The following is a 202,359-nucleotide window of genomic DNA, read 5'->3' on the forward strand; positions in this document are numbered from 1 at the left end:
AATCAGCATCCCCCAGGCTGCTGAGAGATATTGTATTTGATTGTTAGGAGGCACAGGCGATCTGATAATGGATGGTTTGCAGATATCAAAAATCATGTCTACGATGGGAGGGGGGGGGGGGGTGGGGGGTGGGGGGGGAAGCAGACATGTACGGCTCAACAGAGATAGCAAGGAATAAAGGACGGTATTCCTTTCCCAGGATGTTTTTCTCACTACTGACGAAAGGAAGAAGAGTAGTAGCCAACCTTCCGTATCCGTAAGCTTTCATTAGCTGGCTGGGTGTCTGCCGATGCTGGACCTTGCATAAAGACCATCTTCATAGCCGTAATGTCACTGAGGGAAGGGAGTGGTCTTGCGGAGAACGCTTCGGATCGCCCGCCCACTTACTTTTGCCTCATCTTTTTGCATGCGCGAGCGCTACGCCAGTCATTATCAATCCAACAGAACGCTGTAAATCTGCCGAGGGCGTCAATACGGAGACTTATTCATGAGTTGAATGTTAAATATCATTGAACAAAATGCTGCCTGCACGCCGTATCTCATCTACATGTCATGCCGAATGTCTAGGTTCCCAAAGCCCGTGGGCTGCCGATCAAGCAAGGAGAGAAATGCAAGTGTTTTCGGTCTATAGGGTATCAAGACTTGCCCCCCACCCGAATCTACCTACCCTACCCGTATACCATGTCGACTTGCTGTTTGAAGCCTCTACGATGGAGATGTTGCCATCTGACCCGTCTTCTCTTTGTACGAGTTTTTTGTGTTTATTGGGAGATGCCCGCCCTTGACCAGGGAAGGTTCCCATCCAACATTGCATGTCTTGGTCCCAAGGCTCCCGGCCTACGAGAAGCATCAGGCGTTCAAAGAGCCGAGACGGTATCCGTGGCATCGGTTCCAGTCGTCTTCGCGGAAGGGTCGTGATGGGCAACCTTCATGGGCCTGCCCTGGGCCTTTTCGGTCAGGCTGACGAGCTCCTCCAACATTAGGTCTCGGGTCTTGCGGGCGAGCTCGTCGACATCGGCAGCGGTCAGGCCAGTCGTGGGGATAGGGTCCAACACTGCGCGACTTCACGTTAGCATAGATTTGGCGCAGGATTCCTGGACGGCCGAGCACTTACCCTTGACGGGAATTCTTCCAGAGTTGAAAACGAGTCCCTTGAGGTAGAGGACGTGGCTGTAGTTGGCGACAACGCAAGGCACGATGGGAACACCGGCCTGAACAGCAAGGTGAAAGGCGCCCTTTTTGAACGGCAGCAGCACAGGGTCTTTGGCGTAGCTCCGGGTGCCTTCGGGGAACATGTAGACGCTCTGGTTCCTCTTCCGAATCTGCTCAGCAGCGCCGGCCATGGCATCTTTGGCATCCTTGGTGTTCTTGCGGTCGATGAAGATGGAGCCGCTCAGGGTCATGAACCAGCCGAGAATGGGCGTCTTCTTGAGCGAGGCCTTGGCGGTGACGCTGCAGTACTTGGGGAACATGGTACCCAGCATCAGGACGTCGAGCTCGGTCTGATGGTTGCCGACAAAGACGGCCGGGCGGGTGTTTTCGAGAATGTGCTTGGGGTCGACGACCTCAAAGGTGACGCCCGTGGTGACGGCCATGATGTAGTACAAGAATCGGCCGGTCATCCATTGTGCAATGCCCTGCTCGCCGATGAGCTTCAAGAAGATTGAGGCAAAGACACCCCAGCCGGCAGCTACGGCGAGGGAGATGTACGAGGCGAGGACACGCGCGCCAAATGCGGCCTTGGGGACGACGTAGGACAGCATGTAGAGGGCGACGACGAGGGCGGCATAACCCTTGAAGAAAGAGTATATGTAGCCTAGAAAAGCCGACATGATTGCTGGCGGTGGTGGGTGCGTGGCTGATAGGGACGGCGGCAGAGGGGCGCAAAAGGAGACAGGCGCGCGGAAGCTTGGAGGAGATGAGAATCGGACTGGCGTGCGTTAAGCTTCTTTGGGGGGCGCCTCGGGGAGCAGATGTGTTGAGAGGGAGCTTTGAAGGCGGGGTTGAGGCCGTGGAACGGAGGATCGTCACAAGTGCGCGGCAAAACGACTTATGTTTCTGTCTCGGGGACGATGGCAGGCCGCAGTACTGATGCTGGGAAAAGAGACGGAGAAGAAGGAAGAAAGAGAGGCCAAGGCTACAGCTTCCGAAGACACATGTTCCAGGGGGGTGGATGGGAGCACAACGTATGAATGCGTGTCTCAGAGAAGGGAGAGTGCTCAGAGGGGAGGTTAAGAGAGACTAGAGTCGACTCGCAGTGACGATGTAAGGGAATCGGAAAATGTGGGCGCGGAGCAGCAAGAAGAAGTCATGGATGTCAGTCAGTCAGTCAGTCAGTCAGCTTGCGACAGAAGTACGAGAAGTGGAAACGGGAAGCGCCAATGCCAAGTGGCGGGACTGGCAACTGCAGCGCTGCACACCGCAAGCTCTTGGATTGGCGGGGGAGAGAAAGAGAGGCCGAGAGGAAGGGCCCTGGTCAACCGTCAATCAAGCGAGTGTGGTGGCTGTGGTGACTGTGGTCATGGGTTGCGAGTTGTGACGGCGACGGGGGGCATCAGCATGGCCGGCCGCACTTTGCAGGGTCGAGGGAGCTTGTAGCACGGTGAGGTGCCTCAAGGAAAGGTGTGGGGTTCCTTGTCGGCTCGTGTCCCAGAGAAATATTTTTTGGTGGGATGGCATTTGGCTGTCCTGGGGAAGATGCCCCTCCGGAGACTCTGGTCGTTGGGATTCGGAAAGCGTCGGTGATTGGATTGGTCCATGTCGTCGACCCATAAAGTCAAACGGTCCCTTGCGGGTTGCGGCTTGCCGACGATGCTGATCACCGCGTGTCGCAGCAGGGCAACTATCTGCCTTCCGCCACGGTACCTACTGCCGTGAGGTACAGAGATACATACATAAAGTGATAGTCTTGAAGCCACCTCAGTCAACATCAAGGTATGGTAAGGCTTTAGGCCAGCCATCATCAGGCGAGGGATGCAGCGACCAAGTGCGGTTGGGGGCAGACCGTTGTGGGCGCTAGACCTGATTATCCTTCATCTCTTGTTGGTAGGCCGCTAGCACATGTCACTGTCCCGTCTAACGTCCACCATGTGCTGACGGGGAAGGGCGGACCAGCGGGACACCTGATGAGAGAGAGAGATAGAGAGGGCGGGGAGAAACACACATCAGATCTTGAGACGAATACTTTGTCCTACGCACCACAATCAGGAGGTACATTAGTAGCTTCCAAGGGTAAACGCCGCTTAGAAGCCGGGCCGGTAGCTTGAAATGGTTGGGGAAGAAGACGAGGTCAGACGGGATACAAGGGACACCAGTACAGCGTTGCAGTGGCACCAAGACAAGTTTTGAGGGCATACCTGGAGGTGCTCCAACTAGTTACTACGTTAAGGTAGTCTGTCTGTCGCTGTCTCCTGCGTCTTCCGTCTTCCGTCTTCCGTCTTCCGTCTCCCTGACGTCAAAAGGCATGTGGAGGTGGGGCCAAGAATGTTCCCCTCCTGCCTCTTCGCCGTCAATTTACGGCTTCGTGCTGCCTAAAAAAGCATGTGGTAGGAGTCAGGCCAGCACTCTTCCCCAGTGATTCGGATTCAGATTCGGATTCAACCCGCCTGCTTCTGTCTCGGAGCCCCTCCATCCTACCGCACGTACCTTGCTCACCTTACCTCAGGTAGGTATTCCTGACCAGGTTGAGGCTGGCATTGAGCGCTTGAAATGTCTTTTCAAATACCACAGCCTTTCTCTGGACTTGCTTGCCCCTGCCATCAATGCTCTCAATGGCTTAGGTATCCGTACCTTACCTCAGGTAAGATAACTACCCAATGGCTGAGGTAAGGTAAAGTGGGCGACGGTTCAAGCCGCCAAGCCAGGGCACCCGTGCATGTCGAAATACCAGGGGTTCTTATCGATAACCGACTGAGGTCAAGATGCTGACTAACATCTTTACCCGGGGCGTCCGCCTGGGATCTGTCTAGGCTCTGCGTCGCTACCTGTCGCCCGACGGCGACGAGTTCGTAACCTTGATCGCACGACATTCGTCAACCATATCGCACGTTACCACGGAGCCATCTTTGAACTTGCCGCCTGTCGTCTGCCGAGATAACATAGACGAAGAAACCCCACAGCCAGTGCCGAAACGAACAGCGCCTTGGCCACTGGCGCATCTTCTTGCTGCCGCACAGTGACCTTGAGCCGCTGCGATTCTGACCATGCCCTCTCGCCGAGGACCACCCCCCCTCTCCGTTCGCTTGCCGACGGGCAATGCGCAACCCGAACTCCCTCCCATATCCGCCCTCTTTCTCATCGACTTTGACGTCAAGGCTGGTTATACCATTGTTTGGAAACAATCAGCTCCCGGAATCGAACTCGAGGGCCTCGTCGAATACAAGAGCTTGCCTTCTGGTCTGCACACTGTCCCCGACGACTTGATATACTTTGTGCACGAGGGAGAACATGCCGGTCTCAGCGCTTTCATCAACACCCCGTGTGACGAGGAGGAGGCCCGACATGCCCGCATGATTGCCGTTGGCGTCCTCGTGCCCCTCAGCTACGGCCGCCTGGGTCGCGCCTGGAGACATGCTGAAGGTTTGAAGGACATTGCATCGTAAGTGCACATGTGCAAGACCAAGGAAGGTCCTTGTGGCTAACGATGTGCCAGGAAATTAGCCAAAGATCGCAAGAATACTAGCCTCCTTGATGATTACTGGGAGAGCAACAAGGCCAAAGAAGGAGCTGAACAAGAACGACCCCCGATAGATTCCCCTTCTATCAGTTTCAGCTCCCAAGCCGCACAACCAAAAAAGTCGAACCATAATCGCAGTCGATCCGCATCAGATGGAGCTTCCTTACTGCCAAGCGGGCATCGACTGTCCCCATATCACCCGGCCTGGGATCTGACAACGTTGTTGGACACCTTCGGACCGCTCATATTCCCTATTCACAGGGCAGCTTTGCTGAGGAGGCGCATATTGATATCATGCCATGCGCCGGTGCGCGAGATTTGCAACTTTGGTGCGTTGGCCCTGAATTCATACTGGAGCCCCCACTGACGTCCGATCAAGTATACAATATTTCTGTTCTTTCAAATATCCCCCAGACAGTGGCCGAGTTATTGGCTCCGACATCGTCCTCTCAACGTCTTAGGCCGCTCTTCACAATCGGAGTTCACGACATTCCCTTTTTGATGGAAGATTTTGAGGCCTCGAAGCGCCGGAAAGTCGACAGCAACAACGACATGGTGGACGAGGCTGGCTCGGGATGGGTTGCTTGCACGACCGACAGCATCCTAGCCATGAAAGATACACTGTGGGACATGCTTATCACCATGCCGCCACCGTATGCTCCCAACGCCAAGGAAAAGGTCTGGCCAACTGTGGAATGCCCCCGCGGTACGCCCATCAAAGCGACACAGCGCGATTTGAGGCGGTTCCGTGCCCTGAAGGCTGGCCTGGCTAGGATAACACCCACGACATCAAAACCGATGACGGCTGAAAGCCCCCGGTCAGAGACTTCGACGAGTTTCAAACTGACTACTGGCGCCTTCCCAGTTTCGAGTATTGAGGGCGACGAAGCTCTGGACAAGATTGTTGAGCCATCAAGTTGGACGGCCTTGGCATACAGCGGGTTCATGTGGTGGGCGAGCGCCGGTGAACAAGCGCGAAGCGAGGAGCAGGAGGAGGCAGCCCATGATGCGGCGTTGCTGGCGGACCTGGGTCTGACGCCCCACACCCCAAGCATGTCGAAACCCGTTGCGAGACCCCGTTCATCGGTATCCGGCGGCATGGCTGACTCGATTGGGTCCGTTGTCTCTCGGCCAGCCGTTGGTCCCGATGACAACGAAGCAACGACGGAGCTCGCCGTCATTGCCTACTTCCACCGATTGACAGCGCAAATGCTGACGGTCATGGCTGACCTGGTGGAGAGTTCGGACGACCGCTACGAAGACGAGGATGATGAAGACGACGCCGATGATGTGCCTCTGAGGACCAATAGTGAGTCGGATCGAAGCTCGGTACGAGTTGGCAGCGATGCACTCGAGAGCATGGGTCTTGACGTGTGGAATTCGCAAGATGCGGAGTTTATCAAGGAACTCATGAGCAAGTACTACGACCGAAAACCCTATATTGAGGGCAAAGGTGTCGAGGTTTGCGGCGTCCGGGTTTGCTGAGTTTCCACTCTCTTGTGAGAGCCCCGGTCTTGCTTCCCTTTTTGTAAACATGATTTTCTCCATCTGTATGGAGGACGGACGTTTCCCCCCCAGCTGTGGCACTCTGGGTGGGCTTAATTACTGTGCTATGTTTTTATCTGTCTCAAAATTTCGGCGGGCGTTTGGCCATCGTTCTTCTTACTGGGCGAGCGTATTGGAACGCGTCTCTCGTACATGTAATGGACCTTCTAGAAGGTAAACAGTAGTTTCATCTGATATCAAAGCGAGCGATTGCTGCAGGGTCCTACGTGACTGTTCGTAGGTTTATTGTACTGGCGCTAGAATCTGGAGGTTGCCAAGTTGAAAAGAAGTTGATATTCGGCCGTGCTTTAGAGCAGCTCTTTGTTCACAAGCCGTGTAGAGAAATTGATGTTCAAAATCCTTGGGTCGCATGCATGTTTCTGAGGCAACCTGACCTGCCCTGGGGAATCCAAAGGCCAAACAGGGGCCGCATGGATTGTTAGCGTAGGTATATTTGAAAGATAGGGCTGACCTGGATCACCCAAGCTGGGCAGCGCACACTGTGGAATTGGTCAAAATGAGGGGTGAGGGGCGAGGGGCAGTGGGAGAATAGTGGCGGATGCGGGTCTGCAGTGAGATGTTGGCTTCTGGATCTTTCCATGGGTGGTACAGCTGATCACCAGAAGGGCTAAGATTCTGTATCAATAATCACACACAGCAAATGCCGCCCAGGTTAAACGGTGACTTGGCCGATGGTTGACCTAAGTAATACACTGTAGTAGCGTATTGGTCGCGCAGGAGACAAGAAAGGGTAGAGAGGGACGGCAGACCAGGAACCCCGCTCCTTGGTTTGCCAGTGGAAATGGAAGAAGACATTGGATGCCGCAAAGAAACTCGGCGCTTCCTTGCACTGCTGTGCAGGGAGGTCAACCGCCCAGTGGATGGGAGTGAGCGAGGTGAGGTGGGATGTGTTTGTTGTGCTTGCTTGGCCCCTTATTGAAATTAGCTTCTCATCTACATTGTACAGTCTGGCCGACAGGCATCCATCAGACTGTTCACTGCTGTCCAGCTGTCCAGATGCCCACAGACCAAGAAATGACCCCACTTGTGCACGAGACTGAGAGAGTCCACAGCGACCGATTATTGGGATTGGAATTGGCAAGCAGGAGAAACAGAGCCAGGGGGACCTACCTACTTGGGTGAGCGAGGGAAGGGGAGAAGGAAGAACAAAAAAAAAAAAAAAAAAAAAGAGCCCACCGACACGGATACGGACAGACAGACACCACCTGCCACCGCCGAGTCTTTCTATCTGCGGTGCTGTGATATCCCCTCAGCCTTGCACCACTCTCTTTTCCCTCACCCATTCTCTCGCTCCCTAACTCGCTCCCCTCACCGACCGCTTCTGCAGACAGAGGCCGACCGATAATCGCTTCGAGTACACGCCTCGCTTCGCCTAGATTGCATCTCAGCCTCACCTCGGCAACCCCCCCCCTCGTCTCCAACCAAAGTACTCCTCGCGTGTACATTCTCCCGAGTCCTAACCAACCCGACATCCGCTGTCTCCTTCGGTCTGCCTACCTTATTACCTATTTCCTGTCGATCCGAACCGGGCCATGAGTCCTCGGTAGCTACCACGTCGCCGCTTTTACGCCAAGCAAGAATGCTGAATGCACAGCTTGGAGGGCTGCCAGAATTATAGCAGCATTTCGATACCGAAAAATAACTAGTCGTCTTCTCGTTTTCCCGCATTAAACGTCTCTTGATCCTTTCCTACAACCCACTATCTCTTTCGGGGCAAACACCCTCTTGAATATGGACGCTCAGGTACGTTTGCAGCCCACTGTTGAGATTTACCGTGCGGCTTCTGGTTGGGCTTGGGCTGCTCCAAGCTGTCGGCCTTGCCCCGCCATTCCGATATCCGTCATCACCCCTCCTCCCTCCCGCCAACGCTGCTGCCAGCATGGTTTGACCGCCCTCGGCCTTCGTCGACCCAGCCTGCCATGAAAATGGAGGCTTTCGCGATGACCAGTCCAATAGGAGAATGGAACTCGTCGTACATGAACCAGAGCTGACCCCACTTGTCGCTCAGATTGAGAACGCCGTCGAGGCGGCGTTCAACGTCTCCAGCGACCAAAACCTCAAGCAACAAGCCTTCGACTACCTGAGCCAGCTGCGAGCCGACCCCCAAGGCTGGCAGGTCTGCACTACCCTCTTCACTAGATCACAGCGGCCTTCCGAAGTTGTCCGCCTCTTCTGCTTGGAAGTTGTTAATTATGCGATTTATACCCAAGGCCTCGATCGGAACAGCCTCTCGTGGCTAAAGGACAATCTCCTCGAATACGTCCGCAACATCTACGGCCAGAACCTGCAAGACCAGGTCGACCCCTCCCACCTGCAGAACAAGCTGTCGCAGACTCTGACCTACCTCTTTGTCTTTCTCTACAACGATGGCTGGGAGTCATTCATCGACGACTTTCTCGCCATTGCCAGCAGCCCCAATAACACGGCCGGTGTCGTTCTCTACCTGCGAATCATTGGCTCTGTCCACGACGAGATTGCCGATATGCTGTTGACGCGCAACAGCAACGATGCGAAGCGCAATACCGACCTGAAGGATCAGCTGCGAGAACGTGACGTCCAGAAGATTGCTCAATCATGGAAGGACTTGCTGGCGCAGTATTCCGGCCAGAACGATGTCATTGTCGAGATGATCCTCAAGGTCATTGGCAAATGGATCAGCTGGATGGACATCTCCTTGATTGTGAATCAAGAGATGCTCAACCTTTTGCTCCCCGTTGTCGGACGGACAAATCACTCTGGCAGCGAGGACAAGGTTCGGGACGCGGCCATCGACACTCTCACCGAAATTGTGGGCAAGAAAATGAGGGGACCCGAGAAGATGGAACTGATTTCCTTCCTCAACCTGCGCGATATCGTGGCCCAGCTCATTGCCAGCGCCCCTCTTAGCGAGCTCAAGTCCACCCCCCAGTATGACACTGATCTCGCTGAGGCTGTCGCAAAGCTCGTCAACACCGTCATGGCCGACATTGTGCGCGCTCTGGAGGACGGCCAGGCCAGCGAAGACACCCGAGCCAAGTCCGAACAGCATCTTCACAATTTCCTCCCTTTCCTTCTTCGATTCTTCTCTGACGAGTACGACGAGGTTTGCTCGACAGTCATCCCCTCTTTGACCGACCTCCTTACGCTCCTACGAAAGGTCGGCGCCAGCCTGCCTGCCTCTTACAAAGAGATGCTTCCGCCTATCCTTAACGCCATCATTATGAAGATGCGCTACGACGAGACCTCGAACTGGGGTGACGAAGATGAGCAAACGGATGAGGCTGAGTTCCAGGAGCTACGGAAGCGACTGCAAGTTCTTCAAAAGACCGTTGCAGCTGTAGACCAAGAGCTTTACATCGATGTTCTCAGTAACCTCGTGTCCCAGACTTTCACAACTCTTGACCAGCGAGGGTCTCAAATGGACTGGAGAGATCTTGATCTTGCGCTTCATGAGATGTACTTGTTTGGCGAACTCGCGCTGCCTAACCAAGGGCTGGGCACCAAGAGCCAGCCCTCAAGCACAGCAACAGAACGACTAACCATCATGGTGACCAAGATGGTTGAGTCCGGTATGTGACCTCCCTCTTCCTTACCAAGTCAATGTCTGACTTTTACAGGAATTGCCAGCTTCCCCCACCCCGCGATACTGCTCCAGTACATGGAGATCTGTGTCCGGTACTGGCAAGTATTTGATGCCCGGCAAGAATACATTCCCCAGGTCCTGGAGAACTTTGTGCGGCTGGTACACCACGACCACGTGCGCATCAAGACACGGTCCTGGTATCTTTTCCAGAGATTTGTCAAATTCCTCAGGGCCCAGGTCGGTAATGTTGCAGAAACTGTCATCCAATCCATAAGTGACCTCCTCCCCATCAAAGCTGAGGTCTCGGAGAGCAATGGAGACGATGACATGTCATCAGACGAGTCTGATCACTCTGCCGATGCCTTGTTCACAAGCCAGCTTTACTTGTTTGAGGCCATCGGTTGCATTGCGTCGACTGGAAACACGCCAGCAGACAAACAGGCGTATTATGCCCGTCTCGTGTTGAATCCTTTATTCAGTGATATGGAATCCCATCTGCCAAAGGCAAAGGCAAACGATGCCCAGGCCATTCTCCAAATACATCACATCATCTTGGCCCTTGGTCGCCTTGCCCATGGATTCTCGGACTGGCAGCCGGGCAGCACCTCGGTCCAGAACCGACCTCCTCCGGACAAGCTTGTGTCTGATGAGTTCTCGAGAGCCGCCGAAGCCATCTTGATTGCCCTCAGCGAGTTGAATAGCTCGACCGACATTCGCACTGCTTGCCGAGCATCCTTCTCCAAGTTGCTAGGCGTCCTGGGATCCGCTGTGCTGCCACAGCTTCCTCAGTGGATCGAAGGGTTCCTGTCCCAAAGCTCCTCCAAGGACGAGATGGCAATTTTCCTACGACTCCTTGATCAGATTGTCTTCGGCTTCAAAACGGAGATTTATAATGTCTTGAACATGCTGCTCACCCCCTTGCTGCAGAGAATCTTTGCCGGTCTTTCCGAACCAGTCACTGGCACAGACGACGAGATTCAGCTCGGGGAGTTGCGAAGGGAGTATCTGTCCTTCCTGTTGGTCATCTTGAACAATGAACTCCAGTCCGTCTTCATCAGCGAGGCCAACCAGGGTTTCTTCGAGTCGCTCATCAACTCTGTCATCACCCTGGGCAGAACCCTCGTGGCAGAGAACATTGGGCCTAGCCGACTGGCCTTTAGTGTTTTGGCGCGCATGGTCGTCGTCTGGGGCGGTCCCGACTGCGCCAAGATCGCCGAGAACCCCGAGGCTCCCAGCGGCTCCCCGAACCCGACCATTCCGGGCTTCGACCGCTTCATGATCGACCGCTTCCACCCGCTCTGCTGGGAAGTCTTCCAGGACCCTAACTTTAGGCCGCACAACGACGCGCAGAGCAAGCAGGTCCTCAACGAAATCGCCGGCCTCGAGCAGGCCATTTATTTAAAGACAGGAGAGATGTTCATCCAGCACCTCCAATCCTCTCTGTTCCCACATCTGGGCATCGATGGTTCCGACTTTTTGAGGTCCATGTCGACGTCAACGGACAGGAAAGGATTTTCGACTTATTTGCAGGGGCTTCTGAAAAGCCGTAGGTAGATGAATGGTTAAGGCATGGCAGAGGGGGGATATGAAACGGGGACTGGCATGTGTGGAAACGTATTAAAGCGTTTGAATGGAAGGGGAGGGTTCTTTTACGGGGAAGGAAGGCAACTAGGAATCTCTCCCTCCCTCTCTCTTCCTCTCTTATCTTGGCCATTTTTCTTTGTTTAACATATCCACTGGCCGCATCGCCTTGGAGTTTTGAGGGAGGCATTAGAGATTAAACGACAAATGACAAAAAGAATCATGTTCTCATCCGCTCTGTGCTTGGAAGAAGTTCAAGAGTCTCGCCCAATGGGAATTGGGCATATACCCTTGTAGAGGCCAAGATCCTGTCGCCCACCCTCCTTCAAGTTCCTCTAACCATGTCCCACTCTCAACTTCAGCGTGGTGGGGAACCTAATTGTGATGACGGTTCAACCTTGGCCTCGTGTGCTATAAAATCCTATCACTGCCCGCATGAACTGACAAAACCCGTAACTGGCATGGTTTGACTTGTCCCCTTGATTCTTCAAGCCGTATTGCAAATTCATGGAGACCATTTGAGTTGCCGAACCTTACGAGGTAGTTGAAGATGAGCCTCGGACAGAGTGGCAAGCCTTGGGAGCTCTTTGGCGTGGACAGCGTCGAAGTAAAAGATGTGGTTGATGGTTTTCTTCATGGTTGCTTCCTTTTTCCCCCCTCTGAAGGTGAGCCGTCGATGAGATATGCGGAGATGACTGAAGATCAGGTAGTTGAGCCTGAAAACATTGTCCTTTTGATGTATAGCTGATGTTCCGAATGCACACACTATCCGCCTCATCTTGTACTGCTGAAGAAGGCCATTGTGTTGGTATAGGTACTATGCAATAATAATGTGGGACAGTTCTCTCTCTCTCTCTCTCTCTCTCTCTCTTTTCCGTAGTGATTCATATGAGCTTTCCCTTTTGCAACAATGACTTTCTACTGTTGACCTTTGGGCTTCTACTTTGGTAACCCAAGCAATCGTTATCCAGAATGAGTGACTAGAAGAGATGCTATAACATGACATGACTCCCCCTACCTGAGGTTCACAAATCACCATAGATAGCCATGAACTCCAGCCTATCTCAGATCTTTCAAGGCTGAATGGAACGGACTACCTTGGTGTTCTTCTGTACTAGACTATTTCTTGTTTGTGATGAGGACAATACTCAATCGCCATGGCAGGGCGTCGGATATGGCAAAGGAGTTTTTTAAAACGAGAAAGCGGGCGTGGGCTCTTGATTTGTCTGACTCAAGTGCGTGTGAAGTCGTTGGGCCCTCTTTCAAGTGCCTGCTTCGACGCGTATATGCGTGTGTCGGTGTGGGTGTGTGTTGTTTAGAAATTAGCCAAACCCATTCATTGTGTCTTGTGAGTCTGGGCCGCGGCGGTTCAACTGATACCAATCCGTAAACGGGCCACGAATTGAAAAAGCTCAGGACCGACAAGCTATTGAAAGCAGCGTCGAGCGAAGTCTTGCTAGCTTAACAAATTCTAAACATCATCTAGTAAAGGCTGGTTTTTTTTTCAAACAAGATTCCATTCCGACAAGAATCTTCTTCGGACCTCAAAGTCTAGGCCTTGGATAGCGGAGTTGCTGGGGAAAATTAAAAAGGCAACACCGCGTTCAAAACTTTTGCGTCCTCTTCGGCGTGGACAATTTAATTCAAGGCAACTTGGTTTCTCGCCCTTGACGAGAACACCGATCACTGATCAGTATCAACCCAATGGCCGGCCCGTCAGCTCAATGGCGACAGGAAAGCTTGGTCGATTGAGGTATAAGAATAGAATGAGCCCTTCTTTTGGCTTTCGGTTTTTTACTTTTGTTAAAAAAAAAAAAGGCCTTCATCCTGCTGAATCCTGACATGTGTTGGAACTTGTACAGCATCCCCGAATGCATTCCTCAAACTCAACAAACGACGCTCCTCGTTTTGTAAAACTCGTCATCCTCTGTTTTTTTCTTTCGCATCGCGGGCCAAGCACACAGACCGCTCAATTACAAACTTGGAGTTCTAAGCATCAGATACAAATTTGGGCAAGAGGAGAAAGAGAAAAAAGGCTGAGCAGAGCCCCTCATACCAATGTTAGGATGAACCGCGGTTGGCAGGGGTCGGTGAGAACAGGAGGGGTCGAGTGCCATCAGTCAAATCAACGACATGGAACCAGACCCCGCTATTCCCGTCAACTCACATTCGACTCCATCGCCAGAGGTAGTCACTAGGTAGTCAGTCTCTCGGCCGTGTGGTACCTAGTACACAAGGGCAGCTCATCCATCATTGAATCCACCACAGCATCTTCTGGCGACCTAGCTTTGATGGATCAGCTTAACTGGATTGAAGTCGAGATCGGAGCATCTGCCCAGAGGCGACATCAAAAAGCCATCCGCGCTGCGTGATTACCACAACACCAACAACCCATCCGTCGCTTAGGAGAATGGACATGGAAGCACTATTCCACTTACCAAACGACACGTAGTTCGTAGGTGTCGAAACCGACCCCAAAGAGCGGTGACATGTCAAACGCCGCAAATGGCAAAAGTATGCAACCCCCTCCGCCTGGGCGGCTCGCACCGCCTTCCTTGTGAACGATTTGCTTCGTCCATCTCCACAAGGCCCGGCACCTAGACTGGGGTAAGGAAAAACAGCAAAGTCCATGCCCCTACTCCGAATGCCGAGGTACGCCTGCATATCTTCAGCGTTGCGCGCCCCAGTGAGCTAGCTTGCTCAGTCTCCTCAAAGCCCCATTTGAACCTACACCTCCACCGGGGTCTGATTCGTTAGCTTAGTAAATTGACAGGAAGGTTCCACTGCAAGTACCAATCCTATTTTCTTCGCCTGAGTTTAGAGGTAGTACTTCCAAATCTGAAAGCCGATATTTTCTACTAAACACCGAACCTTTTACTTATATGCTTTTCCACTACTTTCCCGCCAACTTGATTATATATTTTACTTATAAATTTAAAAGTTGTTACTTTACAGGGCTTCTACTGATTTTGGTAATGTCTGCTGGCAGGTAATGTGCTAACGTAGGAAACCCCGGTGGAGGTGTAGGTAACAGCCCGCCATTTCCTGACTCTTGGCCGAGAGCGGTACTCCCCAGAGGACCAAGTCATTCACGAGATGAACGCAACCCTTTCCGCAATAGACTTTGACTGGGACCACAGATATGGATCCACATGCTGCTGTCGAAGCCCCTCCCCAAGTGTTCGGTCGTCCCATATCTAGGGGCTGGCTCGCAAGTGATGTACAGACTTCTGTTCCCTCTGCTATCGTTCGATCGAGTGAACTGTAGAGTTACTGAGTCTAGAGACACGAGTGGCATATTCAACCTCTGCTCCTGAGTCTGTGCCTGATCAGTTACCTATTGAGAGAAGGTCGTCAGTTTTCACAACCTCAAGATGCCTACCCGTTACCCCGGCCGACAGGATGCCGACCCGACGCCTCTAGCCCAACCGCTGAGCTTCCCCTTCTCGACGACCGTCGCCCCCAACCGCCTCATGAAGGGCGCCATGTCGGAGCGCGTGTGCACCTGGGATGTCTCTGACGTTTCCAAACGCGGTGCTCCCACCGAAGAACTCCTGAACCTCTACCGCAACTGGGGCACCGGCAACTGGGGGATCCTACTCTCCGGTAACATCCTCATCGACCCGGCGCACCTTGAAGCACCCGGGAACCCAGTCATCTCCCTCGACCACAAGCCCGTCGAGGGCGACGAGCGCTTTGAGACTTGGCGCCGCGTAGCCGCGGCGGGCAAGGCCGGGGGCTCTCTCTTCCTGGGACAGATCAGCCACCCGGGACGCCAGGTCGTCAGCGCCATCCAACAAAACCCCGTCTCCGCCTCGGACGTGCAGCTGGTGACGGACTTTTGGGGCATGAACTTCGCCAAGCCGCACGCAGCGACGCCGGAAGAGATCGAGAAACTCGCAGAAGGCTTTGTGCACTGCGCCACGTACCTAGAAAAGGCCGGCTTCGACGGCGTCCAGCTCCACGGCGCGCACGGCTACCTGATGGCGCAGTTCCTCTCGCAGACGACCAACAAGCGGACCGACGCGTACGGCGGCCCGCTGCGGAATCGCGCGCGCTTCATCACCGACATCGCCGACGGCATCCGCGCGCGGACGGGTCCCGGGTTCGTCATGGGCATCAAGATCAACAGCGTCGAGTTCCAAGAGTCCGGGTTCACGGTCGACGAGGCCGCGGAGCTGTGCCGGCTCCTGGAGCAGCACGGCTTCGACTTTGTCGAGCTCAGCGGTGGCACGTACGAGAAGTCCGGGTGGCACCACAAGAGGGAAAGCACCAAGGCCCGCGAGGCCTTCTTCCTCGACTTTGCGGAGAAGATTGTGCCGCATGTGAACAAGACCAGGACCTATGTCACGGGCGGCGTCCGCTCGGTCGGCGCCATGGTTGACATCTTGCAGGCCGGGCTCGACGGCGTGGGTATCGGACGGCCTGCGTGTACGGAGCCGAGGTTGCCAAAGGACATATTCGAGAACGGTGTCAAGAGTTGCATCAAGCCCCTGATCGACGAGCAGGATTTTGGTGTTGGAGTCGCCATGTCGGGATCGCAGATGCTGCAGATGGGGCACAACGAGGAGCCTATGGACCCGTCGGATCAGAAGTCGACCGATGGCTTGGTGAAGGAACTCACTGCTTGGAAAGCTCGAGTAGCTGAAAGTAAAGGTCAACTGTACGGCTTCGTCAGGCTAGAGTCGGTCCCCGTGTTCCCATTTGGGAACGCTGCTCCGGCAAGATTGTGATTAGAGTCTCGGTCGTCGTGGGTGTCTGATCGTTGCCTGTACGAAAGGGGCATCAAAGTTCGTACTACCGAGAACTGTCTTAGTTCCTGCCGAGACATGGGATGATTGCTCGCATGGTGGTTCGCCGAGAAGACATGGCGTTGTGTGTAGGTACCTATATAGACAGTGTCTCACCAGACGCGTGCGGATAGGCAAGAGTCAAGGGGCGTTGAGATGAAGAATTCGTTGTGGCAATCGCCCACGAGAAGCCTGCCACTCCGAATAGCACCTTGTAGCACAAAATGGGCCCCGGGACCTGAGCCAGAGTGCCATCGAGAACCGTATGACCATAAAACATGCCGTGATCCCCTTGCGTATTGTTCGCTTGAAGCCATCGTAAGTGACTGGTGGTTGCACGTTATCTCAATAGTTCAATCCGACTAAAGAGGTAGTTAGTGGCTGGAGCACAATAACTGCAGTCTGTCCAAACTGAGCGTCGAGTACCGGGGCCGCGAGTGGTGTTAAATTGTCCGTAAAGTCGGACGTTCTCGCGGTCCCTATGGTGTCAAATCGCAACCTGTTGCATGCGCTCCAGCAGATATATACCAATGGGAAGATAAAGGGAGAAAGTGTGGTGTTACGTTTGCCAGTATATGGTTTTGTGGAGGAAGAAGATTGGGAGCGTGCACGAAACAACATCAACGAAGATCTTCGTCGCTTGAGCAACCCCATTCAATAGGGTAAGGCCAGTCGAAACAAACAGCGAACCCGTAAGACGATTTGCCATCAAGTCAGTCGCAAATTTGGACTTCGTATTATCGTGAGCGCCCCTGAAGTCTGCATGCTGCTTACTGTGTATAAGCCTAGGATCGGCTGGCACATTCCCGGCCCGTAGAACAGCTTTCCTCACGAAGGTGGTTCTGGGAGCATTACTCTTTTTGGGATTTTGCGGGGTCGGGCATGGGTTTTTGAAAATTGCCCGAGATTTGCTCTTCGTATGACCGGATTGCTCCTCTCTTTTTACCTCTGGGCCACGAGGAAGCCCAGCGTCGCGTATTGGATGAGATGCTAGTGGAAAGTAGACTGCGGAGTGAGAACAATTGGGTCGTTTCCACTTGCCTAGAGAAGAGATGGACCTTCCGTGCCTCATTTTAGCACACTTGATGCATCTCGATTCTGAGCTGTCGCACTTGTTCCGATAAGGGAGAGGATAGTGATAGGCAACGGGTATGGAGATCCGAGAAGATTGGCCGCATGAACTACATGTTGATGTCGCGCTGAGCATCTGCTGAAGCGGAGTTGCATGGTTCTTTCAACTCGGCAAGGCCCAGTCCGTCAGTCCATAGATGATCGGAGGTTTTTTCAAGACGAGCAAAGGATCAGCAAGAACAAATCTCTGCTGTACGGATACGTGAGCAAAACCCCACGAACCCATTGTCCATTGCTCGCCAAAAAGACATCAATCAGGTGAATGGACGCCTCTCACCGACAGACTGGTTAGGGCAGATCATTTCTCGTGCGCCAAAACGAAGGAGGATGCCTCTTCTAGCGGGCTATAGAGTATTGCCCGTTGAGTTCATGGCGCTTGTCTGGAAATTACGTTCCCCCCTCTTGGAAAGTGGCCATCCTGCTGGGCTGGTGATCGGTCGAATGACGGGAAAACAGGGTATGGCCGGCTGGCGTGTGGCAGTGTAGCCACTGGCCACGATGGTCGTGTGGCCAAATTGCAGCGGATCTGATGAGGCCGCTGCTGAGAGAGAGAGAGAGAGAGAGAGAGGGCTAGCGAGCGGGGCCCAGGTTTGCAATGGCGCCTTATGTATGGATATTCGTAGAATGGCCGCACTGAGTCGCGGCTGATTAAGGTTATCATTGCTCCTTGAGTCCTGTCAAACGAACCTGGTCTTCGTTTCTAGTGGCCCTCTTGCGGAAAGTAGCCGTAGACGTTGATGTCATGAGCATAGCCAAGCACTTTGGGCCGACCGTCGGCCAGTGCCGTATAGGAACGGATAGAGCAGGGCATTTGCGACGTCATAAAGGTTGAAGCAGCATCGAAGAGCGGTTGAGGGAACATCAGACGATCTTGTGCATCCACAGTGGTGAAACGCGCGAAAGCCAGCTCGCTGAAGCCCTTGGCCTGCCTCGTGGGGCCTATTGAGATACCGCTGATGAAAATCAACAAGGATATGCCGGTCATGTAATTTGCAATTCGTTGTACTGTCGAAACTCGAGCCTCTTCTTTTGTGTAATGATGATGAGGGTCCTGGCACACTACATCGCAGAGACCGTTACACGGTGTCGTGGTAGGACGTTGAGCAACTCGTATGAAGCAAATGACCCGCGAGCACTCAATCAATAAGAATCAAGCACCGCTAGCGATGCGGTTTCTCGACGTGGCGGCGTCTAAACACCACTGCCAAGGTATCGTGGCATACAGGCTGTCAGTCGATGGTGGCTGGTCCAAGAATGAAAAAGACGTCGGGGCTAAGCCGGTTTGAGCGGCATCATGAAGTGCCGGGGCGGTCTAAGGAGACGAATTGGAGATTGAGATTGGCTTTTTGAGCTTGGAAACACACGGGCAGTGGTCCGTGATTCTGAGGTGTTGACAATGCTGATCTCACGACGCTGGATGAAGCCGCAGAGGATTTCGCTGATGGTGGACGTTCATTGAGGGACACAGGGATTGACAGGGGGAAATAGGCTTGGGGATCCAGAGAGGGTCGGTTGGACTGCGACCAGGTTTTGTTCAACCAATGTTAACCCCCATAGGCTTTCCGAGCCTCGTCTCGATTCTCGAGTCCTCTGCTGTCTGCTCTGGCTCTGCTCTGGCGTCCCCGACTCCCGCGGCTCCGTACATCGTGTGAATGTTCCCGTGGGCCGTGGCCACTGGTCGTTTTGGGTGACGGTTTTCTCCTCTTGGAAGATACGGGGATAAATTGACGTGTGGCCCACTGATGGGTGGCTCCTTTTTGAGTGACAGCCATCAGCAGGAAATTAGGCCGCCGTGGAGTTGTTCGAGGAATGGCAAAAGATTGACGACTCCAAGACGGAAAAGGGGAAGTTGTGAACATCATTTACGCTTTCTGGCTTCCAGGTTGTACAGTATGTACATAGGTACCTATCCGTACACTACGGGGAAGAAGAGCACGTACCCAATTAGCTGGATACGTACCGCTCAGCGATGAGCCCAGCACGTGCCAATGATTACCTACGGATAGTCGGACCTGAAATTGTTTTGGCAAACAAAAGTCCACAGCTTCCGCAGTTGTTCCTGCATTAGTTCGAGAGACCAAACGTTTGCGCCACTTCCTCGAGTTATGCCCGATTTGTGCAATGGTACTGCTCCGTACGTACCCCCTGGCCAAACTGTCTTACTATCAGACTTTCTTCCCAAAATGTTCAGGGTCAACGGTCAATCGACAAAGGGTGAGGGGCGAGGCACAGGCACAGGGCACAAGGCATAACAAGGCTTTGCCAAGGGAAATCGGGCCCCCTGTCTCTCTCGACGATGTCTCTCTCTCTCTCTTTCTCTCGCTCTCTCTCTCCTCTCCTCTTTTGGCGGAGAACCCTGTTCCTCGTTTGCTGTCTGCGTTGGCGTCTCTTTATCCTGCTGACATTGCTCGTCCTTCATCTCAACGTCCCGCTACCCGCCTGTCTTGCGGCTTGCCAATCATCTTTCTTAGATGCGCGGCCTCGCTACCTCAGCACTCAGCTCGTCCGCCCTCCAATGTCCTATCTAGCTCTGAACGTCCCCTATGCGACTAATGCTTCGGATTGTCTCTCCTCACAGAACATTCTCTCCCTATCTACGAAGCCAGTCTCATTTACAGCAACGTGTTCGGGCTCGCTCCCGCATTCCTCAGGGAAACCTTCTCTCAACCTCCTCCAATCTCTCTGAATCTCGTCTCACTCTCATTCGTGCTGACCTGGACGCATTTCGGAGACTGACAACCACTATGTCCAGCCGGCAAGACAGGGCAAGGCGAGGCGAGTGAGCGAAATAACGACGGCCTACGGAGGTAGATCTGCGAGACTACAGATACTCTGTCACTCAGGTACCGAGTACGGCAGCATGGCCATCGGCTCGCACAACTTCACACCCTGGCCACCTGTATCGCGTACAAGGTCTCACCGAACCTCCCACTTGCCCAATCAGACATCTTATCCCTGTCACCATTCAACGTGCCACTTTTTGGGTCACCTTCAAACATTGTTCCATGGTCCTTGATTGATTGACTCGTGCTCGGTAACCTTGCCTCCAACCTCCCAGGATCCTCGGGATCAGAGGAGGCACAGAGCGTTGACCAAATCTCAAGAGGTTCCGAGATTGGCGAACCCGGCCACGAACAGCCACTTTCACTGTTGTCACCGCCAGTGTGCAAACGCTCAAAGCCGTCATCAGAGTTGCCCAGCTGGCCGTTCAACACGCGCCCACGATCCGTCACCTGATACTAGCGTCAGCGGCTTTTCTTCTGCAAGTGTATGGATTCATGACCTCTCTATCCGTTTCGTTGGCGCAAGTGGTCATCGTACAATCAGGATAGAGCGAAATTGCGGTGCTCGATTCATTGATCACACGAACGAGGAAAGTGAAGGAGGCGTCAAAGCCGGCGTACAGCTCCAGCGGCTACCATCAAGGAATGTCACCCTATCCTGTCGTGTTCTCGACCCTCAATAAGCGCTCTCAACTCTTCTCTCTCCTTACCACAGGCTACAGAAGCACATAATGCAGTCCAGCAAATAAGGTGGTGGCAACGGCATTTTCCCTTCTGTTCTGCCATTAAAGTAGCGCTATGCAGATGGGATCTAACCCCGGCCTAGAGTCCCAGCGGAAAGGCCGGGGTGAGAACAAGGGTAGGTTGCTCGGCCTGGTCTCTACGGGCCAATTCGTCCAAATGCTGTCATCCCATCTCTCCACCAAACCCCTGGATTAGCGTTCATGGGGCTGGATTTTAGCAGGCGTTGTGTAATTTCCCACTCTGTGCCTCGTTCCATGTCACTGCCGCTCGCTCTCACTTGCTGCTGCTGGGCGTCGGCGGAGTGCCTGGCGGAGGAAACGGGAGGGGAGCTGACTGACTCTCTCAGACCGGGGAGAGGGGGCCGTTTGGATGAAGGACGCGCACTTGTCCAACATTGCTATTAATATGCTGCCGTCCTCCTCGTTCGCTTCACACTATCTCTTTCTTCCCTCTCCAGCCAAGCAAGCCTCATCAATCTCAAGCATCCGCTTTTGACTCAACTTTGACTTCGGTCGTCCACTCTTTACCAAAGCTCTTGGCTTAAAAAACACTCGCTCTCTTAATTCAACAAACAACTTCGTTTTCCACAACCTCCCCAATACCTCTATTCAAAATGCGTTACGCTGTTGCTGTCCTCGCCGTCGCTGGTGCCGTCTTGGCCACCGCTGACGAGCCCGCTTCCACCGTTTACTCCACCGAGTACTTCACCATCACCTCCTGCGCTCCCGAGGTCACGAACTGCCCTGCCCGCAGCACCGTCGTCTCCTCCAGCGTCGTCGCCGTGTCCACCTCCGCTGAAGCCTCCGTCACCGTGTCCGGCGCCGAGCCCGTCGAGACCGCTCCCGTCGTCGTTCCTCCCTCCGCCAGCGGCAGCGCCTCCATCACCGCCGTCCCTACCCCGTCCGAGGCTGTCACCCCTAGCGAGTCTATCACCGAGACCGGCGCTGCTCCCTCCGTCTCTGCCACCGGCGGCGTTGCTCCCTCCGTCTCCGTCACTGGTGGTGTTGCTCCCTCTGTCTCCGTCCCCGCCACCCTGGCCACCAGCGCTACCTCCGTCTGCAGCGGAATCACCGTCAAGACCATCTCTACCAGCGTTACCACCGTCATCCCCACCGTCATCTACGAGACTGTCCAGGCCTCTTGCCCTACCTCCGCCCCCAGCCAGCCCTCTGCGACTATCCCTGGTGTCCCTATTGGTGGCAACGGAACGTGAGTACTGCCCTGTTGTGATTTTGGAAAAAGGAGCAAAACAACTAACTCTTAATCAGCACTGTTTCCCCCACCAAGACTCCCGTTATTGCCGGTGCTGCTGGTCTGACCGGATCCGCCATGCTGGCCGCTGTCGCCGGTGTTGCCGCCTTCGTCTTCGCATAAATGTCTTCTTCTCCTGGACAACTCTTCTGAGGAAAAGCCAACCAAGGCTACGGCAGTTTACGATGAAATCTAACGGGTGTTCTTTTGCTGGGGAGTATAAGAGGAAATGTAAAAAAGAGCCTCGTTTCTCTTTGTACATTGTATCTTAACGGAATGGCAAAAAAATACCATTTGTACCTAATCTTCTAATTGTATCTGGGGGACGCCCGGGGAAACAAGCCAAGTAAAGTCACCTTGCGATTGAGACATCGAGCGCGAGGGCCTGGACTGGCTGTGTCACGGACGGCCTGGCTTTAACGACGAAGTGTTTGGGGAACATCTGTACGAAAAGTGCCAATCCGCAACGTGACATTCGCTGCTCTGAGTGGTTGGCGACAGTAAGATCGGGAGGGGGGGGATGTTTCTTCAAGTGAGGTGACATCCGCCATACAGCGATCTTCCCCGGACTTCAAAGCTCCAAATGGGCAATTCAACGCAGCTTTCCGCGTTGATCATCACCGCGGACGACTCCGAAATCACCACTTCACAGTCTACACACCGATCGAAACATCAACAGACGAAATACGGACCGTAAGCACCAGTCGAATGGAACCGAACCACCAACAGTTCAGACGACTTTTTCCAAAGATTTCTTCTCGTCTATGCAGGGAACAAGGAGGAGGGAAGGGGGGTGTGATGATTGATCGCCCTTTTAAAATTATGCTAACCGCGCACCCCCCCTGCCCTCATGCATATGGGTGTGGGAAATCCCCTCGGATCAACTTGAGGGACTTTCGGGAAATTACGATTTGGACGAACGGGTGTGCGTGATTGGATGGATGGGGCCCCGGTTCAATTTGGACGAAACGCTGGGCTCCGCCCAATGGGATGAACGGCTTCCCCGACAAAGTCAACTGCACAATTGTTCGGTTTCCCATCATTATGCACGTCGAAGAGGAGGGCGCTACAGCAAACCTGCGGTCAAGGTTCACCGCGGAACACGAAGATGAGGGAGGGGAATGTCCATCTATGCGATGGATCATGGGGGATTTGGGGCGCTGGAAAAGGAAGGCCATGGATGAATGAGTTTGGAAGTTTTGAACTCATTTATATTGTACGTTTTCACTGCCCATTTCTCAAGGATGCAAGGCGCAGTTCCGGCCTTCATTTCGGGGGATATTCTTCTTGTTCTTTTTTTGGTCGCCGACGTTGGGGGTCCAGTGGCTCCCTCATGCAAAGTTGCAAATCTCTCTCCCACTTTTGTCATACGCGGTTACGCCGTTACTGCGACGTCTATCCGTAGAGTCTGGGGAGATGAGAGGGAGGAGGTTACATTGGGCCCATTGGGTGTGCGGTGCACGGTCGCTCTCGGTCTGTTCCGAGGAGATCCGTACCATGGATCGACAATTGCGTTTGCCGCAACGTCTGATGTTGTGCCGTGGGCATGCCGTATTGGTGTTGGTGATCGACGGTGCGCATTGGATCTTGCGCTGTTCCCGCTGCCATCTGATAGGTCATGAATTCATTCCGGTTACCAGACTTTGAAAAGATGGAATTCTGCCTGCACACCTTTCATCTACCTGGCTGAGCGAGGCTCGGGGCTTGAGCGGTCAAGATGGCCCTTCCATTGTGGATCGAGAGTCGCTTGTTTGTTGTTTGGACAACTCCATCCAGTCAGTCACCGATACTCATGTCTTCATCTTCGAGGCGCAGAGGCGACGGTGGGAAAGATTGTGTCTGTATCGTGTATTCCAGACATCCTTTCAGACAACCTTTCCCTGCCGCATCATGCGTCTCACAGCTGCCGCACTAGCATCGTGTACAGGAGGCAATTCGAATTACGAATTCATCGTCGGGTACTATATTTTGCATTTTGCAGCATGCTGTACAAACTTTCTTGATATTGCATAGGCGCTCATGGGAGGGCATTGAACTCCCTCCGGTCCAGACAACCCGGCCTGAAAAGTTGCAATAGACCAAACTGGTCTGCCGATGTTGTCTCCTTTTTTTTAAAAAAAAAAAGAAAGAAAAAAAAAAGTACTCTTGTTTCAATCACTTGATTTATGTCTGTGGTTTGTGTCGGTTGCAACGTAATTCGAAGATTTTCTCCCTTTTGTACTTGGAGTGATTGCTCAGTCAAGGCAAGGTGGCTTTCCTGAGTGGACATGTTTGGAATACATTCTCCTTCCACTCACCGAGGCTGCAGTTTGGCAAACGACTTGAGACCCATGCTTGCCAAGACAACATAGGGTCAGCCTGAAGATAGCCCTCACCTGAAGGCTGTGACTGCGCCCCGAGGCAACATTGCCGCGACCCGGTGTACAGCAGAAACCAATCCGATGGCCAGAAATCAACGACAAATCTCAGGCAAAGACGAAGGGTCAAGTGTACGAATTATTCTTCGCTTTTCGAGTAGCGGCTTGTTGTTTGCTCCCCCTTTCCTTTAATGAGTCGTTTTCTCGGCCACGTCCGATCCGTGCCAACGGTAGTTCCCTCGTATCGAGCACGGGTGACCTTGATGGCCACTCAGGCTCTGCGAATATATTGCAGCGACTTTTACGCAACCTCTAGTTTCGTTTGTGTGTGAAGGTCAAACATAGAATTGCTTGTTCTCCACCTGGGCAAGACCACACTCGATTTTACCAACGCAGCGCACCCTTCTCTTACTTCTCTAAAAGCAAAAGGGACCATGTTGTTCTTGCCTTTGAAGACGCATAGCTACAGTCTTAATCGATTCGAGATCAACATCGCTTTGCAGGTATCCGAGATCTAGGATACAGAAGAAAGATGCGTCTGGCCAAAGTCGTGTGTTTATTGCATCGGGACTTTGCCGCTTCAGATACGGCCCCACTTAGGTTGGTCCGGGACGGCGGTGACCATGGGCCGAGAACTCGGCCCTATGGATGCGTCGAGGGTCCCACTCTGCATATCCGTCTTACTACCTTAATTGTATCCATCAAACGGCCATCTGCAGTTGGACAATGGGGCAACGGCCTCATCGGAGTCATCAGTGTGGACGATAATGTTTGAAGGAACGAATTGCCCTGCAAAGGGGGTTCTTCAAGGGATCAGGGATCGCCATGACAAGGCTTTTACAATTCTCCGATGGGTAGGACAAATACTTTGTTTTTTTCTGCTTTTTGAAATTGGCTGTGTAAATACCAGGTAGACAGACACAAGTACACTTTGTGGCTTCTATAGCATATTCGACCGTTCCTCTAGCCCTGGCGTTCGGCATCCAGGCATCGGAGCTTAAGTAACCAACGACACAACGGATCGCCGACGCCGACTCCGACACCGAAACCCCGGGGTCCGATGGCCGCGGCTCAGTTAGCCCAGTGATGGCTTGACCGCCAGCACAGGATAGGTTCACGCAGCAACTCCAGCGGCCATACCAGTTCCAGAATCCAGCAGCAGCTTCAAAGCAACCAAGCATCGTCGATGACACGTCGACTTTCAGACCGGTCTCCTTAACCATTGGGACATCGTCAGCAAAATATGCAAGCACTCCCGCCCGCCCCAGCCCTGCAGCCTCGAATCATCCCACGTCCGTTATCAGCACCGCCAACCGGGAAAGCCACGCGCATCATCCCAAAACTATCACTCCTGCATTATAGCCGAACGGCTTACTTTTATCCCGACCCAGTCGTCATCGGAAAACGGACTGCCATCCGTCTTGCTGGGACGGGCGAGTAAAATACCTACCTGCGTTACACTAGTAGTCTACTGTACCTAGCTTGCTAGCGTGGTCGTCTCCACTCTCGCACTCGCTTAATTTAAGCGAAGACAACCAAACAGCCAGCCGCGATGATCGAAGCCAGACAAGCCTTCCACCTTTCGTTGTTGGCCTCGAGAAGGCGCAATGTCTTGCCTGGTGCTCGAGGATCCAAGGGAGTCAACGGAAGGACGGAGGCTGGGAGCTGCCTTTGCCGTTTGCGCACCCAACCAGGGTGTGTGGAATCAGCCTCCTGTTTGGTTTCCCCCTCTCACCGTCCACATCGGCCATCATCCTCCCTGGCGGCCTAGGCAAGCCACCCGCCCGATGCAAGATTCAAACACTTGTCTCTGCCCTCCCGTCGATGCGGATGCGAGAGAAATCGCACTGCCTTTCCTCACGCGCCTGTCACCTGCAAGACTGGGCGTTTTCTTCCCGCGCCAAGATGCTTTTTCCCCATCCACTTACCCTCCGCTAGGTATGCGAGCTTATTCCTGATCTCTCCAAGAGAATGCGAGAGCCATGTTCTTGGTATCTGGTCACTAGTGGTGACGAAGCTGTCCCATCTGCGCTGATCCAGCCCAGTAGCACGGTTTAGCGAGTAGAGCGAAATGAGAACACTCCCTATCAATGGCTCTCCCTGCAGAAGCATATATATCATCTGCCTCTTCCCATGCTCGAAATGGGTGAAATGTTTGCTTGTTGATTCCATTAACCAAGGCCCGAGCTTGACGCATCCGACTTTTAAGACATCCCCTTGACCCTCTGGCACGTAAACAGATCGAACAGAGAAAAAGAGCTTTCCAACCGACTGGCTGACTCTTCACTCTCCTCGACTACTCTTCACACTATTCGTCTTTGCTGCTGCTTCCTACTTCGTCAGAAGAGGACTTCTAAACCCCCAAAAGAAGAACACCACGTCTCAAGCATCACTCTCGTTCACAATGGCCGGCCCTCCGCCCCCTCTCCCGCCCTACATCATAACCTTTGGGCCCAAATCCAACTGCACCCTCGACATCTGCCCGCTCGAGTACAGCCTGTACAAGTACCGCCCAAACCTCGCCGTCAACATCCTCTTCCTCGCCCTCTTCGCCCTCGCCGGCGCCGTACATGTCGTTCTCGGCATCAAGTGGCGGCAGTGGTGGTTCATGGCCTTCATGCTCGCCGGCTGCCTCAGCGAGATTGTCGGCTACGTCGGCCGCATCATCATGTACAAGAACCCGTTCGAGTTCATCGCCTTTATGCTCCAAATCGTCTTCATCACGAGCGGTCCCGTCTACTACACCGCCGCCATCTATGTTACCATTTCAAAAGCGTAAGTGTTGTTTTATTTTTATTTTTTTGGGACTCGTATTGTGGTTTCCAGTTCAAGTTTCGCGCTCATTGCTTTTTCTCGGTTCTCATTCTCTTTTTCTACTTCTCCCCGTGAGGGCTCCTTGACAGCTGCCTCATCAGCGCACCCCCTTGCCTTCTTACACCGCACGTCATCATCTTAGAATATGTGCATTTGAGTCTTCCTCCCGGACGAAAAGCAAGCATGACGGCCCAATATAGCACCGCCACATTACTTTGAGACACATCAAAACTGACTCGGCTACTCCCTCATAGCATCGAATCCTTCGCGCCGGAGCTCTCCCGCATCCCCACAAAGTACATCTACTGGCTCTTCATCTCCTTTGACGTCTTCTGCCTCGTCCTGCAGGCCGCCGGCGGCGCGCTGAGCACCACCTCAAAAGGAAGCTCCGACACGGGCGTCGACCTCGCCATGGCGGGGTTGGTCATCCAGGTCGTCGTCCTCGTCACCTTTTGCTCGCTCTTTGCAGACTACATGATCCGCTACACGCGGTCCGACGTTGCGCGCAAGCTCACGCGCCGGGAGAAGACGTTTTTCGGGTTCCTGGCGTTGGCAATCGTGCTCATCCTTGCGCGGTGCGCGTACCGCGTGGACGAACTGAGCGAGGGATACTCGAACTCTGACAAGATTACGAATGAGGGCTTGTTTATCGGGTTGGAGGGAGTGTGAGTTTTCTTTTTCCCCCATGAAAGCAGTCTCCTTGGTGGCCTTATGCTGACTTGTCCTCCCAGCCTCATCATCTGCGCTGTGTTTGCGCTGTGCCTTGGACACCCCGGGCTTCTATTCGGTAAGAACAAGGCCACAAACGTTGTAAGAAAGGAGTCGAGTGTGGAGAGCGGGACCGAAAGTGGCACGACGGAGACGAAGCACAAGTGATTAGGGTGTCATTCTGCCGCAGAGCGGAGCTAGATTCAAGAGCGTCCTTTCTCTTTGCCTTTATTTTCCTCATTTGTGTGTACGTCCTTGCGCGTACATGGAAGCGTAGCTCTGTTATTTGGTTGGTTTTTATTTCCGAGGCATTAGAAGCGCTACTAGTATGACATGTACGCATAGACACGGCGATGAACGACATTGAAGAATACTTATTGAAGCATCACACAAATCTCGGTCAACGATAGAGCCTCCTGAATTGAAAATGACTTAGCCTGGATATAGTCATCAACCTGGGTACTCTCAGTGCCATTCTACAAATACTGCAAAGCAATTGCGGGTTGGATCGGTGGCATCGACAGCGTGATTCAGTTTGTTCAACGGGCGTTGTCCTAGTTCGCGTCGTCGAACTAGTTGACAGCGGCTGGCTAGGCGGTATAGAAACTCTTGCCGTACATAGCAAAGGAATAAACCTCAAATGAGGAGGACTGGCAAGTACTGACTCAATGTGGCGGCATTGGCTATAAGGAGACGAAGCCTTGGGGACGTCAACACGTTCACAACTTCGTCGCCAGCGACCCCTTCGCAGACCTACTGTATATGTAAAGGCTTCACCAAACGAGCAGAGTCAAAGTTATGATCACCAACTGCGGGATTCGTCCTTCTAGTCCTCGCGTTGGCGCAACCTAAGATCTCCGCCCTAGGAGGATGGGGCTATTGCTTTTTCTCCCTCCCAGCATTGTCCCTCATTACTGCCGCCTCCGCCCCGGTCGGCGTCGTTATTCTCATCTCTTTCAGTAGCAGCTACTACGAGACTACTATGCTGTGCTTGTAGCTCTCCCGCTAGAGAAAAGGATACTCAAGTTCATGTCCCTGATGCTCCTCGGGCCTGTCCCAGTCTTCTTCCTTCTCCAGCTCTGGGAGGGGCACCAATAACCCAGCCAGGGCCACTCCATCCCCATCCTGTCTGTCTCTTGACCCCAAAGAACGATCCGTTGCTTAAGTCGCAGCGGAGCAATAGGAGAATGTGCTAGAAGGTCTCGTGGAGCTCAATCGAGAGCTAAAGGAGAGTAAAATGGGTGCTATTGTCAGCTGGGCAGAATGAAATTCATCCAGCAACACTTTTCATGATCTTCCCTAGAGTCTTCATTATATGCACACCCGTCACACGGCGACGGATTCCAGGTTAAATCGAGAGTCCCAGCCATAGTAGTGGCTCTCTAGCCCGTAAAGTAAGCTGCCAATGCCGATGATGATGGTGCGATAGGCCAAGGAGATTGGTACGCCGATGACGCGCCGTTCAAGTCCGCCGCTTAACCACTCTTACTCTTTTCTCTAGTTTGCTAATGTTTTTGAGTAGGTATTTCGTAGTTCGGAGGGTGAGTTTCAACAGAAACCAATCTGTCAAGAATGAACTTGACCTTTGAGCAAAGATGTCTTGCGTAAATTGCTTCGTAAGATAAGATTACCACTCCCCGATAGGACGACATACTAGCTCTATTGAAACGACAAGATGCGCGCTGGGCCACTAAAAAAGCATGGCCAAGACGATTTACTACCGTTATTACGAAGACACGGCATCCCAAACAGTCCTTCGCACAACTGTCATCACATGATCAGCTTCCCCAAATACATCTCGCCATGTCATAGAAAACGGGCACACCAACATTGCACACTACCTCGATTACAACGTGTATGAATAACGTGTGATTGGGGGGAGGGGGGTCGGCTTGTGAATATTTCAGCAGTCCCAGATGAAGAATAAAGGAACTCGAGGGTACCTTGCCCTATGGACAATTTCCTTACGAGGCAGATGGGCCTGAGTAAGCCTAGTGACTGGTGTTACAACCAAATTCTTCAATTGTCTCCTCCCATCTTCAAAATCATTCTCCAATAAATCGTACAAATTCGTGATTAAATCGTACAAGCCCTCCCGGGTAAATTCTATCAACGACATTCCCGTAAACAACTCTTATGATATATCTCCTGCCTCTCAATCAATATCCGCCGTTATTGACCTCCTACAGCGCGTCCCACCGCCCCGGCAATCTCCCCAAACAAAACGCCCTTGAACACGCTCTCTCCCATGTTCTGCGTCCAGTGGCCCGCCTTGGAGAGCTTCTCCTTCCAGAGCTTCTTCTGCTGCGGCGCCAGGTCCTCCCAGCTCACCGCGGGACCGTATACCTCCTCATCATGCACAGCGGCCTGAAATCTGGGGACGGGGTCTTCTTCAACATGCGTGGGGCTAACGACGTCCTCGCGAATGACGATCGGGTCTCCTTGCACAGCGTGGACGTCGCCGATGATAGACGTGAGGAATTCGTTGGGCACATTCGCGACGGAGCCGCGACCGGGAAGGATGCGTGGTTGAATTGCGCCCATGGTTTCGAGGCCGAGTTGGAAGAGGATAGCCAGCACAAGGACGAGGACCGTCGTCGCTGCGAGCCAAGTCTTGGACCACTTGCGGGGTTGGAGGGCAACCGCATACCGCTGGGGGCGCGGCGGACCGCCCTTGCGGATGGGGGCGTCTCTGTCGGTGAACTTTTTCAGAAGAATGGAGTGCACGATAACCGTATTCTTCATCGAGATACTCGCCAATTTGATGTATTGAGGGCGGGCAGTGGTCTTGGGTGGAATGTAGTGCGAGAGGGCGACGTTTGTGATCTGCAGAGGATGCACATCCTTCAACGTCGTGAGCAGATCAAAGTCGACGAGCAGGTCTATGCTCGAATGCGCCATATGCTCGAGCGTGAAGAGTGATATCGACCGATCCTGACCAACCGCAGCGACAAGGAATTGCGCATTGCCGATTTTGGCACCAGGAGCCGAAGGCGGAGTGAGATTCCGCGCAGCAATGGTTGTCACTTGGTTCACTGCGCGAGGCAGCTTGACCGACGCCGCCAAGCGCCCAGGCTCGTCCTCCTTAATTGGCAATCGGATTCCGAGGAGGATTGCACCAGCCCGCTTGGGGATGTTGGTACCTGCCAATACAAAGTCTTTAGAGAGATACCGGATTGACCGGAAATTGGCCCAGGTGCCAGCGCTGTCCTCCTTGATTTCAAAGGCATGGTGAGGACCGTCAATCTCAGACTTTGTGACATTGATGACGAACAACTCGCGCTCGTCGCAATATGCGACCTGGTACGAGTCGTCCCCAGTCTGAATGACGTCCACGTCCACGGGTTCCTTGGAAACGTCCAACTGTCCGAGGATCTTGGGCTTGGTAGCACTCCCAGATGAGATCTCAAAAATCGCAATCTGGGACTGCTTGGCCAAACCCGTCGCCACGACGCCGAGCTGCTTCTCGCCGTACGGCGCAGAGAGCCGGAGGACGCGTTGGTACGCATCTTTGTCGACCTCGTTGTAGGCGAAGATGGAGGTGCGCGAGAGCTCAGCCAGGCTCACACTTGGGGCGTTGGCTCCGGCCGAGACGCGCGCCTTGCTCTGCTCGATGCCGAAGGCGCGGAAGTGCTCGTTCTTGCCCTTCTCGACCTCGGCGGGGCTCGAGTTGATGCCGGCGTAGAGGTAGCTCGTCCTGCCCTTCTTGGGACCGGCGGCGAGGGTCATGACGCTGTCCTCATTACGGCTGAGGTCGGCCTCGCCACTGATGCGCAGTTCATCCTTGGCCGAGGTGTCGATCACTGTCTGCGGCGTACAAGGTCAGTCGCACGAAGGCAGGAAGGTGGGGAGATTTCAGAGCGAGGGGATGACGAACAATCTTGTTGGCGACGCCGCTCCGGTTAGCACCACCTCCACCGCCGATGAGGAGCCGATTCGCATCTTGAGGGTCGAATTCGCAGGCATAGGGGAGGTAGTCGAGGGAGAGCTTCGCAGTCTCGAAGGGGGGAGCCATGTTGGCGAATCTGACGGCGGTCTTGGCGGGGAGACGTTCCCTGCAACTGGCTGGGGATAGGTCCGAGGTATTAGGGGAGGATTCGATCTGATGAGTTTACGTATTAATCGTCAGAGAACCATGGCTGACTGGAGGCTCAGTTGCGTAGCGTGGGCTGGGTGAGCAGTGGTGTGGACGAACGATGACGTTGGGACGCGGAAAAAAAAGAGTTGGCCAGATGGCCTTGCCAAGTTCGGAGTGGAGGGGGGCAACGTCAGTTGCCTCAGCTCGAGTGCTGGTCTGGAGCCTCTCCACGTGTGTTAGTGCAAGTAAGCTCAGCTGGGGCACGGGGCAGGCAACCTAAAGCTGTCAGAGCTCAGCTGGGGGAGGTTCGTTGGTTGATCCAAAGACCCCTGCTCTTCTTCTTCTCACTGGCTGCGTTGGCCATTTTTACCCATTTTTCTCCTTCCTCCCTAGAACCAGCTCCTCGGAGCCGCCAAGATGTGCGAACTTCACATCATCGGATTAGCAGTCCCAGTCTGGCTTTTCTTTGGTCCTTTGGCTAGTGAAACCTTTTGTTGTCGACTCTTAAACAACATTTAGCATGGAAACATATGAAAGACCATGAAGTCAGTATATCTGTGGTATCGTTGGTAGAGGCAATCGCTGGTGGTCTCTTCCTAGATGACTTTGTGCCCTTAATTAGGATATGCCGTTCTCATTCCCAAACCGAACCGCAATTTACCCTCACCGGCACGGTGTACTAGTAGCATGGTCTTGTCGCCTCCAAAGATGCCCATCTCGTCAAGGCCTCAAGCCTTTCTCAAAAGCCTGCCCCATTATCTCTTCCTTTACTGCATGCTGCTGCGCGTGAACGAGTGCCACAGGTCTTCTGCCACATGGAGCTGATACAGCCTATGAGGAGGCAGGCCAAGCTCAGAGTCGCAATCGGGGTCCATGTTGGCCAGCTTGTTCGACTCCAGGGGGCGAACAGTCTTCCCATTGGGTGAGATTGACTGTTGATCTTGACGACTCTGCGGCTGCTGGGCCTGTTGAGTCTGTTGACTTTGTTGATTCTGAGAAGACTGCTGCTGATTCATGGAGCCCTGCAACTGAGCCTGTGCCATCATCTCATTGCGTCGGTGGGTCTGGTCCCGAATGTGTCTCATAGCTTTGGCATCGAGGCGACGCTGCCTCATTTTGCGAGCCATCTCGCTGCAGTCATGACAGAGCTGATCCGTGAGGCTGGTATGCTGGGATGGCTGGCGATGGATGCAGCCAGATCCTATGGATTTGCGACCCTTGGTGCAGTCATAGGTAACGCACTCCACATGCTGGCACGCATAGGTGTAGAAGACGTTCTGGCACATCTTGGCAGTGATGACTAGCTCACATGACAGATTAGTGAATTTCTTTAAATTACAAAGGGAAATAAGTGGCCTTACTTGATCTTCTTGGATGATAGTCTTGATTAGATGATGGGATATTTCCGGTAACTAACGTATGAGTGACCGTCTTTATTGAGGTCAAAGACGGAAGTTTCGATACGGACAGGAAATGAAGTGTTGTGTCGGCAAGATCGTCAGACTGGTTTCTGGGTATGGTCAAAGAAAGACCGTTGAAGAGGTAGTCGACGGTAGAAGTGAAGGTGCCGAATTAAGTAACGTAGACGACCATCTTCAAAAGTGGGAGAGAGATCTGCGAGGTTGCAAGGTGCCTGGGCTGTTCTTTGAGGTGAAGTGAATACGCAAGACGACGTTTGAGACCGAGAAAGATGCCGTACTTCCTTCCTGTTGTGCTCGATGGAAGGTGCGATCGGATATTTTTCCTAAGAGACTGTAGTTCCAGGCTCCGGTGGAATCTCTGCGATATTTCCGGGCTTCCACGGGTTGTATGCTTAAAGTTCAGCAGGAGTCGAGGTTTTAGGGGTCTGTCTGCAAAGTCTTGGAAGATGTGGAAAGTTCGTCAAGATAGTGACTGAACAATGGTTGAAGCAAGCTTAGAGGTAAGGATCCAATTGCCTTGGATAGAAAAGATGATGTTGGAATAATTCAGTGCTGTTGAAAGGGAAAAGTGATTGGGATTAGGTTTGGAAGGTGCTTAGTATTGAAGGTGAAGGTGGAGGAGCCTCAAAGAGGGGAAAGTGCGAGTACGGGTGAACTCACCAAATCGAAGGATCGCTTGAGTTTTGCTTGGCCCTCTGCACCTGGCAAAATTAGATGTGTACCGGCCGATCGCATGGATATATCCAATAATGTGAGGGTAGGTTCTGCTTGGAAATCCCGAAGTCTCTAGCGTGATGTTGCTGAGGAGCAGGTTTGGTCGTGTTGTTGAAAATCGGGGCTGATCTTGTACTCACCGGAAAGGGGACTCTCGGTCGAAGGAGTCGCCTAGACGCTCTTCCCTGAAAATTCCCTTGTTTTGTTACCAAAAGTCCAGAACTAGAAGTTGAGTCAGCGCCTTCGAAGCCACTTGTGGATCAGGTTGACTTGGTGTCGACCCAGGCAGATGAAGAGAACGGAATATGTAGTACCGGGCTATGGAAGGCAATGGTGTTGTTGGTGGGAGTAATGGAAAAAGAGACTCGGAGGAGGAAGGTACTTGTGTTGTTCTTTGAAGTGATTCGATCGAGTCAGGAGAGAGTGTAGGTTCTGCCAATGGGCGAATCGCCGGGAGAGTGATGGTGAAGGGAAGGCGACAGAGCAGAGGAGGAAGGAGTCAAGAACCTGAATAAGCTTTGGCTGGGAATAATTCCAATCTGAAATGGAAGCTAAGGCGAACTTGGAGACAGAAAGGGCCGGTATCAAGATTTCGAAGTGGGTTTTTCAGAACATGCCAAATACGTCGAAGAATCAGGATGGCAGGTGAAATTCACAAAACGTGGAGGCGATCTTCCCGTGTAATGATCGCCAGCAGAGATATGCCCTACCTCAGGTGTCGGAAAGACAATACAGAATTGAGATGAAGATGCAATGAAAGATCACGAATCTTTGGTAAGAACCCAGGAGATGTATCGTGAGAGCCTCAGCCGGAGGTGTCCGTCGAGGTATATTTATCGAATCGCGGCGAAGCGTTTCGAATTCGATGACCCGGGTCGGCGAAGTCAAAGCCAGATTGAGTCGAAGTCAGGTTGAGGTTCAACTTAGGTCAAGCCGGGGTCAAAGTCGCTCGGGATCGACGCCTTGGGTATAGTCAAAGGAAGGGATGAGGATGAGAAGAGGCTTCAAAAATAACAGGTTGTCTTAAATACCCAGGTCGAGCAAGACTGGCTGTCCAGTCTAACCGGGGTGCGAGAAGGGCGGGGCGGGTCGGTCATGATATCGAAAGGAAGGAATGAGTAAACGATCGGAGAGGAAGGTGCCCACCCATAATGTGGAGGTAGAGAGGTAAAGTTGGATTCTAGATATCGTCAAGTAAGATTCTTTTCAGAGTCGAATTGGAGCTGATAAGGACCCCAGATGATGTCAAGATGATTAGGTTGTCTGACTGGATGGAATCGGGGAGTTGGGGGCCCGGGGAAGGACACGTCAAAGAAGGGTTCCGCTGGAGATCCTGAACGTATGAAAGGCTGCCAACAAGACAAATGGAAGCCGGGAGTTGGACGCGGTGAAGTTCCAAGTCCCGTCTCCGGATGAGAGACGGAAGGACGTAGGCACGAGCGCCGAGCCACCACTTCCTGGCTCGTATCTTGGTCACCTTAAGGGAGGTACTCCTCAACCAATATCTCGTGCTCGAAACGTAACATTTATCTTCACAGCCCCAGCATCATAGTTCCAACGCCAGTGAAGCGGTTACTCAATTCACATCGTATTCTCGTCACCCGACAGCTCCAAGGTATTCGCGACTACTGCTACAACTTACTACAACTATACCCTCTGGCCAGAGCCACTTTGCAAACTCGATACAACATCCACAGCTTTCTAATCAACAAGAATCTTCTCCTCCAGCTCGCCAAACCGCTCATAAAAGCTCTCAAATAGCTTAATCGCGTGCTCTACATCCGCGCTGCCTCCTGTCTCGCGAATAGAGTGCATACTGAGCTGCGGGTTACCCAAGTCCAGCGTCCGGACGCCAAGCTTGGCGCTGAGCATGGGGCCGATGGTGCTGCCGCACGGCGAGTCGTTGCGGACGACAAAGAGCTGCAGCGGGACGCCCGCGAGGCGCGCACACTCCTGGAGGAGCACGATGCCGGGCGAGTTGGTCGCGTACCGCTGATTGGCGTTGACCTTGATGACGGTGCCGCCGTTCATGGCCGGCTGGTGGCTCGACTCGTACTTGCCCGCGTAGTTGGGGTGCACCGAGTGCGCCATATCGGCCGACACGAGGAACGAACGCGAGAGCGTCTGCTCGTATGCCGTCGACTCGTAGTCGCCGCCGTCGTGTGAGGATACCGCCACGTACGATCCGTCCGAGGCCGTGTCGCGGCTTCCAGGGAGAGAGGCGAGGCGGCGGAGGACCGCGGGGAGGAGGTTCGAGTTGGCGCCGTGGGCCGAGGTGGACCCGATCTCCTCGTGGTCGAAGCAGGTCACGAGGCGGATGGTGGAGTCGTTTTCGAGGACGTCGGCCGCGCGGACCGAGGCGATGAGGCCCTCGATGGAGCAGTACGTCATGTTGAGGTTGTCGAGGCGGGCCGAGAAGATGAACTCGTCGTTGAGGCCACCGAGGCAGGACTTTTGCACGTCGTACAGGACGAGCTCGAAATCAATTACGGCTTCGGGCTCGACCTCAGCGTGAGAGGCGATCACGTCGAGAATGTGAGGGTGATGACGCTCAGTCATGGCCTTGAGCGGCTTGAAATCCTCCTCCGCCTCCTCGCCTTCAACAGCAGTCTCGGGCTTCGCACTGCTCTTGTTCAGCTCCGCCGTGGCCAGTCCGGCGATGGGAAACAGCTCGTTCTCCTTGTTCGGGTCAAAGGTGGAGCTCCTGTCAAGGTGGATGGCCAGAGTCGGGATGCGCAGTAGCGGCTTGTCGACCTTGATCAGCTTCTGGACAAAGTTGCCCTCGGCGTCCTTGACGAGGACGCGGCCGGCGATGCTGAGATCACGGTCGAACCAGCTGTGCCAGATACCGCCGCCGTAGGTCTCAACGCCGACCTGCAAGAACCCGACGTTGCTCTTCTTGGAGACGGGCTTGATGCGCAGGGTGGGGGAGTCGGTGTGGGCGCCGATCATGGCGACCGGGTTGCCGGGCTTCCACTTGTTGCCAATGGCGAAGGCGACGATGGACGAGCCATTGCGGGTGAGGTAGTACTTTCCGCCGGGACGCAGCGCCGAGTTCCACGAGTCGCGCTCCTTGATCTTTGTGAAGCCGGCCTTTTCGAGGCGGGCGGCGGCGGTCGCGCAGGCGTGGTATGCTGTGGGCGGGGGGCACAGTTAGCGAGGAACAAAGATGCGCGCGCACACAATGCCGATAATGCTTACGAGTGGGAGAGGCATTGACAAAGTCGACAAAGTCGAGCGCGGCAGCGGGAGGAGCCATTGTGCTGGTGGATGTCGAGAATCGAGCTCGGGTCTGGAAGGGTCGAAGGACGGCGACGGCAGCGATGGCTGCGATGGCGGGGTTCTTGTTTGATCTAACAGAGGCTCGGCACAAGATGGTCGCGGCCGATAGCATTTATGTTGCTGGACAGAAGGCGATAAGTGGTCTCTAATGGCAAACTGAAATGTCACAGACGTTGCGTCTTATCTCTCCACCTCTCTTTCTCGCGAGAACTTTCAGTGTTAGGGAAGGTCACGAGGGGCTATCGCATGTCGTCAAAAAGGCAACCCGACGTTGATCCGGCGCCGAAGCTGGGATTGTCTGCTTCGCCTGCCGAAAAGGAATGGAACCTAGGTGGCAGGGTGGAGCGTGTGCACCACCGGCTTGTGGTGGTGGTGGTGGTGGTGGTGGTGGTTCCCCCCAAGACTTGGAATGATCCGTCGCAGGCCGGCAGAAGAAAAGATACGTGCCTTGTGTTCTCTGACGGGCCAGTAACAGCGTGTGCGGCATGTACCTGTACATACCAGATCTCACCTCCCGTCTATCCCGGGAGTCTGTATGTTTAGAAAGGTGAGTCTAATGTACTGGCGCGGCTGGGCTAAGGCACCTTAAGGCGAGGCAACTCAAAGGCAAAGGTCGGGTCGGGTCAGCATCGATCACTTATTTGGTAATTGCATACGCTACCGAAGAAACCTCCCGTGATATACCTTGGGTAGTGTACATTGTTGGACTTCGTTCGGACCAAAACGATACTTCGATGGAGAGCGGAGGCTTGTGTTGGTCCCAGTGCGCGGCCTGTCGCGTTCTCTCTTTCTCTCTATCTCTCTGTGTCTCTCTCTCTTTCTCGTCTTTTTCCTCTCCGACACACCCACAAGCGTAAATCTCTAGCATAATCACTCCCACCGCAAATGCGCAAAGTGCAGACCCAACCACTGTCAACCTCGGCTCGTCTGGGATACCGACAGACTATTCCGCCTACCGTCGACAAAAATCGACCGCTGCCCAGAATGGGTCTGGTCTCCTCTCCACACAACCTAGGCCGCAGGTCCTGGCCTGGCGGCGACGGAGGAGGCAAACTTAACAAGAAGCAGAAAGAAGAAAGGGAAAGATGGGAGGGGAAAAAAGGGCAAAGGGACAAGGGAAAAGGCAAGGCAAGGCAAGGCAAGGCACCCGAACCGGTGCAACTGGCGGCAAAGTCGACGACTGCCAACCCATGCACATTGTCGATACCTGGCGTTGCAGCACGACAGATACGGAATTTGGCCCCCCTAAACCCGGCTCTGCAGATCCCAGGGGTTTCCTTGAACACAACCCACTCACAAGCCACAGTCCAACGCCTTGCAGGACCACCGTGGACGGGATGATGGACACACAGTTGGCATCCATCAACAAGCCATTATGCTTCCCGTTCCTTTCCCTCTCTCCCATCTGTCCCAGTGGCTTTCTGGTGGTCATATTTCTTTAGACAAGAAGCAAAGAGGACTCGAAACCCACAGCCATTCAAGAAGAAGAACAGCACCGAGGAGGGCTGCCAGGCAAATACCAGATGGCTCATAGCACATGGTGAAACTGTCGTCGGCCCCCCCTCTCACTTCCTCCCATTTCCCATGCAGCAGTTAGCAGCATAGATTTGGGCCACTGTGAGCTCCGTACCGGTCGGGAGAGCCAAGCTCATTGGCGTGTTCCCTCTTTAGGATGCCCTGCAGGTGCATGTCTGTGCTTCTCTCCACCTCTCCCAATCCCAAGCCAGGCGTATTAGGTCACTGTGAGAGATTCCCAGGGTCCTTCAACCTTCATCTCGCGAAGAAAGAGAGAGAAAAAAAAGGCCAAGATCTCTAGCTTTTCTGGCTGACAACGGGGGCCTGCTTTGCGCCCCCGAGCCTTCGTTGCCTGCTGGACAGTCTTCTTAGCGTGATGAAGGCGCCGCTGCTGCTCAAATCGCCCTGCAATGTTGCGAGGGCACATTCGATCCCCGTCTATCCGTACGGACGACACATACGTATTGTAGTGTAAACCGCAGCCACAAGACCTCCAGTCGGCTGCTCTGTTCTCTCCAAAGTACTGCAGCAACGTCGACGGTTGACCATCACCGCGCTTTGCTGCCCGGCCCACACCCCTGTCAAGGACAAAACTAAGGAGCAGGGGTGCTCCATGACCAGAGCGGACCCGGGTCTGACAAGCTGCCCTTTCTTTTGCACAGAGCAGATGCCAAGTCCCTTCGGATCAGTAGAAGTATCGAGCAGATGGTCAGTCAGCTAACGAAGGGTGGCCATCTGACACCCTGCTCTCTGCCTGCCTACTTTGTTCGGATTCTCAAAATGCCCATCGCGTTTCTCCAAGTGTCATCCTTTGTCCAAGAGAGCGGCCGCCACCCGCCAGACATGCATGTGCTTTGAAAGTCCGATGGAGGCTGAACACGAATACACGAATACCTAGCCAAGGCAGGTATCAAATGTTGGCGGGCATGCCGATGTCGCGAATCTGTTGGAGAGGGTGCCGCGCTCGAGGTCTCTACCACAGGGAGTGTTTCCCGCATATCCTTCATGCCTTCTGGAAGGGCATCGGATTCTGAGAGGAGGCGGTCAGTTCCTTCACTCAAGGTAACCTAAGGATCCGAATTAGCTGTGAGGCATGGGTGAGATCTGCATCACCGAATCGCTAAACGCAAGATGCTCTGACTGACATCCCGCCTCGCTTGCTCTTCTCTCCCAGTACATATATTTATTCATCAGTTCCCGGCCGTTTGCAGTTTGCTTTCAAATGGTTCTTTTTCGCCACGCGCTGGGCTGCGACCCGAACGAGCTATAGGACGACCGACAAGGCCGGGTGGTAATCTCAAGCCACCGTCTTTGCAGAGTGGAAAGAAGGGACAGGAGAGGGATAAGAGAGACAGGCCCCAAATGAGACGAAGACACACACACAGCAGGTGCCTCCTACCGAATTTGAAAGCCAATCATTGTTCGCTTTTTAGGGTGGTCCCCGTCGACCAGGGGTCGGCCTTGTCGCGCTGTGGACACTCGTCCCAGCGACACGCATACGCTTCCGTCACATTCCAGTAAGATCCTCAGGGGCATAAATGCTCGTTTCCTCGATGTCCCCTGCGCAACAAGTAATTGAAAAGCTGCGGCTGGACAGAAAGAGGTCTGGTATGTGTCTGTAGCCGTTTTTATTCTGGTGGTGTTTTGGTGATGGCCCATTTGATACACGCAAGCGCCAGCTATATGTTGCGGTGCGTGAAGGAGGCTCATGGGGATGGGATGCCCACACTCAATGGGATGGGGGAGCTGGCTCCGGGACTCGAGCATGGTCCCGACCCACCACAATGGGGAGGGGGGGTCTGGTCCCCCTTGCCCTTCCCAGGTCGTCGATTTGAGTGCGACGATCAGACAACGTCGACTGTATCAAAAGAGCTGCCTTCTGTTGGGCACCGTTTCCTTTGTTCATGGTCTCCAGCAGTTGCAAGCAGTTGCTATGCATGTCAAGACTCGCAGCTCTTTCGACGGCTGTCAAATGCAGTGCGTAATGCATATACTTGGCTGAGCGATGTGATGCGATGGGAACCGGCCACATTCGTCTTCGATATCCATTGATTCTAGGAGGGTGTGTGTGTGTCATTAGATACGGGTGGTGTCTTTGGTGACGCCATTCCCCTGCGAATCGAACCTCTGCCCGGTATGACAAAGTCCAAACTCACACCATCATGTCCTCCAATGGAGACCAGCAAACCCCTCGTGCTGGCCACAGAGGTTGATCGACATTACCTGTTTGCTTGTTTTTGTTTCCTTCTGCTGTTGAGTGTACTCGATCGTCATATCAACTGGTTTGTGTGCGTACCTAGCTCCCGCACTGGCAGTTCGAAACTTTGGAGGGGACCCGCAGATCGTCAAAGGGAAGTGGGCTGCTGGCATCCCAAATCCTGCCCAGGACGCTTCATATTGCACTCAGGGTTCCGGGTTAGAGTATCGTTTCGACCATCAAGAGAGAAAAGATCGGAGGCCGCAAAAGAGGTTGCGCTCGAGTTCGTTAGCTGCATGACCCTCGCCCGTGCCGTTCAAGCGGGAACGAAAGCGCAAACTCTAAGCCCATACCAAATCGCTGCTTTCGTTCATTCCAACGTGTATCTCAAGTCAAAGGCCCCTGCCGCCAGAGTCAATACACGTGCAAACGTGGAGGAGAGCACGGTGTCCATCCCACGACCCCGAGCGCACAACAGCAACGGTACCATCCATATCACCCATATCATCCGAGCCAGTGTAGGAAAAAAAAAAGGATTCTGTGATAGGAGGGCGGAGGTGAATGAGGGACTTGTTCCAAGCCAGGGATTCCCGCGTGGAAGCACAACGGCGGGTAGAAGGTTGGTAGGGTGGGTTGCTTTGCAGCCGTGCTGCGTTGACCTTGTTCGAACTCGCTTCGTCTGCTTTTGCCCCAGATGACCGACCATCCATCATTGGAGAGAGACATCGTCTCACAGCCCAACGTTCGTCGCAATGCAGGTGCCATTGCCAACTCTTTCTGTAGTATACTCTACCTCAGAGTGACTGGAGACACCAAGCCTGGCGGCGATCCCTGCCCAGGCTCCCGAATAGACCGCGATCTCGACTGTGCAGCTTTCTTTCTCTCGTCAACCAGCGCAATTTGAACTGATGCGGCGTCGTGTAGTAAACTACTAGCCTCGCCGTTTTTGCAGCACGAGATTGACGTACTCCCCTGTGTTGTTGTTCAGCAGCGCTCAGCAATCCTGCCTCGTTTCTCTATATCCTACGACCCCGTCTACCTGTCAGCCACTTTGGCTGGGGAAGCGGTCCAATGCATAGGGCTTGGAACCGAAAGAGACGGTTGACCGCGCACACGGTCCCTTCCCGACTTGATCGTAGTTCCTTGTGCATTTGGATGATTTCGTCAACCGTGAAAAATGCGTCTTCTGTCTACGCTAGTAAAGGAGAAAGTGATTGATGCGACATGATTCAACTCATGTTGTCGATAGCATAGCGGGTTGGAACCTTGGCGGTGATCGTTGCAGACACGGGCCAATAACGCGAAGCACCGATTCACCGGCACGAACGTCGACATCAGAACAACGGTCAATCCTCCGAGCCGGACCGGACGAGAATAAATTTCTTGTCTCTTCAGAGTGCGCCAGCTGTGGACAAGACTTGTTCAATGACTGATATCATCGAAACGTAGAATACGAAAAGCAAAGAAGGAAACAAATCCAGCCCAGCTTTGGTACGCACACCAGCTGCCTTGATCCGTTGGAGCTGTTTACCGGATCAAGGATCTGGCTGATGGTGTTGCCGACCCCTGCTGGGCTGAGAAGACCCCGAAGACGCAGCGCCAATGGACGGGTGATGTGCTAGTGAGGCGATCCGACTTGACCGAGACTGGATGTCAGCCACGCGCACGCCAGGACAAAGTAGCCTACGCCCCTTCCACCTGGCGGCCCCCCGGGAGTGTTACTAGTTCGAGCACCCACGCCATCAGAGAGTGCGAGAGGCCACTCGGCGAAGGCGTTGGACGGCTGGCGGCATGGAGAACAACCTGCCCCTCTGCCACGGTTCCTGGCCACATAGATCCTTGCGTCCGCGATGAATATGGCTGAGAATGACAGAGCGGTGGTCTCCATGCTGGAGGCTGCCAATAGCCAACGAAGAACCGCAGAGCTGCTCTATCCAGCTCGTAAAATTGAGCAGCAACAGGGCGAGATGAGAAGTCGGTGCGGAAACAGAGCCATGTTGAACAAAGATGGCCCTGCGGACCAAGGCCAAGGCCTAGCCCCCCCCGTCCCATCGTATGCTGGGCCGTCCACACTTGAAACGGATATGCTATTTTGGCGGCCAAGGTACGCGGCGCGCTGTGGGGCACCTGGCACAATCTACTGAAGTCTTCTGGGAGTCTGCGTCTGCGTCTGCGTCTCTGCGCTTGCTTGAATGCTGTCTGTCCGTATCTCAGTCTGTCCTGCCTCTCATTGCTTCTCGGTTCTTGCATGGCTTCTTTAAGGTGTGCAGCGCCGCCAGCTGGCACAAGGTGCGGCACGTCTGCGACACACATAGGTACGCCGGATGCTGCCGCAGAGCCATTGGCAAAGCAGCAGTGTGGCGCCCATGAAGGACGGACGGGGGTGGTCTGGAGTTGAGGCCGCAAAAGGAGCCAAGCGCAGCGGGAGACTATTTGTTTCTGAGACCTGGCCGGACGATTGTTTGGCAGGAGAAGAGCCCCTCCGAAAGCTGGTCCCATGTGCCATCACCTTCCACTCTGCAGCTCCGATGCTGACTATTCGTCCACCGCGGAGGTGGATGAGGTGAGCTGCGCAGTCGAGACTTGGTCAGGGAAATTCTCTCGATACTATGCGTCGGTGACGAGTAGAGCCGTTTAGTAGTCTCCATAGCAAGAGTGCACTGGTATTCAGTAAGTAAGTTCAGCGTCAGTCCCACCCTCCCCCCAGGCCGCTGAGGGGGGGAAGCCACGATTGCGAGTAAGGTGACGAGTGTCAACCAGTTTCTTAGTCAGGGACGGGGGCCATGGACCACATTCGGATCCGGAGTGAAGGATTGACAGGAGCTAATACTGTATGTGCATCTTGACGCGGCTGGAACGAGACGAGTCTGGGGACGTAACCTTATTGTGCGCAGTCCAGCCAGTCACGGTCTTTTCTGGTCAGCGGTCTGACAAGCAGCGGAAGTTGGAATAGAGAGAAGGATATGAGGGTTTATGTCACACGGTCGAGAACCGAGAGAGCATGTGTAGGTAGGTTGGTTGGTTGGTCTCCGGATGATGTTGGTCTGATAGGAAAGCGAAGGTCGATACCTATCTGCCGAGCTTGGTATCGCGGCTGCTATCCTGGCCGTGGTGATTCGACAAATACCAAGAGACGGACCAGGCGTGCCAGGCAAGCCAGGCAAAAAGAAGGGCCAAAAGAAAAGACAAAAACAGAAAAAGACCAACCGTTGGACGCGCGAAGAAAGTGGAAGCGTGTGTAACAAGAACCTGTCGCTGCTGGCCGCCGTCGCCCACATTGCAACGCAGAGTGATGTAATCAAGAGAGGCGACGAGGGGCCCAGAGCACTTGGAGGACGAGGCAGGCACTCACTGGCAGGCGGGCAGCGAGTTGGGTGGGCCACACCCTTTCTCCCGGGTAGGTTCCAACTTGACCCATCCAGAAGCAACGGGACGCTAAGTATCAGTCACCGGCAAGGTTAGGCAAGTACCGAATAGACCCAGACATATCATCATAGCGCCTGACGGAGGAGGCGGCGGGGGGCGGGGCCAACGGCCCAGGGGAAGGGGGGGGGGGGGGGGGGGGGGGGCGGGGGGAGGAGAGGAGAGGAGAGGAGAGGGGGACAGGGGGAGGGAGAGAGGGGAGGGGTGTGGGCGGGGTGGGGGGGGGGGGGGGGGGGGGGGGGGGGGGGGGGGGGGGGGGGCGTCATCGAGTCAATGAGAAGGAGGGGGTAGGGTGTAGCTAGCTGAGGGGGGACTTTCTTCCTGGATGGCTTGGGATTTCTTAGCTGGAGATCCTCTGCAGCAACGACCAGCTGCCACTTCCGCACGAAAAGTACTCTGGACTTTGGACTCGGAGATTTACTCATCCTCATCGTGTCTTTCTACATGGGCAAAAGATGATGCCAATATGTCCAGAGCGCAATGAAAAGAATTTGCCCTTGTGTTTTATAAAAAGTTTATGGAAATGATTCCCGGCAGAAGAAAACCGGTCATTTGGTAAGAAAGAATCTTGTTCTTTTTATTCCTTACAAGTACTGGTTCTCCACGACGGGTGCAAAGTAACCGTACAAGCAGGCAAGGTAGATTAGGACTGGCAGAAAAACAAAAAGGCAGATCTCGTCCGTTTGATGTTCCCAACTGCCAACACCTTGTTTCTTTTTTAGTTTGGAGCCGGTTGAGAAGAACCTTATTACCTGACTGATGTCGACGGGCAGCTTTTATTACACTTTCTCCCCTATTACCTTATGTGCTTATCCCATCTCTACAGTTACCTTACTCTAACTCTGAGCAAACCGTCAATCCAACCAACACTGCTCATTAGTCACCCACTGCTGCCCAGACCAGCAAGGCAATCTCTCATACTTCTGTGACACACTTGCTTGTGCTCATCTCATCGCATTGAAAGAGTGAAGCACCTTATTTTGGCAAGGCTTTGTAGCCAGCGTCGCCCAAGGCCAACGGCCGATCTCAGTTCAGATGATTGTCAGCGTTTTCTGTAGGGTCCCTCTACTCCCTCCAAACGTCGAACGCTGGCTCCGTTCACCCTGGTTCAGCTGTCGCCTCTTGGGGAGGGCAAGATGGTCATTTATGGAGAGTATGGTATGGGGAATCCGGGTCTTGCTTTGTAGTGAGTAAAGTGTGACACGAGGGACTACGAGGCGGATTCTCTGCCTGTGCCCTGTGTCCTCGAGAGAAGTGGACAGTGAGCGAGAGGTCGAGGATGTGGCAGTGGGCACTAGCTTGACTAGAATCTGGGACTCGCAGGGTGCCCGTGGCCCCGTGCATCCGTGCCTCCGCGCCCTTGTTATTTCCTCCTCCCGGCACGCATGTACTTCATCCCGTTTCGCTGCAACGCCCACCTCATATTGAGATGGATCGATGTGGATGAGCCTAATACCAACGTCCATTCCTTGATCTTGGTCTCGCCCGCCACCTTGGACCTACCCGTTGAACATTGAACGTTCGACGCATCTCGCACACTCCTTCTTCACCTTTGGCAGAATTCAAATGGCTCCTTGAAAAGTACGGATTGCCAGCGGATACACCGCCAGGTCACGCCTCCATACCGCCGCGGTCACTTGGCACAAGCTCAGGTACTCTTCCCACCTTGTGAGAAGCAGCCGTCACGATTTGGCCATTTCCGGACTAGCGCACATGTGTACAATTGAGCTAGACAGGGATGACCCTGGTGTATTGTGTGCAGCGTGTCCAGGAAAAAGCAGCAATTCGAGCCATGAGCCATGAGCCTCGAGCCTTTTGAGCCTTTCTCCCTCTCTTGCGTTCCCTGAGAGCCCCCGGTTCCGTCTCTCCTACTGTGTAGGTAGGTGTGCCCTTTCTGACCACAATGAGACGCTGCGCGCCGCGGCCCAATTTTACACGGCTTCTTCCCTGCTGCAGACGCCATGTGAGGTTCTCTAGTGTACGAAGTATCGGGAGTGCTTGCGGTCGAGATTCTCTTTCACTAGTTACAGAGTATCAATGCAAGGGCAGCTGCCCCCCGCTACGTTGCCGTATTCGCAGCTTCTTCTCAGCGGGCAAGTCGGCTTTGTCTCCTGAACAGAAACAGGGACAACAATATAATTGGGTGGGGGGCAAGAGAAAGAAGGCAACAGCTGAAACGTGAATCGGAGAATGCGTGGGCGGGAAGAACTTGGACTTGAGGACCGTGTTGCTGGGACGTGGGGACCTGGAAGACAAGACGGCGTGCGAATAGGAATGACAAGAGTGTGACGGCAGAGTAGTTCAACTGGAAGTGGAAGCAGATGGGGGGAAAAGTAACAGGAATGAACCCCGACTTGCCCACTCGGGAAGCAAGACGAGAGGGCAAGGAACAAGAAGAAACGAGGCAAAGACAAATGAGGCTCGTCCCAAAAAGGTCGACGGATGGTCTACACCTATTCGTTTCGCACACTAGGCCTGGGTAGCCGTTCGTTCGTAGAGGGGAAAACTCGCCAGTGGGCCAATGTCTTGCGATGGCTGGACTTTAGAGAGACATTGGATTGCCGATTTGTATCGGGGTACCGAGGGGTTGTACCATGCTCCAAGAATGCGTGGCGTAACCATTGGAAGCCGGAGAAGTCGGCGACTGTTCACCAGCACCCGGCATGGAATGCAAAAAGAGTCTGTTGGTAGATGGTGCGAATAGCAGCTAATAGCTGTCATAGCTGGAGCGACGTGAAGGATTAGGGATGTCGAAATTCCTTTACATTCCTTCGTCTCTTGCATCGCGGATTGCCCGGGGCAAGTCCCTGGTAGTTGGTAACAGATGAGGTGCCGTGGCCAGTGGACGGTGGTGTAGCCGTGCCGGCTCTTACCGGCTTGCCTTGCCCTGCTCACCGGGTGATGTAAATCACTGACGAACGAGGCGCGTGACCGGGGTTTTGCGAGATGGTCCTCGCCATGGGACTTGTTCCTCCACGATCTGCTGGTGAGGCCTCATGGTGTTCGTCAGGTCGCAATGAGTTTGCCATTCTGACGAACCAACGGTCAGTATCCGTCCCAGTGGTTCGTACAGCTGAGTAGCTGGAGGGAGATGAACAGTACGGATACCGTACTTGTGACAGCCCCCAAAGCTGGATACCCTTTGGAATGGCCTCAGAGAGGAGAGAGAGAGAGAGAGAAAAAGAGAGAGGACCAAAGGCCCAGGGCAAGGCCAAGGCAAGGTACATCAGACATACGGGGTCCGGTATTGAGGTTAGCTCTGACCCTTGGCCCCGGCACTGACCTCTTCGGTCTGTCTGTACTTTGTACCGTCGGTTAGCACGGAGTGAAAGAAGCTCTCGAAGGTAAGATGAAGCAGATGAGGCGAGGACACCACCACACTCGCACCACGTCGTTCGTCGACGTCGTCGTTTCCGAGCCGCTGCTCAGATGCGCCTCAAGTGTGCGATCTGCAGCTTGCGTATTGGATGTATATGGACCGCAATCGTCCTGGTCAGTCGTCAGTTGCTTACCTACCCGTAGGGCCTGGGCTTAAGGTACGCATGGTCTAGAGTTGGCTGCCAAGTTGTATCGTGTTAGCACCCATGATACAGTCTGGCGGACGACGCTGACCGCTTCCCACACCGCTGTCGTGGTAGACTAGTACATGGCGACAGCTGTTGGCCTCTTCTTTTGCACCAGTACCAGCATCGGGAGATATTACCTCGAGAGTGTATGTCTCTGAACAAGGTGCAATGGGCGAGAGGGACGGTGAGATGGAGCAAAAGCGACAGAGACCCTGCTTGCTTGGTGGCATAGTGGACGAGTGGGAGATCGAGGCAGGCAGAGAATGTGCGTGGGGGGGGGGGGGGGGGGGCCCTAGAAGGGGGGGGGGGGGGGGGGGGGGGGGGGGGGGGGGAAGAGGGGAGGTGGACGTGCTTTGTTGGGGGGGGTGGGGGGGGGGGGGGGGTGGGGGGGGGAGGAGGAAGTGTGGGGTTTTTGGGAGGCTGGCCCCCCCCCCCCGCCGAAAAAACACACACCCCCCCCCCCCCCCCCCCCCCTTCCAGTCCACGTCCCAGTCCCTGCTCGTCTACTTTTCCCCTCCCAGCCAGTCCAGTCCCTCTCGAGGCGCGAAGGCAGAATTAAGAGGAAGAAAAAAAAAAAGGCCAACCGCCGCCGAAGGAAAGGAGGGAAGAAAAGGACCCCATTTTCTGCCAGGTGCCCACTTTGGCCCGCCTGGCTTCCCTTCCCTCCTCCCCCTACCTCTGGACTTGTATCTTGCCTGCCCGTCTTTCCTCGTCTGCTATGTTTTCCATCCTGCACAATCCATCGCGGGCCCGGGACCAGTCCAAATTCTGATGCCAATGCAGTCAGTGTTGGCGAGCAGGCGGATAGATGGCAGGTGGCGACTTCAAAATTGGGCTGCTGCGACTGTCTTTTCCATGCCGGTATTGCTGTGCAGCGCTTGGTGAAATGTGTACCTTTTCGTCCAAAGGTACCTTACTGCCCAAGGTACCTTGCGGGCTCCCTGCTCTCACCCTCAACTCAAGATTCACTCACACGGACTGCCTTGCCCTCAAGACCAACGGCATCCTCCCTCACCGGGACGAACGCCAACAACCATTTACGAGTAATAAAAAGACGGATACGAGAATAGACTAATATGAAATCGTTGTTCCGAGGAACTGTATAATAGAGGAGTGTCAAATAACTATGGATAAACGTCCAGCAGGACTCTCCCTCGTCGCCCAACCAGTGGCGGACCCTTGCACGTGAATAGAGGCATGGGTGGTAAGGTACCTCGTGCACCTCCCCAAGCTCACCGGTACCTGGCTCCTGCCTGCTGTTGCTGCTGCCCTGCCCTGCTCCTTGCCACAGCTACTTCCCACCTCCCACTTCACATTTTAATACACACCCCCTCCCTCTTGGTCTCTTGTCCAATCATCTCTCACCAAACCAAGCCATCCTCGTGTTGTCGCACGCCCTCCCCTCTCCACCTGCGCATCTCGCCGCCCTGCAGGCCCCATCCTCTCTTCTCTCAGTCCCGTCTTCTAAGGTACCCCGGCACCTCGTCCACAGTCACTCTCACAGTCTCACTCACATCCACCACCACCACCACCACAACACTCATCACTGCGCGCGCCCTCTTTCTCTCTTCGCCCTGCCTACCTGACCTATTGCCTACCTATCTGCTCCGACCTCCGTCCTCATCCTCGTCCACGTCCTCCCTCCCTCCCTTTCTTTCTACACACGACTACCCGGCCTCATCCTCCTCCTCCGGGTACTCCTCCTCATCAGTCGCCTGGTCGCCTCTCCCCTTGGAGAATGTTTGAATCCCCTCTCCTTCTCCTCTCTCACCTCGCTTGTCTGATTCACTCCAGAGAAAGGTGAACGAGCGTCCTCCCGCGATATAGGGCGATTACGACGACAGCATCCCACCTCCATTTCCTCGCCCATTTGTCGTTTCAGCCACCCCAGTCGACCGTCGAACACAGGCAAAAATAGGCTCCACGCTTAAAAAGGCGCCAATCCTGAGCCCACCAGAACCTAAATCAACTGGCACTGGTCGAGCAAAGCCCATCTCCAGAGGCTCCACCACGCCCAAGGATCCCGTCCTCTGCCGTAACCCATTGCTCACCTCACCCACGCACGCACACATACACACACCTCTCTGTCTCTCTCTCTTTCTCTTTCGCGCGCAACCATCTCTCCTGCCTCTTTTTCTCTTCCTCCAACACACTCCACACGAACGCTCCGTCGTTGTTGATGTGGTCTTCTCCTTTTCGTGAGCCTTTCATCAACCTCGCTGCGTTGTCTACCAAACCAGGGTTTGGTGACGCTTACAGAGACGATAAGTTTGTATTGCATAAGTTGCTACGCACAGCACCGTCCCGTTTTCGAAGATCCCCGGCTCGCTTTGTCTCGACCTGCGGCTGTCCACGCCCACCCTCCACTCTCTGGAATTTCCGCCGCTCCTGGACGGACACAACCGCAACCACAACAACCCACCACCGACAGCCACCTCACGTCGCGGCCACTTGCCCTTCACTCTTCTTTCTGATCGAGTCAACTGCATCTTCCTCTCTCAGCTTCATGTTACAGTGACTGGCGCAACATCTAAAGTCGTTGCCGCACAGGCGCTCGGGTCTATTCATCGACTCCGCGTAATCTTGGTTAACGAAAAAATAACACGAGACGAGACTGCCGAACCACCTTCGCTTGCCTCGTTATCCTTCTACCGACGCTCAACAACTCTTACACGCCTACGGACGACGAGGAAGATTTTGCTTTGTATCGCAATATCTTCTACGAAGGCTTTCCAATCGCTCACGACATCCGACTGGCTCCTTCATGCTTGTCGCAAGTCGTTAGGCACCCTGCAGATAGTCGACGGCTCCGTGCCTCCTTGTTGAGAACAAAACCAGACCAGCGCCACTCCTGACCTGTGGACCTCTTACTCGACCAAACTTAAACTCTGACCTCTATACAGCTCTGTTACCGGACCGCGGACCTCATCACAGCAGTCGATCGACGGTCCCTGGCCCCTTCCAGACCGAAGCTGTCGGTTCTGGGATTGTCGTAGGAGACTTGTGTAAAACCCGTGGAAAGCGGCCATGGCCGCAAACATGCAACACATGGCGGGAGCGGCGGGGATGATGCAGCAGCAGCAGCCGCGTCCCCGACCCTCCCAGGTTCAGTTGAACCAGTTTCTTTACCAGACTATGCTCGCCCAGCAACAGCCACACTCGGGCTGGCAAGCCGGCGTGGCCATTCAAGAGCGCATGATCAAGTGCCATAACTTGTACGTTGACCCGAATTCCACCCTCTAGTTTCTCGGTTTTTGCGCTGTGACTGATACGACGTCTTTCTTCTCCAGAATCACAAACATCGGCCTTGCCGTGACCAACATTGACTTCATGAAGGCGGCAGAAGTAGGCGTAAACTTTGAGCGCGATGCCTTTAACAAGTCGCAAGATAAGGTAAGGTTTCGCGCGGAGATTTCCACCCTGATTTCTCTTCCCCGGTATAGGAAAACCCTAACAAAAGAATGCAGGCCCAGTACGAGGCACAAATGAGCAACAAGACGAACGAATTCTTCCGACGACGACAGGCGAATGAGCAGAGCATGACGAACAACATGCAGGCCCAGGCAGCCGCCCAGGCTCAGCAACAGCTCATGATGAACCAGAACGCAGCCATGCAGAACCAGATGGGTCGAGGAATGGGCCAAAATCAACAGCAGGGTTTCCAGCATCTTCAGCACCAGATGCAGGCGTCGCAGATTCCTCAGCAGGCCCAAATGGGTGTCAACATGGGCAATCAGGGTGGCCAACCGATAGGGCCCAACCAGCAGATGTTCCAGATGCCCGGGGGACAGGCCCGACAACAGAACGGCATACCTACCGACGCTTCAAATCTTACACCCCACGACCAGCAAAAGGTGATGGAGCTCGCACAAAAGATGGCATCCGCCTGCCCCGATCCTCAGAAAAACCATTATCGCAACATTGTGCAGACCCGATTCGCACAACGGGCACAGGAATACACCGCTCAGGGCAAGGACCCGGTCTTAATTTGGTTCCAACACCAGGCCTTCCAAGGCCTGTCAAAGAACGCGGCCTTGGCCAGACAGCGACAGCAACAGGGTGGCATGCCGCCCAATATGAACCCCGCCCAAGCCCAGGCCATGATGCAGGCCGGCAGAGGACAAATCAACCCTGCGATGATGAACGCGGCAAACATGCAATCTGGCAACGGTGACTTTGGCCAGTTTACCATGGAGAGCATCATGAACCAGCAAAAGGCGGGTATACTAGCCCAGGAGCAAGGCCAGATGGTCGTTCCTGCAAGCAATGGCCCAGCGCGTAACGCTACACCGCAACCCATCGCTGGGGGCCAAGGTCAAGGAATGCCTAACCAATCCGGACAGAGCCAAACACCGCGACCGAATCAAGCTCAGCAACAATTGAGTATGCAGCAGGCCCAGCAACTGAAGATGGAGCAGCAGCAGTCGCAACATGCGGCGCAAATGCGTGCTCAACAGCAAGCCAGGCAGTTACAGGGGCAGCCAAACGGTCTCAATGGCGCTCCGCCATCTCAGAGCCCGGGCATGAACACTTTGAACACCCCCATGCGCCGCCCTCCCGGTGCCATGCCCATGGAAGGGCAAAACGGGGCACAGGCAAATGGTCCCTTTGCCGGTACTCTCGATCCCCGTTTCAACCAGGGAAACCAGAGGCCGATGGGCGCAGCGGGTAACATGAACCTGAACAATAACCCGGTTTTCCACAACATGATGGCAAGCATGAACCCCGAGCAGAGGCAGGCCGTCCACGGTCTGCCCCCGGACAAGTTGCATGAGGTCATGACGAAGTGGCAGGAGCAGCAGCGCAAGATGCAAATGAATGCCATGGGTAACCCGGGCCAAATGCAGGGTCGGCCAGGGCAGCTTGGACAATTCAACGTCGCCAACGGCAATCAATTCATGACCAACGGCATGATGCCTCAGCAAGCGCAGCCTGGAGCTCCTAACAACCAGCAGCAACTGATTGCGCAGCAACAACAGATGTTGAATAGATTGAGGAACCAACAAACACCTGTAGCCCCCGCTCACCAAGTCATGATGGACAGCATGGAGCTGCCGCCGCCAGTCCTCCACCAAGTAGGAAACCAGCTTCGCGCCCCTCCTGAAGTACGCAAGTGGAAAGATCTTCGGCAATGGCTCTCACAAAACCCCGTTCAGCCGCAGCTGCAACAACATCTTGAGAGAATTCAGAGATCGCAGTTCGCTACATACATGCAGAGGCAGATGGAAAAGCGCAATCAGCAGGCAGCACAGGCGGCGGCGGCGCAGCAGCAGCAGCAGCAGCAGCAACAGCAAACGCCGCAACCACAGCAGCCTCAATCTCAGCCGCCACAACAGGTTCCCCCTCAGGCCCAACCACAACAACTTGCGCAGCCGCCTCAGCAAGCCCAAGCCCAAGCCCAAACCCAGCCGAATGGCATGCAACCTGGCAACGGCGTGCAGAACCCGCAGGCACCCAACCAACCAGGCATGCCACCTGGTATGCCGAATATTCCAGCTCACATGATTCAGGTGACGCCAACTGATATCATGAACGCTCGCAAGGCGAACCCTAAGATTGCTAGCCTTACCGACGATCAGTTGAGACAGTTCATCATCCAGATTAAACAACGGCAGATGGCTGCCGCGATGCAGAAAGAGATGGCCATGCGCCAGGCTCAGTCACAAGGGCTAGCGGCCCCCGGAGGACAAAACGTTCCGGTGTCAGCACCTCAACCGCCTCAAATGCCGCAGCCCGGTCTACCAGCAAGTATCACCCCGACGCCTGCCCAAGCACTGCCGGCACCCCCGAAGCAACAAAGCGCTACTCCTGATCAGAAGGCTGTTGCCAACGTTGCGGCGCCAAGGAACAACAACCGTCCGGCCTCGAGCAACCAGGCGCAGCCTCCTAACCCCTCGCCTGCAACACTGCAAAAGAACCTCAAGCGCCCTAGCACTGACGAGCCTGCCGACGTCCCTCAGGCATCTCATCAAACCCAGAGACCTACTGCCGTACCGGGCCAGATGCGCCAGATTCCGAATTTCACCCCTGAGCAAATAGCGACCATGACTCCCGAACAGAAGGCCAAGTACGAGGCGATGAAGAGTCGCCAACAGGCAATGCAAGCTGCAAACCCGGGCATTGCCCCTACGGAGAACGACTTTGACAAGCTCAGGCGCATTGGCCAAGAAGAGCAGAGGTTAATGATGACGGCGGAGCACATGCCGGATATTCCTATGTCACCAGAGCAGCGTACAGAGACATGTGCCAAGCTCATGAAGATCGTAGTTGACATGGGCAAGATTGGAAAGGCCCTTGGTCGCTGGTATGCCGCAACTCGTGACGATACGCGCGCCAAGAGCTACTTCCGAGCTGTAAGTTGATAAGCATCGTCATATGCACTGGCCGTTTTTGCTAACATACTCCAGCGACTACGGATGATCAGGCAATTCACTGACGGCGAACATATGATGAACCCCAAGCCGGTTTTCAGTGTGAGGCCCGCCGAGATTGACGAGGTTCGTCGGCTCCTCGAGAGCATGGCGCGCGATTGCGCCAATCTCGGCAAGAAAGCTGGTGCCGTGCCACCTCAGCCAGGTCAACCCGCACCGCCGAACCAGGCTGGTGCCACCCCTGCTCAAGGCGGACAGGTGACGCCATTGAGTGCCGCCAACTTGGAGAAGCAGACGAAGGCTCTAAACAATATGCACCAGCGATCCAATAGCAAGAGCGGTGGTCCCCCAGCTGCACCCACGACAAGCCAACCTCCGTTCCCGTTCAACGCAACCTCTCCGCACGGCGATCCCACTTACATGGACCGGCCAAAGGTGAACAGGGACAACCTCAAACTACCGAACCCGCGGAAGAAGGCCAAGACGGGGGCACAGCCTACGCCGCCCCAGCAACCGAACCAGACCACCCCGTCGCCCCAGATCAGCAAGTCGGGCTCCCCAGAACTGAAAAGGCACGCCATGCCTGAACCGAAGGCACCGCCAAAACCGATGTTTTTGTGCCCCGAAACAGACTGCGAGATGGCGACAACAGGTTTCCCCTCAGAGCAGGCGCGACAGGCGCATATCCAAGAAGAACACGTTAAGCCTCTTGAAGACCCCATGAAGTTCATGCAAGAGAACTTGGCCCTCTCGTTGGGGTTGGACGTTAACGGTCAGGTGCCGGTGACTGCGCAACCAATGGGCCAGGACTCATCTAAACAGGGCCAAACACCGGCAAGCAACCCGGGTGCGACGCCAATGTCCCGAGATGCGTCGATGCAGCGTACAGGCAGCAAGATGGGAGCGAAAGCACAGGACAACAAGCTGGCGATTGGCAAGACAGACAGTACGCCAAAGATGGAGCACAAGCAACCCGAGATGGCTGTAGCACCGGCCCCGCCGATGGACGCCTGGGCCACAACGATCAACCCGCAGAGCCTATTCAACAACCTAGGCAAGTTCGAGCTTGGTGCCAACGGTGTCATTAGCGACATGGCTGTGTATCGGTCCCAGACGCCTAACGACACACCAGAGTCGAGCAAGGACAGCGGGTCATCGGAACCCAACAGCGATATTTCGGAGGGTGTCCATCTGGACATTGACCTCAACTGGCAACAAGTCGATGTGGACGTGCTTCTCGACATGAACAACATCAACATGGACGGTCTCGAGGGCCTACAAGACGGCGGGGCCGAGTTTGAGGGCCTGATGCTGGAGGAGGCGATGCCGATGGAACAGTTCCCCAACTGGGATGAAGTGACAAATGACTTCAACAAGCCGTTCCAGTTCGACAACAGCCTATACTCACTCGATGTCTCGTCGTCGATGTGAGTGACGGAGACTAGAGACTGAGTGAAGAAGAAGCAGAGGATGAAGAAGCGACCGAAAAAATGATGATGGGAGAGGCGGCTGCTGGATACCCCCGGAGAGAATTCCACGAATGACGACCAGCCGGTTCATTGGATGGGTGGGCAAGGTTAGCATTGGGAAAAGCAAGGGTTTGGCGTTCCTCGGGCAGGGTTGCAGACTGGCTCAGTGTGCAGGCTCTGAGTTGGTCTCTTTTGCAAGCGTTTGCGATTTTTGATATATGGAGATTACCTGAGCCGTCGTGGCATATGGACAACGGTTGTTGGCTCAGTGCATGGCCCTCGTTTTTTTGAGACGACGATGACTGTTATTTTTTTCTTTTCTTTCTCCCAGTCTTTTGAGGATTATTTCACTTGGAGAGACAGCTACTACGCGTTGTATGTATCGAGGGAGGCATTATTGTTTTAGTTACTTTCCTTGGCGATGACGAAAACGTCAGCGCGACTCTTGCAAGGGCGAGAGGAATGATACCCAAGTCTACAAAACGAGCGTGTGCCGCGGAACTGTGACATTGAGGCCTTTTGTGCTAAGGAATACAATGAGAAGCTTTAGTAACCTACAGAGAAGCCCATTGGCTCGAGGACGAGAAGAAGAGGATGGAGGGGGAGCCCGTGCCAAAAGTTATGCTGGTGCCAGCGACGCGTGGTGTTGGCAATTAACACGACTTGCAATGACCGGACGGGATCTTGAGATGGTCGGGGGAGGTGTCACGTCGATCCCAGCAGCGTGGACCCTGAACGGGCGTGCCCCCGGTACCTGCATGTCGTCTTGGTTAGCGCTAGACCAGATGCGATGGACGGTGGCTAGCGGACCCTTGTAAAGACACGCGCCTCTGGGGACTTTGCTGGTGTTGCCTTCCTTATGTAAGCCGCATTCTGGACCATTGAGTCCCCCAAACAGCGCCTCATTGCGCTGTAAGGTCCCTGAGTCTGTAGCAGTGCCTACCCGGGCCAGATGAAAGCAGTGGCGTGCGGGTGGGATGGACGCAGCAGGGGTACGCGACCAAGCTGCCAGCCACCAAACAGGGGGGAAAGGCCGCGATTTTGGGTGGTTCATTACTCTTCTTCTTCTTCTTTTTTTTTTCTTTTTTCAGGGTTCTTTCTTTTGGCAGGTCGGTAAGGTTACTTTTTACAGTGAGGTTCATGCAGTGAAGAAGAACCTGGAAGTGCACTACCTACCTATAGGTACTTCGCGGCTAGGTACGCGGTCAATCCTCAGCGTGCCTGAGACGCTACCTTTGGTACTTTTACATATTTCCCTCTCAGACAAACGACCAAGGTCCTCTTTACGCGTCTTGCCTGTGTGACCTGGGTCATTATCATATTGCACCCTAAGCCAGTCAACAACACGTTTGATTCCTCGCTCCTCCCCCCCCCCTTTTCCCCCTTGGTTAAAGGATATCTTGCGTGCTTGCTCACATTTCATACTTCTCCCTCGAATCCTCAAGGCCGACCCTGCTCTGCGACGTTGACACTGGATATCAAACATCAACAAATGTCGTGCTTTTATTTGTTTATTTAGGTGAAAAAAAAACGCACGGGCAGAGAGCAGTCCTGTCCAGTGGACTGGTTACGCATTTTTGTTGCTATAGCTGCACGCGGGCGAAAGTCGTTCTTCATTCGTTTACGGCTACGGCTCGCCCCAATTCCCAGCGCCAGCCACGAAACACGGTCCAGAGCTCGCTTGACAGTATTTTTGTAATTGGCAATTGAGTGGGAATAGCAACTTTCCCTCTCTTTCTCCCTCTATTTTCAGTGTCCCCCCCTCCGTGCCGCTTAGCTATCTTACCTTAAGGTACATTGGGCTTTAGCTAGACGCACCTGATCTGCCTCTCTCCAACCCTCCTCATCCCTCCCCTCCTCCACACCTCACCACACACTCAGGTCCCATCCCGTCAACACCTACCCACCTCCATTCACCACCACGAGGGTCCCGACCCCCCATCCTCCTCTCCCTCTCTTTCCCCCCCAATAACCTTGGCCTTTCTCGATCTTCAACGGTGGTACAGGAAGAACGAGAACAGAAAAGAAAACATACATACACGGTCTTTACACCCATCCACTCACGCACATTCACTACACAGATCATGAACCCCCCATCGCCGGCAAAGAGACGCGCCCTCGCGCCCCTGGACGCGAACGTGAACGCGATGTTGCCCACGAAGCTGCACAAACACTCCAAGCTGATGCAGCCCAGCTCGCCGCGCAAAAGCCCCGTCAAGGCTCTCAATCTCAAGAGGCCCCTCGCCGCCGTCGACATCTTTGACGAGAACGCCATCGGCCCCAACAAGAAGCACTGCCAGGAGCCCGCCTCTGCAGCGTCACTGCCTGTCACTGCTGCTGCTGCTGCTGCCGCCGCCGCCACCGCACCCGCATATGGACCTGAAGTTGCACCGGCACCTGCACAAGAGCTTGCTTTGGCATCGGAAGCTATTTCACCAGCCCTTGCTTCTGCATCCGGACCCGCACCAACTACCGCGCCCGCACAGACGGAGATGGACGTGGACGTTGAGCCCGACGCCATTGAGGTGAGATGAACCCCCGAAAAGTCGATGAACGGTATTTGCTGGAATCGGTATACTGATACGCTTGTCTTGCTCAACAGGACCAGAGCGAAGAATCAGAAGAGCAAAAACAAGACAGCGAACAACAACCACGACCCGAGATTCAGGGCGACGATGAACAGCAGGAACAGCAAGAAGATTCGCGGCACGAGACACCGCGAACCCGCTCCGTGTCCCCCGACACGTCGGCCGTGTTCGACACTTCCGCCATGGACACGTCCCAGAACACCACCATCCTCACCGAGCCCGACGCAGAGCAGGCTAGGACCCTGCCGCCGCCGAGGCCGAGAAGGTTATTGACCCGCGAGGAGGCGCGTCAGGTACGGACTGCCCCCAACCCTTCCACACGTCTCAGTACCACCCGGCTCGGGTGGTATTGGAGATGACATCCTGGGACGACGTTTGGAAAAACAAGATTGCTGACACTGATGGTCCGGTAATCCAGAAAGCCCAGATCCTGCGACTCAAGCTCGGGCTCGCAAACTACAAGCTTCAGACGGGACAGGAGAACGTGCCTCTCGATAGGCTGCAGGTGAAGCCGCGACCGGGGCAGCAGCAGCAGGAGACGAAGACGCAGACGCAGACGACGGAGAGGGCCCTGCCGAGGGTCACGGTACAGCCGCCTTCAAGCCGTGATGGGCCTCCCGAGAAAGAGGTTGGGGAGGTCGGGGAGACCAAGACCGCGAGGGAGTCTTCTGAACAACATCAGGAGTCTGAGGCCGAATTAGCGACGCAGCAGATACAGAAAGAGAGGGAAGCTCGGAATACGGGCAGCGTGCTGTCGCGTCTGGTGATGGGTGACATCAAGGCCGTGGACGACGATGAACCGACGAGGGCTGTTTCGGGTGGTGTCGTGAGCAGTCTGCTCAGCTTGGCGAGGGGGTCTTCTTCTTCTGTTTCTACTTCGTCATGACGCGTCGTCGGGGGGTGGGGAGCTTTGATTTGGGGGTTGGCGTGAAGGCGTTTGGCTTGCATTGCATTGCCGGTCGGCCCATCGTCGGTAGCAGGTTGCGTCGAACCTGTTTTATTTGCATCATGTCGTCGCAGCATACGGGTTGATGATACTACTGCTGCATTATCACGGACTCGCGAGGTGGGAGAGGGGGGCGGGCTTGATGCATCTGAAGTGGGATTGGAATACATCCCTCCGGATCGCCCCCCTTGAGAGGGAGGAGGGCTGATTCGTCTGAAAGTAATTGCTGGATATTGTATGCATCTCATGAAGGAAGATCTCCTAGTCCAGCCAAGATGCAGATAATTTGTCATTTTCGCTTGATGTCGAAAGCTACAACCTACAGCATGAGGTACGGCGTTAGGGGCGCCTTTTTTTTTTTTTTCATGAAAGCCAGAGCTAGAGCGAGAGCTAGAGCTGAAATGCTGGCGAATCTTTTATTTTATTTTCTTATGAAAAGTGGTGCAAAGTTGATTCCCCGTGTCGCTGCGGAACGAGTAAAAAAGCCTGCTTGTATGACTGAGGTGTGTGTGATGTCCCATGAGGTGAGGTACGGGTACCAGGTAACACGAAGTGTATTCATGGACGGAAGCGGGCAGGCCGGTCGGGACGGGACGGTCGCACAGCGGAGGTTGTCGAAGCGGGGCTTTCTGAAGGTTGGGTGGGGACCGGCGCTATGGGTTCGGTGCGGACGCAGACTCGGGAGTCGATTGTCTCCACTCTATTCATGGGGAATCGGCACATTTGACGTGATCCACATCGGTGGTCGGGTAGAGGCGTATATAACATGAGGTCAAGGCAGAGGACGGATGTTTAAGATAAGGGAATATGTTCATTGTGTTTGATGAGCGGTCTGGCCTGGAGACAGGCAACTCGTAAGTACCTTGGTAGGCTTAATACCTAATGTATCTTACCTTGCCAGATACGTAAGTGGCACGGGCAGGACAGCGAGGATCAATGGTAGTCGATGCATCAGGTCCAATAGAGGAGCAATAAATTGGTTGATGTAGCCGCCGATTCTACTTTTCCCTCAGTGAGCGAGCGGCGCCCTCTCCGCTGGTCAGGGAGGTGAGGATCAAATGGAGGACTTGCCTCTTTTCCTCGAGCCGGATATCAGTATCCATCGTCGCTTGCCTTTAAACAACGCGCTTAGAATAAATCATAACAAACAGACAGTGATAAAGGATTTTTTTTTTTTAAAGAAAAAAAAAAAGCCGCTATCTCTGAAGGGGGTACCTGCGACTAACGGCGCTGAAAAGTCGCATAATGTGGCAGACAACCAAGCCCGAAGCTTTGCTGCTCAACAATCAAAGTGGATGCCCCTGCTCAAATCTGTCAGATGCTTCTGTGAAGAGTCGTCGCTTGCTGACAGTATAGGCAAAGTCGCTGGTGCTTTTGTTTGCCTCAAACAATACTCATAGATGGAACACCCAGAGCTTCCCAGTACTTGGGACCACATTTGCAACGCGTTGTGAGAATTTTGTTGCCACTATTTTAGTATAGTCTCTCTTAAAGAACAGTCACTTTGCACCTTGGTCAACTGCGCTGCTCGTTCACCTGTTAGCAACGCTTGGCTCTTCCTTTGTCGAATTTGAGTAGAATCATGTGAGTTGGATCGTAGAATTACGCGGTTGTGTACTTGGTGTGTTTTGCTGTCGCTTGCGGTATGTATTGGAGGCAGCAGCACTTTGAATAGATATGTAAGATACCGATGCGTAAAGTAGGAAGAGTGTATGTCTGATGTAGAAGTGTTTTGATCAGTCGTGTACATATCTCTCGAGACTGAAGAAACGGGTCGAAACGGGTCTAGAAACATGCCCATGTAGCTAGGAGTGGGGGCCATCTGCCTCTCTCACCCTGTATTTCTCTATTGCGCATCTTAGTACGATCTAACAATCTATGTCAATGTTTTAACTCGATTCGAGGTCCACAGGTCTTTTATTTTGTAAAGTCATAGAGACGGCCGCACTTTCATGGTGCGTGACTTTTCGGTACGAGATGCTCATGATAACACACTGAGAGACATATGTATTCAGAGCTGAGCCCGTTACCAGAGGCAGACAGCGATGAAGACCCTCAACGAGCCGCATGGTACGTGGGGAGAGCATACCAACTTATCTACCTAAGTAAGCTTGATGATCTGTTGATTTGAGTGTGATTTGACTTGACGAGATAGGCCTAGAAGTCGTTGGGCGGCTTGAATTACGTTTTAAGCAAGTCTCGGGGGACAGTAAATGGCCAGCGGCATGTGTACACGCGGCTTAGGAGGGCCGCAGTGCTTCACTCTACGTCCGGCCGGACCTCTTGTTGGCGATGGTACGTCTGTAAATAGTATGAGGGTTTCTCAAAAGTCTCACACCTCCATCTGATCTTTACGTTCGGCGGCTATCACAGAAGCACGTTCAAGACACAAGATCTTTATCATACTACATCACCGCAAGATGAAAGCGAACATTCCTTCTTGCGATATGGGAAGCGCAGATCGACAGACTTTGTGTGCTGTGAATTGATCCGATTTGTGAGACAATTTCATGTTCGTTCACATTGTATTACTTGGGCGACAGATTCGACGTTTTGGATTATCGAGTGATTTTTTTCTGAGTAATGGCTGTGCGCTGGTGGTTTCCCTTATGAGCTGCCCTTGATACACGCGTCGACAGAGCGTTAACTCTCAGTATTTTGAGAGTGTATGAGCAGGTACCTAATTCAAGAAATTGCCACAATGTGTTCCTTTCATGCAAGATACCCGCCGGTGTTCGTTGTTTTGGTCGTTTTTTGAACTCGTCATTCTCGGAAACACTTTTCTCTGTAAATCAGACGGGTCTGTCAGTCAATGGTGTAGCAGTCTGATAGGACAGGCTTCTCCTCGGTTACACCGTTACAATAGACTGAAAATGACATCGTTGTGTTGAGATACAACCAGCTCGAAAGAAACAACGAGCGGGATATCAACGTGCGTTCTGGGTCTCGTCATCACGGGCAGCATCTTTTGTTGGGGCAATGTAGGCGGACACGCGGCTTGGACAAATGGCATCCATTAAAGCAGTCCATCTCTGAAACCCGTCGCATTTCTGGTCGTGTCCCCAGTTATATTCCTGATCGGGTACTCCGGAGAGGTTAGTGAGTTAAAGCTGGAGGCGTAGAGTAGTTGTTTGTCGGATACCTGCTAGAAGACACCGTGCCGTCGCACGTGGTGACGTCTCTTATGATGACGAAGTGAGCTTGTGCTCTTTCATTGATTATTACACTATAACGCCAGCGGTTGGGAGCTGGAAAACTTGAAACGGGCTTATGGCAAGGTAGATAATTCAGCATCTGCCGTCCTCAAATATAAAGTATGTACTCAAGTTTAATGTGGTGGCAATAATTAACCGCGTGTGGCAGAAGAGGCGCCATCGGTCATGTGGTCCCTCTATCACATGGAACTCATTCATTACGTGTGATTCAAGCCATATTTTGCCATCATGTCATCTTCGCAACCTCTTCCATATTTGACAGTTTGACAAGCAGGAGGAGCCCCACAATCATCTGCTCGGGGATCGGTTTAGGGATGGTGTTTCAGTTCGAAGGTACCTGAGGTCATAATGATCTTCAAGTCAATAAAGCTCGCTACGGATAAGCAACGTGCTAGAAGACACAATGCGAAAGGGAGGCAACCGCTCCAGGCAGGTACGGCATCGTTAGTTGATGAGGAAAAGTGGGACGAGGACATTGATTGAAGAAGTCAAACTTTTGAAAGCGTAAGTGTGAGAAGCTGCGAAAGGCAAGACAGAACATGGAAGGAACTGGGATGGTCAATATGATGAGAGAAACCTAATTGGAGAATTACTCCGAGTCCCGGGGATTTGTATTCGGGACTGCTCGCCGAAGGCAAGGCCCAGCGTCCTCCGAAGCCCGGATGCCCCACTCCGGGGACGGCGGCGGCGGCGGCATCACAAATCTAACTCATCCGTTATTCGTGCAATTCGCATTATGCGCGCTTTGTCGCATACATTTGATTTTAAAGTAGGTGGGCATTTGTTGAATGGCTTGGGAGAAAGCTAGATGATACCAGCTGTCAAGGGAAAGACCTTGGAGCTGAGATCCATCGCGCTGTGACGATACGCACATCCCCTCAGAAGTCTGGCATGTCATCTCGCAACCATCATATCCTCATCTTGAATATACTAGAACTCCTTATTCTGGTACCATAGACATTCGTTCCTTCCTGTCGAGTACCGGCGGAAGCCGAAAGAGGAGGTGGGGGCGATTGTAGTGTATCAGAACGATCTCCAACTCCGGACCGGTGACGACGTGTCGTTTGAGCTATTAGCTCAAGGGACTTTGAGCGGAAGGTATGCAATGAAAGCAGAAAGAGAAAGGTGAGATCTGAAGCTGCGCATCCAGGACGGCGTGAGACTGGTCCTCAAGCTCTCCGCCGCAGTCATGGACTCCACGCCCTTCAACAAGACGGCTGGTGGACCCGTGACGGTGTCATACCTTACCTCCGATCGCTGCGCTTCCCTCACCAGAAAGTTGTCATCAGGACCCACCAAGCCCAGGCACCAATCAAAGTCTCTGACAGAGGCGGCACACGGTAGCAATGTACTGCACTAACAGTGCACATCGCCGCCTTGGATCGGAGCACGTCGACGACTTTGAGAAGAGCGTTCTTTGTGATTAAAATCGGAGTTGCATTATATGCTTTTACAGATGGTGCGTTGCGTACCTGGACATGTGCGCAGTTGCTGCGCCGCAGCGTCGCGTGGTGTCGGACCGAGCTCTAGGTGCCTGGCTAGGGTACATAGTCCAGAATTTGTCAAAAGTTAAGAAAGCCCCTGTAGCCAAGTGGTGAAGGCGCCGTTCTTATAATTACATAATCAATGTGAGAAATGCGGAGGTCGTGAGTTCGATCCTCACCAGGAGCAAATTTTTGGAAACCTGTCCAAGTTTGATTTTATTGTTTGTTCTCTGGCACGTAATGAGCTGGGCAATTAACACGGCAAGCAAGGAATGACTTGCTTGGTTGGGTTTTGTCGGCAATCTACTGACTCTATCTACTCAGGCCTGCCTGACTGACTGTGCTCTTCCGAAGTTTGACAGAAGGGAGACGAGGCATAGATAGAGCCTGTTGCTCCGACCAGACTGGGATACGAAATGTCCTTTAGTACTTTGGGCCTTATTACGGTGAGTCTGTTCTATCATCGATCGGCTGGCTGAGTGAGAATGAAGAAGCCTGGCTTTTGCTCACATTACGGGACTGCTCTCATCAACGCGGTCTCTTCCAACTCTTCGATTCATGCAAAAGCCGCGAAGGGGAGGAAGCGAGGGACGAATATGCAATGTTGAAGAGATACGAGGTCTCTCTTACTACAGAGGGTGAAGCATTTAGCTTATTGCATGGGAGGGGATTGAATACTAGCGGGGTCTTCTTGTCTCTCTCATGCGCTCAAGTCTCAACCTCGTGCTCAACTCCAAACAAGGGACATCCATCCTGGCAGCCTGCTGAAGGGGCCGGAAAAGCTCAATCCCACGAAGCAGTTCCAAGAAGCTTGACAGTTAGACCAATCTATGTGGACTAGTCGATGCGGGTTCTCCGTTCTACACTACTAGGCTTCGATCGCAGTCCATGATTATTGAACAGACCATCGAGCCAGGTTGGCCTAGAAGTAAGTGTTCCATGACTCGGGGAGGAAGGCTTGTCCAAACGCCCGCTGGAAATAACCTTTTGCCATCGTCTAGGGATCCTTGGGAGAGGAGAGGCGAGGATGAGGAGTAAGTCTTCCGACATGGCTCGACAGCATAGATTAGTGGGAGGCTGCATTGTTCTACTAGTATAAAGGCATGATGCTACGATGCACTGTCTGATGTAGGTGAAAGCAGGACGTTGCCCCTTTGAAGGTATGGTCGAACACGAGGTCGAGAGACTCACTCGCCTCTGATGAATTTCTCTGTTGACGACAATTCAAAGCACATACAAAATACCCCAATAGGTCCCACGTGTCGAAAACCCATGACCATGACGTCTTCTGAACAAACTCGGAGTGACATGCTGCAGAGCAAAAGCCTGAGCTAATAAGGGAAACGAGGGACCCAAGTTGCGAAAAGCGTCGCGACGACAGACTTCGTGTTCGCATCACGCTGAGTTCTGTCACCCACTTTAAGCTTATCCCTAATTTGTAAAGCTAGAGAGTTTCTTCAACGTCCTGCAGTTTGTGATTATTGAAATAGTCGAATCAATCCTGTTCCCTCAGAAATGAGTCCATCACGTTAGGGCAAGGAACCACAAACAGACATGGCCGGGTTCTCATGCCCACAACACACTCAGCAGTCGTTTCATACCGCCCGGCCACCCGACTACTGGAGGTCATCTACCGCTCACCTGACGAAGTGGCGTTGATGTGTGTGAGAAGAAAGACGTAAAAATTGAATCAGAAAGAAGGGTAAAAAAAAGTAAAAGTAAACGGCTGTTAGTGAAGCAGCAAGTGTCGGAGGCAAAAGAATTGACCAGCCTGGGGGTCGAACCCAGAATCTCCTGATTACACGTTCCTGTGAGGGAGTCGTAGTCAGACGCCTTGCCATTGGGCCAACCGGCCACTGAACGACCGAAGAAGTCGAAGGAGTGGAAGCCCGATGCTTGGAAACTTCCATTGCAGAATCTGCTTGTATTCTGTAGTGCGCGGGGTGCGGGTTTAATGGGTCGGTGAAATTTCTTCTTCATGCGCGGGAGAAGGGGGGGCGAAGTAGCTAATTCGGTGGGGATGTACGTACGACATGGTGAAAGAGAAAGCAGGTGAAAGGGAAAAAGTGGACTTACCTCGTGGACAGTGGGCTCAGACAGGGAAAGCTTCATTTGACCGTGTCGAATCGTGGAAATGAGATATTGATTGGTTGTCGGTGTCCAGTGCCACCGGGTGGAGTGGCCGGAACACTCGGACTCGAGTCGGGAGTTGGGCCAAAATATCAGGGCGACTTGCAAAGTTACGAGGGGGGACTTGAGGTGGGAACCACGAAGAGGAACAGACCAGCATGAGGTTGACCGTGTGCCGAGCTGCGCTTGCTGGCCAAGTTTTTGTTGGACTCGATTTCAGCCATTCGGAAAACCTCACGAGAGAGGGTTGCATTCAATCTGTCGATCAGGGCGCCGGAGAGATTGGGTCCCGTCGCTCTTAAACTTGGCCTTGCATGGTGATTAGGGAGCGAGGGGGTGAGGAAAGAAGTTGGGATGGCCACAACGCATATAGAATATGGCCTGCATATCCGTCGGTGGTGGTGTGGTGGTGGGCAGGGACCATAGTGAAACATGTTTCCTTGGGTCCAACCCATGAAACGGGGCAAAAGGATTCCTTGATGAGAGCCGCGGCATCATAGCGCCAAAACATTGATCTCACAGCCGCATCACCATCTGTGATCATGTGGGAAACATCTTTGACCACTCACAGTCACCGCGACGAAGGAGAACCCAAAAGATGGGAATAAACGTCTGACGCTTGGATTGCTCGTTGTGGCTATGTCTGCACCTCCGCACTCCGGCCACAACCCCTAACTCATCCAGACGTCTCAATTACAGCCCGAGACTGCTTTTGAGCCATGAGGACGAGCCCACGGACTGACCACCGCTGAAAAAGGGTCTCCAAGGGGATTTGGGTTGCCCACTTCTTATACGGCTGAACCTTTTTGCCACCATATGTGTTTGGCCCTGTGAAATCGCCATTACTGCGCATTGTCGTAAACCTCGTGAACCGGATCAAGCAACCAGCACCAGTGCTGATTTTCTATCCATTAACCTCTCCGACCACAGCTAACTGAGAAATAACTCAGCTACCGTTATTCTTGCCCTAAGCTGCGGGAATCGCAGGAGCAACAGGGGCAGGCGCGACGGCAGCCGGCTGAGCGGGGGTAATGGGCTTGGCGGCGGCGGCGGCGGGTGGAGGGTTGGCGGCGGGCGCGGCGGCAGGAGCCTTGGGGGCAGCGGCAGGGGGAGCGGCGGCAGGAGGAGCAGCAGCAGGAGGAGCAGCAGCAGGAGGAGCGTTGCCCTTGCCCTTAGCAGCAGCACCACCGGCGGGAGCAGCGGGAGCAGCGGCACCCTTACCCTTGCCGGCGGCAGGGGCAGCGGGAGCGGCAGCCTTCTTCTTAGCGGCACCGGCGGCGGGAGCAGCGGCCTTGCCCTTAGCCTTTGCGGGAGCAGCGGCCTTGGCCTTCTTCGCAGCCTTCTTGGCCTTCTTAGCCTTCTTCGCCTTCTTGCCCTTCTTACCCTTCTTGCCCTTCTTGCCCTTCTTCTTCTTAAGCTGGCGGGCCCTCAGGGGGACAGCATTCTCCTCGACCTCAATGTCGGCGATCACACCGCTGGTGGTCTCGACGCCGGCGAAGGAGGGGACGGAGATGTCGCGAGCCTCCTTGCGCTCCTCGCGGTCCTCCAAGTGTTGATCATAGTTGTTTTGATAACTGCGGGAGTTAGCCAACGACTACTACAAAGGGTATATTCAATGACCTACCTGACAGCCCTGCTATCGATATCGGCGGGAGCACTGCTGACGCTAACGATCGTCGAGGCGAGAAGGAATCCGAATGTAAGGAATCTCATTTTGATGGACTGAAGTGAACCGAAATGGATGAAATATTAGATTGTTCTGTGTGAATGTTGAACCGAAGTTACCGTTTCCAAGGGAATGTCTGTATTAAATTTGATACTGTGAGGCCTGCCGTCGATCCGGACAATTTTTCTCCTTGAGCAGAGGAATCAGCCAGATCTTTATGTACTCACTCGCCTTTCGTCCCAAATCAGGGTCCCCAATTCGACTATGTGGCGTGAGGCGGAACATGTCGAGACAATGTGGCCGAGGGTGCCTGAAACCAATCTAGCAGGACAGATGTCAATGTGCTAGGCGCTGAGCCACCACCCATGGACCAAGAGATAATTGCAGATATTCCCATCCGCATCGCAATCAGCATGGCAATAGCGTTGAGTCAGGCCAACCGCAGAGAGTGGTTTCGGGACTCGGTCCGTCGTCGTCCCAAGTCCCTTACATCCAGACCTTCAAAAGGGTAAGGTGCTCGAGGCAACCGAAACTCTGTTCCCTCGTCCGATGTCTTCAGTCCCACAACCTTTTCGTGCCATGCCGCGCGAACCAGGGCCACCCACAGACTTTGTAAGGTTATTCATGCTTGATTCGGAACTAAAAGGTCGCCCCTTACCAGTCTCAGGAATAAGCATTGGGGATCCGGCGAGAATTCCACACGATTAACCACCACCGTGGGTGACCTGCCTGGCTCGTGCCCCCCCTCCAATCCCTCGTCGCATTTTCACGTTTGAGGTCGGAAAACTTTGTTGAATCCCCCTGATCCCTTTGGTGATGTGGTTGGGCCGGAGCTGCAGAACACAGCAAGGGAGGCGAGCAAGGTCAAACCGCCTCAAACCGCCTCGCTTCGTTCCACCCTGCTCGTCGTCTTCTCGACACCATTCGTTACATGGTTACCCACGACTCAATCCGAAAATGATGAGATTCGATAGGCTGGTGGATTAAACGCTTCCCAAGTAGGATTACGCATCTTTCTTGACGTTCTCGAGAACTGCTGATATGCACAATTGACAAATGACCAGGGCATGGCGACGGGGGAAAAAAAAAAAGAAGCATACAACTGTAAATTTGACAGCCCCTTGTCCTTGAACTCTGATTCAGCTCCGGATATCGTGTCCACCGAGAAGATTCAAGGAAATCCGCGATGCGAGTGAATAGACTTAGGTACAGCATGCCGTCGTCGGTGTTCGTTTGCCAGTCAAGCTTTTTGACACGGCGCTTAGAAGCCGAAGAGCCGTACAGCTTCAAGTAGCAGATGCAGCCACAAAGCTGCCGAAATGCTGAACCACTGATCCAGACAGGAAATCGAACGTCGTGTGGGCTGGGTAACTCGCGCGATCCGCAGATCCCACCCCGCGGGGAAGAAAAGGGGGCCCAATCGTGGGCGTTCGGGCCCCGGGCTAGTATCAGAAGCGCGGTAGTGTGTAGGAGAAACCCGGTAAACGGCTTTGCGCTCAGCCCAGAGAGGCCCCTTGCCGCAAGAAAGCCTGGACCGCACCACGCAAAACCTCGACTGGGCTGTGTTCTCTTGGAGTATCACATGAGTCGATGTCGAGAGGTCAAGAAATGCACCGGCTAGGGCCGAGGCGTCCAGGGCGAGGAGGCCCTGGAGGCTGAGGAACCGATGCCTTCCAAGGAATCTGCAGATCTCCTGTTCCATAATCTTTCTCGCGCCTGATATCGGTTGCATGTTGGTCACAACTCTTGGCATCCCCGGATCCCTGGATCCATCGCAGATCAATTGGTAGGTATTTGGAAAGAATCGTTCGCAACTTGAGACACAGGCCACACTGCGGCCCCTCGGGTCCTATTTTGGAAGTTTTAGACATGAGCCGCTTGATTCAGAGACAAGTTTTACCGGAGTCGTGGGCACTCTGGGAGACGAAGTGAGCCATGTCGCAGCCGAGTCCCAAGAGGTAACCCAATCGCTCCCACCGGGACGACGAACGATTTCCGCTCGAGACCCATTTCAGGAATCCTGCACCGTCTGTTGATGAGTCCAGTCAGTTTGACAACGTCCATGAGGCAATTGATAACGAGGGCGGCATGGACTGATGTGGCCGGGGACGGCGACTTTCGCTCGTGGTGGCTGTCCAGCAGGCAAAACAGTGCCCGCCTCGTCGCAAATCTTTCCGAATGAAGAAGGGCAGTCATCTGACTGGTTCCAGAAGTTGAGAAGGCAGAGGCCATCCCGAATATGTAGTCGAAACTTTCCCAATAAACCCTCTGGCATCCCAACGCCTGGAAATTGATGCGCATAACGGCCGAACGTTCCTGTAAAGTGTCGTTCACATGAGGGAGTGTGTTCGGGTGCGGGCGGAGCCACAACGCAGACTGGACATGAAAGACAAAGCGGCCTGCCAGATAGCACAAGCTGACGTGAGAAATAACCGCCATCAGACGAGGTCGTCATTTGGGCGCGTCGTGATGTTGAAGTGGGATTATGCTCCGCTTCTTCCGTCGTGCTCCGTAGGGTTCCGGGAGAAGCTGACAGCTGCAGTGGCTGAAATTACCTTAACTTACGTTGGCTGGAGGTTCAGATGGATACAAATATGAAAAGGCAAAAGAAACTCAATTATTGCAGATTTATCAGCAAGCATTCTCGTGGCAACTTAAATTGCGCGTAATGGGCCACAAAGGGCCCGGTGCAGTCCGTCATGATAGAGTTGGGAGGTTAACCTTAGATTGAGAGCTTCTTTTTGCATAATTGATGACGGCTTCCCATGTTCTTATCCACGAGTTGCCACGTTATCTTATCTTATCTGAGGTGGTGGTAGCTTCAGATACTATGCTTACAAGATATATTCTTTCTAGTAGAATATGACCTTTCTATATGTATCTATACATACTTCACTCCATCCGATCCAGTAAAAATGCACAAATCCGAGTCTGCCCCATCTTCGCGTCCACGTTGACCACCTCACTGTCGTGATGCAGTGCACATATTCTTCAACAATGTGACACAGCCAAGCAACCTCCGATCGGTTCTTCACTACCACGCCGTCTGCCAACGAGCCACACACATCACCACACACACCTACCAGGAGACAAGCAATTGAGGTCGCGAGTCGCTGCCCGTGTGCGTCACTATGCCCGGCGACGAGGGAGCTGTTGCAGCTTCAGCATCCGCGGCGTCAGGGCCAGGAGGAACAGAAGGACAGACAACCACACCGCCGCTCGACGCCAAGATCAACGCCGCCGATGGCCGTTCCTACTGGCAGGGCATCGACGCCGACGTGAACGGTATGCTGGGCGGCTTCCCCTACATCAGCAAGGTCGACCTGCAGGGCTCGCGCAACTTTCTCGCCAAACTGGGCATTGGTTCGAAGAGCGGTCTGCGGACGGTGAGCCGTGCTCTGGAAGGCGGGGCCGGGTGAGTTTTTCTTTGCGACTTTCTTCTCTCCCGTCCGGTGTACCCGTACATTGGACATGGCTTGCGTCTGATTTTCAAACTCGACCTCGCAAACTTCAAACACGCCCCCCGGCGTTTCTCACCGCTATCTCAACTCACCGCCTCCTATTTTTTTTTTCCTCTTTACCTCCTTCTGCAGTTACTCATGCTCGGGTTCCTCCATTCTCTGTCTCACTTCCACCCTCTACCTACCCTTACCCACCGCCACCGCAACACTGCACGAGCGGGCCGAGCTAATGATTTGCCTCTCTTGACCCGTTTCTTCAATCCTTGTCTCTCTTTTGCCTCCCATATCGGAACCTCTCACCGTGGTGTAGTGTACTCCGTACGGAAACTTGATGCAACATCCCTGTCTCCCCGGTTCAAGTCTCCGTGTCATGCAGACCCCTGCTAACCCCCAACCCCCAGCATCGGCCGTATCACAGAGGGGTTCCTCCTCGATGTAGCCGAACAAGTCGACATTGTCGAACCCATCGCAAAGTTCACCGCCGCTCTTCAGGAGAAATCTGGTGTCGGCTCTATTTTCAACATTGGCCTCGAGGAGTGGACACCACTTGATGGCACCGCCTACGACCTCGTGTGGAACCAGTGGTGTCTCGGACATCTCACTGATGACCAGCTCGTAGCCTACCTGCGTCGTTGCAAGGCTGTTGTTGCCCCCAACGACGGCCTCATCATCGTCAAGGAAAACCTGAGCACTAGTGGCGTCGATCTTTTCGACGACGTTGACAGCAGTGTGACAAGGTGAGTTTAGTTCCAACACTTGTCACCTTCCTTGCCGATTTCCTACCCTAATCGTTTGTCGCCAACCTCTGCTGCCAACCGTCGTCTTATTGGAAATTTCCGCCGCCTTCCCGGTCTTCTTTCATTGTCAATAGCCCACGTCAATGGACGGCCTGGGGCGCATGCAAGACACTTGCATATACATACACATATACACATACATACATATACAGAACACTGACGCAAGGCAAAACGCAAAAAAGGGTGGATGACAAGTTCCGCGCCCTCTTTGAGCAAGCGGGTCTCCACCTCGTCAAGACGGAGCTGCAGCACGGCTTTCCCAAGGATCTGTTCCCGGTACGTATGTATGCACTCAAGTAGCGGGCTGGGAAAACCAGCAGTGGCACGGGATAGCGGCGGCGGCGGCGGCGGCGGCAAACCATGGATCCGGGGCTCATCGCCGGGAGACTAGGGGTCCTGGGGGCCAGCTGGATGGGCTAGACTAGGCCCAGATTAACCCCAAAAACACAATCCCGCAAATCGTTTCCCCCCCCCTCCCCCTCCCCCTCCCCCTGGCTGCCTAGCTATGGAAATGGGATGACATGGCGGCTCGGGCTCCGATCTACTGCACGATGCGGCAGGCCCCCGGTCGTTCGTTCATGGGGAGCCACTTTAATTCTCCGATCTCAGAAAACCGGGACTGCGAGAAAGCGAGAAAGCGAGAGAGAGAGCAAGGGAAGGAGACACACACCCAGCAAGACGGCGATACCATGTCCGCACGAGTCCTGGATGTATGAGTACATGACCCGCGACCGGCCTGCCACGTCGGTGTTGCAGATGCAGCAGATAGGCGACAACGGACGACAGGTGTGGGTGTGGTGGGCGTATACGGGACCGTCAGGTTCGTTGGGTTCGACTGGGCCTCTCCCCTCGCTGGGTTACATGCCTCTTACCTTTATGCATATACACTAGCGATGTCGGACGTCACTAGCTGCGCCTCTGCCCACGCCGCTGTCATACGTCCCGCGATGGATGCAAAGGTGTACAGCCAGTAAGCCATGCAGTGCAAACGCAGCACGGAGCTGAGACTTGAGAGGCATTGGTGCCCAAAATAAAAGGAAAGGTCTGTCGCGTATCCCATCCCCTGTCTCCCATCCATACATGGACCGGAACGGTGTAAAAGTGAGGCGAACTTGCTGCATGCTGCAGTCCTATATACAATACGAAGTGCACATCACCAACTCGATTGGCAAAAAGACATGAGTCAAAGGGTTCATTTCTAAGTAAACCGCCAACAATATTATCGTGAAGCGCAGAAAGCGCAGGTCTGCTTGTGCAGGGTGGTTAGTGAGGCCTTGGGCCTGTCATCGACAACGCACTCTGCTTCCGGGTGAAGCTATCGTCGTCCACATTCGTGAGAAATCTGGCCATTGACATGTCACGATACCGAAGTAGCATGGTTCTTCAGCAATTGCCAACAAAAGCGCGGCAAACACGGCGAAAGAGAGAGAGAGAGAGAGAGAGAGAGACAGAGAGACATGGAGAGAAAGAGCGGCGTCGTATGCTTCATTGCCGTCATCAACACACCCTGCCATCATCGTCTTGCCTTCCTGGCTTCCTTTCGAGTTGCGGTCTTAGAAACCTCGGCTATCCATTCATCCAGCCCCTCAAGTCTCATAGCTCTTGTCCCATCATGGGAGTATCGTGAAGGACGCTTCGTATCTGATGCAGCTACATGACACATACCCCCCCTCCCTTGCTCATCAGACTACATCAGTGAAATCGTGGCCACGATACATGCCACCTACCAGCCCATGGTGAACCCTTCAAGCCTGGTCCCATTCTCCCTGGACCCCTAGAGCTTAAACTCAAACGGCTCCAGACCCCTGGCACCAACATCGACGCGGAACAACGCGCCCCCAAGCTCCCTCTGCTCCTCCGTCCCCTCACCCTCGCCAAGCTGCGCTGTCGTGATGAACAGCGCAGTGCCGACGAACTGCACACAGCTCGTAGCCAGCGTTGGCACTTGCACCTCGCCGACGAGCTCGCCCGCCGGCGAGATCTTGAGCACGCGACCCTCGCCGTAGACGGCGTGCCACAGATTTCCCTCCGTGTCGACGCGGAAGCCGTCGGGCTCGCCCTTGCCGTCGTGGGCGTAAAAGACGCGCTTGTTGGAGAGCGCGCCCCCGTCTGTGGCATCGTAGTCCCACGCGTAGACTTTGCGGTCGGTGGAGTGCGTAAAGTACATGGTCTTGTTGTCCGGGGACCATCCCACCGAGTTGGGGATCAAAATGTCCTTGAGGACTTGTTCGTTGCCCGACTTTCCGTCGAAACGGTGCAGTGCGCCTAAGAGAGGGGGGAGTCGGTGACCCCGACGAGTGAGCTCATGTTTCTACAAGGTTTCCTGTTGCATGTTGGTGTAGTTGAGAGAGTGATGCGGTGAGAGGCTTGTTGTCATGACGACGGGGCAATGAGTGAGTGGGAGGCGCAGTGTCATGAGTGAGTGAGTGAGTGACAAGGGTCCCGTCATGATTGACCGACAAAACCACGCTCCCCCAAAGCCAAAAGAACGAACCCGAACGGGATATTACGCAATGCATACCTTCGACCTGGAGATCGCCCAGTCCGAAATCCGTCATGGTACCAAGCCAGAACCGCCCGTTGGGGTCGACGGCGCCGTCGTTGGTCCTCAGCCTCTCGTTGTCCAGGTCGTGCAGCTTGGCGACGTATTCGTAGGCACCCGACCGGACATCGAGTACGGCGATGCCGTACTTGAGGCCTACCAGGATCTTGTCCGCCGGGTCGACGCCCGCGATGTCGGCGGTCACGCCGACGGGCACATCGAGCTGCACCGTCCGCAGGGACGCGGGCCCCTGCGCGAGGTCGACAAAATGGACACTCTTCTTCTTGATGTCGACGAAGCGCAGGACGTTGGTCGCCTTTTCGTAGTAAGGCCCTTCGCCCAGGCCGCAGTGTATGTTTAGGTACGGCTTGTCGACCGTCCATGTCTGGAGAGGCGCCATTTCTGTTTGTGAGAGTCTTTTGTCTAGGTCTCTTCCAGATACCCAATCTTGTGGAAACTTGCTGGTGTTGGTCGGAATGCCCACTCGTCTTATACTACTAGTACTGGAGGCTCGAAAAGTGAGGGATTTCGCGATGAGTGGTATTAGCTATATCCTTGTAGTAAAGCCGGGGATGTTCTCTGCGAAAACGAGCCCGTTCGCTCGACAATTACCCGAAGGAAACCCGACAGACCACGTTTTTTTCTTCTCCTCCCCCCTCTCTCGGTTCGGTTCGTCATTCCGCAGACGATCCGCCCGAGTGGGAAAAGGCGTCTTTCTACAGGGTAATCACACAGTAAGGAAGGTAGAGAAAGCAGACGTCACGGTAGCGGCAGCCAGTCATTCGTCAACCGAATTTGCGAAGGGGCCAGCATTTATCATGCCAACCTGGCGATATTGACGCCACGACGACCAATTCCTGCTTGGATTTGTTGTCTGGCCTTGCCCTAAAATTTGCTCGCCCCGAGAGGAAAACCCACCACGGAGCCACGGCATGCGCATTTCCCAAATAGTCGAGTAACTGCGCGGAAGACGGGCCGCTTTGCCTCAATTCCGGCGATTTTCTTCTCTTGTAGAACAGAACAAACAGACTTGAACAAAGAGCGGAGATCTTTAGAACGTTGGCATGTCTGCCACATCTTGTGGCCTACAGCAAAAACGCGAATTTTTTTTTAAAAAAACATTAAAAAAATTGGGCGACGAAACGCCCGCGCTGAGTAGATGGAAGCCTAACCCAGTGTATTTCCGTAAACAGAGAAAAGAAAGAAGAGAAACAATAAAAAGGCAAGGATGACAAAGGTTTCAATAAAACTCCAAAGAAAATTTGACCGACAGATCTCAGCAGAAAATCTCCTCAGGGAACCATCTTGCCAGGTACGGATAACTAGGCAGAAACAAACAGATCCGAGGCAGCTGAGACGGCATGGCCCCCCCTCCGCCGTATTTTTCGCTTTTGTGTGGTAGTCGGGTTGGAACGTTGAGCAAAAGCCTTTGTACTTTGCTAGTAGTTCCTCATGAACCAACGGCCATCCATCAATTGCGAAATATTGAAAGACAGAAGCCCCTGCACTAACAGAGTTGGCGGTTTGGGTGGGTAGGATCTGCTGTTGGTTGATTGAAAAATAAAAAATGTTTGCGACTTCCCCAACAGCAAAAAACGCCGCCCAGTTCCGGGGGCCCGGGGAAGCGTTGGATGTATGTTCCGGGACGCCGGTGCCGCGGAAGCTTGTGGTGAGTGAGATATGCCAGATCATCCGCCCGTCACTGACTTCCAGTGTGTGCGTGCGTGGTAAGACGAGACAACAGTGACAACCAACGTTTGGGGGCGGCTCAAGCGGCCAACTCCCCTCCCCCCCCTTCCCTCCCATCGACTGTCACTTCTTCATCCGAACGTTGTCCCAATTGTGCGCAAACCCGTTCATTTCACGTGCCGAAACCGACCTGCGCGTAATATTTCCTCCCCTGTTTTTTCCCGTCTCTCTGTTCTCTCGGCGCCGGGCTTCGAGACTCTGACCTCACCTTCAGTCCGTTGCGAATCAGAGGGTCAAAGCAGGCCCGAAGTGATGCTGATGCGACGTTCATCGATGACTAGGAAACAAGGGGAGACTACACATCCAAGAAAAAGCTGGGCCGCCGCTCCAGAGTGTTTGGACACGAGCGCTGAGAGAGGGTGATATTGTACTCTCTAGGTACAGTGGTACCGCACCCAGGAGGAACCTGATGAGGAGCAATTTCATGGGCCAGTCCAGCCACCAGTTCCATCATTCATGGGCCTATGCTATGCATTGCGCCCCCCGATCGAAATGTTCCATCACCAAGGGCGCAGGGGAAGGGGGGAGGGGGGGTGATCAGACAACAATGATCGCCCACAACCCGGGGAGGTCAGAAGCGTCCTTTTTTTGCAAATTTCCCGAACGAGGGGGGTTGCAATGAGGCGTCGTTTATAGCTTTCCGCTCCATGAATCGTGCAGCTGCTGCTCGGGTTGCCGATGCGGGTCGAGCGGGAGTAACAGAAAAAAGAAAACGATGCTATGTACGGATACTTTACCCTGCACATCTTGTCTTCCAAGATTTACCTACCTGCCTTACCTTGGCTTGGATGTGGAGGTGAAGGGCGCCTCCCCCCCACCGACTCTGTGAGGGATGAACATCGTGCGGAAAGGGGTTGTTCCTCGCTACCTTCAGGGTCGTATCGGGTAGTAGCTCCGTCGCCCTGTCGCAAGCTTCACCAGTGACAGAGTGACGTTGGAGCAGCTGGGAGTTTTGCCAATGTGAGTGAAATGGTAAGGCTGTCAGACGCGCATCATTCATCCGGCCAACCTCTGGAAACATTCATTTCAACAAAGCGGGCTTCATACCTCCGCTACCTAGCCTCTCTTTTCTCACCCTAAACGGCTTGCTGCATAACCAGCAGCTGCTACTGCATGAGGGCATATGGGTCACCTGCTAGCGAAGCCCGTTGATCACCAGGCGCTTCTTTCTCTCTCTCTCTTTCTCTTTCTCCCGTTGCCTATCGACGACCTACGTTTCCGAGGTTGGTCTGTCTAGCAGCCAGCCGGGCAGGGGTCGGTGTATAGGAAGGGAAGAAGGGCTGGGCGCATGAACTGCGGCCCGTGTGAAGCACCGTTATTAGTTGCAGCTGCAAGACGCATGCCATTCTCACATCACGTATTGATCCATTTCCCCCTTCGGGGTGCCTACCCGCCCTGCCTTGCCTGCCTGTGGCCTGTCCGTCACATATTCGTGCCAATCTTTTTCGTCAGGGTAGCATTCTCTTTTTGCCCCCTTGTTGGAAAGGGGGGTTAAGAGACTTGTGGGAGGGGAGGAAAAAAAGAGACCCCTTAAATCATTTGGCAGTTGGCGAGATTTGAGACTGGCATCAATCATCTTTGGGGCGGCACCCCATGGGCCCATCCACACACAATGGCGGTAGCGATCGTCGGCGCACCCCCAAAAGTATCACTTTCAAATTTCTTCTCCTTCATTTTTTTCGTAGCGTGTGTGTGTGTGTGTGTGAGCACCAGACTAGGGAACCAGAGAGTCGTCGCAGCACTAACAAAACACCGCGCCGGTTCGCGCGCGAATGGACGGTCCGGCTGCTGACTAGTTGGGGAAACCAAATTGCTAGGGACGGGCCGGACGAGTGAAGACGGGCAGGGAACAGGCCTTCATCCTCCTTCGAAACGCGCGTTATGCTAATGTATGTGACCTGTCGATGTCGACAAAATCTTAAATTCGGTTCTCACGTAGGCGTTGGTTTGGTGGTGCTTGGACGAAGGGGGGAACCTTGGAAAGTGACGGACTGCGAAGCTGCGGAGGCAGAAAGAGAGAGAGAGAGAGAGAGAGAGAGAGAGAGAGAGAGAGAGAGAGGACTCTTTCCCCTCCTTCTCCTTCGGTCCATCTTAGCTGCGAAATTCGGTCTTGTAGAGCACCGAACTTGTCGTATCTGAAGCATCCGGCAAAGGCTTGAAGACGCGCTTGGAAACTCTGAATGGTGGCGGAATGCAGCTTTCGGCTACCAGCAGCATGCCAATACATATAGATATTCTGCCCGGCAACCAGAACAATCACCCTGCGTGCGCTCTGGCCGGGTTCAGGCCGTTGGCGGTAGTTGATCATTGCAATAAACGGCGCTGCCATTCTCGTCGTCGTTGCAGATGTCTCACTTGTCTCATCATTATCAACCGTGAACTCGGCCCTTCGGTGGGGGTTCATCTCGCAACTTCCCACGACGCAATGTTAATTTTTGGGCGCGTGATTGATATTGCGTCTCCCACATTCGCCGCGGGCCCCCCCTCCCTTGAGTCTTAGCCCAGGACCCGGAATTAGGTCAAAACTTTGCGACGACTTACACGGAACGAAACGTAGCGCCGTCAAAGGCCGCCAAACTTCCCTAGTCCAGACTCCAAAGAGGTCGGCTGACAGAGACAGGGCCCTAATAAACTTTTGAGGTTCGCTGGGGGCATCGTCATCATGGCACCCGCTCCATTCTCCGAATAACGGAGCTTGAATCGGTATCGTACTGGAAAGGCGTGCTTCGAGACCATGGAGGCCATCATATCAAGGGCATAACAGTAGACTCTATCCCCCTCTTTTTGCCCAGAGTCTGCAAATATGCCGCAGCCGACACAGTAAGGTGCTTGTTTCGCGTCGGCTTCGGAAGCGAAGAGTGTAAATGAAAGCTTGCAAACCAGGGGATGCCTCCCATGGCCCCAAATAGGACGGCCATGTTCCCAGCCCGACGTTACATCCACTCGAGTCCATACTCCCTGTGAGTGTGTCGCGAACCAGGTCCGATGAGATGAGCGTTGCCCGTTCGTCTCGAATCCAGGGGACACGCTATTCCAGTCCCGATGTTGCTTCCCTTGGTTCTAGCACTCTACGCCCCCGCCGTCTACGGGCTGAAAGCTCTTTGAAGGGAATATCCATGTCGGCGGTCTCGAGACGTGACATTTCGGAAGTTGATTCAAATTTGAGCCTCGCGAGTCGCGACGGAGTGTGAAGCCAATCTTGCGACGAGACAGGGTTCCTCTTAAGCCTTGATATGCGCCTGCACTGCGATGCACTGCGATACACTGTCACTCATTCTGTTCCGGTCGTCGCAGAAGCTGCTGCCACCAAATCACCGGTAGATGACTGGTGTGACACACCGGGATCACGCATCTCGTGGTTGGCTCTGGAGACAGGTAGGTCCCGTTTCCTCGCACTCGCCACGGAAAGCTCGGGGAGCTTCGCGGTAAGATACGCGCGCGTAGCTCGCGGTAACACCGGAAACAGGTTTGCGCTGGTTTCGCTGGTCGCAATAGCCCCCGTTCATCGGACGTATTTTGTTACCTGTACGGATACAGTGCACACTCAGTCTTGAATCTTGAGCCTTGATACTTGACTCTCGCATACACCAGCCTGGGGCCAGGTCCCTCGCCAATGAGGTCTTGCCCGACGAGGTGATGTTGCGCGCGCGCATGCCCCATGTTCCACGACTAGGTAAATAGACCGGTAGGGGTGCATCGCGTGCCAGATTCCAAAAGCTAGGATTAGACAGGGCGGAGCCGAACGAACATGCCGGATTGCGCACAGAGTATCCGTAGTGTACGTACAATGTAGTAGAGCTTCGTTCTTTTTCGCGGATGCGCGAAATGTCCCGGAAAGGCTAAGTTATTTGGTATGATTGCGGCTATCCACTCGGTTGGAACGACTCATTTGGTGAGGCGGGTTAATAAGTAGACGTCTACCTTAGACTCTCGTGATGGCGGCGGGAGGCCACCGGTTCCTTGCAATGATTCGCACCAAGTACTCCGTACCATGGCACTGCTTTCGCGGGCAGGCGGGACTCGTGCCCGTCAGCTACGCTACCTTGTTTGGTGGTCTACGTAGTGTACGTACTCCGTACTACAATGATGTCTACAGGTAGTGCGGTGTCGTCTCGTCTCGTCTGGATTGAGAACACAGTAGGTACCTCTGTACTCAGCCTGTCCTTGAACACCTTACCGTAGGCGATAGACAAAGGTGTCACTGGTCAGGGGCCGCAGATTGGGCCGCAGATGGCACTTCCTTCCTTCTGGGGCCTTGCATACGGATACAGCTCATGCAGGTGGCCATGGTGCATGTACGTACAACGACACGTCCCGCGGGTGGTGCTGTGCGTCGCTGGGGGCCAAGGATCTGATATCATCGGTCGCCTTGGTGGGTTGGCAGCCGCGGGCGTGATATCATGACTGGCGCCGACCAACGCTGAATGACAACCAATGATCTTCATCGTCCAGCGTCGAAAGCTGTTGGACACTGGAGCTTCTCTTCTCAGTGCCTTCGACTCATCTGTGAGCTCGTCCTTGGAGCGGTCGACCTCGCTACCCTAGAGAGAACCCCGAAACTCGAAGCTACCTGGCAGTGGGCCGCACCAAAAAAGAAAAGAGAAAGGAAGGCCGATGTAAAGAATGAGCTCCCGAGTCCCCAGAGGAGAAAATTAAACGATAATACGAAGAAGAAATGAGACACTGTAAAAAGGCGTGGGTGGGAGACCATTGAGTGTGGAGAGGGAACGTCCTAGGGAATCTCCATTCCCCATCCAGGATCCTCTCACCTGGAGGCTAGTTAGTCCCTCCGCTCCCCATGGCCCATGCCGCCGCGAGCGACCGTGTGACGGGCAGCTGGAGCAGGAGTAGAAGCCAGTGCCCGGTGGTCGGTCATATTAGTCGTTGTTAGTTGTTTGGGGCCATCTTGCGAGCATGCGAGGGGGGAGCCTTGCTGTCAAGGATGGATGGTTGGTTATTTCAGTTCGTAGGGTTGCTTGCAGGGAATATTACATCGAAATCGATAGTGGTGTGGGGAAACTTTCGCAGCGAGGAAGCAAACGAAACAATAGAGGCAGATTGACAATGAATGCACAATGGAATGCTGAGAGAGTGAGGAGGGGCGACGATTGTGCCTTCTTTGGAACAAGGCCTGTCTCACCCATTCTCCAACATGGAGCATACCCAGCAGCTGAAGTTGGGTTTAGGGCGCTCTTCCCGAGTCCCCTTTGGCCTCGCTATACGGATAGAGTTGTTGGCGATGACGAGGTCGCCGACTCTCCCGTGATACGTTGCCGATGTACGGTTTGTACGGTTACGCAGCCCATCCATGGTGGGCTGAGATGCACGCAAGATGTGGCCATCTCTGCTGGCGACCCGCTCCTGCGGCGTGTGTTCGCTGCCATGTCCCAACGAGGCTTCTCGTCCGGCATCGATCCAGAAGCAGCGACCGTGGCCGCGCGTGAATGGCGTTCCAGGAGGCCGGGAGGCAGGGCTTGCATGGCATGGCACGGCAGGGCCTGGACGAGGATCCTGAGATGCAGCGGGCGGGATCAGAAGAAGGTGGTGAGCATCCATGGCCACGGCCGACCTGCCAGGAAGTCCACCCATCCGCAACCCACTCGACTCTCGATATGATGCGCGCAATTCCTACATATGTACATAGTATGTTTCCACGAAGCGGATGCGGCATGCGTCTCAGTGTGGATCTAAACAGACCATCGGTCTGCTAGCCTGCATGGCATGGGGGTTAAACTTTGCACGTCAACTGACCGCCTTGGACGACCGTGGAATGGATTTGCCTGTATCTGTAGGGCTAGCATGCAGTCGTCAGTTGGGGAGGTCAAGCTGGAGGACCTCACCTCTGAGGGGCCAGACACACTACGGACACACGTGCGACTCAGGTCCCTGCTTTGAAGCTCCAGACAAAAGTCCAGTGACCATACTCTGTACGGAAGTACCTGGTTGGAGTCGGAACGGCGATCCTCTTCTTGAAGTGTCTGCGCAGTGTCCCCACGCGAGACGGCGGGAATAAGAAGCTGCGGAAATGTTGGGCAGCAGAGGATGGCGGCAAGTTGGATAAAGGTGACGGCGAAGGGGGCAGGAGAATTGTGTTTGCACCCGTTTAAGCGCCAACTGCACGGCTGTGCTGTCATGGAGGAGTTGTCGGTGCATGAGAAAGAGAGCGGTCATGGTCTTTTTGACACATTACAAAGTATGTATTGCATAGACAAACATACACGTATGTACCCGTGGTGTCCAGGTTGTAAAGTTGGCCCGGAGCGTAAATGTGACAGGTCAAAATTCGATGAGCGCGAGACAGAATGGCCTTCCGGATCAAGATCGCCGCAGTGAACCGGAGAGAGAGGAGTCTCCATCGCGTCTGGTAGTTGTACCGTACGCTTGCTGCGGGAGGAATGGATGAGACGAGACGAGATCGACTTTGACGAGTCCTTGTCGTCTTCTCGAAAAGACGGTGACGGTGACGTTAGAGCAGACCAGGGCCAGATTCCGTGTTCCGCGCGAGAAAATGAGGAGCCAAAAACGTGTCCAAGGTGCAGCTGGGATGGCATGGGCTGAGAGGGCAGGGATGAGCGGTAGGCATGCCAGCCCAGCTGCTCAGGACCCAGGAAAACCTACATCCCATACTCCGTAGTAGTGTAGTACGGATACTCTAGCGGTGGAGAGGAAAGACAGACAAGACGATGCAGAGGAAGTGTGGTTCCGTTGAGAATACCTTTAGCAAGCGTGGACCAGGAAGCCTATGTAGGCGTGATGTGTCAGGGAACAGGGGAGCAGGAGGAATGTGGATGCGCCATGGGTGCCCAATATCCAGTTGGCTCAAGTGCAAGTGAGTGCGCGATGTGGTTTGCTTGCTTGCTTTATTGTGCTGTGCTGTGCATTGCGTCACATCACGCAGTGCATGGCTGGGCTGGCTTGGGCCGTCTTGCAACGAACGGTGGTCACTGGGTGTTGGATCTCACTCAGAGTCGTTGTATCCGACGATCCGTAGAGCAACGTAGAGCAACCATCGGTTGAGTGGACAGACAGTCTGTATGTTGAGTGAGCATGGGATGCCGTTTCGAGGCAAGAGGAGAGAAGCTTGAGACGCTAGAAGATGGGCTCGTGGCCATTCCGCCTTGGCCTCAGATACCTACTCGCAGAAACTCAGAGAGGGTGTGATTACTATGTACTTCACGGGAGACGTGAGAGGAGCCCAGAGTCCAGACCCTGAGCAAGTTGCAACAGCAGCGGGCGGGGGAAAAGAGATTAGAGTGATGTGACGAGCGGGGGAGAGGGGGACCAGAGTACCAGACGGAAAAAGAAGGGGAGAAACAGAGAAGGAAAAATAAAATGAAAAGATGAAAAGCCAATTTTGGCGTCGACGATGAGCGAACGGCGCGGCACTCGACTTGCTGTCGTCAGCCAGGCTCGAGTCGCTGGACGACCATCTCATTATCTCAACAACTTGATTCGTACGCATACCTAGGATCCGGACGGATGAATCAGTGAACGTCGTCCGTTCCCTCACCTCCCGCCCCCAATTCCAATTACCGCCTTCATCCCAGTTTGCCCTACGCAGTGATGCTTGTAGGTTTGTTTGCCTGGTGGTCCCTCGCAAGGAAATTCCGTCATCAAATAGACTTCCTTACCCACGGCTAGCAGCTCCTCATATCCAACTTGCGCAGAAAAAGACACAACGACTCGTCGACACCTGAGTCAACCCCCCCCCTTCCTAAAAGCTCGGCCCAGGGGCGGAGTATCCGTACGTCGCTTGTCTGCCCAAGTCGTCGGAAGGTCAGGGTCCAAGAACGCATGACATCCAATCGACAACGAGGTCAAGTGAGAGTGGGCTTCGGTGTTGAATAAGGCTACGATATTCAGAGTCTCGTGCAAGTTGATTGTTGGCATACCTGTTCGTGTTCCGCCCCCTTCTCTTCCATCCTCCCTTTTCCCGCGTTGCCCCAGATTCCGAACGATACGGATATACTCACTGTCTACTAGCGAACTTTAAAGCGCCGGGGCGCTGGTCGCCATTGGCAGCGAGCCGGATCTCGCCTCGGAAGTAGCATCGAGTGCCGGTTGGAACTGGGCACGCCGCACTACACAGTACGGTGCTTCGAAGTATCTGGGGGATGGAGCCATTCATGACGCTGAGGTGAGGACATATAGGTAGGTAGTGCGGCGTGCCATGGTCAACCGTATTGAGCAAGAGCAGCAATCTGGACCCCCCATGGAAGGAATGAGGTGCACTCCAAGTGCCCAAGTGCCTGGCACCGTTCGTGTCTCCCCTGCAACTCGCAGAAACATGCCGATGAGTGCGTAGCTGCACAGCGGCGCAGCGGCGCAGCAGCGCTACCTTAGGCGGAGAAACTTGGTCAGGCACGGCGGGACATGTACCGGTACGCCCAAAATAAGAGGGCCGCGACTTGCATCATTCCGCATCTGCCGTACCGGCTGCGACCCATCTCCTGGTCCAGCTCCGCTATTGTTTCTTCTTGCCTAGCTCTGGTTTCGTCGTCTTTCCTCTTGTGGTTTACGCAGTACCTACTGCCATCCAACCAGGTCGCAGTATCCCTAATGAGCATCCGTACTCCGTACCAACCTGCTGTCGCAAGTACGGATACCTTGGTCACGAACACAGTAGTGCAGCAGCACCTCCGTACTCTGCAATTTACCGCTTTCTGTCCCTTTCAACTCAACGTCTATTACTAAGATATGTAGTGGTCAACCGTCGACGCCCGTCTCCCGCCGGAAACCCATCGGATGCTGCCGGTAGGAGAGTTGCACGACGAGTCGTCGCCCAACCAGCTGCACATTTGACGCCCACGCAAACATTGTTGGGTTGGGTATCTGTACACCGTACGGAGTGCGCCGTATCTCATCTCGAATCGAACCCCTTCTCTTTCTCATCAGGTGTATCCGTACGCTGCCGCACGAGATAACGGCGCAGGATTGTGGCTCAAGGTTTCCGCGTCTTCCTTTCTTGGCCACTCATGCGATTCAGTGCAGCTTTATTTCCGCCCCAGACGCAGACGGGCATTCCAAACGTCACCGTTGTTCAGATGGATTGATTCCATTCCATGCCTATGGTCCGCCGTTGCGCTAATCCAGCTGGCCCCCATTCTTCACTCTCCCGGCTTGCCGATTCCATATTGCCTAGTCCAAGGGCTCGCACATCGACATTCCTAAAGCCTAAACCGCCACACGGATTGCGGACATCGCCAACCACCTGGATGCCGGAAATGCAAGCTGTCCGTCTACTGGAGCGAGCCACGGTCAACGGACCGTCCGGGACGTTGCAAGATATTGCCCACAGATACTGTACATCACGTTGATACTCCAAAACAGCATCCAGACTACACAAGCGACTGACGCCGTGACGAAGGCATGTGCAGCAGCAATGGCGATCTGCTCAGCGTCGACTACGCCGAGCTGGATCCTACCCGCACCGGGCAGGCGGGCACTTTGGACGAAAAGTCTTCGACGGTGATCCATGGACATGGACGCGGACGTTGGACGCTACCGCCAGTGCCACACGACACTGCACGCTTCTTGACGCTAATTGCCCTCATCTGTGCCTCGCCATGTCGCGGCGTCGCCCACCTCACCTTGCTCGACGAACCACGCTAGCCGGCTAGTTACCTACAGTAGTGTCCAGGTAGCTTCCATGAGCCTGGTCCAAGGACGTCGTCTTCGACTCTTCACTCCCCTGTTCGACTTCTCTCGCTTCCCCCCCGGAGACCCGCGCAGGGACCCCCGAAATCCCGGCCGATTTGGATTTTTCTCCCTCCCACGCTCCACCGGGCGAGATGAGGCAAAGTGTCCAACATCCCGCGTTTCTCCCTCGGCCTGCCAATGTCGGTCAGAAGGGCGGTGATTAGAGGGGAACCTCCCCGATTCTTGCATCATGCACCGGAAGCCGTTTCTGGGGCGTAAGAGCAACCCCTCGTCTCCTTTCAGACATATCTGACTGCTGCGGACAACAGACAACAGACCCCAGTGCCTTGGCTGCACACACCTCGGATGCGAACACATATGTGCGAGAGGGGACAGCAAGATACGCAATGAGCATCGTCAAGTGCCAGATGTGCCACCATCCTTGCTGGTAACCGAGCTGCCCTCCACGTAATAACGGTTGCGCAGCGCATCGTTATCTCGCGACACCTGTGGTTCATGACAGCCTGCCCGCTGCGTCTCGGCCGAGCAGTCATTCCTCTTATGCTTGACGTCGCCTGCGCATTGCGGTTTTGTACGGATAGCTAGCTAGAGCTAGCTAGCCGCGAAGCACCACTGACTGCTGCCCGTCATTGCTAGGAAGACCGAGGCACCACAAGCAAGCACCATCCCAGTTTGGAGCTACCGTTCCGGAATGGCTCTTCAGTCGACAACATTCGGCTCTGTGCGTCAAGCATGGCTAACCCTCCTAGAAAAAAGTATTTCTGCATGGCATGTCACAAGAAGCAAAAACAAGAGGCAAACTTCCCTAGGTCAAGGCCCCAGCCAAAGCCAAGGCAAGACAGAGAAATAGCCGGTACCGCCATGTCAGCAGGGGACTTGTACCGTTACTTACCTCTCGACCCAAACGAGAGCAACCGGTCGACTAAGCCCTGTCAATGTCTGAGCACCCTACGGTGCCGAGAATGGGGCTACCCCCTGGTGTTTGTTTCCCTTGCTCCCATGCACCCCGGCCAGCACATTTGCTGTCCACAGCTTCAACTTGTATCCAGATCCATGTCGCCGTTCATCCTCCTCTTCTTCTCCTCCTCCTCCTCCACCACCACCACCCCCCATGCACCTTAAGCTCGCTGGTTCCCCGGCAAGTTGCCAGGGCTCGGTCGATAAGAAGGCTATGCCGCCATGGGAGAATTACGCTAGGGCAATTCAGAAAAAAATCAAATATACCTGGCTCCTCCCGACCTTGCCTATTATTCCCCATCGTGTAATGACTAGCAGTTACATTGAAACCATAGCAGACTTGCAAGAGAATCCTAACCACTCCTTTCGATCTCACTTGCTCATCTAAGTCGAAACCGACCTTGGTCACCACCCACCCCGTCTGGTTCTCGAAATAACACTCAGTCCACACGAGGAGCACGGCCGACTGTACTGCGCTACTTCGACCACCCAGCCCATCAACATCTACTTGGTTCCGGCTCCGCAACGATTCCCTCAAGCAGACCGGCTCACAGCACGTCAACGTGTTGATTCATTCCTTGGTCAGTGAATAAGACCAGGAAGAGAGCAAACCAGCTCTGGGAAGGAAATAGGACGCCTTGGATACTCACAGTGAGTCGATTCAACCATTACCCCGTGCCTGAGGATCTCCTCGGCCACTCGTTACCCGGGATCGAATCCAGAGCCATGAGTGGTCCGTTCGGCTGCACTCATCCCACGCCATCAATACCTTACATTTAATCCTGACCATCGGCACTGCCAGCCTCTGCCAGCTTTCCAACCTCCTCCACGGCCTTTTGTGGCCATCCAAGTACTTTTGCCCACAGGAACTTGCTTCTCACCTGGAACGCTCATTTCTCCACGTCGGTGAAAGCAGACCAACCTGCCACCACAGAGAGCAGTTATTGAGACCACCGTCAACGCCAACTTCGACTAAACCCCGTCCACCAAGCCGGGCTTTAGCCAGCTCTCCGATCTGAAGATTGATTTGACCGAGCGGCTACCGTTGTGGCCGTTTGAGAATCTGTCATTCTTACCTCCTGACCTATCCGTGATTTCTAGACTTTGGGACTGTTGGCTTCGACCCAGTTAGTCCCACACAAAGCCGACAACCTGGCGGTCTCAGCGGTTGTCCGATTCTCTGGACAACAACCTCAACGTAGCCGCGAGGCTAAGGAGGGCGATAACGCACAGACAGGTTGCTTGAATATCATTAACCGGCATTCTGGACACGACAACGCGCAAACACCTGAGAAAACTACTGCCGCACCGAATTCGGACTACTCCTCGGCTTCGAGTATTGGCCAGAACGGTCAATGTCCGGGCCAGCAAGGCCGGGCGAGTGTAGGGGATCAGGTCTCGATGTCACGGAGCGGACCTGCACCTCACTCTACGACGCCGGCATCAACGCAATCACCGCCTCAAGCTCACTTCACCTCCCAGCAGGGTCTTCTTGCTCGAGATAGCCAAGCGTTCCAGGATGTTGCCAATACCCCTTCCGCAGCCGGCGAGAGACACCCCCATGCTCCACGGTCCTTGGGCATCAGAGGGTTGATCAACCCGTCCGAAGCGCAACAGGAAGGCTCCACTGGCGAGTCATCGCAGCCTCGAACAACTGACAGTCAGACCTCACCGTATGGCATGCCTCCGAGGCAATATAGCATATCTGGTGATCGTCCATTTGCATTCCAAGGTCGCAGCCATCCCAGTTCTCAGCCCGCTACTCCAGCTGGCCACCCGACGACGACACCGTTGGGCCACACACCGTCGGAGCACTCGCCCAAGAGTGGATTTCCCTTTCCCCCCATGGGTGCTCCGAGGCAGATCCTTAGTCCTCGAGAAGTTCGCGCAGCCAGTGTGAGCCAGGCGAGTATGCGAGGCCCCGAGCCACAACAGACTCCCTTTCTGCCGCCCCACGCGCCGCGAATGAAGCGCCCTTATCCTGGCGAGGACGGTCCTCTGGAACCTTTTCGTTCAGCATCTGGTCTGCCATTCTCCGGACCGCCTTCTCTAGGACCCCCGTCAGCGGGAATGGGACCACTCACAACACCGCCACGTTCCATGTCTCAATCCATGGTTGGACATATGCAGCCCGGCAACCCCGATCGGCCACAACTGCCCCCTATGGCACGAGATTCTCACGGTAGGCCCCAAGAGTATCACGGCCAACCAATGCTGCCTCCTGGCCAAAACTATCCTCCGCCACAGTCGCCAGGCGTCCCTGTCTGGTCAACACCTGGTGCCGGAACCTCTCTATATCAAAGTCTGCGGTCAGACGTTACAAAGGCGGAAGGCGGAATGGTGGTCAGGCTACCGGGAGATGAGGGAGGCATACTCATACCTGTAGATGTGCATCAGGCGTCGAAACAGGCAGACGAGAAACGCCAACGAAATGCCGGGGCGTCGGCACGCTTCAGACAAAGGAAGAAGGAGAGGGACCAGGAACAGACGGCCAGTCTGCAAAAGTTGGAGCAGCGGGGACGCGATTTGGAGGTGAGAGTACGAGAATTGACCCGAGAGAGGGACTTTTACAGGGACGAGCGAAACCGCCTTCGCGATGTGGTTCTACGAACGCCTCTCAGCGACATGGCGAACGGACCTCCAAGCCCGACGTCGTCGAGAAGCGGAGGGTCCATGGCAGAGACCAGCCCGATGGCGCAAGCTCCGATGCTGCCCCATCAGTCTCAGGGTTACGCCTCGAGCGAGGCATCCTCGGTGGAACGACCGACGCGAAGACGTAGGACCGACTCAGCCCCGCCTCCAGAGTTCTCGATGCCGTCGTATGGCACTCCGATTCCTCAGGCTGGGAACCTGCCGCCCATGCAGGCTCCGGCGTATAGCATGATGCCGCAGAGGCCACCGTCTACGGCGCCTGGAGGAGAGCGACTGCCACCTCTTCGCGGCATGGAGGGTTCTTATCCTGGTCAGGAGTCGGGGCCAGGTGTGTCTGCCGGTGGCCCCTTGTATCCCAGCTACACGCGCGTTCCTCACGAGACGGGATTCGCGAGCAGATCCACCGGTCCGCCGCCGGCCGGTCACCACGGGCATCATGTCCACGAGGCCGGCCCGCGGTAGAGCAAGAACAGAATAAATAACCGTACGACAGAAAAGTGTTTTTCTTTAGGCCTTGGATTTCCGACGCATTTCTCTACATCGACACTCGTTACCCAGTTTATACCCACTTCGTTTCACTGTTCGACTCGTTCGCCCTATACGGATACAGATTATAATAGGAGGGAGAGTGCGGTTTCAAAATGGACTGTTCGGGTATATTGGTTATTCCTCGAGAACCGCATAGTTGGGCGACCGACGCAGATGTTTTTCTTATGGGGTTATCATGGAAGTTGGCTGCATGGGACAAGAAAGGGGATGACAGAGAGTAAGAGAAGAAGGGATTTTGATAAGAACAGTCAGTCACCATTACCACAGAAAGGAAGCACCTTTGCCTCTTCGTGAGGAGGTCTCGGTTCGACCAAAAATCAACTTTTCCACAGCGTTGGATTTCATGTTTTGCACCTTTTTGGTTTGCATTCGAACTTTATGGTGGCGTGAATGGGGGACCAGGTAGGGGTTTGGGACTGGAATTGTTCATTGATGTGATTCAAAGCGGACATTTGATAGAGCATTCTGCTGTTTATTGTTGCAGCTGACTTTGTTTTGCTTTTTCCTTGTTCATGTACGTCACCGGTAGACGCCGGGCTGACAATGGCGTTGTGTTTGAGCGGGTATGAATTATAAGATGGTCGTGCGTACTTTGGCTATCTCGGTAGATTCAAACAATAGACGATCTTGTGTATCATTTGCTTGGCAAGATACCAATCACTCATAGTCTCTGATAAACAAGGCTCATTACTAAAAACCTGATGATGCGAGGAACGTGGCGCAGCTCCGATAGGCCTGGGGGAAAGTGAGGGTGGGGGGTTGTTTGATGGGAAACAAGTGAGGCGAAGAAAGGTGTGTTGCCAGCCGACCGCCAGGGGAAAAGAAGAAAGACGAGGCCAATAGTCTACTCATTACTGGACGGTTTTCGATCGAGAAGAACTAGGATAATGCGCCATTCGCCAAGATGGTTGACACCCGGACAAGTCAGCTTATGCTACAATGCGAGTCATCCCATCCGTTCCGTACAAGGACTTTGCCTACATAGAATGATCGACCGGTTGGTCACATCCATTCATCCCACACGAACAGCGCGCGATTTTTCAGAGAGGCAAGGCGAGCCACACCCGCCCCCATGGCAGCAAACCCGCGCCATCGCCTTTGCTAACGTCGTTGACAGGACTCAAGGGGGAGATGGCCGGCTGCCCGAAGTGTCTCACGCGCGCCTTGGGGAGGGGGGGGATAAGATAGATAGGTAGAAGAAGACAGAGGAAAAAGAAGAAGCAATTTCGTTGGCAGCGTCACCCTCGCCACGTCATGCACCCTTTATTTCGGGGCGGCAGAGAAGGGCCATCGGACCGCGCCAACGCAGCGTCCCCCGCCCCTCCTCCTACTTCTCCTTCTATTCCTCGGCCGCCTGGCATTAGGATTTGTCGCGCTAGCCGACGACGTTAAGACAGCAATATGGCTTCCAAGTCGACGCCCGGGAGGGGGGGGGGCTGTACTTGATGTTGAAAATGACACTAGTGCGACGTTCGTTTTTGCAAAGCGATCGAGGTTTTGCGTACTGTCATTGAGCGTCTGCGTCTGCTCTTTGGTGCGCTTAAAGGAAATTGACGGCGTTGGACGAGTAAGGAAAAAAAAGGCAAAAGAGCTCGTTGCCCAATCAAGCAATGAGCTCACCGAGCCACGGTACGTTCCGGGCCAAGGTGAACCGACTCTCGGGCTTGTGGTGATCGTAGCTCGGGCACGGTTCAGGGTCTGACGAACAGACGGAAAGGAAGGAAGGCGCTTGTGGGAGTGAGTGGAGGGAGTGGGTGGGTGTGGGGGGGGAGACGGGAAACGGGAAACGGGGAAACGGCGGGTGGGCGCGGGCGCGGGAGGCGGCACAGCACGACTTCTTCTTTGGGCCCCCTTTCCTTCTCAGCTTGGCAGCTTGGGGTTTGGCCCCCACCTTCCGTGGTTGCGTGCCCGGCTCCCACGTCCCTTTTCTTCGTCCTTCCACGTTGGGAGGGTTTGACAACCACACCTGCCTTGCGTTCCCGTCCATATTCGAATACGTGAGCACGGTGAGGCAGGTGGCTTAAGGTAGCTAAGGCAAGGCATGTTGTGTATGTGTGTCGATGATGCTGATGTTATGCTGCAGGTGATGCTGATGCCGATGCTGATGCTGACGCTGACTTACCTCTTGACATGCACCACGACATCACGACACCTGCAATGTATACCTGGCGGTTGCGAGATGCATGCTGCTCTCGGGTTGTCTTGCATCTTGCAGCCCGCTATGCACAGCGCACGGCATCAGGTCTCCCCAAGATGGTTTGGCCTGCTGGATCGAGACGCGGGCGATGCAGAAGTGTCTCGCTGAATTGGGAGAGCGTCTACGGATATCTCTCCTGCACTTCTTCTTTTTCTGGGCAAAAAAAACCATGTTGGACAACAAGCAAGAGATAAGCCGCTTCCCACCCCCTTCCTTACCGCGACAACCTACAATGGCATCGCAGCTGAAAAGGAGAGAGAGAGAGAGAGAGAGCGAGAGAGAGAGAGAGAGCTTCCCCGACGGTAAGCTGTAGATCCCCGACAATCTCCCCTGCGTCCGGCTTGCGTCCCCGGCGACGTTGACATTTTCATCTTTTTTTCTAAAAATGTTTCCCATGTCACGCATGTGTTCGTTTCTTGCCAACTGTGCTGTGTACCCACGAACCCCTCCACCTTCGTCCCTTTTATTTCCCTCTGGTGTGTTTATTCTCTTCACTTCCCATATGGCCTTCCATCACCACTTGGACGGCAGTTCTGGAAGCTTTTTTCTGCCCATCATCGAGGCTGTCCTAGCTTTTTTTTTTTTGGCTTGACTTGCTTCCTAGCTTGTGTTGCACCAGTGCTGCACCGGTGCTGCACGCACGCCTCGTCCGTACGCTTCAACCAAGGCAAGCAGGTGGACGGACTTTGGGAACAAGCTGGGCTAGGCCCGACGTCAGCCGCCGACATCATAACTCTGTTCAAACTGCCCTGGTTTGCAAATAATTAAGTTTTTGTTTGTCCACTCTGCCCCCCAATTCTTCTATTCCTGGGAATTTGCTTATGCTTGCCTTTCTAGGCCTCGTCACCTTTTCTTACTTGGTCGGACGGACGAAATAGCATTAATCGGCAGTTCATTCTTTCACCCAATCCTGGGGAAAAGGGGGAGTTGGGAAGGGGGGGCCCAGGAAGCTGCTCCGGCTAAGGCAAGATGCGATTGGGAGAGGCTGTTCACGATGGCGCGCCTGGGCAAATGAGGAATCCGCGAGACGGAGGTGGCCCTGCGAGAGACCCGTGAAGAAAGCGATGAACGCGAGACAGAACCCAGGTTGGACCCGGGACCAAGACATGTCCAGTTTCCCCCCTGATGACGGGCAGAATATCGCCGCTGCATGGGCTCGGCGCCACGCGGAACTCGATGTTGCAGCCCTCGTCGGCCCGTCAAGGCAACGGGATTGCGTCAAGTTTGAGCCTACCTCTCCTAGGCGGGGAGGTTCGTGTTGTGCCTCGGGTGGACATCTATTCCAGCCATGGTCTTGCTCTCTGTTGGGACGGTTGCGAGCTCGCTCGAAAGGGAAGGCGCAGAGGAAGAGGGGAGTGAGGGAAGAGAGGGAGGGTGCAGCAAGGAATTTGGGCTGATGCATTCCTTGTTGTTTCCCGTCTTCTTTTTTCTTCTTTTCTCTCTTCCCCCTTCCTCTTCCTTCGCTCGGACGAGAACCACGGACCCGGTCGACTAGTCCGACTGACTCTTGGTTTTTCTCTCAGCTTCTTCTTTTGGTGTTCGAGGGGGTCCGATGTAGAGGTACATCATCCTGGCTGGGGCACGTCCCTCGCCATGTACCGGTTCAAAACTGCCTGCTCTCTAGCCCGTCCCTTTTTTGGCCCAACATTTGTCCATGCTTTTTTTTCTTCTTTTGCTGCTTTTTGGGGCTGATGGAAAGCAAGGGGAGGGAAGGGAAGGGGGAAGAAGGATGATAGGTGGGCACACCTTTGACACCCAAGCCGCACCTCCAAAGCTGCCCCTCCCCCCTCCACCCAATCCCCGATAAGCTACGGGGCTGCCTTAGCTTACACTTGCATTTTCTCCGAAAATCACAGCGTCTCGGCACCCGGGATCCACCAACTTGAGGACTGCAAGGCGACCCAATGCCGGCAAGCCCCGGGACCTCGGCGGGCGAACCGAAGGAGATGGGAAGCGAAGGAAGGGTGGGGAGGAGGGAAGAAGGGAACAAGAGAAGAGGCCCCACCCTTCAACCAGGTACGATCGGGCAATACTGGAGCCTTTGGTGGCCCGATTTACCCCGCAACCGTGTTACCCAACAACCGGCGCTGCACCGGCACTTTTCGCAAGCCGGATGACCTCATCTCATCCCCGTCGTCATCATCGTCGTCTCTTACCCTCTCGTTCTCGCGTGGCAAGGCCCGCGGTCCACTCCTCTACTGTACATACCTACCGAGTTCTCCACTGCTCCCGGCTGGGTCCGCCGATTGGGGCACCTTTCCCCCCCTGGAATGCGTGGCCGGGTTGACTCGACTTGAGAGCTGCTTAGAGGCGGCCGAGAATCTCCGCCAATTGCTACAATTGCGCCCTCCCGTTGATGTACGGCAACAGCAGCAGCCCGAACTCATGACAACCTAGACGCTTTGGAGGGGATCTGCTGAATTTCTACTACGTTAAATACCTAGATGACGAGAGACGCGCAAGGCCTGACAGAAATGACACGATACGGTGAGGCACGGCACATAGACTTCTCAAGCACATCGCTGCAGCACCGACTAGAATGCCCTCACAGTGCATGAAGAGGTTGAGGGAGCCAGGTAACCAAGTGACATACTTCTCTCGGCGCATTTGGGGTTTCCCTCGCCTGGACGGCGGATATGAGGGCGTGGCGAGACGCGAATTCTTGTGATTCGAATGCGAAATTAAGCTGACCAGCGATATTTGAATTTTACACCACCTCTCAAGTTGGAACTGGCAAGTTTGAGAAACGGATTGGCTATCAATGTACTGCTGTGCTACTATGCTTGCTTGCGTTTCAGTAGCCTCCCACTCTGCCGGATTATTTGGCTTCCTGTTGACCCTGTGTTCCCCCGAGATGTATGTACGAGGACTCTTTGGCTAAGTCCAGTCTGCTTCTACTCAACTCCAATGACTTTTTCGAGATAACATTCTCCTTGAGCTGTGTACTAGAACCTCTGAGTTATACTCGCCCACTATTTACCTCTTGACTCCAAATCATTCATTTCGATTTTTCCATTGAGCTTCAAGCTCTTCATCGGCATTGATTTGGCTAAACAACGTACTACACACGGTATCCGCAGAATAGTCTGCAGGCCCAAGTAAATCATCTATAAATACATGAGCCCGTCCCGCCTACCTATCTCGATAGCTTTGTTAATGCTAATCAGCTCTTTGATGAAAATCGCTGTTCTTCGATTGCATTCCATCCCCTAATTATCTCCCTCGTTCAAGATGATATAGCCCCCTTTTACCAATGATTCGCTTGTAGTGAGGAGGAGAGAGAAAAGAGGAAGGCAAACGATTTTATTTTAATGCTCTTGAATGGAATACAGATAAGAAATTTGATCCATTATGGTAGCTTCATCAGCAGCAACAATGTGAACCAGATCCCTCATGAGTACTTGGTCGTGTATCCCCCCTTTTTGGTCTCTTCTCTCAAGGAACTACCTACCAGATCAACTAACAAGAACGAACTTCAGCTCTCCACCATTACAAGAGCGCTTTAATTGCAAATAGTATCAAAAAGGTACAACAGAGGTAAGTCAGAAAAATCAAGAGGACAAAAAGGGGCCACAGGGCTTGCCTTGAGCGTGATATACCGATCTTGCCGATTATCCCTCCTATAATGACTCCTCTCACCTAATTGATTCCAAGCTTACTTCACCTCAAATATCGCACCTGCTGTTCCAAATCCAGCGAGAACTTCACATTACACCCCTAGCACGTGACTGGGCCTACAGCCTAACTGTGTGTATTCCAACTCACTACTTCCTTCCCCAAAAGATATTGAAAAGAGACATCGCCCGTTGTTTATTTATTCAGCACATCAATCTCTAGTCGCATTCAACATCCCTAATTCGTTCATTGCACCTTCCCCAGAAAAAGATTGACGGTCTCGCGTCAGGTTCAACTCCCAACCCACCTTGTCCCTCGAGCAACTTCTTTCTTTCTCTCAACAAACCCCTTTGAGGCCAACCATAAATTCTCCTTCATAAGGTACTAAACTCATCGCTTACTTGGAAACCTCTTCAAAGCAACCACTCACTGCACTTCATAACTTCTCATGTAGGTTCATCTTCTCTCACACAAGAACCACTAGAAGCCGCGAAGCTAATCCGTCGTCTTAAAGCCGGTTCAGCTCACTATAACAACACCATACTGTTCATCATTCAGCTTCGACAGCCTTTGCTCATTTTCAAAGAGCAGGCTCACTCTCACATTCACAAACGCAAGACCAGCAGCAGATTGAAGCAGCCATCATGTCTTTCCTGTCCGCTGAGGAAAAGTTTGCTGAAATCCTCGTTTTCAAGCAGAGGATGAAGGAGCGTATCCCTCCCACCGTCTCGACTGCTTACCGCAAAACCCTCCATGAGACAATTGAGCACATGGTCGACACGCCCGACCACATCGACTGCAAGCTCAAGTGGCAGGTCATGTCCGACTATGTCTCCAATGTTGAGCCTCCTTCGCACTTCGTCATTGGCCTCAGTCTCGCCTTTGACTCGCTCGCGCTCGAGGGTGAAGCCCTAAAGTGCCAGAAGCAGTTCTACACCAATAACCCCTACTTGGCTCACCACTTGAACGAGTGGACTGTCCAGGGTCTCATCAACAACCACAACAAAAAGATCCACGCCGGCGACACCACCGGCGATTATGTACACAACACTGACGGTAGTCCCTGGAACCCCGAGGCCATCATCGTCAGCCACACTGCAAAGCGCCTAGCCTCTGCCGTTGAGGACCTCTCCTCTGGTCCATCTCCCAAGAGACGCCCCGCCCCAGAGGCTGACATGCGTACTACGTACTTTGAGAACAAGGAAACGCCCCGTCTCAATTTCCTGGTCAAGGCGCCAGAGATTCCCAGAGATTTGCGCCCCATCATCCCGGGTATGCCTGAAGTTCCCAAGAGCCCTCCTATTCCGAATACCATGACGCTTCCCCTCCTTGAGCCCATGAACCTCTCGCCCAGCCCCTTCAGGAACCCCATCCCGGGCTCAAAGATGGACAGTCCCATTGACAACGGCTCTCTCTTCAATAACCCGGCCCGCTTCCCCGTCGAGACCTACAACCTGGCCAGCCCCGACCGCCAGTCCTCCACCTGCATTGGCGATGGCGACTACGGCATGGTCTCGAACGGCTACAACCCCAGCGGCCCCTCCGACTTCTTCGACAACCGGGCGACCCCTTTCCCCGGCGGCCACTCTGGCGACCAGAACCACAACGAGACTTGGCCCGACGCCGTCCCTGAGGCGCCAAGCAATATCATCACTCCCCTCCCCGCCCGCATGCCCACCACAGCAGCAGCTCTCGCTCCTCCAGCCACCATTCAAGCCGCTGCTGCCCCCGCTGCTGCCCCCGCTGCTGCCCCTGCCCTCAGAATCCCAGGCGACAACGCCTCCAACCCCTGGATCGTCGCCGAGCACAACTCCGCCGAGAAGATTGCCCTCCTCGGCACCCGTATCGCCAAGCAGCACGCCAAAGCCGCCGACAAGATCAAGCACGCGGACGCACTGCGCAACGAGCACGCCGCGATGGCCAAGCCGCCTCTCTTCATCAACAACAACAACAACGCCCAACGTGTTGGCGGCGCCTACATCACTGCCGCAGACGGCGAGGCTCTCTGCAAGTTCGTCATGGACGCCCACGACTTTGAGGTCCGCGCCTACAAGCACTATAGCGAGGGCATCCAGGCCATGGTCGAGGCCTCGCGCCTTGAGAGAGAGCGCTACGACGAGTGCGCCGCTGCGGCGAACCAGCGTATCGAACGTCAGCAGATCGTGGTCACCGGTCTCGTCAACTTCGTCCGGAGAGAGCGCGAGTGGGCGCAGGGCTTCGACGCTGGTGATGGCGACGATGGCGGTGGGGCTTCCGCGCTTCCGCCTGCGCCCGGAACCCTCCGGGATCTCACCGCCAGGCTCACCCGCCAGCAGGAGGCTGCCAACTGGTCTTACCAGCAGGTCAAGCAGGCCCAGCAGCAGAATCGGCAGCAGTAATTGCAGCAGCACATGCTAGGGTTTCTAATGGGGCTGGGTAAAGGGGGGAGGATTTGGGTTCCCACTATCCTCAGGACCGCGATTCTGCTATCCAGATTTCCAATACTAATTACATGTACGAGCAAGGGAACGGAAGACGGGAACCTTTGTTTTTAGGAGTACCGTCGATACCCCTCAGCTTTTGCTTCTTTGGCATGTTTTTAAACCAGATATCCCTCAAGAATCCTCAAGGACTTTGGGGAACATGAATGAGCTCATGAAGATAGGGGGCAACGAGACACGCATCGAGATCAATGAAAAGCATGAATCAAAACAGAATGAAACTTCAAGTGATGGTCAATGAGCCATTCTATTATTATATTATAACAAGTGATAGTAGGTAGTAAGTACCTCGGGTAGAGATGTATCGATCGCTCTATCAGTATCTTTGGTGAAGCCCCTGAATTCCTCAACGCCGCTGTGATCCAGCTAAATGAGAGACCATATGAAAACAAAAGACATTAAAAGGGGAAAGAAGAAACCAATGAATAGCAACCTTTGGGTCTTGCCCCATCTCTCCAATTTTTTAACAACCCGCTCGCTTTCACTTGCCATGTCTAGCTGATAATGCATTACATATTAAAAACAACTACTGCCCCAGCTCATCTGGCAAACACGACGGGCTCGTGACGAGCAAGAGCTTGGTGCTGGCGCAGACGTTCAGAAGCGTACAGCAGAAACCGTCACCGCACTTTGTATTCGCCGACGAACCACAGGCAGTGCCGGCGGTGGCGGCCGTCTTGACGGTAGAAGCCGCAGCTTACGTCGCTGCAGGCCCCGAGGCGGCGGAAGTACCAGAACCGGATGGCGAATCTGTGATTTAATCTAATCAGCTAACCAATCTTATACGCTGAGGCCTAGCTGTATAATAGCTGGGTTTCCTCGATTTGGATTACTTACTACAGGTACCGTATCCAGTCTGGCAGCCGGTGCCGCAGAACGCGGAAGTACTGCCGCAGTATCCGTACGGCGAGCAGCAGTTGCCAAAGGCCGAGCCGACGCAGGAGGCTCCGCCGTTGGTGGCACCGCAGTTGCCGTTGAGCGAGACCTGAGCGTTGACGCCCGTGCCGGAGCACTTTCCGAAGCCGCTCTGGCAGCCCGTGTCGCAGTGGGCGGTGGTGTTGCCGCAGTAGTTGTAAGGCGAGCAGCAGTCACCAAAGTTGGAGCCTAGGCAGTTGAAGCCGGCCGTGCCGGCGCACTCGCCGTTGGTCGAGATCTTTGTATTGGTCGCGGCGGCGGCGTTGGCGGTAGTGCTGCCGCTGGCAACGACGACTGAGGAAGCGCTATTCGCGGCCGACGAACCTCCGGCGGCAGCGGAGCTGGAGGCGACGGTCGTGCCATTGCAGGTTCCGTAGCCTGGCTGGCAACCGGTGCCGCAGTGGGCGGGGGTGCTGCCGCAGTAGTTGTAAACCGAGCAGCAGTTGCCGAATGTGCTTCCCAAGCAAGATTGGCCAGCGGCGGCACCGCACTGGCCGCTGGTGGAGATGACAGAGGTGCTCGGGAGGACACCAGAGGACGAAGAGGTGGCACTGCCGCTGACAGAGGCCGAGCCAGAGCTGCTAGCACCAGTGGAAGAGCTGGAAGAGGACGTGCTGTTGCAGGTACCGAAAGCAGACTGGCAACCGACGCCGCAGTGGGCGGGGGTATTACCGCAGTAATTGTAGACTGAGCAGCAGTTGCCAAAGGTTGACCCGAAGCATTGCTTTCCGCTGGTGGCACCGCAGTCGCCGCCGGTGGAGACGGGCAGCGTTGAAGTGGAAGACGCCGCGGAGCTGGAGGCGGACGCCGTGCCGGTGCCTGAGGAAGAGCGAGTATTAGACGACGAAGAAGACGAGGATCCGGTACGGGTGGAAGAGCCGGAGCTGGAAGTACCGGAACGCGAGGAGCTGCTGCTGCCGGTACTGGTGCGCGAACTGGAGCTAGACGTGCCGGTGCGGGAAGAGCTGCCGCTGCTACTGGTACCAGTGCGCGAACTGGAGCTCGACGTGCCGCTGCGGGAAGAGCTGCCGCTGCTACTGGTACCAGTGCGCGAACTGGAGCTCGAGGTGCCAGTGCGGGAAGAGCTGCCGCTGCTGCTGGTCCCGGTGCGCGAGCTGGAGCTGGTGCTGGTGCCGTTGCGGGTGGTCGACAAAGAGGAAGATGTCCTACCTGAGGTGGCGCTACTCAAAGTGGAGTTGGCGGCACGGCTCGAGGAGTTGGCGCTGATGCTCGAAGTAGAATTGGCGACGGTGTTCAAAGCCGAACTTCCGCAAGTGCCGTACTTGGACTGGCAGCTCGTGCCGCAGTAGGCCGCGGTGCTTCCACAGTATCCGGCGCCGGAGCAGCAGTTTCCAAACGTGGAGCCCAGGCAGGTGTTGCCGGCGGCGGCACCGCAGGTAGCGTCGAGGGAGACGGGGAGGGTAGTGGAATTGGAGATGGCGGAGGATGTGGGCGAAAAAGAGGAAGTCGTGGTCGAGGTTAAAGACGAGCTGGTGGTGCTGGGACAGGCTGTTGGGCTGACGGCCGTGAAGTTGAAGTTGTAGCTGGGGACGTTGCCGCGGTACCAGTTCTCGGGAGGGTCACCCAGGCAAGTGCCAACGGTGACGGCGTTCCAGCCATTGGCAACGACGGAGTCGAGGATGTGGTTCGTAAGAGTCGTGGCAATCGTCTGGTGGATGTCGTGCTCGATGTGCAAGTAGCTGCCGTTGCAAGGCGTGCGAGCCAGCATGGCCTGGTCCCACAGGTTGATGCTGAACCCGATCTGGGTGGGGTCAGTATGGAGGTAACCCTGCGTGTCGAGATCGAAGTAGGTGATGTGATAACCCAGGTCGCTCATCTGCTGCTCGCACTCGGCTCCGCAGATGGAGTAAGGCGGACGCATATAGGTTGGGAAGAAGCCGAGGATATCCATGAAAGCGATCTCGTTGTATATCATTTGATTCTGGCGCTGGGCCAGCGTCAACTGGTCCAGATTCTCGTGTGACCACGTGTGGCTGGCAACCTGGTGACCTTCGGCAATCATTCGCTGGGAACTGTCAGATCAAGCAATCAAGAGCATGTGGGATTGCAAAGCTTACCGTGATGACATCGCTGTAATTGATGTTAATCATGCCCTTGCCAATATTGTTACCGGTGATGAAGAAAGTAGCGACGGCACTGTGAGCCTTGAAGGCATCCAACATGGCATTGGTGTAAATGTAAGGACCGTCATCGTACGTGATTGCGACATCACCCTGATTGACGCAGTCATAGATTCCAACACCACCGTAAGGGATGTTACCAAGCTGGGGTCTCGGAATGTTGGAGGTATCAGCACCAGTGGGCCTCTCATTGCCGTCACAAGCAGGACCGTAGTTGATCTGGCAATCAGGGGACGCGCAGTAGGCCTCGGATTGACCACACCATCTGATAATAAGTTAGTCGACCCGTCAATGCCATATACAAACAAGTAAATCCACATACCCGGAAGGTGAACAGCAGTATCCATCGGCACACCTGCCATAGGTCCCTCCGCACTGGGAGTTGTCTCCCAAAGGGATCGATGATGCCGACGGGGTCGATGATGCCTGGCGAGGACTCAGGCGCACGCCGTCCGCCCGTGGCTTGTTCGCTACCGTCGGCGGGTTCCAGGGCTCGAAAGCATAACGTCTCTGCCGCAGGTCGTCGACGCTGCGATGACGGGGCAAAACCATATTCGGGTGGGGGACATCGTTCTCGTCGTGAGCATGAGCTGCCTCTAGCCCTGCCAGGGTGGCTAGTACAACAGGAGTCCAACGCATGATGACTCTGTTGATACTGAAAATGAAATCACTCAGATACCGGTGATTAGGTTGATGTAAGTGGAAGACGATTATCAAAAAGACCGCCTTCGAGGAAACAAAATTCCAGAACACAACCTAAGAGATGAAAGAGTGCTCTTAGGCTTCTTTAGTAGGACACTGAAGCACCTTGATAGAGGGATGCCGAGAAGGAGAGCATGATGTAGAACTCGTGCGGTTCGCAGTATTATATACAGGAGACCGGAGAGGCGTTCATTTTGATGTCGCAGTAGAAAACGGCATCAGAGACATTCTCCGTAGCCAGATCTGGCGATGGCCGCAAAAAGACATACACCCCTCCTCTATTCGACTGGGAAGACCGACGAATACCACAATGGAAATTGGAGGATCGCGAGGCTAGTCGCGCGCAGGCTCTGCCGGGTCGGGAAAGTTAGCGTGGCGTCGAGGCCTCAAAGCTCGCGCCGTCCGGGGCGGATGGACGGGTGTAGAGAGAACCCATCAGAGCCCATCATCATGTAATGGAGAACGACATGACGCGCTTGTTCGTCGTTCTCACCCGCAAATCGTCCTAAACATAACCTATCCAGATGGGTCCATCCAATCTGGCGCCAACATACGTACCCCACCCTCTACCCATCGCGGCCGATAAAGATTTCGATGACAAGCCTATGAGTGAGACCATGCCGAAGACAGCGAAACCGAAGACCAGATGTGGGGGTTAGGGACGGATAGAGGTCATGATGGACCGATGTAGACTTGTAGAGAAGAGGCGAGGCGAGGCGAGGCGAAGGCGAGACTACACCATGAGAGCAACGCGGTCATGGCGGGGGCACCGGGGCACCGGGGCCAGGCGACAAGCCACCGGTTGCGACTTTGACGGACCGTCCAACAGATGGGGACGCCGTAGCAACGCCAGTGGCTGACCGAGACGCACCGACGGGACCACCAGTGCCACCCAACAGGGCTTCGAGTGATGGAAGAATGCCACGCTGCGGGCAAGCATCGTTGGACCCTTCTGGCTTGCACAGATCAGAGGAGGGGTTCGCATCCACTGACCGATCGAGGTGAAAACGCAGCCAGCAGATGAACAAGCCTGCCGCTCCTGGGAAAGTCGGGATAGTGCTTGCCCGACAGGGACGAGCTTGTGGTGTATGTAAGAGTAAGACAGTACCCGTTCCATCCCATCCCATCCCATCCCATCCCCCCAAGAATTTCAGGGTATCGAGGTCGAGAACGAACAATCCACGCTGGACCCTAGTCGAAGACGGCTCGTGCCTGGCAGTAGCGTCTTCGGATGACTGGATTCCTCCAAGCTCCAAGACACAAGATCGGAGAGAAAAATAGAATTCGACGGATGCGGACGTGTTCCCGGCCGATCCCATCATTCATTCCTCCTGCTGAGCCTCTCTCTCGCCCACTCTCTCTACTTCTAGTACTCTCTTTTTCTACAGTGTCTAGTGTAACACTCTCTCGCTCGTAAACCCTTGGCTTTCTCCGAGGAGAGAGCACTGCAACGTGGGAAAAGCTAGACCCTTGGCGTTGCTGCACCACGATGGTGAGCCCGTCCCCCTGACACACGGCCATCTTTCTTGGCCAGGTTTGGTGTCTCTCCTGTAATTTGGGCTCAGTGTCCATTGCGTATTGCGGTTTGACATTGCTTTCATTAACCTCCGAGCCATGTGGTCTTGGCACTGGCATTTTGCCTCTAATGCATTAGCCTCATGGAAAAAAAAAGGTTTGTCGCTACCTCAGGCACGCAGGTGAGGGTACCTTAGAGAGAGCACGGAAGCAGGGAATAAGCATACTTCAGGTCAGAACAGACGCAGACGATCCGGCAGCCTGGTATGGCTTGCTCGTCACACTCGAGCTTTGACGATCAAAAAGGAGAAACTACTGAATGTCAACTGAACTTTGCGCGCACTCAAGCGAACAAAGCCTTGCAGCTGTAGCATGCAGAAGATCAAATCAATCGTGCACATCCCACCACAGGCTCGTGGCTGGGCCAGATCGATCCGAAGCCGAAGTTTGCATCTCAAGGAATCCCCAGAATTGGGAACCAGCCAAGCCTGACTGAGCCACGAGTATGAAGAGTCATCGGCTGGTGCGTTGTGTGACATATCACTGTGGGCACTCGGATCGTGTGATGGACTGCTCGAATGCAGGTTTGTTTTGCTGATAAAGTGTCATTTAATTTCTGTCTTGTGCCCAACAGCATTCCACATCAGCTTCCTGATCTGCGCTGACGTGCCGACATTCCGGCTGCGACTTTGTTGGATAAGGTCGGGTACTTCGTAACTCCAGTACGCCCAACGCCACATCCTTTCCTCTCCGGAACTGGTATATCAAATCCACTATCGGACCATTCGTTATTCTTACAGGTGACGCCGCTTCAAAAGCGACCAGATCCTCCCCGCAGAGCTGTTTGCGGCATTCTCAATCATTGCCAAACGCCACAACCCGATGTCACGGGCTGTCATCAACCATCCTGGCCTCGGGCTTTGCCATCAACCTCCTTGTCGCCACATCAGCTCGAACGCCTTTCTTTCAGCGTTGTTTGTGACCACACCGAACTAGATGCTCAACGTCCTCGAATTATGAGGCTCGGCATGCCGAGAGCCGATTGTTGATTGTCAGTTCGGGTTGCCGAGACCCGTTAGGGAACCGGGTACGCTTTGGTGGTGTACGCCAATCTTCTCATCGGTCGACAACCCCAAGCTTAGGCGTTCCGAGCCTTTTCGGCAGCCTTTGCCTGCGCCTCAGCAGCCATCGCCTTCGCTTTCGCATCGGCATCATCGTCACCTGTCGAAGTGTTGCCGTCTTCGTTGAGGGGCTTGTCAATGTCTGCCTCGGTGACTTTCGATTTTTGCTCCGACTTTTGGCGCTCTTCTTCCGCCTTTCTTTGCTTTTCATCTTCAGCTTCCTTCTTCAGGCGTTCTTTCTCTTCTTCTTGCTTCTTAGCCTCTTCGATGGCCTTTTCTTTCTCGCTGTCCGTTGGGCCCATGCCGCCTTCTTTGTTGTCGCCATCGCAGCGCTCGCGCTCCAATTTCATATCCATAATCAAGCTGAGTTCGGGGCAGTAGTCAAAAATCTTTTTCCGTTGACTGGCGTTCTTCCACACTTTGTCCGAAATGCCCTGGCCACCATCCTTGATATGGTAACCCATGGGCTTCTCCATGTAGACGTCTTCCACTGCCAAAACACCCTTTTTTCCGTGGGCTACCTTTTCGCCCTGCATGACCCAAAGTCGCTTCCCGTACCACTCGTCTTCGGCTTCAGTGTCATTGTATCTTTCCTGGAATTGCAACACTCTCTTGATGGACGAGACTCGTCGGAGAGAAAGGCCGCCGTTGCCCGAGAAGCGATCATCAGGGGTTCTGTGGATGGGGGTTAGCAAGGGAGGGAGGCCTTGGAGGAAAACCTGAAGGCAAGACATACTTGGGTGCGCCAGCCCAACTCCAGTCCAGCCAATCGTTGAGGCTGGTTGGTGAGTTGGAGCAGAGAATGCTGTCGGATTCGAACTTGAGAATCCATTCCACGCCAGGGAGAAACTCTTCGTAAAAGCGAAGATCAGTCAGGAGGCGAAAGACGTGTTCCTTGGTGTCAATCTCCCAGGGCTCAGGGAGGACCATCAAGTCGAGCTTGCCAATGACCTGCTGGTGCTTGATGCCGTAGCTCCGGGCGACGCTGACTACGCTCTTGTTGGAGCCGATGAACAGGAATCTCCAGTCTGGAGGCACCACCGAGGTCATGTGCAACAGCTGAGGTACGAGGTGCGAAATAGGTCGCGGCTCGATGATCAATGCTAATTTGGACGCGTTGTAATTGGATCTCGGGTCTTTGCTGAGGTCAGGTTTCCAATCAACCTTGATCTTGGGAATCTTCTGGCGGGCCTCGTCCAATCTCGACTTAAACTCGGCCTTGATCATGGGCTTGTAGCTCGGCAGGAGATGAGCAAACCACCATCTGCAAACGCGATTAGCATGTCATTCATAGGCAAAGGGTCAGGTAGGATTGCGACTTGGGGGACGAACGTGATGGCCAGCGACGCAATTAGCAGGAGCCGGGTCTTGGTGATGGCGAAGACGCCGGAAGAACCGTTTGTGGCACCCATGTCGCTGAGATGTCAACGTCTGAGATGTCAACGTCCAGGAACGGCGCAGCAAGAGCACGGCGCAAACGAGAGAATGGGACGGAGGCAGGGACGGTATCGCTTTGGTGGGTTAAAATCGATTGCAAAAGGTCGAGGCAATTAGAAGCTGGAAAATCGGAAAGTCTCTCTGGCTTGACGGAAAGTTGCTGGTCAGAGGCGCGTCATGTCGAGCACGTGTTGAAACCGCCGAGACTGAATGCCAATATGGACTTGGTTTCGTGTTGTGAACAGGCTGAACTCTTGGGAACGATTCAGCTTTCCAAGGGCGTAGACGCGGAGGAATTCTCAGCGACTTTAGACTCGGCCGGCGCGGTTGGTCCTGGAGTTTGCGTTGCGTGCAGTCGGCAGCAAGAGACAAGTGTCATCCGCAGTCCAAGGGAGAGGGAAAAGCGAAAAGGGAAATACGAGGGACTCGCAAGTCGCTCAATAATCCAGAGGTAGAGAGGACGGCGAAGTTTGTTAGATGACGAATCGCGTCTGCAGGCGGCGGGTACTCACTGGCTGGGGGGTGGGGGCTGGAGTCGGATGTCACCGAAATCCCACTCGTTCTGCTGGGTGCAGGGTCTTGGAGCGGGTGCCGGGAAAGAGGGGGGAAACCTGTCTTCAATCAACCGATCCCAATGTCGATAGGCCGTCGACCGCCCGCTAGCTGGAGCAAAGTGAGAGTGAGAGAAAGAGTGTGTGTGAGAGGCTTGGCGGAAGATGTGGGAGGAAGTGGGGCCTAAGGTCGAGGAGAAGGTAGGTGCTTACCTTACAGGCTTGCACAGTAGGTAGCCCCCCAGAGTTGGAACGGCACCCACACCGGAACATCCAGCACATGGGCGCAGGGAGACGACGGAGAGTGCGAGTAGCGGGTTGGTACTCAAATGTATCCGTACCTTCCCATTGCACTTCGATATTCACTTTCCTTTTCCTTCCTTCTTTTGGTGCCGTCGGACGTCGTCGTGGAGGCATGCAGGGAAGGGTTCCTCCCGCTCAGGTAGCCCCACATTGCGCGGGTTCCTCCCTTCGTTACCTACAATCGTAGGTAGGAGTTCACAACCTGGGAGTGTTCCTTCCCTCACTGCGACTCGGTCTCGTCTTCCGGCTGAGATGCGTTGTCGTCTCGAGCAAGACAAGGTTCCAACTTCCAAGTGCATTACGGCCATCAACCCAACATCTTGTATCAAATTTCGACTGCATCCCAGCAATGGCTTGTTTCTCTCCCTCGAGAAGAGATTCGTCTCGTGTTGCACCGGTTCGCCAATCTTGCCTCCATTCGCCCAAACTCCTGCAGTGCTGTGAACCATCATTACTCGACAACTGAACCTCCATCTTCTATCAGCGCACGGCGTCCTCACAACTCCAGATGACGTTCGAACGGCGGCTCGTCAGCAACAAGGCCGTTTCCAAGCGCCAGGCTGTCAGCCTTTTTCATTTGCGCGGCAGCGGACGTGCTCTCCGCTCAACCCTGCGTTGACGAGCAGATTGCGCAGGCGGCATGACTGGATCCGCGCTACTGGAAGCTACTGGAAAAAAGAAGGCCGAGGCGAGAAGGTGAGCACGAAGTTTCTTCTCCTAGGAAGAGGTGAACCCTTTTTTTTTCCTTTTTTTTTTTTTTTTTTTTTTTAAAAGTGGTGAGTCGCCGCGATATAGATTATTAGACTCTCATCTGCGCCCGCCCCGCCCGTTGCATTCCTCGCGTGCTGCAACAATAATGCGACTGCACAAGACAACTGTGTCGGGTGGAATCTGATAGTCGAACCTTGGAAACGAAGCCTATTTTATTCGCTTCGCTCCTTGCTTGGACTTGCCTCGTCCAAGTAGGCCCTGGGATGCCCAGCAGGGACCATACACCGAGCCTTGCATTGGGCTGTGCCGCTACAGACTTGAGATGTTCGGGAAAGCTTCCATGTTTGTCGGCAATACAGGCTGACACGGCCTCGTTCACACTTGCGTGCGGTGAAGCAGCAGGAAGCAGCTCGCTTGCCCACCACCTTTCACCGACTCGTCTATTCCTACGTCGTGCATGTGATGAACATGTTGATGGTGGCGGATTAAGCAGACAGCCACCAGTGTCACGGTGCATACGTCCCATACGGAGTACATGTAGATAATATGCTTTCGTCGCAAAAAAGTTTAAGTGCAAGTCGTGTTGATGCATCTCTCGGAACGTGAGACATGGACCTTGCACGGTCTCCCTTGTGCGCCCTTGTATGATATCGCCTGTGGCCAGGAGTCGAGATTAAACTGATTTGGAATCCGAATAGCACCCTCATTTGGTGCGAGGCTCCCCCATCGCGAGAGTTCATATGGAGTTGCGGTCTACCACGTACTGATGACCATCCCATTGGACGCCTTGGGTCAAACCCTGGTCTTGAATACAGCCGGATTATGAGTGTCACGGCCGGCAATACCGAGAGACTGGCTCGAGGTGGTGATTGTTGGTTGCGCTGTACGAAATAGCTGGGCATGGTACCCCGAGGTTGGGGTTGGTCTGTCTGGGTTTGGATGGGAAACTCTTGGCTGGGATGAGGCTGTCAATATCCTCGAGCTCGGTACTTGAATCAGGGTGGTATCATGGGACGAAAGTGACCGGTTCTCGTGATTTCTCCTCGCAAGGCCGCTGCTTTCTCGACAGGGAAAGCTGACCTGCGACTTGCTGTGCCGCTTCGTATCGTCCTGGCTGTGCAGCTTGGATTGGAGGGAGGATCAAACAGAGCAAGTAGGCAGTGGCAGTGACAGGCTGAGTTCAGCGAGCACCTGGTGGTGTGGCCAGGAGACAAAGACAGCACATCAACTGGAAGATCTGGCTCGCTGATTGCCTACCAGGATTGTCGTCCCTCATCGCTGTCGCTATCGCACCCGACCATCGCATCCAACGTGCCCAGCGTAGGTGAGAAGGGTAGCGGTACTTACAGGTACATAATCGGTACTCGACCAAATTAGACACTGCAACAGTGGCTGGCTGCATTGCGCGGTTTGGCAGGGGCTGGGAGACGGTCGGCGATGTGGGCAGCAAGGGAAGCCGGCAAGATTCATCGACGCGGCCCATGGTCCGTGTTGCTTTTGGGCTCTTCGGGGAGCCCTTTTCGCCCAAAGCCTCGAGAGCCCACTAAAACAGTTCATTGGCTTCCCTTTGCTTGAAACTTCCACGACCCAGGGCCAGGCCTGTTGATTGGAATCCGCGACCATTTCGCTCTCAAAAAGTCTCCAGTCTCTCGCGGCGCCCACTGTTCCTTTTCCCATCCGGCCCGGCGCTGGCGTGGATAGCTGCCAAGGAAAGGGGGGAGGGTCCGGAGGCGGAGGAGGAGGAGGAAGACGAGGAGAATAAGCAGGCGCTCTCAAAAAGGCGCTGAGAAGGCGAAGACAAGGGACGTCCTGTCTTTTCATCAGATAATTCCATCCCTCAAGTCCCTGGTTGCGTCTAAGTCGCTATCGAGGGAGGAGCTGGCAGCCTGCCACACCTAATTACCTACCTTCCTCAAGGCGAAGTGCATGAGCAAATCCTAGGTACCTTCCCAAAGTTCCCAATTAACTCATCCCTTTCTCTTCTCACTCTCTTCTATCCTGTTGCCTCTCACATCCTCTTCGCTTCCAGAACTTCTTCCATTCAACACACACCAACTTTACCAGTTGGGCTATGACCAGTCAACCGCGTGAGTAGCTCGTCTATTCGACAAGAGTCAGCTGTTGTCGTCATCGTCACCAGCCGCCGGACCGGACATGCCTTGATTACCCTGCAACGCTACCGACGCATCCACGCCAGCGACCTTGCGTAATCTCTGTGGACCGGACGGATTTGCGAGTCGCGAATACACCCGCTCTCAAAGCCGCTCCAAGCTTGAGTAGCTTCTGCGACTGAAATCTCTCAGGGGCCGCATTTCGCTACTGCCCCTACTGCACTCTTCTTGACCCTCAACGAGGCCTTTTCTGCCATATTTGGCCTTCTCGTCCTCATCATGGCCTCGCTACCACGGCCTGCTGTCAGCGGCGAGAAGACCATGACAGACGGATGGCTGCACACTAAGGGCCTATTCCTCTCGGTCTGGGCATTGACGAGCCGCCGTATGAGAGTCTTTGGCGCCTTCGTCCTCTTCCTGTAAGTTGATGGCCCAGAAATCTCGGCTTGTTTTCCTCGTGAATAGTGAGTACTGACCACATCGTATTAGTGGTTTCTCGGGATGGCTGTCACTTCCCACGCTCAAGACGATCACCGTACCGCAAATCTCCCTCGAATACGCACATTCACCCTACAATCATTCCAAAGTCGCTCTTCTCGTGGAGAACCGACCCAATCCGATTCTTGCGCCATTGATGCTGCACTTCATCTCCGTCGTGCCTCCCGACTGGCGCTTCCGCTTCATGGGCTCTGTCGAATCCGTAAAGGCTATCAACGCGTCCATGGCGATTCGTGAGCAAGTTGCCGCCGGCAAGCTCGACCTGACGTACATCCCTTCAAACATGAGCACGGCTGGTCAAGAAATGATCAGTCGATTCTTGACAACCCTCTGGCTGTACGAGACCGTTCTGCAGCCTGCCGAGTGGCTTCTCGTGTTCCAGACCGACAGTATCCTCTGCGCCAATAGCAAGCAGAACATTAACGACTACCTCGAATATGACTGGATTGGAGCCCCGTGGAACCCTGGCGGCAGGTGGGGTGGCAACGGTGGCCTCTCTATCCGTCGTGTCAGCGCCATGATTGATATCCTCCGAAATCAGAAGCGTGTAGATGGATCTGAGCCCGAGGATGTCTGGCTCGCTGAGCGCCTTGCTCACCGACCCGGAAGCAAGGTCGCTAACGGCACTGTATCATTGACGTTCAGTGGCGAGATGCACTCGGGTGAAGTTGCAAAGATCAACAAAGGAGCAGAGAAAGAAAAACTAGCGGCCGCTGCAGAGGGTGAACTCGTCTCGGGCATTGATGACTCTCGAGAGGGCTTTTACGAGCCCATGGGCTATCACACCGGCGGCAGTGGCCTTTACCTTCACGGCGCCATCTGGGGTACCCCGGCCCTACGCAAACACATCTGGGACTACTGCCCTGAGGTCAAGCTTACGCTAGCTATGGACGCAGCCAAATATGTCCCTGGCAATTGCAAGGCCAATTGGAAGAGAGGCCTTGAAGGTGTTGAGGCGGAAAGTAGCGGCAGAGAGTACGAAGAGCGAGCGGTAGATTCACCATACCCATCCGGTACAGAGTCCATTGAAGGAAGGGACTACCCGATGTTGCCGCCTGGCCTGACGCCATGGTGACGGCTGGCCAGCTGTCATTCTGTCAAGAAACCCTTTTGCTCGCAGCATCATGCAATGCGATGGATCTGGGATGAAATAACGGCGCCGCCGTAAAGTTTGTTACATTACAGGAACTTGTTAGCATATGATTTGGCTTGGCGTTTGGAGGTCATGGCCCTGCAGGGAAAGGGAAATGGAACCAGATAGCTCAAGAAATGAGTCATGCAAGGCATACCTTAGGTCATGAACTATGAGCGACCATTGAGACAACTACAACCGTGCTGTGGACAGGTGAGTTTCGCTCCCACGAAATAGTCGCTGCAATCAACACTAAACGATCCCCAGCCTATACGGGAGGAAGTAAGTCTTATAAAGTAACTCCAGTGTTGGAACCTTTCCAAACTTTCTTCCGAGCCACGATCCCTGCAGGGTACAACTGCTCACTGCAATTAAACCAAGACTTTGCGAGAGCAAAAATGGAGAAACCACAAGTGATGATCAGTCCAATCCGGCAGTACTGTCCCGGACGATCCGTCAGTCTGCCTCGATTTTGAAGGTCAATCTCTCAGTGAAGTTGGCTTACCATCTGTCTTTACCCTCGAGGACTATCCAAGCAGGAGCAAGAAGATTCATCTCCGAAGTGTCCGCAAGGTTCCTTGATGCCTAAATTTGTACTTTTATGGCTATAGCGGGTGTGGCGAGATGCGCTGCGGCAAGGTAAGGTACGTTCTATAGCCTACTTATAGGTTTGCGAGAGCGAAAAACTAATAATAATAATAAGCGTTCACAATGGCACGGCCTGCATACTGCAGCCATCCTCAGGAATGCGCAACGGACAATCCGCGACTGTCATCGGGGAACGCGGTGAATGAAGAATGCCCATTTCAAGAGAGAAAAAAAAAATCATGACACGCTTGGCAGACAAGGCCCTAAGCAAGAAGGGCAAACTAAATGTAAATATGCAATTGGGATATCGAATTGTGGTACAGAACTATGGTTGCTCTTTGAATCTTGAGCAAACGGAGTCGAATCCTCAAGCAATAAACCAACGACAACAGAGCCTGCATCCCAGGGCCTGGTGTCCGCCTAAAATATAGGTAGGTAGTAATTATTAAGGTACTCCAGCTTAGAGCACGTAACCCCCGCTCCCGAGACACTGCCACTCGCGCACGCCAGTGCTCTCCTCCAGCTCGACGCACCACCAAAGTACCTCCTTCGCCTTGTCAACCTGCCCGCTCTCCTCGTGCGCCCGGGCCAGCGCGAACCAGGCCTCCGCGTTGTTCCAAGCACTGCCAAGCTTTGTGAGGGAAGACAAGAGGCCGTAAGCGCGGTCGCGGGCGGCGAGGCGGTCGATGGTCGGCACCGAGGTCGCCTTGTACGGCGCGGGCAGCTTGTCATCCGAGTCGGCCCTCTCCACCGATTTCACCGACGACGCCGTCGTTGCGGACTGATGGGTGCTTGTCCTGCTGGCGGAGCCCGAGCTGGACGCGTTGGAGCCCAGACCCAGCGGTTCTGACGGGAGACCGTGTTGGGGGACGGCGATCTTGGGAAGATTCGGTGGCGGGAGGGAGAGGCTGGAGATGTTCTCCGGCACGCTCAGCGTCGGGACGGCCGGTGGCGGCAAGACTTTCTCACTGTAGATGTCGAGCAGGATGTCGGATAGGCCGACAATGGCTGCTGGGTGGTCGGGATAATGAGTGAGGGCCATCTCGAAGTCTGACCGAGCCAAGTAAGGTGAGCCCTTGGCTAAAGAAAGATAGCCGAGCTATAGAAGCTGTTAGTTGAAAGAACTCATACCTATTCAAGTACTAAGACTATACTCACCTCGGCCCACACGTCTCCGAGCAGCTCGTCGACACCCTTCTTCTCCGCCCAGCTATTGCCCCTCATAGACAGAGAGCCTGTAGGATCCTTGGCCACTTCAGCTTCGAGTATTCCTACAAGCTTCTGCGCTTCCGAAATGGCTCCCTTGCTATCTTCAAACATGTTGGCTCGACGGTAGAATCCCGCAATCATCAACCAAACTTTAACCAGCAGTACAGCTCTTTGTCTTCGTTCCATGTCGTGAGGAAAGTGGATCAGTGGCAAGGGGTTTGATATAGTGTAGGTGCCACTGGCAGAGATTTCGGAGAAATTTGTTGATCTTGATTTCTGGGAGGCATAAGACTCCAGGTGATGAAGTGAGCGGCCCCGAGAAACAGAAGACGCAGTTGAAGCCTGACGGTTGCCCGTAAGAGGGAAGAACTCGGACTGCTGCAGCTCATCGGCCGGAGTGAAGAACACCTCTCCGTCAATAACCGTCGGCCCGTGTGGATTGGTGCCTGCGCTACTGACACTTGCTGTCCTCTTGGGGCCACCGCTGCTGTCCCGCTTGCGCAAGCTGTGTCTTTTACCCGATTCGCTTCTCGATCGGCGCGTTAGACTGGAAAGTCGCCGCGCTCGTTTCTCTGTCGGTGATCCATTCTCTTGTGTGACTTGTATTGTCGGGGCTGCAACGCTGGCTTGTGTCTGCGCGGTTTGTGGGCGGGAGGGCGTGACTGTTTTCTCGGTTTCAGCTATGCTGGGTTGCCGCGTTCGTGTAGAGCCGAAGAAGCTACCCTTTATACTCCTCAATGTGCCAGCTGAGCTCTTCGGCACCGTCATCGTGTCAACAGCCTTGGGCGGTTGCATACTTGGCTTGGCCTCGAGGTTTCCGAACAACCTTGTGAAGAGGGACAGCAGCTCAGGGCAGGCATTAACGGCGATATCTGGCCCTTCAAGCAGCTCAATGATGGCGATCTGCGTCATCTTGGCCTCGAGAATACTTTCCTTTTCGGTATCATCCATGTCATCCACCACGCCCTTGCGTTCGTTAGCGATTTTTTCGTCCTGAGCTCCGGCCTCGTTAAGATGCTCGCTCTTGAAGTGGATATCCTGTCTTCCGAACAGAATTGAGGGATCACCAAACTGCTCGAAAGCACCATCGCAAGCCTTTCCCGCCATGCTGTAATCCTGTCTCGCGCTCAACAACAGCGCTAAGAGATGCCACAGGGGAATCAGGGAACGCTCCTGCCAGTACGCGCCGTGGTATAGATCTTGCTCATTGTCGGCAGACTTGTTGGAAATGAGTGCTGTCTTGACAATGTCAATCGCCGGAGTCAAATCTCGACGCTCGGCGAGTAGCAGGCCGAGAGCGAAGAGACTGCGGACATCCCTAGTGCGACCCAGTTCTGGAGACAAGGATTTTCTCAGGCATCTGATCGCCTTTGTCTGAATCTCAATCCGAGATGCTGCGTCATATGTGGTTCTCGACCACTGAGCTTGGGAAAGGCCAATCGCTTGCCAAGACAACGCAATCAGATGAGGCCGGATCTTGGGATGAAGGGTAGTCGCCTCGTCCTCTTCGGGGACAGTGTTCTCGCTTTCAATGCCATTTCTCAGCTGCGGAAGCCTCGACAACCAGTCCTCTAGCTCATTGCCAATAACACGGGCTTTCTCGACCGCTTCTCTTCCACCATAGCGACATAGCGCAAGAATGCACTGTGACATGGTTTCAAGAACAGTCCCGTCATCATCGAGGTTGGGCTCCAAGTGGCCAGTTTTGTCCACCCTGGCCTTGCCGTGCCTGACTAGATCGAGGTACGAGTCGAAGGCCTTGAAGGCTAGGTCGAACTCCGCCACGGCCAAGTGTAAGGTGAAAAGACATCGGAGAATCGCGGTGGAGTGATATGTCTTTGTCGCTGCGGCATACAAAGTGTCGAGAACACCTCTACTGAGGCTCTCACGACCCCCTTGGCCAAGGTCCTTCTCAGCCCAACCGCGACCACAGAGAATGGACCAATTCCTTACTACAGCCTTGACGAAGGACTCGACTTCTTCTCTTGTCTCATCGGCTCGGGGGAAGCTGGTCTCGCTGATGAGCAGTGCCTCGTATATGGCCTCGGTTTTCTTCAGCTCGACCCTCAGATGGTTTCGCGCGGAGGATGCCTCGTCTGTGATTTTACCAAGGAATCCCGTTGGGAATGGGATGTCCAGTTCAAGTATAGTTGTCAACGCCAAGTAGTACTCGAGCCAGACTTGTCGTCTTGGGACCGAACCCCTGTATCCATATCCTCCCGTTACCGGCCCTGTCATTGACTCCCAGTACCTAGCCCAAGAGCGGAAACAGGCGAGCGAGTCAGAATCCGCAAGCGACCTCTCATTTGAACGGAGCGCCTCGCTGTGAAGCACACAGTACTCGGTCAGAAACAGTTCAGACCAGACTTTGAACTGCTTGTGAGCGTTTTGGGGATTTGAAGCCATGGATACGGATGGCAGTGCAGAATCGAAGACGGCGAGGGCCTCAGCCGTCTTTTTATTGCGGGTAAGGCAGTTCGCCTTAATAGCGGCAGCTTTTAAAGCGCTGATGTTGGTCCATTCCGACACCTTGTTGGTGGTCCCAAGCAGTGCAAGCTCTTGTTCGATGTCCTGCGGCAACTTGGCCGCTGCCTGATCGACCTCTCCAACCACCCAGTGCAGCAATCCCGCGCAAACCTGAGCTTGGAACCTGTCTTCTGGGTGGGTTATTTCCCCGTCTATTGCGTCCTGAAGCTTTGCCTGCACGTTCGCGGCGTCGAGATCCTTGGCGGATACAGATGTCGAAGGTCGTCCGGCACCGGAGGGGTCGGTGGCTTTGGCAACAGAGCATTCCGTTTCGGCGGCCAAGGTCAGACCTAGAGGAGACTCGTTGTCAGTAACGACGGCATCGCAGCGCTTGCGTGCTTGTTTCGAGGTGACGGACAGGCTCGGTCAGGCGCATGTTTCCTGATTTTGCGGACGAACTCGGGGACGGCACTCCAATTGCCCTCGCAGCGAGCATCGTCGAGTGCCTTGATATAATGGGCGGCCTTGTTCGGATCGGGCTGCGAAGAACAAAGAAGAAAACATTTGGTCAGCTCCGAGATCTCGACGTCATGGGGGTCAAAGCCAGGGGAGAGGTCTACCAGCCCCTGGAGAATGGGACAAGGAAACACTCACAGCCATTTCGCGATGCTGAAGCCAGTGCCAGTGACGGGAAAGAAGTGCAAACCAATCCTACTAGCAGCGCATTTGGGTCCACAGCATTAGGATGATTTGCTGAAGATATCTTGGGGGGTGAAGGGGGGTTGGCGATGTTCAGTTCCCAAGAATGGCTTAAGTAGGGGAAGGCACGTTGCGTAAGTGATTGGAGCAATACCAAGGACACGCCCGCTTGTCTTGTTTGGCAGTGCTTCCACCAAAGTACGAAGTACCCCCGGGAAACCAGGTAGGTCAACCGGCAGAAAAGTGCTGGCTACAGCACAAGCTTTTGAATTGTAGAGCAGGGCAGCGCAGCACAAGGTCCCTTTGATTGACATCTGGGGAGCACGGGCCAGTCGGACACAGGGCGGTGACCAGACTTGCCAGGATGGCATCTGAAGATTGGACTGGACCGCCTTGCAGGGGTCAGAAGGTGGGTCGCAATGGCCAATCAGAACCAGTGCCTCTGGTCGCCGGGGAGGTACAATCAGCATGTACCTTCACTTACAGGAAAAAGTTTCATTCAGCATCAACGCCGGGTGCATTCTTTTGGCTGTGATTCGAGATATTGCGTGTTTCCTCTCACTGCGGTGCTTCAAACACGAAGGAGGGCTCTCAATTGGTTTCTTACACTATTATTTCAACCCTGATCGCTCAGTACAATGTCTCTCCCGCCGGATCTGAAGGTCTTATGCCGCAAGTTAACATCGACACCACCGGCTCAACTTCCTCACTCAATCCCGGCCCTCATTAACCACGTCCTCCGCTGCAAAGATGTCTTGTCTGCGCCTCATGATCCCAAAGCTACATTCAACTCGTCCGAAGTCTCAAGCTTGGTTCATAAGCTGAGGACGATCATCACAACCTTGCTGAATGGCAAGAGTGCCACTGGCCGCTTCACCGGCGCAACTCTCGTCAAGGCCGTCGTCGATGTAGGCGGCTGGGAGTGTCTCAAGGAGTCCGGCAACTGGGTTCGGGGGCTTTTGGGGATGCTTCAGGTACGCGAAATTCCGATATCGTGTTCGCTCTGGTCACTGACTCTGCTTTTCAGAAAAACGACCCATTCCCGGTAAAGGAGATTGCCATTGTCACACTCGTGCGCATATACAGTCTCATCCACAGCTACCAAACCCTCACAAGAGAAATCGCCACACCAACCATACCGACTTTCTTCAACGCATGTATTCAGATGATCAAGCTCCCAGGCGCAGGGCAGCGTCTCAAGACGCCGCTCGCCGTCGTTGAGACTGTCCTAGACGCCTTCTCCGCCATGATCCCCCTGTACCCAACGACCTGCCGCCCTTTCAACGGCCAGATTAGGACGGCCATCAAGCCCTACTTGGCGCCTACCTCCTCCGATGGAGCAACCGTTCCTCATTCTCTCCGCCGGGCAAGCAGACATCTGGCCATCTCCCTGCCACTGACCACGGCAGGCAAAACGGGACCCAGCGACGACTGGGTCAAGTTGGTCGACGAATTGCGCAAGGACTTCCACTTTACAGCCGATCAGGTTTTCCGCGCCGTGCAGGAGTCTTGGGAGGCCTCGGCGCCGTACACCCGCTCCAAGGTCGACTTCGATACCGTCCCGCAGGGTCTCGAGATGCCCGACCAGCTACCCAACTGGACAGGCATCTCTGCTGGCCGTGACAGACTGGTCGGCTTGCTCCAATACATGGCCGATGCCCTCCGCCACTCGACTAAGACGCCCGTTACAATCCCCGTCGCGGCTCTCATGGATATGGTCTCTCGTGTTTCGCTAATCAGCCGCAACTCCAAGTCCCAATCATGGGACCAAGCGCTCGAGACCCAAGCCGCCGTCGGCAGGGAGGAAAAGGAGGAGCTGTGGGCCGCGGTGCCCGACGTCCACGTCGCCGCTTTGGATCTGCTTCTGGTCCTTGTGAAGAGGCTGGAGCACAACGCGCTCTCGACCATTCCAGAGATACACGACAGCATGATACTCGTCTTCCGCTCCGGTATGAACATCCCCGTCGTCCGTGCCGCAACGTACAAGCTCCTCAACGAAACCCTCCCCGTCGTCGGCCCTGGTCTGCAAAAGCTCACCGTCGAGACTCTCGGCATCGTCTCGCTCGCGTGCTGCAGAGACATCCAGCAAGAGTCGGGCCACATTCAGAAAGCAAAGCCAGCGGCCAACAATAAGACGGCGGGCGAAACCAAGAAGAACAACATCGCTGCCAACGCGGACCTCTTCCTCCCCACGCAAGCTACCACAGACTCCACCACATCATCCTCCAGACAAACCCTTGTCGACAAGGACCACCTCGCCGCCGCGGACTCCCTCCTCGCCAGTCTTCTCTCCCACCTGCCCCAGCGACACCTCAAGCCGGGCCTGCGCGGCCTCCTGGACCAGACGGCCATCCTCTCGCGCAACAAGGCCGCCATGCTCGCCAGCGTCCTGAACCCCTACACCAATCAGGGAGGTGCCATATTCCCCAGCATCCTCCCCTACCTCTCGCAGCAGTACCCCCACGATCAGGGCGTCGAGATCCTGCGCTCCAACATCCGCCCTGCCCCCGCCGCGCAAGCCCCTGTGGATGCGCTCGAGGGCGTCAACATCACGCTCGAGGAACTGGAGGCCGAGGAGGAGACCAAGGACGCGGGTGAGGAGATCCTCGCCGAGATCCAGGTCGCGGGCGACGCGCAGGACGCGGAGATGAAGGAGGCGGCTGGCGAGGCCACTGCCGGCACCATCTTCGTCGCAGGTGATGAAGATGGCGACATTAGCAACCCGTACACCAACAAGGCCGCGGGAGCCTCGATCGAGGTCGCCAACCCTTTCGCCGTCACCTCCGCGCAGAAGCGCAAGCTCGAAGACGAGGGCGCGAGCCCGCCCAAGAGACAGAGCGTCGAGAGGAAGGAGGTCGAGACGACCATTGTGGCTGCGGCGCCGGAACCCGTTGCCACCAAGCCGGTCGAGGATGCGGATGACGACAGCGACGATGAAAGCGTGCACCTCAACATGGATCTTGACGAGGAGGAGGAAGAGGAGACAGACGACGAGTGAGGACGTGGGAAAGAGATGGATTCACCTGTTGTCGTTTAGTTGGACATAATACCCCTACTGGAGACGAGGTCCCGGTCGAATAAAAAGTAGTGATCTGGGTATTGATTTTGATTGCTATAGAGCTCTCGACGGTTGTAGTCGAGGCCGTATCTGTACATGATACTGTTAAAGTCCAGTATCCAAAGCCATTGCGGCCGACTTATTCTGACAAGTCTGTGTGAAGTGTATAATTGACCCGCTCGTGACAAGCCGGGGGGTTGCATCACGAAATCCCAATTTCATCTTCCCGCCGATGATAGCCCTCTTTCAAACGCCGCCGTATGAAGAATATCCCCCTTCCCACCGTAACAGCCCGAAGGTAGGCCCGTTTTTTTTTCTTGCTGTGGAAAAAATCTGGAAACCCCAGACTTCAAAAGAAAAGAATGCCAACCGCAGAACCCCATGCATCAATCCCGCAACCAAGCCCTCCGCTTCTCTTCCTTCTTCGCCCGCCTCTTCTCCTTGAATTGCTTGAGCTCCGACTTGCTGGGCTTCTTGCCGCTGCGCTCGGCCTTGAGGCTCCGGCCGTTGTGCGAGTTAGCCGCGGCGTCGACGTCGAAGAAGGCGTTCATCTGTCGCCGGCTCTTGGCTTCGTCCGTATGGCGGTCGGGGCCATCGTCCAGGGTCTGGAACTGGCCGGTGAAGCGGTTGAACTGAGCGGTCGCGCCGTATTCGTTGACCGCAGAGGACGTCTGGTTCGCCTCGTCCTCCTCGGCTGAGCTGCCTTTAGCGTACCACGCGTTCGGGTCGTAGTCGCCGTGAATGGCTGGATTGTAGCCGCCGGCTGGGGGAGCATCGTTCGTCGGTAGGGGAGGAGGGCCCGAGGGTGTCGCGTTCGCGTTCGCGATCGCGGTCGTGCCCGGTGCTGCTGGGGCTGCCGGTACTACAGTTGCGCCGGCGGTCGCTGGATTTGAAGGCACGCGAGGGTTATCCCATTGTGACGCGCCCGTGAAGCGATTGTAGAAGAAGTATGCCTGAGATGTCGGATCCCACTGAAAGTCCCAGCCGTCATCTTCTGTCGCTGGAGGAGTTCCCGAGGGCAGTGGCGGCGCCTCGTTGGGGAGCGGTGGCGCATTGGTAGGAGAGGCAGGATGGTCATCGCGGGCGTCGGCAAGTGCGGGAGAGCCAATTGAGCTGGCCTCGCCCGACTCTGGAGAGCTCGAATCTCGTCGCGAGGTGTTGCTGTCGCCGTTGTTATTATTGTCGTCGCCTTCAGAAGGAGTCGATTTATTTTCGGTAGACTCTTGCTTAAGGTTGGAAGCATCATCGGTCGGTCTGCTTTGTTCCTGCTCAGCCTTGCGCGGGGAGGCGGTTTGCGGAGAGTCTGACGCCATGGTTTCAAAGTCGGAATGCAGGGTTTAATGAAGTGGTGTGGGTTGTCTTTCGTGTGTGCTCGCGGGTGAGTTGAGAGTGCCTGTCACCGGGTAAGAATTGCTATGCCGGCTGAGCAAGAGCGTCATCTCTTAACAGAAGATGGCGATTTGGAACCACGTGGTGGGTGGGCTGAAAGAGCAAGAAAGCGAACGATAGAATCGCAGGTTTGTTGGTGCTTGGAGCAGAGTGCTGCAGTGTCCACCTGAAATTTGGAAGACAAGGAAGATGCCGCCAAGGATGGGAACATGACGGCGATTGACAGGCGGAAGGTGACCTACACCGGGGTATCCGTGACCACACTGTATAAGGCACTCGCGTCAGACTGATATGATCAACTAGAAACACTGTGTGGGGTTTGATACCGTATTCTTCTGCAAGCCCTGGAAGGTAAGGCGAGATACGTACCGACCGACCATTACCTTCCGTCGCACTAAGATACACTTAGGTGAGGTCAAAAGATTGGAGACTGCAGGCGCATTCAAAAATGACGGGAAGTGGCCGCTGAGGCGCTGCTGCAGCACGTTGAGAAATCCCCAGTTAAATAGATCCTTCTAGACCTTCTCACTGGACGGCAGATTGAGCAACGGAGGCAGATCCGGACCACGGTTTTGTTTGATTACCCTAGCTTTCCGGAGGAGGCAGTATGCGACATACATGACTCTCCATTCTCATTGCTCTCATCTGCTCTATTTTCGCCCTTTCCGCTTCGGCTTCTCTCTCTCCTCTCTGGCCCCCCATCTATCCACCCGTTGTTTCTTTCCTCTTCTTACCTCCTACACAGAGAAAGGTCTTTGCGACTTGGCCACCTGTCTCAGCTCCTTTCGAGAACCTGCATGGCATCTCACCGAATTGGTTGCCAGCCTGTCCACCCTCATCACTCTTCCAGCCGACACCCACAATCCTTACTGGACGCCGCATCAACTGTCGTTGGAACCGAGAGCCAATGTCGACGTCTTCCGCAAGCCATCGCCTTCACGTGTTGCCTTGCTCTCCCCATTGGGACAGTTGTTTGTTCACAGCCTGCCGTTCAACAGCTTCTCGATCGGTTATTATGCTGCCTCTGCCTCTCTTCTGTATGCCGAATACCCCTCACTTGACTTCCGTCGCGAGCGGTCACTTTCGTTATAGAACCCTGGGCGAAACAACCTCCCCTTGACCCCCGCCTCTCCACAGTACGACAGGACGTCCTCGCAAAGACCCGACTTCAAGACTAGGTAGCTTCTCGTTCCATCAGTCTGGGCGCACTAGCTGCGAGGCCGGTGGTTGTCATGCCTGATCAGCCCAAGCCCCAGCCGTTGCGGCCTCTGCTCCCGGCCCCAAAAGCCTCACAGCCGCCTCCACCACGTTTAATGCCAGCCTCGTCATCATCCAAGAAACGTCTGCCAAGTACAAAGGTTGCTTGTAACGCTTGTCGGTCCAAGAAAAAGGCAGTAAGCATAACCCTGCTCTTTAAGGATTATGTCCTACCCTCATCATTCGTTGTATGCTGAAAACCCTGCTCAAGTGTGACGGCAAACGTCCGTCTTGTAAAGCGTGCACAGAGCTAAAGACACAATGTGTCTACATCAGTGCTAATGAGACTGAGACGGCCGCGATGGCTCTGAAACGAGAGAACCAAATGCTTCGAGACATGTTGAGCCAGCTCACGGCAATGCCGGATGATGTTGCCCATCAGACATTGAAGAAGCTAAAGTTTGCCGTCGACCCTTACGCCGCCCTTCGCGCGATAAGGCCGTCAGGCCCAAGGGATGCCCGGGAGATCCTGCCTCACATCTCTTCCAACGTCGAGTTTGAACTCACAAGACGCCATCCCACTGTGTACCCCCAAATCCGGAGATTGGGGCGTCTCGAGATGCCGGAGAGCGTCGACCCCAGGCCTTCCAAAATCGCCCGGGTTGAAGACGCATCCGAGGAGGGGTCGATTCTCGAGGACCGCCGAGCACCAGAATACCCGACTATGGCTGAAGTCCTGGAAGATGGTCCTTCTACAGCCTCTGCAAAATCTCCTCGAACGTTCAACTCGGCGTTCTTTGTTCCACCGATGGGCCCTATCCCTCCCCCGTCGCCACGCATTCGCAATGAGCCCCGTCTGAAAGATCTGAATATTGCCTTCTGGACCGTAGTGCCCATCAGTAATCAGGATGCAGCAGAGGTCATCTCGTTGTATCTGGAAACGGACCATCCGATCTTGGGCTTATTTGATGCAGATCTGTTCCTCAATGACTTGGTCTATGGCGAAGTCCGGTACTGCTCTTCATTGCTCGTCAATGCTCTGCTTGCTTTCGCTTGTGTTAGTCATCCCCTATTCCCCCCTTTTTGAGGATTTTGTCATTGAGTAGTTTGACCAGCAAGCGTATGCGGCAAAACAACCTGAGGCGTCTCGGTGGAGTCAGGAGCTGGAAGATGAATCAAACAAGCTCTGGCATGCTCATAATGATGATACCCTGCCTACCATCGCTGCCTTGGCCTTCTTGATTCAGTCTAGCGGCTGCAATGGCAACGGTGAACTCAATGTGAAATTCATCAAAGACACAGCAGCTATGGCGAAGCGTCTAAAACTCTTTGGCTGTCCCGACGCATATACCTTCGTAGACCTGAATCGTCTGTCAGAACCAGAGGCTAGGGCGACGGCTCAAGTTGCCTGGGGAGTCTTCAATTCTCTGAGGTAAGCTCATTCTTTGACGCTGTCCTTCGCAACGGAGCACACCTAACGAAGAGCGTAGTATGACAGCCCAGTTTTGTCTTCCCGCGACGACTGAGTACCCGCCGACACTTCCAATCCCAGGAAAGGCCAAGCTTGGGAAACCAATAGTCGGGTCTGAGCACGAGCGTAGCAGCAGCGCAAACAGCACAGCGCCTTCGTCAGACTCTGACGCTGGTTCCCGATCCCGAAATCGCACCAAAAGAGGACGGTCTCATGCAATCTCCGACACTTTTGCCGCCTTTTGCGAATTATGGCTCATTTCCTCTCAAATCACCTGGGTTTATCAGCACGACACCAGTCCAGGCCATTCATCCCAGGCTTTCGCGCTGGAGAAGTATGGCAAGCTTCTGTCCTGGGCAGACAATTTGTCTGAGAGTATGGAACGAGACGAGCACAGCCCATCCCATGTGCTTGCCTGCCAGTACGTCTACATTCGTGGTTTCAGTAGTGCGCTGCAGGCAAATTGACAATCTTCGCAGCATGTGGTTCCACGGTACTGTTCTCTACCTCCTCAGGCCGTTCATCCCAAGCGATAAACAGCATGGCTTCAAGTTCTGGTCACCGTCGGCCGACCAGATACCCGCCTTTTTCGCGGCATCCGTCGAGCAGCTGAAAGATCTCGTCGAGGTGTACGCGCTGTACCCGGAGTCGACGTACAGCATCTTCGGACACACTGCCCTTATCCATGTAGCCAACGCCGTAGCTAGCGACATAAGTAATCCAGAGTGGCGACCCTACTTTCTCAGCTGCATCCGCGCCTACCAGGCCCTGTACAGCTCCTTTACCGTTGCCGAAGTGATCGCCGGCGGCCTCCTATCCATGGTCGTCAGGAAGGGAGGCATGGACATGACGGAAGCCCTGGGGCTGCTACAAGACCTCAGAGCCCGCAAGGGGCCCAAGGCGGGCGGCCGAGCTACCGGGATGTTTGTGACTGATCTCGACCTCGCCGTGACGGACCGCGAGGCGGCGAGGGTTGACCGCTTGATTGAGAACTTTGAAGAGATGACCATCCTGGATGAGTTTACCCAAGGCATCATCTGAGGTTCAAGGGGAGCGATTTCCTTGCTAATAATTTCCTCGCCGGTTGGTGCACAGTCGCCATAGGATTCTGGGGAAAAGGGCCGACTCCGTTTGATGATTTGAATTTCCATGACGCACATGTTTTGATGAGAGCCAGCAATACTTTATGTTGTTTCATTCTTCTCACGAGGTAGATGTGCTGTACAGTACATGGGCGGCCAACTCGCAAAAGGTAGCTCGTACTTCAAGTGTTACCTGGTGCTCTTATCCGACATGGCTACTTCTAATGAACAACCTGATCCTTCTGCGCTGCGAGTCTAACGGCTTAGGGGATTCAAGTAGGCTATTGCCTTGTGGTGAGCATCCGAGAGGATTTAGACTCACCGAGTCTAGTAATTAGCGTTCTCATGCCTCCTATCTGAGCACGACCTCTACGGCCACGAGATGGTGAGATGGAGCTCGAGGCGCATCCATCCTCAGCCCTGTAGGTAGACCAGGATTTGTAGTTGGCCGGGATACCCGGAGACAACACTTGATAGGACAATGTTGTGTGGGACACCTTCACATGTTCCCGATTATGTAATGTAGCCGCACCGACCTCAAGGCTCACGGGGTACCTAGAGCAGAGCGCTAAGATACCTTAGTTCCTCTCATTTCATGTTTCCATCCGCCCCGATACAACACCGGCCCTACGTTAGCTGAAGAAACATCGTATTCCACGGCCATCCGACCACCACACGGTCCGTCAACGTCCCAATGACAACCGCAGGCCTTTTGTTGTTTCTTTATGGCCACAAATAGCACACATTGCTGGGCCGCCCTACCATCGCCGTCTATCCGCTGCCTAGAAGTCTAGGGCGGCACGGCATCTCCTTCACCACGACGCTAACGACGCAGAACCAAAGCGACGGACGCCGCATCCGGACAGTTGAGGGTGTCATTACCCAACCCAAGACCCGTTTCGGGTCAAGTCTCTCCAGATCATCACCGTCGCCTAGCGTTCCCGCTCAGTCCCTGATGAGAGGTCGCCTCTCCAGCTTTTTGTCGTGACCACTGGGGAGGCCGCCCCCGACCCTGCCGTGCCTGCCAACCTGCGCCGCCGTCGCAGTCCCTGCTGCAATTGAACTCTCCAGGGACGTTTCCAAATCTTTGAGGCACCAAGTGGTCCGCTAGCACGTCAGGAGAACCCGTCGCCGTTTCCGTGAGGATCGGTCGCTTTGCTTCGCAATTTGAATTAGGCTCCCCACGTTCCCTCTCCACCTTTTGGATCCTCGATCCGGACTGTCTTCTCTCGAGTGAGGCGAGGGCCTGGCTATCTAGTGGCTGCTGGATGGCATGGCATCCGGAAGGGAAAGAAGCATTGCGCACGCACGATCCCGTCTCACATTCCGGTGCACCGTGGCAGGAGACGACCTCCAAAGCGACGTCGCCTTTGACTGCGGGTGTACACATCCACTCTAACGATTAGTCGATCACTCTTTAATAAATCGTCCTACATCCCGCCATCTCCTCTGCCTCATCAGACTTTCGATCGTATTCCTGACAGAGCCGCATCCCCAACGCCAAGCTCCACACGGACAAGCAGCGGAATGATGTCTTTCAGACGGGCACCTTTTGTGAACCTGGCTCTCACATTGTTGCCGTTGGTTGTGGTTGATGACCATCCTTACGTCGCTGACTCGGTGTGCGACTGCTATTTGACCAACACGTCGGAGAGCTACTTCACCAGCCACTTATTCTTCGACTTCCGCAACCTCAGTCAATACGCTGGGGTTCCAGACGTGCTCACTGACTGGGATGCGAGTGCCAACGCCAATACGACGTCCGACTACTTCAACTCTGACGCATGGAATGCGATATGGGGTATTCAGAACTGGAACAACACAAATCTTAAGGGAAAAGACGGCAACGATGCCACGATTAACATGGTTAACTCGCCAAACAACATTTACATTGAGAAAAACAACGACAATGACGCAACCTCTGACACTTTTATGAGCATGCGCACTGTTCGCCTTGAGGACTTCCAGACCTCTGCCGAGGTGGAGTCGGTCTCGATGGGATACCATTTCGTATCCGTCCGCATGCTCGCCCGCACACTCGGCGACCCAGGCGCGTGTACAGCGCTCTTCACCTACCGCGAAGCCGACACGTACGCCGACGTGCAAGAGGCCGATATTGAGGTCCTGACCAAGGACCCCGACGACCGCATCCAGTACACCAACCAGCCATCCTTTGACTCGAGCGGCAACACCATTGAAAAATCGACGCAGAATGGCACCATGCCCAAGGGCACATCGTGGCGCGACTGGGCCGTCCACCGCCTGGACTGGGACTCCAAGGATAGCACCTGGCTGGTGGACGGCTCCGAGACGTCGAGCATCTCTTTCCAGGTGCCCCGCGATCCCAGCCGCGTCATGCTCAACTCGTGGAGCGACGGCGGATCGTGGTCCGGCGTCATGGAGGTCGGGCACTCGGCCGTCCTGCAGATCCAGTGGATCGAGATGGTGTTCAACTCCACGGAGTCGTCCTCCAAGCGCGACGTAGTCAATAACTACCACCAAGCCGGACTCGGTCCCAGAGGTCACCTGGATCGCCGTCGCGGCGAGGGCAAGTGTCAAGTCGTGTGCAGTATCGATTCTTCCAACACCATCGGCGAGGCCGTCATGCTGCACAATGGAACGGCGCCCGGACAACTGCTGGGCCAGTCTAGCGCCATGGCATTCTGGTTGCCTGTGGCGCTGATGTCGGCCATGTTCTACCAACTGTGGTCGTGATTGATGAGACAACTGCATCTGTTTAATGCCAGCATAGCAATGGGGTTTAAATATGGGATTTATCTATTTAGTACATCATTAAACACATTTTTGAAGCTTGCTCAGTGAACGCTCGTTGTCAATATCTCTCAATCGGAAGCTAAGGGTGATCGGATCTCAAATCCAGAGCTTGACCCCTGTAAACCAGCACCAACGCGCGCCGCGACATGCCTTATACGGCGAGTGGGACATCTGGTCCCGATGCACCCCCGGGCCATGCCATGCCGCTCACAGGCAGCGTGCCTCGGTCCCAATTGGGTGGTGGGACAATTGGATGGACCCTTTGGCAGCTCAACCTCCCTCAACAATCTTCCCGTCCTTTTGCGCCGTGCACACCAAATTACCTCGCGACATCACACCGACAGAACAAATTGAAGCCCACCTTCGCTTCGCACACGCCTACACGCTGATCTGAGAAACCGCAAACGAAGCTCGAATAGCTGGTCCATTCTCTAGTTCAATAATGTCCGACACAGCAGCAGTAGCCCGGCCGATAAAGCCACAACGGCGGTCCTCGCCCGTTAAGAACGGCTACCTCATCCTCTACAACTTCGTCTCCGCCGTCGCCTGGGCCACCGTCCTCGGCCGTACCGTCGCCCTCTTTGCCCTCCGTGGCCCGCACTTTGTCCACCTCGGGGTGGGCGACTGGACGAGGTGGACGCAGACCATGGCCGCGATGGAGGTTCTTCACGCGCTGCTCGGTTCGTGTCCTTGCTTCAGCCCAATACTCTCCTCCATTCTACGCGAAATCAAAAGAGAGAAAAAAAAGAGATACACGCAATCAGTGATTCAGAGCTAACCATGTCCCCAAACAGGCGTCGTCCGGGCCCCCGTCTTCACGACCGTAATGCAGGTCCTCAGCCGCTTCGTCCTTGTCTGGGGCGTCGTCTACCCCTTCCCCTCCCTCGCCCGCAGCCCCTGGTACTCGTCCATGCTACTAGCCTGGAGCGTCACCGAGGTCATTCGCTACTCGTACTTTGCCCTGACCCTCAGCGGCCTCCAGCCCAAAGCCCTGACCTGGCTGCGCTACAATACTTTCTTCGTACTATACCCCGTCGGCATCACGAGCGAGTGCGTGCTCATCTACTACGCCGCCGAGCCCGCCAGACAGTTTGGGGAGCTCTTCCCATATGTCTCGTATGCTATTCTTGCCATCTACGTTCCTGGTATGTGTTCACTTTCCTCCTTTTTTTCTAGCTACGGCGAGGCCATTGTTGACAATGGGAACAGGATCATACATCCTGTACACGTACATGATGAAGCAAAGGAGCAAAGTCATGCGCAACTTGAAGGCCGAGGAGGCGGGCCGCTCCAAGACGCAATAATTGGTCATGGAAGAAGTGAGAGGGAAAATCCAGAATTTTGGTGGGGTATAGGGGCTATATAATTGTCGGGTATGGCTATAGAAAAAAAAAGGAGAGGATGTGCGTCTAAAAAGTGCATCCTTGCTCCAGCACGTAATAATAGAGGAAATGGAACATCATCGTCTATCAAGCGGTAGCAGTCTCGCCCGCCTCCTTGATGGCGAGCTTGTCCTCACCGCTGGACTCGTACCACTCGTTCCGCGTCCACTGGGCGATCGTAATAACCGCATCCTCCTTGAGCTTCTCGTACCCAGGGTTCATCTTAGGCTCGAACATGTCTAGGCAATTTCAGTTAGCGAAAGCTCGATCACTTTCCCCCCATCATTACCTTGGGTACTGGGGTTTCCACTAAGAAAACGGAAGGGGGGGGGGAGGTTCACAAAGAGACTCTTCGCAATAGGGGCTTTCACTCACTCATGTGCGCCTGCGTCTCCTCCGTAGCAACGTCGTTGACAGCCTGCTTCCAAATCCCGCCATTGTCCCTCTTGGGCAGGTTGCAAAACGTCCGGTCCCCGCCGAGCACCGTGCCGACGACGCTGACCTCCTTGGACCCTGCGGCCTTGCCGAGGCGGGTGTACAGATTGGCGAAGCCGACATCGAGCTCCGCGTTGAGCTTGACCATGTATTGCACCCTCTTCTGCAGCTCCGCGCCTTTGGCCAGGCAGCCCACGAACTCGAGGTGCGACGTCGCCCACGTCAGCCCCTGCGTTATGTGCTCGCGGTTGTAGTACGCTGCGCCCGCGCTCGCCGCCACGGCCGCCGCGCTGCCGGCCACCATGGCGATCTTGCCCCAGCCCCACCCGCCGCCGCCGCCGCCTTGCTGTGAGGAGTTCGCCGGCGGAGAGGGGAGCGCGGCGACGGGAGCCTTGTTTCTCGATGGGGACGGGGACGCGGCCTGTTTCGCGCCCCATAGCGCCGTGCCGAGGCCGCTAAGCTGCGTCATGGCGGCGTTGGCCGTGTTGTAATGGCCTTCGGCGCCATGGGCGACGACGCCCGGGGAGATGCCGAGATACGGGGTGTCGAAGGCGATGACGCCCTGGATGTAGGGGAACATCAGGCTGTTGAAGGTGGCGGTGGAGGAGTCGGCGGCCTTTTCGACGCCGTCCTCTGAGTAGATTGGCTTCTCTGACGTGAGACCGATGACGGTCTCGGCGGCGACAATACCACCCATGGAGTGTCCCGCTAGGACTACCCGCACCGAGGGGTCGACCGTCGGTGACGAGGTGCCGTTTGCAACTTCCAGGTCGATGACCTTTTCCAGGAGCCTAGTGGCTGCGTCAGCGGGGAGTCTTGTCTGTCGGTCGGCTGTGACGGGACAGAGATTTTACCAGTCGCGGAACCGGCTCACGCAGTCTCCCAAATCGCCACGCGTCTCATACTTGGGATAAACGAGGACGTTGACGTTGATCTTGGGCAGGGCAGCGGCGAGGTCTGCGCGCAGTTGCGCCGTGAAGCCCTCCTTGTCGCCAAAGGTGTCGTCACCCCCCTGTGCGGAAACGTACGTTAGTGACCAAAAGAACCGATTCGATGAGGACTTCACACACACCTTGAACCCGTGGATGAAAACTAAAAGTAATGTCTTCTTCATCTTACTTCTCCATGAGATGTTACTTGAGCGAACAGGGTGGTTTTGGACAGCTATGCGCAATCGTCGATGAGCTGGGAGCTTGACGTCTGCGCACAGTATCGAAACAGTGCGGGTATGCAACAGTGTGGGGGTGGGGGTGCCCCGCCCCGCCCCGCCAACTCGCCCATGACTGGGGGCCATGTGACAGCATCCCTACATTGCCTCCCTTAGAGAAAAGCATCCCGTCCTCCACTGGCTTACACAGAACTTTCCACTTTCCACCTGACCAAGATATCACAGTGCCAAGCGACGATTCTGCCTCCAAACTAAAAATCGAGATCAAGTGATGCGAGAAAAGAATCAGATACAGACGGCCAGTTCCTCTTTTCTTTCCTACAGCTTATATCTACAGCTTGTCGCACCAGGTCTGCTCATTGGTTCATTGACCAAGTAAGGTACCTTGTAGAGACATGCAGACGGCCGAGCTTGCCCGCCTCAGCTCGTAAGGCTGAGCGAGCTGCATGATCTCCGAGGCAGTGGTACGCGGATGCCGTCATCTGCTATGCCTACCTTGAAGATGTCCATACAGACGACAACCCGAATAGGCTCGGCTGTCGATTAAGCAACAGTCGGTGGTTCAGGAGAGGCTGGACTCTGCAGGAGCTGCCCGCCCCCGGCACCGTCTTCTTCACCGCTGTCTGGGAGAAGTTCGGCAACGGTGCCTAGCTGGCGCCCGAGAATGAGTCCATCACCAATATAACGGGAAAGTACCTCCTAGATAGCATATACCGCACCGACTTCCGTCGCGCTTAAACCGCCGTGCGCATGGCGTCGGCTGCTCGGCGACAGATGACGAGGGCGTAGGATTGAGCCTACTCTCTTCTTGGCGTAATCGAAGTGAACATGTCCCTGCTCTATGACGAGAGGGGCAGGACTTTTGAGAGACTGCAGCTTTAGGTCATTAAACAGTCTCCTGACGACTCTATACTCGCGTAGAGGTTGACGCGCGACTTCGCGTCGACTCGTTTCTCTGGTGATTTAGCGAACTCGGCTGGTGTTATCACGCATGGCGCGTTGGCCTCGAGCCCTGAAGACTTTACCGGGTGGTTTGGCACCCAGACTAGAACTGTCTATCAAAAGAAACTAAATCATGGAAATGACGAGCTACAGTCTTTGTATCACGCTTCCAGTCATCGAAGACCTGACGATAGGGTCGTATGGTGTGCTCAGTTGCATGGTGGACAGCAAGTTCGACAAGATTCTTGCAGTAAGTGAAACTACCCTCGCTGATGAATACGTCAGACCACGTTGGAACCTGGTCACGATCTCCTGTGGTATCATTCAGAGAACCGTAGAAAGACTTTTTATATCAGGAAGTCTAAGCATCAGAGGGCCGATCCCCATTTTGATTCGGACATACATAAGCAGTATGGAACGGTCCACATTCAACACCCTGACGACTGTCCCGAACGTTTAGTGGGTGTGGCCCCAAAGGAAGCATACCAGAAGTAATGGAGCGCTGTCATTGCGTTCAAGTGTTCTTATGACCGATGGAGACGCATACTTCTTCATTAAAGAAAAGGATCCGGTGGATGACGAGCAAGACGGTGGCAGTGACGGAGACGGGTTCGTCGTTGTCTTGAACGCAAGGAGTCCGCTCAGCGCCTTCTTCTCTCTCTAGATGGAACCTCCGCCTTTTGTCTGCCACATTCTACCTATGCTTAAAGGGGAGGGACTGGAGGATCTGGAATATCGCTACCTATTAGAGCTCAGAAACAGGCTCTCACTTAAAGCTGGCGTTCCGAGGGTCAAGATTGAACGAGACAACTTCCTCGGTCAGGGTCTTTACAATGTCAAGATTCTCCACACCAAATCGTTGGCCGAATCCCCTGGATCTTCACGAAACTGCTTCCGATTTCAGGCTCACGATGGCTTCGCAGCTTATGCCGCTGCCCCTTGTTCTCCGGAGACGATCTCTTCCTGGGTCTGATCCATATCGTTGCTTGGTGATGCAACAGTAAGAGACGCCCCGTCACCACCAGCTGGAAGGAAATCACCTCGAGCGGCGGCCTGTTGTTCCTATCCAGCCTCATTTGACGCAAAGCCAGACTCGCTTTTTGGTCGTCGTGGACAGAGCGGTCGCAGACACTGCGGACCGAGGCGGACCTTTATCGGCGAATGGTATACGTACCCTTAACCGTGCGGGTTCCCTTGTCGATGTACGTGCTGTTCCATGGCTCCCGAAACAAGGTCAAAGTCAGCGCGGTGGTCTCGGCGGTGTGTTTGACGGTGATCGTGCAATGTTGGGGCGTTGGTAGAGGTTCTTCTGGACCTTGGTAGTAGAAACTATGATAGAAGACGTCCCGGCGTTGGAGCTATAGTCACGCGGACGACATCTGACGGTGAGCCATGTTGTGGCGTTTAGGATTATTTGAAATAGATTTTTTGTTGTTAATATGCAGTTTAATAGTGCTATAGCTACGGTCTCCTATTTCTTGTTATATTCGGTGCATAATTTCCTTTTTTATGTGATCCGACATATCCTGTCTCTAAACCAATACTGGTAAGATACACCATATATAATATTTGGGACCACTGAATGTTGATCTTTCAGCCCGAAAATGACCTCGGAGTTTTAATAAAAGTGTAGGGCAGGTTTGTCTCTAAAGGGTGCAAAACTAACCACCCCCTGAGATGGGAAAAATCGAACATCGTCAACATCGCACTGCAGGAAGCCCCATTTAGGGGACGTGATGCTTCAAGTTGAAGTAATGCATTTTAACTCGCTTCTAAACATCGACTCAATCTTTTTAAATAGCATTTTGAAACACGTTAGTACGTGGCCGTCAGCCTCTGCACGAGATACTGCCCAGTGTTGATACCATCGTACTTTTTCTCCGCCTCCGTTGCGTACGTCCCCGGGATAGCCTCAATATGGCTCTTGAAGTTGGGATTGCAAAAGTAACTATTTACCATAGTCAGTACGCGACAATGTTCTTTGTCAAAGAGATAATGGCACCACTCACGCAACGCTGTAGCGCGGAGGATATTCCGTCCCGTCTTCAGGCTTCCTCGGCGGCTCCACGACGCGGTGAATCGTGCTCTTGATGGTGTCGTTGCTCCACCGCGCAAGCAGGTCCCCGGCATTCACAACTACGGTCCCGGGGATGGGCGTGGCATCCACGAAGCGGCCGTTGGGGCTCTGGACCTGGAGGCCGCCGCGGTCGTCCTGGAACAGGAGCGTGATGGAGCCGTAGTCGCTGTGCTCTCCCGCGCGGACCTGGCCCGGGTTGACCTTGAAGACGTTGGGGTCGACAGAGGGGTAGTGCAGCAGGCGCAGCGTGTTGTCGCCGGCGTCCGTGTAACCGTCAAAGTGGCTGTCGTCGAGGCCCATGCCGACGGCGATGGCGCGCATGACCTCGACGTGCAGCGCCTTGCACTGCGTGAAGAACTCGAGCATCTGCGACTTGAACCCGTTGACGCGGGTGCCGTCTTGCTCGACGGGCCACTGGTTCGGGTGGTCCGGCTCGCCGTCGCGGCCGATCTCGAAGCTCTCCTTCAGGTCAGGGTTCCCCGCGCGGACCTTTTCGACTTCTTCAGTTGTCTTGAGGGTGCTGACCTTTTCGCGGCCGGGGGCCGAGTAACCGCGGTTCGCCTGTGGGGTGGTCCAGCCGAGGGCCTGCTTGGCGGCCTCGTCCTGGGCAAAGAAGTCGGCCGACTTGGCAAAGGTGGCGGCGCGCAGCTCTGGGCTGATGGGCACGTTTTGGAGGTAGATGAAGCCGGCGTTTTGGAAGCCCTCGAGGACCTGCTTCGCGGTCTCGGTGCGCTTTGCGGCATCGCCATTGAGGAAGGCCGAGAAGTCGATGAGCTGTGGTCTTGGGTGAGTGGTGATACTCTAGGAATGTTGAAGAAAGGATGTCACTGATGTCACTCACGGGGATGAAGAGGCCCTCCTTGTCTACTGCTGTAGCTGCCATGATGATCTTGCTGTTGGTTTCACAGGGTTGGGAGATGAGTGGTGATCGAGGATTCAAAGGTGGACGTGTCAGTGAAAACTTGGGAGCATCACATGCAACAGAGCGAGATTTGATCTCGAGTAAGAAGTCACGATAAGGTTCGTCACTAAATCCGTGCGGCATAGGTTCCGAGCGACTTATATCTATCCGTCGATTGTGTGAGTGACGGTGCGGCTCAGCCAACCAGAGGCCAAGCATTAACTTCGTAAGTAAACAGCCAACCACCGGCGCCGTCTAATCAGTCCGGACGGGGCCAGGCGTCCCCTTATTGATCCCGGCCAGACGGGGCATTACGGGAGAGGACCCTTGGAGATCTCGGGGAGAGACAAGACCGGCTGGGTCCGCACTTGCACCAGACATATTCGTCGGCGAGCTCCTACACGTTATACATATGTGTAAGACGAAATGGGGCGTTACCCCCCGCTAACGAGGTGAAGACTAAAGAGGAGGTGGGAAAGCAAAGGACGATGATAAGAGGCCGGTGGTGCGTTAAAGGCCGGCGCGCAGAAGCGGTTGAGATAACGGCGGGGTAGAAAGATACTCGAAAAGGGAAGGATTCCATTGGGTTGTATGTAGCCCACCGCAGTTGGAGACGCCCGCGTGTGGGGTTTGTGAGGATGGTGCATTGAGGCGCTTGCATTTGAGGGGAACAAGGATTGGGCCCTGAGAGCACGAGGTGCGGGTCAAGGCGACCTCATCACCTTCCTGGAAAGACGTAGTTTGCCAGGTAACTGGTACTTACTTTTAAAAGGAAGACGAGGGGCAGCACAGCTTGCCTGCTTGTCCCGGGAAAGCTTCCGATAAAGGGTAGACTATCTACAACAACAACAACAGGCTCGGTTTTTCTTGTTTCTGGATTGCAGAGTAAGTAAGCTGGCATCTTCCACCACCTCGGCTGCAAGTGAGTTTCTTCATCTTGTAAGTCTGCCCAGCATCTTGGGTTTTCAATCTCCAAAGTCCCCACAGGCTGACAACAAGTAGATCGATCACCAAGACTGCTAATCGCCGTGCTGCCCTCACTTCGGCTCATCTCGACGCCAGCACCAAGTGAAGACGAAGACTTCAGACTTCAAGGAAAGAGACGTCGTCTGCTCGGCGGATCGCACAATGGCCTCCTCAACGCCCATGACGGTGGTGGACATCCACACCCATATGTACCCACCGTCCTATATCAAGATCCTCGAATCTCGAACCACCATTCCCGTCGTGCGCAGCTTCCCGCAAACACCAGACCCGCGCCTCATCCTCCTGGCTTCGGAGGAACAAGCCCTGGATGAGGCGACAAAGGATCCTTCAGCGAAGCCTCCTGGCCGGCCGCTGACCTCCCACTACGCTTCGCTCGACCAGAAGATCCACTTCATGGACTCGCACAAAATCGACATCTCGGTCGTCTCCTTGGCGAATCCGTGGCTCGACTTCATCGACGGCTCCGAATCGGGCGCCATGGCCAAGGGTGTCAATGAGGAATTTGACGGCATGTGCGCCGCGCATCCGGGTCGCCTCTTCTTCTTTGCCGCTCTGCCCCTGACGGCGCCCCTCGAGACCATTTTGGAGGCCATCCAACACGTCAAGGCGCTCAAGTACTGCCGCGGCATTATCCTCGGCACGTCGGGGCTGGGCAAAGGCCTCGACGACCGGAACCTGCTGCCCATCTTCAAGGCCATTGCCGCCGCCCACCTGACCATCTTCCTGCACCCACACTACGGACTGCCGAACGACGTCTGGGGCCCCAGGGCGAGCAACGAGTATGGCCACGTGCTACCCTTGGCCTTGGGATTTCCGATGGAGACTACCATCGCTGTGGCGCGCATGTACCTGGCCGGCGTCTTCGATGACGTGCCCGAGTTGCGCATGCTCCTGGCTCACAGCGGCGGCACGCTGCCCTTCCTAGCAGGACGCATCGAGAGCTGCATCATGCACGACGGACAGCTGGTGCGCGAGGGCAAGGTCGGCAAAGGCCGTCGGACGATTTGGAGCGTGCTCAAGGAGCAGATCTACCTCGACGCCGTCATCTACTCAGAGGTCGGGCTGAAGGCGGCCATCGACGCCAGCGGAGCGGACAGGCTCATGTTTGGTACCGACCACCCCTTCTTCCCGCCATTGACCTCTGATGAGCAGGGCGAGTGGGAGAGTGTGAGCATGAATGCCGACGCCGTTGCTGTGGCAGTCGGCGAGGGAAGTGAGCAGGCCAAGGCCATCATGGGCGGCAATGCGATTGAAATTCTGAGATTGAAGACGGATTAAGAAAGTAGCTTTGACATTAGAAAATAAAATAAGAAAAGAACCTGGTGAAAGTTACTGATTGATCTCATTGAGATGAAATGAGCGAATCTCAGTGAGAATTGGCTTGAGTGGATGAGCCAACCTGACCGCTTTCCATATCGGGACGGAATAGGTGGGACTTGCTTATACCGCCTTCCAGGTTTCGTCTCATCGACCGGTTTCTGCTGGCATTTACTGAAAATATGGCAGTTGGCCCCGCGATCAAGGTCCATCCCACATCTCATCCTTGAACAATCAGGCTCATCAATTCATTCGAATTCTACCTGTTTTTCACTCAAGCATACCTGCCAACCTCTACTGGATATCAATATCAACTACCATGGCGGCCGAAGTCCGCCGCTCCAACGGCACGCGCCTCGATGCCACCCTCGGCATCACTGAGCGCATCGCGCCGAGCATGGTAGCTTGGACTGGAGATATGCGTAAGAGGTAAGCTACCCAGGCTACTACATCATGATACTTCGTCATTAACGTAGCCACTTAGATACACCGATTTTCAAGTCTATGAAATCAACAAAGATGGCTCCGTCCTCCACCTCACCGAGACGCGCCTTCCCCCGCCGCCAAAGGAGGATATCGCCCCTCCCCTACCGCCACCTCCTCCTGCTCCCATAGTGGAAGATAAAAAAGAGGAAGAGCCCAAGCCGGAAGAGCCATCACGAGACGGAGAGGTGGCCGAGAAGCCCGCTGTCCCCCAAGTCCCCGCCGAGGACATCGCCCTCATCGCTTCCCTCACAAACGAGGACTTCTCCAACCAGCTCCTGGCCATCTACCAAACGATATCCGCCGACAAGAACGCCAAAACCGAGCCCGTCACCTCCCCCGTTATGGACGACAAAGACAAGCGCTCCCAGCTCCACCAGAACGTCCGCCGCATCTTCAACTCCACCATCGACACCACTACAGACCCCACGGGCGCCATCGTCGCGAGGGTCCCGCCCCCTCGCGGGAAGGGCAAGGGCATGCGCGGCGGCCGCGACAATGGCCGCGACAACAAGCAAAAGAAGCCCAAGGTCAAAGCCGTGGCCCCCGGCGAGGGCGAGTACCTCCACTTCACACTGTACAAAGAGAACCGCGACACCATGGACGCCCTGCACCAGATCTCAAAAGCTCTCCGCATCAAACCCCAGGCCATCGGCACGGCGGGCACCAAGGACCGCCGCGCCGCCACCACGCAGCGCTGCTCCGTCCGCGGCCAGCGTGCCGACGCCCTCCTCCGCGCCCGCCTCTTCGGCGTCACCGTCGGCGACTACCGCTACGCCCACGCCCCAATCCACCTCGGCGCCCACAGGGGCAACGAGTTCGTCATCGCCCTGAAAGACTGCCTCGTCGCCGGCTCCCCCAATCTTACCCCCCCGGAGCGCAGCTCCCAGATCCGGGCCTCCGTCGAGGCCGCCATGGCGAGCATGCACAACCCAGGCTGGATAAACTACTTTGGCCATCAGCGCTTCGGCACTCACGCAGTCGGCACCCACGAGGTAGGCCGCCTGCTCCTGCAAGGCGACTTCGAGGGCGCCGTCAACGCGATCCTCTTCTACGATGAAGCCATCGCCAAGCGCGCCGTCGCAGGCGAGGTCCCCGACCAGGGCCACGCCCGCGACGACTTCAACCGCCATCGCGCCTGCATGGTCTTCCGCGACGGCGGCTCCGCCGACGAGGCTCTCTCCCACCTCCCGCGCCGCTTTTCTGCCGAAGCGAGCCTCATCCGCCACCTCGGCCGGTCCACCGCCCCATCCCGACGGGACTTCATCGGCGCCCTCACAAGCATCACCCGCGGCCTACGCAACATGTACCTCCACGCCTATCAGTCCTATGTTTGGAACCACGCGGCGAGCCACCGCTGGCGCCTGTACGGCGGTAAGGTAGTCGAAGGCGACCTTGTCCTCGTCGACTCACCCACCTCAAACCCCGATGCCGACGAAGACGACGACGCAGAATCATCCTCCGCCCGCGCCCTGACCGCCTCAGAAGCCGCCTCAGGAACCTATACAATTCATGACATCGTCCTCCCTTCCCCAGGCCACTCCGTCGCCTATCCCACAAACGCAGTCGGGGCCTTTTACAAAGACTTTATGCGCGACAACGGCGACCTGGACCCGCACGACATGCTCCGCCGCCACCGCGAATTCAGCCTCCCTGGCGCGTACCGCAAAGTCGTCGTGCGTTTCCTCTCGGAACCCTCTTTCGAGGTTCGCACGTACGAGGACGACGAGGAGAAGATGCATCCCACGGATATGGACCGTATCCGCGCCGCCGCGCGTGCGGGTGCGGGTGCGGCAGGGAAGAAGCGGGGCCGGGAGGAGGGCGGCGCCGAGGAGCCGGATGCGGCTAGTAAGAAAGCCAAGACCGAGACGGAAACTACAATGGACGAGGGGGCAGAGGGCGAAGCCAGCAAGACGGATGAGCCCATGGCAGATGCAACGCAGACCGACGGAAAGCAGCAGAAGCAGCCCGAGGCCGAGGCGGAGGTGAAGGCCGTTACGGACGACGTCGTCGCCGAGAAGCCCGATCTGCCGTCTACCGAAAAGACCAAGACGGCCGTCGTTGTCACCTTCCAGCTTCCCAAGAGCGCCTACGCCACCGTCGCGTTGCGGGAACTGATGGGCGTTGACGAGTCAGAAGTCGCTGCGGCTCCTTTGGTTGTCCCTGCTTCTGCTCCCGCTGCTTCTGCTGCTGTCGTCACCGATAATGCCGAGGTTCCAGAGACTTCTCAGACTACGGTTACGGAATCATGATAGCCCCTTACCCGCCGGCATCTTGCAATACTTCACTAGAAACACAAAGGCCGTCACCGGCTTAAAAAGTGATCTACTTGGCATGTAAATGGTTGTAGACTAGATACCCCCCTTGGAGAGAATCGTTGAATCGAGCGTATGTAAAATGCTACCTGGAATTCCCCTGGCAACTTCAGTCCCAATCCAGAGCGTATGGTTCCTCGGCCGTGGAGAAAAGTATAACCCCATCAACATCGGCAGAGTCTTTTTTGCATTGCTCCAACCCCAACTGGTAATCGCTTGAATCACAACAGTGCAAACATTCTTAATCGAGTATTGACCGCTGCCGCTCGTCTCGGTGCATCTCTGCCTCCGCTACATATATCCAGAAAGTGAATTTGTCCCCCTGAAGGCGCAGGCAACATCAGCAATCCTGTGCTCGTATGCCCGTCGCTTATTAAATCATGAAAAATGGCCTTCTTCTTCCGCTTGATTGCTTCATCGATACAGAGTAGTCTCCCTTTGAACTCGGTTCTTTGTTCCTGTTTCGCTTGTGATGTGTTTGACGCTTTCCTCGGTAGCTGACCCAGGTTGACATAATCCTCCCGCCAAGGGAACAGCATTGTGCTTTTGCTGCTTTGTCTTTGAAAAGTCGCCGTAGGTTCGCCGTATGGAACAACGTTACTGTTGGGTGCATCGTCATGGCATTGTGGCCATCAGCCAATCACTGCTTGGTATCCCAGCCCCAAACTTGAGCTAGGTATTTGGCCATGTTGACACGCTTCGAGCGCATTTCCACCATCCACGGATGCTCGAGCATCCGCCATGGGCTCGCTCTCCTGGTAGGTTCCTTTTCTAGGCTTTGAAAGGTCAGCACACGATTTCATACTGAGCCAAAATCGCCACTTACCAACACTCGATGAAATACTTGAAGTTGTCACTCCAGAAAATATTGGCATCAGGCTCATCCTTGAGCTTCGGTATCGGCTGCCGCACAATGTAGGTGAGTAGGTCGATCAGACCAGCTCGTGGCTGCATCTCTGTGCCATCGGCCGGGAAGGGGAATCGATGTTGTGCCACCTCCAGCAGAGTTACGCCGGTCGACCACACGTCAGAGGTGATGGTGTAGGATTGACCGGTGATGCGCTCGGGGGCCATGTAGTAGCTGGTGCCGATGAAAGTGTTGGCTTCTCCCTTGGTACCAAAGTCTCCTGACACGCCAAAGTCGCATAGTTTGACATCGCCATTCCTGCAAAGCAAAATGTTGGATGGCTTGATGTCTCGGTGGATGATACGCATGCCGTGCAGATACGTCAGTCCCCGAAGCACGCCTTCGGAAATCTTGCCGAGAACCTTCTCACCCGTCCGGCCGCCGAGCTTCTTCACCTCCTTGTAAATACTGTCCAAGGAACCACCCTCGCAAAACTCCATGGCGATTGAAATCGTTCCCGTAGTCGAGTCCTCAAAGGCGCCATAATAACGGCAGATATGCTCTGACGCACACTCTTTGTTGAAGCCTAACTCACGCACAATCTGCTTCTTGACGTCGGGATCGGGGTTTGTGGTAATGACCTGGACATGTCAGTCTCCAGTTTTTCGATGGAGGAAATGCAGTGTTCGCACCTTGAGCGCGAATGTGGTCTTTCCACCCTTCAATTTGGCTTTTGTAACGGCTCCGCCGGCACCTTCGCCGAGACTGCCGAGCTCCTCGATCCGGTTTTCCATGCTCGCGACCCTCCACGATTCGGAGTCAAGCTCCTCCACATCCAGCGTCCTGCCCCGCTCTAATGACAGCTTGTCAAAAGCTTCGAGACCCTGCAAGCTGTTATCCCGTTCCATTCCGACACCGCCGTCACTCCGCTCAGAATAAATTGAGCCCACGGCAGACGATGGGTCGGGGGTTCCTTGAGGCCGCGCAAAGCCATATTGTGAAGCAAAGGACAGTGCTGAATACTGAGAGCCAGCTGATGTGGGGTTGCTAGCTCGACCATCCAGAGGGCCGAAGCTTCCAGATCTCGAGTGTGCCGCACTGCTTTCGCTACCGCCACTAGCAGACTGTCCCACGCCTCCCACGCGCGGTGGTTGCTCATACGGTGTCGTCTGACTACCCATCGGTGTAGCCAGGTGGAGAGTCGGGAGAGATGGTCGTGAATTTACGGGTTGGGGCGCTTGTCCACCGACGGGCTTCGCATTTGGTGATGGGGGGATAGCGAGACCGAGTCTAGGTGTTCGGGCACCTCCACCGGATCTGCCGCCGGGGATGGCAGGGCGAAGGAGAGGAACTGGCGAATTCATCATGGGAACGGAACCGGGTGTGGACAAGGCTGGAGAAGGGACACTGGGCGGTGTCTATGGGGAATGATCAGTACGATTCGCGGTGAAAGCCAAAACGAGGGTGCTCATGCGAGCATGCTTACCTGGCGAGGAGGTTCCATCGTCTGCGGTTGTAAGGGATTCTGATCGGCCATGACGGGACGGTATGTTGGGCAGATCAGAAAGGTGCAGTTGAAGCTGGAGAGAGTTGTGCCCCCAGAGGTAGGATCCCACAAAGTCGCAAAAGGGCCGAACCAAGCTAAACTACTTGACGAGGTAGGTCGAGGTGTGACGGCTGCGGCACAGAGCACAGGCGGAAAACAGAAACTAGCGTGGTCGAGTAGTTGTAGGAGGAGCTGATGAAGTGTAGATCGAGTGGGAGGGCAACGCCGTTGAGCGTTTGAACCTCTGGTTCGAAGCTGAGTATATAGCCAAACTATCGGAGCGTGTCGTTGAAGATCAGAAGGCTTGGAAGCGAGAGACAGGAAAGTAAAACGTCGGCGGGAAGCTTTCCCCGCAGGACTCAGGAGGTCGATATTGAGGTGGGAGGGGAGGTAGTTTTGGGGTGCGGGTGACGTCCCAGCACCTAGGCAGACCAAGGCAGCCCAGAGCAGGCGAAATGGTTCGAGGTGGTAGTTCCTGGTCTGTACCGGAACGGGGGTGGGGGGAGAAGAAGGGAATTTCTCCTCTTTCTCGGGATGGAGGGACCGGCTTGAAGTTGAGCAGGCCGGAGAGAGGAGCAATGCAAGAGCAAACGACGCAGTGGCGACGGGCGAGCCCAAGAACCTTGGTCCTTTTGAGAAAGACGAAGTGATGGAGTGGGATTCAAGTGGGCAAAAAAAGGCGGGGAGCAGCGGGACGGGGACGAGCTTGGGCGCTAATTCCAAGGCCAAGTTCCAATGGAAAACGGGGAGGGGGCCTCTCAGGGCCTGATGAATGCACTGGGCGAGGCCATCTCCGTATGGGTGCTGGAGGTGGACTTGGCTGTAATGGTAGGAGGCACAAGGCACACGTAATGGACCAATGTACATTTTCTTGCTGATGCACTCTAAGTTTGGTGTAGACCAGGGGAAGGCTACATCAATCAGCCGGATTTAGGGCTTTTCTGACGTGTACCTTCCTGATACTGTAAACAACCTTGCCTAAGGTAATGTATTTACCTGATGGCGAGCACGCGAGGTACCCTGAGTGCTTAGATTGCCTAACGCTCTTCGCCTTGCCGGAACTCGCCCTACACGAACGACACAAATGACACCAATGACATGAAATGCACGAACAAGAACAAAAAGTCAATCAGCAGATCAATCGAAGCTGAGCCGAAGCCCGCGCTCGGTCGCTTCTTTTCAACCCTTTCAGCGCCTTGGGGCAGAAAAACGCGCCATATTACGGGAGTCCCTTGCGTCGTCTGAGGCTCTGGCCTTCCCAGTCGGATATTTCCAGCACGATGATGGCCCTGCCTGCCCTGCGGTCTAGACTCGGGACTCTGAATCGGATTGGAGACGACATTGGTATCTGTACTTCCTACTTCTACAAGTTCGGGGCTGTCCACTCCATAAGAGTCAGTCACCATCAACTCGCCTCCATGCTGTGTCTTGCTTGCGTCCGTCCTATGTCCATCCGCATTACGCTCAGCTCCAAGAGAGGGCAGACAGAAGACGCTGTTCGACGAGCACGCAAAGAGAATGAGAACGAGGTAACAAAGCCAATGCCGCTGGTCCGGCCCGACAGTCACAGGCACCCGTCATCGGGACGCGTATTCGATCAAGAACCAAAACATGTACCTCGTCACCGCCAACAAAAACAACACTTACTGTACATTACCGACACGACCTCCAAACAGACAGTCTCTTGAGCACAAAGCACGGTGTGATGAGTGGGCTTCAAACCGTGACCACAAAGCAGCTCTGCCCAGTCGGAACGCCCATCGCCTGGCGCTGCACAATGGGCAATGGGCAGACGCCGGACCAGTTACACACAGCCGTACGGCGACGAGGTTTGAGACGGCGTCCGGAAGGCATGGGGGTATGAGATGAGACAGGGGTTGCGCTGTCGTTGGTGGTGTGTCGTCCATGTCTTGGGCTGCCATTCGATGCGCTGCCCTGCAATCGCTTCTTGCGGGTTGCTCCCCCCCCCTTGGCCCCTCTCCGGCCAAGCATCTCGTTGTGGGCACGCCGCACGCCGCACGCACCAAGCTGAGCTCTGCACTGATTTCCGACCGTCTTCTGCATGAGCTCGAGATGCACAATCCGGGAGTCGTCCCCGATGCAACCTAACTCTTTTGTACTTCCAAGGCGATGGGCTGGCTGGCGAGTGGGACACGATGGTTTGATGAAATGAGAAGCTGCCGGGCCATGTTCATGTCTCTCCTCGCACTCTCCGCGGGATTGTTCGTCGCTTCACTCTTCAAGGTATTTCGTCCATCTCGTCACCTTCGATTGACGATTAGGTTGGTCTGGCTGGTGGTCTTGGGGCTGTGGGCCAATAGCTGGCGGAAATAGCGAACCAACGACACTCTTCTCATCACATTCACATCCTCACACCATCCCCGCGGTGTCCCCTACATGACTGCAGGATCACAGAACAGATCAATGGGACTGTCGGCAACCAATCTCCATCCGTCCGACTTCTACTGTGGACCGTGGTCCAACAGGTGTATGGATGAAACTCGCGTGAGCAATTTGACAGCGCCGTTTTGGCTGAAATGGGGGGCTTTTCCTGCAGCAGCATCTAAAGAGAGCAGAAACGGGGCAGCACCTGGAGCTCTTTTCGGCACATGTTGGAACCTTGGACGTGGCTCCTGGACAAAGTACACGGCACACCTGCCGCGGCTTCCAAATCATTTAGCGTTGCGACCCAACAGTGTCGGCATCGCAGTCCGTTTGAGCAATTCTAGTCAGCTGATTGCAGACCCAGGCATCGAAATGGTGGTTGCAGAAATGCTGCTCTTGGTGCCGATTGCTGTGCCCCTTCCACCGGCGGTGCGGCACGAATGGGATGGTTCCCCGACGAGGAGGAGGAAAGCGTTTGCAGAGAAGCGGCAAGCACAACCATTGGGGTCCGAAACACGGAAAAACTTCTGTTCCAATGCGATTGCCTCTCCCTTTTACTTCTGCGCCGTCCCGCCGACGGTGGCGAGCCGATAGGCGGTTAAGCTCAGGGTTGCGGTATTGAATGGGCCACGCATTCGAGTTCTCACCGCATTATCCGTACCGCTGTACCTGGACCTTGATCAGACGAAGGCCCGATTTTTCAAGGCCCTGCCCCAAAACACCTACGTGGTGTATCGTACTTGCGTCGTCTTGGTCGGCGGAATCCCGATGCCCACTCTGCCGGCCTGGGACGTGTGCATCACTTGTCGCACCTTGCGAGGACCAATTGACAGTGAGGCAAGATGAGAACAGAGGCAGGCTGAAGGCGTAAATTCTGCTGACATTCTGTGGCTGCGATCATTTGTCTGCCAAATCTGGCCCATTGGGTCCCAGCTGTGAGGTCAATTCATGACCAGCACCATGTCAGACGGGCACGTCCGAGAAAGAGAATTCAAATCATACAAGCCCCTCTTATTCAGTTGGGTCATGGTTAAGGCGGGGTTGCATGCCTGAAGGTCGTTGTTTGACACTCGGCTTCGTTCTGTTTTTGCAAGATCTTATTGTACTCTCCATGGGTGTTCTTTGAATCCGCTGCGACCAGATCACTCATCTGACAGAAGTCGACACAATCACGGAGAAGACGGGTGAGTGTCTGCCCAGCGGTATCCCAAGGCTCATGCACCGACTTACATAGTAGGCATACGTCCAGGAACAGATCTCTGGATCCCGCCAAGGGCATAAGGCGGAAATGCATCTATGCTAGCCCCATCCCTGGGCGGGAAGCTACGCTATGCTGTCATCGGCCTCAGCCCTGAAAGTTTGTTGGGCTATATGCATCGAGCATGTCCTGTCAATACCTGGTCAACAACCCAACATCGGCTCGACTCATCTCTCGTGAACGGTGCATACTTCCTGCTTATGGATACCTGACGCACAGATAGTCAATTCGAAGGGAAAAGTGTCGTGGCTACGGATGAAGTATGCAGCCAACAGATGACAGATGCGTGAGCTTGCCTGTGTCGACGCATTGAATTCTAGCATTTGCAGCCTCTCACGCCCTGCGCGCTTGATGTTTCCCAACTGGTCGATTTGCCCCTTCCAATCACTCGCCGGTTTGACCCGGTCACTAGCCTCGTTTCCCTAAGCGCGCGTCTCTAGCTTTTCACACCTCTCTATGTGGGGGCCTGGGCACTGACCGCCTTCCATCCAATTGGTCTGCCCCACGCCAGGCCCCTTGGGCCTTGGGTCACCCACCCCGCCTGCCCGCCGCGCCGAAGCTTTACAACCAAAACTTTTTGGACCCTTGCCCGAAAATTCTCATACGCTGGTGCAGTGCAGCCGTTGCAGCCAGTTCATCACCAAACTTTATACCAGAAAGCTGCTGCGTCTCAGGTCCTCAATCACATCGCATCACAACCGGCATAACTAGATTAGTGCTTGATCACCCTCAATGCCGTCCGCTGCAACCCCCAGACGACCGGGCCCCGCGGCCGAACATGAGGACCCGGCATCCTCTTCCGCCAACTCTTCCAGCTCCGAGTCCGAATCCGACTACCTCGACAGTCCCGCCTCGCGCAAGAGACGGAGGACCGACCCCACAGCCGAACCGGATCTAGGAGATCTCGAGAACGACGATGGCGAGGAGGAGGAGGAGGAGGAGCTCAAGACCGTCGTATCTACCATCAAAGCTCCGTCAAGATTCAAGCGCGCTGCCGACCAAGCTCCCCAGACCTCGCGCCCAGCGCCGTCGCAAAACGCAATCACCGCACCAACAGATCCCAATACCACCTTCTCTGCCATAAATGTGCGGCCGTGGCTTGTGCAGTCGTTGGCCAACATGGCAATCAAGAGACCGACGGGCATTCAGAAGGGCTGCATACCAGAGATTCTGAAGGGCAGGGACTGCATCGGTGGAAGCAGGACAGGTTCCGGTAAAACGGTGGCCTTTGCCGTGCCTATACTGCAAAAATGGGCAGAGGATCCCACGGCCATCTTCGGAGTTGTCTTGACGCCCACCCGCGAGCTCGCTCTGCAGATATTCGAGCAGTTCAAGGCCATTTCCTCCCCGCAGAGTCTCAAAATCGTCCTCATCACCGGTGGCTCCGACATGCGGCCGCAGGCCATCGCCCTGGCGCAACGCCCCCACGTCGTCATCGCTACGCCCGGTCGTCTCGCCGATCACATTCGCACCTCGGGCGAGGACACCATCTGCGGGCTACGCCGCGTAAGGTACGTCGTCCTCGATGAAGCCGATCGCCTCCTCGACGGCACCGGGCCCGGCAGCATGATCCCCGACGTTGAGGAGTGCCTCTCCGTCCTGCCGCCCTCCTCGCAGCGCCAGACGCTCCTCTTCACCGCCACAATCACCCCCGAGGTCTGCGCCCTCAAGGACATGCCGCTCAAGCCCGGCAAGCAACCCGTCTTCGTCTGCGAGGTCGACACCCAGGCCCTCGCCATCCCCGCGACCCTCTCCCAGATGCACCTCCAGGTCCCCGTTACTCACCGCGAGCACTACCTCCACACCTTCCTCCTAACTGACGGCAACGTCGACAAATCCATCATCATTTTCTGCAACCGCACCTCCACGGCGGACTACCTCCACCACCTGCTGCGCATGCTTGACCACCGCGTAACCTCGCTGCACTCCGCCCTGCCCCAGCGCCAGCGCGTCGACAACCTGGGCCGCTTCCGCGCCGCCGCGGCCCGCATCCTCGTCGCCACGGACGTCGCCTCCCGTGGTCTGGATATCCCCGAGGTCGGGCTTGTTATCAACTACGACATACCCCGCAACCCGGACGACTACATCCACAGGGTCGGTCGTACGGCACGTGCGGGACGCAAGGGTGAGGCGGTAACATTTGTCGGGCAGAGGGACGTTGAGCTCGTGCTGGCGATTGAGGCGCGTGTCGGGCGGGAGATGGAGGCCTGGAAGGAGGAGGGTGTCAATTTGGAGACGCGCGTGCTGCGGGACGCGCTCAAGCTCGTCAGCGAGAAGAAGAGGGAGGCGTTGTTAGAGTTGGAGGAGGGGAGGGAGGTTGGTGGCAAGAGGAAGAGGACGAAGCAGAAGCTCAATGCTTGAAGGGTGGGAAGGAAGGAAAATTTGTCCTTTTGAGTGGGCATCTGCATTATGGCGTAGTGGTGGCATGGTTGATTTGAGTGGGATAGACAAAATAATACCCAATACACAAAAGTCTGCGAGACCTGACAAAGACGCTGCGATTCTCATGTGATGTCACTTGCTGATGGCTTGACCAAGTGAGAGGAGCTCTTCATTGTGATGTATCCTCAAAGGGAACTAGCCAGCAGGTGGAATGGTATTCTTGATGTCGGGTTTACGTTGCTGAATAGAAGCAATAGCTTACATAAATAGCACATCACAGCCACCTTCAGTTTTCAGCAACGACCCTTGGTGGTTGAAATGAGAGTATGTCTTCATCAGGTACACGGAAATACTCATTAGCCCTCTTTTCTCAGTTTCTATAATGTGGATAATCTCTGTTGCGCATCCAGCATGAGGATAACCTTATGATGAAGAAAACGACTTGTGGCAAGGCAATCCATCAAAAGGGGGCAAGGAGTGCAGGTTCAACGTAGGGGATTGTCTATAGTGTAGTAGATAATGTTACTGCTTGTCCGTGCAAAAGTTACAATTACAATTCACAACATGGGCGGACTCTTTCATACCTTGACTTTGACGTTGAACTGGGGAGGCGTCTCGATGTATCCACCTCACTTAAAACAAGGGGATTCGTGTGCCTTTGGCATTCTCAAACAGCTTTGTACTGACAAGACTAGCTAGGCATCCATCTCGCCCCGTACCTCCAGCAGCCTATGTATAACTAAGGTATAGAAAGAAAGCGATCGAGCTGCTAATTCGCTCACGATTCCCCCAGCATCTGGATACTCAGAAAAAAAAGGGGCCGGCTTAGCTGGTTTGGGAAGCACTGGTCCGACACAATGACCATTCTCCCCAGTCTCTTTGCCTCTGACAAATAGGCCAAGCTGGCCCCTGGGGCCACTGGCAGAACGATCAAAGTCGATCGGGTTCGTCAACCTCCTTCTTCTGTCTAGAATCGTCGTCTTCGTTCCTGGCCGTATTCGTGACTATGAAATGAGAGAGAGTGAGGGGGCGGGATGTGTGGGGGCTCGCCTTTAGATGGACAGAATCTGTGTGCCGCTTTGGTCCAAATCTTTATAGGGTGCCGATGCTTATCCTTATTTCAACGGCTGACTCCCAAAGTCTTGAGACCTACAAAAGCACGAAGACCAAGACGACTGAATTCGTTGATATGAAAGACTGCACAGGTTCCGCACAAGTTATCTGTATATAATAACCTCCTTGTACCTAGTTGCCTGGGCCCAAAGCGCTTCACAGAAATCTGATACACAGTATGATCACACAACACCGGTAAATACTCATACGACTCATGAAAAGTTGGGATGTTGCCTGGCGATGTTTATCCTTGTTTGGCCGACTTCGTGGGACCGGTTATATACGAGAACCTGCAAGGCCACTGCGACCATCTTTGGCATGAAAGACTATATGTATGACTCTCACACAAGCATGCTTCATATATGTGACAAAACCCAATAGCAGATATAGCAGATATGGCCAAGAAAAGCAGTTCAATCGTTGAGCGGCACGAATTACGTAAGGATATGTAGCTTGTAGTAGAGCTAGATCCATGCTTCTTGCGCAAGAGGTAATAATTATCAAGATAAAGGTAACACAATATTGACTCAAAGGACCGAAGTTGATCACGAGCTGCCGCACTTTACAGGGTCTTTCCTGTATATAGGCACGGCGGTGCGGACATGAAAAACTCACAAAAGAAGTTTTAGGAGACTCGGCGAAGCGGTCTGGGCCCCGGGAGGTGCTTCGATCTTGGAGATAGAAAAGCTATAAAAGTAATCAGCATCACAATGTGATTGCCTGCCTCTCAAGTGTTGACTGACTGGCCATACCGCAGCAATTTAACCCCCTATTTTGCTCTATTTCAGTATTTCCAAAGGCGTACTAGCCTGGAATCTGCGCAGAGACTGGTAGTAAGAAGATTTGGGCATCTGGTGCATGGGGTTTCAAATAGCACTCATCCAAGCCCTCATACGTCCGTCAGAACGAGCCCTGTATGTCCTTTAAGACAACGTCTCATCGTAGGGGAAGCGTAGCGAGGAAGTCCGACAGCCTACTCAAATTCCAGAGATAGTCTAGGTGGTATTTGTCGTCTCCCTGGCTATGCCGAAGAGGCATGCCAATTGCTCGGACAAGCTGCCATGGTTTGTCAACAAACGAAGAGAATTGGCAGCTTTCCTCTACCATATTTAATGTTCATCTATTTATGCTTGCTCAGGTACACGCTGTAGATTGTGAAACATTGGCAATCTTTGGAACATCGCTTCAGCATGCGAGATTTCAGGCACAAAATTATTTCTAGAGCGCATTGGGGGACAGTCAGTCTGATATTGCACTGGGGAATCTCCAGAACAGGGAGGACGGGGATACAAATCTGGCTGCTTTGGCCCACAGATGGGATATAAAGCATGCCTCATGGCGCGCACACGTACCTATACTAGCTGAAGATATAAGTATTTTCGACACTGTCTCACTGTTAGAACGGGTTTGTGAGAGGACGCCATTAATTGTTTCATCTTCAAAGATTCATCACGGTGCAGGTGCTTCCTTGGAAACTCCGCAGAGAACCAATCGTCAGCGGCACTTGTAGACTACAGCGATGGGGGGGAGGCGGTTAAGTTACTCGGCCTCCTCGTTGCAACGATGCAGGTACCATAGATGAAAGAACCCCCGCTGCGAGGGAGTACGAGGCTATGGCTTGCTAGGGCATGCCATGTTCTACATGGATACGCACAGTTCAAAGCCATTGGAGCATCCAATCTGGTGGCCATCCTCGAAGCAGAGGCTGACACACTTGTACAATGTGAAGTTCAGGCCAGGCTATACGTGCGAGAGGAGAATTTCTGAAGCAAGGCATAAGCCGACTGGAAAATCCAACTCCAGTGTACGGGAGAGAATCTGTGACGTAGACGCTAGAGTGCAGTATCATAATGTCTCTGTACCTGGTTCTCAACCTGGCGAAAGGACGGATGCGACTAGAAAAAAATAAGAAGGATAAAAGAGTCCACCGTCGATTGCTGCCCGGTGTGCTTGTGATGTATTCTCTCCATTATTTGCAAAGAGCATTCAGTGCCGGGTCCCATTTCCGCCGTCGATGACACATATCGCAATCACCCATCGATCAACCACCTACCTTGGCGGCCCCTGCAACGGAACTCTCAAGATCATCCGTGTAACTCGGCTGGTCTCATCACAAGAAACAATTCATAATCCGACAACCTCCGGCAGCAGACTTACTACGTCGCCAAGCAGGCAGGCCCGCCAGCCAGCGGGCGAGGATGAAAATACGACAGTCATACATGTCTCATCTATTAGGAACGAACGATGTGTGGCCAGCTCTACAATTGGAACCCCAAATACTCTACTTTCGTGGTGACCTGCCCTCATTGGTCGGATGCCAGGCACAAAGCCGAAACGTTACACACCAAAAGTAGTTGTATTCCCGACAACCAGGAATCAGACACGGGAGATGGTTAGCCTCGTGTACCAAATAAGTAACGGACACACCGCAGGGAGAGACCGCGGAGCTGGCCCGGTTCGGGTGCCCGACTACTCGGCAATCCAGCTTCGTGATGAAGAGGAATATTTGCGACGCTGCAGTTTGTTTACTTTTTTTTCACTTTTTTTATCCTTTTTCTTTTTTTACATCGATTCTCGATTCTCATTTTGATGGGCCCCGGCAGGACTTCTTTGTGATTCACTTCTCTCGGACACGGGCCTCGTCCCCTGGAGACAAATTGAGTACAAACCAGGGGCGCTCTGAAGCAAGAGGTCTCATGTAGTCGAGAAGAAGAAACCCCGACATGGTTCTGATCCAGGTTCGCGGAGCAGCTCGACCAATCCACATTCCTTCCGACCCCTGGCAGCTGAGCTCAGCTGAGCTCAGCCAAGCCAAGCCAAATCTGTCCGGCTGCGAGACGTCTCGGGATAGATCTCTCTTTGCAAAACACAGCAGCCTAGGTCGTATGTGGATCCCGCACCGTCTTTGCGTCCCGCGTCCCCGGCGATCACAAAAGTCGAGAGACAGGTCCGACAGCGGGACGCTCCCCGGTGTTGAAACGCGGTTCAGACGAGCCAAAGACCGGGGTTCAGAACGCTTCACGAGCCACGGCGGTTTGGAACAAAGGCTGCTGTCACCGTCTCTGCACCAAAACCCGAGCCGCATGGGCTTAGCGATGTCAGTTTCATCGGCGCCAGGCTTGGTGAGAGATATCTCCGTCCTCTACCAGACCATCGCCGAGAAAAGACCATTCCCTACCGCGTCGAATCCCGTGTCCGTCATCCCACCCCCCCTTCCCAATCCCTCTTCTCATCTGTCATCTATTCCGTCCCATACCTATTTACAACCACGCCCCTCGATCCACCTGCTTACAATTCTCAGTTTCTCCACGTGGGCGTGTGGCTGAAGAGATTTCCAAGCAACGGAGATTCTAGACCAGGAAAATGCCCCACACAATTGGGCGGAATTCGCGAACCAATGAGAAAAATGACTTGCAGCTGTTGTATTCGTAGTGTAGACGGGAAGAGGGAAAAAAAAGGCTGAAAAAAAAATTTGGTAGAAAAATTTCCTTGCGAATATCCACCATGAACGACGGATCCACCTCCAGTCACCACTTTAAGCTCGGAGTGCCTGCCCGATGGAAAGCGGTTCGGTCTAGCTGACGTCGAGAATACGTGGAAAATGCTTGTGAAGAAGTGGAAGCAAAAAAAAAATCTTCATCCTAGCCAAAAGTGCCAGAATCCACTTGTCGTTGCTTGTGAAGATCCACCAGTCCGCTTCCGCGCGTGTGGTATCTCCTACTCTCAAGAAACGAGTGAATGGCAAAGGGACAAGAAAAACTTCGTCGCGTGGCTCTGGGTCTCCGTCCTCTCCTGGTTGGACGCCGTGGAGATGCGTGCCTGGCCCCCTCTGAGGCTTTGACAGCCATGAGCCCTGTCGCACATCAGCCCTGGTAGCCCACCACCTCTCACACACCATGGTTCATCAGGCTGATCGATAGGAGCCACAACACCGAGACGGCAGCCGAGCTCCGCAGATGTGAAAATCATGACGGTGGACCCCTGGTAGGTGCGAAAGGCTCCACGCTAGAAGCACGCTAGAAGGTTGCTGGTTTCTATGCACGGTCCATCTCAAGCGGGACTCCGCCAAATGGAAGGACGCTAGAAGGCCGGGAGAACACCGTGGGTGACAGGGAAGCGGTGTCTGAAGAGTTTGAGAGGCGCGAACCCCCTTCCCTTCATTGGAAATATCTCGTCTTATTTCCGTGGAGATGCAGTCCGTCCTCCACAAGCCGCATGCGATGGGGCCCTGTTTCTGGATAGTTGTGCATATCGATATTACTCAGTGAGTCAGCCCCCGAGTTACATCGAACTGGTCGATGAACCCCCAGAGACACAACCCGATGCAAGTCCGTGGCTTGAGGAGACAAGCGTCAAAAACCGACCAAGGAGACACCGATCCTCCAGCCTCGAACGACGACATCATACAGCACGTCCGCGCAGGAACTCGGCAGAAAGAAAGAGGCGTCCTCGATGCAAGCCCAGGAGAAGGACAAGAAACCTCGCAAGCCACACACACACACCCCCCGTGCCGTGGGCGGGGGCCACATTCAAGTGGTCTCCATCACGGCGACATTCCGGCCGCACATCGCCGAACCGACTCCTTCACGGCTACGGGGAGTCACCTCTGCACGGAGGCAGAAGTTGAGAGGTTAGCGCCGCTGCAAGCCGGAGCATATCCAACAGCACAGTCATGAGTATAGGCAAAAGCCACAAAGCCTCGTCCGAGTAGCGTGGCACACACGCAGACACAGACACATACACACACACACGTAGAAACGCGGAACGTACATATCAAGTGTCATCCGGTATGCGCGTCCCTTTAGCCAATGGTAAGATGTGGCCGTGGTGGCACAAGCCACGAGCGGTGAGGATAACGACAGCAAAAGACAAGGTCAGCAGCACCGCCTCATGTTCTGATGGGTCACTCCGTTGGAGTCAGAGAAACCATCCGTCTTCCCGCGTCTCTGATTGGCGAAGTGACGGGGCAGTATGTGAGTTATTGGAATAATTGGATGCATGTCAGCGAGCGAGTCCGAGCTTTCAAATTGTATCCGCATGGCTTTCGCACTCTCTCTCTCTCTCTCTCTCGCATCCATTCCAGCCCTATCTGTCAACCCTGCAGCTAGGCACTCAGCGAGTTGGCTGCTACGTTTCATTGCGTTTTGGCTGTGGTGGTAATGATGATGGTGATGATGGTTACGATGTGTTGTGTTCTACTTTGACATGTTCAGATCTACAATAGGCTGACCAATGGACAAGCAATGCAATTCGCGAGATTCAAACGCGTTTCGATGCTGCCGTAAGCTGGCATCAGGTTGCCCCGAGTCTCCATCTGCGTCTTCAAAGAATGCGGTGCGCCATTTGTCAATGTGGTACCTCCCACCTCAAGGTCCACCCAGGAAGCCCCGCTCGCAGGGCTGCATTCTGCACTCCCCTCACTTCTTCGGCGATTCCACGACGCTGACATATGAACGTCGGTCTTGTGAGGACGTGGAGGAGAGTCGAGGTGCGTCTAATTATTTGTACGCACGAGGCACCCCGATCCCGTCATCCCGTGGTGTGGGAATAAGGAGGAGTGCACTGAATAAGGATGTGGTTGTGGGTGGGTGATCATGAGCGCGGGAACGCTTAGACCAGCTGGCCGTGACCGCGGGATTGGGAATCAGAAGGAGAGTTGGGGAACAAGAGCGAAAGAAGCTTTTAGCTTTTTCTTCGGCATTCAGTCGCAATGACGCGAGAACGCGGGTGTAGGCTGGACCCCGTTCACGGTTCAACTGATTACTGACGACACTGAGCAGTGTCGGTTGCACATCTCTCACGTGTGCAGTGTTGGTTTGGCGGGGGGGCGGGGGGCGCTTTTTCTTCGCTCGCCGACCGTCCGTCCCTCGGGGCCACGGCAACAAGTGAACCGTGCGGGTAGTTCGGAAGGGAAATCCAAGGGTCTTGTATTAGCAGCCAGGGCCCAGAACGAGACTCACGCACTCACGCTCCTCAGACGGCCGCTTTTCATAACGAAAGATGCCGAATCCCCCCTTCCGTTCCTCATCCTCCGCACTAAATCCGGATCATCGCCCAGGCTGTTGGGAATCTGCTCAAGTCTTCGGACGACACGGGACCGTTTCCTGGTCCCCCACGTCTTTACTCTTTTCCCCGTCCCAACGGAGAGAGTCGGGGACGGCAAGGGCAGGCAAGAGATGGGTTCCAGGTAGTCTCTTGCTAGGCCCGCCTTGTCCATCCCGTCTACGAAAAGCTTTAGGAATCGCTCCGGCTACGGCTGGTTACGAAGGATTCATTGCACACGCGCCGTATTCCGCCGTAGTCGTCCCCAATCCGGATTTTGTGCAGATTGTGGGGAGGGGTGATTTTCGGGTTTGTATACTATCCGCCAGGCACAGCCGGCCCCCAAATCCCGCAACTCTGGGAAGCCGAAACGAAATTGAGAATGATGGTCACGCGCAAGCAATCCACCCCATCTCCCCCCGTCTCCGCTTGTGAGCATGTCGCGATGCTGTTTGTGTAACCGTGGGTCATCTCACGCGAGAGTGAGAATAAGGCGGCGGGGCGGTATGTTGAAGAGGGAGGACCGAGCTGTAGATGGGGGTTTGTCTCGCCAAGCGGGCTCGCCATAGGGTGAACGAATCTCACGGTGAACGGCGAAAGCGAAAGAGAAGGTGGAAAAAGGTTACGGGGTATGCATGCAGCAAGCCACGCTCTCGATGATGCCGTGGATTTTAACCTGACCACGTCCTCGTCACCCCCGCGTCCACGTATTGACATTTAGTCGCAAGCATTCGGATGTAGGCAGACTGACTGGCAGACCGGCACTGGCAGTAGGATGATGGCTCATATCAACGCAAAGCGGACACGGCACAAAAAGGGTCACAATGGAACCGACCGACTGGGGAAAAAGGGCTGAGAATGGGATGCGCTGTAGCTGGAATCCACCCCTGCCCCCGATTCGATTCGCGTGGTGCCCTGGCCCAGATGACTGATGAGTCGATGACCCAAAGATGAGCCATCCTGATTTCCTGCCCGTTGTGAGCGTAATCTTTTTGAGTTGTTTTGCCCGGTGCCCGATCGCGGTGCCGAGCGTGCCCCGACACACACCCAATTCTCGGGCACGTCAAATATCCAGCAGCCCTTTGTTTCGGTATGGGTAAAGTCGGAGGCTCGGCGGGGGTTCTCTGTGTCATCACTTGACAAGAAGCTGCGCTTCCCGGCCGGTGCGGGCGGGTTTCGTAGAAGCCATGATCCCCGGGGTGATGGTCACCCCTTGCTTTTCCTCTTCTTGCTGGTTTTGTTGGTCCCCATGGAAACGGAACAAGTCGGCGAGATTCGACGATGCAATGACTGATCCTGATACTTTGATTGACGTTTCCGCCCTGCAAACCGTCCGCTTGTATGGTAGACACTTTAGACACAAAGGAAGAAAGTGCCGTGTGTTTTTGACTCCGTTGGGCAATTGGGTACAAAGTGTATCCGTAAACCGGCGCATCAGGCTTTCCGTCCAAAGTACGCTGTTTCCCCGTCGCCCGGGGCAATAGTTCTTCGCCATGGTCCGGGTGTGGGTACTCAGGCCCGACTCATCATGGCTTTTGTGGCTGGGCGCGCGTCCCGTCTCTCTTCCCAGACGTGTACTCCAGGCACCAACAGTATAAAGCAGCCAAAGTTAAGCAAAGTTATGCCGAGAGCGAGGATGCGCCCAGGCGTTATGCCTAACGCGGCGAGCAAAGGGGGCACCACGACCATCAGCAGCAAGGCACCGCACTGTAATACGTGCATTCGTAAACAGGGCGATGGCACTCTGCTACGCAACTACGTTGCTCTCAGCCCTATAATTTGAGCGTGGCTCGGGGGCATTCGTAAATCCGTACGGATCTGCTCCCTGTACGTACACAGAGGTGCAGCTGGCAAGGGCCTGTGATTGGCGCGTGTCCGACAAGAAAGGCAGTCAGCTGGTGTTCCCAAATCCAGGTACCTAATCTCTCCGCAAATGTCTATTCCTCCCCCCGTCTCCAAGCTCGCACTGCTCGCACTCGCAGCAGACCTGGACGGAGCCGACGGCGGAGGAGGCGGTGCAGCAGGGGGAGCTGTGCTGTGCGGTGCTGTGCTGCCCGCGCGCACCCGCGCAATTTCCGTTCCCATTTGGCTTTCGTGGCCCTATTGTGTGGTTCGTCAGGTAGGCAGCCCGCAGTAGGTATCCCTTGTCTCGGCGCCGCAAAGTGAGGCCGGCCGACTGGCGACCGACGGGGGTTTGAGGTAGCAACGGCTCTCGGCGCAGTCTCTCTTAGACTCTGGTCCTTCTCACCCCAGGTAATCTGTACGGACAGTACAGAATGCCGGGGCCTGGTACCATCATTGTCCCAAACGGGCAATGGACAATCAAGGGAATTTGAGATGGCATCTGGGACGGGGCCAACGGCCGAACACACCCCCGTCGTGCTGGGAATTCCGCTATTGAGCCCGATCCTTTCTCTCCTCGCTTGCTGGCCTCAGCTTGTCGCAGATTGCGTGCATAGTGCGAGTTACAGTTTACAGAGTATATCTGTAGGAAATGAGGCATGATCCCCTGGAGCGTATGCGAACGGATACCCCGCGGAGTTATGGTAGGCGGGCGCCGAGGCCAGCAAGCGACAAAAGCATGACTGTATGTGCCCGCCCGGTTCACGAAGATACGGCGTGTCAGATGAAATGAGACAGACGAGACGAGCTAAGATGGAGATGACGGGCCTGGTGATTAATCCAAATGGTCGGTGCGGAGTTATGGGAGTTATGCCTATTTCCTGGCTCCGTCTTTTGGCGATGATGAATTGGGATGGGATGAGACGAGCCTACCTGCGGGAGTGCGTGCTCGCTGGAGAAAGCTACCTAGGGTGGCCGATTCTGATGGAAGCCCCGTTGATTACAGAGAAAAGCGAGCACAGGCTGACAAACGTCGACGCTTATCCCATCAGACGCGAGGTACCTAAGCAGCTGCACAGAGTAATAAGGTACGATAGAAGGTTACGGATCTTCGGGGTACGTACTCCATAGTCAGTCTGCGATTACCTACCTAGTCGTCGTCGAGTTCCCGCCGAGTGCGTCAGACCCCAAGAGAAACTGAGACTTTTGGTGCCCTTTGGTAGATACTTTGTAGCGCGACGACCGGCTTAGCGTGGCCCAGCGACGGGCAAACGTACACTTACACCGCACCGACCGGCGGCAGCGTAGGTAAGCTCGAAAAGTCCGAACACCTCCCGCAGCACAAATCTGCTGGGCGGAGGCTCGGGAAGCACCCTCGGTCTTGCTGATGACAAACGCCGCCCAAAGTCCACGACGGGGGGCCCACTCTTGGCTGGTGCAGGCACAGCGAAAGACTCATCTCTTTCATAATTCGCACTTCGCACCTCGCATCGCGCAACACCCACACCCCCCCCTTCTTTCACCCCCATTCCGCGGACAGAGAAGTCATTCACCCCCTGCACCTGCACGCCCTTTACACCCCTCCCCTTGTCACCGCTCCTCTCTCTTTTCTTCTCTCCGAGCCCGACAAGCCCAGGTCAGCGGAGCGACCTGAGTTAAAAGAAAAGTGTTTCCCCTTCCCAACCATCTAGAGATTCTCATCATCTAGCCTCAGCTTCACAGACCAGACCAAGATCGATAATAACCCCTCAAGAAGAAACAATATCTTCCCCTGAACTATTATATAACCATCATCGATCTTGCCTCTTCCCGTCTTACCTCGCCTCATCTGGTACTATAACAGCCTCTTGAGATTACCAAAGCATCATCACAGACCAAGCCAGCTAGCCCAGGCATCCCTGCCCCACTGCATCTTGCACCCCCCGATTTCGCTTTGAGTCATACCAGCCAAAATCGCGACATATCAGTCACCATTGGTGCACAGTTATACAAAATGTCGACAACCACCACCACCACCGCCTTTGCTCCTCACACACAACAACGACAGCAACCTCTCCGCCTCGCCGTCCAGAAGAAGAAGATGAGCATCACCCAGACTTACTACCTCGCCCACAAGGCCCGGGCCAAGCTCTCCTCCGAGGCTGCCCGCGCCGACCACGACCTTCGCCTCCTCGTCGGCCACGCCAACCTCCTCGACTCCCTGATGCTCGAGCTCGCCGATGCCGAGCGGGAGCAAGAGAGCTGGTTCAACCAATCCGTCCGCGGTGCCACCAAGACTGAGACCAACGACCGTCACATCCAATGGGCCGACACCATCGCTGAGGACTCGGAGGACTTGTACGAGGACGACTCCTCCGACTCGGATGACTCTTCTGTCTCCGACGACGATTACGAGGAGGAGGACGACGTCGAGATGGCCGACACCGTCTCCCTCCGCCGCATGCCCTCCGCCTCCGTCTCCGCCTCTACCCCCGCCTCCCCGAGAACATCAACCGTCGAAGTCTCGGAAGACTACGACATGGAGGAGGATGACCTCGAGGAAGACTACGCACAGCTCGAGCTCGTCCGCACACCATCCCACTCCAGCTCCAGCTCACCACCAGAGCTAGAGCACGACTCGGACATCTCAGACGACGAGTCGATGCCTCCATCACCACCAAACGCAGTGCTCACCTTCAACGAGAAGGGTGTCAAGGAAGAGATCTCTCAACAACAAAACGACGGCACCTTCTACTCAGAAGGCTTCTACCTGCCGCCCCGCAATCCAGCAAGGCTTGTGTCTGCCATCTCAGTGTACTAGAAAGACTACACTTGAGAACGGTCTCACACTCTTACCACCTTTGTCTGTGATTTTTACATGATCTCTTCTTTGGCATTTATCAGCGAGCGTTTGCATATCTATGGCGTTACTTGTTACCGATACCAAATCAACGGCATGGGTTACGAATTATTTGGAATTACAAAACGACAGCAATGTCCCATTCAGGAATTTCATCTCTTCTCATCTTACTTCCTTTTGTCGCAATGAGAAGTAGAGGCACAAGCTGGTCGATCCAAAGGAGTGGATCGAAATATGCTTTGAGGGCCTTGATGGATAATGGATCTACTTTTCTCTTCTGCTGCCCGCTCCCCGGCTCCCTATCGTGGAGAATCCGCGGTTGAATGGCCCAGCCTTGTGTTACAGACAGATAGAAACCAGCCGCTTGGGTCAACACCAGCGCCCCCTCAAAAGCGAGCTCAGAATCAATTGAAACCAATCTTCAATCTGAACCCCCCTCCCTTTTCCAACGCTTTTGCAATATTGTGAATGTCTGGTCGGAGGACTGGGAGCGATACAGTCACGTAAGTCACTGTTGCATCATTGCTTCTTCATTCGCCTCATCTCGGGGTTGAAACTTGCGCTGACGAGTCATTTAGGCAGTCTACATGATTCAGCGAAGACGGCGACAATGCGCCGCTGCGCGTTGCGTTATCGCGCACCACCAAAAAAAAGACCTTCATTTTCGCCAGGTACCAGACAAGAGGGTGGTGAAAGCGCCCTGCGATCTCGGCAGATCGGCGTGGCTCAACCTCCGGTTCTGTCACTCACTGTCAACCCCTCGCTCGCTTACCTCACTCTTGAAGCCAAGCTGCCTGCCTTGTGCCGCTGCTCTTGGTGCTGCCTGCCACAAAAGCACTGCGAACAACGACAGCTGATTCGATTTCCGCGCCCCGACATTCTATCGACACGCCCACCCCGCCCCCCTTCCGCTTCTTTTTCAGGGCCGTCACAGTTTTCCGTGGTTCACTAACGCCGTGCCTGCCGTATCGTGGACGAATCACGAGGGAATAATCGTGGCATTCGGACTTTGGCGGTGTGTTTTAACTCCCCCTCCAGCTCCCTTGTGGCCGCAAGAAGTCGGAATTAGCTGCCTGGAGGTAAGCCAGGTAGGTGAAGCAAACAGCGAAAAGCCCGACGCCAGCATTATTCATTATTCGCCGTGCGCCCGAGGCGATTTGCACAAACAAATGTCACCGAGGATACCAGTCGCGGGCGGTCCATTATCACGGTAATCATTTGATCTAGACCGCGAATAAAAAGCCACGGGCAACGACCAAAGCTGATGAACGATATTGAGTTTATCTCAATGATCTGGTCTGGTCTGGTCTGATCTGATGGAAATTCGCTGTGGAACCGAAAAGAACACGATTGCGAGGCAAAGATGCGCGCAGCTGCGACTTTGAGGGAGCAGAGGCAGAAAACCTGAAGACGATTACGACGATACGAAGCCTACATGAGTGGAAAAGGCGTGTGCATCCCGCGTACAATTACGCGGGCATGGTGTACGCGGCCACGACAGCGAATGCGAGTCACCGAGGCAAAAAAAAAAATAAAAAATCAATGACAGTCACTACCTTTGCAGGGCGTGCGCGCGGACGGACGAATCCCGTCCGACTGGAGACGGCGAGCCCAAAAGAGACAAGCCTGACCCAAAGGAACCGACGGAGAAGACCAACTTCCGCAACGCCTTATTTTCGCAGCAGCCAGAAACCCGTTCGACACGGTGACACCTGCTCGGGGCCCGAATACTGCGGGACGTGGGGACAGGTGGTGCGCAGAGGGGCCCGAGCGCGGCCCCCTTCTTCAGGCCGAAGCGACCATCATCCCGGCTGACATAAGGCGCAGCAAGCGAGGCGAGATCTCACTGCCAGATTGGCAGATCAAAGGAGATGGAAATGGCACCATGATTGGGCTTGGCTGCGAAGCTTTGCGAGGTTCGCTAGGGCTCTTGGTCGCTTTCACCGACGACAAATGGCAATTAATTGCAATTAATTGGGCAAGCTCGCCGGCCTATCGATGGGTGCCTCGTGGCCTTTCGCGATGCGGAAACTATTAATCATCCAGGGCAATTTCGAATCTCAAAAGTGAGCCGGCCCAGCGTGCAGAAAAAAAAAAGGGACTGGCAACTGGAAGCGACAAGCTTCACTGGAGGAGGGGGTGTGTGTTGTAACTTGTGCCTCCCGCCGTTGACATGATTCATCCGGTCTGAATACATACCCAGCACACCATCAGTTCCGACCTCGCTGTCATTTGGTCGGCAGAACCATGATAGAGCCGAACGTTGGACCGTGGGAGAAATAGCCCGAGGTGAGAGGTAGGTACGCCGACAGGGCGGCTTGAGGGTGGTGCCGCATACATCTGTCGATCCAATTTTCCCGCCGCCGTCGGAAGCCTTGGCCGAGCCGGCAGCGTCGGTTCATGGGGTGTCCCAACGGCAGGCACACCGGCAGCGAGAGTGCAGTCAATCCATTTCCTTATTTTCGCTCGCCAGTCTCGGGAACGGAGAGCCTAAAAAAGACATGTGGGTTGGACGGTGTGCTTTCTTCGGAAGAAGATTCGGGTGTGACGAGACTGGCAGACGGCGGGCAGGCGGGACGCTTGTTTCTGTTTCACCTGCGCCATCCTTCCCGATCGAGGGCTCGATTCCCGCGGGCTTGGGGAATAGGTGTACAGTGTAGCGCCCTGTGTCAACAGGAAGACTGGTAAATGGCTACCTTATCAATGCACACTGGTGAGTTGGTCTGCAGATTCAAACTAGATCACCGAGTCAATATAAAGTCTCGGCAAGATTCCGTGCATGTTTTTTCCCAATATGGATACATATCGATGCACCTAGGTGTCTAGGTTGGTGCGCTACTCCCATAAGCTCTGACAAACACATCCGTCCAGTCGCTTGGCGGCGGCGCGAGTTCCCACGATGCGTCTTTGCTTGACCGCCCCCGTTCGGATATATGCTGTCCTTGGCCAGCCCTGTCCATTCCCCTTCCACCCCTTCCCACAAGGGAAGGAAATTTCATCAATGGCTGCGGGTGAGAGAGAGAGAGAGAAGTCAAAGTAGGGCGGTGAAGGGCGGATTCGCCTGGGGCCTTGAGCGGCCCCAGAGCCCCAGGCAAGCATTATGGGAAATTGGCCAACCTCGTCGCTGGGCTTTTTGCTTCTTTCTAATAGTTACCCATCTATTTATTTTTTTTCTGCTGGGCTGCGAGCAGGGCGAGAAAGCGGTGCCCGCACAAAAGCTGCGTGCAGATGACACGTCCAACCCTGAAAGACACCCCCGGATGAGACACGCTGGCAAGCAGGCACACACAGGTTATCAATCGTTAGGGCCTGAAGTCTGACGGGCGTGGGTTTCGGGCCCCAGAGAGAGATCGAGGGCTGCAATCTGATTCTGGACCCCATCTGCCCTGCTTGGTCCACGTCGATCATCTTGAGGCTGTAGTGAGAGTGGGGAACATGGCGGTTGACAATCGTGCAAAAAGCAGAGACGGGCCAGGCTTGAGACAGAGTTGAAGTCTCCCACTCAGTCCAAAGGTCTTGCGCACGCAATCTTTGTCTGGGTTGTGTGATGACGAGCGCGGTGGTTCTTTTTCGAGATTATGCAAAACAGTGCGATGAGGGCCGGGAGAGATGCCCACGTATGGAGAATGCTGAGGTCACGATGGCGAAATTTGCAAGGCGATCGAACTCTTTGGAATTTCGTTATCGATATATCGGATTTTCGGGGTTTGAGAAGAGGAGAGAGAGAGGGGGGGGGGTTCTGCGGCCACGGCCACGGCTACAAGCTCTGAGGCCGGCATGGAAAGATCGTCGCGCGCGCAGCAATCATATCATCTACCCCACGGGTCTCGTTGCGGCCCTGCGGGTTATGCCTTCCAGGGGTCCATGATCTGCTTGATAAGGGGGGGGGGATTGACCCACGGATTGAGCTGTACAGTGGGAATTCCAGGTCCAGAGTAACGAGATCGACTCTCGTTGTGAAAAGGTCTCTACTCTTGAGTGACGAGACAACTTCACTCGCTTGCGATATCTTGGCTGGGCACGAAAGCTGGATGACTGGGTGAGGCGTTTGCCCGCACCGCCCGCCCCCGATCCATCATTCTCTAACAAACCGCCCGCCCCCATCCCACGAATCCTAACCCCCGTCTCCGCCGGGGTGCGGTCTGTGTGAGTCCCCTTCGGCAGGGTGGGGGCATACGGTGGAGTTTTCTTGTTGCTGGCGGGGAGTGGGTGAGGCAAGGGGACGAAGATGTATACTGCAATAAAGCACTTTCTCGCAAGGGTGGGATTTGTGCGATCGCGACTACATGGTGATGACTATATGATGTGGAATATTGAGGAAGAGGGGTTTCCAATGTGGTTAAGGGAAGCGAAGTAGCCCCGTTCGGAGTATTTTTTTTTTATTGAGTCACCGGGCCCTGAAATCTCGCGATGGTGCCTGGCCTTGCGCCGCCGCATCTCTCCCTCCGTTATCCCCACCGCCGCTCTGAGATGGACAATTGCTTGGCATTGAAGATAATCTCACATTGCAACCCGCAAGTCCAGAACCTGTGGGTCTCTTTTCCCCTTGGACGGCCGTAGCCCGGGGGCCGAGATTTATGGACCCTTCTCTCCATCTTACGGATGCCCATTTGGATTGCCGAGCATGCATAAAGGGGTGTGTTAATAGCAAAACATGTGTTCCTGATTGTGCAAACTGGCAGGGGCTGCTTTCGTAAGCTCAGGCCGAATTATTCATCAGTCATCATTCTCCCCCCTCCAGGTCCCAAGGACTGCCAAGGATTTTCCCACACTTCGCCCGTGCGGCCGATGACTGGTTCAAAAGACTGTTGGCTTGGAAATCAGAGACATCATGTACGTATACACCCTCCCCACCACCCCCAAACGTGAAAAAAAAAAATGCAAGCAGCGGGCCGCGCCTGTGCGTGAGAGGTGGCCGATCCACACAACGCTTTCCCGTAGAACGTGCTGGATGGTCGCGGCCGAGCCACCAGCGGATTTGTCAGTCTTTAAGCCGGTATCATCTGGGTCGTCGTCGTTGGCAGGCTCTAGACCAGATCGGATTTACAATCAAGTGTGCCCAATAGAGCCGACGCACCAGCTCACGATCTGAGAGGATGAGCAGGGCGAAAGCACCAACAGCCGTGTCCCAAAATCGTTTTCAAACACATCTTGCATTCTGAAGCAAAACAGTAGTGCATGGCTCACAGCTCGCCGCTGCGCCATGCTCCGTGTGCCCGCTCCCCCCCCCCCGAAGAGCTCATGAGATTCCTCCCGCCCCTCGGCACCGAGGAACGACGTCTCCACACCAGTGAGGACCGTCCGGATCACAAGACGAGTTCCTTCCAGATCAGCGGTTCACGGAATGAGCACACCCGCCGTCTGCTTTGCGACGAGAGAAAAACAAGAGTTGGCCCGTGTGGTGGAGGGGGATGCCGTCTCTCCGGGTTCCTGGCATTGGTCTGCGTTCTGCATGTCTCTCGGAAACGAAACGGTTTGTGTGCGAGTTCACGTGAACACCAGTCATCTGACGGGGACCAAAAAAAAAAAGCTCCCTCCAGTGTGTCGTCTTAAGCAGAGACAGGTGTGTCCGATGAGACGGGATGATGGATGGTTGACTATGGTGGCCCGAGACGCGACACGACCGCCTGACTGGACTGGACGAACGTGACCGTGACGTTAACAATCTGACTCGTGTCCCATGATGGCGTAGCTGGCAACTCTACAGCTGTACGGATACACTAAACCATTTCTACGCCTAGACGAATACTACTCTGTACAGACGGTATATAGTGTAGGCATGTGCCGCGCTCTCGCACTCGCTCTGTACCACGCGTGGGGGTGTCCAAAAGACGAGAGCCACGCGCGTACGAGATGGCGTGGGCTTCGGCGCGGAGCGGAGTTTGTAGGTGTGTCCAACCCCGACGACCGGGCAGGGCTGAGAGACAGAGACTCACAGAATGATGCGCCAGAGAAGCTCCATCCACGGCCATCGACTTTCCACCCTGCGGATCGCTTACCTCAGCCGCTCCTCAGCTTTGTTCTAGGCTCTTGAGTCCCCCAAGGGTACGGAGTAAGAAAGACAAAATACAAACCCGCGGGTTTGAGAGCGGCTCGGCCGCGGCGTACGAGGAACCCGGCTCTTCGGGGAGATGCCAAAGTCCGGGACAGCAACCCCGCACCCCCCCCCCCCCTTTTACCCCATATTTTAGACGTCCACCACTAAGATGAGTGCCACTCCCGCGGGACCCGTCTTGGACCCCTACAAATGATGAAGTCATTAGATAGCGTGTTGATCTTCTTGCTTGGATCGAGGGGCGATTCCAACAGGCAGTTCGGACGGCCGGCTTCCATTCCATCTTGTGGCACCTTGTGGACACGGCTGCCGGTGTTTATGGTTTGCCCATCCCTCTCGGCGCCGTGTAGGAGTGATGCTGTCATCATTTGCGGCGATGAGGCGGAAAGTGATCGGCGAGAGAGTGTGAAGTGTACAGGACGTTGGGATCGAGACCACGGATCGCCGCGGTTGCGTCGATGAACTCACGATGGCCTCGACGGAGGTTTGCCCGGTGAGCCCTGGTCCCAGGGCTCTGGTTCCCGTCCCATCGTGGGGTCCTATCCCCTCGTGCAGCTAGGACGCAAACTTGCCCCCTAGAGGTTCCGCCATCCCGTCTATTCGGCCGAGTGGCTTGTGCTACCGGGGCTGCGCTCCCCGGTATGAGACGTGTGATACTCGAGCCGGCTCGACGGTCTGTTTATCTCCCCCGCAGACCTATACCTAATCAGCCCGCATTTCTCAGCTTCGACAGAGTGGGTCGCCGTCTGGGAGAGTGGACATTCTGGCTCCGGATTGCACGTCCATCGGGACTATCCGCTCACCATTGTGAATGCGTCAGTCGGGCAGGGGACGTTTTGTTGCAAACCTGAATGTGGCATTCCCCGCTACAAGTATTAGTACACTTTATTCATCCGTCTCATCAAGTCGTTGTTACTGTTCATGTGAGAGTGCCCATTCGGGACCGAATCATGGCCCAGGCTTCCAATCAACATCAAACATATATATTTGGCCGTTGATCAGCGCGCACGGATAATCACACGGAATACGGGAAACTGAGCAAGATATTCTGCTTCTCGTTTGATGGAAAATGTTTCTGTAACGCGCTTCTCAAGCCTAAACAAAATAGCATCAGAGGCACTGCAATTTCATTGTGATAAGGTCTGGCCCCCCGCCTTCCTTCCGTAGACGGAAACAATGATTATTGTAAAAAGCCAAGTTTCATTGACGTGTCGTAATGTAACGACCTACTTGGGGCAGTAGGCGTGAGCCGACATATCCCTTACACACCTCCACCCTCAGGGGGGCGCACTTTTTTCGGCACCAGGCATGAACGCTCGTCACTGGTTCCATCTGAAGAAATTCGATACTAGAGTCATATGTACCTCACTCATGTTGCTGGACTTTCTCCAGCCGGTCAATGACCACTTGGATTTGCCGAAGCTGATGTCGATAATCTCTACGTCCTGAGGGAGCGGAATAGAACCAGGTGTTTCTTCGCGGCGGCGATCAAAGATGGCGAAAATCTCGTATTTGAGCCCAATTACCCTCAAAAGAGCAGAGATTTCCCTCCGTCTTCGCGATTGTAGTAGTCGTCGACCTCTGGGAAGGCAGTGGGCCGATGGCCGGTTGTCTTATTGCCGAGGAGGAAGGAAATTAAAATAGTGATGAACGTCTCATTGGAAGCATGGCTTCAAACCAACCTTGGATTCGCTGAATTTGTCCGATAGCTAATACTTACGAAAGAGAACATCATGTCAATAAGGATGTGTTCGAAAAGCTCTAGACACATCAACTGATCCCCTGAGTTGGCGTTACTGAAATCGAGATTCAGAGGCATAGTGTTGACGCCATGGTAATTCGACTTACAAGCACGAACAACTACAGTTATCCTAATGAGCCAAAAATCTGGAATATGGAAACTAAGTAGACGAGAGCAAAAACAAATGACTGTTGACAGTGAACCCGCAAAGGAGTTGCATTGTGAAAGGGGCTATACAGTTTAGTAAGTCTCCGTGTCTTCCCGCTCGGGAATGCAGGCATAGCAACGCAGGGAACCACAGGTGCGGACCAGCTGCTCGTCGAACATGTGTCTTTGAGTTGACGACCGTGAGGTGGTCTTTGGCTTGGCCTGAAATTAAGAGGATCTCAGCAGCCCACCAGTAGCTATGAGCTCGCTTCAATGAGTTCGGTGAGATGATATGCGCCAGGCTAGAGCGATCAATGTCCCCGCACCTCCTCCGCACGCACTTCTGCTTGCAGATTCTCTGCCGGACTCGGGCCGACGGAAAGTTCTTCGGATCGTGTCATCAGTTGTAGATAGACTTCTTGCTTGATCTTTGGTATGGGTGATGGTCAGAACCCAACAGGTGAGCTCGAGAAATCCATTTCACGAAACTGATTCTCGCAAGCATTTTTCGGCTTCGTAAAGTCTGAGTTTTCACGGCAAAACCATGTCGTCTACAAGGTGAGGGCACCTCTTTTATGTTCCGAGCTCCCCATCACCGTCTCTCGAAACAGGTTACACAAGTGGAGGTGGTCCTATGCCAACATGGTCTTGACTTGGGGACCGCTGGATCGAATCACACAAAAGATTTCCTGAGAGGAAAGATCGACTCGAAAGATTATGTATTTAGAATTGAAAACCTCCGCCCGAGTGGTGCTACAAACACCACGTTGTTATCATTATCATGCCATCTGGCAGATTAGACAAGCTGCCGGCCCCGCATGAACTGGCCCAACAATAGTACGGTAGGTGGAGCGGTACACGAGTTCATGCACCGGAGCACCGGGAAGGTCAACACTGACCCCGTACCTGTCCCCAGTCCTATCGATGAACCAGAAACTGTATCCATCGGTGCAAATGAAGCGGAGCCTGCCATAGCCACCCGACACCAGTTCCAGGTCGTACTGGGTGATGCTGTAATCAGAGTCTCGCGAGCCGTGGGAGGCTTGAGCTGACCGAGACCGAGCGGTTCCCTCATCCAGTTGCCCGGGATGTCGAAGGACGGCGGCAGCTTGCTGCTGGCCGCAGCTGCGAAATCGTCGACCGGAACCTCTTCAACGACGGTAGATGTGGTTGCATCATCCTTTTGGGTTCCGGTCTTAAAGGTGCGGCTGTTGCTGCTCGTGGCGCCGGTCCGCGTAGGCTGGCCACTCAGTGGCACCTTGCTCCCTCCAGTCGGGCTGTGGCTGGCTTCATTGGTAATGGTGAGAATTCTAATGGAAAAAGAAAATTGCGAGATGAGAGCTATATAGTGATATGAAGGTCCGGCTGTTGGTGCGGTATCAAACAGAAATGAGGAGACCGTTAACCATTCATTCACACCGATGAGAGATGCGGCACATGAACCCCTTGAAGACATCACAGCTTGTGCCCTTGGCATAGGTAGCCTGCGCTCCGTTCCCAGACTAGAAGCGGCCTGACAGCTGAACCTGAGGGATGCAAGGGCATGATCTGTCTCAAAGTGTGAGGAAGAAGAAATTCTTCGAGTCTTATTTCCCGGCGCCGCACTTGCCTACCCCTGTGCCTACTTACCCACACGTTGCATCTTGCTGAGATAGTCTCATGGTCAAAGTCTCTAATAAGGATTCACGAAAAGCTACGCCGGCTTCTTCTGAGCTGAAAGTGGCGTCTCAACTCATTCTCAGTCTCTGCCCTCTCGGATGTTGTTTTACCGAGAGTCTCTACAAGTCCACGCAAGCTTGAGTAGCCACAGGGTGTGTTGCCCCTAGCTGAGGCCAGTGAAAAGACTATGCGGAACTCAAGAACGAATACGCTCTCGGGTATGATATAGTGTACTGTGCACTCTCCATTTTATGGAAACATTACCTGACCTAGAATATTTCACATCTCATCATGGATTCCATCTGTCCTGTTGGAGGTGTTTTCCAAACCGGACCAAACAAGCAAATCTTGTCCTTAGGGTCACTCACTTCCGCGCTTCTGTCCCGTCCAGCTCCGCCGCGTAAAAGTGCCGCGGCTCCCGCGCGTCCATCTCGGGTGGCTGCATCATCTTGAGTGGCATATCGCCGGCCGAGAACGGCGAGTGGTCCCTGTGCTCCCCCTGGAGCTCGGACGGCGGCGCTGTCGTCGACGGGGCGGGACCCGGTGAGTAGGCCGTTTGCTGCATGCCGCCGTTATTGTAGTAGTCCGTTCCTGGCGCTTCGACCACGTTGTGTCCGCCGCCGAATTCCTCAGTTGGAACCTTCCTGTGCTTCCGCCGCCTCATGAGGAAAAACGCGGCCAGGACGATGAGGGCGACTCCCGCTACCCCTCCTACGACGCCGCCGGCGATTGCACCCGTGTTGGAAGATTTGGAGCCGGAGCCTGAACCTGGGCTCGAGCCCGATCCGGATTTGCCGTAGTTGATGAGCGCCTCGACGCCTGAGGAGTATTGGACGTTGGCGAGATTACTGCTCACAGTCAGTGACTTTACACTAGGTACATCATTGTGACCGTGGCTAAACCTACCCCTCATTGTACCACGCCTTGACGGCATCCGGAGAATCGTATGTGGCGGCAGTGGGTTCATACTGATCTTTCCATGCTAACGCCGTGAGATCGAACACGCCCACGCCCTGGCGGAAGGGGTCCTCTTCGTTGAAGAAGATTGTCGAGTTCCCGTTGGCTGCCATCCTGTTGACGCCTCCAAAGGTGATCATCTGACGTTGACCGGCGACAACGCATGAGTGAGTGTCTCGGGGGGCGCGTGACGTGTAGTTTGCCTTTTGCCATACGAAACCGGGAAGCGAGAGGATGTAGACCTCGTCAAATGTTTCCTTGTTGGCGATGTTGCTGCCACCGTGCATGAAGCTGGAAATCGATTAAAATTGCCCGAGGAAAAGCTCCTTCTGGTGGAGTTATCATGAACCTACATCTCATATGTGTTGTTGGGACCCTGAACTCCAACGGTGCAGTGCCACATGCGCGGACCGGGAGCGTTCCCGCTGGTCTGTTGGCTGTACCACTCCTTGGTAACGGGGTCCATGAAAAAGATTTTGCTGAAGCTGAGATAGCCCACGTTATCCACGCTCTGGCCGTTCCCAATGACCTGCGATCCTCCGCCAAAGATCATGATCAGACCATTCGGTCCAAAAGGCGCGTAGTGGGCCGTGGCTCCTACCAAGGTGCCGTAGTCGGAGTACGGGACACTGGCGGTATTGTTTGTCCACGCCGTGTCTGTCGCCGAGTAGTTGAACTGCAAGAAACCCGGCACGGGACCGTTTGGGTGGGGATCGGAGCCCCCATCCGAGAAACCGCCAAAGTAGAAACCCGAGTCTTTTGTGCTGACGAAGGCGCCGCCTTGTGAGCGGGTGAGTGCGGTAAAAACGTCGTTGCCGTGGGGGAGCACGGTGCCCCATTGGCCGCCACCGCTACCATCGGTGGTAAAGTGCCAGAGTTTCGCGGCTGGGAGCTTGGCGCCGTATGAGGTGAAGCCTCCCCAGATATAGAACGAGGCTGAAGAGTTGTCCGTGAAAATTGCCTGTCTCATCATCTTTGGGGCAGACTTTGAGGTCTCCTTGACCTCCACATCCTCTGCCGTCCACGATTTGGTAAGGTCGATGGAGAGAGTGGTGTTGGTTGGGTTTGAGGGCCGCCATTGTGACAGGGGACTCGTTCCATCGACGACCTGTGATACTTCACCTCCATCGTAATACACCCAATGACCAATGACGGAGGCTAAGCATCGTTAGTGACGCCCTCACCTCGTGTCATCGGAGAGACACAGGCCAATGCTTACCTCGAGCGAAGACTCTTCTGCGAAAGTTGTTGATTGAGGGCACATCTACTTGCGCGTTACAGATGGAAGAGAGCTGCCCGACGGCGAGAACCGTCGCCAACCATGACCGCGACACCATGATGGCGAATCTCGGGATGATCTTCGGTGTTGTCCCGTGATCGAATCGCCGCTGCTCAACCTACAACGAACCGGGTCGATGTACCGAATATGATGTGTGATGAAGGTCGCCGCCCCGAGGGGTACCGTACCGCAAACGAGAGAGTATCCTTCAGACGCGAGATCAACTCATTCCAAGTGACGATCACGGGATGGACGAGATCGAGAGAAAGAGGGTTGGAGAGGAAAGTGTGGCGCGAGCGGGAAGGAGCGCGAGAAAAACATGTCCAATGTCTTCATCCTTTCTGTAGACAAGGGAGGGTAGCATTGGTCAGACTGCTGATATTCGTAGGATTCGGGGATCCGCTCGAGGTGACGGGATCGAGCCCACCAGTCCAACGATAAATACCTTCGTACCCCTGATCCTCCAGTCAATCTCGAGTGGCGACCCCTGGGGTACTGATCTGCGACACCGATTTATATTGTATGGGGGTTTCGGGAGGGGGAAATTGGCTGATTTGGCGCGAACAGGTGCGACACTCGTCTTGGCACCTCACTGCCACGGGGCGCGTCGAGCATTAGCGCTTACCGGGACCGCTAGCAACGTGGCTGCCATTGGCGGGTGTTCATCGTATGCCTGCTGGGGGTCGATATTCATGGAAATTTGGGAGCTCCCGGGACCACAATCCCGCAGCCGACGCCTTCAGCCCTGCCATGAGGAGCGCACGCCTCTGCCGCCGCCTGCGTGCTGCGCCCGTGCCTCACTGCCGCATGCTTCTGCTTGACATTGTTAGGTATTCGCGTCATGCTATCGGTTGGCCAGCAGTGATTATGCTGAGAGAAGAGCGTTCGAGAACGTCGAGTGGTGGCTCGAGATTTGTGAAAACGCCAAACCCGTCGAGTCAATCAGCTAGTATGATTTTGAAGCGCCATCATCAGATGGATCTCATGAACCTCATGCAACTTGAGCCGATAGAGGAATCGTATCTTCAAGCAATGGTCAGTATTGCCAAGTGACTGCGGATATCAACACTGGGAAAAGCATGCTTTATCTACGGATAAGCGCTCTCAAATCGTATTCCGCATCGACTTAGTGCGTCCAGGCAACCAGTGAAGCACTGCAGCTGCGCGTCCTCATGTCTCCTCACTTCCGCCCAGGTATCCGTAGTCGTAGGGAGTACGAATGTCAAGGTCATGGTCGGAGGATGCATATTGTAGAAAGCTTAACCATTCGAGCTCATCGTCTCTAGGCAGCACTTTAGCTTAAGAAAGCACAGGCCACACGTGGAGGGAAACCCATGAAATGATGAGCCGAACCTCTCCAGTCTCCACTGTCCAGCGTGCCACCTCAGTGTCCCTTCCGTCAGTGGGGCAAGAATCGGAGCAAGGCCGTCGACTCTGCGTCCCTCACATTAGGCTTGTGCCACTTAACCCCGGGCCGAGAGTCCCGTGCGCACCGGAGCTAGGACGTCATGACAAACGAGCAACAATTTTCCTTCCCAAATCCGTATTCCAATAGCAATTAGCAGACCCCCATCGCGGGCGTGTTAGAATACCGCACAACTAGCTCGGTCGCCGACCGCGTCAAACATCTTTTTCAATTTCCATCTCTTCTTAGACCGACGACTTTTCTTTTCTACAACTTTCCCTCGAACGGAGCACTCGAGCTCGGCAATGAACACCGTCACCCACAACGCGACGCTTGCAGCGCGCAAGCAGCTATCCGCAGCAACCTTCGTCTGCCGCACCTGCCGCCAACAGCAGCACCAACGCCGACAATATTCGAGTAGCAACACCACCCGTCCGCCGCCCGCGCCCCCCACAGCCGGCTACGCGGCCCTCCCCTCCCGACGCCTCATCTCCGTAGCCGGCGCCGACGCCGCAAAGTTCCTGCAGGGCGTCATAACGGGCAACATCGCCTCCGAGGCAGCCCGCGCGCGACAGACGGGCTTCTACGCCGCGTTCCTCAACGCCACGGGCCGCGTGCTGCACGACGTCTTTATATACCCCGACGTCGCGGGCCTCGGCGGCGGCGTTGCGGCGGAGTCGGAGCAGGCCGGGGCGCGGTTCCTCATCGAGGTCGACGCGAACGAGGCCGAGAGGCTCGCGAAGCACATCAAGCGGTACAAACTGAGGGCAAAGCTCACCGTCCGGCTGCTTGCGGTAGACGAGGCGACGGTATGGCATGCTTGGGACGATAGCTCGAAGCCGATTACGACGGATCCCGCGTTGCTGAGCACCATCACCAAGGATCCGAGGACACCAGGTCTGGGCTACCGCGTGGTGCAGGGCAGGGACACGCCGCCGGCGTTGGATCTGGACGTGACCACAGAGGACAGCTACACCATCAGGCGATATCTGCAGGGCGTTGCCGAGGGCCAGGACGAGGTCATTCGAGAGCACGCGCTGCCGCAGGAGACGAACATGGATTATATGAATGGAATCGACTATCACAAGGGTTGCTACGTGGGACAGGAGCTCACGATCCGGACGAAGCATCGCGGCGTGGTGCGCAAGCGGGTCCTGCCATGCATGATTTACGGCGTGGACAGAGCCATCCCCCAGACGCTGCAGTACCGCCCAGAGGAAGATGCGAATCATGGCCCCGAGGGTCTGCCCGCAGAATCGATTCCGCGAGAGACGAGCATCGGAAGGGCTGGCAAGAAAGGGAGGAGTGCAGGAAAGTGGCTCAAGGGCATCGGGAATGTTGGCCTAGGGCTGTGCCGTCTGGAGATCATGACCGACATCGTCTTGCCTGGCGAGACAGCCGCTTCCACCTTTGACCCCGCCAATGAATTCTTGCTAAAATGGGGCGAGGGCGAGGGGGATGGTGAGCAGAACAACGCAGTGAAGATCAAGGCCTTCGTGCCCGAATGGCTGAGGAATGGGTTGAACGAGGCATCTGGTAACTGAAAAGTCAGTGCCGCTCGTATTGTACAATAGAAAAAGGGGTATCATCGCGCAGTTATTTCGTTGCGGCCTCGTCCGCCATCACCTCCTCCAACCTCCACCAAAGCACGCCATGTCCACCCTGAGCGTGTCTAGTCCTTTTACCTCGGGTCGAGAGCCCGAAATGTCTCGTATTTTTGCTTGACCTCTTCCTCGGTCGCTTGCCCAGCTTCAGCAGCCTTTCTTGCTTCTTTAAGCCTCTGGGCCGCGATCATCCGTGCCTTGAGGTCCTCCCATTTGGGGGGCGCTGCTGCTGGAGTCGCTTTTGGTGCTAATTCTGGTGCGTTTGCTGCCGCAGGAGTGGCAACGTCGACAGCATCACCCGCCGCGCCGCCCTTCTTCTTTGCCTTCTTCTCCGCCTTTTGTCGCCTCTTCTCATCTAGCCGTTGTTGCAACTCGGCCAACTTTTCGTCGTATTCATCGGGCTCCCTCTCCCTCTCTAGCCGCTCCAGGTTCTCACGCTTGAACCTCTCCGACTCCTCCGCCATGCGCCGGCGTCCCTCTTCGGCGAGCCGCGCCCTCTCCCGCTCCAGCTCGCGGGCCTTCTCCTGCTCTGCGAGCTTTTGTCTCTTCCCCTCTTGCTCCGCGGCCTCAAGCTCGTCAATAAGCCGCTTGCGCTGACCCTGGACGCGGTCGCGTTCGGCCTTGCGCAGGAGGACAGCCTTGCGGGCGTTGTCGTAGGCGGCGCGGGCGGCGGCGTCGAGCAGTATGTCGCGCGCCGTCTCGATGAGCTCCCATTTTTCTGGGTCAAAGGCTTCCTTGAGCTTGTCCGGGTGGTAGTTGAGCGACTGTTTGCGCCACGCGCGGCGGACGTCCTTCTCCTCGGTGACGGTGCTCTCGATCTGCAGCAAGTCGTAGAGGTCCACGTTGTTGGCCGAGTACTCCTTCGCTTTGGCGAGAAGGTCTTTGTTGTTGTCCATTTTCGGCGAATTGTTCTGGGTCGTGACGTGGATGGACTATGGGATCCTGTCGGAGGATGGAGGTGACAAGTTGAAGTTTTGCATGTGGCCTGCAGGCTGCAGCCAAGCTTCTCTGTCGGGTCGCGTGGAGCTGAGTGGGCGTCGGGGAAAGTGGGGACGCGCTTTACGTCCGTACTCCAACTTTCATTCTGCCAAACTCCAATCACACATCGTCACCTTCCATACCTCAAGGCTCTGGGTATGTCATCTCTCCTCCGTTGGGTTCTCTTGTTGCCGCTCTCGACGTTTTCGTTTCCCGTTTGTATTCGTTTCAGCCTCAAGTTCCTTATTCAGAAGGAAACCAACAATGCATCTCGCCAATAAACCCAATATGAAAAGTGAGACAGAAGCAACCCCATCGCCTACCTCAGTAACGACAGTCAAAGGGATAGTGCGCCCGCAGGTGTCTCTTCTCAGAATGCCCGACTGTCTTCGTTTTTCAACCAACCACATTATGAAGAGGTAACCCACTTCCAGCTTTCTGGATCGACATACTTGATTCTAGTCTCTTTCCGTCATTGTAAATATCACACTGTTCTTCCATGTTCCTGGGTCGAATTGGCCATGGAGACGACAAACGGTTCGCTAGCGTGGCTTGCTTGAGTTACGTCCGTACACACAAATGTCAATCTTGTCCGCCGTTGCTTGGCGGCCATTCGGATCTTGACACCACATGGCATTCTCAACCGTTCCGCAAGGATTCGACGTGGGCGGAAAAGTCGACCTCTAATTTACCACTTCTCATTCTCCTCGCTTGTTCAACACTCTCGCTCCTAGCACGTTGCATCTCTGCCTCGCACTTCGCTACAGGACCAAGAGGCGCGCAAAGCCGGTACTCGATACGTATCGAGATGCCTATGTCTAGGACTGGAGGAAGACCAAATGATCAAGAAGAACAAGTCACCGAACACAGGCACAGGCACAATGCGGTCTTTAGTCAATCCTGAGCGCAAGATCCGACTTTGACTGCTTGACAAGATCCGCATGAATCTGACTTGTAGTGTCTGCATGCTGAACAACTTCATAGTCTTTGTTGGCTTCCACGAGTCCACCCTCCAAGGCCTAACCGAAATTATTCAGTGCGCATTATCCGAGCCGAGCGCTTTTGAGGACTCGGCTAACTCGAACCGTCTTGGAGAATCATATTTTCAATTGAAGCGAAGAACAAGCCACTTGCAGGCCATCTCTGATTCACCTAATTTTGTCGGGTATCTTGGCCAGTGCCAGGCCACTGATTAGCCTCGGAGAGGCTATGTTCGCTGGGTTTGAAGCACTGATAACCAGGGCGCGGCTCCACGTGGACTACCTTGAGGTTTTCAATCATTCCGCCACTCCCTATGGCTCTAACGAGAGCAGGAGTCTTGGGGCAGCTCATGTGCTGATAGTGCCTCTTCATCAGCCTACCTGAGGGGGCGTTCATTTGATGCCTTGCGCCCGTCGACGTCAACATTGAATCCACCTACGTCTTTCTCTCAGCGAACTCCTTGAGACTATCACTGTCGTCTTTCAGGTCAGGGTGGACCTCCCCTACCGCAAAGTGCCTGGCTCGTGGGCCTCGGAGCAGTTGAAGCAGCGTCCCAACAGATCGAAATCCTGGTTTCAGAACTTTTACTCAGCGCTACGTCTCAAGTTGAGACATATTGACGTTGAGACTTCCGCCAGTCAAGGAATGGCGGCGGGTGACGGGCAAAAGCAGGCCGAGGATGCCTCCGTATTATGCCTTGCCCGGTTCGGGTGTGATGACAGCTATTGGACCATTAAAGCGTTTGGCCGACCTGAGTAAGGGCACGCCACAATTCCGAGTCTCCGGATGGAATTGATGAGACCGGTTGAATGGGTGTCCAGCCCTGAAGTTGGCGAATCTAGAAGTGCGATGTGGAGGCCGCCACTAATGGAGAGTGTTGCAGAGAATCCACAGGCCTCGAACCAAAACGTTGCACCACCGACGAAGCTGGGAGAAGCGGCTTGAAGTCGGATTCGGGACTACCTAAACCTTGGGCCTGAGTTGTCAAAGACCTGAGCTGGACGCTAGGGCATCGGGGATCAAACATGCTCCGAATGAGCGCCGGAAAAGGTATACTGCTGCCGAAAGGAGCGCCGACCGGAAGCGACTACGACATATCCGGACGGATGCCACATGGCTCAGCGAGGCGCCGACAGCTTGGGACAGTCGGCGCCATGCCATTCACACGGTCGACGGATTTGATCTGTAACAGGATGTCTCGCATCATCACCGGAGATGGTATAATCACTAAAGAGATTTCACGCCCACGTCGAGAAGTCATTGGCTGACGGACCTTGTCCTTGCCCGACCCCGTTGCCACAATTCTCTCCTACCATCCTCCCCCTCTGCTTTAGTACCTTACCTCTGCGGCGGTCATCCACCCATTGCCACAAGTCTGGTACGTCTCCAGCCTCCAAAGCGCCTTCCGCATGATGCTAATTCTTCTTCTGCTAGACTGGCTCGTACCTACCAAGCAGATGAGCTGACAGATAGGTACCTCTGCCACCGATCACCCGGCTTGGCGGCCCCTAGCAGCTAGTCCTTTGGAAATCCCTGCTCGCTCTCGGTTGGAGTACCAAAGTCCAGCGTCTGCGATCGCCGACCCAAACCAAACCCTCGGTAGCGCACGCCACCATCACCTGAGAGGCATAATGAACCCATCGTCCTTCCTCCCCGGACGCTTCACTCTTCCCAGTTGAATGGTTCCAACGGACGGAACTTTCCCCTTTTGCACGTTGTGTCTTACAAGTGAACCCCACGCCGCGTCTGATTCCGGCCATCTCACACACCCGTGGACTCCGCGGGTTCACGGGTGCACGCCTTGGCTAGCCTGAATACCACTCTCCTCTTCAAGCCATCGTCCTCGTCTCCTCATCTTCATATAAGCCGCTGTTCGTTTCCCTCCGTCTTGGAAGTTTCATTTGCAAGATACGCTCGATCTTGAGAGAACACGCCCTGCGCACGAACGATCAACCCCAGCCACTAGTCCCGGAGACATCAGCGAAACAAATCGGCGCCCCTACAACGTGTAGATGCCACTTTCCACTCCTACAAAGGACCACGGAGCGACTTCTCTCACTTGAGGCATTGATTCTCTCAATTCGAGCATCATGTCGCCCACCCAAATCATGACTAGGCCTTGCCGTTCACCATTCCAGATGGACGGAACTACAGAAACGTACTTTATGAGATACCCCGGAGCAGGTCAGCATTACCAGGCCACCGAGCGACGTTCACCAGTGTCTAACACCATCCAGGTGATCTTCCCTCCCCTCCCATCGAGCCGCTGCCCACCAAAGAGGAACTCCTCGAGCTCTGTGACTCGGTACGGACGTCACTTCGCCAGTCAAAGAGCCTCGGGCCCCACGCAGATAGAATCCAGAGCCTCCTGGAGAGAGCTCTCAAGGACGAGCTGCACCACACTCAATTCCTCGACTTTGAGACGCTCCAGTACGCTCGCCTAGACAAGCTGCTCGCCGACGTCCTCGACCCCGCCCACCGGCCCCTCCCGCTGCCGCTCCGCTTCCGCGCCGACATGGCTCTATGCGAGAGCCTGCAGAAAATTTGGAGAGCCCGCTTCCGCGAGCACTACTTTTCTCTCGATCAAGTGCGCCAGCGCACCCTGTCGATCGGCGGCGAGATGCGCGACATCCACTTCACCGCTTCTGGCATGGACCCTCTCGAGTCTTGGGCCGTCAACAACAGCTGCTGCGACCCCATCTCGGAAGTAGAGGGGAACCAGCAGTTTGAGCCTGGACAGTAAGTTCACCGACTAATGAATCTTTCATTGGTAGTATGCTAATTTTTTTTTTTCAAAGCTGGTGGTTGAACCTCGCTTGCGCGCACCGTGACGGCGTCATTGGCACCGCGGTCGAGAAGCCCACCAAGGGTAAATACGGAGTCACCGCCCTGCCCCTCCTTACCGGACGCGAGGAGCATATCCGCGGCCACCTTTACCGATACGTCCGCGAGGGCCGGCTCTCCGACATGCACGTTTCTCTCCTCACCCAAGTCGGGACTCAGATCCGCATCCTGAGGGGCTACCGCCTCAAGAGCACGCTTGCTCCCCAAGCCGGCGTGCGCTATGATGGCCTGTAAGTTTTCCAGGCTTACCCTCTTCAGTACCCAAGACTCCAAAGAAATGAGATAAACTGACCATGACATTTTTAGTTACACAATCCGCCAGTACGGCAACAAACTCGACGCCACCACCGACAAGTACCGCCTCGAGCTTCTCCTGGAACGCGTCGACGGCCAAAAGAGTCTAGGGGAGGTGCAACAGGTGCCTCATCCGTCTCAGATGGACGACTGGCAGACTTTTAAGAAGGTCGAGGCCGAAATGGTACGCCAGCGCAAGGGCGACGACGGCCTGCTCGACTTCAAGATGCGCAAGGAGGAGGAACGTATCGATCGCGAGCACTGGAGGCGCGCGAGCGAGTTCAAGGCCTCGATGAGCCAAGAAGGCTGCGGACTGGGTTTGATCATGTCTGTATGATGTGATTCACAAGGGGGAGGGGGTGATGGAACGACAGCGGCGAAAAAAAAAAAAATGGTGGTCCGAAGGGGACGCTTCCAGGATGAGTCGCAGAGATACCCTGTATTACCTAGTACACCTGTACCACTACATTACGAATAATGATAATGCATGACGAGCAAAGCATATTGTTTCCTGCTACAGTGTCACTTGAACAACGTTTCTCTTCCCTCAATTACAAAAACCCATTTGACGCCCACCTATAATCGACTTTTAGCACCCTACTAACTGAAATTATCAATTACGTTGGGGTGACCATAATTACGCGCGAGCGGCAGCGAGCCTATATTCCGAAAAGGCTCAGAAGGTTGCAGTGATAGCTTCGTCGCCATCGTCCAGGATGCCGTCGCACCGCGAATGCCAAACGGCTTGGCCAAGCTGGGACATATAAAATAGAAGGTTCAGTGACAAATAAGGTCAGCGCAGTCAATGCCGATTGCCCTCGGCTGGCTGGCTGGTTGCGTTAGGAATGTCCAGTGTCGCCGCAGTATTGCTTACAGTAATGGTCATTAAACAAACAGTAATGACGCGCGGCAGTCACTCTGAAGGATCCAACACCACGTATGTGATGTAGTAGTACGTCACATTGATATCTAAGAAGCCTTACTTTGCCGTAGCCTTGGTGGACAAGTGGACATCAACTATGGACACGAAGAGAAACACATCTCGCTTACGCAGCGCAGTCCTAGTCCGTTGCGAAACGGTCAGTGAATCTAAATGTCGACAGACCATCCTTGAAGCTGTTCACGACGGTGATTACGTCTGCGGCGGAGTACACGCCCTCACCGGCCTTGACACCGAGGGCTGCCGACTCGTCGAGAGCCGCGCCAATGCTGCCCACCGGCTTTCCCCATCTGTAGGAGTCGATGACAAGCTGTGCAGGTCTACCGGCCGGATACAAAGGAGACGGCTTAATGTTGCCATTGAACAGACCATCAGCGCCGCGGGCAACAATGACACCGTCGAATGACGTGGCGTCAGCTTGTGAGTATGTCATATCGACGCCGTCAGCCAGCCTCTCGGCGATGACGGTCACCAAAACACCGTCAGTGGCAAAAGCATCCCTAAACTCCTTGCCTTGGCTCACGGAGCCGTCAGCTGACAGGCTTGCAAGGATACCGACCTTCAGGGTCGCGATGGAGGGCAGCTTGTTGCCAAAGATTGAGAGCCCCTGAGTAGTCTTGTTGTGGTAGTACTGCGCATCGGGCTGCAGACGGTTCATGCCTAGGGCATCGGCGACACGGTTCGCAATGTCGTTGCTGATCTTGTTCAGCTGTGTGAGAACGTTCTGCTTAACCTCGGTGGATTCGAGGTGGCTGGTTTCAAAGCGGATGGCGTTGATTAGAAATTGCTGCTCGATGGGGGTCAAGGAGTTGTAGAAGAGGCGCGGCTGAGACCAGTGATCTGAAAAGCTGTCAGAGATCTCGCGGACCAGTTGGCCATTGTTAGTGCGGCCAGGCGCCGTGAAGAAGCCGTTGCCCTGAGTTTGGTTCGCTTGCTTAGGGAAGCCCTCGTTGAGTGTATTCGGAGTGTCTGATTATTCGGTCAGTCGGGTAAGTCGACGAGAATGAAGAAATGACCCACAGGAGTTGCGGTTTCGGTGGATGAAGTTCTGGCCAGCACCGTCTCGGTTGTTGTTGTGAATGGGCGTGGTTGGGCGGTTGATCGGCAGCTGTTCGAAGTTGGGCCCGCCGTGACGGTTGATCTGAGTGTCCAGGTAAGAAAAGATGCGGCCCTGCAGCAGAGGGTCTTCAGTGAAGTCTATGCCTCTAACAATATGCCCGGGTTGGAACTGCGATGAATTAGCCATGCTCAGAGACGAAGTATGGTTGTAGAACACACCATAATCTGTTCAGTCTCGGCAAAGTAGTTGACCGGGTTGGCATCCAACTTCATCTTGCCGAGTTTTTGGAGGGGTGCAATCTCCTCGGGGATGATCTTTGTCGGGTCCAACAGGTCGAATCCAAACTTGAGAGTATCCTCCTCATCGAGGACCTGAACGGAGAGTTCCCATTCGGGTCCATTTCCAGATTCAATCGCATCCCAGAGGTCCTGGCGGTGGTAGTCGGCATTCTTGCCCGAAACGATCTGGGCTTCTTCCCAGACCAAGCTGGCCTTGCCCTGTTTCGTCTTCCAGTGCCACTTGATAAGCTTAGAATTGCCGTCGTCCGTGACGGCGCGGAAGGTGTGCACACCAAAGCCATCCTAGGAGTGTTGGTTAGATTTTGGCAGCTATGAAGCTCTCGTTCTGCTCACCATGTGTCTATAACTTCTCGGGATACCGTATCCAGCCATTGCCCAGAACAAGGTGTGAAGGGTGGTAGTTTGAGAGCTGAAGAAGTCCCATGCAGAATCATGAGCTGTAGCAGCTTGTGGGATCTCATTGTCACCGCGAGGTTTTCTGTATGGGCCATAACGTCAGTATTTGGGCGCCGATGTGTATGAAATGGCCTGGAGCAAGTCTTACACTGCGTGAATTAAGTCTGGGAACTGCAGAAAGTCAGCTCACAGTGTTGGTGGTGGCATTAAGCATTGGCAGATAAAGTCCGTACTGGAGACTCGGAAGGGTGTAAATGACTTACCTGAATGGCGTCTTGAATGAAAAACACTGGAATGTTGTTTCCCACGATATCAAAGTTGCCCTCATCAGTGAAGAATCGGGTGGCAAAACCATGCACATCTCTGGCAGTGTCCGCACTTCCTCTTGATCCAGCAACAGTGGAAAACCGCACAAACGTGGAGGTTTGCTTTCCCGCTGCGCCCAGGAATGAAGCGGCCGTGAGGTTGCTATAGTCGCCATAGCTTGTAAAGGTTCCGTAGGCACCGGCACCGCGGGCGTGGACGGCTCGTTCCGGTACCTGTGGATGGGTCACTTAGTCGGGAGTGTCCAGCTGAGACGGACAATCATGGGCTTACTCTCTCGTGGTCGAAGTGGGTAATCTTTTGGCGAAAGATAAAATCCTCGAGCAACGTCGAGCCACGGACGCCGGCCTTCAAGCTTACTTGGTCCTCGATAGGGCCGCCGACGTCGGATGTGAGGTACGGATCGCCTGTAGAGTCGTCTACCTCGTAGCCTGACACATGGCCGCGAGAGCCGTCGCTTTCGGTTCGAGCCTTGATGTTTGATGGATCTGCGAAGGGACAGCCAGCTGAAGAGAGGGCAGCCAGGCCGAGACCGGCCAGCAGGAGGGTGGTATGCATGTTGAGTTGGCGGTCAGAAGAATGCCCTTGCACCTACATAAGTCTTCCCTTCGGTCGATAGTAAAAGATTGAGTAGGCTAGACAAGCACTTCTTGGTCTCGAGCGTAAAGAAAGTGACAGCCGTTGGATAAGTCAACATTGCCGAGGGACGGAAGGCTACTTATGAGCTCCAGACCTTTGGGTTGACAGGCGGAGCTTTGTCTCTGAACTACCTAGGTCTCCTACTAAACAACACCAGCCGCAAGGGGGGGCAGTGAGCTCGATGAACTTGGAAGGAGGACATCTTCGCCAGGCCGGGAAAGGACACTAAGGTAGTACGGGCTTGCCCAGAATAATTCCACATCCACATCACCAGGAGGTAAGCACACCGCGCCGCCTCCTTCCAAATGGGTGTGCCGGGAGCATAAGGAGTGATAGCATCATACCTTAATCATCTCAGGTGCTTCTCCACATTTTGAAAAAGAGAGGGGCCTGAGGGGAGAGAGAAAGAAAAGGAGGGGCATCCAATGTTGTCATACTGGAAAGCACCTCGTGTGATTCAATAGGGAAGCGCCCACGGTCCCGGGAGCTCTGATGCTGTGTGCTGGTAGCTTGCCTTGGCTGCATTTGTGTCTCACGGCCGAGGCCGACAAAACGTCGACGGTGCCACTGGGCAGCATGAGCCAGCCACGGTGCTGGCTAAGACAATTGGGAACGCTCTCCCGCAGGCATTTCCTCTCTTTCAAACGATGCTTTTCTTCTTCTCTGACAGTGGGGGTGAGCAGTATTCACTGGAAATATAGCCACCAGAGAAGGAGAAAAGGGACAAAAGCTTAGCCGTCGAGCGCCGTTCCCTCCGGTTAGAATGCCTGCTCCCTTGCCTTCTTTTCTTTCTTATACCAACGTGCTGACACCTTGCAAAACAAGGTTACATCTAGACGACATGGGCTAGGGTGATTGAAAAGGGCCAAAGCTCGATGGCGCGCAAGCGGCCATGGGAACAAACGTGGTTGGCGAGGAGCGACACGGTAGTTGGGGGCGGCGGCGAGCTCCAATACACTAGTGAAAGAAACCCCGGCGGAATGTAGATGTGGCTGCCGAAGATCGAAAAGCCACTGAGTAAATCTGTACAAGCCCGATCTACATTAAAGGGTTGGTCAGCTCTCCATGGCCCTCTGGGCTCTGTAGCCCTGTGCAATGGAAACGCAAAAGCCCGCAGGTAACCACGGTGTGCTGTGGTCATTCTTGTGCGACGTTGGAGTGGAGACAGCCGAGTGATTGGCGGTGTCGAATGTCGAAAATAGCTCCAAGGATTGCGGTATTTCGGATTCAGGGAGGGAGTAAGCCACTGGACTACGGATAGAAGAGCGTGACAAAAAGAATGCCCCACGGCGGGAAAGAGTCACTGTTTGCCAGTCCACCACTTCATCCCATCTATGACGACGGCTGAGGAGGGCAGGTCAATTTGAATTGATAGACCGGGGTTGTTATTGAGATGAACAACCTACAGTAGCTCCGGATACCCTTGTCGAAACAATGTCTTTTTCCTGCAGTCTGGAAAAGAACTTGGTTGTGATGGAAAAGGGCTACGTGCATTTCTTCCTGATTTCATGAGGATTAGAGGCAGGCGAATGGGATCGAAAGCCCTTCATCCGGATGTAGAACCACCCCCGGCGCTGGGATGGAAGAGGAAAAGAGGTAAAGAGTTGTGCGTGAGGTTGAGGTTGAGTGAGGTTCGAAAATGCCGACCATCCTCGTCATCGGGCGGGCCTCGTGTGGGGCCGTGCCTCGCTGATCACCCGGGAAGAAACACCACCAGCAGCCTCTGTAATACAAATCATCTCAGTCCCCAAGCGAGGTCGTGCTGTTGACATGGGGTGGTTCGTGGATAGGGTGGGTTGCAGCGCAGCCCGCCACAAAAGTCTCTCATGCAGTTATACAGCGTGAGACTTCAGGATTTGAGGCTCGTCCATATGGGCCTGATGTCCGGTCGCAGGCGGCTGGCTCAATATGCTGGGATGGTACGGATACTTCAGGTTGCATTAAGGCAAGAACAAGCTGCCTGATTGTTTTTTGTCCTGCCTTCTCGGTAGAAATGAGACGGACAGCTCCAGGCACCTCTGCCGCCACAGAGTGAAGAGACGATTCGGCACTTGTCGGCGAGGCGAAAGTAAGTGCGGGAAGATCAGACACGGGGCGCTTTTCAGGTCGCTTTGTGCGACGAAGGGAAGCAAACACTCGTCTCTCGGAACTTGTGCTGTGCCTGGACCTAAGTTTGTCCGTAGAGGCAGAAACACCCACCGGAGCGAATCCCGAGGTCATCCTACCACGCTCCATCATCTGCTCGTGAGGAGTCTGGCCGTCCAATAATCTGGTTTCCTGATCTCCAGCTATGATGACATTTCTGGCGTATGCGGAAGAAGTACCAAAATAAAAAAAAAAAATAAAAAAAAAACTCAAGGTTTGGACGAAGAAAAAAAATCCTTGAAAAGTGCCCTTCCCGAGTACAAGGGAGCGCTGCTGGCTATCCGGAGATATGTCCGGCTCGGAACTGGGGTGTGTTGAGGGGCTCTAAAGGCCCATAACACGGTAACACCTTCTCTTAATGAATATATCTCATTTGCAAGGAGCTTCCTTCTCTGACGACACGCAGCAGGGCCAATCAAGACCTACCAGTTACCTTGAGAGGCGTCATGTCTTGGCACCGTATCGGGCAGCTGGCGTTTCTGTCATCCCATTCTGCACCAGCTCCTCCCCATTCGCGTCATTCGCCATAAATAGATATGTTCGGGTTCCTCTGACCTTTCTTCACACTGCATAATTCCACACCGCAGGCGTATTTGTGTGTGTATCCTCGCGCAAGTTTGTAATAGACTTGTCATGCCATGCTCATAAGTATAACTGTAGACTAAGATTCACGTAGACCACATGATATTACCTGACCCTTGCCGTGTCCTATGAAGTAGGCCGGCGATTAACAGCACAGGGCGCTACGGATTTGGAATTGACTCTTCCATGGAAGAGAAACGACATGACATCCGCAGCGTTGCAATTAGATGCAGATCCTGCAGATCTTGCAGAGCCTGCAGAGGTAAACCCCGGTCGTGACTGTAAAACGCACATAGGAAGCAGTTCATCAGCCGAGTGACGAATGGAATAGATGCGATGTGCCCATCGTCGGCGTATGCCGTTGAGCACCCGTCAGAATACCTACGCGAGCAACAACATGAGGATGGCCCGGGAGCCTGCTCCAATTCTATGCCGAGCCGAAGGCCGGTATTTCCCCAAGGCGTTTGTGGATCTGTTGACTATTGTGGAATCCGCATCTTGATTCCACATCGTGGAGACTCAAAACCCTCCGAAACATTTTTATGAGATTGAAGTAATCGAGGCGTCTACCTACATTGGTAGAGCAAGTCTAGACTGTCGAGCAAATCGGCCTTGCAATCAGCTCGAGCCAAGCTCGGAGGCAATGGTCCACTGTCTTACACTCTTTCGTTTAGCTCCAACGGTCGCGCAGTTGTCACTGCCGTCACATGTTTACCCTGCTGTTGTGGAACAGTATGAAGAGCCAAGCCCTTACAGCCCTTTCATCGTAGTGCCGTGTTCACAGATAATCCATAGTATATGACAGTGACTCGGCAGCCTGAACCATTGAGGCCTGAGAAATCGACCTCTCTGGCTTTCAGAGCGTCAGAGTATCGCGAGCCACAGCAAACCATTCGTCAACGTTACTAGGGGGGATGCAATCTGGTCCCTGCTCGCAGGAATCCAGTACATATTGCATATCCACAAGACGACATCTACGTTCCAGTATTCAGGTAGCACTTGGGTGGCAGACATTGCACTGTTAGAGTTGACACATGAGAACTGGCTCGTATTGGTGGGGTCTTGGTTGAAGTTCATTGCTTTTGGTGTAAATGAGATCCTAGCTCAATGGCATCCTCTGGTATCGGCCATGGCTAACCCAAGTTATTCCCCCAAACGCCAAATGTCCCACGCCCCCGTTTTTTACTCTTCCGTCAAACTTTTGTTTTGGTTTCCCGAACGCTTAGTAGAAGAAGCCAATGACCTTGCCGGCAACGTGCTTGCGACGAGCCTCCTCGTGGTCCATGATACCAGCGGAGGTGGTGAGGATGACGTAGCCGAACTGACGGGCAGGGAGCAGCTTGACAACCCACTTCTCGAGGTCGGAGAGACGGACGTTGTAGCGGGGGGAGATGACTCCGCACTTGTTGAGACGGCCGTTGAGCTGGACGACGATCTTGCCAGAGCGGTGGTCATCGACCTCCTCGAAGGAGGAGATGTAGCCTGTGTTGCTGGTCAGCGAGAATGTCGCGGTGGTTTAAAGCTTAGACATCAGGAGAAAAAATCCGAAAAAGTTGTAAGACCTCCGCTATTTATCTATCGGCATCTTATAGGGGCTGAGTCGTGGGAATAGAAAGACGGTCGCCCTAGTTATCATGCCGAATGTACATCCATCCAAGTGTCCTCCAAGATGAAAAGAAAGAAAGGTGTAGATGGTAGATGTGTTGACGTACCGTGACGCTGCATGACCTGAAGGAACTTGACGATGACCTTGGAGCTAGGGCGGATGAGGACCTGGCGCTTGCCGGCCTTCTCGGCGTTGTTCATGCTCTTAAGAGCATCGTGGAGAACGGAGGTGCGGACCATCTTGGCGGTTGATGTGTGCGGAGATTCTCAAGTCTCGGGAAATGAGGTATCTGCCAGCGAAGAAAATTGCATGTTAGCCTTCCATGGCCTGTTGAGCGTGGAGAGTGCCCTCCCAGGCGACGATCGACCGACAGGAGGGTTCTGCCAGCTCGTTGCTGAAGAGGAGAGCGTATCAGATGTCATCGTCGTCGGCATCGAGCAGCCGCCAACCAAGGGGCTGCCGCGTCGTCCGTCAGGGCGAAAAAAAAGAGGTCGAAAAATGATCGGTGTCTCGTAATCGCACGACTCGTCTGATTGCTCTCCTCCGGCATCAAGGAAAAGGCAAGAGTTCCTGTGGGATCAAGTCGCCATCGTGGGCAAACAAGGTGGTCTCCCTGGCATCTTTTTTCTCTTCTACTTACCTCGTGGATTGAACGGTGCCGCTGAAGGGGTGATTGGCAAGTTTGTCGGTGAGAAGAACGTGATGCAAAGGGCGAGGTACGGGTCGTAGAAAAGTCAAAAGGCTGTGGGAAAAATCTCCACACTGCAGCGGAAAAAATTGGTCGCTTGTGGGTGCACGGACCACCCACAATTTCTAACCCTCGAAAGGGCACGGGCGAAGTGACCCTTCCACGAATGATCTTTCAGCGCATTTTCTGCTTGTGCCCTCGCATCACGCCAAAAGTTCACTTTATTCATACACTACCCATATTACAACACAACATAACTCTTCGAGGATCGAACCGACAGGAACTTGACCAACAACATTCAAGATGGTGAGTCCGCACCAAGAACCCCTCCCCAACACAGCAGCCGAATGACGCACATCTCCTGGCTCCCCGCGATATCTTCAATTGGGATTACCTGGGTGCTTGGGAAATGTCGCGTGCGCGCACCCCAATTGGGCCTTCCCACTTAGGGATGATAATGGCGTCGACTTGAACTCGGAAAGACACCCATGGCTAACCGGTACCCTTGCGCATCCTACAGTCGGACGTAGAAGAGAACAACGCCCCCGAGGTGGCCGAGGAGGTCGAGGTTTCCGCCGATGCCGGCTCCAAGGGCCAGATGTCCGTTCTTGACGCCCTCAAGGGTGTCCTGAAGCTTGCCCTCATGCACGACGGTCTCGCCCGCGGTCTCCGTGAGGCTTCCAAGGCCCTCGACCGCCGCCAGGCTCACATGTGCGTCCTCAACGAGGCTTGCGAAGAGGAGGCCTACAAGAAGCTCGTCATCGCTCTCTGCTCCGAGCACAAGATCCCCCTGATCAAGGTTCCCGACGGCAAGCAGCTCGGCGAGTGGGCCGGTCTCTGTGAGTACACACCTGTGGCCATGCTGCCAAGCATCCGCAATGAGAGATGAACACCGGCTAATAGAGGTCCACAGGCGTGTTGGACCGTGAGGGCAACGCCCGCAAGGTCGTCAACTGCTCTTGCGTCGTTGTCAAGGACTGGGGTGAAGAGTCCCAGGAGCGCTCCATCCTTCTCAACTACTTCCAGACCGAGCAGTAAATTTGGGTATGACTTCATGATTTGAATTTGGGCGTCACAACGGGGAGAAGGAATTTTAGAGGGGTGGCGGGGAAATTTGGAACCGTCGCTATTCACGATCTTTCGGTTGTACTCTAGCTTCTTCAGCTGGCATCTCGAAACAAAAAATGGAGGACTCCCTCTGGAGGTCAGGTCAACATGCATCAAGGACAAATAAAGAAAAACGGCATTGGGCACTCTTCAACCAAAACAAAATGAGCATTGATATCTGTGATGTGATGCGATTGATGAACATGTCGTGGGGTCTGCCTATTTCCTGCCTTCGACCTGTGTGCACCAGTCAGTACGGACATGTCTCGCTGGACTCTTTTGCTGTCGAGTCTAACCATGATGATGTGGTACCCAAACTCCGTCTTGGCCTCTCCGTAGACGGGGCTCGCCGTCGTGCTGGAGCTCAGAGCAAATGCAACGTCCTCGAACTTTGGGTCCAGGCTTCCCTTTGTCTTCCAGCCCAGAGCACCACCTGTGTGCCAATCAGCATGGGCTCTCACCGTTCCAGACGATGTACATCACTCACCTTGTCTCGCCTTGTCCTCGGAGAATTCTCTCGCCACCTCATCGAACTTGGTCCCGTCTCTCAGCTTAGCTAGTGCCTCCTCCTTCTTGGCGTGCTTCTCGCACTGGCAATTTGTTAGATTGTCAAACCCCGGGGAAAACTCGCAGTCGCAAGCATGATACTAACCAGTATATGCCGGACGTTTATGGACTGCGCGCCCTTGGCCGCCTTGCCGCCCTTGTCATCGCTCTCACCCTTGGCTCCTTTCTTTCCCCCCGAAGACTTGCCCCCATCCTTCTTCTCGGCTGTTTTCTTATCGTTCTTGCCCATCTTAGCTGCGGGGAGTCGGCGTGATGAAGACGATGAAAATTGGACTCGGGGGTTGATTGTGGGGGGAATCAGCTCTGGTAGCACCCCACCACGGAAAGACTCTGTCAAAGGCGGCTGCGACCAATGGAGTGCGGGGAACCCAACTTCAACACCTCATCTGCTAGGGCCGAGCTCTCATCCGACGGCATCCTCATGTCGCCTTGAGTGAGATATTCACAACACTGACGTAGAACTCGTTGATTTATCATACCTAATCAAAAGAATACTTTCACGCGATGCAAAAATGTAGATTCTTTTTGATCCAAATCGTTAATGGACTGGCAACTACCCCCATCCTTCATTGTCTCATGATTGCTTGCCTGCAAACACAGCTTCATAGCTCCCAATATTCGAAGATTCAATTACCAGAGACGAACCCTCATTGGAAAAGAAGGTTTCATTCAAATTTCTTTTGTCAACATGAACTTTGCCAAGATCAATATAGAAAGCCTCGATATGATCCTGCGTGTTCGCTAGCATCTTCTTGGTGACACTCCCAATCAGAACGTAGCCTGATAGTAAGTTCAATCAGATCCACAAGCCCGAATCGATGTCAGCAGCAACAACTTCAGGGAGCCCAACAGTCAGTTGGATGGGGAACAGGCACTATTGTTGTTTTTACGAGGGGTTGGGGGAGAGCACTCCGGTGCGTATCATAGGGCGTAGGTAGACTGGAACTTGCACTGCCATAGTTGCCACGCTGCGAATTATCTGGACGTGAAGCTGTCATTTTGAGTTATAATCAAGGCAAATCACCGACAGACGATGCTGGACACCAACCAATCTTATGTCTCTAGTCATTTGAGAGGAGCCCCAGTGGTGTTGCTGCAGCAAGATTCTTTCACCTGCTGTGTGCCTCGATCCAGCGCCAACTCAGACTTGTCAAACTGATGCGAGCAATTCTCATGTCCACTTTCGTATCAAGCAAGAATAGATATCTTTTTGGTCACATAATTGCTATGTTTGACATTCATATTCACTTGTGGCGAGGAGGATTGAAAGCACTTCAGCCTCAATTTGGGAAACGTCCACCCAACAGACTGTTTCCCCCGTCAACTCTTACTTTCATAGAAACAGGTCTTCGTATCCAAATACATGACCTTATGAGATGTGTAAAAACCTCATTTGCCAAATGATTACGACCGGTGCGATGAGCAGCCTACCTCGTATCCCAAGAGATCATCAACTCAATCTATTATATCATCCTTCACATACGACCATATCCATTGGAAAATTAGGGATCCCGTCCTCTCTCCCATAGATAAGCTAATAAGGGCAGGCTTATCTAAAAGAGCAGGATCCCGGATGCCTTAGCCTACAAAACGGTGCCCGGCTGCGCCTCGCCCCTGGCGCTGCCGTTCCGTCTTCCTTCTATAAACTATTTTAATTCACCCACCCGCTACGACAAAATCGGCTTTCTCTCACGCCCCCGCCATCTTCCTCCCCGGCTCTCTAAAAGTCGCCTTACTACTACCTCTTACATTATTACTTCTTTGCCATCTTCTATATTATATAAAATATAAACTAAGTTTAGGAAAGGGAAAAGGGGGCTACGTATTAAGCCGCAAGACCTTTATTATTATAAGAGGTTAGTTTACGTATTACAGGTATAATTTATTCGATCGAACCGTAGTAACGAAGGGTTAAATAACTATATATTAATCTCTACGTAAAGTAGAAAGGAGAGGTTCTAACCGTGGGTTGGATCGCCGGTTGAACGCTGATATAGAGACCCTCAGATGGCCCCTGCGCTGGCGCTGACTCGAGGTCGAATTGGGCTTCCAATCCGACAGTATATGACATGACCTACCGGGACGGCGCGGAATGTACGGGGGCAGCAATCAGTCGCAGACTTTAATTGAAGGCCTTTTTTGAGTCGGTCTAGTTGAAGTGGATTTGGGTTCACCGTGACCACGAGTATTGTCATGTTAGGACCCGACATTTATCCGGCAGTATATTTACAGGTCAAAAGCGCTGTACAACCAGTCGCCCTTCCCCCCAGGGTTCTTCCTCCGATGAGACGATGTTCATCTCTACTCAAGTCTACTTGGGGCAAGTTCCAGTGTAGTGTTCGCAGTTTGCCTTCCAGTCATGATCCGGGGTTTGCTTGCCGTCAATAATCTTGGGATAGAGCCTGGCGCAGTCGGCATCAGTGATGGGCTTGTCCAAGATACACTAATGTGCGATAGTTAGCGCATGCTAGTTGAAACCGCCTAGATTAGTAAGACGTCGTGGAAACTTACTCCGTTGATGTTATAAGTGTTGTCGTGGCAGAGCCCTCCTCCGAACTCATTGCAGACCTTGATAGCTACAACCTCGCCGGGGTTATTAGGATAGTAACAGTTGCACATCCAGGCATTGGCGCTTGCCGCACCGCTGTTCAGGAACATTCGTCAGTTCATTCAAGTCTGACAGAAAAGCTATGAGAGTTTCTCACAAGGCGGTGAGAGAAATGAACTGAAGAAACTTCATGTTTTGCCGAGTGTCGAGCGCTTTGACAAGAGTAGGAGTATTGTGATTGCGATGGATTGTCAGGCTTGGATGGCTGCTCTGACTGGGAGGAAGATGACCGACTTATATCTTCACGACAGTAGTATTCTGGTATATCTTTGCGTTAGTGACATATCACACGTAAGAGGTCTAGCCATAGATATGGGTACTTTTATGGAGAAGACGGAAATTGGACATTAACAACTGAGTCAGGGTTCTCTAACTTAACCCTCCTAGGAGTTGTGATTTTTATTATCCCTCAGGGCCCTGAAAAAAACTATATTTCACGGCTTGCTATTAAGTTTCAATCGCGAGCATGGAACGCTGGAGAGGCTTTTATGAGATATTTAGTACCGTCCCACACTTACCGAGGTATCATTGCCGAAGCTTTTGCTTTGTGCCACAATTGATTGCCCTGGGCTGCTCGTAACACTTAGGAGGAAACCTTTCTGCTAAGAAAGCGCTGGCGGGCAACACGTACGTAAGCAGTCAAGAGGGCGCGCAGAGGGCTATAAGCAGGTGCTAAGGGCTATAACTAATCATCTCAAAGCTTCTTTTCTACTCATCAGATCGCTAAAGCTTAATTGATTAATTTATTAACTATTAACTATTAAATATTATTTATTAACTTTTAAAGTTAGCTATTAAGTTTAATTATTTAGTATCTCTTAATTAAATATTAATATATCTTTAGTTCTATTAACTACTAAATATAATTTTTAAAGTTTTAATATTAACTATATATATAAACTTCATTTAACTTTTTAATTATTAAATATTAGCTATTAGCTTTTTAGTATTAAGTGTTATCTTTAAATATTCAATATATTTATACGTATATAATATGAATTATTAGTTATAACTTAGGTTTATTTATTTATTAATATATGTAGTTGATTATTATTTATTATTTATTAAGTTAAATACTAGCTATAAAGCATTATATATTATATATTAGGTATTAAATATTATTAGACTTAATTTAGCTTTATTAATTATTAACTATGAATGAAGCTAGGCTAGTTAAGTTGGCTGGGCTGGCTGGCTGGCTACTTTGCGGCTAGGCTGGCCGTACATGAATAGTGGGGCCCTATGTGGCTAATAGGGCCCTAGGTTCCATGGCGCTAGCCAATACATCTTGAAGTTTTTTTCCAACTTTATAGGGGTTGAAGCCAATACATTTTAAGGTTCTTATGGAGCTCGCCTTTAAACGCCCAATCGGGACTTGACCTAAGGATAATAGGCTAGGGGTCGGGTAGATGGTCAAATATGGCTTTTCTTACGAAAGGCATAAGAAACTGAACAGGCTTGAGACATCCTTAGGAGTTCTAATTTCATAGACTTCTTCTGCCCTTTGAGCCCAGCCACATTTAATATGTAGAGGTTTATGCTACACTATTGACACTCTGTTCACATTTTGATTATTCCCTACTAAACATCGTGATACTGTTTATGAGAACCAAATAATTTCATAGACTTCTCGTATTTTGAACAAGTGTATAAACGTCGTCTAGTGACCTCAACCTAATTAAATTATCCCACAGCTATCCCACTAGTCTTCAGACACTTTTCCTCATTCAATGCAACAGCTCAATGTGACCCGGGCCTTTAGATTACCTGTACCCAGATATCAGACTTTTGCAGGTAAATTAACGACATTGCTATCCGAGTTCGTAATGCTTTGGGGCGGATCGAAATGCTTCTGCGATTGATTCTAGAGTCGGCGCGCCAGTATGGAAGACACGCGCACCGTTCCAAACATAAAAAGCCATGATGCCATCGCCTTTGAAGAACGAATCTTTCACTCTTTCATCATCCCAACATTGACTCAGTCTTTACAAACATCTATACACCACCGTTCTTTCGTTAACACAATGAAGACCTCGAAACTCATCACTGTTCTTGCCCTTGGCGCAGTTGCCTACGGGATGCCTGTTGCAGAAGATCCTGTCACTACTGAAGGGCTCGAACCAGCAGGCAAGAATCTACTTTTTACTTATGAATCTTGCAGACACCATCTGACTATGTACAGGCCAGAACACTTGGACTCATATTCCTGCTGATTCGATCAGTCTTGGGAATCTTGCTCCCATCAACTTAACCAGTATGTCACCTGATCCACGGACAACGTAGAATGTTGACTCAAATGGCGCGCCAGACATCGAGCCCACCGACGATAAAACCGACATCAAGGAACGCGGCCTCAACCTTGTTTCGATCCCTGGTCCGACTTTCCATCCCGCCTTCCTCCCTAATGGCCATCCCGCCGCCACGGCCATCACGATTGCCGGCCGTGCGCTCCTCATGACAGCCTGGATCGATACCCAGAACCGCCTCAATATCATTCTTGATGCAGCCTTCCCAGGTATGTCACTATGATAAATACCGTCCTATGTTATTACACCTTGCTGATGCTTGCTCTGCTCAGGTCTTACGGGAGTTGTCATGGCTGGTGTTCATAATCTGCATAATCATCTGGGTGTTCTTCCTCACGCATTTGAGATGGGAGTGCGATACGTCGCTGATAATAACAACTCAGAGAATGAGCCTGCTGACACCTGGCAATGGTTCTGGTTTAAATAGCCATAGTTGCTGATGGTGTGGTCAGAGGTCGTCTTTGGCTACATAATCAAACTGTGAGCTCGGTAACAGTTTTGACACCTGACTACACTGGAAATCTCCATTATTGTTTAGGGGTTTGCAGGACGTGGAACAGTTGTCTAGCATGGTGCTTGATGAAGTGGTGGAAGGTCTTAGCTGAACCACTTCAACTTTACCGGCGCCTAGAGTGAGAAAATTGGCAGAAAACCGTCTTGTTCAGTCAAAAGACGTCCTATAATTATTGTACAGATAATTATATATAATCGTGCTACTGCACTAAACACCTATAGTAGCATTGATAAAGAATTTCGCCAGACTCTATTCACTACTAAATATTACTGTTAGTTTACGTAATCACAGGGTGATTTATTCGATCGAACCGTGGTAACGAAAGGTCAATTACTCTTGTATTAATCTCTGCGTGAAGTGGAAAAGAGAAGTTCCAACCGTAGGTTAGATCGCCGGTTAAACGCTAATATAAAGACCCTTAGATAGCCCCTACGCTAGCGTTAACTTAAAATTGAATTAAGCTTTTAATCCGATACTAACTATCTCTTTTTTATTATTAATCTTATATAATTAAAAAAGTAATTTAACGATCTTATAATAATATATAATACGCTAATAAAAATAATATTTATAATTCCTTTTCCGCTTCTTTTTTAAACCCTTTTTATATAACTTATCTTTTTATATATATTATAATCGTTCCGTTATTAATAAATCGTTTTAAACTTAAATTTAAGTTTTATTTAATAAAAGCGTTTATTAAATTATTTTTATTATTAATTTATATTACGACCCAACACGTATTGCCAGACCAGGGCCCTGCCCCACAAGACCTACGGCGGCTACTACACTATATATATAATAATAAGAACCTAGACGGCTCCCCTCAGGATAAAAAAATTATAAATAAATTATATAATTATAATCGTATAATAAAATAAAGAATAAACGCTTATAAATAAATAGGACGGACGATTATAAAAATATAAAACGGACGACCGTTTAATAAACGATTGAATAATAATAAATAAGATATTATAAAAAATATATTTATAATTAAGATTTATATATAAAATAGTTTAAGTTAGGCTTAAGGATAAACTTTTATAACTTTTTTAATAATTAATTTTTATATTAAATTTAACAATCGCTTTTAATTATTTTTATTAAAAATTTATTTAATAAAATTATAATTAATTATCGAAGCTTTATTTATTTTATAATTTATAAATAATAGCTTTATTAAAGCTATTTTTATAATAACTATTATTTATAAATATTATAACCCCGATTTTTATTAATATAAACTTTATTACGATTAATTAACCGTAATATTTTAATTATTTTTATTTAATAAATTGATTTTATAAAAATTTATTAAATAATACGAACGATATTTATTGAATCCTTTTTTAATAAAAGTAAAAAGCCTTAGGTTTTAAATGCTGAGCTAGCTTAAGCCGAAAGAGATATAAAAATACTTAACGTTAAGTATAATTTTAATAAAGACGCGGTTTTTAATAAAATAATATATATTAAAATACGTTGCGTCGTTAATTAAAATATTTAATATAATAAGGAATTAACGGACCTTTTTAATATTATTATTATTTAATTAATAAAAGCTTAAGTTAAGAACGATTATAATATCGCTTATATATAAAAACTATTTAATATTACGTTTAAAAAGCTTAATATTAAATATAAAAAGACTTTAAAACTTATTAAATAAGTAAATACGCTTCGAAGCGCCGCTAATATTATTATTACTTTTTTTATTAAAGGACGATAAAAACTTAAATTTAATACACTTATTACTTTCGACGGCATTTTTAAAACCCTAAAAAGATTTTTAATTTAAATTAAAAACTTTTAAAACTTTTATTAAAAAGATTTTAGTAATGAAATTAAGAAAATTATATATACTATTAGTTTTTTTAAAAAACGAGCTTTTAAATAGTTTAAACTTTTTTAAAAAGAATATTTTAAAAAAGAAACCTTAAATAAATACTTTACCGAAATATAAAATATTTATTATAATTTTGAAAATTTAAAAAAGTTTTTAAATCGCTTTTTTAAGATTTAAATAAGAAATAATAAGCCGAACGCGATATATTATAATTTTAATAAATTAAATTAATAAAGGATTACTTAGTTAAATTTAAATAACTTAATATTTAACTTAATTTTATTAATAATATTAAAATTTTTATATTTTATTAAAGACTAAAAGATAAAATTAAAAACGAAATTATTAAATTTAATAAACTAAAAGATTTTTTTTAATATATTAAACTCGTAATTAAGATCGATAATCGCTTTTATAAAAAAGAAAAAAAAAAGAAAAAACGATAATAAGAATTTAACTTAGGACGTAAATATTAATAATAACTTTAACGTAATTTTAATTAAAAAAACCGCTATAATAAGAATAATAATCTTTAATAAATTACTATTTATAGATAATATAACGGATTTATAAATTTTAATATAATAAATCAAAACTAATCTTATTAAAAAAAAAAATTTAAATACTATAACTATAATAAGTTAAAATATATAACTAAGGATTATAAATAACTTAAATAAATTTAATAACGACCTATTTTTAAAAAACAGATTAATATTATTTTTAAAAAAGTACTTTATAAATCGCTTTTATAAACTATATATTATAACGATAACTACTTTACTTACCGAAATAGTAAAGAATAATTAAAATAATACTTTAAAAAACCTTTTAATAAAACCCTTATTATAATAAATAAATAAAAAATAGTTTAACGCCTTAAGACTATTAAAAATTATAATAAAGAATATATCTAAATATTATTAATAATATATAAAATAATTAAAATATAACTTATTAACTTTTTTAACCGAGCGTAAACCTTTATAATAATAAAAAATAAATTAAAAAAAAAGATAATAATTAAAAATAAAAACGACTTATTTTAATTAAAAAACAAGATTTTAATTTATAAAATACGGATTTTAAATAAATCTATTTATATAATATAACGAATATTTAATAAAATAATTTAATATTATAAATATCGCTTTTTAATAATAAAAAATTATAATAAAGATTATATCCGTATTTTAATTAATTATTATAAAACTAACCGATTATTAAAAAAAAAACGACTAGATGTAAAAGTAATATTTACCTTATTTTAATAACGATTTTAAAAACGATTAAAAGCTAAAATAAAAGAAAACCTTTTTTAATTAGAATATGAAATTAATAAAGAAATAAATATTATATATTTAATATACGGACTTTAGATATTAAAAAAACGTTATTATTAATATATTAAGGAATTAAGCGAGGCTTATTATATAGTAGACGCTTATATTTTTTAATATTTAATTATAAAAATAGTCCTTATTATTTTATAATAGCGGTTATATAAATAATTTAAAATAATAATAAAAAACGATATACTTTATTTAAAATAAAACTTTTTTACGTTTAAAAAAAATATTAAATTAAATAACTTAAATAAAAAAACTATTAACGATATATTTATAGAATTTAATACTAAGGGATTAAATTACGACCCCTTTTTAAATAATATTAATATATTAAATTATAAATAATTAATAAGTTAATAATCGCTTTATAACTTAAATAAACTTCGCGACGTTATTTAACAACGTATTTAATTAAAAATTAATTATAAAATACTGCCCGATATTAACGATTTTATTATTAAAAAAGAAGCCGATTTAAATAAATAATTAAAATAATAAGAATTTATAAGCTTTTAAAAAGAACTAAATTAGCTTATTAAAAACCTAAAAAATTATTCATATAACCGACATATTTTAAATATATAATTTAATATTAAAGTATTTAGAAATTATAAATTATTTTTTAAAAAGAGAGAATTTATTAATAAAAAAATAAACGATATTTACGATATTATTAATATATTATATTTACTTATTAAAAAATAGAGGCGTCCCGATTTAATAACTAATTACAAACGGCTTATAAAAAAAAATAAGTATTAGCTTTTAAAATATTAAAAAACTAAATATATTAATTATAAAAAAATAATAAAAAGCGGTTAAAATAAATAAATTTTTATATTTTATAATACTCCTCGACGAAGAATATTTACGATTTAAATTTTAAATAAACGGATACGATATAAATATTATTATTAATAATAACGTTTAAAGAATTTTTATTTTATTAAAAACGGTAAATAAATATAAATTATTATAAATACGGAAAACGAACCTATATATTTTACGAATGATAAAAAAAAAAAATTAATTATAATAATAAATATATTAATTAAAAAACTATATACCTTACGATATATATTAATAATTAATTAAAATAATTAAAATACGATATTATAAAGATTAAAAATACCGATATTATCTTAAGAATTTCGTAATTACGAAAACATAATTTATAAATAAATTAAAAAACCGGCTAATTTTATTAAATAGACTTAGTTACTAAACGACTTAAAAAAAAAAGTTTAAATAAGTCTTATATAATACCTAACGAACGAAAATAAACTAAATATATTATTTTTATTAAAATAATAAAACCTATTAAAATATTTATATTTAGTACGAATAATTAAAGATCGGACTTATTTTAAATTATATTTAAGAAGTACCGGATTTATATAAAACTATTTGCTTTAAAAAAAAAATAGGATTATTAAAATATAGTAATTAAGATATAAAGATCGAATTAAAAAAAAGAATATAATTTAAGTTTTATTTATTATATTTTATAAATTAACTTAAACGTAATAAATTTAATAAATATATTAACGATAAACTTAAAAAGGGTTATATTAAACTATTATCTTTTTTAATAAAAATACTAATCTTCTTCGTACTTAAGAAAAGTAAAAAAAAGTTTAGATTTATAATCGATTATAAAAGATTTAATAAAATTATTAAAAAGAATTATTACTTATTACTTTTTATTATAAAACTTAAAGAAATATTATACGGAGCTTAATAGTTTACCCTAATAGACCTTAAAGAAATATTTAATTAAATCAAAATTAAAAAAAAAAACGAATAAAAAACGGTATTTTAAATTCGTAAAAAATTTTATAAATATTTAATTATATTTTTTAAATTTATTAATATACTTATTATATTTTAAATAATAGTTAATTATATATTTAAGGAGTATGTCAATATTTTTATAATCATTTATCTTAATAATATCCTTATCTTTTTTTTTAATTTCGAGACTTATAAAAAACACGTTTATATAATATTTTAAAAATTTTAAAATATAAAACTCTTTACTAAGCTTAATAAATACGAATTTTATATATAAAAAATAAATTTTTTTAATTATATAATTATATTAAAATAAATCTATATATAAATATCTAAAATAAAAATAGTTAAAAATTAGTTTATATTTATTAACGTTAAAAACGTAATCGAGAAGTCGCTGCTTCCCCCTCCGGGTTTGGCGACACGTTCCAATCGGGCATGGCGCCCACGCCGCTTTGCACGTGCACCCCTGCCCGTGCCAATTGACGCCGCCCATAAATACGGTGCCGCGGCCGTCCTTCGACGACGGCCAATGTACCATCTACCTTTCCCCTCAATACTCCCACGAAAAAATAACTACTCGGCTTCCCTGTTTCTCTTGAGTCGTGCCCTTGCCTGAGGGCGGTGTGACCCTGTCTCTTACGTTGCTGCCTTGGTTGGATCGCGCCGTGATCTCGCCTCCAGCTCTCCCCATGTCGAGACGCCTCATTCGACCCGGGCGCCCCTTTCCGGCTCCGTCTGCTCTAGGTCTGACTCCAAATCACATTGCGATATTATGAACTTGTTCTGACTGAAAAGCAGGTGGTCTGGACGGTCGTGAACCGGGCATGAGGGCCGGGCTGAGTGTGTGACCATGAGAGGCAGAGTGAAGAGCACCGCCATCCACTGCTGGAACCGGCTTCCTGTTTGGTGACTGCGCGATGAGTTTCCGAGTCTTGCATAAATCGGTGCATCAGACGTATCTCGTCCAGTGGCCTAGGCTCGCTGACGGTCACAATCCGTGTCCCTGATCACCAGGCGGCAACTTGGTTACGCAAGGGGGTTGATCAGGCAACTTCGCCTTGAACTCGGAGCCTAGACTGATCTTCATCATTTCGTTCTTAGGCTTCTTAGTCACATTCGGACCGACTCTTGAGATGCGCGCCCTGAATGCCTGTTTTGGGACCAGCCTCTTGATATGGATGAATCACGACGGTTGCGGCACGGCGGGCTTCATGCGTGTCTGCCTTGCGCTTCCGCCTGGCCAGCATCCCTCCTGACCAACGCATGATGCCTCGGACAAACGGAATGGCAGCCCAGACGGCGATGTAGCCTGTTTAGTCCTCACGTTGACATACCACGCCGCGGATGTTGTCTCTGAAACCTTTTCAGGCCAGCGGCTACTCCGGGAACTATTGAGAGATGCATACGGGACTTTGGGAGGCCGGTCTCGTGTTAAGTGGCATCCATAGGGGCGAAGATTCCTGGTGACTGCTGATTGGCAACAATACGACAATATCTATGAATAGCGTGGGACGAATGTGCCTGGACAGTCCAGGCATCGTATGCGCAGATACTGGCGTTCAGAGGGAACCCCTTGGCGTGCTCGCTGTTCTACTTTTCAGACAACACGGAAGCGTTAGCG

At 53.3% G+C, this 202,359-nt stretch overlaps 54 protein-coding genes across 54 annotated transcripts; 29 read left to right on the forward strand and 25 right to left on the reverse strand.

Moving 5' to 3' along the window:
* Positions 1-857: 857 nt before the first annotated feature.
* CORC01_05973 (acyltransferase) lies at positions 858-1,832 on the reverse strand (the record flags this gene model as incomplete). Its single annotated transcript, XM_022617615.1, has 2 exons — positions 858-1,054; positions 1,115-1,832. The coding sequence occupies 2 exons, from the start codon at positions 1,830-1,832 to the stop codon at positions 858-860; spliced, it is 915 nt and encodes a 304-aa protein (XP_022475856.1).
* A 2,370-nt stretch (positions 1,833-4,202) lies between these two features.
* Positions 4,203-6,160, forward strand: CORC01_05974 (uncharacterized protein; the record flags this gene model as incomplete). The annotated part of the gene is made up of 3 exons (XM_022617616.1): positions 4,203-4,597; positions 4,652-5,004; positions 5,055-6,160. 3 exons carry the CDS (start codon positions 4,203-4,205, stop codon positions 6,158-6,160), a joined length of 1,854 nt encoding a protein of 617 aa, XP_022475857.1.
* A 2,041-nt stretch (positions 6,161-8,201) lies between these two features.
* On the forward strand, positions 8,202-11,357 carry CORC01_05975 (exportin 1-like protein; the record flags this gene model as incomplete). The annotated part of the gene is made up of 2 exons (XM_022617617.1): positions 8,202-9,789; positions 9,838-11,357. 2 exons carry the CDS (start codon positions 8,202-8,204, stop codon positions 11,355-11,357), a joined length of 3,108 nt encoding a protein of 1,035 aa, XP_022475858.1.
* A 3,401-nt stretch (positions 11,358-14,758) lies between these two features.
* On the forward strand, positions 14,759-16,117 carry CORC01_05976 (NADH:flavin oxidoreductase/NADH oxidase; the record flags this gene model as incomplete). Its single annotated transcript, XM_022617618.1, has 1 exon — positions 14,759-16,117. The coding sequence occupies one exon, from the start codon at positions 14,759-14,761 to the stop codon at positions 16,115-16,117; it is 1,359 nt and encodes a 452-aa protein (XP_022475859.1).
* Positions 16,118-18,005: 1,888 nt separating this feature from the next.
* On the reverse strand, positions 18,006-18,290 carry CORC01_05977 (uncharacterized protein; the record flags this gene model as incomplete). Its single annotated transcript, XM_022617619.1, has 1 exon — positions 18,006-18,290. The coding sequence occupies one exon, from the start codon at positions 18,288-18,290 to the stop codon at positions 18,006-18,008; it is 285 nt and encodes a 94-aa protein (XP_022475860.1).
* Positions 18,291-21,445: 3,155 nt separating this feature from the next.
* CORC01_05978 (uncharacterized protein) lies at positions 21,446-22,206 on the forward strand (the record flags this gene model as incomplete). Its single annotated transcript, XM_022617620.1, has 2 exons — positions 21,446-22,041; positions 22,101-22,206. 2 exons carry the CDS (start codon positions 21,446-21,448, stop codon positions 22,204-22,206), a joined length of 702 nt encoding a protein of 233 aa, XP_022475861.1.
* A 4,638-nt stretch (positions 22,207-26,844) lies between these two features.
* Positions 26,845-28,130, forward strand: CORC01_05979 (RTA1 like protein; the record flags this gene model as incomplete). Its single annotated transcript, XM_022617621.1, has 3 exons — positions 26,845-27,215; positions 27,509-27,919; positions 27,986-28,130. 3 exons carry the CDS (start codon positions 26,845-26,847, stop codon positions 28,128-28,130), a joined length of 927 nt encoding a protein of 308 aa, XP_022475862.1.
* A 2,004-nt stretch (positions 28,131-30,134) lies between these two features.
* CORC01_05980 (uncharacterized protein) lies at positions 30,135-31,977 on the reverse strand (the record flags this gene model as incomplete). The annotated part of the gene is made up of 2 exons (XM_022617622.1): positions 30,135-31,769; positions 31,840-31,977. 2 exons carry the CDS (start codon positions 31,975-31,977, stop codon positions 30,135-30,137), a joined length of 1,773 nt encoding a protein of 590 aa, XP_022475863.1.
* An 830-nt stretch (positions 31,978-32,807) lies between these two features.
* Positions 32,808-33,326, reverse strand: CORC01_05981 (uncharacterized protein; the record flags this gene model as incomplete). Its single annotated transcript, XM_022617623.1, has 1 exon — positions 32,808-33,326. The coding sequence occupies one exon, from the start codon at positions 33,324-33,326 to the stop codon at positions 32,808-32,810; it is 519 nt and encodes a 172-aa protein (XP_022475864.1).
* Positions 33,327-35,876: 2,550 nt separating this feature from the next.
* On the reverse strand, positions 35,877-37,569 carry CORC01_05982 (aminopeptidase I zinc metalloprotease; the record flags this gene model as incomplete). Its single annotated transcript, XM_022617624.1, has 2 exons — positions 35,877-37,309; positions 37,377-37,569. The coding sequence occupies 2 exons, from the start codon at positions 37,567-37,569 to the stop codon at positions 35,877-35,879; spliced, it is 1,626 nt and encodes a 541-aa protein (XP_022475865.1).
* A 9,784-nt stretch (positions 37,570-47,353) lies between these two features.
* Positions 47,354-47,621, reverse strand: CORC01_05983 (uncharacterized protein; the record flags this gene model as incomplete). Its single annotated transcript, XM_022617625.1, has 2 exons — positions 47,354-47,399; positions 47,488-47,621. The coding sequence occupies 2 exons, from the start codon at positions 47,619-47,621 to the stop codon at positions 47,354-47,356; spliced, it is 180 nt and encodes a 59-aa protein (XP_022475866.1).
* A 3,564-nt stretch (positions 47,622-51,185) lies between these two features.
* On the forward strand, positions 51,186-55,960 carry CORC01_05984 (uncharacterized protein; the record flags this gene model as incomplete). Its single annotated transcript, XM_022617626.1, has 4 exons — positions 51,186-51,373; positions 51,449-51,551; positions 51,626-54,511; positions 54,566-55,960. 4 exons carry the CDS (start codon positions 51,186-51,188, stop codon positions 55,958-55,960), a joined length of 4,572 nt encoding a protein of 1,523 aa, XP_022475867.1.
* A 2,122-nt stretch (positions 55,961-58,082) lies between these two features.
* On the forward strand, positions 58,083-59,472 carry CORC01_05985 (uncharacterized protein; the record flags this gene model as incomplete). The annotated part of the gene is made up of 3 exons (XM_022617627.1): positions 58,083-58,523; positions 58,601-58,879; positions 59,005-59,472. The coding sequence occupies 3 exons, from the start codon at positions 58,083-58,085 to the stop codon at positions 59,470-59,472; spliced, it is 1,188 nt and encodes a 395-aa protein (XP_022475868.1).
* A 7,856-nt stretch (positions 59,473-67,328) lies between these two features.
* CORC01_05986 (uncharacterized protein) lies at positions 67,329-68,074 on the reverse strand (the record flags this gene model as incomplete). Its single annotated transcript, XM_022617628.1, has 2 exons — positions 67,329-67,935; positions 67,986-68,074. The coding sequence occupies 2 exons, from the start codon at positions 68,072-68,074 to the stop codon at positions 67,329-67,331; spliced, it is 696 nt and encodes a 231-aa protein (XP_022475869.1).
* Positions 68,075-69,288: 1,214 nt separating this feature from the next.
* On the reverse strand, positions 69,289-69,759 carry CORC01_05987 (uncharacterized protein; the record flags this gene model as incomplete). Its single annotated transcript, XM_022617629.1, has 1 exon — positions 69,289-69,759. The coding sequence occupies one exon, from the start codon at positions 69,757-69,759 to the stop codon at positions 69,289-69,291; it is 471 nt and encodes a 156-aa protein (XP_022475870.1).
* Positions 69,760-71,158: 1,399 nt separating this feature from the next.
* Positions 71,159-72,585, forward strand: CORC01_05988 (uncharacterized protein; the record flags this gene model as incomplete). The annotated part of the gene is made up of 3 exons (XM_022617630.1): positions 71,159-71,442; positions 71,890-72,225; positions 72,468-72,585. The coding sequence occupies 3 exons, from the start codon at positions 71,159-71,161 to the stop codon at positions 72,583-72,585; spliced, it is 738 nt and encodes a 245-aa protein (XP_022475871.1).
* Positions 72,586-72,826: 241 nt separating this feature from the next.
* CORC01_05989 (uncharacterized protein) lies at positions 72,827-73,132 on the reverse strand (the record flags this gene model as incomplete). Its single annotated transcript, XM_022617631.1, has 1 exon — positions 72,827-73,132. A coding segment is annotated over one exon (306 nt), but the record flags the coding sequence as incomplete, so codon positions are not given.
* A 927-nt stretch (positions 73,133-74,059) lies between these two features.
* On the reverse strand, positions 74,060-75,227 carry CORC01_05990 (SMP-30/Gluconolaconase/LRE-like region; the record flags this gene model as incomplete). The annotated part of the gene is made up of 2 exons (XM_022617632.1): positions 74,060-74,550; positions 74,807-75,227. 2 exons carry the CDS (start codon positions 75,225-75,227, stop codon positions 74,060-74,062), a joined length of 912 nt encoding a protein of 303 aa, XP_022475873.1.
* A 3,911-nt stretch (positions 75,228-79,138) lies between these two features.
* On the reverse strand, positions 79,139-79,522 carry CORC01_05991 (uncharacterized protein; the record flags this gene model as incomplete). The annotated part of the gene is made up of 1 exon (XM_022617633.1): positions 79,139-79,522. A coding segment is annotated over one exon (384 nt), but the record flags the coding sequence as incomplete, so codon positions are not given.
* A 1,834-nt stretch (positions 79,523-81,356) lies between these two features.
* CORC01_05992 (uncharacterized protein) lies at positions 81,357-83,127 on the reverse strand (the record flags this gene model as incomplete). Its single annotated transcript, XM_022617634.1, has 5 exons — positions 81,357-81,509; positions 81,740-82,204; positions 82,328-82,370; positions 82,448-82,593; positions 82,795-83,127. The coding sequence occupies 5 exons, from the start codon at positions 83,125-83,127 to the stop codon at positions 81,357-81,359; spliced, it is 1,140 nt and encodes a 379-aa protein (XP_022475875.1).
* Positions 83,128-83,371: 244 nt separating this feature from the next.
* CORC01_05993 (uncharacterized protein) lies at positions 83,372-83,593 on the forward strand (the record flags this gene model as incomplete). Its single annotated transcript, XM_022617635.1, has 1 exon — positions 83,372-83,593. The coding sequence occupies one exon, from the start codon at positions 83,372-83,374 to the stop codon at positions 83,591-83,593; it is 222 nt and encodes a 73-aa protein (XP_022475876.1).
* Positions 83,594-85,945: 2,352 nt separating this feature from the next.
* CORC01_05994 (uncharacterized protein) lies at positions 85,946-86,188 on the forward strand (the record flags this gene model as incomplete). Its single annotated transcript, XM_022617636.1, has 1 exon — positions 85,946-86,188. One exon carries the CDS (start codon positions 85,946-85,948, stop codon positions 86,186-86,188), a length of 243 nt encoding a protein of 80 aa, XP_022475877.1.
* Positions 86,189-86,968: 780 nt separating this feature from the next.
* Positions 86,969-87,358, forward strand: CORC01_05995 (uncharacterized protein; the record flags this gene model as incomplete). Its single annotated transcript, XM_022617637.1, has 1 exon — positions 86,969-87,358. One exon carries the CDS (start codon positions 86,969-86,971, stop codon positions 87,356-87,358), a length of 390 nt encoding a protein of 129 aa, XP_022475878.1.
* Positions 87,359-88,594: 1,236 nt separating this feature from the next.
* On the forward strand, positions 88,595-90,307 carry CORC01_05996 (uncharacterized protein; the record flags this gene model as incomplete). The annotated part of the gene is made up of 1 exon (XM_022617638.1): positions 88,595-90,307. The coding sequence occupies one exon, from the start codon at positions 88,595-88,597 to the stop codon at positions 90,305-90,307; it is 1,713 nt and encodes a 570-aa protein (XP_022475879.1).
* A 4,078-nt stretch (positions 90,308-94,385) lies between these two features.
* Positions 94,386-94,988, forward strand: CORC01_05997 (uncharacterized protein; the record flags this gene model as incomplete). The annotated part of the gene is made up of 1 exon (XM_022617639.1): positions 94,386-94,988. A coding segment is annotated over one exon (603 nt), but the record flags the coding sequence as incomplete, so codon positions are not given.
* Positions 94,989-96,850: 1,862 nt separating this feature from the next.
* Positions 96,851-98,584, forward strand: CORC01_05998 (uncharacterized protein; the record flags this gene model as incomplete). Its single annotated transcript, XM_022617640.1, has 1 exon — positions 96,851-98,584. The coding sequence occupies one exon, from the start codon at positions 96,851-96,853 to the stop codon at positions 98,582-98,584; it is 1,734 nt and encodes a 577-aa protein (XP_022475881.1).
* A 799-nt stretch (positions 98,585-99,383) lies between these two features.
* Positions 99,384-102,381, reverse strand: CORC01_05999 (chitin binding protein; the record flags this gene model as incomplete). Its single annotated transcript, XM_022617641.1, has 4 exons — positions 99,384-99,436; positions 99,524-101,627; positions 101,680-102,007; positions 102,065-102,381. The coding sequence occupies 4 exons, from the start codon at positions 102,379-102,381 to the stop codon at positions 99,384-99,386; spliced, it is 2,802 nt and encodes a 933-aa protein (XP_022475882.1).
* A 2,716-nt stretch (positions 102,382-105,097) lies between these two features.
* On the reverse strand, positions 105,098-106,492 carry CORC01_06000 (uncharacterized protein; the record flags this gene model as incomplete). Its single annotated transcript, XM_022617642.1, has 3 exons — positions 105,098-105,755; positions 105,817-106,344; positions 106,413-106,492. The coding sequence occupies 3 exons, from the start codon at positions 106,490-106,492 to the stop codon at positions 105,098-105,100; spliced, it is 1,266 nt and encodes a 421-aa protein (XP_022475883.1).
* Positions 106,493-110,472: 3,980 nt separating this feature from the next.
* Positions 110,473-111,766, forward strand: CORC01_06001 (uncharacterized protein; the record flags this gene model as incomplete). The annotated part of the gene is made up of 2 exons (XM_022617643.1): positions 110,473-110,612; positions 110,683-111,766. The coding sequence occupies 2 exons, from the start codon at positions 110,473-110,475 to the stop codon at positions 111,764-111,766; spliced, it is 1,224 nt and encodes a 407-aa protein (XP_022475884.1).
* Positions 111,767-112,871: 1,105 nt separating this feature from the next.
* On the reverse strand, positions 112,872-117,099 carry CORC01_06002 (filamentation protein; the record flags this gene model as incomplete). The annotated part of the gene is made up of 5 exons (XM_022617644.1): positions 112,872-113,510; positions 113,570-116,436; positions 116,505-116,625; positions 116,741-116,797; positions 116,995-117,099. The coding sequence occupies 5 exons, from the start codon at positions 117,097-117,099 to the stop codon at positions 112,872-112,874; spliced, it is 3,789 nt and encodes a 1,262-aa protein (XP_022475885.1).
* Positions 117,100-117,423: 324 nt separating this feature from the next.
* CORC01_06003 (uncharacterized protein) lies at positions 117,424-119,783 on the forward strand (the record flags this gene model as incomplete). Its single annotated transcript, XM_022617645.1, has 2 exons — positions 117,424-117,759; positions 117,813-119,783. The coding sequence occupies 2 exons, from the start codon at positions 117,424-117,426 to the stop codon at positions 119,781-119,783; spliced, it is 2,307 nt and encodes a 768-aa protein (XP_022475886.1).
* Positions 119,784-120,229: 446 nt separating this feature from the next.
* Positions 120,230-121,156, reverse strand: CORC01_06004 (WW domain-containing protein; the record flags this gene model as incomplete). The annotated part of the gene is made up of 1 exon (XM_022617646.1): positions 120,230-121,156. One exon carries the CDS (start codon positions 121,154-121,156, stop codon positions 120,230-120,232), a length of 927 nt encoding a protein of 308 aa, XP_022475887.1.
* A 1,523-nt stretch (positions 121,157-122,679) lies between these two features.
* Positions 122,680-124,941, forward strand: CORC01_06005 (uncharacterized protein; the record flags this gene model as incomplete). The annotated part of the gene is made up of 4 exons (XM_022617647.1): positions 122,680-123,486; positions 123,545-123,861; positions 123,920-124,321; positions 124,380-124,941. The coding sequence occupies 4 exons, from the start codon at positions 122,680-122,682 to the stop codon at positions 124,939-124,941; spliced, it is 2,088 nt and encodes a 695-aa protein (XP_022475888.1).
* A 1,571-nt stretch (positions 124,942-126,512) lies between these two features.
* CORC01_06006 (uncharacterized protein) lies at positions 126,513-127,697 on the forward strand (the record flags this gene model as incomplete). Its single annotated transcript, XM_022617648.1, has 1 exon — positions 126,513-127,697. The coding sequence occupies one exon, from the start codon at positions 126,513-126,515 to the stop codon at positions 127,695-127,697; it is 1,185 nt and encodes a 394-aa protein (XP_022475889.1).
* Positions 127,698-128,199: 502 nt separating this feature from the next.
* On the forward strand, positions 128,200-129,061 carry CORC01_06007 (protein tyrosine phosphatase-like protein; the record flags this gene model as incomplete). Its single annotated transcript, XM_022617649.1, has 3 exons — positions 128,200-128,437; positions 128,552-128,902; positions 128,967-129,061. The coding sequence occupies 3 exons, from the start codon at positions 128,200-128,202 to the stop codon at positions 129,059-129,061; spliced, it is 684 nt and encodes a 227-aa protein (XP_022475890.1).
* A 165-nt stretch (positions 129,062-129,226) lies between these two features.
* Positions 129,227-130,688, reverse strand: CORC01_06008 (uncharacterized protein; the record flags this gene model as incomplete). Its single annotated transcript, XM_022617650.1, has 4 exons — positions 129,227-129,378; positions 129,515-130,365; positions 130,429-130,586; positions 130,647-130,688. 4 exons carry the CDS (start codon positions 130,686-130,688, stop codon positions 129,227-129,229), a joined length of 1,203 nt encoding a protein of 400 aa, XP_022475891.1.
* Positions 130,689-131,817: 1,129 nt separating this feature from the next.
* On the forward strand, positions 131,818-132,348 carry CORC01_06009 (uncharacterized protein; the record flags this gene model as incomplete). Its single annotated transcript, XM_022617651.1, has 2 exons — positions 131,818-131,934; positions 132,145-132,348. 2 exons carry the CDS (start codon positions 131,818-131,820, stop codon positions 132,346-132,348), a joined length of 321 nt encoding a protein of 106 aa, XP_022475892.1.
* Positions 132,349-133,499: 1,151 nt separating this feature from the next.
* CORC01_06010 (2OG-Fe(II)oxygenase) lies at positions 133,500-134,644 on the reverse strand (the record flags this gene model as incomplete). Its single annotated transcript, XM_022617652.1, has 3 exons — positions 133,500-133,632; positions 133,694-134,535; positions 134,603-134,644. 3 exons carry the CDS (start codon positions 134,642-134,644, stop codon positions 133,500-133,502), a joined length of 1,017 nt encoding a protein of 338 aa, XP_022475893.1.
* A 1,146-nt stretch (positions 134,645-135,790) lies between these two features.
* Positions 135,791-136,927, forward strand: CORC01_06011 (amidohydrolase; the record flags this gene model as incomplete). Its single annotated transcript, XM_022617653.1, has 1 exon — positions 135,791-136,927. The coding sequence occupies one exon, from the start codon at positions 135,791-135,793 to the stop codon at positions 136,925-136,927; it is 1,137 nt and encodes a 378-aa protein (XP_022475894.1).
* Positions 136,928-137,285: 358 nt separating this feature from the next.
* CORC01_06012 (tRNA pseudouridine synthase D) lies at positions 137,286-139,701 on the forward strand (the record flags this gene model as incomplete). The annotated part of the gene is made up of 2 exons (XM_022617654.1): positions 137,286-137,395; positions 137,451-139,701. 2 exons carry the CDS (start codon positions 137,286-137,288, stop codon positions 139,699-139,701), a joined length of 2,361 nt encoding a protein of 786 aa, XP_022475895.1.
* A 703-nt stretch (positions 139,702-140,404) lies between these two features.
* On the reverse strand, positions 140,405-142,148 carry CORC01_06013 (uncharacterized protein; the record flags this gene model as incomplete). The annotated part of the gene is made up of 4 exons (XM_022617655.1): positions 140,405-140,540; positions 140,591-141,252; positions 141,304-142,029; positions 142,098-142,148. 4 exons carry the CDS (start codon positions 142,146-142,148, stop codon positions 140,405-140,407), a joined length of 1,575 nt encoding a protein of 524 aa, XP_022475896.1.
* Positions 142,149-146,532: 4,384 nt separating this feature from the next.
* Positions 146,533-148,161, forward strand: CORC01_06014 (DEAD/DEAH box helicase; the record flags this gene model as incomplete). The annotated part of the gene is made up of 1 exon (XM_022617656.1): positions 146,533-148,161. The coding sequence occupies one exon, from the start codon at positions 146,533-146,535 to the stop codon at positions 148,159-148,161; it is 1,629 nt and encodes a 542-aa protein (XP_022475897.1).
* An 11,011-nt stretch (positions 148,162-159,172) lies between these two features.
* On the forward strand, positions 159,173-159,979 carry CORC01_06015 (uncharacterized protein; the record flags this gene model as incomplete). The annotated part of the gene is made up of 1 exon (XM_022617657.1): positions 159,173-159,979. The coding sequence occupies one exon, from the start codon at positions 159,173-159,175 to the stop codon at positions 159,977-159,979; it is 807 nt and encodes a 268-aa protein (XP_022475898.1).
* Positions 159,980-169,984: 10,005 nt separating this feature from the next.
* On the reverse strand, positions 169,985-171,914 carry CORC01_06016 (kelch repeat protein; the record flags this gene model as incomplete). The annotated part of the gene is made up of 4 exons (XM_022617658.1): positions 169,985-170,468; positions 170,527-170,868; positions 170,931-171,735; positions 171,797-171,914. 4 exons carry the CDS (start codon positions 171,912-171,914, stop codon positions 169,985-169,987), a joined length of 1,749 nt encoding a protein of 582 aa, XP_022475899.1.
* A 1,652-nt stretch (positions 171,915-173,566) lies between these two features.
* On the forward strand, positions 173,567-174,805 carry CORC01_06017 (folate-binding protein YgfZ; the record flags this gene model as incomplete). Its single annotated transcript, XM_022617659.1, has 1 exon — positions 173,567-174,805. One exon carries the CDS (start codon positions 173,567-173,569, stop codon positions 174,803-174,805), a length of 1,239 nt encoding a protein of 412 aa, XP_022475900.1.
* A 137-nt stretch (positions 174,806-174,942) lies between these two features.
* Positions 174,943-175,761, reverse strand: CORC01_06018 (DnaJ domain-containing protein; the record flags this gene model as incomplete). Its single annotated transcript, XM_022617660.1, has 1 exon — positions 174,943-175,761. The coding sequence occupies one exon, from the start codon at positions 175,759-175,761 to the stop codon at positions 174,943-174,945; it is 819 nt and encodes a 272-aa protein (XP_022475901.1).
* Positions 175,762-178,914: 3,153 nt separating this feature from the next.
* Positions 178,915-180,299, forward strand: CORC01_06019 (uncharacterized protein; the record flags this gene model as incomplete). The annotated part of the gene is made up of 4 exons (XM_022617661.1): positions 178,915-179,008; positions 179,062-179,563; positions 179,623-179,898; positions 179,975-180,299. The coding sequence occupies 4 exons, from the start codon at positions 178,915-178,917 to the stop codon at positions 180,297-180,299; spliced, it is 1,197 nt and encodes a 398-aa protein (XP_022475902.1).
* A 724-nt stretch (positions 180,300-181,023) lies between these two features.
* CORC01_06020 (catalase) lies at positions 181,024-183,539 on the reverse strand (the record flags this gene model as incomplete). Its single annotated transcript, XM_022617662.1, has 7 exons — positions 181,024-181,871; positions 181,923-182,130; positions 182,181-182,543; positions 182,595-182,739; positions 182,806-182,828; positions 182,921-183,196; positions 183,255-183,539. The coding sequence occupies 7 exons, from the start codon at positions 183,537-183,539 to the stop codon at positions 181,024-181,026; spliced, it is 2,148 nt and encodes a 715-aa protein (XP_022475903.1).
* Positions 183,540-187,569: 4,030 nt separating this feature from the next.
* Positions 187,570-188,192, reverse strand: CORC01_06021 (40S ribosomal protein S22; the record flags this gene model as incomplete). Its single annotated transcript, XM_022617663.1, has 2 exons — positions 187,570-187,829; positions 188,060-188,192. 2 exons carry the CDS (start codon positions 188,190-188,192, stop codon positions 187,570-187,572), a joined length of 393 nt encoding a protein of 130 aa, XP_022475904.1.
* A 752-nt stretch (positions 188,193-188,944) lies between these two features.
* CORC01_06022 (40S ribosomal protein S12) lies at positions 188,945-189,679 on the forward strand (the record flags this gene model as incomplete). Its single annotated transcript, XM_022617664.1, has 3 exons — positions 188,945-188,947; positions 189,162-189,480; positions 189,555-189,679. 3 exons carry the CDS (start codon positions 188,945-188,947, stop codon positions 189,677-189,679), a joined length of 447 nt encoding a protein of 148 aa, XP_022475905.1.
* A 288-nt stretch (positions 189,680-189,967) lies between these two features.
* On the reverse strand, positions 189,968-190,544 carry CORC01_06023 (peptidyl-prolyl cis-trans isomerase PIN4; the record flags this gene model as incomplete). The annotated part of the gene is made up of 4 exons (XM_022617665.1): positions 189,968-189,985; positions 190,045-190,181; positions 190,236-190,338; positions 190,401-190,544. 4 exons carry the CDS (start codon positions 190,542-190,544, stop codon positions 189,968-189,970), a joined length of 402 nt encoding a protein of 133 aa, XP_022475906.1.
* Positions 190,545-192,626: 2,082 nt separating this feature from the next.
* On the reverse strand, positions 192,627-192,973 carry CORC01_06024 (uncharacterized protein; the record flags this gene model as incomplete). Its single annotated transcript, XM_022617666.1, has 2 exons — positions 192,627-192,758; positions 192,827-192,973. 2 exons carry the CDS (start codon positions 192,971-192,973, stop codon positions 192,627-192,629), a joined length of 279 nt encoding a protein of 92 aa, XP_022475907.1.
* A 1,974-nt stretch (positions 192,974-194,947) lies between these two features.
* On the forward strand, positions 194,948-195,656 carry CORC01_06025 (uncharacterized protein; the record flags this gene model as incomplete). The annotated part of the gene is made up of 4 exons (XM_022617667.1): positions 194,948-195,022; positions 195,111-195,177; positions 195,232-195,438; positions 195,502-195,656. 4 exons carry the CDS (start codon positions 194,948-194,950, stop codon positions 195,654-195,656), a joined length of 504 nt encoding a protein of 167 aa, XP_022475908.1.
* A 4,885-nt stretch (positions 195,657-200,541) lies between these two features.
* CORC01_06026 (uncharacterized protein) lies at positions 200,542-200,682 on the forward strand (the record flags this gene model as incomplete). The annotated part of the gene is made up of 1 exon (XM_022617668.1): positions 200,542-200,682. A coding segment is annotated over one exon (141 nt), but the record flags the coding sequence as incomplete, so codon positions are not given.
* Positions 200,683-202,359: the final 1,677 nt, after the last annotated feature.

This window comes from Colletotrichum orchidophilum, assembly GCF_001831195.1.
Source record: "Colletotrichum orchidophilum strain IMI 309357 chromosome Unknown Scaffold_43.1, whole genome shotgun sequence".
NCBI classification, from domain to species: Eukaryota; Fungi; Ascomycota; class Sordariomycetes; order Glomerellales; family Glomerellaceae; genus Colletotrichum; species Colletotrichum orchidophilum.